This window comes from Rissa tridactyla, chromosome 2 (genome assembly GCF_028500815.1).
Source record: "Rissa tridactyla isolate bRisTri1 chromosome 2, bRisTri1.patW.cur.20221130, whole genome shotgun sequence".
Taxonomy (NCBI): Eukaryota; Metazoa; Chordata; class Aves; order Charadriiformes; family Laridae; genus Rissa; species Rissa tridactyla.
This window is the reverse complement of record NC_071467.1, coordinates 98415-380919: the sequence shown is the minus strand read 5'-3', so window position 1 is coordinate 380919 and position 282505 is coordinate 98415. Positions and strand designations below refer to the sequence as shown.

Genomic DNA, 282505 nt, shown 5'->3' with positions numbered 1-282505 from the left:
ACAAACCTCCTGACTGTCCTGCCAGCACCATGCGGACCTTCCCCGGGGCCTGTGGCTGCAAAATGGCGGTAGGAGGAGGTGAGACAAGGCAGAGGACCGACCCGGGAGAGGCTAGGGGATGGGCAGGCCAAGGACCATCCCTGCAGGACGCCACGCAGCAGGGATCCCAAAGGAAACGGCCTCTCCGGGCTGGTGAAAGCAGCGGCAGCCGGCCCGGGGCAGGGTTGTGCCGCAGGGCACTGGCTCCACCAGGCTGGCAAGGAGCCAGGCTCCCCGTGCCGGACCCTGCCTGGGCTGGTGGGGTGCGGGGCTGCACCTCACGCTCCAGCAGCACCCAACGGGCAGTGCCAGGCAGCAGAAACCCAGCTCTGAGCCCCTGCTTTGCCACAGCCCGCTCCTCTGAGCCTGTTGTCACTGCCATAAGAATTATGGGCAGGAATTCCCTGGGCACAAGCAGGCAGGAGGAGCAGCAGCCGCCGTGAAGGAGAGCTGCCCTGGGCAGGGGTCCAGGGATAAGGCAGGGTGTCTGCATCCCCTGCCCACGGCGAGTGTCGGGCTGGCAGGTAACGGCTGGTGGCTCGAACCCTGCAGCACAGCCCAGGGCAGGTGGCTCCGTCAGGAGGGCACCTTCAGGACAAAAGCGTGGAGGCCACCAGGACGGGCCAGGGTCCTCCTGCTTGTTGGTTATGTGACAGTCAGCGCAACCAGCACATGAAAGACCCTACGACTCATGCCTGAAAATGAACAGGCAAGACAAATAAGCTCTACTACACATTATCCAGTAAAGAAAGAGGAAGCCATAGGAGGAAGATAAAGCAGCTTAGTCTGATGTGGATGAGGCGTCGGGGATGAGGGGGTGAGATATAGGGGCATTGTCCGGATGGGCATGAGGGGGCAGCGATGCTGCGGAGGATGATCCCTGCTGTGGGAACATCCACAGATCCTGCATCACCTCCGGTCACTCCCATAATTCCCTTGTCCGAAGAAGTCAAGGGCATCACACGCTGACAACACTGCACTCGGAGTGACCGAGTTTGAACAGAGGGCTCTAGGACGCAGCCAATTCATGCGTTTCTGTACCGCAAAGGACCGTAAAGGTTTGTGTATGAGCTGCCTCAGCACAGAGTGTGGCCAGTCCAGGGACACAGCAACGTCCAGCAAGGACATGCCCAGCACAGGTGAAACAAAAACAGCAGAGGTCCACAGAGAACACGTGAAGACCAGAAGCGTTTCCTCCCCAGAAACCTCGGAGCAGCAGCCAGCGTGAGAGCAGCACCCCGGGTTCCGGTCTCAGCCCTGCGTACCCCCGCACCCTGCTCGCAAGAGGCCGATAGCGGATCCCGCGAGGGAGCGCACAGGAACCCGAGCAGGGACCCAGCAGTATTCCATCAGCTGCAGGCTCGCAGCCTCTGACGATCAGCAGCTGAGAGCCCTCTTGAGCCAGAGGCTGCATCTGCGTCTTTGTGTTTAATAGCCCTCAATCAATTTTTCTCCCACAGATTTGCCTAATGGCTTTTAAAATCCTTTTCAGCTTTGGCCGCTGTAAACACCCTGTGGCAATGAATTCCACCATGTGTCACCCATGACCGTTTTACCCCAAGAAGCACTCAGTAAAAAATTACTCCCGTTCATGTGTTTTTACAGCTCTTGCCTGGCCTTTTCATCAGGCATCCCAACCACCATTTCATGCGAAACGGTGACCAGACATCACAGAATCATAGAGTGGTTTGGGTGGGAAGGGACCTGAAAGACCGTCTTGTTCCACCCCCCTGCCCTGGGCAGGGACACCTCCCACCAGCCCAGGTTGCTCCAAGCCCCATCCAACCTTGAACCCCTCCAGGGATGGGGCAGCCGCAGCTTCTCCGGACAACCCGTGCTCTCCTGCCTGCTCTCGCCGTGCCGTCCGTGGTGCTCGTGGTCTGCGTGTCCCCAGCTCAGCGGCTGCTCTCCAGGCCGAGCAGTTCATTTCATGCGAAGCCTTCACCACGCTTCTGATCCCCCTTCCAGCGTCACAGGAGTCTCTGCAGCTCTTCAGAGCCCACGTTAGAGCTGCCCGTCCGGCATTGTCTGGTGTCATCAGCAAACTCTGCCAGCTCGTTGTTCATCCCTTTTCTGGACTGTTTATGAACGTGTTGAGAAGCAGCGCCTGGCACCGCGCCTGCCTGAGGTGCGTTCTCTGGCCATTCTACAGCTGCATTCCTCAAACCTCTTGGGCAAGTACCTCAGCCTGGCAATTTGTCACCATTCGTATTATTGATTCGTGATATGATCTCTTTGTCACCTCCTTTTGAGGCAATTCCTCAGACTGTCCTCCTGTAAAGAAAGGCTTCCTACGGAGTAAATGCTACAGCAGAGAACGAATTTGCCTTTTACTATAGTCCCATGTCTCCAGTGATGCATTTAGACCCTCGTCATCCTTGGGCTCTACGTGTCTTCTGCTCAAGTTCTTGCCTTCAGTGTTTCTGAGCACAGCTTTTAACCTTTTGGCCAGTTGTTTGTCGAAATCCCTTTAGGTGCACATTGGGCCTGTCTCCCTTGTTTGGACAGAGGTTTTATTTGCTGGGGTCGGTTAAAACTGGCAGATCCCCCCAGTAGAGGCTCTCCCCCATCAGGCACAGCCCGACAGCCCCGAGCTGCAACGGGGACCCAGAGCCCGCAGGAGACGGGAGGTTGCCACGGGGCTTGTGGAGATGCCGGCAGGTAGGAAAGGCGCCGGGGGTGTGGTGTCTGTGTCATGTCTGGTGCCAACCCTTTCATTCCTTGTACTAATTCCCAGCTGACCTTTTGCCTTCCAGTCTGATAAGGAACAGAGGTTTACTTTTCTACAAGTCCTGTCTGGTAGGCACAGGACAAGGTCACCGCGGGAGCTTCTGGCACCTGGCTTACAGACCAGCAGCGGTGGTGTGGCTGGTGCGTGTGCCTGGAGATGACCATGGCCTGGGACGTGCTTTCACAGCCCAGGAGGTGGTGATGGGATCTGATGCCTTATGTTGGGTTTATGCTGCGTTTCAGGGAATGGGATTTTGTGCATGATACCTGGTGTGCACCATCAGTGCCTTCTCATTCAGTAGCCACCGTCACCATGGTTCCCTTGGTTAACCACAATGGCTACAAGGAGTAATGGTCCGGAGGAAGAGAATGTGGCACAGGAGAGACATGGACCTGTTGAAGTGGGGCCAGAGGAGGCCCCGGAGATGCCGGGAGGGCTGGAGCCCCTCTGCTGGGAGGACAGGCTGAGAGAGCTGGGGGGGTTCAGCCTGGAGAAGAGAAGGCTCCGGGGAGACCTTCCAGCCCCTTGCAGTTCCTAAAGGGGCTCCAGGAAAGCTGGGGAGGGACTCTGGAGCAGGGAGGGGAGCCACGGGACGAGGGGGGACAGTTTTCCACTTCAAGAGGGGAGATTTAGATGAGATATTGGGAAGAAATTGTTTGCTGTGAGGGTGGTGAGCCCCTGGCCCAGGTTGCCCAGAGAAGCTGTGGCTGCCCCATCCCTGGAGGGGTTCAAGGCCAGGTTGGAGGGGGCTTGGAGCAACCTGGGCTGGTGGGAGGTGTCCCTGCCCAGGGCAGGGGGTGGCACTGGGTGGCCTTTAAGGTCCCTTCCCACCCAAACCATTCCATGGTTCTGTGATTCCAGTGTCTCCCACGCCGCAGGCAGGCCCCTGTGCTCACACGGAAGTGGGGTGGAACAAATAATGACCGTGCTGAAAGAAACCGGAGACGGCCAGAAAGAGCAGAAAAACGTGAAACACGCCAGAAAGTTTCCCAAGGAACGGAGACATCCGTGCGAGCCCCCGCTTGGGGCCGGGGACGCGGCGTCCGGGTGCGCGGTGCCAGGGTGGGCTCGGGGGCCCGGTGCTCCGGGGGGTGCAGCCCCGGTACCGGCAGCGAGCTGGGGCGGGGGTGGGGGGGGATCCCCGGCACGGCGGGGGATGCGGGGACGGGGACTGGGGGGGTCCCGCCGGGAGGGGCCGGGGAGGGGCCGGCGGCCGGGACAGCACCGGGAGCGGGGCCGGGGGAGTCGGGGCCCGGAACCGGGGTCGCGGGGGGGACGACGGGGGACACCGGGGTGGGCGTGGTCCCGGAGGGCGGGGTGGGGCGGGCCGTGCGCGGCCGCACGTCCGGAGCGGGGCGGGCTGGGACCGGGCCGGCCCCGCGCAGCGCTGTCAGAGCGCGGGGCGCGGCGAGCGGCTCGGTTGGGCTCGCCTGGACCCGCTCGGGCTCGGAGCGGCTCGGTTGGGCTCGCCTGCACCCGCTCGGGCTCGGTTGGGCTCGCCTGGATCCGGTTCGGTTCGGCTCGGCTCGGCTGGGCTCGGCGATGGCGGTGCCGGAGCCGGACGCGCGTCTGTCGCAGGAGAAGGAGGAGGAGAGCGAGGAGGAGAGCGAGATCCTGGAGGAGAGCCCCTGCGGGCGCTGGCAGAAGCGCCGCGAGCAGGTGGGCGCCGGGCGGTGCGGGGCACCCAGCGCGGACCCCGGCCCGGGGGAGCCGCCGGTGCCCGCCGCGGGGGCGATGGCGGCGGGCGGAGGCCGATGCGGAGGGGTGCCCCGGCGCGGGCAGTACCGGTGCGGGAGCTGGGCTGTGCCCCGGTGCGGGGCGCCTCGGTGCGGGAAGCTGTGCCGTGTCCCGGTGCGGGCCGTGTCCCGGTGCGGGAAGTCGGGCTCGCCGTGCCCCGGTGCGGGCTGTGTCCCGGTGGGGGCTGCCGGGCTGGCTGTGCCCCGGTGCGGGGTGTCCTGGTGCGGGGTGTCACCGTGGCCTAGCATGAGGAGCCAGGCTCTCTGTGGCCCGGTGCGGGAAGCCGTGCCGTTCCCTGGTGCGGGCTGCCCAGTGCGGGAGCCAGGCTTATTGTCCCCTGGTGCGGGAAGCCGGGCCATGCCCCGGTGCGGGGAGTCCCGATGCGGGGACCCAGGGTCGCCGTGCCCCGGTGCGGGGTGTCCCGGTGCGGGAGCCGTGCTGCGCCCTGGGGAGCGGGGCAGCCCTGGGCCTGCAGCCCTCAGCAGAGGGCACCGATGCCCGAACCCAGTGCTGGAGGCCTTTTCTGGGCTCGTCTTTGGGCTGTGTCTGGTGGCACGGTGCAGGTGACAGGCTGGTAACCACGGGCCGGTGGCTGGCAGCTCCTGCAGGAATGGGGACTCGCCGCCCTGCGCCGCTGCCTCCAGGGCTGGAGAACCTGATTCCCCCTCTCCAGGGAAGGGGTTTGGACCATCTCAGCTTATCTTCCCTTCTGCAGCCTGTCCGCCAGGGTTCTGCACAGCTCCCGTCACCCCCCGGCTCTCTCTCGCCCAGACGCAGCCCCGTGTCGGTGCAATGTCCCTCTCCCCTGACAGCGGGGCCCGGGTCTCCCGGCCTCTCTCAGGGCACCCAAGAACAGGGACCAGCGTGGGTGGGTGAATCCTGGCCCCAGGCATGGGTGGGACAGCGCTGAGAGGCGATCACAGGCACGGTCAGCTTCTGAAGGGTGAAAGGCCCGTGCAAGGCCAGTCCTGTTCTTTATCTTCCCACCATCACCTGTTAACAACGTGTCTGTCGTCCATCCTGCTCTAGCCTGGCGTCAGGCTGCCCGGTTTGGGCTGTCCCCTGTTTTCCCAGTCTGGGATCTTGATGACCTGCTAATGTCGGTGCCATCAGCACCTGCCCTTCTTCTGTCCCTCTGTGCTTTCTGGTACTTCCACACCCGCATGTCACCCTTTGATCTCCTGTTCCTACTACCTGACCACCTCTGCAACGCATCTTCTCCGCATCAGGGCCTTGCAGCGGGGTGTACGTGCGGCGTGGCTGGCACCTGAGCCTTGTACTACCGTCTCCATGCTGTGTGGTAAGAGCCAGGACCTGACACTGCATTCGAAATCCTGTGACTTCTTCCCCTGCTTGTCCTTGGTGCTCCCAGAGTCACAGATCCCACCTGTGTGGCACATCCGAGGTGTCAGACAGCTGTATCTTTATCTCCTGTTGTTTCATTTGTCTTTTTTGGGACGGGCTCTGCTGGCTCCATCGTAATCTATCCCTCTGTCTGCTGTGCCTTCCATCTGACCATGCTCCAGCTGCTGGCATGGGCGATGCGGTGTGTCCTCCATGCCGCCAGCGAGGCGTGGGGTAATGGTACTGGCACAGCGGATGGACAGACAGACCCTGCCTCTCCTGTGGTCTCTCTGCCAGGGTGTCTCTGCGGGGCTGCTCAGGAGGGGAGGAAGGCTGTGCGGAAACTAGTTTTTTAGCTGAGAATACCCTGATGCTCCAGCAGTTAGACCTATAGACTTAAAATGACCTCTGCAGTGTGGTGGAAACATTTGGTGTCCGTACTGGATAAGGCCCTGTAATTTAATCCCATCTGACCTGTAGCTGTGTTATGTTTTCTCACACAGCTCTTGGATGATGTGTGTTAGTCTGTGACACACCAAAACAGCCTGAAACCCCTCGTTGTCCTTGGCGAAGAAATGGCTTGGAGGTCATTTCTCATTTGAACAATCCCCGTCTGTTTTGACCTAGTGGTGACTTAGAACCATGAAACGGTTTGGGTGGGAAGGGACCTTGAAGATCATCTCGTTCCAATCCCCTGCTCTGGGCAGGGACACCTCCCACCAGCCCAGGTTGCTCCAAGCCCCCTCCAACCTGGCCTTGAGCCCCTCCAGGGATGGGGCAGCCACAGCTTCTCTGGGCAACCTGGGCCAGGGGCTCACCACCCTCACAGCCAAGAGTTTCTGCCTCAGATCTCATCTCAATCTCCCCTCTTCCAGCGTAAAACCCTTCCCCCTCATCCCATGGCTCCCCTCCCTGCTCCAGAGTCCCTCCCCAGCTTTCCTGGAGCTCCTTTAGGGACTGGAAGTGTTCAAGGCCAGGCTGGATGGGGCTTTGAGCACCTTGGTCTAGTGGGAGGTGTCCCTGCCCAGGGTAGGGGGTGTGGAACCAGGTGATCTTTAAGGTCCCTTCCAACCCGAACCATTCTGTGGAAGGGGCTGGAAGGTCTCCCCGCAGCCTTCTCTTCTCCAGACTCCGTACCTTTGGTTTTACACGTGGCCATTGTGGCCGTACTCCAGCTGTACCGGGAGAACATACAGCTCACGACCCTGCTGTGCATCGTTACAGCGCGTTTCAGGTACGGACCCAACAGCTGAAACGTGCCGTGATCTTAATGCTGTGCTGGGTCTGGCTGTGCCCACCGCAGGAGAAAACATTTCCCTGCACAACTTCCTTTGCCTGATTATGATGTGTTTGTTCACGTTGGATACGAAGTCAACAGATTTCCACAAACAGTTTGGGAAATAAAAGCACTTACAGTATCTCCGCAAGGTATGTGGAGAAAGAGTCATGTGAATCCTTGGGTGGCTTCACGTTCAGCGCCAGCACAACCCTTGTCCTGCCCCTCTCCCCCTGCGATCGGAGGGAAAGTGCAGCAGAAGAATGCCGCTGCTGCTGCAGACTTTTCCATTTAGGAAGATAGGCTTTTTTTTTGGCGTTGGTTTGATGACTTCATTTACTTTTTCCATCCACCCTGTGGATAAAAGTAGCAAGGGAGAAGAAACTTGGGTTACTGCTCATGTTAAAAGTTTTGCAGCTTTCCTCGTCCGAATACAGTTTCCTGAATGAACCCCAGCACCTTGTTACTAAGATCAAACTGGTTTTATCCACGTTGCTTCGCTTTTACAGACCCTTTATCCATTTGGAGAGGGGACTGTTATGAGCAGTAGCTGTTTGTTGGCTCTGCTGTTGGCAAGCACTGGTACCACTGCATTAATATATAATAATAGATAATAATGGATAATAGTAGATAATAATGGATAATAGATAATAATAGATAATAATTAATAGATAATAATACACATAGACGGCTGCCGGCAGCTAGAACAGCACTGGTTGCTTTTCGCTTGGAATAGCCCATTGCTCCCCTTTTTGGTCACCTTGTTTAATTAAAGGGTTAATGACTGAATGTGTAGAGATACAGAGGCCTTGAACTATGAGCTTTAAACTCCTAAAACCAGCAGAGTGAAAGAAAGGAAAAAGGGAAACAATAATAGAAAGAAAGAGAAGAAGTGCCAAAGCAGAATTTACAGAAAAATAAAGTGGTATTCAAAAAATCTGCAAGAGGGGGAGATCTTGAAGTGTTGCTATAGGTTTCCACGGATCAGAAAATGAAAACAAAATATGGAAAAATAATCCAAGCATTTGAATACACTGAGGTGCAAGGGTGTTCCCAATTTTTGGGTATTAATTATGTTTGCAGTTTGCAGTGGGGATAACCAGTTCTGTGACAGATTATTTGGAAAGCATCCAACTATTTAATATTTGCCACCAGAGTTATTTTTAAAAGCTGCTTTGTTGCCAGCCCTCCCAGGAGACCAGGACTTGAAGTGTGTTTTGTTGTGAAGTGCTTTTCCAGAGCAGAGGGGATCAGCTGAAGGACTTAGCTCTTTCTTTTCATGCCATCTATTTATTTTTTTTTTCCCTGCCCCACACTGGTTTTACGGCTTTTGTTTGCTGTTATTTAACTTTCCCGGATGAGTTTACTCATGAACCCGCTGACCTCAGCTCATCAGGCAGGTTGGTGTCATGAAGCTTTGCTCTGGGCTCCGAACAGGAGCAGGGGCACCCCAGGTGGTTTTAATTGCGGATTTTTGTAAAAGCAAGACAAAATTGTTTGAACTGAGGTGGCGTAACTCATGGGTAGATAAGCTCTGCTGGGGGCAGATAGCGAGGTCCTCTTCTCGGCGTGTATTCTGTGGGTCTGGCAACAAGCAGGACTTTGCAGGATGGATTTAGCATCCTCCTCCTCACCCTCCTAGTTCGTGTGGGCGATGGCTGTTTTGCTTTTGCTTCAGGTCCGCTTTCCCCGTGCTGCTTTCTCCGTTTCAAGGAGCCTTTAATCCTTCACGATCTTACCCGGTCACAACAATCCCCTGCCTTGTTCTCGGTGCCAGGGAGGGAGCTGACGTCAGCCCAGCCGTAAAGGTTAGTGCAGAAACTTGTCCTTTTTTCATGCGGTAACACGCTCTTTTATTCATTCAGATTCTCTGCGAGAATGCCTTTCTATTTGCAGAACCCGGTGCTCACGGGGTGCTTGGGGTGCTCCTGCGGCACTACCTGCCTGCTCCGTCTTCTCCACCGCGTCCCAGAGGCATCCCAGCGGCCCCTTCTGTGCCCCCTCCAAACCAGACACCAAAGACAAGTGTTACAATTACCGGCATTCTCTATGTTTTGTTCCCTTTCCTGTTTTTAACCAGGCTTTTTTTGCCCTTTCATTGGTTTTCCCAGCAGGTATTTTTGTTGACAGCGGCCAGACGTTGTATATGAGTCTTGCAGGCTTGTACACCTTTTGTGTCCCTCGTCTCCTTTCTCCTTTTTCTCTGATGTAACCAGAGAACGCGCGCAGTCCCAGAGGCTTTTCTATTTCACTTCTGGGACAAGGGAGGCATCCCACGGTCGTGTTATAAAAGGGATCAGAAGATGATCAAAGCGCATGTTGGTCGGATCTGCCATTGGACGAGTTGGCGTTTGGCAGTACACACGTGCAGGGCAGGGGTTTGCATTTCCCCGTAGCAATCAGACCCTGGTCAGCAAGGTGGTTTTGTTGCTTTCGTTCAGCTTCTCTGTTCAGGGTGGGCTCGCTCCGTGCCAAGGCAGTAGGAGGGCAAACCCCCTGCCCACCCAGTCAATGGGGTAAATCGCACCAAATTCTGAAAAGGGGTAATTCTTGCTGGTGACCGGTCTGACTTGTGAAAAGCTGCTGTTTGGTGTTTTCCAGCTGGCCCTGGATGACCAGCCAAGGCGGCCCCTTGCTTTCTGGCGGAGCCCTGCAAAGCCTGTCCCTGGGTGCTGGTCCCCAGTTCAGACTGGTGGGCACTGGCGGCCCACAGCAGCGGTGGGTGAGAAGCTCAACACGAGCCAGCAACATGCGCTGGCAGCACAGAAACCCCCCTCAGCCTGGGCTGCATCCCCAGCAGCGTGGGCAGGGGGGCGAGGGGGGGATTCTGCCCCTCTGCTCCGCTCGGGGAGACCCCCCTGCAGTGCTGCCTCCAGCCCCGGGGACATCGGGAGGGAGGACACGGAGGTGTCGGAGCAGGGCCGGAGGAGGCCCCGGAGATGCCGGGAGGGCTGGAGCCCCTCTGCTGGGAGGACAGGCTGAGAGAGCTGGGGGGGTTCAGCCTGCAGAAGAGAAGGCTCCGGGGAGACCTTCCAGCCCCTGCCAGTCCCTCAAGGGGCTCCAGGAAAGCTGGGGAGGGACTCTGGAGCAGGGAGGGGAGCCACGGGACGAGGGGGAAGGGTTTTCCACTGGAAGAGGGGAGATTGGGATGAGATGTGAGGCAGACATTGTTTGCTGTGAGGGTGGTGAGCCCCTGGCCCAGGTTGCCCAGAGAAGCTGTGGCTGCCCCATCCCTGGAGGGGTTCAAGGCCAAGTTGGAGGGGGCTCGGAGCAGCCTTGGCTGGTGGGAGGTGTCCCTGCTCAGGGCAGGGGGGTTGGAAAATGAGAATCTTTAAGGTCCCTTCCCACCCAAACCATTCTATGAAATAACAACGCCTGTATTGCCTTCGGCATGCAGGATCTCTCCTGGCTCTTATCTGGGCAGTGGAAAAATACTCCTCTGTCCCTTTTTCTCAGCAGTGGAAGGAGAACAGGGATCACAGTGTTTGCTCTGGCAGCTGCTGGGCAAGAGGGAAGGGCAACCACGAGTATGGAGAGAAAGGAAAGATTCCAGCCCTCCCTCCCACGGGCGGAGGGGACAGGTCGACCAGTGGCTGCATCCCTGAGGAGGCCTGTGCCGGGTCCTGCTCCCTCTCCCTCTCTACAGGTATCAACAACCACCTCCCGGCCATTGCTGACAGGCAGGGGATGTCCTGGGGATGGATCGGGAGAGCTCATGGAAGAGGGCTGGGTGAAGCGGGTGCCCCAGGACAGGCGAGCTCTGCACATCCCACTGTGTTGCCTGCGAGTGTTTCCCTTCCCGGGTCTCCCCGGCCGGCAGCGCAGCTGGGCACCTGGGGGTTTTTCATAGAATTATAGAACCACAGAATGGTTTGGGTTGGAAGGGACCTTAAAGCCCACCCAGTGCCACCCCCTGCCCTGGGCAGGGACACCTCCCACCAGCCCAGGTTGCTCCGAGCCCCGTCCAACCTGGCCTTGAACCCCTCCAGGGATGGGGCAGCCACAGCTTCTCTGGGCAACCTGGGCCAGGGACTCACCACCCTCATAGCAAAGAATTTCTTCCCAATATCTCATCTCAGTCTCCCCTCTTTCAGTGGAAAACCGTTCCCCCTCATAATGAGTCCCTCCCCATCTCTCCTGTAGGTCCCCTTTAGGGACTGAAGGGCTGCCATAAGGTCTCCCCGGAGCCTTCTCTTCTCCAGGCTGAACCCCCCCAGCTCTCTCAGCCTGTCCTCACAGCAGAGGGGCTCCAGCCCTCTGATCGTCTCCGTGGCCTCCTCTGGCCCCACTCCAACAGGTCCGTGTCCTCCTGATGTTGGGGACTCCAAAGCTGGACGCAGTACTCCCAGTGCTGGTTGATGGCTGAATTGAAATTCCTGGTTGATGGCTGAATGCCACTTCTTTCTGCCCACAGCTCTTCTCATTCTCTCTGGGGCTCACTGCTCCTCCAGCACGGTCCAGATGAGTGCTGTTCCCCTCTACCATGGTGGCACTGGTGTTAATCATAGGATGTGTTGGGTTGGAAGGGACCGCTAAAGGCCATCTAGTCCAACCCCCCTGCAGTGAGCAGGGACATCTTCAACTAGATCAGGTCGCTCAGAGCCTCATCCAGCCTGGCCTTGAATGTCTCCAGGGATGGGGCCTCCACCCCCTCTCTGGGCAACCTGTTCCAGTGTCTCACCACCCTCAGTGTAAAGAACTCCTTCCTAATGTCTGATCTAAACCTGCCCTGCTCTAGTTTAAAACCATTGCCCCTTGTCCTATGGCTATGTGCCCTTGCAAACCGCCCCTCCCCAGCTTTCCTGTAGGCCCCCTTCAGGTACTGGAAGGGGCTCTAAGGTCTCCCCAGAGCCTCCTGTTCTCCAGGCTGAACAACCGCAGCAGAGCTCGCCCCGTTGCCCCCCAGCTCTGTAGAGCGTCACACCACTGTCCCTGCTCGGCCGGGTCTCTCCAGCTGGTAGTGTGTGAGCCCTGTGCCCACGCTGCTCTGAGTTAGTGCTGAGAACGTGTTTTTGTGAGAGGTAGGATCAAATGCTTCACTGGAATCAAAATATTTTCCGTCTCGTGTGTTCCCTTCACCTGCTAATTGTGTAACAGGATCGCACAGAGAGAACAGGTTTATCTGGCACCGCAGATGCCTCGTCCTGCTCCTGCAGGGCCACAGGACGTCGTAGGCTCGGCCGGTTGTTTTGCCGTGGGCTGCAGGTAGCAGGCTGGGTGGATGTCACCCAGATAGCACTTCTGTCACAGCCTTTGGCGTCCCTGCCGTGGTGTGAAACTGAGCCAGCAGCACAGCCAGGCTCGGGAGCAGATCGCTCCGTAATTGCTCAGGGCTGCTGCCACTGTCCCCGGCCTCCTCCCTGGGGACAAAGTGGCAGGTCTGGTGCTTGAAACGGGGCCCTGGAGGCAGAGGGCTGGGAGGGCTCAGCAGTGGGATGCATCGGCTCCACACCCAGAGACCACAGCGGGACCGTGGATTAGTCCCCTGGGTGCCCGGTGCCCGTGTGCTGCCGCTCCTGCAGGACCTGCTCCTGCGTCTGCCCCTCGGCACAGCGGTGATCAGTTGTCCCCGTCCCTCGGTGAGCTGAAGGAAGCAGCAGAGGCATCGGAGCCAGGCCTTGCCCCTCACCTCTCTTACCTTTGTTTGTGTGTTTGTTTGTTTTTTGTTGTTGGGTTTTTTTTTTTACATATTTTAAAAAATTATTTCCGTGTTGCAACAGTCACCCCTGCCCTGCATGGGGCCACGGCATGGGGTGGTGGAGGGGGAGTGCAGGGTCTGTCGGGGCCAGGGAACACGTAGTTTGGAGAAGGCAAGGGGGGGTCTGGCATGGGGCAGCGGGCTGGAGAGGGGGCCCTGCAGAGACACGGTCCTCTGTCCCTGCTGCTGGCACACATGCCCTGAGAGGATGGTTTCTGCTGCCCAAGGTGTGTCCCTGTGCCTCAGCGCCTCCTTCCTGACTGTGACCTGAACAGAAGTCCCTTGAGAAGCCCAGACACAGCCTTCGCTGTCGCCCAGGCTTATGAGATCCTGGAGCGGAGGGCCGGGTTGGGATTTACTCTGCGAAAGTGCCCTCCCAGGCACACTGTGTTCCCTGCTCAGCCTGGTGGCCCTGGCAAATCCTGCCAGTTCCCAGCGCCAAAAGGCACAACGTCACGGCGTCACGAGGAGTCAGGTAAATGCAGTGAGCATCACCATCTTCACATCCTGATAGCTCTCCTCTCGTTACCGGCAGCCAGGGCTTTCTGCTCCCTGACACAGGCTCACAGGGCTGTCCCCTTTGGCATCAACACATGTCTGCCGTCACCGTACGACCAGGTGGGTCCTGGTGCTTTTGCCAGCACAGCACAGCTGGTCTCAGTGAGCCTGGAGAGCCCGGTTCTCTGTAATCCAGGTAACCGCTCCTCCTTCGTGCTTGGCTCTCCTGTTGGGGGTCTTTTTGGCCGTTTGCCCTGTGTCCTCCAGATGGTGATGTTTCTTACCTCCTGGCCTTCTGTCCCCAGGGCCGCCTGTGGCACCCGGCGTGGTGGCTGCTGCACCAGGGACGACTCAGCAGCCCATGGGCAAATGGTGGGGCCATGGGGATTTGGGGGGCTGCTGCCAGCTGCGGTGGGTGGGGAAGGGCTCCGTCCTGCGGGGCTGAACCCCTGAGAGCATCTCTGGGCAGCAGCTCCGGAGCTGAACGCAGCTCAGCGCCGCTATGGACAGGGCACATGTACAGAGCGCTGGCAGCTGCTTTGCTGTCGTGCCCGTTCATGGGCCTTTGATTCACAAAACTTCATCTTTCCCCTGGTCTCTGGCTCAGCACCGGTCCAGGAAATCCCCAAAGAGGTTTGGTCCTCTTCCTTCCAGCCTTGGGATGCGCACAGGCTGTGTGTCAGCCTCCTGGTGTGCCCTCCAGCCTGGTCAGGTGTCTCCTGGTGGCCTCTTTAACTCTGCGTTTGTGTTACTACAGTCTTTTTCAGGATGGTTCTGCGACGGCAATGCCTGGGCTCAGGGTGTAAGAAGGAAACGTGCCATTTCCCTCCCCTTCCCTGCTGCTGCTTTGCCTCTCACCCCTGGCACTGACAGCCTGGTAGGGGCAATGGGACCCTGCAGTTATCGGGGGTGAAGGTGGCCGTCCCACCACCCTCCCCGCAGCCTGGCACCCTACCTCTGGCCATCCACCATGTCCCTTGGGCGATGGCACAGCCGAGGGCTGAGGCTTTGCCTGCTCGGCTGCCTTGGAGACAGCAGTAAACTTGTGCCAAACTTTGTGAATTATGAAGACAGGCTGAGAGAGTTGGGGGCTTCAGGAAAGTTAGGGAGGGACTCTGGATCGGGGAGTGGGGCGATAGGATGAGGGAGAATGGTTTTACACTGGAAGAGGGGAGATTGAGATGAGATCTGAGGAAGAAATTGTTTGCTGTGAGGGTGGTGAGCCCCTGGCCCAGGTTGCCCAGAGAAGCTGTGGCTGCCCCATCCCTGGAGGGGTTCAAGGCCAGGTTGGACGGGGCTCGGAGCAACCTGGGCTGGTGGGAGGTGTCCCTGCCTGTGCAGGGACTCGATAGGCTTTAAGGTCCCTTCCAGCCCAAACCATTGTATGCTTTGGGTGAAGTACCTGCAGGCAGTAACCGGCCTCCCTCGCGGAGGGGCTGCCCATTGGGTCGGAGCCTACTGGGTGCTTCTCTGAGGGGCAGGAGGGCAGAGCTGGGGCAGGAGAAACACATCTGTGCTGGGGGTTGAGGGTGTGAGATGGCTGTTTGGGCACGGGAGGGTGCCTGGGGCCGGTGGGACCTGGGCTCTGCTGGGGTTGGATGGCTTCCTTCGCCCAGAAGCTGCCTGCCCCAGTCCCACTCCTGCACCAAGGTCCTGGGAGTGGGGTCACTGGCAGAGGTGGCCTCTGGGACTGCTCTGTCCTCAGTGTCCCAGGGGTGGCCAGGGTGTGCTGGTCCAGATGGTATGGAGACGTGCTCCAGAGGGCACAGGAAAGCAGCGGGATGTCCCTGCCGAGGGACGGCACCAGCACATATTGTCCTGAGGACACGAGTGTGGGTTTTTGGGGACAGGCAGAGGACTGGCAGAGTGTCCTCTCCTCCGGGGGCCATGGCTGTGCTTTTTCCCCAGTCTCCTCGAGTGACCTGAGAAAGGTAGCAAGATACCTTGTCCTTATCTTCTTCTCCAGATTGGGTCTAAATGCCGTTGCGTTCCCAGTTTAACAGCAGCTCGCCTAAGGCCCCAGAACCATATCACTAAGCCCTTTTCTGTGGGCTGTTTCACTCTGCTGACGTGAAAAGCTCAAAAGGGAGCGATTTATTGTAAGATGCAATCCGATCTTTTGTAAACCTTGGCATACTCATCCCCAGTGATCTCTCCAGGCTGGCCTCAGCTCCTGCCAAGGGCTTTCTGGAAGAGCCTGAGCAGGGAGTTCGCCCAGTCCGGCTCTGGAGTTTTGCCTTTTTCATGTGGTGGCCGCACCATTTGCAGCACACGGAGGTGCCAGGAACCCCTGAAAGGCATGACGTGAGATAATCAAGGTGACCTGGGGCCAGTTCCTTTTGTCCCCAGTCACCTCTGGGATTATAATACAGCTTTTATTTATTTACGCAGTCTCAGAGCTCAGTGCGCGAGGCAGCTGTTCAGTATCAGTTTTATTGTCATTCAGCACAAGACTGAGCACGTTCGCGTCTGCACGGAACAGGGAACATTTCATCCCCTGTAGGCCTGCCTGATGCTCCTCACCGCATACCAGAGCCTCCCAGATACAAACAGATCCAGTGTCCGGAGCATTAAGGACCAGGATGCCACTTTGGGCTCCGAGAGCGGGTTGTTCAAAGGTGGGAGGCTGTGGTGAAGGGATGACACCAGACTCCTTGGGTCACAACAACCCCATGAACGCTACAGGCTGGGCACAGAGCGGCTGGAGAGCTGCCCGGTGGAAAAGGACCTGGGGGTATTGGTCAACAGCCGGCTGAATATGAGCCAGCAGTGTGCCCAGGTGGCCAAGAAGGCCAGTAGCATCCTGGCCCGTATCAGGAACAGTGTGGCCAGCAGGACTAGGGAAGTGATGGTCCCCCTGTACTCAGGACTGGTGAGGCCCCACCTTGAGTGCTGTGTCCAGTTTTGGGCCCTTCATGACAAGAAAGACATTGAGGTGCTGGAGCGTGTCCAGAGAAGGGCAACGGAGCTGGTGAGGGGTCTGGAGCAGGAGTCTTGTGAGGAGCGTCTGAGGGAGCTGGGGGTGTTCAGCCTGGAGAAAAGGGGGCCGAGGGGAGACCTTCTCGCTCTCTGCAGCTCCCTGAAAGGAGGGGGCAGCCAGGGGGTGTCGGGCTCTTCTCCCAAGGAACAGGCCATGGGACAAGAGGGAATGGCCTCCAGTTGTGCCAGGGGAGGCTTAGGATGGATATGAGGAAAAATTTTTACACTGAAAGCATTATCAAACATTAGAAGAGGCTGCCCAGGGCAGTGGTTGAGGCACCATCCCTGGAGGGATTTAAAAGACGGGTCGACGTAGTGCTTAGTGCTATAGTTTAGTGATGGTTTTGTCAGTGTTAGGTTGATGGTTGGACTCCATGATCTGAAAGATCCCTTCCAACCTGGGCCATGCTATGATTCTGCTGTGGGTCACTCTCAGACAGGCAGCTGGTCGCATTCAGCCTGGCTGTTCTCACACCGAGCACTGAGCGAGCGGGAGGTGGCATTGCCAGCCCAGGGTCGGGAGGGGACTGCCAGGCACCCGGTTCATCCCGGCATGGGCATGGGAGGCACGGGCTGCGGTGGCCTCAAACCAGGACACCCTGCAGATTAGGGCCTGCTGCAGGCTTGATCTCTGCATGCAGGAACGTCGTGGCCTCGTGACGAGGAGGTGGCACCTGAGGTTTTTGGCCCCAGCTGTGCCTTTGAGACAGGCACTGGTAACCTCTGTGCAGAGCTCTGTTGCTCCCACGTGTCCTTGTGGCAAACGAAAGGGTGTTCAGGTCCATCTTCTCCCTTTGACTCCTTGGTCTTGCCCTTGTGCCCACTCACTGGTTTCAGGACAGGATATTTCTCAAGACCACGAGCTGATTTTCCAGCAGCATTTTTGGGGAGAGCTGGAAGAGGAGCTTCACAGAGCTCTGTGTGACCAGCGGACCCTCCTGGTGCCCGGGCGCTTGCCCCTGACCGCCCTCCCTCCCGCCACAGCCTCCACCACAACCTGCCGGCTGCCGGAGCTCCCGACGAGGCTCTCTGCTCCCCGTGGCCAGGCGGACCCTCCTGTCCCAGCCCACCCTTCCTTTCCACCTGTAGCACCTCCAGGAGGACCATGGCTTGGGGTTCACGGCGGCTGGTGGGACGGTCCTGCTGTGGGGTACCTGGGTTAGGGCTGAGCCGTCTCCCTGGCAGTGGCTCCCATGGGATCTCCTGGGCTGGATGTTTGTGCTGGCAGCGCTGGGAGGCTGCTGGGACTCGCTGGGAAAGGCGTGGTCAGCGAGGCCGGCCGGCCGCGTCGCTGGCTGGCCGTGCTGGGCTTTGTGCGAAGCACGTGGAGCCTGTGAGCGTGGAGAACAAGTAACAGAGGTGCTTTGTGTGTCCGCAGCAGGAACTGGGCCACGAGCTGCCCATCTGTCCCCCGCTAATGAGCTGGGGGTGCTGCATGCCCGCGCCTGCGCCCACAGCTGCCCCGAGCCGCTGCCGGCCCGGCCGCGGGACGCCACATCCCAGCCCCGGGCGGCAGAACAATCCTCCTTTTCATCTGTCGGCCCAAGCTGCCGCACGGCGGACAGGAGCCTCTGCCTGAGCTGCCAAGGCAGGGGACAGCCCTATCACCATCCTGGTCCCGGTCCCGGGCGGCCTGCCGGGTGCCGGAGGAGGGCAGGGGAAGACTGGAGGCTGCAGCCCCGCTCCTGCGCGGCGATGCCATTGCGAGAGCAGTGGCTGCCCAGGGTGCCGCAGGCGCCGCTCCCAGGAGGCAGGACCTGGGCTGGGGGCGTCTCCGTGCTGCTGAGCCCCCATCAGAACCAGGCGCCTTTTGAGCAGATTTTTCCTGGGCTGGAGACGGGACCTGGCGGCCCTGGCTGGCCTGGGGACCGGTGACAGGGTCGGCAGAGAGCCAGCACGGGGACAGGGGTGTCACGGCTGGGTCCCTGCGGGAGGCGGCCTGCGGAGGTGATGTCTGCAGAGCTGCTCTCCGTGGGGCGCAGCTCTGTGACCTCTGGGATGGGAACTTGGGGGTTGGAACTAGATGATCTTTAAGGTCCCTTCAAACCCGAACCGTTCTATAATTCTATGATTCTATGAGTTGTCAGACAGACCCCAGAGCATGGGGGAGGTTGCCCCCAGTCTCCTCGGGATGTTGAAAGACATGATGTTATGGCTTTGGTTTGGCTGGACCTTCTGATTTGCCCTGTCCAACGTGAGTGTGACCATCAGCCGCGGGTGTGGGTTGCTGGGACGTGGGGGTCCCCATCCCTGTGCCGGACCGGGGCCGGACAGTGTTTGTCACCGCCAGCTTCTCACTGGGCTAGAAGAGCCAAGAGGGGCTGGCACGGGAACCGCTCGGAATCGCTGGGTCTCTCCTGTGCCATCACCTCCTGGAGAAACGGCACCGGTGCCGGCTGCTGCGATGCCCGTGCTCCCGAGCAGGCAGGTCCTGAGGGCAGGGCAGGACAGGCAGCGGCACGGGGGTTTGCCCCACTCGCTGTGTCCTGGCCAGGGTCTCCTGCAGGCTGGAGTCCTCCACAGGAGTGGGAGCAGAGACTGTCCACGCAGCACATTCATTCTCACAGGGCCCGGAGCCGTGGGCTGGGCTGTGGCCGGGCTGTCTCACGCCTTCCCGCATCTCACAGGTGAATCAGGGGAACATGCCGGGCATCCAGAGCACCTTCCTCGCCATGGACACCGAGGAGGGCGTGGAGGTGGTGTGGAACGAGCTGCTCTTCACTGACAAGAAGGCCTTTAAAGCACACGAGGTGAGCTGTCCCTCCCCGGCGGGACCGTGCCCACCTCCCCTGAGACCACCCATCCCACCTTCGTGCCAGCAGCGTCGGTCCCCGCTGCTTCTGGGCACACCTCGATCAGCAGTGCTAATCACAGCCTGCTCCTGTCTGCCTGGCATCGCGCTTTCCCCTGGCTTCTCTCTCAAAGACAGCTCCATGTGTCCTCTGTACCCCAAAACCAGCTTTCCCTGTGACCGGGGGGCACAACCTGCTCCCCAGCCCCAGGTCCCCTTGCCTCCCTTGAGGTGTCCTGCCACGTCCCAGGACCTGCCACCTCACATGTCCTCTCTCTGCCTGCAGGAGAAGATCAAGACCATGTTTGAGCAGCTGGTGCTCGTGGATCACCCCAACATCGTAAAGCTTCACAAATACTGGCTGGATGTGAAAGACTTGAAGGCGCGGGTAGGGAACGCGCGGAGAGACAAAGTGTCTGGGGGGTCCCGAGGCTGGGGGAGGGATGCCAGGGGACCCCAGCGCTGGTGGTGAGCTGCTGGCTGGTGCAGAGAGGCTGGGAAGGTGACGCCTCTCTTCCCTCCCAGGTCATCTTCATCACAGAGTATGTGTCCTCGGGGAGCCTGAAACAGTTCCTGAAGAAAACCAAGAAAAACCACAAGGCCATGAATGCCAGGGTAGGTTCCCTGGGGGCAGTGCCGGGTGTCCCAGGTGAAGTGGGTAGCTCTGTGCCCGCTGGCACAGCGTGGGTCTCTGCTCTCAGAAGGCACAGCAAGGATGTATGGTTGCTCCCTGAGCTACCCAGAGGCTCTCTGCTGTAGGGAGATGGCATCTTGGCGAGGGACGGAGCAGGAGCAGAACTTCCCCAGGACATCCCAGACATGGATCCTGCTGTCAGGATCTGACCTCGGGAGCGGGGAACCTGCTGGAAGCTGCTGCAGCGAGGTTCAGCTCCGCGATGCTGACTGCTCCGGGGGCTGCATCGTGCTTCAGGAGGCCCATGTCTCCACCACCCTCAATGAGGGATGGTGGCCTTGTGACTAGGCTACTACTTGAGTTGAAGGGATCAGTCTCACCTGCAAACCCCCTCAGTACAGGTGTGACTAATGGTTTTGCAGGCAGGTCTCAGCCGGCCGTGACTGAGTAGCTGTGTGACCATTCTGGGAGCCCTGTGCTTGACCCTGCACATGAAGCTTGAGCTCAGTATCACAACAGTGCAGTTAGGCACTCCTAGAATTGGCGTGTACAGAGAAAACCATGTGCATGGACCCCATGCCCATCGCTAGCCTTGCCCCCATTGCGATGTGCCTGTCCATGCTCCCACCGGGGGGTTGGGGCTCAGGAGAGCTCTGCCTGCCAGTGAGGATGAGTTCTCGGCTTCGATGATGTTCTGTGACCAGGGGTTGGGAAGGACACTGTTGTGGCTGGGACAACAGTCTCGGCAGGGGTAGCGGAGGGCTGATTTCCCCAGTCACTGGGCAATAGGTAGGAGTGACCCGATCCATCTGCTGGGTTCTGAGGAGCATCTCGTCTGACGGAGAGCTCTGGTCTCTGCTCTAGGCCTGGAAGCGCTGGTGCACTCAGATCCTGTCTGCGCTCAGGTAAGCTTCCCATTGCTTGTGCTGTCGGCTGTCCCACTTCTCGCTGGTAATGTGCTGAGGGCAGCTTTGTGCTTCCCCAGCTTCCTGCACTCCTGCGAGCCTCCCATCATCCACGGCAACCTCACCAGCGACACCATCTTCATCCAGCACAACGGGCTCATAAAGATTGGTTCAGGTAGGAAGCTGCCGGCCGAGGGATGGGGGGAGTCATGCAGGGTGGTGGGCCAAGGGAGTTGCGGCTGGGCAGAAGAAGCTGCAGGGTCCTCAGGGGATCCCCTGTGCAAGGCTTGGAGTCACCTCCTCTTTTGTTTGTGTCCTCTGCTCCATGACTTCTTACTCCTCTGCTTCTGGATCGGCGCTGACCTGCAGTCTGGCACAGGGTGTTCGCCAATGGTGAGTGTCCCTCTGCCACCTCTCCCAGCGCTTCAGTCCCGTCCCTGGGTCACCCTTCGTCCCCTGCGGGCCCTGGGCGCCTCTCACCAGTGAGGCACCGGGCACGGAGGAGGTCCTGGGCTCCGTGGGCGGGGGGACCTCTGTCCCTCCGGGAATTGCTGCTCCAGTAATGGGAGCAGAGGGGCTGAGAGAGCGAGTGCCCCTCAGGTGGTCTGCACGGGCTGGAGCACACAGGGAGACCCCGGCTGCCTCGGGGCACCCCTCTGTGCTCGCAGCCCTGGGGAAACAGCTTAGAAGCACCGTGATGCAGAACGTTTCTCGTTCCCCGACGCAGCCCTCCCGGACGACCTGCGGAGCCCCATCAGGATCGAGAGGGAAGAGCTACGCAACTTGCATTTCTTCCCCCCGGAGTACGGCCGTGAGTCTGCCGGGGGGAAACAGGGAGGGGGGGTCCTGTGTGAGACGTGGGCACAGCGTGTTCGCAGCAATACAGAATTACTCGGTGCATTCAAAAGTAGAGCTGTTGGCCATGAGTCACAGGAGATCTTGTGACGAGGAATGACTGTGTGATAACATTGTAGGTAAAATTTCGTGTTGATTAGTGCAGAGCTGTGCACGTGGGAAAAACAGCTGTGCCTATGTGGGAATGGGCTGTGCATTAGCAATTACTGGTTAGGAACGAGATCGCAGCACGGCCCCCGATAGCTCTGAAAAGATCAGCTTGTGGCTCAGGAACACTCAAAAGCACGTAAAATGTTACAACGATGAGGGAAAAAGGAGTAAAGAATCTTGGTGCCATGTGAAAAGTCATGATGTGATCCCCATCTTGAATATTTCGGCATGAATTTGAGGGGAATAAATGGGGAAGGTTTGTGAGGGCAGGGGTGTGCGGGCAGAGGCGTCTGTAGGGACGAGGCAGGGTGCAGGGGGCTGTTCCTGAGGTGAGCAGGTGGTGGCCTGTTCTCTGTCCTGATGTGGTTCTGGCTTGGTTTTGCAGAAAAGGCTGATGGGACTGCTGTGGACATCTTCTCCTTCGGGATGTGCGCACTGGAGGTAGGGAGCAGGATGGCTGCAGCGCCTGGGAACCTGCAGTGACCAGGGCAGGACTGTTCTTGCTGAGCCTCTGGGGATGGCGGTGGCCTGGGGAGCTTCTCGAGGAGTCTCCTTGCCCTTTTCCAAACCTCGCTGTCAGCTGGGGATCCCTTGCGGTGATGGAGACATCGCTGCTGGGTTCAGCAGAACATTTTCTGCTGCCATGACCCACCCTGCCCTGCATGCAGCAACAGGCTTAGCTCCCCTCTTCTGCTCCCCTCTTCTGTGGTCGGCCGGTGCCTCCTCCTCCTCCTCGGGCTGTGACAGCCCTGGGAAGGGAGGGAGTGGAGGGCAGGGACAGACTGCTCCAAGCACGACTTTCCTGGGCAGACTGGGGGGCTGTTGCTGCTGTTTGCGTTGTCCCCTGCTCTGCGTGGTGCCCGGGAAGCAGTGTCTGCACTGCCGGGAACCCGTGAGCGCTGCGGTAGGCAAGAAACGGGCCCCGAGGGCAGGGACGCGTGGCCAGGGAGCACTGGGGAGCCCGGGAGGCCTGGAGCCTGGCCAGGCGGTGTGTCCCAGTGAGGAGCTCCACAGCTGCCACCCTGCCAGGGGACGTCCCTTTGGGAAGCCCCCGAGGACAGACCCCGTGATTGGCCGCATGCAGACATGGCTGCGCTCCTGCTTCCCCAGATGGCAGTGCTGGAGATCCAGACCAACGGGGACACGCGGGTCTCAGAGGAGGCAATCATGCGGGCACGACATTCTCTGGATGATCCCAACATGCGGGTGAGTGCAGCTGGCCGAGCCTTGGCAACAGAGCCACCGGGCTGTAGCCTGACCCACAGCTGTGTCAGGAATCCCTCCCGGGGTGTAAATCTGCCCATGAGCGTCCTTCCCCTCGGCCGATACCTGGAACGTCAGAGCCAGCCTGGTATTCCTGTGTGCTCCAGGTTACACCAGTGCTAGGAAGGGGGAACGGAGACAACGACCTACTGGAAACTTAAGGGCAGCCAAATCTGGTGGGCTGAAGGACACAGAATCATAGAATTTCCCAGGTTGGAAGGGACCTTTCAGATCCTCAAGTCCAGCCATTGACCTAACACTGACAAAACCATCACTAAACCATATCACTAACCACTACATCTCCCTGTCTTTTAAGTACCTCCAGGGATGATGCTGGGCAGCTTCTTGCAATGTTTGATAACCCTTTTGGTGTAAAAATTTTTCCTAATATCGAATCTAAACCTCCCCTGGTGCAACTTGAGGCCATTTCCATGGGGATTCTGCCCTTCCGGGGCTGGTTGAGATGAGAGGCTGGTCCTCAGCCCTGTTTCCCAGTCCTACCAGCAGTAAAGCTGAGTGCAAATTCCCAGTAGGTGCATGTGCAGACACACGTGTACAGACGTACACACACACGCTCCACACAGACATGACCAGACACAAACAGTTGAGCACCGACATGGGAGTGCCATGTTCATGGGCACAGACAGCATGAACAGCCGGATCCTGCTTCCAAGTATCCATGCTCAGGGCAATCCCTTTCGTGGGTCACTCTGGCATCTCGCTCTGTCCCGTGGGTCTCTGTTATCAATCAGACCCATGCTCTGTCTGGTGTCTACAACCCCTCCCCAGCCTTTCTTCTTACCAGCTAATCCATCTTGACGTTCACCAGAGCACCACACACGCTCACGGGGAATAGAGAGCAAACTTACACTGTAAATACTTAGGAACAGAGTTTAAGAAGAAGGCAGGATAGACCGAGGTGGCCCGACGCAGGGCTCAGCAGACAAGTGCCCTGACCAGCGGAGTGCTTAGAGGCAGCTGGTCCCTTTTATCCCCCTCCATTTTCTTCCCTGACCCACCTCAACCCCTCCCTCCCTCTTCCTTTGGCCAATCTCCAAAACGTCCCGTAGTAAGTTTCTACACTCCCCAAATCCTCTTGTTTGATCTCAGAATTCCCCCAGGCGTCTCAAAGTAAATCCTACCCGCTTTGATGCAATAGTCCCCTTGTTTGCATGGTGTCCCGGAGAGAGTTCCTTCTGTTAAGCCTTCAGCATCAGGGGCAGGCGGCATCACTGCTCACCTTGGATGGTTTGGGGGCAGCTGATTCAGAGGCATTAGGCTGTGGGGGTGCCCACCCTGGCATCTTCCCTCTCATCATTTTTCGGTCTTTGTGTCTGTTCTGAATAGCCCCAGCCAGACACCCGTACAGAAACTGCACAGAGCAGTTAAAGAGGAAAGGACAGGCCCCGGCCTGGAGCGCGCGGAAGAAGCAGGGATCTTGCTTTTCTGCCATCAATGAGCAGAAACGGGCAGATGCGTCCCTCCCACCCTGCCACTGTCAGGAGTCCCTCCCGCTGGCTCAGTCTGCCCCTTCTCCAGTCTCCCACCATCTTTCCGGGTGGGCTGCTGCTCCCAGAGCTGATCCTGGCTGGCTGCTGGGATGGTGCCCTGCCTGTTCTGGGCTCGCATTGCCACCTCCTCCCCGGATGAGAGCAGGCAGGGAGCAGAGGTGCTGTGGCCAGGCGGTTGGTGGGTCCCCAGTAGCGTGCTGCCCACTGCGAGCTTGGGTGCTCTGTGCACTGCCTGCCCTGCCCTGGGGCAGTCTGCTGGCAGAAACAGCCGCTCAGATCTGCTTCCTCGGAAGTGTGAGAGGGAGCCAGGGCTGGCAGCGCTGGGAATGAAACAGGGCAATGTCCTGCTTTGCCTCCAGTTTATGCTTTTTCATTGACCCTCAGGAATTCATTCTGTCATGCTTGACCCTCAACCCGGACAAGCGACCAACAGCCAATAACCTGCTCTTCCACCGCGTGCTCTTTGAGGTCCATTCGCTCAAGTTGCTGGCAGCGCACTGCTTTATCAACAACCAGTGTGAGTAGCCGTGAGAGCGCCCTGCCCTGTTTGAGCTTGTATTGCTGCCCCAGCAGAGCTGGGCACATGGAGAAGCCTGGGGAGAAAGGTGGTGACTCGCAGACCTTCCCTGGGGTCTGTCCCAGCTGACAGCCCCTTTCTGCCTTTGCCCTAGATCTGATGCCAGAGAACGTGGTGGAGGAGAAGATAAAGGAACTGGACCTGAACATGGTGATGGCAGAGATCCGGAGAGAGGGTCGGCCTGGAGTACAGTGGAGGTGAGGATTAGTGGGGGAGATTTCATAGCCGTGAGCTCAGGGCTTGCATCCAGGCTGGTGGTCCTGGTGCCACGGCATAGTAGTCCTTCGCAGTGCTTTTCTACCCTCCCTCTCCCTGTAATCTTCCTGTCCTGTTTCTCTCCCAGGTACTCAGAGGTCTCCTTCCTCGAACTTGACAAATTCTTAGAAGACGTCAGGTGGGTTGAAGGTGGTGCTGGCTGACCTGCAATGTGTCCACCCAGCTCTGGTCCCCCGTGTCTCTCTGCCCTCAGCTCCCTGTGCAGCATGGAGCCTGGGTTGGCTGCAGCACATACAGGATGTCCCCTTTGCACAGCAGCCCTCGCTCCTGTGCGATCCCCTCGGCGGTACCACCCGGGGCGAGCAGACCGGGGCTGTGGTGCCAGGGCAAGGGTCGCTCTGTGACCTGCCACCTCCTCACTGCCAGCAGGTCCCTGCTCTGGGACACGGTCCTCCTCAGCTGAGCTTTGCTGGGGCTGTAAGAGGACAGGCCTCAGCTGTTTGTCCTCCCTCTGTGTCTGTACCAGGAATGGGATTTATCCTCTGATGAACTTCGCTGTTTCCAGACCCCACGCCCTCCCACGTGCACTCTCCCAGCCCCAGGAGGACCCTCAGAAAGCCAAGACTCCCACCCCGGAGCCCTTTGATGTGGAGACCAGGAAGGTAAGGTCAGATCCAGGTGGGGACGGATTCCCTGCTGGGAGCACGTGGATGGTCCCCATTCCTGACACCCTGCTGCAGGGACACCTCTCCCTGTAGCCATGCACTGAGCTCCAGCCCACGTGAGAGCTCTTCTCCTTGTTGCATTGGCTGCCCCAGGACTTCAGTGGTCCCTTTGGACGGAGATAGTGAAGTCCATTTCACCTGAGACCTGGAGCAGCCCCGTTGCCTCCGATTCTCTGCCTCTGCCTTCCCTCCTCCCACATCTGCAGGCAGCTCTGTGGCACAGCCTGTTCTGTGCCTTTTTGATGGGGTGTAGGTTTGGAATCCCACCATCGTTTGGTTCTGACACTGCAGTGTCACACTGAGGTGGCGGCTGAGCTCAGGCCCTGCTCTGGCTGGCACTGCACAGGTGAGACCGCATGATGTGACACTGAAGTCACAGGCAGGAAGGTCATTGCAGGTGGCTTTATGGAGCCCCAAGGGCAGTGGAAGGGGTGCTGGACAGGGAGTGCTGGAGTCCTGTATCCAGTTCTGGGCCCCCTGGTTCAAGAACGACAGGGAACGGCTGGAGAGGGTCCAGCGGAGGCTACAAAGATGATGACGGGACTGGAGCATCTCTCTGATGAGGAAAGGCTGAGAGCCCTGGATGCTTCCCAGGGGCCGGAGTCGGCACTTGTCCTTTGCTGATACGCATGTGGGGAGACAAGTTGTTGGCCACCATTGTCAGGACATAGCTCAGGCACGGCCCTTCTTACAGCAGCTCCTGTCTCCTGAACGGCCGGCCACCGCTGGGAGCAGTCAGAGAACTCATCGAGCTGTCTGCACCTCTCTTAAAAACCCATTTTGTACCAAGTATTTCCCTGTGCGGCTCTTTCCCTGTAATGACACGTCTAGTCATTAATCACTAATCACCTATGGCACCGTCTTTGCGTTACTGTGGAAGATATGAATGCAGTTTCATACTTGCATTGAATTAATGTTAAAAATACTATGTAGGGCTAAGCCTAATTCTTATTCCTGCGAGATCCTGTGAAATGCTTCCCTTCAAAAAGCACATCTGCAGTGGTTTCTTCGTATCTGCCAGAGAATCAGCTTTCAGTGCACTTAACTTATGCTTTATTCATACTGCTCAGTGCTTATTTTTAGTAAGAGTGCTGTGGTGATCAATCGGATACATTAGAGAAATGTAAATGTAAACCTACACAGTTAGGTCTTTTCCCCTCTCTGCATTTGTTATATCATAGAATCATAGAATCTTCATGGTTGGAAAGGACCTTTGAGGTCATCGAGTCCAACTAATAGAATCTTCATGGTTGGAAAGGACCTTTGAGGTCATCGAGTCCAACTACACACACACACAAAAAAAACCAACCAAAAAAACCACAACCTAGATGTCTGCCACTAGAGCTTGCCCTGAAGTGCCAAATCTAGACGTTTCTTAAATACCTTTTTCACCCAGTGCCCCAAAGTACGTTCTGCAAGTGCATTGTCTGTCTGACCAAGGTGTTCAACCAAGTAGTTTTTACCCAATTTGCCAAAGGACTGGTGATCTCAGAGACACTGAGTTTCTACAGATTTTGTGAAAACTTGCAGCTGGACAAATCTGCAGGTCCCAGATCGGTGTAGCTACAATGCACTGTTTGTCTGTTCTGGGAGGCACCAGAATATGGATGCTGGATGGATCCAAGGAAAATTTTTTCATGGTGAGGATGGTTAAACAGTGGACCAGGGGCTAAGAGAGGTTATGGGCTCTTCTTGGAGGTTCTCAAAACCCAATTGGGCAAAGCTTTTAACAGCCTGGTCTGAATTCACTGTTTGTCTTGTTTTGAGCAGGGGCTCGGACTAGAGACCTCCTGATGTTCCTTCCCACTTAAATGATTCTTTGATCATGGGCATTAGGCAGAGAGAGGTGGGGAGCAGGTGGCAATGATGCACTCAAATGTCATCAGTCCCATCTTTGATGATGTCTGCAAGATGCTGTGCAGTTCCATGTCATTCAGCACGATAAAGGAGCACACGGCCAGATGGTGCGTGAGGCAAGAGCACCCATCTTGGGCGCACAGTCACGCTGCTCAGCTCTTCTTGGAGACATGGATGGCCTGGAGATGACAAAGGTCAGAGGACAGCAAGTTTCCTGATAGAGAGCGCTAAACACCCAGGGCTGTTTGTCCTAGGGAGGAGCTGTGGTAGAGAGGTGCTGGGTCAGAGGGAGGAACAAGCATGGAACTCACCTCTGAGCATAAGGAATATAAATGAAACCCAGTTAAACTCCGCATGGAACAGGGGTGGTGATTCCTCGCTGGCTTTCCTGTCTTTTGGACTGACCGCTTGCACGCTCTCTGGCTGTCCTTTGCCGAGACAAGACCACTTCTGGTGTGAACCATTCTCATGGGAACTTGAAGCTGACCCAGTTCCTTCATAGGAACTTGATAATAAAATGCCATATTTATCTAATGCGTTTGAATGTTCCACAATGCAATGCGGGGTTTCCAAAAGAAAATCCATGTGCCATTTTAATAATATTCAAGATTTCAGTTTTGCTCTTCCATCTGATTTAAGGACTGGTCATCCCGTAAGGACATGAACAAGTGCAGTATTGAAACATAACCGAGAGTTTGGGCAGGGCTTTAGGGGGAAGCTTACCCATGGCAAATGGAGCAGAGAATTCATTCTGGTTGTAAAGTTTCCCAGAACTTCACCTTGCGCAGGGCTCCCTTACCCACCTCTCAATGAGCTGAGAATAGTCACGGTGCATTGGGCTAGATTAACCCTCAGCCGCTCCACCCGGACAATTCCTAGAAATGCGGGAAGAAGGAAAAGGTCAGACCAGCAGTTGGAATTCAGGGACTATAGGAATTTGAGAGTCTTGCTCGGAGAGCAGAAGTAAAGCAGACCTGAGGGAGCCAGAGGGACTGTGTCCAAGCTGACGTTGATTTTGGCCTCTTCTAGGTGGTGCAAATGCAATGTAACATGGAGCTGAATGAAGACAAGACCCAGTGGCACGTAAGTATTCAGCTCGTATTCTGCATGAGGCACTGGGGCAAGACTCTGTACCCGACCCTGGCGTCTGGCTGGGACTCGGTTTGGTCTCAGCTAGTTTGCTGCAGCACCCAAAGGACTTACTCTTGTCCCTTTATAATAAAAGAAGACTGAAGAAGAACAAAACCACCAGCCCCTTCTGGCTGCAGGACAGGAAGACCTTGACATCTTTGTCTGGACATCTTTTAACTCGTACTTCTCTCTAGTTTAACAGTTGCAGGTTGGCTGTAACTGTTGAGAAAACATTCCTCTAAGACAGGCAAACTACCCTGCCAGAGACATCCAGCATCTCGGCAGCTACCGACATCCTCCCTGCTCACCACTGCCAGCAGTTTCTAGTGCTGATGGAAGAGTCAGCACCTTCTCTCTTACGGAGAAAGTGGTGTTTGTAAAGAGCACTCTCTTCTCTCTGCAGCTTACTCTTCTGCTGATCCTGGAGGACAAATTGCATCGACAGCTGAGCTACGACTTGCTGCCCAGTAGGTTTACTTGCAAGTAGATTTTCATGCGTGAATGCAGAAGTATTGCCTGGTGGCCCTGGTCAGGTTTATGCTCAGATTGTCTTAGACACACACAGATTGTGTTTACAGACAGATTTTCTTTCCTCCTTGTACGGGGAGAGCAGGCTAAACCCAAATGTCTGTGTGGTACCAGTTCTTGTCCATTCAGACCCTGAGCTTTTAGCCTCTGGCATGCAGCAGTAACCTGTGCGCTGAAGTGAACTTTGGGAGTTCAGTGAGTGGCCAGCATTTCACCCTGGGACATGTGGCCTGCAGTTCTTGGGGCAACACTAGTGAATTCTTCCCTCATTCCCGACACTGGCACAGTCTCCGTAATATCTTTCAAAGGAGAAGGTGGAGTCTCCTCCGAGGGAGCCCCATGGCTCCAGGGAAAGGTGCTTCTCCTCAAAGTAGGTCCATCACCGCAGGCTCCTTCCTAAAACATGCAGGAGCCTTCTGGAGGCCATGCAGCTGGAGTCCTTTGACTGCCTTACACCCAGAACTAAAGCATAAAGCTTGGAAATTAATGCTTGGGAGTTTCTGCTTCACCAGCTCCCTGCGCTCTGCTGCCTACAGGTAGTGGCCCACCTGCTTTTCATGCTGAGCCAAAACAAGCAAAAAACCTCTCAGAGCGACACATTGCCCAGACTATTGTGCTTTGTGCGATTTGGGACTGGAGCTCGTTCCTGCTCAGAACCTTCTTCAGCTCCCACTCACTGCCCACCTCTGCTCTGTCTGCCCCAGAATTACTTAGCAATTACTTAGTGTTTACGTAGCAATTACTTAGCCCACCAAAAGTATACAGCACGTGCCCCTAGAGCATCACGAAGCATAATGCAGGTGTGCTGCGGGTAGGGATAGGGACACCGGGGGAGGAGGAACTGAGAGATGTATGAACTCTTGTGTTCTCCCCATTCCTTGTCCCTGCAGCCGATAACTCCAAGGACTTGGCCACAGAGCTGGTGCATTACGGATTCATCCACGAGGTAAGCCTCCTGCCGCCTCCTCAGCTCAGCCATGCACACACCGTGCTACCAAGCGCAGTCCCCAACTCCCCGTGGTGCCTCAGAGGAGCAAGAGCTCCTCTGTTCCCCATCCAGCAGCTCACAGGGGCCAGCCTGCAGCCCTGTGCTGTGCTCACTCCCCCTGTGTGAGTGACAACGCATCCTTTTTTTGGTGTTTGTTTGGGTCTTTTTATTCCATACTTCGCTCATGCTGAACTCCAAGGTTGCTGCTTTGAGGGGACGGTTGTTGTGTCCTCCATCGTGTTGTGATGGCAGGGTTAATGATATCAACCTCGCCGTGTCTGAATGGGAGGACCAGAGGAGTGCCGAGGGAAGGAGGTTGAGGCCACCTCCCATCTCCCAGAGGAACTGCCCCGCGCTGATGTTGCCTGGGCAGCTGCCCGTAACTCCCTTTGCAGATTTCTGCCTGGAGAGGTGGCTGACCCCAGCGTCCAGCTTCCAGGCTCTCCTGTAGGTGTTTGCACAGTCCCAAGAAAGAATTCCAAGCAGCCCAGTCGTTCAGACCACTCAGCAGCATAGCCTCAAGGAAAGGGAACGTGGGGGAATTAAAATATATATTTATTTTTATTTTGTACAAGTTAGGAATTCTGGGGCTGTAGGCAGAGTTTTGGAGAATTCCTCATTCTGGATGCTGACATTAGCCAAGGAAGGGGTCAGCCTCACTGAGGGAAAAATTTATGTGAGTACACCTGCAAAAAAAGTACACCTAGACTTTTTTCCTTTCTTCGTCTGAGCATGGTGACTGTGCAGCTTGGCACTGACACTCTGGGGTGCTTTCTCCTGTGCGTTGGAAAATACGTGGCATTTGCAGCAACCTAGTGCTGTAGAGTATACCTCACATGGGTCCGTGTTCCACGGGCTGTAAATTACCTTTCTCTTTCTTTCTCCTAGGAGATAACCTCCTTTTTATGCGTCTTCCCCTCTTTAACATCTTTTCTGCTCCACAGGTGCCAGCTGCCTTTTCTCAGGGATGGCGTAACTGATTTATTGTGTTAAACTCTGAGAAAATGTCCTGAGCCTGTGTTGAGCTTGGAAGTGTGCTGCTTGTTTCTGACCTGAAGGACTTGTGTATCCAAATGCTCGTCTCCGTTTCCAACTATAGTGGTTGGCCTAAAAAAAGACGCCACCTATGCCACACAAATCTTACCTTCAAAAATCCCAAGTTTTTTCTTAAAAGTAGTAATTTAGCAGCAGTAGTGACAAAGGTGTGCCTCTAAGGAAGAAACAACAAAACAACTGATTCTGCATTTTTCATTTGAGTGAGAATTTTGAGTTTGTTTCTGGCAATTCCAAAACTCCTCCATGGTACAAGGTGGGGGTGTTTTGCATCCTTTACATATCGTTGTGTATTTCAGTAATTTCTTTCTTAAGGAATAAATATTGTAATTATGTTAGAAACCACCTACTCCTGAACGTGTGAGAAAAGAGATTTCTGTACAAAACAGTTGCCAGACCAACAAGAAGTGACATTCATTTTTATTTTTGCTTGCAGTGAGGATATTATAAAACAGATGGCCATAGAAAATAATTAACTGACCACTGGACCTAAAGTTAAGTTGAAATTAAACTAAGCAAAAGAAGCTGGACCTGTTAGTTCCTTCAGATTGGAAGCTCCAAGGAACCGTGTGCTCTTCTGCTTTTATATTGCACCTGACACAAAAAGGCTCCATTCTTGATTGGTCATTTGGCATTATTCAGTAAATATGATAGTTATTAGTAGATGTTCTTGCAAGTTGTTCTCTTCCTGTATCAGAATTTAGGTGTGAAGTTGGTGGCTTGGGATGGAATCGTGTAAGGAAGGAGATGTCCAAGGCAGCCAAGCCAAATCGATCTGTTGATGTGTTTTTTCTTATTTTATTTTAGGATGACTGTGAGAAGCTGGCTAACTTCCTGGAAAATGCCTTCCACAAATACCGGTCTCCTCCCTTGTGAGTCACCTCACTGCGGTCTGGGACAGAGCGGTCCCCTGTGCCGCTGGGGACGGGAAGTGCACCAGACCAGAAGAAACCGCGGGGCTCCTGACCGAACTTCCTCCATCAGGACTGAGCGGGCACTCGCTCCTGACTGAGCCTTTGCAGCCCATGGGAGGCGTGTGCCTGAGCTGGGGTGTGGAAGGGCAACGGCAAGTGGAGGAGTAATCAGCAGACACAAGAAATTACATGTGCATCTTGAGAAGCCGGGACCAAGCAGGAGCACACGTTCCGGTCCCCACTCCTGAAGCAGCCACCCAAAGGGAGCTGTGAGGCGCGGGGGAGCAACCCCTGCAGCCCCTTCCCGATGGTGCTTGTGAAGATGCAAAGCCGCTGCAAGAATCCCCCAAACTGATAAATTTACCTCTGGGAATAATAAGCTTTTTTCACTGCAGGTCCCAAAGCTATTTTTTTCCTCTTTGCCCAGAGTTGGTAATACCTGCAGAAGAGAGGAAAGGAGTGGGCTTGGAAAGCTCTGGCACAGTTTCCGATCTGCCACATTCCGTTCTTTATACCCAGTTTCTCCTGTTTCGTTAAGGTTTCCCCAGCACAGATGAAACACTGTGATGCCTTGTAATTAGAATCGCACATCTTGGTGTAAGCTGAAGAGAGGACTTCGTGAGCGGGACTTGATATGGCATGAGAGGAAATTCCAGAAATCCAAACCCACCAGCTGGATCCAAACATGTGGATCAGCCAAAACCTCACTGGTGCTCAACAGAACCCTCGTCATTCCCCACTTTGTCTTACAGCCTTCCAAAATCTCATGCCATCTTAAGGGGAAAACCCCTGATGCCTCTTCCTTCCCTGTTTCTCCTTTAGTGTTTGGAACTTCAGTCATTAGCCTGGAGAAAGGGGCAATCATCTTAGCTGCTGCGCACGTCAGGTTCAGTGGGTGAAAAGTGCAAATAGGAGTTATTTGTGTCACAAAAGCCTTGCCGTGCTGCTCCGTGCTGTTCACATTGTGCTGTGTGGAACCAGCTGTACCGTGCTGCGCTGTGCCGGTGCTCTGCGCTCTGCCGGGTCCTCCTGCCTGTGGCTCTCCCTGCCTTACGCTGCCCGCGCTTTGCCGTGTCGCACCAACTGTATCGCGCCGGGCTTGGTTTGCCGTGCTAGGATGCTATGCTGAGCTGCCGACTTGCGATGTATTTCCCAGTTGTGCTCTGCTGTGCCAACTTTACAAACTGACAAATCAATAAAGCCACTGAAAGCAGTTCGTCTCATCAGAGCACGCCGCTCAGCAAACCACTCAGTAATTTCTTAGTCACTCTTAAACTACGAAGATGTGAAATAGCTTCCCTGAGTTCAACAGACTTATCCACAAAGTCAGGCAAATTGGGTAGAGAGGGAATTCAGTGGAGCACAAGTCTGGTGAGGAGCGGCTGAGGGAGCTGGGGGTGTTCAGCCTGGGGAAAAGGGGGCCGAGGGGAGACCTTCTCGCTCTCTGCAGCTCCCTGAAAGGAGGGGGCAGCCAGGGGGGGGTCGGGCTCTTCTCCCAAGGAACAGGCCACGGGACAAGAGGGAACGGCCTCCAGTTGCGCCAGGGCAGGTTTTTGGATGGATATTGGGGAAAATTTTTACATGGAAAGGGTTATCAAGCATTGGAAGAGGCTGCCCAGGGCAGTGGGAGAGTCGCCATCCCTGGAGGGATTGAAAAGCCGGGCAGACGTGGTGCTGAGGGACATAGGGTAGTGGTGGGTTTGTCAGTGTTAGGTTGATGGTTGGACTCAATCTGAAAGGCCCCTTGCAACCTAGACAATTCTATGAAACATCCGACAGCTGCTTCATTCAGAAATCACGCTTTCTCCTCAACAAGTTTGTACTTGCCTCTGCAAACTGAGAAATTCCTTCATATACCAACTGCTTCATTTCCCTGATGAGTTAGTTAGCTCTTTAACATGTTCCACCTGCCTAAATTCATGGCTTGATTTAACATTGCCACAGCTCAGTTTGTCTAACGGATTTCCCTGCCACTGGGTGTGCTGCATTCGGCAATGACAAGATCATTAACCAGCTTCTGCAGGGTGTTTCCAGGACAGGACAGGCTGCTCTCATGGAATCCCAGAACAGCTGAGGTTGGATGGTACCACTTGAGATCTCAAGAGGTGCCTTCCAGCCTCTGTGACCATCTAGTCTGACCCCCTGCTCAAGTAGCATCAGCTAAAGCGGGTTGCCCAGGACTGTGTCCAGTCAGGTTTCAGTATCTCCACAGATGGGGTCTCTCTGGGCACAACCTGTTCCCATGTTCAACTGCTCTTGCAGAAAAAAAGTGCTTTCCTACATTCAAATGGAATTTCTCAGTTTTCAGTTTATGCCCATTGCCTCTTGTCACTGGGCACCACTGATGAGAGCCTGGCTCCACCTTCTTTACCCCCTCACCAGACATTTCCACCCACTGATGAGATCCTCCCAAACCTTCTCTCCTCCCAGCTGAACAGCCCCAGCTCTCTCAGCCTTGCCTTTGACAGAGCAGCTGTGGCTGCCCCATCCCTGGAGGGGTTCAAGGCCAGGTTGGATGGGGCTTTGAGCAACGTGGTCTGGTGGGAGGTGTCCCTGCCCAGGGCAGAGGGGTGGACTAGATGGTCTTTAAGGTCCCTTCCCACCCAAACCATTTGGTGACTCTATCACAGATGCTCCAGTGCCTTCAGCATCTTGGTGGCTCTTCACTGGACTCGCTCCAGTCTGCCCGTGTCTGTCGCGTCCTGGGAAGCCCAGCACTGGGTCCAGTGCTCCAGGTGTGGCCTCACCAGTGGTGAGCAGAGGAAGGGTCAGTCCCTCCAGCAGCTGGACAGGTCTTCCCTTGTACAGCCCAGGATGCCGTTGACCTTCCTTGCCGCGTTGCTGGCTCATGGTCAGCTCGGTGTCCGCAGGACACTCATCCTTCATCACAAAACCAGCACCAGCACAAGGATGGAAATGCTGCCCTCACACTTGACAGTCTGACACAACTCCTTGGAGTCCTGTCCTGCAGGAAAGCATCCTCAAACACTGATGGTCAAGTCCAATCTGCTAATAAGGATTGCAATTCCTGCCCGTATATTAGCTGTGGTATGCACACCTTTTAGTAGAGTATCATGTCTTAAAGATTGCGTAACGTAGGAACGCACTGCGTCTGAATGTTTTCCAGTGGTAAACTGATGTGACTTAAATTTAGGCTAGAAATAAGGCAGACATACAGTTTGATGTTCCAATACAGATATTGTACCTTTACCTTATCTTGTTCACTCCTAGATGAAAAGCACTTTTGCAATGCAAGACTTTCTCATCACAATGGTAATTAGATCTTAAGTCATCTTTCAACTGCTTTTTGTTAAGCTTTATTGGCCTGAACTTTATAAACTTTTTTTGGTGAGGCAGGCTTTCAGAATCTGTAAACTTCTCGTAGTTTTCCCTTAGTTTTTCCCTGAGTCCCCCACCTCCTCTGCAGCGGGGCCCGGAGACCGCGGGGCCCCGGTGCCAGCGGAGCTCAGAGTTCCCGTCCCTCAGAGCCGGGCCGCTGCCTAGGTAAGGGCGGGTCCTGCTGGGCCTTGTTCCGGAACCGCACTCCGCCCCGTGCCAGGCCCCGGACAGGCCGGGCCCGCCCAGTCGAGCTGGGACCCTCATGGAGCGGCCGCCATCACACCGCCCGCGCCGCCCGCTCACATGACTCTCCCCACTTCTCGCGAGACATTTCCCCTTTCCCGCAGCAGGACTCTCGCGAGAGCTCTGCGGCGCGCGCGGAAGGGGGAACTCTTGCGAGAATCCCGCGCGGACAGCCGACGGGGTGGACAAGATGGCGGCGACAACGACCATCTCCCTGGTGAGCGGCGCGGCCGCCGCCCTCCCACGGGCGAGCTGGGGTGGCGGGCTCGGGCCGGCCCCGCTCTGCGCAGTGCCGGCCGGCCCGCAGGCGGGGGGCGGCTCGCCTCGGCCGCGGGGCGTCGTGCGCGGCGGGCCCCGCTGGGCCGGGCCGCCGGTCGGGGCCTGCGCGGTGGGGGCCGGGGCGGCTGCCGCGGCGCGGCTGCGGGCCCTCCGCCGGCTGCGGTCGGCCTTTCCGCCTGTGCCGGCCCCTTCCCGGGCCGGCCGGTGAGGGGGGAGGCGGCTGTCCTCCCCCGGCCGCCCTCGGGGAGGGCCCCGCTGGTGCAGCGGATGGGGCTTCCCGTCGCGCTGAGCCGCCGTCGCTGTGCGCTCCCCCGGTGCCCGGCCGGTGCTCTGTGCCCGCTCTGGGTTTAGCAAAAGGGTTTCACTGCGCTGCGGTACCCGCGCGATACTTCGTTTGGGCTTCCTTGGTTTCAGAAATTCACCTGTTTGAAAGATCTGGCTAGGTGCTAGGGTTTTTTTAAAAAGGTGTTTAGCAGAGACCTTTCTCCCAGGGCCTTCTAGCCTGAGGTTAGAAAGTGAGCTGCTGATCACCTTTACTGACAAACGGGTTTGGTGCCCAGCGAGCGGTGGTTATTTTTATATTTCCTGTTGCTTCCTTTATTTTAAGAAAGGACCCCAACTGTATTGATTTTTATAAGAGTTCTTTGTGTTTTCGGGAACATTCTTTAGAGCTTTCCTGAGTGGACTGCTAATGTTGTAAGAAAGCAAAGGAACACTCTCATTTCAGAGGCTTGTTTTCTTTGTGACTTACCCTTAAATAGAAGAAATTGAAGTCCTTCACAAGGGCACTGTTCAGCTTTCCTTGGACTCCTCGTTTTTATTTTTGGCTAACTGTGGAATTGTGTAAAATGGAAATACAAAACCCGTTAGGTGTCAAGCTTCCGGGGAAGGTAGCTTGTAGTGTAATTGTGGATGCTGGGGAACTACAAAGGGGGTGGCCAGGCTCATGTGCTCCTTCCAAACATCATCAGATGCTCATGGAGTACTGGGCTGGATAGACCATTGGTGTGACACAGCAGGATATTTCTTAATGTTTTTCTATTTTCTGCTTTTCTTCTCCTTCCTCCCCCATATTGTTTCCATGGAAAATACTGGCTTTCTTTCATGACTAGATTTAATTCTAAAGCTGCTCTGTTTTTCTTTAAGGGTCTACCTTCAAACCTTGAAGGAGTTGTAGTTCACAGTATTCCTTTTTTGAGTTCCCAAATACTGGTGCTCATAATCAGGAACAAATACGAATGACTCACTTTGTTTCCCCATCTCATCTTTGCGTTATTAGGACTTTGTTAGGTTAGGAGGTTTGCCAGGTTAACTCTGGGAGTGAGTGGTAAAGTCATGAACGTGTGAGGTTGAATATAATTCCAAAGATGATCGAAAGCAAAGGAATGTTATATTGCTTAGGGTGTGTGAGGACCTAGGATTTTGTTTTTCCTCAAAGCTAAGGTAGTGACCGTCCTTTGTTTCACAGAACACTGCTTCAGCCAGTTGGTTTGGTGTCATTGTATAGTTCGATATATGTGTTTTTTAAAATGACAATGAATACATTTCAAAAATAATTAGTTAACTTCATAACTCCCAGCCACTGCACGGTTTTGCTGCATGGAGGTGAACTGATGCGGTGGCTAGTCAGACAGAAGCCTGTCAGAGCTGCAAGTCTGTTTACAGTAAATTATCAGGGCCTTACAACATAAACAGAAAAATAAAGACCTTGCTTCAGAGTTTCTATTTATCTATGTATATCAGCTATTATAAACAAATTTAATCAACACTGTAAAAGAAACTATTGTGTTACTTTTCTACACATTTGCCACTTGAACTGAGCATTAAGAGCTGAGCAGAATACGGTAAATGTGAGGAGTTTGATTATTTTTGTTTGATTGACTTCAAACACCAAGCATTCAAGCTTAAACCTGTTAACTTACACTATCAGGTTAAAAATCGTGTTTGCATTCAGAGTTATACTTCTGTTACAGATGAAGCAGCACATCGAGTCCACACAAGTCTTAATGAACCTGTGATTATTCTTGGGGGTAGGAGCAAGAATCATATAGGCCCCAGGAACTTAAAATTTATTTGCAGGGCTGGTGGGTGGCTGTATGAGCAGGAGCGAGGAGGTAGCGATGGCCTGTAGACGTGCACAAGAAATTGTCGGCAGCAGTCCTATGACTGAAGGAAGTACATAAGTACCGTGGCAGATAAGGGAGGTGAGGAACAATATGCATATTTTGAATATGCTGATGTTATTCAGCAGTGTTTGGCTACAGAAGAATTCAGAATAGCCAGTGTCAGTTGTGTCTCTGTTGGTACATCTGTCACTTCCAGAATGTTTTGACAAGAGGCAGTAGGTATCAGGAACAAAGAAAATTTAAAGGGTTGGTTAGACGAAAGATCATGTTAGAATACAAGCCTTGAGATGGAAGGAAGTAGCTTTTTTTCATTTTGCTTTCTCCCAAACGAGGTGGTATCTTCGTGCTCAAATGACGTAGCGTAAGAAACAGCCTTCCAGTTTGACTGAGTATTGAATGTTTTTCTTCAGTATGAGCTTTTGTAGTATGACTGGAAGGTGTTTATTTTAAACTTCAGGGCTGTTAAACATCTTAAATAGAGCTTTCATTCTTGCCAGCTTCACACAATGAGTTAAAACCTTTTTTTTTTTCAAGTAAGATCTTTCATAAACTGGGTGTTATTTATGTGAGTTTAGTTCTCCTCTTGCTGGAAATAACGTGAATCTGACCATCCAATATCATGTGTTAGTTCATCAGCATTTTTTTGCCACTATGTGCTTGAAAAACTGACACGTGGTCGTAGTGTTCGTGGTCCTTGAAATGAAGACCCAATTCAGATGTCTCTGCAAGCACTTTTTGCATGATCCCTGGCTTCTTTTTTTTTTCAGGTTCAAATAAGTGCCCCTATGTGTTTTAAATCTACTTTCCATGCTGGAAAGAAAATGGGCTGCTCTAGGATGTAACCAGGAAGTTGGCCTAAAGAAAGTCCAGCACTTCTGCTGTCGAATCAGAACAGCTGCAGCATTTACTTTGTTCTGGGCCAATTTAAGTCACGAAGGCTGGCTAGAAAAGCTTGAGAATTAAGGACAAAGTAACCTCAACTAAGAGGAACCCAGTTCCGGAATTTGGTAGATGTAGATTTTGCTTTCAGGTAACTTTCTGGAAGTCAATTTGCAGTACGGGCTCTGCTGTTGTACTGTTAAATGGGAAAAATAATTAGAATAGAACGCAGAGGGCTTTTGTTTGTCAAAAGGAGTGCATCTTGTAAGGAGACTGAGTTGGCTCTTATGAATTATAACTCAAAGTTCCCAAATGGTTGATGCTTTTCAAGTGTAGCGTACCTTGCATTAAGCCCATCAGTAAACATTTATCGAATGCATCTTAAATGAATGCCATGCAGTTTGATGAGCATGAGATGGGAATCATCGCTTCTTTACCTAGCCTATTCTCTTTCTAGGCCTCCCACTACTGAGAAAAAGCATCCCTTTTTCTCCTTTGAATTTTAGGTAGAATTAGGCTTTATACTAAAGTAATTTTGCAACTCTAATTTTGCCTGGTGCCAAATGCTATCGATTACAATAACAGATCTGTACTCCTGTGTTTTGTTACCCAGAATATTACTGTTGTGGAACACCGCATTGCTGTCCTGGATTAGCTCTACTGGCCATATCTGTTCTTTTCATCTGCGTGTTTTTTCTCCTCACTGGCCTTTGAAGCTGTTACCACAGGCCGTGCCCTCAGCTCGCGATACAGGCAGAGTTGCCCTACGGCCATCTCTCTTCCTCCTGATGTCAGAGCCATAACAGGTTTTTTCCGCTCGTCACATGGTCTGCGTGTGTGCCCGGACACACACAAATTCTGTAATTCCAAGGGGTCTTTTTCTTTGTTTTGTTTCGTTTCATGGGGTATTTTTTTTGTTTTTAATTTACAGTCACTCCCTCAGGAGTGCCCAGTTGTCAGTGGGAGCATGTGGGTTGATTCACAGAGCAGAGGAAGTACCCTCCTGTGTCCCTCGTAGTTAAGGAAAGGACTGCCATATGCTACTCCTGGTGCAAAATCTGTCTTCCCAACAAATAAGTATTTTGTCGGGTTCACATCAGTAACTGTGGGAATCAAGTTAAAGTGGTATTGTATTTCTAGGACAAACCTAGCAGACATTGAATTTAATTGCTGAGGGAAGTGTTAAGAAAAACTAAAGTGTGTCTGGGAAAATATTTGACTGCAGGAGAGTTAAGCTTCAGCTTTGTTTCCTTCCCCCAACATTACTGAAATTTCTTCGCCTTTGCATTGTTAGATTGCTCTTGCTGCTGCCTCTGGTATGAGGAACATGTAGTCTGCAAGCAACAAAAGTAGTTTATTGAACATCTGCAGGCTTTTTTTCTGTAGTAAGCCTGCTGTATTGGGAGCAATCCCAGTCACTGCAAGGCAGTCCTGCACAGATATTTCCAGTACTTACCTTAAATTTGCAGCTTCTGAACTGTATGTGAATTTGGAGGCTTTCTGAAGACCGTCAGCAATGCATACGTGCATTGTTCAGCGGGAAGGCAATAAGCAGCTACAACAAAGATGTTAGTAGCAATAGGTCCTCCTCAAATACTTTTAACTGTAAAAGTGAAACTAACCATTCTTAATTTTGACTGTAAAGTTGTGTGTTACAGGAAGTAGTTGCATATCTGCATTTGAGATCTAAAATTCAACTATGGTATGTATGGGATAAATTTTCTTAGCCTGGAGTAATTAAGTTCCCCATGAAGCTTATGAGGACCAGTACTAGTTACTTCAAGACTGCATGTATTTCTTCTTTTCTTTTGATCTGAAGTAGTTCTTAAAAAAACCCAACTCTTTTGCATGTTTGAAATAGTTCATAGTTTCTGTCCTACTGCCACAAGCAAGATAGGTTTGTAACATGTAGGGGAGTATTTATGTATGCTGCTTGTGCTGACAGAGTGGCGGGAAACAACAAAAAAATTCTTATAAAAGTATAGTTAATTATTAATGTAATTCTGATGAAATTTCTTAGTTACTTGATTGGTACCTTTTAGTGTTAGAAATTGAATCACCTGTTACAACAGATTAAATCATTAATGTCTTGTTAAAGAAACTTATATTTTTAAACCAATTAAGTAGTCTTGAGGCATTTGGTGCCACTGCTTTTGATATCAGTACTGTGAAAGTGTTGTATGTCACAGCTTTAGGCACTGGTCCTTGATGTATTTCTATTGTAAATGCTCCTTTAGTGCCTGGTGACCTCCTCACACTCAGGGACAGTATGTCAGAATGAAGTGCAGTGCTTTGTGTTTTGGTATTCACCTGATTTCTTGGTCTTGTGAATTTTTTTGCATTACCTCTGTGGTTTTTGACGCTCTTTCCAGACTAGTGACATTCTTTAAAATATAAATGTACCAAAAATTGATACAGTATGTCTCTTATTTGTCTCACCAGTTCATTTATAAAGATAAAAACACTACAGTGTTATTTCTATGTATTCAGTAATATTATTAACCCTTTTTGCCATCCCATAATATACTCATGTGTGATTGCTTGCTTGTCTTCCTTTTTGCATTCTTAAAATCACGTCTCAGTTAAATAATTTGTCCTTTCCTGCAGGAGGGATGCATGCTCTCTGTTGGTGACTTCAGTGACAGCAAGTCTTATCAACTAAAATTAGGATCATAGAATTGTGTAGGTTGGAGGGGACCTTTCAGATCTAGCCCTAACGCTGACAAAAACCACCATAACCCACGTCCCTCAGCACTGCGTCTGCCCAGTGTTTCAATCCCTCCAGGGATGGTGCCTCAACCACTTCCCTGGGAGCTTCTTCCAATGCTTGATAACCCTTTCAGTGGAGCAGTTTTCCCCAATATCCATCCTAAACCTGCCCTGGTGCAACTTGAGGCCATTTCCTCTTGTCCTATGGCCTGTTCCTTGGGAGAAGAGCCCGACCCCCCCTGGCTGCCCCCTCCTTTCAGGGAGCTGCAGAGAGCGAGAAGGTCTCCCCTCGGCCCCCTTTTCTCCAGGCTGAACACCCCCAGCTCCCTCAGTTGCTCCTTTTTCAGACTTGTGCTCCAGACCCCTCAGCAGCTCCGTTGCCCTTGACATTGGCAGAAGTCATTTTGGAGCCTGACAATGCCAAGAGAGCTATCTTCTGCTAAGAGCAAGTGGTGATTCAGAGGAACGCAGCATGGACATTGAAATCACATGCAAGCTTTCGCTGCGCTTGCTGTGTAGTCTGTAGCTGCATTAAATGGAGAAGGGGTAGCTGAAGGATTTGTCACTAGGACAGTGAGCTGATGGACAGGGACAGTGGTGACCCCTTTTGGGGGAAGGTGTGTCTTCCCTTGTGTCTTACTTTACTGTTTGTGATCAAGAGAAAGAGGATCGTGTGCGTATTGATTTATTTTAGCACTGTATTGTACCTTGTCAGGAACAGTAGTTTTCTTCCTTAAAAAGCTGAAAGTTGAGATGCAGGTGATTTCTGGGTTCCATGACAGATAAGTGGTAACGCAGAGCATGCTGCATGTAAAAGTAACATCTAGAAGATTTTTTAATTTCTCGGTACTGATCCAGTGGAGAGGAGTTCTATGAAATGCAGTGAGAAGGCCTCACAAGGAATTGTTTCAAGAGTAGATAGATCACTTGTGTACCTGTATTTAAGACTCTTCGTGTTTTCAGATGTTGGATTTGCATAGGATTTGGTGCTCTGGAAAAACTGTGTTATGCTACTGGACAGCAATAGTGAAATTCATCATAGAATCTCCTTGCTCATTTAAATAGAAGAGATGTTGCTGGCCAAATACAGAGTCATGTAAACAGTTTGGTCCTGTGATGCTAGGAAAATGACACATTTTGAAAAGTTTTAATCCCTGCCCATTCTTTATGGAACACATCTGGTAGGATGGTGGAAAAAACGTGGACATGCCCCATGCTGCGGATTTTGGCAGTACATTAGTTGCACGTGCTTACAGTAACAGAGGAAATAACTCACTGGTGCTGCCGTTCCTCCCCATTTGAAAATAAGTATTCAATGGGGAGCGGAAAGGAGTAGTTGCTAAAGAAGTTCAAGAATAGTAAATGGTCATTGTGCACATAAAGGCTTGCAGAGTTACAGAGCTTACAGCTGAATCCACAAAGATTTAGATAGTAAATGGTGGCAAAATACTTCAACATATTGCATATACTTCAAGTATACAGTATCTGAAGAAGGACCTTTTCTGAAAAATAACCTATTGTGCAAGTAAAAACACTGCCTTTGACCAGCACTCAGGTGATGCTTCTTCCAGCTTCGCTACTGGTGTGGGGTGTTGTAGCATGAAAATATTGAGAGCCACACAGGTTCCCAAGCACTGATGCAGGTGGTAGAGCAGGGATTAAACTGAGTATACTGGCCAGGTACTTCACCAGTCCTTTTTCCACCTCTGTCTTATTGAATCTTCATGTTGTTTGCTTGTTATGGTTCCTAAAATAAACAAGATTCTGTGTTTTTCTTTCTCTTGTGTGTGTTTATACTTCAGAGAAATTCTCAGCCATGTAATAAATTTCCAACGAATGTGCCTGAACTCTTGGAGTTCAAACCACCTTAAAGGGCCAAGCAACGCTCAGAAGCAATGTTCATAGCACCAGGTATACAGTTTCTATTTATTTCTCTTTTAAAAGAAGCTCCTATTCTCCTGCTTCTGTTGTCAACTTCTCTCCCATTTTTCTTGTTCCGTCCTAACTGTTACAGTGCATTTAAATAAGGCAGTGTTCAAGGTGGACGGCCTTAGCAGAAAGCACCAACTGCTTTTCACCAGGTACTGTTACATTGCTGCCCAGCAGACTAAAGTAATTGTGCTGAGCCTTTTCTTGGTAGTGGCATTACTCTGAGGTGCCAGGAAAGAGGGAAGCAATGGTCATTTCCCTGTGAATGGTGGGAGACTGGGATTATTTTACACAATCTGCTGCTTTTCATATAGACTGCAGTAACAGAGGGTGGTAGTCTACCTTGAAGAAACTCTGTTAAAAGGGTAGCTGGTGATACGTTTTTGATCAGTGAAGTCATGTAGTAGCTTTGGTTTCTTTCCAGAGGGGTGTGTGGTGGCAAAGAGCTTGGAATCAGCTCCAGTCGTGCCTGGATCTGGCTTCTTGGATGCTCCTTGTCACTTGTAGATCACTTCATCATCCTTAGTTTTGATTACATCCTCCATGCTGGAGATTGGGTGTTATAAGCCAGTTTTCAGAAGCTGTGCCATTTAATGAGCTCAAATGTCTAAATTCTATTAAGTGTAGATCTGTAATAGTCTTTATTTTTAAAGAATCATAACTAATTATAATCAATGGAGTAACTCTTTTTTTATTGTGAATGGTTACATTTGATAGTCGTTCCACTATGTTTTTCTTCTCCCAAATCTCATAGCTCCTAAACTGAGATAATTAAATTTTTAAAAGCTGAGAGGAAATAGAAATAGCAATAGAAAAAGGTGTGTGCTTCTTAAATTGTCTGCAGAAAAGTAAGGAATTGTGATTAGGGGCACAGAGTCTAGTTGGAGACCAGTGACGAGTGGTGTTCCCCAGGGGTCAGTACTGGGTCCAGTCCTGTTCAATATATTCATCAATGACCTGGATGAGGGGATAGAGTGCACCCTCAGCAAGTTTGCTGATGACACCAAGCTGGGTGGGGTGGCTGACACACCGGAAGGCTGTGCCACCATACAGAGAGACCTGGACAGGTTGGAGATCTGGGCAAAGAGGAACCTTATGAAGTTCAACAAGGGCAAGTGTAGGGTGCTGCACCTGGGGAGGAACAACCCCATGCACCAGTACAGGTTGGGGGTGACCTGCTGGAGAGCAGCTCTGTGGAAAGAGACCTGGGAGTCCTGGTGGACAGCAGGATGACCATGAGTCAGCAATGTGCCCTTGTGGCCAAGAAGAACAATGGCATCCTGGGGTGCATCAAGAAGAGTGTGGCCAGCAGGTGGAAGGAGGTCATCCTCCCCCTCTACTCTGCCTTGGTGAGGCCGCAGCTGGAGTGCTGTGTCCAGTTCTGGGCTCCCCGGTTCAAGAGGGACAGGGAACTGCTGGAAAGGGTGCAGCAGAGAGCTACAAAGATGATTAGGGGACTGGAACACCTCTCTTATGAGGAAAGGCTGAGGGATTTGGGTCTCTTCAGTCTGGAAAAAAGACGTCTGAGGGGTGACCGTATCAACACTTATAAATACTTAAAGGGTGGGTGTCAGGAGGATGGGGCCAGGCTCTTTTCAGTGGTGCCCGGGGACAGGACAAGAGGCAATGGGCACAAACTTGAACATAGGAAGTTCCACCTAAACATGAGGAGGAACTTCTTTACCCTGAGGGTGGCAGAGCACTGGAACAGGCTGCCCAGAGAGGTGGTGGAGTCTCCAACTCTGGAGACATTCAAAACCCACCTGGACGTGTTCCTGTGTAACCTGCTCTAGGTGACCCTGCTCTGGCACGGGGGTTGGACTAGATGATCTCCAGAGGTCCCTTCCAACCCTATGATTATATGATTCTATGATTCTATGAATTGCCTGTAGGATAGCATATATGTAAGATGTAAACAAATGGGAAGGGGAGCCAGGAGGGCCTGGTGGAAAACGTTTTTTTAGCCAATTCATTAAGAATAAGAATGATTTATTTTTTATTTTTTTTTTAATGTTCGTAATCAAAATTAATCTTGGGGATGATGTAGCCTTCCTGTACGGAACAGATCCCCATTACTATATTGCTTTGGTACTTGTTTTCGGTCTGCATGTGGACTGTGCAATAGTATCTTTTGATCAGGTGTGTGCACTTGAGTGTCCCAATTTGCAGCCTGTAAATGGTTCCATCTCCCTCTGTTCTTATTCAAGTGTAGTCTATCTTTTGTTGTGCTTTTATTCCCCTTAGGCCCTTGTGTGCTATTCAGTGTAGCTATGAACTTCCATCTGAAGGGACCAGTGAAGGAACTGCAGCTGTAGAGCATTGTATTCAGCTACTTGTAGAATACATTTTTATGTTAGAAGGGTTTATTTTGCATCTATTCGTGTTCATTGATCCTAGAAAATGCTCCCAAAACCCTTACGGTGAACTTGAGGCTGAATGCACAAAACCAGAGGTCTCAATTGTTGCTGTAATTGTAGTGGAGTAGGAATGATCTAGGCCATATCTCTGAACATCGGCGGGCTCATCCTGCGGCTTGCTTTGCTCTCCAGGTAGGTGAGCTCCACTCCTCGCCCGCAATGGTCTGACAAAGAGCAAGGGAAGCGGCGCAGCCCGGTAGGAGGCAGCACGCAGGCTGCGGTCCCCAGCACGCTGAGACAAGTGGGCTAATGTGGGAGGAACTTTGCAGCTGGTGAAGGGAGTACTTAAAGAATGTCTTGTTTCCTACTATTAACTGAAGTTTTTCCCATGATAGTTGTTATACTGAAACTATATGTAGTGTTCGCAGACACGGGTCTATTCAATCTGCTATGTGTCTACTATGGTATTTGACCATTCTGGTATTTTAAGTGGTTGACAATTGAGTTGAGAGAAGAGATTAGTTCTGTTGATGGATGATACAGGCAAAACTTACATGAACAACAAAGGCAAGTCCAGATCCTGCTGCCTTAAGCCGTGAAGGTGGTGAGGTTGTGAAATGGATGGTTCCAGCAATGGCACCATCATGCTGTGGTCACACTCGCTTCTTCCTCTGCTTCATGGCCTCGGGATGGAGTTCCCCTATGGTGCAGAGTGTGAGTCAGACCAGTCCTGCTCTACGTCCTCGCGAGAAATGCACAGCATCGTGTTGGGAAAATGAACACAGTTGCCTCATGAGAAGTTGCTAGTCCAAGAGTCACTGTCTTTTAGGTAAATGAATTGCCAGAGGATCTCAAGATAAAGAATGACTGGGCAACGTGATGGTAAATGTTGCATTTAATATGTTAGAACATATGAAGTAATGTGTGTATGGTGGGGAAAATAAACTCATTATGTGTGCACTGTGACAGGTTGTGAAATCACCTGTTCCTGCATGCGCTAATTAAAGTTTATCTGCTTAAACAGAATGTGACCCCACTTTATACACAGTAAGTAGAATAAGAAATTTGGTTAACAAGCTGACTAAGCAGCATTTAGTGTCAGTTCCCCCCCGATCAGTTGCGGGAAAGGATTCGTGGCAGCCGTGCCTCGAGGGAGAAGTTGGTGCAGTCCCTCTGTCACAGCTTGGAGGGTGTCAGCTGGGGAGGTCTGTGTGCGGGACTCCATAACGTCACCGTCCAGCATTATGGGCAGCAAGGGCAAGTGGGACAGCTGGGGATTGCAGCCCTCCATAGGTACTTAATGATCTCGATACGGCAGGGCTGTGGCGTTGGAGCTTCTCTTCTCACAGCTGGAACCAGCAGTTACTGTAGACAGAGAGACGCTTAGGAGGCCTGGAGTTTTGAGGCTCTTGTGTTCTGCGTCCCACTCCTTTTTAGTGGGAGGACTTGAGGATCGTTACCTTGGGCCTGGGCCAAGGTGCCTTCCGAGGAGCTGCTGCTTTTCTCCTCTCTGCTGCTGTTTACTTCCTGAACTTGGCAATTTCTGTTAATTCCATAGTAATTCTTAAAATCTAAATTAATACCCTAAATTGAGAATACCATGTGAATGTGCTTGAGCTTCACTTGCACTTAGGTGGTATTTGTCGTTTACTGTGGAAAGAATTCACATGGTTAAAGTGTCTTAACTATTTTGCACTTTTCCCTCCCCATCACAAACAGAACATTGTACATATCAATATATAGAAAAAAAAGTGAAAATACCATAAATGAAAAACTGGACTGCCGGGGAACTTGTGATTCTGAAAGAGATGGGTGGTTGGTCTGTGCCTACTGAGTATTATGGCAGTCGTCGCGGTGTAGGCGCGGGGCTGGTGCTCTTGAGCAGTCAGATGGGCAGTGTATGGCTCTTGCTAGAACTGGGGGTCTACTGCTACCTGCATCGCTCTGCTGTCACCAAGGGCTTCTGGCAGTTCTGTTATGTCTTGTTGGGAGTTGTTGCAGCAGCTCGTCTCTTTGTCAGTGTGTGGTCCCCTCTGCCTTGTGGTAGGATAAAGAGGATGCGATGAAACATGCGATTCGTATGCAGCCAGGATGCAGGATCATCTGCTTCTGAAAGCCATGGCTTTCAGATATAGCCAAAAAATAGCTTTTTGCTCTTCTGTATTTTGGTATTCTGTTCGTAAGACCTTGATGTACCTGTAAGTTTATTTTTTTTCTGGAGGAGATCATCAGTGGTCTTTCAGGGACATTTGTGCTCATAGGAAATATGTAAGTCGTTAGCTAGTGCCACAAGTGTCATGAGCAAGTGGTTGTTCTGAATAAATGGGAACCGAATTAGTGGGAAATACTCGCTGTTACTTCTGCTAAAATGCCAATTACTTTGATATTATATCTTTTCCAAGTGACAGTTTTGTTCCTATGCCAGGAGAGTTGGTTTTGGTTTGCCATCTGAATGGGTCTGTTCGGTTTTTTTCTATACTGTGCTTGTTAGAGTGCTTACATATAAATTTAATCTTTTTTTCCACTGGAGAACTGAGACATTTGTTAATAGGTTTTTAATGATGAACCCTATTTTGACTGAAAATCATGTGATGGCACCTTTGGGATACCAAAGTATAATACCCTGAGCATACACGTTAGTGGATGCTTACCAGAAAGACATAAGCTGCTGAATCATTTTAACCAGAACCAGGTCGATGGGTATACCTTAGGGTAACCTGCTGTTGCTTAACATGGCAGGAATAATTGACCAGTTGTTACACAGGAATGGGCTTCAGTGTAAAACTTGAGCTTGAGGTAGAGAAGTCGGTAGAATATCTAAGACACAAAGAAGGCTGACATTTGTTAGCTACACGTGTATCTGAAACCATGAAAAGTCAGTTCAGTGGCCCAGAAGCTTCTTTCTAGACCTATTCTGGTGTCGGGTTTGGGAATCTGCATGGGCAGGTAGTGTGCGTCTCATACTAAGTATGAGAACAGTGCTGCTTTGTTACTCGGTACCTGGTACAGAACAGAGGTTTGGAAAAGTTTCAGAGAAGATCTTAAAAAGAGAACTTGAGAAACCAAAGGTGAAAAACCAGCATAGGAAGAGATGGAAGGAGAAAATAGATGGGTACACATGACAGACTTTAACTGTTGAGAGGTGGGATGGAGATGATCTGAGTGAAGACTGGGGAGTCTTTAATTTTCTTTAAATCTCGTGGTTAGGGAACTCTTTAAGTATCCAACATGTTCATTGGTTTGTACAATTGATGGGATAGCTCTCCCATAGGGAGTGGCTAGAATATTAACAGGTTGTCATGAATTACTAATAGGTTTGGGAGGACTTTTTAGCCAACTGTGGCATTCTGACATTAAGTGCTTTGGGTTTCTGGGAATGAAGAAATTGGTCACTTCTGTAAGAGCAGGTTTTTTTCACAAGTATTTTCTATTTTCTCAGGGTACAGAGTCCATTAAGATGGAAAATGGACAAAGCACGGCATCTAAGCTGGGGCTTCCTCCCCTCACACCAGAACAGCAGGAAGCTCTCCAGAAAGTGAGTAAACTCAATGTGAATTTGCTTCTTAGCACTCTTGTTTGGTTGGTTGGGGTTTTTTGTTTGTTTGTTGGGGTTTTTTTTTAATGAGCATCTGTTACTGATGTTATAAAAGGGAGCTCGCCTACCAATAATATGTATGGGGTAGTGGCCATACTGTGTGTGGATTCACACTTTCCAATGTGTGCCCAATAATTTCTTCTTTTGGTTTAGAGTTTATAGATGCTTTTTGGGGAGCATGATGTCGAATTTGCTGTTGGGGTGGGAATAGTGTTTTTAATTTAAAAAAAAAATATCATAAGTAAATAACGTCTTAAGATCACGTTGTAATTCTAAGATAATATCCAGCTGCCACAAAGCTACTGCAAGGAGCAGTCTGTACTCCACAAGGAATAGGTTTCTGATATGCTCCAGCTGCTCTTTTATTCTGTCCACACAAGAACACATCATCAAGTATCTCTGTTTTTTCCTTACGCTCTTTCCCATGTTGTTGTAAAGAGACCCAGTAGCAAGTATTTTCAACCCATTTGAGCCAACCTGTTTTAATCTAGGTCAAATTTCAGTCCAGCTCTGATTTCTGGTTGTCAATCGTGTTTTATACAGCCGGTGGGGAGGTTACTGCTGACTTCTGCCCACTTTCCTGATGGGAGTGAGTGATGCCTGGCTTGCTGAGAGGAGAGCAGAGTTGGGAAAAGAGGGGAAAGAAAACAAAACCAGGGAATGTGGGAGCTGTGGGCTAGGTGTCTTCTGTACTCTGGTGAGGCAAGTAAAGTATTATTCTAGGTAGGCTTCGTGTGAATGTTCCCGTAATGTTGAAGCTGCTTGTGTGTGTGTTGTTTGGCTCACAGTGTGAAACGGCCTCGTTTCCTCTGGCTTCTCCGTAGCTGACAGATGTAAATCCCCTTGTCCGTTTCCAGGTTTCCGAAGCACACGTCTCAAATCCACGGTTTAGAGCCTACCGTTCCCTGGCACCTCCCAAACACGTACAGCCATGGAAAGCAGGTGCCCGAGGGGTTGGCTGAATGTGTTTGTACTGTCCCCTGGGAATAGGCACATATGTGGGTACTAGGTTTCCCTTGACAAAGAGCCTCCATGTCAGCACCACTGGGTGTAAAGCTCAGACTTTGTCAAATTTCTAGAAGACTGAAAGAAAAAGCCAAGTCAGTCTTGTGTCTGCAGGCTAGGAACCAGAGAAGGAGAGCTGGAGCATTTTAGTGAGCGAAAGCAGTGGGTCCTCCAAACTAGAATAGGCCAGATGTGATAAGAAACGAGAGGGGGAGTGCCCAGTCAAGAGACTGGCCTTGGGGATTTGGAGGCCCTTCCCTTTTGTAGAAACTCTTTGTCCAGATGTTCTCTGAGTGGAGAGGACTTGAAGGAGGCTATCTGTCCTGCCCTCATCCCAGCAGGTAAGGTGCTATGGTGGGATCTAAGGGGCAGAGGGCGGATGAGGGGAAATGCGAAGTGTCTAGTGCATGCTGCTTTCCTAACATTGCGCCTGCTGCAGATTGAGTCCATCCAATCCTCTGCTCAAGCACCGTGCTGTATTTCAGGGCTCACAACTCAGAGGTGCAGACCGAGATGTTAGTAAGCTGTTGGCCGCTGGCTAATGTACAGTGCCTTAGAGCTTAGGGCTGGAGCGCCGAAAAGTTCCACTGGCAGCCAGTTGTGTGGTTCTGGGGAGCTGTGGTGTAAAATCAAACATCGACCCCTGCTCTGTGGTATTGTCCAATGACTACAGAGTCTCTATTTCTTTCTAGGCAAAGAAGTATGCGATGGAGCAGAGTATCAAGAGCGTGCTGGTGAAGCAAACCATCGCCCACCAGCAACAGCAGCTCACCAACCTTCAGGTGAGAGACCCTCTGAGATGCTCCTTCTGTGTCTTACTCTCCCCAACAAGGTGGAGTTCTTTTTGCACTTAGAACCAGAGCACAGCCCTGAGGCCTGCCTGGGGCCGGGTACATGCGCTTGTGTTTCCACAGTGAAATCGAAATATACTGTCTTCAGCTCACTGAAGAAACTGCCTTTAATCGCATGCACAAATTGCCCCCCAAATTTCATTAATTCAAAGAGTAACTTTTTAAGAGTTTCTTTCCTGTTGGCTGGCAAATTCTTCTTGAAATGCCAGAAGCCAAAGAATTTGCTGTGGGTTTCGCTTTTGAATATATTTAAGGTGGTGTGTAGGGTTACTGGGAAGAGTATCCTTTTGCCATCTCCTCTGCTTGAGGGGAGGGTACCTGTCTCTCCCGTGTTATTGGCAGCGCTGCCCCATTTCCCTCCCCTTCACCCGGTGCTCTCTCAATTTCAGAGTTCTGCTGGCAATTCCTGCTAATGCTGGAATGCCTATGTACTGGGAGACCCCTTAACTGGTATTTAAATCTCCGTTCCTTCAGAGGTTTCTTGAACACATCTCACTGCCTCCTATTCAAAGTTAGGAAGCCCAAAATAATGGCTTTGGGATGTTGGATTTTTTGTCCTGAGGAATCACTGTGGATGCGCTTGCCACATCAGGCAGCTCTGGCCTTTCAGGGCTGTGCATGTTTCTGAGTGTCTGATCTAGTTTGAGGGTCTCCTTTTTAAATGCTGGGGGTGAATCAACGACAGTGGTTGCAGAGGTTACTATTGCCTTGAGTCCCCCCTGGGAGAAGACCCTGCTTCCTGAGGCAGTGGCAGCAGCACAACTCCACCCTGACCTGGTGGGACTGGAATCTGCAGGTCCCAGCGCTGGACAGTCCTTGGGACCAGGCAGTGAGGGGCAAGGAAGGAGAGGCCTCTCTCGCAGGTTCCCTGTGCCGCCGCTCTGCTTGAGTTTTTACAAACAGCCGTAGTATGCTCAGCTCCAACAGACTGAACTCTGTCTTTACTGTCTTTCAGATGGCAGCAGTGACAATGGGCTTTGGAGATCCTCTCTCACCTTTACAATCGGTCAATAGACATATTCACTTCTTCTTGGGCACTATGTCTTAGTCAGGGCCTAGAGTGGGGAAGTATGTAGTGGTAATACAATGCTCCTAATTCAACCCAGCACAACCCTCCCACATACCCACCTGTTATGGACAAGCACAACAAGCAGAGGCAAAGTGTAAACTCCCCAGAGGAAGACCCTAGGCTGGGTGCAGTCTGCTGTGACACTGGCAGTCGGGGTCCTGGAGGCAGTTGGCAAAGAAAGCTTTAGATTTCGAACAGTTCTGAACACACCCGTGAAATTGTGGGAGCTGCATTTCTAGGGATGCTACAGTTCTGAGGTCCTGACCTAAAACTAACTGCCAAGGTAACTCACACATGGGCGATTTCTCACGAAATAAACTCACAGCACTGGAGACCTGGCAGCTGAGGTGCTGGGGAGGACTGGGGCACTACAGGGTTGCAGAAGACGTAGCCCAGATGTAAGACTGCTCTTTACTGTGCATGTTTCCAGACTAGGTGAATATGGCATGTTTCAAGTAAAGTAAAAGCAGGATGGAAGTAACAAAACTGCAGGACGATTCAGAGAACCTGTACAGTCCTTCAGTGCTGCAATTTCTAATTGGATGCCACAAAGAGCCTAATTACCTGGGATTATGCAGCCCTTCCTTTTTTCTAGACAGGTTGGACAATGGCCACTGCGGAAAGTGTCCCATAAGCTCCACTCTGCATGCAAAGCTTCATTTGTAAATTAATTTGTAAATTTGTCAATATTTTTCCATCTTGCTGGAATATAGTATTTCTGCTTGGTGTAAAATGCAACCAGAGGCTTGTACTCCAAAATGAAAGATGCACTAATACTAAAATCACCTGTTTTCCCTTCTTTAACACAGCCACAGTAGGTAGTGTGTTAGCAGGGAAGCCAAAATATATTTTATGGAGGTGTGTAAGTTTGGAATGGAACAGAATTATACATTTTGATGTGAATTTGGCACAGCTGGTTTCTGAGCCCTCATGCCCGGTAACTTCTGCCAGTTAATGTAGATGCTTACTTGATAGCATAACTCCATCAATTTTGCTTAAAAATTGTTTTGGCTCATTATTCACAGCTGGGCAACAGATGAAAAGAGTGTACTGATAACGTAACAGGAAATGTTTAATTTCTCATTAGCCTCAAGGGCATAGTCAGCATTGCGAATCCTTATCCTAAGACATTCCTCCCTCTCTAGGGAGTCAGAGGCTATTGCCGATGGGACAGAACCACTGGCTGTGGTACAGTTCACTGTAGTTAGGATACCTGGTCCTCAGCAAATGTTAAATCCCGAAGCCTATCAGGAATGTAGAAAATGCAGACAGATCTCTGTCCGACACGTTTTCCTGTTGACAAGATTCCTGATGTTCCTACACGAAGGAAGTGCAGCCTGAACTTCCTATTGCGGTATCTCAGTGCCTGAGATTAAAGCTTCCTGTCTACTTAATGCTCCAATTATCACAGCACAAGATTTCCATGTCACTCCAGCAAGATGAACACAATTTCCTGGCGCTGTATTAAAATCTAAACTAGTGGTGATGTTTCTGCATCACGTCCTTTGTTTAAAGGAGCACTTCAAGATGATGTTTTGGCTTGTCCTTAAAATAACCTTCATAAGCACTTAACAGCAGCGTTACTCAGATATAGCTATTAGCTGCTGCCTTTATGAAGGTTGCAGACACTTTAAACTCCATTTTAGAGGTGGAGAAGGAGGGCCAGTGGCCAATAAAAGCTACTTCGTGTACCTGGTGAAAACAATGAGATTTCTCGTCATGAGTCTCTGACGCTGTTGTGTGCTTAGTTCACAGGTCTGCATTGCATCATTCCCTAACTCGGTGCTACTGATGCCTGTTAGTGATCCACAAATGCCTGTAGTCATCTCGGTCCACCTCAGTTCTGCCTTTTGTAGCTCCAAATTTCTAATATGCTGTTGAAGTAACAGAGTCCTTACTCCACCCCACCTATTTTGTTAGGACTCTGCAGCAGGGTAAGATGTGCATTTCCTCCTGTAAAAGTTGCTGCCATGGGAGAGGACAAATGCCATTTATCTTGCACTGGTTGCACTGATAACTGAAAAGAAGGAAATGTCCTCTTTGTATATATAGACCCTTCAGAAGGTGAAAAATCCCTCTGCCTGGTGCAAGGCTGCAGTTTCTTGTCAAGAAGCACTCCTAGTAAAACACTGAATTTTTGTCCCAGTCGGTGGCACCGTGGGTGAGGCACTTCACTCGGACGCTGGGGGTTAGCATGGGGATGGCTCTGAACCCATCAATGGACACACTACACAGACTGAGGGGCTACTGATCACTGGCTTTCCTGCACCAAAGCTGGGAATGTGTTGGAGAACCTGGGAGACAACACATCAGCTGTCCTGCGTGTACACGTGCCATAGTCCTCCTAGTCACAGCATTGCAGAGTAAATTGAAAAACAGCTTATTTTTAACTGTGTGAAATACTTAAACCCAGTCAAGAGGCAAGCTTAATGTCACTTCAGGAGCAGCAGTACGGGGTGAGAACCATTCCTGTTTATAGTATCCCTGCTGTATTGAATAGTAGGAGTCGAACCTTTACAGTTTGTTTCCTCCTATGGTCAATGTCAGTCACGTACGGGTACTATGAGAGAGGAGGATTTCGTCAGGTACAGTTTGTGTCCCTGCTTCTGTGACTGTCACAGATAAAATGCTGCCCCTCTGTTTTGCCGTTTGAGTTGCAGCATCCCCAGACACGTCAGAGCTCATTGTGCTCACGCTCGTTACGGCATCCTGAAAACCGGCCTCTCGTCAAGGCCTTGATTAAAGACCCTCTTGAACAGCGGTGGTGGGGAAGAGGTGGTTGCTCAGAGCTCCCTCCTTTGGTGCCGAGCACTGCGGTGCTGGGAAGGGAGAGAGAGGCATCAAGCTTAATGCTGCGTTTGCCTCCTCTGCAGCAGTCCGTAGCCCTTACTGCTTGACGTTTGTTCCATCTGTTCCAGGCAGAACAGGAGTGAAGCCCTCTGCGTATCTCCAACGCACTGTAATTCAGTCTTGCTGGTCATAGGGAGCTGCCTCTACAGAGACCTCATTTTTGCCTTGGTCCCAAGACGTGCTGCTAGGACATGCTGGCCAAACCTCTGGGTTTTTTGTAGGCAGCATCTTCCCAGAATAATGTTCATTAGTAGCAGCAATGCTAGAATTGCAATTGGGTGAAAAATAATTGAAAGATATACTGCTTCTTTTGGATACCTGCTGTAAGAAATTTCTGGATTTGTCTTGCAAACAGGTTTTCAGGCATACTTAGGAGAAAATAGCACAGAGACCTTCTCTGCACCGAAACTGATAAGGGCGGAGTCTGTGGGGGCTGCACCACTATCTGAGCCAGTAACAACAGGCAGCGATAAGTACTAGCACCACACACTTAACTAAGAAGTTTCATTTAACCATTTATTTTTTTTTTTTGCTTTGCTTTTCAATGTGCGGTGGAAGTGGTGCCTAGTACTGGATCTCCTCCTGCCTGGGGCTGGGAGGGGGGAGGTGGTGTGTGATGCTTGAGGGAGTGGGGAGGAGGTGCCCAATTCCAGATCCTTTGCTGCCTGGGAGGATGGGGGGGTGGGGGGAGCGACTAGGAGGTGTCCAGTATCGGATCTCTTGCTGCCCCTTGCGGGAGGGAGTGGGAGGGATGGCTAATAGTGTCTAGAATTGAGACCTTTGCTGCCTGGAGGGGGAAGCTGTCCCAGAATGAAGTTATTTCCTCCTCCTGCAAGCGTTGCTGGAGATGTGATCAGCCTGGGGAGGGTTAGACCTTACCAGTGGGGTTGGAGTTAAGGCTCCTGAGGTGGCAGACCCCATCAGAGATTTGACTGCCCCTGGGAGTGAGCCGTACTGCTTATCCGCTCCAGCAGTCTGTGCATTGAGCAGGAAAATACTTCTCTATTACTACGCGTGCCAGGCTGTGCTGCAGCCCAGTGAGGAGCTACCTGGTGTTGGGTCATAGCTCCTGGGAGGGAAGGAGGAAGGGAAAGAGGTCCTGGCGTCCACGACCACCCCGTGATCTAACCAGCCAGTTCTTCTTTCCAATACAGATGGCAGCTCAGAGGCAGCGCGCCCTGGCCATCATGTGTCGTGTGTATGTGGGCTCCATATACTATGAGCTGGGAGAAGACACCATTCGCCAGGCCTTTGCCCCTTTTGGACCTATAAAAAGCATTGATATGTCCTGGGACTCTGTTACGATGAAACACAAGGTTGGTTAACAGCCCTTGAGTGACATGGTTTTCCTTCTCTCCGAGGCCTTCCTGAATATATCCAGGAGAAGAAGGAGGCTTTATCCTCGTAGAGAGCGGGCTGCTTTTAGCACTTTAACTTTGACATAAATGTTTGTAGCTGCCTGCTCTGCTTAGCTTTGTGGGATTCTGTAGTGGGAAACAGATGTACAGCGGGGTGCTGTGCACGAAAGACGCCAAATAGCTGGGACTCCTGTATGTGGTGGCCTTTTGCTCTTTTCCCTCTGAACAGGAGGGGCTCTGGAAGCAGGTAGCCTTCTGTCGGTGCCTCTGCATGCCGTTTTCTGCTTTAATAAAAAACTGCTTTAATGAAACATCCTCTTAGGCCACGATAGTAGGAATCTGGTACGTGGGAAGTCTTGGCTGCATTAGCTTGGCAGTAGATTCAAGACAAGATACGGCTGGTATGATTGAACAAGCGTATCCTTCTGTCCTAGGGTTTTGCTTTTGTGGAGTATGAGGTGCCTGAAGCTGCTCAGCTGGCCTTGGAGCAGATGAATTCTGTCATGCTGGGGGGAAGAAATATAAAGGTGAGTAGCAGGCCTGCTCTAAAAATTCTTAGTTCTCTTTACTATGAATAATGGGTTTGTGCCTAGAAATGCTTCCCACGCACTGTCACGTGGAAGATAACCTAAAGGCTGTTCCCTGGTAGACCTTGATACTCAACCCATTGACTGTATTGTCGTTCTGGGTCCCTTTCTCCCTGAGGAGAAACACCCAGCATGCTAATGAAACCTAGAAACTTGTTCTCATGAGCTAGCTCAGACTTTCCGTCCACGCGTAGAATGGAAGACTCTTGAGGACAAGACAAAGGTGATTCTTGATATTTTAACGTTGCTTTCTTATGTTGTACCTGTGTGGATGGTAGATAAGTAGCATTGGGCTTTTGTTGTGCCTCTCGAGAGTGTGAGGGACTTCAAGTAGTGGTCCACCCTTGCCATACAAAAAGGAGGCGTTCAGAACAAACAGAAAAGAACAAAGGATTGTAGCTGTGGTTTTTTTAGGCAGCAAGAGGGGATCTTGCAAAGGTGAAACTTTGGGGATTGAAATTGGGGGGGAAAACTAGAATTTTCTGCAGTGTTTTATATCTTGCATTTATATCTCTGATATTTTCTGCATATCTGCAGTGTCTGATTTCCAAGAGGGTTTTAGGAGCCTTCAAAAGGATATAGAAGCATTGTGTTTTGCATTCAGAATTGTTTTCAGTTCCTGGAAGCTGGTCTCTGGCAGGTCAGGTAACATAAATGGGGGAAATTACCTGCTCTAGGAGAATCTGCTCTGGCCGGGGAATTGGACTAGATGATCTCCAGAGGTCCCTTCCAACCCCTGTCATTCTGTGAAATAACGGTGGAGGAGAGAGCAGAGCCTGTCCAGGCTCTTGGTACTTCTGCAATCCCCGGTAGCGCAGGTTGTATCCCAGAGCTGAGTCAACTGCTGCCCTTTGCTAATTACGCCCTTCTGAGGTGTTATTTGGTTTGAAAAGGCAGTCGGGTGGCTGAGTGCTTGTCTGCTGCAACTCTTGGTGAGTCATGCTGCTGCTCTTTAGAAAGTGTAATGGGCTGTGCTCTGTTCTCTGCAGGTTGGGAGACCCAGTAATATAGGTCAGGCGCAACCAATTATAGACCAGCTAGCAGAAGAGGCACGGGCTTTCAACCGCATCTATGTGGCATCTGTTCATCAAGACCTCTCCGATGACGACATCAAGAGTGTGTTTGAGGCCTTTGGGAAGATTAAATCCTGCACGCTAGCCAGGGATCCCACAACAGGAAAACACAAAGGCTATGGTTTCATTGGTAAAATGGCTGTCTGGTGTTTGATGTGGGCTTGGGAGAATGGTCAGGAGCATCTGCATCTTTCTCTTTTTTTTTTTTTTTTTTTTTTCTCTAGTGGAAGAATTGCAGTAAGAAATGGGGTAGAAATAAATTTGGAGCAGATCTGTGCCTGAACTTAGAAATATAATTAATAGCCAGGTATTTTTACTCACTGTTAGGTAGGTTGAGAGATCTTGCTGTGCTGACTGTTCTCAACAATGCTTGTGTGCTCAGAGGGGTGAGATGAGTGAGCTAAGCACGGAGGGTCTTCTCACTTGAACACTAAGCAGTTGTTTTTTGCAAATACCAATCACAGTTGTGGGGTGAGAGTGGCTGCGTTCAGGAGTAAAAAGGATCATTTATAAATACTTCTCTTTCTCACTGCAGAATATGAGAAAGCACAGTCTTCTCAAGATGCTGTTTCCTCCATGAACCTCTTTGACCTTGGGGGTCAGTATCTCCGAGTTGGTAAAGCCGTGACTCCTCCAATGCCTCTCCTGACACCAGCTACACCGGGAGGACTGCCTCCGGCAGCAGCCGTTGCTGCAGCGGCTGCTACAGCAAAGATCACAGCACAGGTAAGGCGTAGGCTGGTGTGAGTCAACCAAGCGGATGACTGGTGTGACCTGGTAGAAAAAAGCATGCAAACTGAGCTGTAGTCACTGGTGTGAATGAAAGCCCTCGGCCTGGATCGTGCTGTGTTCCCAGGAGTTCACGTGTAGGAGCTTGCCCCTGGCCCTTGTGAGGATCTGATACAGCAGTGTTCTGGAACGGAGTCTGGCACAGCTGCTCAGAACTTCATTTAAAGAAACTGCGGGGGAAGATTGGAGGGATTCCTTGTCTGGATAGGCAAACCAGTGATTAGGGAAATGGCTGTAGTAGAGGCTTAAAGAATGTATGAAAGTATGTGAAAGGGGGCAGGCTCAGGAGGGCAGTAATAGTTACGTGTTGTTGAAAAGGCTCTGCCTGTGTGATGAGGTGGAAGGTGACTGTAACGGCTTTAGGCTGTTCAGAAACAAGGAAATGCAGTGATGGAGCAGAATTGGATGTTGATGTCATGGGGTTCTCAAATTTAGTTTGCTTGAAGGAGGAGCTCCTGGCTATGACCAGCGGGCGCTGATGGAGGAGGATTGCCTTTCAAAGAAAACCCCCCTATCTGTGTCCGTCGTCCTTGCCTTGGGCAGCAGAATCTCCCCCTACATCGCCATAGCCCGTGAAAAAACAAGTTCAGCACTCTTGGGTTCTTCTATTCTCTCAAGCAAAAGAATTGCTGAGGTGTGCAGCCCATGTGTGCCGCTAATCAGCTGACTGGGCTTACTTGTGTAAACAGCTCTTTTTCTGTGAATCACAAGGTAGAGGCAGAAGTGGGAGGAGCGGCCAGTAATGTGAAACTCTCAGGTGGTTTGCATGTCCCCAGCAGAAAGTCCGCAAGTCTGGGATCCTCTGCAGTCAACTAAGGAAGGAAGCTGAGGCATGGCTCAAAAGTCATTTGGATCAAAATCACTTTGGGAAAGAACCGTTAATTCTCTTAAGTGGTAGAGATCTGTTACAGACATGGATAAACGTTTCTGTTTCTTTCTGCAAAATACTGCAGGATTTGTTACTGCGAGGAAAATTTAAAATTCAGTATGTAGAAAAAAGGTTCTGAAAGACCTCAGAGATACTGGGCAGTCTTGTCTTTGCTTAGACGTGGTACAGATCTGATTTGCCACGTGGGTAGTTGTAGAGGACTAGAGAAAAGAGTGAGAACAGTTACAGAAGGCAGGATCTCTTATTTATGCTCTTGCATAGTTCTTTTATGAACAGCTTATTTTAAATAAGAACATATGCAGTCATGGTCTGTAGGGGCTTTAATTTCACATTTTTTTTTTTTAAACACAAGCTAATCAGTAAACTCGGGGGAGCTAAAGACATGGACATGAGAGAGAAGCTTAAGTCAGAGATAAAACTTTGGATCTGCAACCAGAACTGCAGCTTTAGTCTGCAATTAGCATGCCAGCCAAGGAAGGAGGAAGTGTGTCTGCACTTCAATGAAACTGTGAAGAGAGAGAGGCATCAAGTAGCCAAGATAATTGTTAATGTCTTGACAATGACTGTAAAAAAAAAAAAAAAAAAAAAAAAAAAAAAAAAAAACACAAAAAAAAACCCAAAAAAAAAAACCCAAAAGAATTAAAGCTATTAGAAAAAGTTTCTTTAGCCATTTAAGTAAAAAGTGGGGGCAGCTAACGACCAGTGTAGTTAAAAATGACGATGGTCTTGTTACAGCACTGAATGCTTACAGAAGTATTTTTCCCCTTCATTAGAAGCATAAGGCTAATGATGCACGTGGGATTACTGCACCCGAGGTGGGTGTAAAGCTCGGAGTTAGTCATGTGCAGATGCACCCTTAATAGTTCGGGGTTTTTTGTAATAAGTCTGTCCTGTCGTGGCTATTGCCGTATGGCTGAAGAACAGCAAACATGATACATGCATAGGTCGTGTGGAAAACGGGTATCTGCAGGCTTTGTTCTCAGCCCAGTGGTAGGGAAAGATTGAAAGCAAGCTTTAAAGGAAGGACAATGTTTTCAAAAGAAACAGATATGCAAAACACTTGGTCATTTTAGGGAAATACCCCTGCTAGATGAACATAACTTTCTTTGATAAGACTACTGTTACACTTTGCTAGGAAAAAACATTAAATCATATCCTATCAATAATTTGGGAGTTGGAGGAGACCCCCGTGAGAAGCTGTTAGACCAGACCAGCGCTGTAACAATGAATTCTGAGATGCGTAGGCAAATGAGAAGAGATGGAAACGAGCTGTGCTGGAAATTGTTGACCCTTCACTCCGCTGATGAAATTACTTACAGATAGGTCTTGCTTCATCTCCAATAAAAATATTAGTGGCCTTGTTCTCGGCATTCGGAGAAGAGTACTAATGGAATTAGTTGGCAGCACAGAGGTGAGATGCATTATTAATGTAGAGGAGAACTGGAGTGTCGCAGCAGACTGGAGTAAAAATTATACACAGCCTTTAGTAGTAAGAGCACAAGATACTGCATTTAAGGAACAGAACCTTAGAATTTTTTGCTCCATGGTGTCAGCACGTACAGGAGCCCCATGAAAACAAGGAAGAGAAGGATCTGTGTAACTAAATCATAATAGCCAACAGCAACAAAAAAATTGGATCCTAGTGTATGTTTTAGGTACGTTATTTTCAGTAGTTTTATGGAAGTGTTTTATCGTTTAACTAGGTGTTCATCTTGAATGTTGTGTGAATTCTGTCGTCTAGAGTCAGGATGTTTATGTGGATTGTAGAAGATATAGAGAAACACTGCAATTATTGGGAGAACTGGAAAACCTGATACGCAGGAAGAAACTAGAAAAGTTTGGCTTGGTGTAATTGTAGAAGACTGCTGAAAGGTGCATCAGATTTTTGCTCAAATACAGTCTGTATGGAGGCAAGTAGGCAGTGGGGTGGGAGAAGAGGCTCTGGCAACACTGACAAAAGGAAGTGGTTATAAAACGTTTCACTGATCGAGTCTGGAAGTTTGAAGGAAGTTGCCAGTCATCGACAGCTGTAAAGCTCAGCAGGGTCTGAGCAGTAAAAAGGTGGTGGCAAAAGTTAGTTATATGATTGTTACATTGAGAGATTTACTAATGTGATAATTGTTTGCAGTCGCTGTGATCGTGAGGGCAAACAGTGCTGTGTTGCTGGATCTAAAAGTGCGCAGCTTTTGAAAAGGCAGCGTTCTGCTCTCCCTTGTGCTTGCAGTAGTGTTTTTGACTACGGTGTTCCTTGAATCAGGCAAGAATTAACCTTCCACCAGATCACTTAGGAAAAACTGAAGCTGTAAGAGTTCCCTCGCCTGGTTTGTCACCTGGCCCCAGGGCCCTGGTGCTGTCATCAGAGGGGGTGGGACGGGAGCTCCCATCAGTCTTTTCAAAATGGATCACATCCCTTAGCATCAGTAAAAAGCTTTATCTGCGTATAAGGTGGAAACAAGTAGAGATTCCTCTTACTCTAGAATTGCCTGCATCTTTCAAACCATGTATTGAATCTCTTGGTGTCTTTCATTCAGTAACCGACCTAGCAGCTTGAGAGGATGGGTGACATTTGAGTTGCAAGAGAACATTTTTCTTCCAAGGCTTGGTGTCTCCTAGTTTCTGCATTTCTCTAGTGGGCTGGGTGGCATACTTTTTTCCTTTTACAGTAGCACTGGGAAGCTGTCATCCTCAGAATCTATGTATCTGGTATATCTTAGGTGTGGAAAAAAGCTGAGCCTCACCTGAATGCACCCATAATATGACTTCTTGACATAGAATTAACGCTTGGGGTTTTGTTGTTTTTTTTTCTTCTGTCTTGCAGGAAGCAGTGGCAGGAGCTGCAGTTCTTGGCACCTTGGCAACCCCTGGGCTGGTATCTCCAGCACTGACTCTGGCCCAGCCCTTGGGGGCGTTGCCGCAGGCTGTAATGGCAGCACAGGCACCGGGAGTCATTACAGGTATGGTTACTCTTCATTTTGTCACTTATTAGAAAGCACGGTTCTCTATGGCTGGGGTCACAACGAAGGAGAATCTGAAGCTGAAATCCTTCTCCCTGCCCTGCTTTGTCAAGAACTTTTATTTATTTGTGCAGCAGAGTGGGATTTTATTTTGGTATATAATAGATACGACAGGGACATTAACTTCACAGCAGGAATGCATGGCACTGAGTGAAAAATCTGGATAATTGTTACTCCATGCAAAATCCTGCACTCTTTCTCCCTTCTGGGCAGGTATTGAGTGCTTTTGTCCTTTGTGCTGACTGAGATACTGCTTATGTCTCCCTGGCCATTGGTGCAGAGCAAATAAAACCGTCAGGATTCCGTGATCCTCTTTGTCGCTGGCTGGTGTGTACCCAGATGTTGCAGAACATCAGTTCTTTGCTTTGTGCTACAGAGTTTGTACTCTTACAGGTGTAACCCCCGCCCGACCTCCCATTCCTGTCACCATTCCACAAGTGGGAGTTGTGAATCCGATCCTGGCTAGTCCCCCGGCATTGGGCCTGATGGAGGTCAAAAAGGAGAAGGAAGAGGAGGAGGTATTCCAGGAGTCAGAGAGGCCAGAGATGCTGAGCGAACAGGAGCACATGAGCATATCTGGCAGCAGCGCCCGTCATATGGTGATGCAGAAACTGCTTCGTAAACAGGAGGTGAGTGCAGAGTGACCGCCTGAGCCAGTGTCAGCAGATGGGGCTGCGGGGCTTAGACCTGTCCTAATGTGGTGGCGCTCTGCAGGTCTGTGTGCGGGACGGCCTTCCTGCAGCACGCGTTGTAGGTACCTCACAGAGCTCACTGGGACTGCGAAGGCTACCTGCTCGTGTCCTGCTTGCGATGGTTCTTACTCTGCCGTTAGGATCTTCTCAGAGTTCCTCTGAGGTTCAGATCAGTCCCTAGGCCAGAGAGGCTCGGCTAGGAGGTGTCTCTGGTTAAACTGTCTGTTTACTTAGGATCATTAAAGCAAACCATGATGGCCTTTTGGCTTATAATTTAGGAAGTGAGACTGACACATGGTCAGGGCAGTCCACCTTTTCCTCCCCATAACCTTTTACAGCAAGATGAAACTCTGAGCTGTTTATAAAACAAATTTTCATGGAAGTTAAAATGAGAGAGAGGGCAAGAATGAATGATAGAAAAACTCAGAACATTAAATAGAAGAATAGATTTGTAGATGGGGGTTGTCTCAGAAGGGGCTGATATTGATAATCTCATCAAGCTTCTTGTTTGGGCATGACCAGAGGCTTGTTCCTGGCCATGATTGAGTTTCCCATCTGACACGCGGATTTCCTGAGCCCTGACGCTGAACTGACGATGTTTCTTCTCTGGTTGCTAGACAGGGATAATGCTGACACAGGTTTCATAAGGCAGACCACAAATGAGTTAGCTGGTGAGCATTCTCCTTTACTCTCAAAGGGCGCATGATTTTAAATACATCTTTGAGGTTCTGACTTAACAGCCCATTTTCCTCTGTCACAAGCAGCTTTCCCAAAGAATCCAATTCATTTGGCATTCTTGCTTGTAAAAAGTTTATCAGTGTCGAAAGAGAGTCTTGAACTACGACACTTGCAAAGCTGGTTATCATTCTCAGCTTGTAAGTACCCTTCCATTTTTGTGGTTCTTTTAGTAGGCCCTTTAAAGGCAGTGGCACAGACCTGTGAATAAGAACTGGAACAAGTATTTTAAAATTACACTGAGCCCAAAATGCCGTGTCTGCTCACCTGAGACGCTGGGCAGGGCCAGAGCTGGGAGCAAGGGATGTGGTAGAGCTGGGTGTAATGCACAAGACTAGAGGCTGCCCAGAGAGGTTGTGGAGTCTCCATCCTTGGAGACGCTCAGAAGTCATCTGGACCTGGTCCTGGGCGACGCTAGGTGGCCCTGCTGGAGCAGGGGAGCTCGGACCAGGTGACCTCTAGAGGTCCCTTCCAGCCTCAGCCATTCTGTGATAGAGGAGCTCAGGCACAAAAGGCCGTGATGGGGGGGGTGCATATGAGAGGTCCGTTGCCGACACTCTGACAGACTCGTATGTTGTTATACCCTGCAACGAACGTTACCCGGTCAACCATCGGTTGTCAGAGGTATAGAAGACTTGGTTAATCCTTCTACTTTATTTACAGCTGAGGAATTTTTTTTTTAAAAAGACACGACAGTGGTGTTGGAGATAAGAAAGCAAAAAATAACTGCATAGGAACAGCACAAGAAAAATTAGAGGTCTCCAGGTCACTTGTGCTTCAAGATGTGTCTAAGAAAAGCCCCAGAGATGGCACACAGCTGAGGCCAGGCCACAGCACAGCTGCCAGTGAATGAGATTTGTTCGTGCTTCTGATGCCTGGGAAGAAAATTTACTAATTTGTTCCTGAGAACGTGGGATGTTACTTGTTTCATGGAATACGCTTGTAATGATATAGCACTGGAATATCTGGTGGTGCTCACATGCTGCGTTGTCTGATGTGGCTTTGCAAATGTCATCTCAGTGTCTCTCGGGTGTATTAATTCTTTCTTCTTGGCTTTCTCTCTGCAGTCCACTGTGATGGTGCTTCGCAACATGGTGGATCCAAAGGACATTGATGATGACCTAGAGGGAGAGGTGACAGAAGAATGCGGCAAATTCGGGGCTGTAAACAGGGTCATCATCTATCAGGAGAAGCAAGGAGAAGAGGAGGATGCTGAGATCATTGTCAAGATCTTTGTGGAGTTCTCCATGGCCTCAGAGACTCACAAAGCCATTCAGGCTCTGAACGGGCGCTGGTTTGCAGGAAGGAAGGTGGTAGCAGAGGTGTATGACCAGGAGAGATTTGATAACAGTGACCTGTCAGCATGAACTCTACTTGAAAGACTTCGCCCCTGCCCCCTCTGCCTGCCTGGTTCTTTTTTAGCCATGTATAAAGAACGCGCCAGGGTGGGCACAGATCTCTGTGATGTACTTGTAGTTTGGATAAAAGCGCAAAGAAAGCTAGTGTGCATCTGTGTGTGTGTTAAAGGGGCTGACGTCTCCCCAGCGGAGGCTGGCGTGGCTCTGGCCTCGTCGCCTGGAAGAGCGGGGCCCGAGCCTGAAGAGGGGTCGCTGCTCGTGTTCCTGCCTTACGCTGCGGTCGCTTCAGAAACACTCAGGTCAAGACCCGACCACACCTTTTAGGGGCTAGAATAGCCGTTTCCTTCAGAGATGGGCCATGAATGATTGGAACGGAGGAGGGAGTCTCTTCGTAAAGTATTTTGGCAGCACCCTTGGGTGCTGCTGGATTAACAAGGAGGAGGGAGGGGAGCTCGGGTGGTGCTGGAGGGAGCTTTGCTGCCGAGGAGCCGCATGTTGGGCTTGGCCTCAGGAGCCCACACGTGGGTCAGGGCCCAGAACTGAACCGGCTGGGCCTTTTTGGAGTGTTCCCATCAGGCTTGTTCTGATACTGCGGTTTGGGCCTCACGGTACTCTTGATGGGTCAGAGTTACCCCGACTGATCCTTCCTCAATGTGCCAAAACGCGAATAGCGAGCCAGGCTGTAGGCGTCGCAGCTGGGCTGGGAGCGCGAGTAGCGCCGGTGGCAGCGCCTGAAGTGCTTTTGTGGAATCGACATCCAGCCCTGGTACTGTGGGCAGTGATGGGAACACACGCCTCGCCTGAAAGGATAGTTTGGGGGGGATTTGTTGAGGACTCAAAGCATTAGTAATATTTACAAAGCATAAATGCATTTATTTTAGTAATTTTTCTGTCTAGCTAATGAGTAGGAACAGAATTAGCTCATGTTAATTACCTTAAATATTTTCAGTATGTAAGGGGCTACTATACTGCTTGTCATGCATAGCTGGTGCACAGCACAGATCTGAAGAAAACCAGTCGGTTTAGTTTAGAAATTCAAACAAAGGAAGAAGGATCTCTAAGGAACTTCCGCAGGGAATTCTTGAGTTGAGCCTGCAGCTACGGGTTGCCTCTAAGCTTGGAGATGTCTTTAAAATTAAATTTTTGTATTTTGTTTCAAACACTGAAAAGAACTCTTCTGTTGTAGGGTAGAAATTTGTATTTGCGCTTTATGATTAATCTATATTTAACACTTTTTGTACTAATATTGCCTGTTAGCTTAAATAACCTTTCTTCTTCCCTCTTTTTATGCCCATTCCAAGTTAACAGCAAGCCTGTCGTTCCCAACGTGTGTTTTGTTCGCCAGCGTCTGTTGGGATCAGCTTGCTCTTTCCCTGGTCATCTGCCCTGGCAGCCCTTCTTCGCGTTTGTTAGCTTGAATTTCTTTTTCTTGAAAGTGTTGATGAGATCTGCTGAATATATTCTGAAGTGGCATTTGCCCCTTCTTACCTGTGCTGGAAATGCATCATCCCGTGCCCGCTGTGATCCCACTGACCTCCCACAGCCACGGCATGCTGGTGGCTCGCAGTTGCCCCGGTCTCGCAGTGCAGCACAGCTGCTTTGCTGCTTTTCTTTGTGATGCAGGAGAAGATCCACTATTTTTAATTGTTCCAGAGATCGGTTTAGTCCTACTAAAGAAAACCAAAGCACCTCTCCCATGACTCAGTTGGTCTGTCTAGCTTCCATTTTCTGTTGTTTGCTCCTCTTCTGTTGGCTGGATTTAGGAGTACAAAGTCCGCACTGGAAGTTTCCTTGTGCTGCTGATGGTTTAAAAAACTAAAGTGGGGAAATGTTGATGTGAGAGGAGAGCAGAGATTAAAGAATGACGGCCTGAGTGCTGATCAACAAGTTTTTGTGCGTGATCAATCTGACTTGGCTGACAGGATGACATTTTGCAAAAGTAACTTCATAAATGTCTTCATGAGTCAAATGTCTGACAAAAGACCATCTGTCTTACCTTCTGGGTGGCCCTTGACACTGTCCTTCACAACATCCTTGTAACTGGAATGGAGAAGATACGGGTGTGGTGGGTGACTGTTGATGGGTGAGGAATTGGCTGGATGGCCACATCCAGAGTTGCAGTCAACGGCTCCGTGTCACAGTGGAGATCAGTAAGGAGTGGTGTCCCTCAGGGGTCCGTTCTGGGACTGATACTGTACGATGTTTTTATTAATGACACAGAGAATGGGATTGAGGGCACCCTCGTCAAGTTTACGGATCACACCAAGCTGAGAGGTGCAGTAGATGTGCTGGAGGGACGGGATGCCATCCAGGGGACCTGGACAGGCTGGAGAGGTGGCCCCATGTGAACCTCATGGGGTCCAACCAGGCCCAGTGCAGGGTGGGTGCAGCCCCCGGTGCCAGCCCAGGCTGGGGGTGGGGGGATGGAGAGCAGCCCTGAGAGAAGGGCTTGGGGGGCTGGGGAGGGGGGGGGAAACGCTGCCCGTGAGCTGGCACCGTGCGCTGGCAGCACAGAAACCCCCCGCAGCCTGGGCTGCATCCCCGGCAGGGGGGCGAGGGGGGGATTCTGCCCCTCTGCTCCGCTCGGGGGAGACCCCCCTGCAGTGCTGCCTCCAGCCCCGGGGACATCGGGAGGACACGGAGGTGTCGGAGCGGGGCCGGAGGAGGCCCTGGAGATGCTGGGAGGGCTGGAGCCCCTCTGCTGTGGGGACAGGTTGAGAGAGCTGGGGGGGTTCAGCCTGGAGAAGAGAAGGCTCCACGGAGACCTTCCAGCCCCTTCCAGGCCCTCAAGGGGCTCCGGGAAAGCTGGGGAGGGACTCTGGAGCAGGGAGGGGAGCCACGGGACGAGGGGGGAAGGGTTTTAAGCTAAAAGAGGGGAGATTCAGATTAAAAATAAGGCAGAAATTCTCCATTATGAAGCTGGTGAGCCCCTGGCCCAGGTTGCCCAGAGAAGCTGTGGCTGCCCCATCCCTGGAGGGGTTCAAGGCCAGGTTGGAGGGGGCTCGGAGCCACCTGGGCTGGTGGGAGGTGTCCCTGCCCAGGGCAGGGGGTGGCACTGGGTGGCCTTTAAGGTCCCTTCCCACCCAAACCATTTGGTGATACTATCAATCTAAGATCATGTGTTGTACAACATTGTAATTAAAATGCTCTAGTGTGAGCTAAACACAAATTGATTAGGAATGGCTGACAAACACAATATAATCCTAAATAGACAAAAAAAACCCCACTGAATGCAGAAGGGCTTTTTTCCCTCGGATCACAGAGTCATAGAATAGTTTGGATTGGAAGGAGCCTTTAAAGGTCATCTAGTCCAACCCCCAAATATCTTAAGAAATCTTAATAGAAATCTGGCTTAGGCCAAATGTAGATGTCTCTAATGATTTAGGATTCTGAAGCAGGTATAGAAATGTGCATTTCACAGGCTGGCGTGGCAGGTCAGTAGCACGTTAGGTTTGGTGTTAGTGCACATAGTCTGCTTTGGTTTGTGTTTAAAATGGTTTATTCATCCGTGAGGGATTCTGACTTGGAAAGCCATAACTCAGACAAGGATGAGAAGGTTTTGGGGGTAATCGGTGGGTGTGCGATGTGGTGGTGGGTGTTGTGGTGTTCCTCTCCTGGGGCAAGTTCCAGGGGGTCACCATCCATGTAGTCAGCCTCCCAGGTGACTGTACAAGGCTGAAGCTGTCAGTGACTGAAAGGACGACGTGTGTGACCAGGGGAGCACAAAGTTGCGCCGTGGGAGTCTCCCTCTGGAGAAAGTGGCTGGTGAGCCTGTCTGTCCACCCCCAGGAGCTCTGTCATGTGGGACCCTTGCCTGAATTTATTGATGGCCTCTCACCATTCCCTCCCCGTTCCCTCAGAGATGTCTGTGCAATCACCAACTCATATGTAATCATGTATTCTTCCAATTACTGTAGTTCGTGTCATGCAAACTGGAAAAAGCTGTAGATCGGTGCTTCAGGTGCAGCATGAATCTGGTCAGGGTAGAGACAAGAGGATGGGTTCCTCTCCATTAGCCTATTAGTCAGGCTTCAGTCTTCCTTGATACTCCTCCTCTTCAACGGCTGTAGTTTGAACGGTTTTCTGACGGAGTGAGGGAGTAACAAGGTGTCATCAGGTTACTTCACCTTCAGGCTTTTTCAGACTTTTCCTATTAGAACACATCACTCTGCAGAGTAACGGTTTTCAGCCAGTTTTATCCATGTAGGGGCTTTCTCAACTGATTTGACAGCATTGCTCTTCAGGGTGAATTATTTGAAAAACGCAGGCAATTGAGAACAGGCTTTTTGCAGAAGCAACCCGAACATCTGGAAGCCTTGCCACGTGACTGCACGCGTATGGACTTTCCTGGATTTGCAGCCCTAAATTAGGACATTAGGACAGAGAACTGCGCTGGCCTCGTTACGATTCAGGCACAGGTCTGTAATAATTGCCTGAAAGACGTGAGAAGGCTAAACCTGTCCAAATTTGTCTTCCTGTAGCTCCTGGGGTCTGTGTGTTTAGGTGTGCCAGCACCGATGATGATCACCGGGAGCTGTGGTGTGTCACGGAGACCCATATATATCTTGAAGCAGAGCGTGTGTGACTTGCCTAGTACCAGAATCGATGGAACAGAAACAGGACCGAGCAGCTGGGATGCTTGCTTGCCTTATTTATGGCAGCATGCTGCCCGGGTGCAGCTGCACAAACTATTGAATGGCTCTGTCTGGTGGCAACTGTCAGAGGAGGCTCTAGGTTTTAATGAAAACATCCCAAAAATGTTTGGGGTGAGAATGAAACCTTTTTGCCCGAGTGCTGGAGGTTAGAGACTGGGCCCGACCAGCAAAGAGTTCCACTTTGCTAAACCCTAAAGGAAACGGCATTGGTGGAAAGTAGAAACCAACAGCTGCTCTCGGTGGCCTTCGCGCCTCGACTCTGCATCGCTGGGTCCTCATCAGGGGTCAGAACCTTCAGCTCTCTTAGACTGGGGGCCTTCCCTGTGGCCCAAAGGCATGTTGTAAAGAGGATACTGCTTACGTGGAGGCGAGAAGAAAACCGCGCTGCGGGAAGGCGGGTACCAGCGGTGCAGGTTTGCTTCTCACACTTGCGAAATGGGTCATTTCAATGATCCAATGTGAGCTCCTGCACCCACGCTCTCTGCTGGGAGACCCCTCCTACCTTTCCAGGATCACTTCCCTGAAAAACACGGCTTGAGGTCTTACCCCAATGGATGTGGGTGCCTGAGTAAGCTCAGTCAGGTATTTCGTGATTGCGGGAGACTTTCATCTGAATTCATCTCAAACTGGTTCCAGTCCATTCCCGTATCTGTCGCTCCTGTTTCTCCCCACCCAACCTACCCCAGATTTGCAACGCTTTTTCCTGAGTCACTTGCCTTAGATTTGAACCGTTGGGCAAAAGGGATAACTAATCCCCAGCTTAAACCCTGCATATATACACCTAATTATAGAGCTGCATACCACTGCTGTTTTCTTTGGCCCAGGACCTCAAGTTTCAGAGCCTTAACCCCTGCAGTGCTGTTCTTTGTCTAGTTCCTGCTGTTGACTTGTGGACAAGTTTAAAGTCTGTAAATCCTGTGGATTATTGGTGTATTCCTGCATAGAAGATGGGCAGGAAGAGACCAAAAAATTTGGGAAGTAGCGGTCTGCAGCAAAATAGGTACACAAGAAGGTTTTCCAGTATCTCGTTGGTACTTGGACAGACTGTCTGTCCACATCATCTTCATTCCAGGTAAATTCCAGGTTCAGCTTTCAGTATGAATAAGGTAGAATCCCGATTGGGCAGCATTTTCCTGTATGCGCTGTCTCTTGTGCAGATCTTCGGTTTTATGGCTGTTGGGCTGCCGGAGAGGCAGCCAGAACGACAGGACTGCATATGGCTAACACCAGTGTGAGTGTCCCGTCCCTCTAAAACAGCACGCCTAACCAGACTAAAGCACGTAATAGTGCTGTGGGAGGCTAGTGAGTTAGTGTTCGTGCTTCTAAGACAACAGTCCTTCATCTCTAGCTGAACACAGGGGTGGTTGAAATAACCTGAATTGACAGACAAGGTTTATGTATTATTTTTTTTTTTTTGTATGAGCTGATTACCAGACTTTCCACTGGCAGGTCTGTGGAGTTTCCACCAAAGCAGCCTGAGAGTCTTCCCTGACAGTCCGTGCCTGGATCTCTCTCAGGTGGATCCTGAAGCAGAGGTTCAGCTTTATCCCTGCTGTTGCCATTGTCATTAGACCTCTCCGTGATGCTGCTTCTTTCCTGCAAAGACCTGGCGTGGCTGCTGCTGGCAAAGATCTCTCGCATGTGCATTCTGCACTGGGGGTGCCCTTATTTCCTCTGAGGTTTAACCTGTAATCCCTGGGGACCGGTGCGGAAGAGCTTGAGCCTTGAAGCTCTGGGTCTTCCTGTTCTCTCTGACCCAGCTTCTTTCGCCTCGGCAGCCTTTTCCCCGCAGCGTTCATAAAACTGCCTTGGCAATTGGTTAGTTTTCCTTAAACGGGGCTGTATCACCTGAGGTTTTTGTCTGTTCTTTCAAGGCCGAGTCCTCACTTTCCACAGAATAAACCAAGTGGACTTGCAGTAAGTGACGGCTCTGCTGTTGGTCCTGCCCGAGGCAGTGGCCTCTGCAGGCTCCTGTGCAAAAGCACGGAACAGGGCAAGCACGGAATTGATACGCTTCAGATGCCAATGACTTACAGGTAAGGGTTTTCGTGAGTTAGAGGCCATGCCAATCCAGGCACCATGAGCTAAATCCTCAGTTTCCAGGGCATCACGTAGCACTGGACCTGGCAAACTTCTCATCCCTTCTGGGATGCAAGTTCCCCTGGAGAAGTCCGGGGTGGCTGCTCTCAGAGCCCTGGTATGCAGCTTGGCTTCTCCCGCTTCTTTTGACCCTCCTCCCGCTAGCTGGGAAGTACCTGGGGCTTCTCAGGGAAAAAAACCCTCTTTTCTCTGGGCCTGCTTCAGTGCATTTCCCGCTGAAGCGTTTCCAGGTGCCTCCATGGGTGGCAGACCCAGGAACATTCCAGGGGGGTGCTGAGACTGAAGGAAGAGATTTGAAAGAAACAGCTGGCCCAGGACAGCAGTCTGCAACAGGAAAGCTGTTGGGCTTTTTTCGGGACATGCTCTAGGTCCAACCTTCCCGATGAATCCCTCATTTAATGGAACCGCACGGCAAATAGGGAGCAGTTCTCCAGAGAAAACAGAAAACTGAGTGGTTTGAACTTTCAAGCACCTCACGGCTGGGAAACGGCGTTCTTTATAGGGAGCGTCTGCTCTGCAGCAGCCAAGCATTGGAGTGTGATGAGGTATGGCCACAGAAAACTGGTTGTCTCAGAAACTCAGTCCTGCAAATTAAGACAGCACCACACAGAGGTGGGGATGAGGCCGTGATGGGACTTTTCCAGTCATCTTCAATAAAGTTTACCCTCAGTCTGGTTTGCAAGTCAGTGTGTGTGTGCGAGCCCTGATTGGGCGTCAGACCCTCCCTGTGGTGGGACGATAAAACCCTGACAGCAGCTGGGCATGTGGGGGGCAGAGATGGCTCGGGGACGCAGCTGGAACAGCTGCAGAGAGCCAGAGCGGCCAAAACTGAAAATACAGTTTCCTTCTTTACCAATTAGGGAAGACAGGCTTCCAGAGAAAAGCACATCAAACCCCTATTTGGTTGAGAGTCGGGTTCAGCAGCGTCTCCATGGTCTGCAAGACGGGCGATGTTAATGCCTTCAGAAGCTTCCGTAACTACGGGCTCACAAACGCTGTCCTGTTAAATGGCTTCCACTGCTCAAAGGCGCTACAGAATTTTTGTTCTACCTGCAAGATTTTAACTCTTTAGTTAAAACCACTCTCTTCCCGCTTTGCAGAGCCCTTGAGAATAGTGTCAAAACGAAGCCAGCACTGGGAAGATGGGCAGAGATCATGGTCTTAAATAACGAGATCTACGGATAGATTTTTCTCAACTTGCTGAAGTTGGAAACCTGACATTAGCAACCAGTTTCATACCTGCTCTTGTATGAACATCTTCATTTATCTTAGATGGGGCTTTTTTTTGTTTTTATCCTTACTCGTGTACTTTCATAGAATATGATTTCTTGCTATTATTAGTGTTTTAGTAGGCCAGATGAATCAGATTTATAAAATCTCCTTCCTTAAGAGTTTTCAGTTATTCCTCTAGAAGCTAGTCTGAGCAGGGACACAATTCATAAGCTCATGTTTTTCTTGAACTGTAAGTGACCAGAACCTCGGCATTTCCGATGTCTGCCGGTACCTCTGTGCTCAGTCTGCTGCCATCGACACCTCCAAACCCTCCTCGTAGCTCCAGCTCCCTCACGGGCTCCTTTTTGGGTTGTTTCTACTCCAAGTGAATTTGTTCTGTTTCTCCTACCTCACGTCTAACCTGTAAGCTTACACATAACGGACGCTCTTGTTCTCTGACCATAACCTGGCACTTGTGCTGAGATTTTGGCAGACCGATTAGTGAAACATCTTCAAAATATCACAGTTTGTGCTTTGTTGTGCTGCCCCTCCGTTTTCTAGGAAACATAGCTGGGCCCTTCCTACGTTCTGGTACAAATGCGAAGAGCTAATCCTAAAATTTATATCTCGTCTTTCTATTTCCTGATGGCTGATTCATCATCTATTTTAGAGTTCACCCCCATTTTTTTCCTAGCCACCTTCGTGATTTCTGATGGGGTGCTGCACCAGCCGATGCGTTACACCAGTTAGTATTTCTGCCCAGAAAAAAATAATAAGTCATAAGTTAACGTGGCATGATTTCTCTATTATAGAATATATTGAAATCGAGGCAAATGAAAGATTAATAAACCCAAATATTTAAAAATTCCTTCCTTCATAATTTCACAGCCATTGGGATGAAAGGCCCTGCGGTTGCTGGGATAACTCTCACCTGCTCCTGCTTGTCACAGGTGCCGGTGCCTCACTCTTCTATTTGTCGCAGGGGTATTTCTGACCCTTGACAGCATGAGGAAAGCCAGGTATGTAGAAGGAGCTGCCTTTGGGTCGGTTGGTGCTTGCGGCTGTTCCCGGGGTGTGGGGCTCTGCCCAGCGTCACACGTCACGTAAGATGCCACGCTCAAAGTGTGAGGAGCGAACAATTTGTCTCTAGAAGTTTCACTGAGAGATAAATGTCTAAGAACTGGCGTGGAGGTGGAGACCTGCGTGCAAGGCAAAAAGAGCTGGGACAGAGTCTTGTTTGGAGAGGAGATGAGTGTAATGTCTGTGTGCCAGAGCTGGAAAATTCAGAGGTGATAACCTTAAATCATAGATTTGTCCAGGTTGAAAGGGACCTTTCAGATCATCCAGTCCAACCATCAGCCCAGCGCTGCCAAACCCACCATAACCTGCGTCCCTCAGCACCGTGTCTGCCCGGCTTTTCAATCCCGCCAGGGATGGCGACTCCCCCACTGCCCTGGGCAGCCTCTTCCAATGCTTGATAACCCTTTCCATGTAAAAATTTTCCCCAATATCCATCCTAAACCTGCCCTGGCGCAACTGGAGGCCGTTTCCTCTTGTCCCGTGGCCTGTTCCTTGGGAGAAGAGCCCGACCCCCCCTGGCTGCCCCCTCCTTTCAGGGAGCTGCAGAGAGCGAGAAGGTCTCCCCTCGGCCCCCTTTTCCCCAGGCCAAACACCCCCAGCTCCCTCAGACGCTCCTCACAAGACTCATGCTCCAAAATGAGCAGAAATAAATGGTCAAGAAAGGTAAAGAGTGATGAGAAGACCAGGAAACTGTGAAAGTAATGGAGGTGAGAACAAGGAGGACTGCAGTGTCCTGGGGACAACTTAGAGGTAATGGCTTACTTTGGACTTTACGCTTTTGTTGCAAAGCAACATCTTGGGCAATGTGTCCCAGAACTGGACGAAGGTGTAGGTTTTAAACCCGCTCTGCCGTGGCTGTGCCTTGCTGTGTGTGCATAGGGACATGGAGATGGCCGTTTCTGTTCTTTATTTCTCCTTTTTGCAGTGCTTTCACCAGCCTCCGTCGCGTCCCCCTTGACTCATGGTGTTCTGCACGTTGGTATCCCTCAACCTCTCTTCCCAGAGAGCCCATTTCACACTTCTGGTGGCCTGTGGCGATGATCGCTACTCTAGCTCGCCTTTTAGAAGAGAAATGCTGATGCCTCACAGAACTTCACGCAGTGGCATAGGGCTTTTTTTCCGAAGTATTTTTCTAATAATGCCTCACATTATAAACTTGCTATCTGTCGGCTGCCAGTTAAGAAAGAGAGTGTGTGCGTGGATATATTCTTTATGAAACCTGTATAAACACAATCTGGGTTATTTTCGCCTTTGGACGTTACTTCTGGCAGGTGAAGGCAGCGCTGTCGCTGAGGCGAGACCCGGTTACCGCTTCCACACCCGGCTCCGGTCTGTTTCCCGGGCCGGCGCCCGCCCACCCTCCCTGGGCCGGGCCTGTCGGCCGGGGCGGGCGGCGGCTGGGCCGAGCTTCGCCTGATGGCGGGCGGGTGCCGGGGCCGGGCGCGGGGCAGGGCGGGAGCGGACTCCGCTTCCCGGCGACGCTCGCGGGGGGCGGTGCGGCCCCAGCAGCCGATCGGGACCGAGCGGGCGCGGCGGGGCCCGGGCGCGGCGGCCAGGCCCGAGGGGCGGCGCGGAGCCGGCGAGCGGAACCGGCGCTGCGGCGGCGCCCGCCCCCCCGCGCATCCGGGCCCTCCCTCGGGCAGGCCCCTTCCCTTCCCGGCGCGGCGGCGGCGGCCGCCCCTGGGCGCCCGGAGTGGACGGCGGCCGGGCCCCGGCGCGATGCTGCGGTGCATGCCGCCGCTCTGGCGCTGCAACCGGCACGTGGAGGCGCTGGACCGGCGGCACTGCTCGCTGCAGGCCGTGCCCGAGGAGATCTACCGCTACAGCCGGTCGCTGGAGGAGCTGCTGCTGGACGCCAACCAGCTGCGGGAGCTGCCCAAGGTGAGGCCGCGGCCCGGCCCGGCGGGAGGCCGGCCCTCAGGCCGCCGGCGCCTTCTCCTTCCCCGCTGGCGCTGCCCCGGCCTACCCGGCCCCGCTCGCGGGAGCGGCCTCCGCCCGACCGCGCCGCGCTCCGTCCCCCGAGCCCTAGGCGCGGAGCGCGGCTTCCCTCGGTCCCAGCCCCGGCCGCCGCCCCCGGGGCCCGGCGGGGAGCGGCGGGGCCGAGCGGAGCGGGGGTGCTGGGGGGGGTCCGCGCTCCCCGCAGGCGCTGGGCGGGCTCGGGAGGCCCTCGCCTCGGGAGGGGTCTCGGCCGGCCGGTGGAGGGGTCTCCGGCCCCCCAAGGAGGAACCCTCCACCGAAATCGGTGGTCCTGCACGCCATGCTCGTTGCTTGGCAAAGCACAGCGTCGGCTTAAAAACTCTGGTTTGATCCCTAAAGCACACAAGGAGTCGAACAAGTTTATTAGAAGTGGTAGAGGTGCTTTATACCGATTATCTGGGGCTCCAGCTTGCACTTGCAACTTCTTCCACCATTGTGTCGAGCAGCAGAGCTCTCTGCGCAGGTAACGCCGCTGGCGAATCCTCAGTGTGCTGCTGTGCACCGTGCCGAGGCGATTTCTCTGTGGAAGCAGAGGAGCGGGGATCTGCTCCACAGACCCAGCCACCTCCAACGCCCAAAGGGTTCGCTTTCATGAGGCTGGAGTCTTGGGAAGGGGCCGAGCTCCTGAGTTTGGGCCCAACGTACCAGCAGGAACCGAAATGGGGATATTCCTGTTCTGGGTGATCTGGAGCGCAGGACACTGCAAACAAGAACTGGAATTTGAACCTGCCTCTCGGGAAGGAGGAGGCCGTAAGACATTATTGGGCTATAGGATGACATTCTGGGAGAAGTTCTACCGTGTATCCCCTGTGGAAGTTGTACCATTTTTAAAAAGTTAAGTATTACTTTGGCTAGAGAAGAAAAATAAGAGAGTCAGTAAATACAGACTAACCTTTTTACTAAATTTACTTTTTATTGGAATTACTGACATGTTATGAAATTTGCCATGAAATCTGGGAAAATGAAAAAAACAATGCAAACCAAAAACTTGTTTTTGATTCAGGCCAGAGTAATTTGGTTGAGTTTTGTTAAACCGTACAATTTACGCGTTCCTATCTAAACAGATTCTCTTGTATAGAAACAGCAGATTCTTGTTCTCCTGATGGCTCTGTTTTTGCGTTCTCTCTGCCTTTCCTGCTCGTCTGCCTTGAGCCAGGCTGCTTGTGGGATTCAGCTGTGAGGGCACGTTGCTCAGGTGTGGAGACACGAGTATGATGCTTTATCAGCTCTCTTCCGTCATGCATCTGGGGATCTTGTTATACTTTAGGCGGGGATATTTCTCAAACTACTGGAAAATGTGTGTTGTAGGCAGGTTAGGACTTATGAATGAGTGTAAGTCTTCTCTGCAGAGGAGGCTAATTGCGACATACCTGCAGTGAGCTTCACGATCCTTGCGCTGCTCAACTCCTTCGTGTCCTGCAGGATGGTCGCAGTCCTGCTTTGTGTTTACATAGGAGACATTTGGAGCGAGATATTACTGGGTTTTAGTTAGCTTTTGAAGAGCATCTTTTGGATTATAAACACAGATTTTACACTGACGTTTTATTTTGTCTGTGATCAGGTAGATCTAATCCTGCCTGTGAAAGAAGGTGTTCTGTGTCTGTCCTAAGCACCGTCTCTGTCACCAAAGAGCTTGTATTTGTGAACGCTCTTGTTTGACTTCAGGCGTTGTGTCTGTTTGCCTTGGGAGCATCAGGGCTCTCGCCGTGACCTATCCTGGGTTCCCTCTGGTGTTTGAGTTCCCCCAAATTTTTAGACTTCTGGCAAGGGATCATCAGAAAAACAATAGAGAACAGACAGATAAGATTCCGGTCCTCTAATCTCAAAAGAGATGCAGTAAAGTCAGAAGTGGCACAGCAAATGGGGAGCAGGAAGTGGTGTGATCAGACCCAATATGCAGCAGCTTTTGCACAAGGAAAATAAACATTTACAAGATCTCTTCAGTCTGTCTGGAAAAGATAGTGCCATTCTTCCATCAGATGACAGAGGTCTGGAGTATCACGGATGTCTTGGAGGGAACGAGCGGGGAGCAACTGACCACTGTTTCTTCCTGCACAAGGACTGGAGGGCATCAAGTGAAACCAAAAAGGGCTCAGTTCAGAATAAATGAAATAATTTCTCACGCAAAGTGGAGTTCAGATGAAGCGTGGAACTACTTGCTGTATGACGTAACGGATGCTCAAAATTCACATGACTTCTGGAAAGAAGTGGACGAGTCCATGGAAGAGAAGACGACCAAAAATGAGGACACCATCTTTCTTGTGCTGTATATCCCAGGAGAGACTCAGAGGAAGTGTTGTTTTGGACTTGCTGTGCTCGCGCCCTTCCATATCCAGTGCCTTCCGCAGCTGCTGTGGGCTTTCTGCAGTCATGGCAGGCATTGTCCCATCCCTGGCAAAGCCTAAATGCCCTCTCCCTCACAGGCAAGGTGAGATCAAACACGTGCGGCAGGGGAACAGGAGGGGAAACAAACAAAGCACCCCTGAGCGCTAACTGCTCCTGAAGGAATCCAAGAAGCTGGTGGATGTTGCCTAGAGATGCCATGCCCAGGAGACGCATCAGGAAGAACGGGCAGAAACAGGCCCCACGGTCTCTCCCCTTTCCAGCCACCCTACCAGGTTTCCTCCAGCGGGGGTAAGGTGGTCCAGAGGCAGCTGAGGAGGTCTGCAGTTTGGTGGGATGAGGATGCAAGGTGAGATCCACCTGAGGTGTGACCCAATACGTGTCCTAATGTTTCGTGCTAACAGAACTTACTTGAGCAGTGAAGCGGTGCACTTTTCAGCCCCAGGCACACAAATCCTGTGCATGAGGGACATTATTAAAGGATATTATTGTTGGGGGCCATGTGGGTAGGGACAGATACCTAAGGCAGGAGTAAGAACTTGCATGTTAGGCAAGGTGGATATGGGATAAAAGCTGAAAATAAATTGCCCTTCCACCAGGGAAAGAGAAGACAGCAATACTCCATTTGGGCGCGTATTTTCCCTGAGGGAGGGCAATGGGAGAGGTCTTTGGCTGGGGTAGGCAGGGCTCTTTCCTTCATGGAAACGTGCCTTTTGTGTGGGAGGGCCACTGGGAGGAGAATTTGTTCCTACCGTGAAGGAAGATGGGGGGAAAGTGTGATTGTTTCAGGAACGGGGCTGTGTGTACCCTTTCCTTGGGAGAAGGGTTCAAAGGGCTACCGAGATGTGCATGTAGGGGCGGTAGAGGAGAGCAGCAAATGGAGATCAGTTAGAAAAACGTGAATAAGAGAGTATATACGGTCTTTAGTAGTAAGTTTGACCACAGCAAGTTTGTTTTTAAGGGCTCAAGCAGGATTTTTGGGAAAGGCTTCCATGTGGAAGTGATTTTTGAAGTAAAAGAATGGAGGGGCGGCTGGCTTTTGGAAAGGTCATCTTGTTTTAAGTTCGCAAACAACTGCCTGTGAAAATGTTAAGATTTATCTGACTCCTCTTCTCTGTATTTTCTTACCTAGTGCCCACAACCAGGCCACCTCTCTCTGACGCGCGTTTATTTGTCTTTATTCCAGAGTCCAGAAACACTGGCGATCTCTTGCTCTTTCTGTGGCACCATTTTCTTCTGCAGCAGAACTTCTTCCCATGTCCCCTTCCTGCTGCTGCTTTGCTCTTGATCTGATTAGCCGATCCGCCTGCTGCTTCTGAACGACACCACGCGCTCCCCTGAACTCTCTCCTCCAAGCTGTAGGAGTGAACCCTTGTTCCTCTCCGTCCTGCGCTGCCAAATACTCTTCTGTCTGCTCTCGCTTCTCTTCTATTTGTCCCTTGTGGAATCTTGCCTGTTTTGAATCCAGATTTTTCATTATGGTGGCTATACTCCGGTTGTTTGAAGTGATAGATTAAATCTGTGTTAGGAGCATCTGCTGCCTTGTTGCAGGGATTTGCTGCCAGGGTGATACAGCATGATTTAATGGAAAATGATAAATTCCATTTGATAAGTTCCCCATGCTTTTCGTGAGGGTGTCCAAATTCCAGAGGAGGGAATGCCTTGCTCTGCATTCTGCTCTACCTGGCTTGCATAAAGTGATTTCTGCAGGACCATGAGTGTGTAGCACACTACAGCAGCAGGGTAAATAGCAGGTCCTTCAGCTAGGGATATAGGTTTCAAGGGTACAGCATGCTAAATCATTACATTAGAGCTACAAAAACCACCTGACTCATTTAGTCCACCCTCTGTGAGCACTTCAGAGGTGCAGGTCTTGCCAGAAAGGAATGAAGGCAGTCTGGAATTCGGAGGAGGAATTTGGAGGTGGTGGACGGAGCCGGTCACAGCCCAGGAGGGGAGCACGATCAACAGGCTCTCGATGGATTCTCAGAGGAGTGCTTGGGTTTGGAGTATGGGAAGGCACAAGGGAGAGGTCGGAAGAAACCTGGGTGGAGCAGAGCTCGTAGGACTGGTGTTAGGAGGAAGAGAGGGTGGAGCTGAGCAGGGGCTGAAAACCGTGAGCAAGGCAACGCGGAGGAGGGAGGAGACCTCTCGTCTGTGTCAGCAGGAGTGTGCAGAGGGACAGGTCCGCTGAAGACCTTCTGCGGGAAGGATACGTGGGTGGGAAGTGTAGTGAGGTGGGGAGGCAGGCTGAGGGATTGTGCAGAGAGGGAGAAGAAGGAAAGTGGAGAGCTAAGTTTGATTTTCCCTGCCCATGGCAGGTGGGTTGGAACTAGGTGATCTTTAAGGTCCCTTCTAACCCAAACCATTCCACAGTTCTATGATAGCAAGTGTTTGAACAGTGGTGGTGCTGAGGAGGCAAGCCCTAGGATTGTCTAATGGAGGGGTTACAGTTTCTCTGCCTTGCTTTTTCATTACTAAAGCTCCTGTGATAAATTTGGCCCAGTGCAAAAAGCTTTTTTTTCCTGCTGCCTGGTGAGCTGTTATTTGCACTGAAAATTCTGAGAGATGGACACCTAGCCAGAGCACCAGGGAGAGGAGGCCTTTTGGGTCCGGTGCAGGATCCTTCCTGTCCTGGCTTGTTGCTATTTGCATCTTGGCAAGGCCGTTCCTGGGCTGGTAGGAGCAGTCCGGGTTCCAGCGGTTCCTCCTGTTTGGCTGCCATTGGCCTGGGGCAAGAGCATCGGTGTCCTTTGTCCGGAGCCTGGGATCCTCCTGCAGGAGCAGGGTAAAACCCGAGCGCCGTGTTTGTCACTTTCCCAAGACAAGGTGGGGCCTCGCAAAGCTAATTAAGAGCAGCTTTTAATTTCCTGGCATCTGGGCCCTGCAAGGAGGATCTGGAGTTTTATTTACTTCCATGGAGGAGTAAAGCTGCGCCTTTTAATCTCTCCACGCTAATAGCCCTTCCCTGAGAAAGTCAGGGAGCCGCGGATCATCAGTGCCTGGACTCCTCCCTGGTTCACCCTGTAAAGACGGACCTGGTGCCCATCAAGGCTTGAGTGTTGCTTGAGTGTTCGGTGGGCACCTTCTCTTGCTCTGCATGTGAATTCTTTGCATCACAGGCTTTGTCAAAACTGCAAGCTGCATTTGTTTAACAAAACCAGTCAAGAAACTGGTTTAACTTGATTGTTATGAGACCTGTGCCCAGAGTTGGCATGCTGCTCTATTCCTTCCAGGAGTTCAGGAGCCATATGCGTTAATGTGTACAAATGCATGTGGTTTTGTTTCTCCAAAAGCCGGGTATTTTTTATGTGCTGCTGCCCAGAAGTGAAATAAATGTGGGCCATTTCACTCTCATCCTATTCCCTCTGCTCAGTAACTTTCTGTCTTATAAATCCTGGGTGGTGACCAGGGGGATTTAGGATTTGTGCTGGAGTGATAACAGCCGAGTATAGGCTCAGATGTGGAAAAAAGAGCTAACAAAACTCTTGGACGTACAGTTATTGGACATACAAACGAGAGCAGGAAAGAGGAGCATGGAAGCGTTTTTATGCTTTAAGGTCGACAAGTAAGAATTGACTATTAATACTCACTTCTCTGTGAGCTCCAGGGTGTGTAGTCGGCTTCGTTGTTGGACACCGTGTGGGCGTGCTGCCCTGTGTGGGTCTCAAAAGGAGCCCAGGTCTTGGAGATAGTTCACACGAGTATAAGAGTGAGGTAAAAAGGCACGCTTGGGCAGCAAGGAGGTTCAGTGAAGCAAAGAATTAGGGAAGATTTAGATGACTATGGCCTAAACGGTGCTGCCTCTCACCAAATCTTCCTCCACGCTGGTTTTGTACGAGGTAGGAAGGTCATCAGTGAAGGCACCTACTTGGTCTTTCCCTGCGTTCAGCTGACCCAGTTACTGTAAACCTCTGGATACGTCTCTACCGTGTGGCTAATAACATCCTACATGTCTTTGGGTGCATCGGCTGCTACGTTGGCTGCTCGAGTGAGTTTGCACCTTTGGGATTCCTCCTGTTCCTCGGTGGCAGTTACTGGCACAGGGTCACCTCCCCTGCTCGTGTTCCAGGACGCTGTCTGTAAAGCGTAAATGTGATATCACAGTGGCCCTACAGAGCACTTGCTCATTACCCGATCTGCTTGCACCTCCGAGATCTCTCCTTCTTCCCTTTGGCTGTTGTCTGAATACCTGCCAGGAATGATTTACGCGGTGTTTTATTGATGGTTAGAGTTAAAGGCAGAACTAGGTTAACCTCTTCAGGTCTCCTCTGACCTGTTATGTGTGTTCCCCTCACTATTCCTGGATTTCATACCCTTGTTGCACCATCCCACTGATGGAAACTGGGCCGAGGCAGGGGAGAGTGGTGATGGAGCGTGGTGGATGGTAAGAGATGGAGGGATGTGACGACCTGCAGAGCTCTTGCATCGCAAGGTTCTTTGCGGTTTCTGACCCCTCCTTTTTCCATTTCTCATTCAGGGTATTTAATGGTGTATGTCTGAGCTGTTCCCCTGGGACCTACTTTGGCACCTTCCTATTCTTTGTACTTTTTCTGTTCAGAGGAGTTGTTTGTGTCTTTTGTGTCGGAGAATCTCCTGCCATCTCCTTCCACACAGGGACACTTAACTCGTCTTTAAGACTTGTCCAGTCCCCCAAATGTGCTTCCGTGAGCCCCAAGTCAGTCTGCGTAGTCTGAACACCTTGCTCTGTACCAATTAATAAACTTGATCTTGTCTGCTGTGTCTTGATTTCCCAGTTTCAGGGTTAGAGCTTATTTGCTTGGGTTTTTTTGTTTGTTTGTTTTATGGTGCCTCTCAGTGCTGGAGATGCATTTGTTGTATAAACTTACAGGTTGATATGATTTCCACCTCAAGAAAATACAATCCTCTTTGAAACAATGGGAACAGGTTATTGTATAACTCTTGGCAGTTTTCCCAGTCACTAATATTTGTGGCATTACAGATAAGTAAATTACTTTTCTGTAATTGCTAGTTGACCCTTCTTTGGTCAGAGGATGGTTTAGAAGAAGAGGGCTAGATTGGTGGATCAGGTCGCTCTGTTTCACTGGAGAAGGCTGTTCCTGAGGTGCTGGTATGCCAGGGAGGGGCTGGGTGGGGAAAGATAAATCGTGGAATAGATAAGAAAGGGGGAGAGGTCTGTGGATAGTACTTGGCGTATGTTAGTGTTTGCTTTTTCACCTGTAGCCAGAATGCTGTCCCATGAAATGATCTTAATAGATCTCTCCAGATGAATGCTTTTGCTGCATTTAAATGTTAAATGCCCCTGGATGTGCACTCTCCCCCTGCGGGCCTGGGGTGGAGGTCGCCTGTGCTCCGCTTTCCGTTGAGGGACCCTCTCTTCGGGCCGTCGTAGGGTGCTGCGTGTGTTTAGGGTGCAGCCTGACCAAGAATGGCTGCAGTCAGTAAAACCCCCCACAAGCTCTTTGCAAGAGCGAGGTGTTAATTGTGGTGTCGTGATATAATTCTGGCTTGGGGATTTCCTTTCTACGGCCCCCAAACTCGTTTGTCATTGCATGCGGACCCGAGATTCCCCTGCTCCTGCCTCCTGTCCGCAGGGCGCAGCGTCCGGCCCCAGAGGGGACTGCATTCCTCAGGCCCCACTTTGCTGCCTGGGAAGAAGCAGCTGGTGAGCCCTTGGCTTGGAGACAACTTGCTTTGTCTTAGATGGAATGTGTTCCTGACACTTAAGTACTTTTATATGTTTGAAATGCATTCCTCAGGGCCTGATATGTGGGGTTAAATAGTCGGAAATCCGGCCAGTCTGTGCTGGGGAGGGCTGTGTGGTGGCAGCCAAGGAGCAGGGTCGGTCTCCTCCCGGCTCTGGGCTCTGCCGTGGTGGGGGCATGTGGAGCTGCTGGTGTTCATGATGCTCGGTGGCCCTGCTCTGCCCTGCCAGGCCCGTCCCTGCCTCTCCTCCTCGCCCTGGTCTGCCTGGGGTGGGCAGGCGAGGAGCCTCCCCTCCTCCAGACAGCACAGTCTGGGGGCTGCAGGGAGGAGACCCCTCCCGTGGCCGTCCCTGCTGAAGCACAGGGAGGGTGGGCTGCCCGTGGCCGTTGGGCTGTGAACCCCAGCTCGGCCGGAGGCTGCTGTGCCTGGTGCTCGTCTGCTGTGGAGCATCAGCCGCTTCTCGTGGGGACTCTGCTGCCTTTCAGGTGCTTGTGATTAACGTGCTTGTGGCCAGAAGAGGCTAAAGCCAGTTCAGCATCTGTGGCAAATGCTGCAAGGAGGATGAAACAGTGCTATAGTTGGAGCCAGTTATTTGGGAAGATCCCTTCCTTGGGCTGGGAAATGGGTCTGTGTCCTGTGATCTTGTCCCACTCCTGCTCAGTGGGGCAGGCTGAGTCTCCAGGTGGCTGCACCAGGCTCTGCCTGGGCACTGGCAGCACTGCCGCCACTGCTAGATCTCCAGACTGGGGTTCTTCATCTCCCAGCAGTGGCCATCACTTTTTTCACCTCTGCTACCTTTAACTCTGTTACCCTCACGAAATGTCAGGCAGAGTGATTCTTCTTGAATCTAGCTATTCTGGGAATATATCTTGTTTTCTCTCCATATAGGCAGAGGCGTGCCTGGAGCTCGCCGCTCCGGTGTCGCAGCTGGTGCTCGCTGCGGGTGCCCGGCTCTGTGGGGAGCGGGCTGGCTCCTGTGCTGGGGCGGGTGTCCTGCCTGAGCTGCAGGGTAGACGTCTTTCTGGTTCTGTGGCCTCACCTGTGAGGTGTTGGCTTTGAGCAGAGTGACTTGGAAGGACTGAGTTTAACCTTGGAGCTGATCAGCTCCAAAGTGTTTTTGCTTCCAGCACCGCTGGAGTCCCTCTCATACAGCGGGCTTTCCCCACAGGCGATCCTGCCGGCACAGTCGTCACAGATCAGCTCACTCTTTCATCAGAGATGTAAAAGGAGGGATCCTGGTTCTGTTCACCCTTCTCCTGCTTGTAGGTCTCCAAGAGTGGAAAGGCAGACACGCGTGTCCCGCAGAGCCTCTGCTTCCTTCATGGGCAATGCTTAAGATGTCAAGCCCGCGTTTCACCAGAAAAATGGGAATAAAACACCAGGCTCAAATCTGTGATCTGGTTTTGCTGTGAGCATTTTGAGGAGCTGCCCGAGCTGCTGCATCTCGCTGCTGACAGACCCCTCCGGCCCACAGTGAGAGTCCTGTGCGCTTGTTCTGGTTGGGGACCACCATGGAGCTCTGCTGCATGCTGCTGCCAGCCCAGCCCGTGGTGGCATGGGAAGCCAGGCCCTCCTCTTGCTCGTGAATCACCAGGAGAATTGTAATTATATTCCTTGCTACGCAGTCTGATCCTGCCTTTAATTAAACATGTGCTGTCCTGCTGAAGGCGGTGGGACTCTACCAGCAAGGTCTGACAGTTGGTCTTGAAATTCTCTTAAGACTAATGAGATGTAAGGAAGACCTATTCTTATCACTGGCACGTCCAGGATTGTAAAGGTGAGTGAAACCTCTGCCTTGGGTCCCCTTAGCCCATAGTGGAGGAGAAGTAACGCAGCAGGTACTGTTGGTGTGCTCAGTCCCTGCAGCAAAATCACCTGGTCCAAACACCTCTGCCTCTGGGCTTTTGTCTCTGAGGCAGCCTGTTGTCACAGGGTTTTTTTGAGGAAAAGGAGACGTCTGAGACCCCCTCTGTGGCCAGCAGAGCTTGGGAACACCTTGATAGTTTTGGCTGCAGAAGCGTTTGTGCAATTCCAGTGTGAAGACCGTGTTTATAGCATAGTCCCAGTTCCTGGTCTCCAGATGTATAAATTGTCACCGCCTTATTTCAAAGATGTTGGCCTACGTGTAAGATTGCTGTGGTTCTACGGTTGTGTAAGTTGGGTGTCTGACTCCTCCTCTTCCTCTGGCATGCATCCCGCTCCCCTCAGCAGTGCTGCGGCCGTCTCACCTTGAGAAATGCCCCATCTTTATGAGTGTGTTTCACTGAAGCTTAAAGCACGCTTGGTTGAGGGGAGAAATGTCCCTACAGCCTGATGGCACTTGGCAGCCGCCCCCCTCCTGCCTGCCGTTTGCAGCAGGGGTCCCGGCACCACGGCAGCCCCTGCGAGCTGTCTGTGCTGCCAAACAGTGTGGCTCCAGATGCATCTGGAGTCCTGCGTCCAGTTCTGGGACCCCCAGTTCAGGAAGGACAGGAAACTACTGGAGAGAGTCCAGCAGAGGCTACAAAGATGATCAGGGGAATGGAGCACCTCTCTGCTGAGGAAGGACTGAGCGCCCTGGGGCTGATCAGCTGGAGAAGAGCAGGCTGAGAGGGATCTCATCAGTGCTCAGCAAGAGCTATAGGGCGGGGGGCAAGAGGATGGGGCCAGACTCTTCTCAGTGGTGCCCGGGGACAGGACACACGGGGTAACGGGCACAACCTGGGACATGGGAAATTCCATCTCAACATGAGGAAAAACTTCTTTCCTGTGAGGGTGGCAGAGCCCTGGCACAGGCTGCCCAGAGAGGGTGTGGAGTCTCCTTCTCTGGAGATGTTCCAAACCCACCTGGATGTGTTCCTGTCCAACCTGCTCTGGGTGACGCTGCTTTGGCAGGGGGTTGGACTAGATGATCTCCAGAGGTCCTCCCAACCCCTGCCAGTCTGTCATTCTGTGATTTCTTCTCTGGAGAAACTGGTAGAGGAGCTCAGGTGTCTGTTTGCCCTCTTCCGGGCCACTGTGGAGATGGCTTTCCTCCAGGTACAGGAGGGAGTGTGGGGGCTGGTTGTCAGAGGAGAACAGCAAGGTGATGCTGGGGAACAAGACCCTCATGTCCTAGTCCCCTTCGCCTGTGATTAGGCATGTTTGGGATGTGAAACAGGACAAATGCCTCTGTCCAGAGGCATGGGACTACTTCACGCGAATCTCAAGAAAGCAAAGATTCAGAAGATTCAGGACAAGAGGTAACGGGCACAAACTTGAACATGGGACATTCCGTCTCAACATGAGGAGGAACTTCTTTCCTTTGAGGGCGGCAGAGCCCTGGCACAGGCTGCCCAGAGAGGTGGGGGAGTCTCTGTCTCTGGAGACATTCCAAACCTGCCTGGACGCGTTCCTGTGCAACCTGCTCTGGGTGCCCCTGCTCTGGCAGGGGGCTGGACTGGGTGATCTCCAGAGGTCCCTTCCAACCCCTATCATTCTGTGATACTGCGAAGAGCATTGTGAAGCTAACGTGGGCTGGCCTGGAAGGGGGAGCAGTCTGTGTGCAGAAGCACTCGGTATTTTCCAAGACCCAGGCTTCGGCACCCACACGGCTTTCTCCGCTTGCTTGGCTGTGAAGGTGCGTCTTTCTGCAGGTAGGGTGGGAGATGTAGGACATTATGAGCTTGTGTAGCCATCGTGTGGACCACAGATGGGCGCAGGGACTCTGGCCATGATTGCCGCAGGCTGGATGCCAGCATTGTGGGCACCACCAGTTGCATGGGAAGCTCAGTGGTCCTGGTGGGTTGGTGTCCCTGACGCTGCTGCACTTCGTCAGGCTGCTGGGGTCATGCCGGACTGAAGCGCTTTCCCTCTTCCTGCCAGAGCACCAGGCCAGCTCCACCGTACCTCCTGAAGAGTTGGGGGTGGCTGGGGTCACCCGGCGCTGCTGGTCCCACCAAGCCGGGCTTGCTCTGTGGCCGTTAATCCCATGTAGGGAATGGTTGGCTTTCCAGGCCTTCCCTCAGGATTTTGTTGTTACTGGGAAACAGCATAGTTGAGTGGTAGCTCAGAGGGTTTGTTCTGATCCTTTTATCCGTTGTCCTTTCTCTTTTTTTTGTTTTCCACCTCTTGATCTGACTGAATAAGTGAGCAGGGGGAGGAGGCAAGGCTCTGCTGAGCATTTCTTTCCAGCAGAAAGAAAACCCTTGGGGGTGGTGTCCAAATTCCCAGCATCACTATCTGGTTCTCCGGGCTAACCTAATAGCTCCATTAACCTTTGTTTCATGTGCTGGGGCTTTGCCACGCGGCCTCACTAGTAATGCTGGGAGCTTTACAGATATGAACATCAACAGTCAAAGAGGATTGAGATCTGGAGAAAGTACGTCACATCAGTAAGCTGAAGAAACATAACTTAGTTGGAGGCATGCTAATAGCAGAGAGGAGGATGGAACCTCCTTCAGACATTCTCTAGGGCCTCTTATAGACAGGATACTGGGCTTACAAGGGCCCTTTGTGACTTTGCTGTGTATGTACATGCTGCGTGTGACTCTGCAGGTACTGGATTGTTGTGCTGCTGCGCAGAAGGACCTTGACAGGCTGGAAAAATGGGCCAACGGGGTTCTCATGGAGTGCAGCAAAGGGAAATACCAATTTCTGCACCTGGGGAGGAATAACCTCGTGCACCAGTACAAGCAGGGGACTGACCACCCAAAAAGCAGAAACACTGGGGATCCTGGTGGACCACAAGTTGACCAGCAGTTAGGAAGAGCATTTCCAGCAGGTCAAGGGAGGTGATCCTTCCCCTCTGTTCTGCACTGGTGAAACCACGTCTGGCGGACTGGCTGCCCGGTGCGGGGAAGACATGGCCATAGAGGAGTGTGTCCTTCACTGGGCCACAAAATGATTAAGAGACTGGAAATATGGGGAGAGACTGAGAGAGCTGGGACCATTCAGCCTGGAGAAGAGAAGGATCAGGGTAATTTTACCAATGTATATATGACGTCAGGGAACAAAGGAGATGGCGTCTGACTCTTCTCAGTAGTGTCCCATGGCAGGACAAGAGGTAACAGGCACAGAGTGAAATAGAGGACATTCTGTTTAAACATCAGGAAAAGCTTTTTTTTTTTGCTTCTGAAGGGGTGATCAAACACTGGAACACATTGCTCAGTGAGGTTGCAGAGCGTCCATCCTTGGAGATATTCAAAACCCGAGCTCACACCCCTGTGTGACCTGCTATAGCTGACCCTGCTTTGAGCAGAGGTTGGACTAGCTGATCTTGAGAGGTCCCTTCCAACCTCAACCATTCTGTGGTTCTGATGGACCTGCCTCCATGGTGCGAGGTGCCTTTTTGAGTAAACTGCTGTATTTGGAAATCTGCATCCCTCACTCACTGTCCTGCTACATACTCCTTTGCAGTTTTGCAGACACGGGCTTTCTAGAAACTTACTCAGTGCTAGTGTCTGTGGGCAGCGAGATGCCTGTCTGGTGCTGATGGAGGCTGGGTGTGAAGGCGGTGGTGGCTCCGCTCCCTCTCTTGCTGAACAGGAGGTGACTCATGGAGCCAGTTTGGGGGTTGGACAGTCAGAGTTCCTGACATAGTGGATGAGGAAGGGATACAGGGGACTGTCAGACTTCTGTCTCTACTCAGGAGTTGGGCATCTCCCTCTTAATTTTGGCCAGCACCACCTCTAGTGCCACCCATCTGCTTTGTTGGGGAGCAGTCGTGACATGTTGAGGATATGAGGCCCGAAGCTCATTTCTAAATCAGGTGAGTACTTCCTCCTTCCTGGGTTCGCTCTGCTTTCCCAGGCAGGAGTATTCCCTTGACCAAAGTTGGAGCCGTGGGCTCACCTGGCTTATAAATTAAGTGCAGGCAAAACACTTCATGTGTAATGAACTCCATGGGATCAGGGACTTCTGTGCTTTTGGGGTCTCAGTGGCTGAGAAGCTCTGCAAAGTGGAGTGTCAGGCATCCTTGCACTATCAGTAAGAAATGTGTCCTACATCCGTGGGCCTCGTCGTCAGTACGTGAGGCTCAGGACTTTCTCAACACACAGGGATTTCAGTTCCTCAGCAGAAGCCAAAGGTGAATCTGCCAAATGAAGCCTGTGTTTGTTACTACCAGTGTTTCTTGTTTTCATAAACTGGCTGAGCCTGTTATTGTTTCTTTGGATAACCTCAAATAAAACCACAGAGTGCTGTTTGGAAACGTTCCTTGAGCAGAACTGACCTAACCATTGAAGATGAGCGCTGTGAGGTCAGGATGGCGCTCTGCTTGGCTTCAGTTTGAAGCTGATGTTTCTTTCCCTTTGCATTGATGATAGTTTTGACTGTCGTAGCACTGATTCTGCTCTATTGGGCTGGTGTTTTTCTCCTATAAAATTACTCCAGAGGCAGTGGTCTGAATCATGAGGTTCGTTAATAATCTACTGGGGTTTCATCCTTTCTCATTTCTGCCTATATAATCATATTTCACTGTCGAAGTGGGTCTTCTGAAGTTGCTGAGGCATCAGTTATTGTTAAGACAAAAGTAAAGTGTCTCCAGCTTAGTTGTGGTTAGCTGAACCTAGCTGACAAGCAGGTGTCACGTACTCTAACAGGAGTAGAATAAATAGCTCAGGGTGCTCAGTTAGCTTACCTGGAGTTTCTTGGGAACCCAACCCATTGATAGCAGGTGGCTGTTTAACTCACGTAAGTGTAGCTTCCGAGTGACTGGTGTGGGTTAATTGTGCAATGTTTGTTACAGTCAGGGGTCTCCTAAAGTTTTGATCGTTCTCTTCCATTGTTTATACTGGTTGCACACTTCAATATTTGCCTTCCAACAGCAAAAAGGGATGTTTGAGGCTTTTTATTTGGTTATGCAAATGGACTGGTGAGTTTGACTTTATGTTGCATGTACTATTGTTGATAACGTTCTTTGTACATGACCACCTCCTCTCCACTCTTCCTGTTGGACCTTGTGCCGAAAGTGCTCAGCTTTCATCCTCAGTCCATGTATAGAGTTCAGCTCCTCGCGGGGTCTAGCAGGGTGCCCTGGCATCGTGGAGGGCCAACAGCATACTGGGCGAACCAAGAGGAGCATCCCCAGAGATGGGGGAATGATGGTTCCCCTCTGCTCAGCCCTCATAGACCACACCTCCGTACCGTGTCCGTTGTGGGCCCTGCAATACAAGAACGGCATCACTGAGCTGGTGTGAGCTCAGGAGAGAGTCTGTGGGGTGGACAGGGGCTGGCCGCAGGAACGGGACCTCTTCAGCCTGGAGCAGACGCTGCTTCAGAGGGACTTCATAGCAGCCTGCCAGTGTGTACAGGGGGGTTATGAGGGAGACGGTGCATGGGGGAGGACGAGAGGCACAGCGTGTCTTTGAACTGGGTGCTTCTAGCTGGGTACAGGGAAGCTTTTTCCACTGTGAGGATAATTAATTGGTGGACCCAGGGGTCCAGAGTATTTTTGGATCCTCCATCGTTGGAGGTTCTGAAAGACTTGACTAGGCAACATGAGCAACCTGGTCTGACTTCATAGCTGACCCTGCTTTGGTTGAATTAGAGACCTCCCGAGGTTCCTTCCACCCTGAATTATTTCATGATTCTGTGGTAAAGGTCTGTGATATACAAAGGATTAGAAGGCTATTACTTCTTTGTACCTTTTGACTGAAAAATCCATGGATCTAGGTTGCCTTTTTTTTTTTTAAGAGAATGAAGCAATTCAATTTTGCTTCAGAAATTATAGATAACTCTTGAATGACTTCTCATACGTTTGCCTGCTTTCGTCTTTAGAGGGGGCTGCTGAATGAGGGTGTTACAGCTGAAAACATGCTGCAGAGCCTGTATTGCACATTTTTCTGTCTTTTTTGGGGTGCTATAATTTTGTGGAGTACTTCTTATCTTAAGGCTTATAGTGTTTTATAGGCTTTTTATACCTTTCACTGATTTTCAGCCGGTCAGTACATTGACAGCAATGGCCTGTGTGTTTCCAGTCTGTTATATCGCAGTTGCACTGCTCTGGATATTGTAAGAATTTATGCCCCCTGAATCTTATTTGCAGGACAATTTTGTAGTTGTTTTCCCTCTTGGCCATCCCATAAGCGTTCACATACTTCAACAGCAAAATATCTTGGGAATCTATTCTAACTTCCAGAGTCTTTCCTCCCCGTAGTTACCCAGCAGTGCTGTTAGTGTATGAGTATACCTCGCTCTTTGCTTGAGCCTTTTTTCATTTGTGCCGACCTCCGTCGTGCTCCGAGCTGGCTGGATTCCTGCGCGCCAGGGTCCTTTGCACCGATCCCTGTTTGCTCTGTGTGGTCTTTAGGCTCCTTGCGTGCCAGGGAACAGTGAAAGGTGGCTGCTTATTGTTTTTTTCTTCAAACTTGTATTTTTGATCTTATATCAGTCTGGTTTGGACGCTGAAGGATCTAGGTCATACGGATTTGATGATTTTTTTTTCTTTTTTTTTATGTTCAGAAAATCTTGAAGTTGTGTGTGTTTCATCTCAATAGAGATATTCAGTGTGGTGCTAAATTTGTGGCTTTTTTTTTTTTTTGCTAGCTGTATGAAACAGGGTTAACATTGATGAGAAAAGGGGATAATTGCCAGTCTCTGAAGAGACGTTTGCTTAAGTTTTCACTTTTAGTTCCAGTAACAAATTTAAAATTAATTTGTTCTCCATTTCCAGTGTCACAAATGAATCTATTGTGATGCAGCGGCCGTGAGGTCTCCGGGACTGGTTGTGGAAGCACAGCTGCCTTACCTGGGTTCTGCTCTTTTTTGCAAATATAAAATCCTCATTCTTGCATGGGAATGCTGTAATTCTGCATTTGTATTTTGTGACCTCCACTGGTGACTTTCGACTAGTTTGAACTTCTGTCACACCAAAGTATTTTATTCAAGTCCAGCTTAACTGACTGTGAAGAAGTGGGGTGTTCGATCTCGTCGTCTTGCTGTTTGCTGAATGGAAATTTGTGCACAGATCTGATAATAGTCTGTTGGCGCTGTGAGGTTCTGGAGACTTTTGGTTACCTTTTTATTTAAAAAAAGAAAAAGTTGGGTGAGAAAAAATGCTGTTTAAGTGATATAAAAAAAAAGTAGCATACAGAGCAAGGTATTTTGGAACATTTAGTAGATGTTTCCCTGAAGCACAGGTAATTGGATGGGAAGAATTGTGAGATTGTCACAGGCCGATTCCGAGGCTTGGTCTGCGCTTGGCTTCACAGGCACGTCTGTAGGTTCTGATTATCTTCAGTAAGGTGGTTTTATGCCAGTAAAAGGCCTGCTACGCAGTTTGTTCTGTTAAGTGGCAATAAACTGCATGGATACAACTGCTGTGGCAAAGGGGTGTTGTGTTGTTTTGCTTTTGATGCTTTTGCTTTTGTTTTGCTTTTGCTAAGTAAGTAAAACTTAACTGTAGGCAAAACTGAAGTCAATGTTCGCAGCTACCAGTTTGCCCCACAGATACGTTTTAAATCTCATTGTGTCAATAAACGCTTCCCATATATCTTGCAGTGCAACATCTAGCGTGATTTTATTCCAGTTTATTCTAAAATTTTTTTTTTAAAAAGTGTGCATATCTATTTTGAGACCGCGTAAAATTTGTCGGCAGAAGTGCTTGAAGTTTGGACTATCAATGTTCTGGTCCCTTTGTTATTTTCCAACTTGTAGACTCCAGCAGGTCAACACAATGTCTTGCCTGGAATTTCCTTGCATTCTAAAATTAGGAGAAGGATCTAGGAAACAATAGCAAATCAAGTCTCTAAACCTCCTGCTCTGGCTTGAACCTTTGTTGTCATTTAGACTTTCACCTACTTCCTTTCTTATCAAACTGATTTGCATTAGATAAACTGAATTAAAAAGAACTTGCGCTGTTCAGTGTTAGGAGGACTTTTTCTTCTTCTTTCACTTATCCTACTGAATATGGTCTCCTGGCCGACTTTAGGACATCAGGAGTATGAATTTTACGTCCCTGCTGTTGATCCCAGAGCTTTTCTCCCTTTCAGTATGGGGGTGATGTGGCAGTACGATGTCCTCGGCGCAGCAGAGCCCCTGCCCTGTTCATCAGTCCCTCAACGTGCACGCGGCAGCGCTTCCTGACCGAGACCTTTCTATGGGAAAACGCAGAGGTTTTGATCTTCGGCAGAGAAACTTCTCAAGATTCTTAAATTCTTAGACCTCGTCACCATCCCTTCTAGCAGGGCGAGCAGCTTGCTCTGTGGTCTGTCTTCTCATGGTTATGTTGTGCGTCACCTTTTAATTCCTTGCCCCTCCTCTGGTCTGTATTATTGTTCTTTGCAATATTATGAATGACAGTTGGGGGTGTCCCACCAGGTCGTGAAGGTCGAATTAGGATCCTGCACGACTTTGAGGTAGCAGCAGTTTAAGATTTATTAACAAAGGATTAGGTTGTATGATTTTTAACAATACTTAATCCTCAGCTGATTATCAAGGCGATTTAATAAAATTTACTATAATCAACACAGTGACTTTATTAAAGATTCGAAAATGGCAAGCTTCACACAAGAGATGACAGTTTCCTAAATCGAAGCACCCGCATACAAAGGCACACAAGCAGATATAGAGGTTAACCTATATAATTGTTTCTCTTTTGGCAAAACGTGGTAATTTACTGGTATCAAAAGTACCAGTTTGAAACCTCGAGAAATCCAGTAGTAGTGACTTATTCACTCTTTTCCTTTGTCGGCACTTGTCAGCAGATGATCTGTGAAACCATCGCGAAATCTCCACTTCAGTATCCTCACAAGATCTGCCCTGAGAGGCGTCCCATCGCAGGGGGAGATACGGGGTCAAGCCTGCTGCGATCCTGGAGAGCTCAAAGGGTTTTGCTTCAGATTGCGAGATGGTCAGGATTTTTCTATTTCGACCACAGTCTTGTCGGGTAATTCTGGTACCTTCCAGAGCAGCTATGATCCAGGCAGCAAGAGGTCCAGGTATGGTGAGGGCGTGCCTGATGGTCCCAACTCACTGTGCTTGTGACCAGGAGAAGAAAGTACCCTATTGTCCCAACTCACTGCACTTGCAACCAAGATAAGAAAGTGCCAGATTGCCCCAGCCCCCTGTGCTGGTGGCCAAGGCGAGAACACAACGTTGTCTGCTCCTGACATGGTGACGTGGCCCAGGGGGGTCTGTGCCACCACACCCCCGAACCAGAGCAAACCTCAGTCGCCCAACAGCTGTTCCTGGGGAGGGAGGTCCAGCCCTTGATGCAGATGGATTACTGAAAGGCAACTGAGAAAGAAGGTTCAGAGCTCAAATTCTTGTTTGGTCCTTCTCAGTGTGGTCTGTGTAAGCAGCCCTGACTCTCTGGGCCCTTCTCTGATCTGTAAGTAATCCTGCAATTACATCTTCTGTTGGGTGCTGTAACCCTCTCTGCCTCCGGCGTAGGACAGACACGATGGTTATGTGGATTAGAAGTGGCTTCTGCGTGTCGCTTCGTAGACCTGAGTTTGCTCCAAGCTTCATTGCTACTTTCTTTTGCATCGTGGGCTGGGCTATTGGCTTCTGGAGGTTTGGCCGTCTAAAACTCCTAAACGGTTAAAGGTGACGGAGCACTTGTCTGTGCTGTGGCAGAACCCAAACACATCATCAGAGACACAGTGTTGCTTCATGTCTGTGCAACAGTCTCTGCCTTTATCTATTTGTGGGTTATGAGTAAACTTCTTAAAAGTGTCTCATTTTCTGCAGTGGTCCGGTATTATTTGTTTGTTGTTCCCAGGCACTCTGAAACGATCCAGGAAATGCAGCAAACACCACGGCCTTGGTTTCCGTCCTGTCCCATATCCTATGTCCAACAATAGTTAGAAGCAGCTGCAAGATTTGTTCAGTTGATAATTATAGTATGTCGTGTTTAGTAAACTTACTGAGAGGCTGTTGATGTCTAGAAAGAGTATGATTGATTAATGTTGTTATTTACCATTTATAGCTAATATAATTGGCTTCTGAGAGTAAGGGTAGGTGTGAAGACGATGGGTGTTGTTGGACAAGGAGACCTCTAGAGGTCCCTTCCAGTCAATGTTTCTCTGACTGTGGTGTTTCTAGAAAGCAGTTTTCTTTCTTTCTCTAATTCCTTGTTACGTGGGCTCTACAGATAGTTTGCCCACTCCTTTTCTTTTCTGGTATGAGTGCCACAAACACTTCCATCGTTGGTGTAGGGACCTGTCACTGATGTCCTGACAAAATGTACTGTACAGCAGATGCGTATGGCAGCAGGGACAGGACTTCGGGCTGGAAGTCCGCTTATGGTTCTCCTTTGTTGGCTTCTCTGGACCAGACTCATAAACACTAGTCTGTGGCAGCGAACTGCTTCATAGCCACTTCCTCATGATGCTGGTATTTGCATGCCTAAGATGAACCGTTGTCTTAGGAAACAAGGAATATCCATTTTGTATCCTACAAGGGAGGGATAAGAGCAGTGGGATAATAGAGATGTTAAATGAATCCTCAAGCTAAACTCATTGAATGCCTTTCTTCTTTCCCCCTCCTCTCTTGTAGACCTTAACCGGGGTTCTCATCTGTGCAGTGACTGCACTTTGAGGACCTCACCAGGACAGAGGTTATGAGAGAAGGCAGTAGGCTCCAGGGGTGGTTGCTCGGGTTTGCCCTGAGGTGAGAGGACAGGTTTCCCACAGAACTGCTGCTGACTCAGTTTTGTTCTCTCTTCTCCTAGCCTTTCTTTAGGCTTCTGAACCTGCGCAAGCTGGGTCTGAGTGACAATGAAATCCAGAGACTTCCCCCCGAGGTTGCCAACTTCATGCAGCTGGTGGAACTGGACATCTCCCGTAATGGTAAGGTCAAAGCAAAATCGGGAGTGGGTGCCCCACAGCCTTATTTCTCTCTGTGTAGTAGTACTACCCTGTGCACTCATGTTCTGGAAGAGGCAGCGCCCTTTCACAGTCCTGCAGAGTGATCTCTCGTGGTTGTCTTACTGTGTCTTAGGCTGTCACCAATTACCTGGTGACTCGTTTTCCACATGACACGCTCCTCTTGAGCCTCTCTTTTTCTTTCACATATTTTTTCCAGACATTCCAGAAATTCCTGAAAGCATCAAATTCTGCAAATCCCTGGAAATCGCAGACTTTAGTGGGAATCCTCTCTCCAGGTAGGCAACACTTTTGTCCAGCTGAGAACGAGAGTTGAAGTTCCGCGTTCTCCCTAGTTTTCTTTGGTCTTCATCTTGTAATTGTCTTCCCTTGAAGTCAAGGCCCAGGGTCACCCTGCCTTTGCCAAGACCTGCAGATGTCTGCTCTCCTGACGGATGGAGCACTCGGCACGGGGAAGAGCTGATGTGTGCTCCCTCTTCTGCAGGACCTGTGGCTTGGATCGATGAGCCTTTAGTCATACTCTTGGCACTGGTGTGAACGGTGAGGACTTTTGTCCTCTTGGAGAAAGTTTGTTACTCCTTCCCCACCCCTTCACCCTGGTGCACAATCCAGAGTGGATGTGGGCTGGTTGTACTGCAGAGGAGTAGGGAAAAGCCTGCGTGCTATCCTCTGCTCCCTGTCATCTTATCTATAACTTAGGGTGGCCGTCCTTTGTGTTTGGTCGGTTTCCCTGGTATCGCAGTGCCCAGAGCTGTGTCCAAGAATAGGGGTCTCTCCCTTGTCTTTTCAATCTTCTGTCTCTACAGCTTTTAATCCATAATGTTTTGGGAATTTACATGTGGCTCCTCTGCCTTGGTGAACCACGCTTTCAGGCGCTGGTGTCTTGATGCATTGTCTGCCAGGGTCCCTGTAGATGCCAGTGTGACTCCAGATTCCTGCTGCCCTTCCTGCTCCTGGGCAGGCGCTGCCCACGTTGCCCTTTAAATAGATTTAACTCTCTGCTTCCCTCTCGTGGTGCCAGACACTGCCAGAACGGGACAAGCTTTTCAGTCCTGAGAATCGCTGTACCACAGGAATGACCAGCACTTCTACACTGGAAGTTACTTGTCAGAGTCTTTTTGTGGCCCAGAGTTGTAAAATGTGTGTCGTGAGCAGTGGGGCAAGGAACCTTCAGGAACTGCCTGTGAACGGCAAAGGATTTCTCCTTTTCATGGTTCTTTCCATGGTTCTTACCACAGAACAAGGTACCATGTTCTGTGGTACCTTGGAGCTGTTATAATGGTATTAATGGATCCTGGGGAATGCTGCGGTGTCATCTGCACAAGTGTCCTTAGATGGGCATCTGGATTACTTGGTAGCCCTCCTGCTTCCAATTTTAAATGATCACATGGCATAATTTAGTCTGGGATTTGTGCTTGAGTACTGCAGAGCCGAGTTGGTACACTTGGACATATAGTGGCTCTGGTGCAAGGGAGTATTGTCTTGGAAACGGGGCATATCCTGGATCAGAGCCAGGGTCAGACTTGGTTCCTTCTCTTCTCCTTTCTACATGTTGATACCACTTGGGATAAGACTGTCTTTTGGGGGATTTAAGTGAGGAATTTAGAGCTTGTTTTGTACACAGAATCAATGGTGTTTTGTCCTGTCATGTTTTTACAGGCTTCCAGAGGGCTTCACGCAGCTTCGGAGCCTGGGCCATTTGGCCTTGAATGATGTGTCCCTGCAGAGCCTCCCCAATGACATTGGGAAGTGAGTATGCCCCTGCTCTCACAGCGGGGAGGAGGGTTGGGGTGGGAACACCACACTCGTGGAGTGCAACACAAGCAGGACTTGGAGGGGAAGAGCGTGCCGTCCCAGGTACAGCTTGCCACTGTACTGAACGCACTGTGTGAGCACCTCTAGGCAGTATTCTTGTTAAAAGGCAACCTTTTCCAAAAGGTTCTTCTCCTGGTCTCATCTGCTTCTCCTCCCCTGTGGTCTCTGGCCCAGGCAAGGAGCGCTTCCAGGCTTCTTAAATCCTTAGTCATTACGTATTTTATGAGTGCCCATTTGCCCCTTTCCAAACAGTTGTGGTCTGTCCGATGAAATGATTTCTGCTGCCAGCAAATGGCCAAGGCAAAGCCTGTGGGGCTTTGCCCATGGGGTGCGGTGCCCCTACCATGGGATTTGGCTTTCTACACATGAAGGATTTTATCTTTTTGGGCAGTCAGTCCTGTATGTGATACCATGTTTCCTTGTCCTGAGTTTGGGCATGGTGTTGTTTCCCCATGATTTTGCAATAAGCAGTCGCCTTCATCAGAAGTCATTTAAGATCCTCTGTTTTTTGTTTTCCCCTGTCATCGCCATTCGTGTGCACGCACTCACGTACATGCATTTGTGCAGGCCATGAGGGGTGGTCCCAAGGGAAGGGCTATGAGCAGGTCCTTGCATCCCTGAAGCCCTATTCAGTGAATCTGGCTTTCTCGCTCCCTTTTCTCTTGCAGTTTGGCAAACCTGGTGACTTTGGAGCTACGTGAGAACCTGCTAAAGACTCTCCCCACGTGAGTGTCTGTCTGGTGGCTTCAGGAGTCCTGCCTGATCGTTCTTACTGATTCCTCAGGGACTTGCTGTTTCTGTAGTACAGGCTCTAGTACTTTGCTTGGGAGGGCTCAAGGCTTTGCATAAATTAGCTGCATCTTGCTGGATTTCTGTAAATTGGGGCGAGGAAGGAGAGAGATGATACAGGGCTTAAGAGCAGGCAAGGATGTTCAGAGTCTGTACTCAGCCTGTGTCAGGACTGATTTGGAATAGACAGGGTTCCACAAGAGAGCTGCTGGAAATGGTGAGAACCATTTTTCCTGGAGAGGTGGAACAGATGATGGATTCTTTTGGGAAAAGAGACAAAAATGTACTGATGTGGGTATAGGAAGAACTCTGTATACAGTGCAGTTTTTGAAGAGCAGCAGAATACGGCTAATGATCTATTTTGCTTCCGACATCTGTGTTTTCTTGGGTGTCCCTTCTGATTGTTCTGGTTGAGCAGTTTGTGGGAATGGGTGGGATAACTGGCTTTCCTGCAGCAGACAAAAAATAAGCCAGCAAGGGAGAAGAGGTAAGTCTTGCTAAATGTTTCAGAGAGTTAGGGACAGAGATGAATTCCTGGTAGAGGATCTGGTTGGTATAGCTGATGCTATCAGATAGGATATGGAGAACAATGACTTTCTGCATTAGTCTCTGGTTTTGAGCCCATGAGCGTTGTTTGCTGAGTTTTCTAACCTACATTAGCTCTGTCAGCTTGTTTTCTGCTTGTTTATCCATCCAACTGATGATTCCCCCAGTCTTCCTTGAATATATGTTGGAAGGGATTCAGTCTGACTTCTTTTTGAATAGCAACGTGTTTTGGGGCCACACAAATTCCTCAGTGAACGTGTGAAGCAGGCAACTATTGCCACCTTTCCTCAGTGCCCTCTTATTATTCATGGCAAGTATTCAGTTTGGCTACCTGTACTTTCCCCCCTTGCTGCTCTGCTGTATTCAAAAAAGAGTGAGGGCAAAAGAGGCATCAGTGATACAGTGTTCAAGCAAGGCTTTGAGACCCTAAGCAGGTAGGACTTTAGTCTTGCTGCTTCTGTGATGGCTATGCCTCCCTCACGGTGAGATGTTGCCTTGACTCAGGTGCACGCTCTTCCTGATGGTTATTTTCCTTTGGGACCTGCAAGTACAGGCTTTATATGACATCATTGATATCTGCTTGTAGAGTTCATGTGTCAGCTTTGACCCAAAGGACATGGCACTTCCAAAAAAGGAGCTGAAAGATCTGCACTGGTCAGCTCCCAGGCTTCACATCTGGTGATTACACAACGTGGAAGCATAGTTCAAATCAACGCTGTCGTCTTGTCTCTGATGCCAGAGTCACTGGATCTTTTCTGCACAAAAGTTGTCAGCGTTAACACCTTGTCACGGAAAGGTGATATTAAGAGACCCCCTGAGATGGCCCCATGTGAAATGTAGCCACAAGGGAGAACGTGAGAGCCAGGCTGAGAACAGGCAAGCAGGAGGAGTTTGGGTCCTGGTGTTGGGACCCACTGCTGTCTGTTCCATGTGTTCTTTGTGTTCACACAGACAGGTACCACCGCTGTGATACACCATAAAATTAAGAGGTGTGATAGCTACATCCAACGTTGGGCTTTCAGACTGCAGTGAAGGATGGTCCCAATGGCTTTTCACCATCTAAGAGCCAGCAAGTGTCTGGAGTTTGAGAATTCGATCTGTGACCAAACCCATGTGGTTTCTGGGGAGATGTGTCACACTCGGTGCTGCCTTGTTTTCCCTATGTTAGATTTGTATGCCATCCAGCAAGATACTTGTAGCATGCTAGGAGTTTTGGGGTTTTTTCTCTGAAAGATAAGTCCAGGCTTGATACTCATTCTGCAGTGCAATTCCAGCTTCTTTTCATCTTTTGTCAATTCTCCAAATTCTACTTTTGGATGATTTCTAAAAGTAGAAAGAGGATCTTGAAGGCCAAGGCAATTTTCATCAGATCTATCAGTCAAATATGAGATCGCAGTCGATGTCTGAAGAAATTTCAGTGGTACTGTCAGGTGCTCTACCCAGGTCTGAAGCTCTCGTACTTAGTCTGGTTGTAAATTGTAACCAGGAATGGCTCTAAACAAGTCCAGGTGATCACGCCAAAGAGTAGAATGACCTATGGAAATGGATGATGCTTTCAGTATTCAAGGTTACTGAGCCCACTGGGTAGATGGGCTTCAATACTGTGAATTTGTGACTGCATAATGCATCAGTGTCCTTTTGATTTTTGTTGTTGTTGAGCTTCTTAAAAGATCCAGCTTGAAATGACCTTTACTTACCAAAACTTAATTTCATTGGTTAGTCTTCTTCTGTCAACTGAGTTCTGAAACAGTTCGTCTTGTACAGTCAATTATCACTCCTCACCTCTCCTACACAGATGGGACACAGCTTGCCAATCACTTGGGAAGGGTAGCTCTCATTGATGTATTTTCAGGGAATGCATGCTTTCTTATCACCATGTTCCAGTACTTAAAGGGTGGCTGCAAAGAAGATGGAGGCTCCCTTTTTACAAGGAGTTATATGGAAAAGACGGGGGTAATGGGTAGAAGTTACTCCTGGGGAGATTCTGATTGGACACAAGAGGAAAATTTTTCACAATGAGAACAATCAGACTTTGGAATAATCTCCCCAGGGAAGTGGTGGATTCCCCAACGTTGGATGCTTCTAAGATTCTAAGATTCAGCTGTACAGAGCATTGGGCCATCTTGTCTAGACTGCGCTTTTGCCAAGAAAGGTTGTACCAGGTGATCCTTGAGGAGGTCCCTTCCAACCTGGTGTTCTGTGAATAGTGCAGGGTGATCTATACTGAGGCATTTTGCAAGACCTCATATATCAACATGGATTCCACAGCTCCCTGTCCCTATTTTGGGAATTCAAGCCACGAAGGTGTGAAGGGACAGTCAAGGCTGCTTCACCCTTCAGAGAAGTCAAAGTGCAAAGGTACAGATATAATGAGAGACTGCTATACAACAGAATCCTTTTGACAATCCTGTTGATAAACCTTTGCTTGACTTAATATCTCAAAATCCACCGCTGCATAAGGTAAGAACTTGCTTTTCGTGTTTAGCCCAAATATCTTTATAGCCTAGCTTAGGCGAGACTTTTATTCTTTTTTATTCTCTTTTGTTGCTTTCTCACAGATTTGCAGCCCCCGACATCCTTAGTTTGGATGGCAGTGAGATGTATAGCTCTGTTTCCAGAGAAATATAGTGATTTCTGTATCAAGACAATTCCTTATGAAGAGAATAAAAAGAACTGAAGGCCTGGGGAAGCGGCAGGGCTGAGATGGCGGTTCCGTCCTAGTGTAAAGTGAGAGAAATCAACCCCTGTTTGGGGAAGTGGGAGTTGGAGCTGATGGGGTAGGACTGAGAGCTGAGGACACCTGGGCCATGTCAGAAGATCTGAATCCTGGTTTCGTGGGGTTGCAGACTGCAGCCTTTTATATCACCAGCTCGTAATGTGTTTGGATACTCAGGGCACATCCTTGGACCACCAGTGTTGAGGAGCTTTGGTTCCCGTGCACGCTTCTTGCAGCATCCTGCCTAGTGAGCTTCTTGTCTGTATGTCGTGACCTCTTCGGAGGCATCATGCCAGTGTTGTCTTTCCTGCTCTCTTAAGCAGCATGGGCATTCCATTTGGAGAAACTGAGGCTGTTGAATTTGTCATTTCTGCCTCTCCCTGCAGCTGTGCTCCCCTTGCCCCCCAAATACGCATTGTCTTCTGCTGACTCTCTCCTGTGTTGTGGTTTGGGCATCAAACCAGGACATCCTGTTGTCTGTTAGTCTGTGTCCAAGTCCCCGTCCCTGCTACAAAAATGGGCAGCAGTGTTAAGGTGTGGCTTGTTGTCTGTCATGTTTTTGCTCAAAGAGTATTTTATGGTGGGAGGGGGAGAAAGCACATTGGTGTCAAAGTGGAATCTGGCTCTTTGGGACTGCCGGTGCTGCTGAACCTAATGCAGATAGCCTGGCTTGGGGAAGGGTGCCCACCCCCCTGCGCTGCTTGGCTCAGAGGGACTATGGAAAAAGTCAGGATTGCCCCACCTGTTTTCGGAGTTGTTAAAAATTATATAATCTGTGAGATGTGTGTCCCAGATGCTAACCTTCCGTTCTTTCTTCCTTTTTTGTTTTTTCTCTCTTCCCCTCTTTGCTCCCTGTATCTTGCAGTTCGCTCTCCTTCCTTGTCAAGTTAGAACAGTTGGATCTTGGTGGCAATGACCTGGAAGTACTGGTAGGTGAGGGATGGCGGGGAGGGAGTATGGGTGGTTGACAGGGGCAGAACCCTGTACCTCTGTGGAAGCAAGTGGTTTTTCATCTGAAATACACAGAAATAGACCCTTAGGTTGTTTGGGAAGATTCTGATCTACCCACCATGGCCTAGTCATTGTTCCCAGCATAATGTTCTCTTCGTGTGTTGGCCCTCTTGTTTTGCTTCCTACTGTCCTCACGCACAACTTGCTCTGCTCTTTCCAAGCCCTTCTGCTCTGGGATGTTCATCCTTGCTTCCTAGCTACCTGAGGAGCTTTCCAATGAGACTGGTGTTTCCTTTTTCTTCTGTGTTGCGCTGCCCCCAGCTGTTGCTTTTCACCTCTGCTAGGCTGACTTTCTGCCTTTCTCCTTTCTGATTTGGTTTCTCTACTAGGAAGTGCAGGACCATTTCGTGTTGCTCCTGGCAGTGAAGTCAGCCAAGCGTGGGGGTGTGTGCCCTCTGGACCGGACTGCCTCCATGGAGGGCTCTGAGCGCAGGCATGCTGAGAGCCAGTGCACAGTCTCAAAATTCAGTTTATCTTGACATTCAGGGACATCCAGTGATATTCTTTAATTTTGCAACTATGGATTAAGCTATTACTGAATCCTGCTGTTAATGTTCTGGAGTGCTTTTTGGCAGAAATCTGTCTAAATTGGGAGCAAAAAGAGCAGCTCATGCGGTTGCTATGCACAAGGCTGCAGCTTACTTGTGGGAACAGTTGTCTGGCACTTGAACCGCACTTCAGTGGTGCGTTAACTCCTCAGTGTGTGTGGTGTTTGTGGAGTGGTGCTATGAATGTATGGCTACCGTTGCTAATGGTGCTGCTATATGGTGTCCGATTTGACAGTCTTATCCAAATTGTTCTCATGTCTGAGAGGAGGAAGAGGAGAAAGACTCATTTCTTGCGTAAGGCTGGAATTGCCAAAACCCTGTTTAGTTCTTGTCTTGCCTGCTACCAGGCAGTTTTGCTGCTGTCTTCCATGCTTCCTGTTGGGGCCTTTTGCAGCCAGTATGCCATCCCAGACATTTCCAGACAAAGGTGCTGCGATATCGTGGCACACCAACACGTTAGCTTCATAAACCATTTGGTTAATGGTCATAGGAGGTGTGAAATCAGTAATGATGTCTAGCTTTGCAGAGGTGTGGTGTGATTTGTAGCATCCTAGAGCAGCTTCACCCCTGTGGATGGGACTGATGCTGTTACTGCCCTGCTCTGTTACAGCCAGATACTCTGGGAGCGCTACCAAACCTGCGTGAGCTTTGGTTAGACCGGAACCAGCTTTCAGCCCTGCCTCCAGTGAGTACCTCTTTGGGGCCATTGATTCACCACTTTGCTTCCTTCCTCAGCTGCTCCATCAAGCCTTAGTGTCTCCTTTCTGATCCTAGGAGCTGGGCAACCTCCGCCGCTTGGTCTGCCTGGATGTGTCAGAGAACAAGCTGGAGCAGTTGCCCAATGAGGTCAGTGGGCTAGTAGCACTGACGGACTTGCTCCTGTCACAGAACCTGTTGGAATGCATTCCGGATGGGATTGGTGAGTAGTGCGGGACTTCACTGCCCTGCGAATGCTCCTGGCGGAGGGGCTTCAGGCAAGAGTGTATGTAACAAGGTATTAGGGCTTGATGGACATAGTCACGATAGTTGAGTGCAGAGGCAGTAGATGATACTGATGAGCAGACCTCTACAGGATGAGTTCAGGTTCTTGATCTGCATGGAGAATTGATTGAGAGCAGCCCTGGGGAGAAGGACTTGGGGGTGTTGGTGTATGCGAAGCTCACAGTGACCCATCAATGTGTGGTCGCAACCCAGAAAGCCTGGGCTGCGTCCCCAGCAGTGTGGCCAGCGGGTTGAGGGAGGTGATTCTGCCCCTCTGCTCTGCTCTGGTGAGACCCCACCTGGAGTACTGTGTCCAGCTGTGGGGCCTCAGCACAGGAAGGACATGGGCCTGTTGGAGCGGGGCCAGAGGAGGCCCCAGAGATGCTGGGAGGGCTGGAGCCCCTCTGCTGTGAGGACAGGCTGAGAGAGTTGGGGGGGTTCAGCCTGGAGAAGAGAAGGCTCTGGGGAGACCTTCCAGCCCCTTCCAGTCCCTAAAGGGGCCCCAGGAACGGTAGGGAGGGACTCTGGAGCAGGGAGGGGAGCTGTGGGACGAGGGGGAACGGAACGGTTTTACACTGAAAGAGCGGAGACTGAGATGAGATATTGGGAAGAAATTGTTTGCTGTGAGGGTGGTGAGCCCCTGGCCCAGGTTGCCCCGAGAAGCTGTGGCTGCCCCATCCCTGGAGGAGTTCAAGGCCAGGCTGGAGGGGGCTCGGAGCAACCTGGGCTGGTGGGAGGTGTCCCTGCCCAGGGCAGGGGGTGGCACTGGGTGGTCTTTAAGGTCCCTTCCCACCCAAACCATTCTGTGATTCTGCGATTACATTATCGTGCATGGGTGAAACCTGTGAACAAGCCTGGTGGGGAAGAAAGGTAGTGCCTGTATTGTTAGGATATATAATCCCTGTGGGAGGCATTTCAGCCAGGTGAACACAGAACAGTCATTATCTCTGTGGCATAGTTCACATGCTGTTTGTTGCCGTGGCCAGGTCAGCTGAAGCAGCTCTCCATCCTCAAGGTGGACCAGAATCGGCTGACAGAGGTGACAGAGTCAATTGGGGACTGTGAAAATCTGTCAGAACTCATCTTGACAGAGAACATGCTGACAGTAAGTACGCCAGCAGCCACACTGCCCCTCCTGTGCTGTTCAGTTTAGGCACATGCCAGGGATCTTTTCCGATCTTCTGGCTTATGAGCCGGAATCCTGAGCATGCTCCAGCTGCTCTCCCTTTAGCTGCTTTGATGTACCCTGCTGGAAGCTGTATTCCCTCACTGTTTTTCCTCTGAAAAATTCTGTAGGATAGCAGGGCTACATGAAAAGCTGCATTTGGTGAAATGGGAAAATCTGTCCCAAAGTTGTAGTGAGAACTTACTGAAATGTGTCTGTTAGGACAGAAGGCAGCTTTTTTTTTTTTCCCCAGCTGGAGGGCTTTGTGCCTTTGTACTGTTCTGCTGCTGCTCTTATCTTTTGCAACTACTGAATCGTCTCCTTCCTAGGCCTTGCCAAAGTCCCTTGGCAAGCTGGCCAAGCTGACGAACCTGAATGTGGATCGGAACCGGCTAACATCCCTTCCAGCTGAGATTGGAGGCTGTGCCAATCTGAATGTGCTGTCCTTGCGAGACAATCGCCTGGCGCTCCTGCCACCAGAGCTGGCCAACACCACAGAGCTTCATGTCCTGGATGTGGCCGGGAACAGGTCAGCAGCAGGAAGGGTAAACAGGCTTGTAGGCATGTTTCTAAGGAGGCTGCTGTGAAGGAGCAGCATGGGCTGGGCCCTGGTGTGTTTCGGGAGACGCTGATCCCAGGATCCGCAGTTTGGAGAAGCCCAGACTGGCTGCTTAGGGCTCTGGGAAAAGGGCATGTGCCTCTGAAGCTTTGCCTGTTAAGCCCTTCTCCATCTCACTGGAATACAGGGTAGAGCTAATGCAGAAGTGTGTGGGCATTTAGCCATGGAAGCTGACCAGAGCTTCTGTTTGGAACACCTCTGTGTTCCAACCTGTGTCTGTGTACTGGTCTGTGAAAGCGTAATTTTTCTGTCTTCAAACCCCTCTTCAAAAATCACCGTTTTCACATTGTTGATGGGAGTTGTCCTCTGCTAAAAAATGGTGAGGGTAGGTTACTGGAGTCCAGTCTGTGGCTGTTGCAGAGCCATATGCAGCACGAGCCACCTGCCTCACTGTGTGTAAGAGTGAGGGATCCTGCGGTGGCTTGGCTCTGTCCTCCAGTGCAGGCAAGGCGTTCTGGAGGTGAGTTGAAGTTACTTCATTACCAAGTTTAACCAGCAGTTCTTCTCTTCTTTTGCAGACTGCAGAACTTGCCATTTGCTTTGACAAATCTTAACCTGAAAGCCCTGTGGCTGGCAGAAAATCAGTCCCAGCCCATGCTGAAATTCCAAACGGAGGATGATGAAAAGACAGGAGAAAAAGTTCTCACTTGTTACCTGCTTCCCCAGCAGCCCTCTCCCAGCCTAGGTAAGAGACGGTGTTACGAACACTGGCTGCAGTACCATGTACTCTGGGGAGTGCTGTAGGGAAGAGGCCTTGAACCTTCCTCTCTGCTTGGTTGGACTGTTCATCGTTACTGCGATACCTGTAGCAGACCCAGGCTCCTAAGTGGCTGATGGCAACTTTCCGAGGCAGAGATTGTTAAAACTGAGAAATTGCATTTCTGCCAGGTGGTAAAGAAGCTGCAACCTAGTCTTCAAGTCTTCTGCTTTGATCTGTTGACAGAGTAGTTCGTTCTCTGTAAGGTTTGCTTCCTGTTATGATGATATTCTTCTGATTCATGCCTAATCCTACCTTTTTCCTTAGTTCTTGGGTGAGGAGTGCTAGAGCTGAACCATTCGGGTCCTTTTGTAGAGACTCCTGTAGATCTGGTGGGAGACAGAAAGAGGTGACAAGATCTGGAGGCTACATCCTTTGTCCTCAAGGCCTCTGTGGTTTGATGCCATGGACAGATACAACAGAAGTGCCCTCATGGGTTGAGAACTGTCTTTAATCCAAGCCTACAACCCTGCTTGTTCAGAAAGTAGTTCCCACTGTGTTATCTTTCTCCCCAGAGAATCTTTTGCAGAACAGTGTGGATGAGAGCTGGACAGACACCAATTTAAACAGGGTCAGTGTGATTCAGTTCCTGGATGAACCCAAAGCGGATGATGAAGAGGAGTCTGGAGCTGAGAGACGGGTAAGAAGAAGAGTTTCTGGAGGCTTGTTAGCTCCCAATGGAAACAGACACAATCTAAACTTTTTTTCTAAGATGGGGAGCCATTATGGTGTCCATGTTTCACCCTGTAATATTGCTGCAGACACGTACTATATTTTTGCAGTCCAAAGGGCGTTTGGTGTCCTGAGGAGACAAGCAGGTATAGAAGAATTCCCCGAGAGCCTTTGTGCAGGTTTACAGTGTGATGGCTGTCCCACGGGAGCTGAGCTGTGACTGCTAACCTGCCAGGAGCGTTCAGGTAGCTCAGAGATCCTGATAGTCAGAGCAGTGCCAGGACTGGATTTAGTTGACCCCCCTCATGGGGAAGAGCTGCACAGCCAAACTCGAGCCTGGCAATCTCCACCCCTCCAAGCATGGAGCCAGATGCAAGCCCATGCTGGGGAGGATCCTGTTGTTAAAGTAGCTAAATGGTGTAGACAGCCTCAAAAACTATCGCAGATCATTTTGCTTTCATTGCAGATGCACAGGGCAGGATAAAAGTTTCAGTTTTTGTCAATTACTCTGTTGGTTTAAATCTCCTGCAGGGTTTTTTCCCCCTTTTTGTCTTGTGGAGAGAGATTCTTTTGAGATCTGAATCCTTCTAATAAATTGTATTTGCATCTGTCCTTGCAGTATGGATAAGCTGCTGGTGTTTGGAGCTTTCGGGAGGGGTGTTTTGATCGTTTTTAACATCATTATTAATTTTGGAATACTGTTTTTCTTGACTCTTAGCTGGGATGGAACTAGCTAAGCGTCACAAATTCTGGTAGCATATGGGCTTGTCACACAAACTAAGAGACACCAGACTGATTAAGACGATATTCCACCTTATGTGTTCCTTTAGGGGTTTCTGTGATGATGGTTTTGCATTTACTAAGCCTGAAGCACAATTTATAGAATCATAGAATTGCCTAGGTTGGAAGGGACCTTTTAGGTCGTTGAGTCCAACCATCAGCCCAACTCTGACAAAAACCACCACTACCCCACGTCCCTCAGCACCGCGTCTGCCCGGCTTTTCAATCCCTCCAGGGATGGCGACTCCCCCGCTGCCCTTGGCAGCCTCTTCCAATGCTTGATAACCCTTTCGGTGTAAAATTTTTTCCTAGTATCCATCCTAAACCTGCCCTGGCACAACTTGAGGCTGTTTCCTCTTGTCCTATTGCCTGTTCCTTGGGAGAAGGGACTGACCCCCACCTTTCTATAGAACTATATAGAAATCCTCCCAACCCCTCTATCAAATGGAGAGCAGGATAATGTCCAAGAGAGAGCTCTGAGACGTGACATCTGCCTCCTTTTCTTTCCTGTGCCCAGATGCAGGCTATAATAGTGGAGAGACCCAGATCATATCCTGCAACGTGACATTGGGTCATGTCCAGCCGGGGCTCCGTCACTCTGATAAAATATGTTATTTGAAGTGGTTTGGTCTTGAGGCACGGCAGGTGCTGCTCGGACTGTTGAATCTCCTGTTTCTCGCCCGTAGGGCTTACAGCGCAGAGCAACCCCTCATCCCAGTGAACTGAAGGTTATGAAGAAAGTGATTGAAGTTCGGCGCAATGAGGTACACGCTGCAAAGCCTGATGCAGACCTGAACTCTCCTAACTCAGAAGTGAGTGCTGTTCACTAAGAAACGGATAATGGGGAGGTAGTGTGTGTAAGCTGGGCAGAAAGAACTTGCTTTGGGGAAAGATTGGAAGGGACAGAAGATGGATTGCCTGGATTCCAGGGGTTGGAATTGCCTGTGGTGTCAGCTGGAGCCACTGAGATAGAGGAAGAGATGCAGCCAGGAGACAGAGAACAGCCTAAGGGGAATTGTGTGCGCTGGTATCGCTTTTTCATAACACAGGGAGAGGAAAAGACGGCTCTGATATTCCTAGAAAAGAATGATGGGAACGGAGTGCTCGGAGGAGGCATCTTGCTGCCTGGGTGTGATGCTAAGAATAAATGCCTCCATAGATGGTAGAACAAGGGTGGACCTAGGTGAGATGCAGCAGGCTTGGCAGGGAAAACAGTGGGCAGCCTGAAGAAAACGCTGGTTCTGTTGGTACTGGATCGTAGCCCACCTCGCAGCAATTGCACTGCATTGCTCCATCTGCTGCTTTGGTTTCTGTCATGACTTTTACAATCATCTTCTCAGGAGAAGAGGCTGAGCGCCATGTCAAATCGCAGCGAGGACTCCCACCTTTCCAACAGCACTGCCTCTGCTGACTTTAGGGGAGAGGAGCAGGGAGAGGAGGGAGAGAGGAGCTGGACAAATGGGCAGGTGCTGGAGATGCAGGAGCTGGAGAAGGAGGCAAAGCCCAGAGCTGAAGAGGAGCATAAGGAAGCTGCTGACCATGAAGAGGAAGATGCGGAGGTGGAATACAATGAGGTAGGAGCCTAGGAACTGCAGCGGGGTCATGATAAAAAGTGGAAGGACTTGAAAGGTTCAGAGAAAATGGTAAATGGATGTGTGATTTGGGCATGGATGAGTGTGATTTGGGCATCACTGGAGGCAAATACGGGCGGTGGAAGCCAAGTGCAAGCAGAGATTCAGGCAGCCTGCGGGAGCTGGGTCCATGGGAGACTGGGAAGGACAGTGTGGGAGCCAGACAGGGACTATGGGAAAATCAGGGTTACAGGTTTGAGTGCCCTGAATCCCTGGAGCTGACAGAAGATGTGTCTGGGTGAAGGAGCTGATATGGAAAAAGGCAAGTATGGTGAAATTTTGACCTGTATTCCTATCTTCTTTAGCACAAAAGCAGCAGCACTGGCTTCGCCTGTGTTGGTAGTGGGGGGACAGCGGGTTTCTGCACTGCCTACAGACATGGCTGTTACCGGAGGTTCACAAGCTTTCTGGGGCTTTGCTATTGTAGCCCACTGTACACTTTGCTGAGGACACACTAATACGGAGTGAGGATGAGGATGAAGACGAAGAGCGACCGTTCCCAGTGGAGAAACAGAGGCTTATCCGCAAGGACACGCCCCATTATAAGAAACACTTTAAGATAACTAAACTGCCGAAGCCAGAGGCAGTGGTGGCACTCCTGCAGGGCTTGAACAGTGATGGAGTTCCCAAAGAGGAAGAGGAGTTAGGAGGCTGCAATAACAACACAGAGTCCGCAGATCAGGAGGAAGCATGGGATGAGGATGACAGAAAAAACGGAGCTTTATCTGCTCAGCCATCGGTTAAGGTAAGGTCTTGTGGGGAGGGGGAAAGGTCAGAGGGGTGCCAGACCTCCCTTCTGCTACTTTGCCCTACCAACCAGGTTGATGTGGTAGCAACGGAAATGTTGGCAAGAGACTCCAGCACTTCAGGAGACCACGCTGAGGGTGGGAGAGCTGAAGTTTGTTCTGGGGCTCATATGGTTGTCCAAGAGCTGTGCCATGTTGCTTATGCCTGACTCCTTGTGCTGTACCCAGATTCTTGCACCCTCCCCATTATGTGTGATGTTGTGTTCTGTGCTGCAAGAACGGTCTTTTTGTCCCACCATTGACAGGTTCTTCCATTCATTTCAATCGCCTCCTTGCTTGCCGGTTCTTGCACCTCATTCGCAACAGGATAAGCTTTCTCCCTGGATGGACCTAATCTCAGGCTTGTGTTCAGGCTGCTTACACAGGTCTTCCTGCCACAGCGCTTCCTGGAGAGGAGCGAGTAGTGAGAGTAGACAGGAGCGTGCCCTTCCCGTTGGTTCCACCCTCTGCCTGCCCCCATGCAGCTGCAGTCTGATGAAGTGTGCGTTGGGATTTAGGGGAACTTGTGCTCTGGAGTTTTGCCATTGCCATGGGGCCGCGGTGGGCCTTTCCGGTTATGTTTGGGGCTGGTGAGATAGGAGGTCCCTGGTCTACTCAGCAGAGTCACTGTGTTTGGTTAGCGACACACAGAGATTCTTGCTTGAGGAAGATCCTCGCAGTAGAATGGGAATATAGTGATGAGGGACACTGCATGAGGTTCTTACTGAAGCTGGTGTGATGATTTTGTGAGGTGTATTTGGCAGGCAGGGATTAGGATGTGGCTGAATCTCCATCATAGTCTGAGACTGACAAATCTCATGGGTGAGATGTGAGTCTCTGTACTGGTAGAAGATGCTGGAGTAAAATCTGTTCTTGCCGTCACTGCACACACTCCACACTGCTGGGATCGTTTCCACCCCACACTGGAGTTCAAATTGCTCAGGAAAGGTTCTTGCACTCAAGTGTGCTTTGGAGCCTTTCTTTCAGTGGACGCTTGCCTTGCTGAATCTGAGCTCCTACAGCACGTCCGTTGCTCTGGGGGACGAGGCTTGTGGTTTCCTTCCTGTTTGTGAAGTTCTTCAGTATGAAAAGAAGTTGCTGCTGCTTGTAAGAATGTGTAGAGCCATCTTGCATCCCCTTCATCCAAGACCTGCCATACTTGGGAAATGTCCTCATCCAGAAAGCTTATTTCAGCTGGGGACTCAGAGATGAGGATGCACTGACCCGTTGGTAAAACCTGTGGGGTCTACATAGGCGTTGAGACCACAGGTTGGGTGTATCTATCAGAAAGTTAACCCTTGTTATCGGCGAAGCCTTCTGCCTGGAACTCACAGTTTTTCTTTTCGTGGGGCTGGGCTGGATGCCTGCTCCATGACGGCAGATTTATTACTTTGCCTCCTGAGCCATCTTCCAGAAGTGGCAGTGTGGGAAGCAGTGTCCCTGTGCAGTGGAGTTTCAAGGGAGAGGTGCTGCATACGTGTATTGAAGGAGGAGATAGGACAGGGCATGTAGGATGCTGAGTCCTTCAGCCAGAGGGGGTTTTTAGCAAAGACAGTTGGTTTTCAAGAGAAATTCTAAGGCTTCCTGTGTTTGAGAGCAGATCCCTGGGTGTCTGGCAGGATGCGTGGTTCCAGTGGAGGCTCTTCCCTTTGCCGGAGGGACTAATGCAGTTTGATTTAGGATCGCTTCATTCCTGTGCAGCAGCTGGGTGGCACCAGAGGTCCCTTCGTGCGTTTCTCCTGTGTTGTTTAATCCTTCCTTTACTGAACGACTCAGTTCAGAGCGGGTACAATCAGCTAATAGTGTTCAGCTTGTGAGCTTGGTGGTCACAGCCTCAGAGTGCCGACAGACGAAATACGGCCTTAAAAACACAGCTTCCAGTTCGCTGGGCCAGGGAGCGGTGGCACTCTGCGTGGTGTGAGCCCGGGAGCAGCCCTGTCGCGGGTGCTCGCTGGTCGGTGGTAACCAGGAGCGGTGTGATGGGGTCTGCTCTGGTGTGGTGTGGCCAGACCTGTCAGAGTGGTGTGCGTTTGTGTGTTGGGTGGTGGTGGTAGTGGTGGTGGGTTTGGTTTATGCTCCACTAATCCGCATGCCTCTTTGCTGGTTCCTGTCCTAACAGGGGGTGTCGTTTGATCAAGCCAATAATCTGCTGATTGAACCTGCTCGCATTGAGGAGGAAGAGGTCTGTACCACTCCTACTGTTCTCTCTCTGCCAAAAATCATTCAGTCTGCTTGATTTGCTTCCCAGGCTCACCCATTGTTGTAGGGGAAATTCTGATCTCTCTGGGTCAAGTGGCTTCTGGACCTGACTGATCACAAACACACAATGATTGTTTCCTCCCCTGCTTTCAACTCCTTTCCCTACTTTTCCGTACCTGAGGTGAGAATGGCTGCTGCAGATCAGGAGTGAGATGCAAGAAATGTAAAAAACCCAGAGGGAGCTGAGGCGGCAAATTCAGTTCCTATTTGCTGTGCACTGAGGAAAGAGAAGGTGGAAGAAAATAAATGCATTCTCCTGGGCATGGTGGGTAGCCCTGAAGGAGTAGAGGCCTCGGGAATCTGGTGGGTGCTGTGTATGACCCTTTGGGAGCGGGAGGAGGATCTAACTTGGGACACTGCTGTTGGATGGGAATGGTGGACTGGAGTTAATGATTCGTGCATCTCGTGCAGCCCCCCGCTATAGAATCCCCTCAAGTCTTCCCATGCAGCACTGGGGGACATCGGAAAGGGGCAGGTGGCACTAGAGGGTCCGTAAAGCCCCTGGCACATGTGTGGTGTTCTGTGCCAAAGTTTGAAGTCCTGTCTCTTGCTGCCTTAGCTCATCCTCTGAGTATGATTAACTTCCTGAATTTGTTTCCAAGTTTTCAGTAGGCTTGCCCGGTCCTTCGGGTCAGTGGGCTTTCTACAGGCCGTGTCTCCTAGGAGCTGCGGGAAGCAGAGTGCTGCTGCCCTGGCAAGAGGCAGAAGCTATTGTCAGTACCAAGGGCTTGCATGGAGGTTTCTTCTCTTAGGACAGTACAATGGTACCAGATCCATGTATTGCATGAGAGTGCCGGCCTGGTGGTCTCGGTGAACTTGGCTCTTCGCTACTCCCTCAGCTGTAAAACGGAGGCTTTTCTTTCTTGGTTTTGGAGTAAAACCTTCTGGGAGGGAATTGACAAATCCTTTCCACTTCAGGCGAAACATGAGCTGGCTCAGATGTGGTACACTGTTAGTGTGTCCTGAAGATTTGTCCACCTTAGCTCTAGATCACTGAAAAACACATTCATATGTCTTGCATTTCTCTTCTGCATAGCTCTTCTGTCACTCAGAGACGCATCTGAGTACAGCCGGGTGCTTCCTGGTCCCTCATTTGGGAAACCACAGCTCTTGGTCCTTCTTTCCAGCTGTTAGACATCACGGTCCATTTGCATTCTTGCTCCTCGAGGTGCAGTGGCCCAGGAAACCTCAGCCTTGTCTGAGGAAATGGATGTGCCTGTCCCTTCCTTGGCTCCAGCCCCGGCTCCGCCTGTGTCTGGTGGAAGTGCCTGGAGCTTCTCTGTGGTGTCTGGAGGGGGGTGGCTGGTTAGAGGCCTCGGGTGTGCTCTGCTGTCCCTGCAGTGCAGTCTCCTTTGTGCAGATCTGTTCCCTCACTGAACAGAGCAACGTGGTAATGCAGTTCCTGAGGAGAAGCATCCTAGAGATCCACCAGATGGGTGGTGTTGCCTCAGAGCAGACCAGCTTTGGGAGGGAGGTGATAGTCCTACAGCTCTGGGGGAGTGCTCAGCTCCGGGGATGGTTACTGACCCCTCCAGTCAGTGATACTCTCTCATTTTAGTGGAATCACGCTGGGCACCTACCAGGACTTGCAGCTCATGGGGAAGATTCAGTCTTCAGAAATATGAGTGAAAGCAAACTGTGGGACTCGGGCTGAGAGTGCTGTCGGTGAGAGCTGGACTCGGGCACCGTGCGAACGGGACACCTCACTCGTGCTGAGTCTTCCTCCGTCTTCCCTCACCCTCACCGTCTTCCGTAGCGCTTCGGCTGTGAAAAGCACGTGCCTCTTGGAGAACAGGTGGAGGACAACAGGAAAAATATTCAGGGCCTTAAAGACTAATTAGCATCTGACTGGAGAATTAGCTGGGGAAGAGACGGATCCCAGAAATCGCGTCTACCTGTTGTTTCCAGGGTGATTTAATGTCCTTCAGAAGAGCCTGTTATAGCAAAACCGGTGGGCTGATAAACCAAGCAAGACCATTGCGGAGTGGAGAGAGCCTGGTGCCCTTCGAGCAGCACAGTTTAAGTTCATAATGCTGCTATGACATTCCTTGTCTAATTTTATACAGCTCTCAGAGAGAAGGAACTACTGATTGTGTGTTCTTTAAGCCTAAACCATAATCCTGAGCCAAAGACTAACCTTGCCAGCGTAGAGCTGGAGACATCTGCCTAACTTCTGTAGTGTAGGGAGGCCGGTGCTATGTGTGCAGCTGGCGCTTCCAGAGCTTCTTCAGCTGTTGGCGCCAATGGGACTCTGCTACAGGGAAAGAAATAATTTTGTTAAAACATCTGATATCTGGTAGTGGGTATCTGGACAGCATTCCGTTCCCAATGTTTTGTCTCAGACTCCATCTGCACTGCAGAAATAGCTGTATCTGGGTCATAGGGAGGCTTTTGGAGGAGAAAAGAAGCGTATTGAGCTGCTGTTTGAAGGCACGAGGTTGCACCTGAAGTCTGTTTGTTTTGAGATAATTTTTGAAGAGTAGTCCAGAAAGAGCTGCTGTACCCATTGAAGATAATAGTGGAAAGAGGGTCCCAAATTCTGTTTAGGTGGCTGATGCTTCTTTGTAATGGCAGATGTCATCCCTCTGTGTTTGCCCAGGCTTAACCCATCCTCTGCAGAGCACCTGAAAGTACAGGAATCGTAAGGGGCTCTGCACTGGCAAAACTTGGCTGAGGAGCTTGACAGGCTTTTGCTTCTCCCGGGACACATTCTGCCAGCTGCACAAGGCTGTCTAGAAAGGATGTGCTGCTAATTTCTCTCCCTAGGAAAGGGCTGGGCTGATCTTGGATGTTGGAAGCACTTCGACTTCCTTGCTGGAGGGTGGCAAATATCCTGACAGCCTCTTCTGCTCAGATGTTGTGTCTTATCGCTCTGGAGTCAGAAGCGAGTCAAGTCTTCTCTCCAAAGGAGTCTTGTCCTGTGGAAGTTGCTCAGAGGTACTAGCATTTGCGCCTGAAGGCAGGCTTCCTGCTTGGCACCACAATTGCCGTTTGCCGGAGGCAGACGGTGTCAGCACAGCTTGGTCCTGAAGCACCCAGTGTAAGAGGGTTCAGCTTTGAAAAGGTCCCAGGTAGCGCATGGCATCAGGGTGCCCAGCTGGCAGGAGTGGTCCTGTTCATCCCAGTGATGCTGCTGCCTTTACTCTTGGACCTCTGGTTGTGTTGTTTACTGGCTGAGACCGCGTACTCATCAGGACTTTGTCAGGCTTCAGAGTTCTTATGTAGCAAATTTGATTTCCCACAACGTGACCTGTAAATTTTAAAGCCTGAAAAGATTAATAAACCTCTCTTGTATAATGCAATAAAGATCATGTCACCTGTATTTGCTCAGCTGGCTTGACTAGAATATACTTTCCGACAGAGCAGAGTCCTCTCGAAGTTATGAGAAGATACAACACTGCTTTCTCTCATTTAATTTTTGAAAAGACTGAAGTTTCCATTGAGCAAGGAAAAATATGCCATAATTTCTGTTTGAATTTGTCTGGCTTTTAATGTATTGCCAAAGGAGTGTTTTTATGACCTTTTCCTACTGGGCTGAAGGGCCCTTAGTATTCCTTTTTACGCTGGGAAACTCCAGCAGTTTGGAGGTAGGGATTGTAATCTCTTCTTGTAGATGTACAACTTCACATTCTGGTCTATTAAGGCACAGTTTGAATATGATTCACCTACGAAGTGACAGATATTACTTGTGTGATTGCTGCTTATTCACCATAATATATCACTCGGTGTCAACTGCAAGTTTTACCTGATCTGGAGCTTTCTTGAGGACCAAGTAGCGAACCATGGAAGGATTTCTCACAGAAATGCAGAACTCCCTGCAGAGTGTCCTTTTCCTGCTCTAAGAGCATGGCACAGTCACCTGGTTTGCTTTCTGAAATGGAGCAGGAAGCAATAGGGGGGTGGTTTTAACAGAGAGAGGGAGAGGATACCCTGTTTAAACAAAACACTCTACTGAGTTTTTGCTTTTGAAATAGTAAAATGTAATGTATATAGCAGATACGGGTCTCACTGCTTAGGACAAGCATTATAGAAAAAATTCAGGCATTAAAATAACCCCTGTAGAAATTAATGGGGCTTAAGCATTTGCATGCCTTTAAAAACTGCTCCCTATTTGCAAACTCAATAGGATTTTCCGTCTGTGTCTGTAATAGAGGAGAAAGATGCCTCCTAGAGTAGTTTCGAGACCTTGCGATGGAAACAAGCTATAAATTTATGACAAAGATAACACAGATTATTTGGAAGAAATCTTGAAGTCAAGTCATAGAATCATAGAAGTCTCCTACCATCACTAGCAACCAGAGAGTATAAAAGTCAGTCAAACCTTTTATTAAATATGGATTGTTTCCTGCAGTTACTCGGCATCTGTGCGTGCACTCAGGTTCCTCCTACTGTGAGAAACCAAAAACTTCTCCAGATTTCTACTTCTTGAATGATTAGAAAACTTACTTTCAAGCTGAACTTACATTTGCTAATTCATTGTTTTCGTTATATCTCATCTTGAAAAATCTCTTTCCGGCCATCTGACCCTTTATCTGCTTGTCCTTGGTATATTTTTACGGACATCAGTCACAACTCCTCCTAGCCTTCATTTTGCTACATTAAAGAAACCAAACTCTTGTAATGTTGTCTTGCAAGATGGATTTCCATTCCCTGTCTTCCTCATCGCCTTTTCGTTCACCTGTTCTGCTTGAATTCGGGTTTGTTGACGGTGGATAACATGACAGAGTTTATTCAGACTTCAGTAAATTCCATAGTTTTTCTTCCACTTCAAATGTGATAGTTTCTGTTTGTGGATTTAGTTAATTCTCTTTAGCTACCTAACTTTTGTTCCTGTATTCAGCATCGAGGTCCTTAGTGAGTTTTGTCCTGCAGACTGTTGGTGTGCTTAAACATGGTTGTTTCAAAACAAGCAATGCCAGGCTTAGCGCAAGAATTTTCCATTTATCTCATTGTCACCTTGGACAAACACTCTCCTACCGTGCTCTCTGCCCTTAGCAGCATAAAGTGGAAATGATAATGTGAGGCTAGCCATTGAAACAGATCTTAGAAGAGCTGTAAATTCACCAGTCCTTTAAGTCTTTTATTTGTATATTAAATGATGGACTAAGTTTCTAAGTGAAATTTTGTAGGCAGAATGGTGCAAAATGAATTACTATACCAATGATTTTACCACACAAAAATCCCTATTTCTAGAATTCATTAATGAAAGAACTAATCATAGAATTGTAGAACAGCCCAGGTTGGAAGGGACCTCGAAAGGTCCAACCTTTTGTGGGAAAGGTTGAAGGAGAGGATGCCATCCAGAGGGACCATGACCGGGTTGAGAGGTGGCCCCGTGTGAACCTCCTGGGGTCCAACCAGGCCCAGTGCAGGGTCCTGCCCCGGGGTGGGGGCAGCCCCTGGTGCCAGCCCAGGCTGGGGGTGGGGGGATGGAGAGCAGCCCTGAGAGAAGGGCTTGGGGGGGCTGGGGAGGGTGGAAACGCTGCCCATGAGCTGGCAGCGTGCGCTGGCAGCACAGAAACCCCCCACAGCCTGGGCTGCATCCCCAGCAGCGTGGGCAGGGGGGCGAGGGGGGGATTCTGCCCCTCTGCTCTGCTCGGGGGAGACCCCCCTGCAGTGCTGCCTCCAGCGCTGGGGACATCGGGAGGACACGGGGCTGTTGGACAAAGCTATTCTACGAAAGGGGCCTAGATGAATTTATCTAGCACCCTGACTGTACCACGTCCTCGGGGAGGTTGTTCCAGTGAATGATTGTTCTCACTGTAAACATTTTTTCCCCTATATTAAGATGAAATCATATCTCTATAAAGCCACTCATATATAGATATGAATATTCATACATGTATCATGATAGATGATTCATATCTATATGACAGCTATGTATTTGTATCTATATATATTCATATAAAGATTAACCATATCTGTATGGACCTAGTTTTTTTATTTATGATTTGAAAGTCATCATTTTTAATATTTTAAAAAACGCATCCTTTCTTCATCCTCGCTCAATAAAAGGTTGTTTGCTGTCTTGGAGCCTCTCTGGGGAAGGGGATCTGCAGGAGCACACCGAGCATTTAGCATTGCAGGTCGCCTGTCTCGTCTGCTCTTAACGGTGCTGTCAGTCACTGGGGATCGCAGCTCTCTACAGTTGGTGCTACACCGGGTGGAGAGGTGTTTGGTGAGAAGGTGGTAAAGTGCTTGCCTCCTCTGATCTGTTCCCTACCACCTCTGCCTTGTAAGTGTCCATTCCCTTGGCAACTAAAAAACACCTCTGAAATAGCATCAGAGCCAGAACACCTTCAGCTCCTGCCCAGCAGGCTGCTCTCTGCCAGGGCAGGATCCTTCCTTCATGCTCCTTTTTCCGTTGCTGGTTTTTAATTTAGTTCTCACCAGCTCATGCAGTAATCTCCCACCTTCCATTTGGTCACTGATATTTCCAGCCTGTCCCCTTGTCCTCGTGAGTTATTGCTTGCTGAAGCCAGATTTAGCTCTTCTCATCTTACCTGGTGAGTCAGTGCCTCTGGCTCCTGAACTCGTGTCTCTCTCGCATTTATGTGCCGCGTAAGCACCCTCTCTTTTGTTGTGCTGCTCCTGGAAAAAGGACACGCAGAGTCAAAAGTGATGTCTGTGTAAAGACGTCTCTAATGGTGGGTCTGAGGGACTTTCCTCAGGGATTAGGACGCACAGACCTCAGCGAGACATGGTTATCCTTTCGCTGGTATTTTCCGAGGTCCTTGCCACCTGTGGTTCAGGATTTCTGAACTGTTCGTACCGTTGTACCAGACACAGTGGAGCTGTGGTCTACGAAATTGTCTGCTCTCCAATCCCTTTTATACATTTTAGTTCCACAGTATTAAGTGGTAATAAATTCTGTAATTTGCTCGTGCTTTATATTAAAAAGCATTTTCTTAAGGCTGCTGCTGAGATTTCACTGGGTATCCCTAATTCCTTTGTTTTTACAGACGCGGAATAATTGTTTCCTAAAAAATTATTGATGATATGAAAAGATAAAAAGATGTCTCTCCCCCCCCACCTCCCGCACTTGAAAGCTCCTAGCCTTCCCTCGCATGGAATTTTTACTGTCAGGGATTTGGAATAAGATCAGACCTGACGCAGTTCTCAGCAGAACCCTCCTTTGTGGCTCTTCGCTGATGAGTAGTGCTTGGTCTCTGCTAGTTCTTAGCTTGGGTAACACACCCCTAAAACCAGCGTTATACGACGTCACTAAGAATGTTTTGTGATAACAAGTTCCATGTTTTACAAAAGTCTGCTTATTGGATCTTTACTACTGCTTTATCAGCCAGGTTTGGAGTCTTGTCAAAGAATGAAATGGAGGTGTGTGTGTTTTTTGAGAGATTTAATTTTCATAAAATTCAGCTGTTTGGCACAAGTGCCGTTTCTGTGTGCCTGGTAAGAGGCATGCGTGTTCTTCAGTTACTTTTCTGGAGGTGGTGCTAGGATGACGAGCTGATATTTACAGGCATCATCCTGCGTAATCTCAGTCTAGCAGCTCAAAGTAAATGGTATTTCAGGGTTTCAAGATTCCAGACTTTTATAAGTGCTGTATAAGCGTATCCGAGATCTCAGTCAGTTGTTAGGACCCTTGAGTACAAGTTATGCAGTCCTTTTGACTTTTAAAATAATTATTCCTAATTGATGAAATTAAATGGATTCTTCAGCTGCTGTTGGAGCGAAGTGTGATTCGTCACCTTCATGTGATGCGTGTAAACCACGCTTCTGTCCGAATACGAATCAGAAGCATTTATTGCATGTTTGTATTTTCTGTGTCATTGTTGACAATCCGGTCTCCTTTAAAGTTTCAAGTGAGGAAATGCAGGGATTAGACATTTCTGTGCCTCCGGATGTACAGCGAGTTACAAAAGGATGCCTGTGTGTGCAGAAACTTGCTGCCTTCTGGAATAGAGCCCTTAAACCCCCACTCCCTTGGGTCCACCTGGAGGAACAACTTGGTCTTTCAGCGGGCTCTGAAGTACCAGAGCTCCACGCTTCGGCACTTGGACGCTGTGAACGTCCAGTTTGCTGCCTCTGCCTGTGCTGTGCCTCTGCCAAGGGCAAGTTGCAAAATCCTTGGCAGCTGCAAGGCAGAGCACTGAGCACTGTTTCAGGTCTGGGCGATACTCAGGCCTCCCTGGCTGCCTGTCCATGTCTGCAGCATTTCTGGTTTCTCCAGAATGGTACACATTCACTCACTGCAAGTTGGGAAATCTCTCAGGACCGAGCGAATCTGTTAAAAGATGGCTGTATTAAAAAGGTATGAAAAGCAGGTTGAAATGGAATCAGTCCTTGCTTGAGTGTGTTCCCTAGGGACGTGCAGGCAGAAACACAGGTAGGACTGAGGGGGCAGAGGAGAGGGGAGGGAGACTCAGCTGCTCCCTTGGCTTGTGCTTCGGTTCCGTCGACGATAAATGGGTTTCCCCTTGTCTCCAGTGGGAGTTCAGGGAGAAGACAGCTCTAGGCTGAAGTGGCAGCTTTTTCAATTTTCCCACTTTTCTCCTTCCCCAGTAGCACTTTTCTGTGGAGGGCATGGACGCTTGTCTGCCTGGGGGGAATTAGGAGGAAACCCTGGCTGTTGCCTGCTGAATGAAGGTTTGCCCTTTCTGCAGAGGAAGGAGCCAGCCTCGGCTGAGCAGCCTGTTTCTGGGAGGGGAGTATCACGGATCTGTTGTTACAGCTGAGATGAGCTGTTGCTGGGCGGTGGGTGCATCCCTGGTTCTAGGGAGAAAAAACGCCAGAAGAGAAAAATACCCAGGAAAGCCAGTGGCAGGAGTGATTGCAGGGGTGGGAGCTGTGATTCCAGAATGTCGGTCTAGACATCGTGGAAGTCTAGAGGCAGCTCTGAAGCAGCCTCAGGACAGATGCACTTTTGGGAAGAAATAACTTACCGCTTTAGTGCAAAAAGTGGCATCTGGGCTGTAATGTGAAATATTGAAAATGAAACTGAAAGGCTATTATTGGCTACTGGATCCAGTTCCTCCTTTCTCAGGTTGATATTCGTGTCAATCGTTCTTTTCATAGGCTTCAAACAAACATTCACCAGTTTGGTTTCTTAACGCATGGTTCTTATGGAGAACTAATTTGCTTTGGGAGTTTGAAAGCTTCTTTCCAGCCTAAATATATTTATGTCCAGTTCGAGCCCATTTGCTGCTGTTCTAGCAGTGTCTTCAAGTTTAATTAGGTCTGATTCCTCCTTGGTGTTTTGCTTTTTCAATGTATGTTGATAGACATAAAGTTCTTAACCCTCAGTCCAGTTGGCTTTTCTGGCAAATTTCCCCATATTTTTGGAGGGGTTCTATGAATTTGTGAAATCCATGGGTTTTGTTGTTCCTCTTTTGGTTAGTTTACACAATCAACTTGCTGTGCAGCTCAAAGTGACTCTCTGTAGCCAGTGACATTGCATGTTCCTCCTTCATTGTCAAAAATAGCACTCCTGTCCTGTTAATTCAGGCGTTGAGCAAACCCATCAGCTATTTTACTGGGAAATACCTTGGTCCTGTGAGTAGAATTCTCTCTAGTCCTTGTCTGGAGACCTAGTGTTCCATCGCCTTTACAAGTTTTTGTGTTGAATATAGATATAAGTCTTTAGAGCACTACTGAAATAGAGTGAGACTGGAAGAAAAAAAGTGGTATTTGTAGGTAGAGCCTGATAGGCTTCTTCACACAAGAAGGTTAGTCTAATCTGTAACTGGTTGTAAAGTGTGGTGTCGATGGCTTGCAGTGCTGTCTCCTGACTACCACGTTTCTCTGTCTTGCCTGAATAATCCTTGTCTTTCGATGCTTGGATTTTACTCAGTCTCTAGGTCTTGCACCGGAGACGAGGTACTTGCGGTCTCTCTAGGATCAGGGTTTCCTTGTGAAGATCCTAGCAGCTTTCTGCTACGCTGTTGACTGGGGACCGAAGGAAATGGCAGGGGACCTCATTTTAGTTCTGCGTTTCCTGTGGTGGTTTTTTTGGTTTCGTTTTAAATTTAGTTTAAACTGAGTTTAAGCTTTTGTTTTAAACTTTGTTTAAACTTAGCAGAATGTGAAGCCCCCCAGGCTGTTGCCTCTGTCCTTATAGAAAGTGAAGAAGGATTTGAGGGGGGGGTTAAGGAAAGCAAGTCTCCTGCTTCTTTCGCTGCCCACGCTGTGGCCCGGCCTGGGCCAGGCGGACCTGATGTTGAAGCTAGACACCTCTGCAGCAGCCGCTCTCCGTTCTGGGCTTTGTTTCCAGAGAAGTGACATCTGGAGGACAGCAAATTTGGTTCTCTCCAGCAGTCTGCACATTTCTGTCACTTACCTCACTAGCTCCTTGGTCCTTGGCCCTGACAGATCCCTGAGAGAGTCCTGTCTATCCCGTTCCTCTCCCTGTACCCTACCACACGCTCCTTCTCTTCCCTCTCATGACTGGGGCAATGCGAAGAGTTTATGCTGGTGTCCTGAATATAAGCAATTTCAGTTCCAGTTTGACCAAAAGTTTTGCTATTGGAAGTGGGTGTAATTTGTTGTGTAGAGGTGGGAGGTAGGAAGGAGAAGAGGCTTCTGGATTGCACAGCTACAGTCCCGCCTGTGCAGAGGGGAGGAGTGGAAGGGGCCAGAGGGACAAAGCAGGTGGCTTTTCTGGAACCAGGCATTGATTTCCACCAACAGAGCAAAGCCAAGTGTCTGTTCAGGGTATTCTGGAAGAGATGCCATTCTTGTTACTGCACGCCACATTGCGGCGACCCTTAATCTCCCAGTAGTTATATGGAATTGCACCCCAAAGGGAGCCATGTGGTGGAGCTGGGCTGTGATGTGAACGCCATCCCTGTTTCTTTACCGAGCCCCATCCCACTGCTGCTTGGTTTACTTGTGGTGGACATTTCGTTCTGATGTGTTCATTACAGGCAAACTGACTCTTGGTCTTGAGACATTGTGCAGGACTGAACTGTGAAAAAGGTTTATTTAAATGTATTGTGATGTTGGTGCCTTTCAGGCATGGATACCCCAGCTTACACAAATGTGTGAGCAGGTGCATGCAGATAAAGTTTATACTCCTGTGCTTATTCTTTAAGTAGTCATGCCTTGCTCTTCGAGATGTTCTTGGCGTTCTCCCGGTCTGTGCTGACCTGTAACCTGTGTCCGTTCTGCTTCCAGTTGACTCTGACTATCGTGCGGCAGACGGGGGGGCTGGGCATCAGCATCGCAGGGGGCAAGGGCTCCACCCCCTATAAGGGCGACGATGAGGTAAGACCCCCCAACTCTGTAATTATTGAAACACCCACTTTCAGGGACTGGTTCTCTGTATGGAGGTTGGATGTCCGTATGGATCAGCTTGTGGCTGGGCTTCCAGAGCAAGGTGGGAGCAGCCCCCGATGCTGGAGGCTGGGGCTGGGCAGGCTTGTGCCTCTGGAGCACAACTCGTCGTACCTTCCTGCTCCTGACCGCAGAGCAGCGATGAGAACAGTTGTTCCTTTACCACCTGTGCCCTGATGTACAGGACTCACAAGGCAAAGAGCATGGGGTTGTCTTCCACACACGTGGTGCCGTCAGCTGCATCACGTTCTCGTCCCGCTGGACAAAGATTAAAGCCTCATTCCCTTTTCCCCTTTGTCACCAGTGGGGTAGCCCTGCAATGGGATTTCTTTCCCCTTTCTACCAACTCCTGAATGGGGTGATGTGGGTGTCCTGTCCCCACATCCAGGGTACGGGATTGGTGAGGGATTTCCCCTTTCCCTGAAGTTGAGCAGGGTGGAGTGGTCTCTTTACAGGGTCAAGGAATGGGCTCTGCCTCTTCTAACAAGTAGTTTTGTTTCCAGGGCATCTTTATTTCCCGTGTGTCAGAAGAGGGTCCTGCAGCTCGTGCAGGGGTTCGTGTTGGGGACAAGCTTCTGGAGGTAAGAACCTACCTACTGCAAAGTAAATGCTTCTAATGACTCAGAAGAGGAGGGAGAAGTATGATTTGGTATTTATTTGCCTGTATTTATTTGCATCACACTAATTTGTAGGCCAAATAAAGCATCAGGAGCTGTGCAAGAGCAAAACAAAATCCCCCTGGCTCAAAGAGTTAGTTGTTTAATTAACATGACCGTTAATCTTCTGCGGCTTTCTAAGGGCAGAATTTGTTCCTGCGCTCACTCTCCCTCTATGCTGAAGTGTTGTGTAACTCAGGTGGGAAGAAATACTCAGCAGTGTGTGCCAGTGTCCCCCGCAGGGCGACCAGCCGGCCTCTACACATCCGCTGTCCTCTGTGGGGCAAAAGTGGACCTCGTAAGCTAACTTCTTAACCAGGGAGCCAGCCATGCGCCGTACTTGCCTCTCTTCAAATTACATTAAAACATGATTAATCGTACAGGATTGGGATGCACTTGAGGAAGGATAGATTGCATTATGGAGGGAGCGGATGTCACTACCGCGCTGGACGGAGGAATAAGCGCTCTGTATTTGGAGCAGTGGCCTGTATTTGTGCGATCTGGTGTGGTGTATCTTGGGATCTCATGCACCCCTACTCCCTGCAGCCCACGTATTCGCAGTGAGGGCCTGGGCATGTTCCTGAGCAGATGTTCCAGTCTTTCTCACCGCTTACCTGGCATTGACCGTGGTAGAAGTCAAATAAATTGCTATGTGGTTCTGTAATTAGAAGTTTTTATATCGCTTCATGACAAAACCTTGATTCTGGAGTTTCAGAAGTTGCGTTGTCCACTTCTGCAGTTGTCATAGGATTTTCTTGATAGTTCCACGAAGTTTAAGTCTGAAAAGGAGTAAGCACTAGAGCTAGCCTGATCTCTTGGACGTTGTAGGGCCTTAAGTGTCACCGAGCATCCTTCTGCTGCATGGATTGTATGGCATTTTGCTGCAGAATGACTTCCAAAAGGGAGTCAAATCTTGAAGATTTTGGGAGATGAATGATTATTCCTTTTCCCAACAGTTAAATTCATGGCACCCTACTATTTCATATAAAGTATGTCCTTCTTCAGTTACAGCTTTGTGAAAAGATTTATGGGTTTTTTTCCCCACTTCTGGTTCACTTCCCATGATGCCCATTCATTTATGCCTCCTGTAAAAGTGGATGTACCCTCACAACATAGCTCAGAGATTTGTCGTATTCCTTCTAAAATACTGTGTTTTGTCCACAGTAAGATGTGGCTGAGGCACATCAGACTTGGGTTCCGTTCTTGTTAGCTGTGAATTGTAAGGAAATCCTCTTTACCCCAGAGCAGGGATACAGAGCTTTGCTCAGTAATGAAGGCCGTGATGGGAAGAAACCTTAAATGCTATGAGGTGGAGGAAATAGATTTGAACATCTGGTTTTCTGGCTGAGACACAGTCAGTCTTTCCTGTAAGTGTGTGTTAATATGAAATGAGGTAGCTGCTATGAAAAGAAGATTCTTCAGCTTCATGGGCCCCCACTTTGCATTTCCTCTGTCTTCTGATATGGTAGGACTTTTCTTTCTGAAATCAGGGAAGTGAGAGTGGAGGGAATCGGGTTGCTTCCCTGAGAGCTGCAGGACCTGGTGTCCTCCCTGCGAGTACTTTGCTAGTTTTGCATAGAGGGGAAGGAAATGGGTGCTTCAGGGTATGAGGAGGCGGATGTCCTTGAAGGTGAACAAGGTCACACATGTGACCTGAGATGTACTGAGACTTACTTGCTAACAAGTTCTGGATGATAGTTCTGGGTGAGTGGTTGTCTGTCTGGTAGTTTGTTGCCTGCGGGGATGATAGAGGTGATGGGGAAGTGGGAGCTCCCTGGGAAGGTAAAATCCCTCTGAAAGGGTCTTTACTGCGCTTGGCAGGGGCTGCCCTGGCCTGGGACAGGCAGCACGTGTTGTGGGAACCTCCTGTGCTGTGCGAGCGCAGGGAAGCTCCCAGGCGGGCAGCAGGTGAGGTCTGAGAACTTCTGCTGGTCTGAGGTGTGGACCCGGCTCCACAGGGGATCAGCTGCGCTTCTGCTGGGCAGCGGTGGCCAAGGCTGGGGCTGTCTGTGCAGGCTGCTGGAAGAACTCCCCGCGGAGGTAAGGGTTGTGCCTGGCTCTGTCCGTCCCCAGGTGAACGGCGTGTCCCTGCACTGTGCTGAGCATCACGTGGCAGTGGAAGCTCTGCGTGGATCGGGAAGCTCTGTCTCCATGACTGTTCTGCGGGAGCGGATGGTGGAGCCGGAGAACGCCATCACTGTCACACCGCTGCGCCCTGAGGATGACTACAGCCCTCGTGAGAGGCGAGGTGGTCTACGCTTTCCGGAGCGACCCGAGGGGGCACCTCCCACAGAGAGATATTCCACCTGCCTCATGCGCAACGAGAAGGGCCTGGGCTTCAGCATCGCTGGTGGCAAAGGCTCCACACCCTACCGGGCTGGTGACATGGTCAGTAGTGATTCCCTGGGAAAGAAGGTGCTCGATCCCTGGGTCTTGGCACTGCTTGTGGGAGCAGCGCGGGGTCTTCCTTACCCATGGGCAGGCAGCAGTGCAGCATGGCCCCAGGCTGGTGGGCCAGGAGGGCTCTGAGGGAGCAGGCCAGCAGGTCAAGGGAGGTGATTGGGGTGCTGGTGGACGACCAGCTTAACATGAGCCAGCAGTGTGCCCAGGTGACCAAGAAGGCCAACAGCATTCTGGCTTGTATCAGGAATAGCATGGCCAGCAGGAGCAGGGAAGTGATGGTGCCTCTGTACTCGGCACTGGTGAGGCCTCACCTCGAGTGCAGTGTTCAGTTCTGGGCCCCTCTGTACAAGAGGGACATTGAGGTGCTGGAGCGTGTCCAGAGCAGAGCTGCCAGGCTGGGGAGGGGTCTGGAGACCAGGGCATATGAGGGAGCTGGGCATGTTCAGCTTGGAGAAGAGGAGGCTGAGGGGAGACCTCATTGCCCTCTACAACTCCCTGAAAGGAGGGTGCAGAGAGGTGGGTGTTGGCCTCTTCTCCCAGGTGAATAATGACAGGCCCAGAGGAAATGGTCTGAAGCTGCGGCAGGGGAGGTTTAGATTAGAGATTAGGAAGAATGACTTTACTGAAAGAGTGGTCAGGCACTGGCACAGCCTTCCCAGGGAGGTGGTTGAGTCACCATCCCTAGAGGTATTTAAGAAACGTCTAGATGTGGCACTTCAGGGCATGCTCTAGTGACAGGGATTGTAGGGGGCTTTTTTTGGTGTGTGTATGGTTGGACTCGATGATCTCGAAGGTCCTTCCCAACCATGAAGGTTCTGTGATTCTGTCCCTCTACTCTGCTCTGGGGAGAGACCCCACCTGCAGTACAGTGTCCAGTTCCGGAGCCCTCAGCACAGGAAGGACATGGACCTATCGGAGCGAGGCCAGAGGAGGCCATGAAGATGCTCCAAGGGCTGAAGCACCTCTGCTGTGAGGACAGACTGAGAGAGTTGGGGTTGTTCAGCCTGGAGAAGAGAAGGCTTCAGGGGGACCTTATAATGGCCTTCCAGTCCCTAAAGGGGCGCTATAGGAGAGATGGGGAGGGACTCTTTGTGAGGGAGTGGAACAATAGGCCAAAGGATAATGGTTTTAAACTGAAAGAGCAGAAATTTAGGTGAGATATTGGGAAGAAATTCTTTACTGTGAGGGTGGTGAGCCCCTGGCCCAGGTTGCCCCGAGAAGCTGTGGCTGCCCCATCCCTGGAGGGGTTCAAGGCCAGGTTGGACGGGGCTCGGAGCAACCTGGGCTGGTGGGAGGTGTCCCTGCCCAGGGCAGGGGGGTTGGAACTGGATGATCTTTAAGGTCTCTTCCAACCCAAACCATTCTATGATTCTATGAGAGCCAGAATCTACTCTTAAGTCAGGGAAGGAGAGAAGTTCAGAAGGAGGAGGGGCTGGGGCTCACAGTCCCTGCCAGTGACATTTAATCTTGCTGCCGTCCTCTTGACATATATTCTGGGCTCTCAGCCACATGAAGGCTTTGCTGCAGCTGGAGGTGGCTCTAGAAGCAGAAGAGGGTTTGTGTGGAGTGAGGAACAAATGGGAAGTGCCAGGGCAGGGGAGGGCGCTGCCAAGGGGAAAGGGCTGAGACCTGCCTGGTGTCCAGGAACGATTCTGGAAAGCCAAGCCGTGGTGAGGGGAAGCACAGGCTGCTCTGACCCTTCTGACTGTGTTTCAGGGGATCTTTATCTCACGGATTGCAGAGGGTGGCGCAGCCCATCGGGACGGGATCCTGCACGTAGGAGATCGGGTCATCTCGGTGAGTGGGGCCGTGCAGGGAAGGGGTCTGATTCAGCTCCCTGCCCATCCTCGTACGGGGCCTGGTTTTCTGTCATCGAAGCTGGATTTTGGGGGTCCTTTTTTCAGCTCCCAAGCCTCTGGGAGAGCATTTAATCTTGGTGGTTCTGCCCCTGCCTGTGCCAGGTGGTGGGTGCAGTTAATGCCTCCCCCAAGCGCTGCGTGTGAGCGGCAGTACCAGAGAGATGATGCAGCACCACCCTGGCCTGGTGTCCCTGCAGAGCCTCGCAGGACAGCCTGGGAGGGCATGGCGCCCAGGAGGGAAGACCTTTGGGGCAGGGCTGGCCTTTCCCTGCAGAGAGCAGGGTGGCAGGGCTCGGCGCAGGCTGAAGCAGAGGGAGGCTGCTGAAGGGTGGTATGGAGCTGGGCAGGGCGTACTGCGGCGCTTCCCTCTGCTTTCGTTTGAACCTGCGGCCCCAGTTTCCCTTCCTGTTTGTGCCGGCGGTATGGATCTCACTGCTGCCTCTAACCTCAAGTCTCTCTGCCTAATGTCTCCCTCGCTCCCCCTCCTGCGGGGAGTCTGCTGAGTCTCCTGACCCTCCTCCCAAGCTCGCATGCTGCCTCCGAGTGAAAGCTCCTGCATCCTGGTGCTGGTGGTGGGTTTCTGGTACAGCTGCTGTGGTAAGAGCACGTGTTACCACAGAGCTGGCGTGAGTAAACACTGATACAGCCTTGTCAGTGCTGGCTTCTGTCTGCTCTATCCTTAGGCTGGGGGCTGTGTTGTATTTGCTCTGGCACAAAATTTTAGTGGAGCTCTGGCCCAGGTCTGACATTTGTATCTTGGCAGGAGACTTGAACTGGTACAGCATCCCTCCCTCCTTGCTAGTGCTCCCCCCTCCTCCCAAAATCAAGCCCTGACCCTGACTGTTGCCAGATAGCCTAAATTATTTTGGGTTTGCTCATCTTTTGATGCTCCACCGGTACAGAGGCATGACTGACAGGCGTAATTGCAGGCACGCAGCCTGTCACGTGGTGTTCATTAGCTCTACCTGTGGCAAGAAGGAAACACAAGATCTCTGAATGGAGTCGAAAGTCAAACCTGTCTCCACCCCGCCATTAGCAGCTCTATTTATATCTGTGGGCAGCTCCATAGGAAAAGCAGATCTAATTCTCTAGTAATAGCTTGCAGTGACTTCCGACTGCAGTGTATGGGCTCAGGGCCTACAGAGCTGGGGGCCTTTGTTAGATTTTAATGGGGATGAAGGGCCTTGCTGTCATTAGTCCTCTGACACCTGGCTGCAATGATGAGGGCAGTGTTATTGCACAGGGAGGAAATACATCTGTGCCTGAGAGTGTGGTCCTCTGCTCTCAAGCACGTTACCTGTGCTGAAGTGTGTGCGGTCACAGACGGTTTGGTGCTGAGCGTCAGCTGCAGCTCAAATCTTGTGCTCAGTTATGGTGAAAGCAGGAACAAATTATTATCTTCCAAGAGAATACTTACCTGGTCTGGACTATTCACGTAACTTCTGTGCCTCCCAGCAAGTGTCCGACTGTCCCTTCTCCGGCAGCTGTGCCTCCTGGCAGCAGTTGCCATTCTGCCTTTCCTGCTTGTGGGGTTCGCTAAGTGTGATATCCACACAGTGGTAGGGTTACATCCCGAGGCCTTGCATATCTTCTCAGTGATATTTATCCTCGAGAATATCTGCTTGCTGTAAGAGATGCATGAGCAGCTGTGTGAGTTTCGCTCCGTCTCTGGAGAAACCTGGTGCTGGGTTAGAGCCGTGGGGCTGCCCTGGCCCAGTGGCACTGGGCGTCGAGAGGGTGTCTGTTCACTTCAGAGCAGTGCCCGCATAGCATCACTTAAATTCCCTGTTTATCACAACTCTTTTGAAGCAGTGGTTGCCCATTTTTTGTTGGAAAGCTTTTAGGCTGTGATGGTTCCTGGGATGTGCAGTGCAGGATGCCTGCCTCCCCGTGTATCTGCCTGGGGAAGTCAGGAGGGCCCTGGTTAGGAAATGGGTGGGTTCGTAGCTCCAAAGCCATAGTCTCCTAGTCATGCCTCAGTTCTCACTTTGCCAAAAAATTTTTGTTGTCTTAGGAAAAGAAATACAGCACAGCTTCATACTCTTCCCTTGTGCTCTAAATCGTCCTGGAATTCCCTGCAGGGGAAGGTCTGGGATAGCTCCTTTTACGTTCTTAAGGGAGCTTTGAGTACATGGATTGAAGAGCCCAGCCTAGATCTCTTCAAAGTTAACACCCCACAAAACTCCCCAGTGATTGACTACTAACTCTCCAGCTTTCCCCATCTTCTAGTGTGTCTTCAGAGTCATCACAGGCATTTTGGTGGTGGAAGACGTGGGGTGGGGAGCTGCAAGGTGGGGGAACGTTGGAGGGTGGATCTTGGGATGGGTGCCTAGCAGGGAGGGTGCAGGATTTGGAGCAGTGGCTAAGGGCAGCTAGTTTTTTGGGATTGGATGGGGAATAGACTGAAGAAACCTGATTCTCGGGGAGATTTGGGACAGTAGTAGCGCTGGGTGACACATGGGGATCCTAATGAGAGCAGTCTGATCGCGAAGAAATTTGCCAGAATAATATAACTCCCCAGCACACAGAAAAATGTGTGGAGCTGGGAAAGGACAGATGACACTCTTTCCCTTACTCTGGGCACTTGGATAGCTGAACTGCCCTTGTTCTCTTGCTGAGCAGAGACATAGCAATAAAGGCCACTGAAAACTAGCTGTCCAAAAGCTGGGAAGGCATCGTGGTTGCCAGGTAGTGGAGAAGTTAATGAGTAAAATGCCATCAAGGGCTGTCTCGGAGAGTTCCTGTGTCCCTGTTCTCTAGTCCGGGGAAGTATGGCTGTATATTTTTGGTCTGACCAAGTCTGACCATTATCATCTTCTTGTCAGTGGCAGAAAAATAACCGAGGGGAATGCGTGAAGCCAAGAATGCGTGCTATTACAGCAGGTCTGTCTGCGGAGCATGTTGGGCCTTGACCTGGTGATTAGAACCCAAGGGAGAAGTCTCTTCTTTGTTAAAAATCTATTTATGAGGCGGACGGGAGGACCCAAGGGGATCCTCCCTTCCCAGTCCACTGGACACAAGGCCACCACTTTTCCTCGTGCCCATGTCCATCCACCAGGACAGCTCAGTGCAAATTCCAAAGATGAAACACCCTGCAGACATGGCTGCCCCAGATTTACGCAGACAAGAAGGGGGGCAGTACCTTTACAGGCGCACACATAAACACAAACAGTCCAGGGCATGAACAACACAGAGAACTTAACCCTGTTCCTGCCCTCTGGCTAATCAGGTGTGGGGTTTGCTAGTGGAACGTGCACGTATACTCCCTCGCTCAGCTCACATAATTCGCGTTTGCAGGTCTCCTCAGTCTCTGGCCCAGGCCTCAAGTTCGTCAAGGCTCTTTGGTCAGACCCTGAGCCTTTTATCCAGTTTCTGGGCCAGCTGTTGGATCTTCACACATTTTGGGTTCCTGCTTGCTGGCTAGTCGAGTTGAATTTTACTGGTAGATCTTGGACGCATACCCAAAACAGAGAGCAAACTCACACAGTAGATACAAACGGAGTTTGAGTAAAAAAACAGAGCAGACTATGGTGATCAGGTACAGGGCTTGGCCAGACGTGCATACTGACCAGCAGCATGCTTGCATATGATCAGCCTCTTCTGTTCCCCACCCTCTCCATTTTCCCATGCTTGTTCCTCCCCTCTCCTCCTTGGCCACTCCCTTTTCCTACCTGTAATCCTGCTGCTCAGCATCCCATGGTAAGTTTTACACATTCCCACAATCTCCTTTAAAACTCCCTGTAGCAAGTTTGCTCTTTCCCGTGAGAGCTGTTCTGATAACCAACGATAATCTTGATTTCCTCTGCATATTGATTCTTTAATGTTACTGTTTGAATGATTCCTTTAATGATCCATCCATGAGTGCCTTGAGCCTTGTCTCCGTTATCTGCATTTCCTTGAGGTTTGTGCACCTGTGTGTTTAATTTATCATCTTTCCTGCTTATTGCCTTGTCTCCTGTGCTCAACAGCCATTGCCCAGGTCCCTTTACATCCTTCCTCTCCCTGCAAGCACATGCAGGCTGGCAGCGTTCACATACCTCCCTTCGTCCTCTCTGGTCATGCCAAAGGTGTCCGTCTGGGGACAATCCTCTGAGTAGAGGAGGTGCTGTGGGGCTGAGAGTCTCCCGTTTGTGCCCAGCCCAGCCCAGGGGTATCTTGCCAGTCTCCTTCCACGTCCTAAGGGGAGTGGGATGGGATGGGGCAGGTCAGGTGATGGGGGTGGTGGTGTTTATGGAGGTTCTGGACAAAGCCGTCAGACTGCCTGCACTCGGTTTGTCCAGAAACTGCTTTCTTGGAAGGAGCTAGGGAATAACTATACTACTTCTAGGAATCAGGCAGCGAGGAATCGGGCTACAAAATGCAGTTGCTGTGGCTGTTACAAAGTCACGTTATCATTTCATAAGCTGATCAGACTTCATCTTAACAGCTGTTACTATTATGTCCCCATTGTTCATTTGGAAAGCTTTTCCAGAACCTAAGGACTAGAAACCTTTTTATTTTCAGCTTCAGCTTTTTTGTGGCAAGTTCCATCCTTTTGGCAGCGTTCTTCTAGGTTAGCTCTCCTCTCGGTATTCTGTCCCTCCTGTATTCATGGAGAACAGTCACATCCTTTCTGGTCCTTTGAGTTTCTAGGCAAGCTGGTTTAAATCTTAATTTTGTAGGAAAGGCCCTCTGTTCCCCTGCCTGTTGTAGCAACTTTTCTCTGCACATCTTGTTAACGTATGTTAGTTAACTTTTTTGTGTGTGAAGGATGAGAATAACATAGTTTTCCACATGGGTTCCCTTCAATGCTTTGTGTGAACAACATTATTGTTTCCCTTTATGTGCTGGAAGTACCCCTTTGTCCAAAGCATTATATCTTCCACTGATATTACAAGATGACTGTAGTTGTAGTCTTGAAATTATTTGGCTTAGCATATTGTATAATGTTTTCTTGCCCAAAATAATTCTAATTTTCCTTTTCTGTCAGACAGTCTCTTACTGTGGACCAGCAGAGTCTCTTTCTCAGTGCTCCCAAGTCTTTTTATACCTGGGGTACACTTTTTATGGCTTAAAACAGGCATCTTCCCCAGACTGCCGTGACCTTGCCCAGCATGGGCGGATAGCAGCCCAGTGGCCGGTGACAGGTCCTGTCGCACATCAGATCATGCTCTGCAGCGCCCGCGTCTGGGCTTTGAGAGTGATTGATAAGGGCAAATGGCCTAGTGCAAAGGCAGCTGTTGCTGTGGCACATTAGTGTGCTGTGGCTTCGCTTCTGGGAATCGCTGTTTTTTCTTCCTCCTATATTGAGATCTTTGGACCCATTCCCTTAATGCAGCCTCTTGGGCTTCTTTTGTCATGACCCGGTAGGAAAGCTGGAATGCAAAGCCAAGGAGTGGCAGGTACTCTCTTGAAAATGGGTAAGCCACAGCATAGTCCGGGCAATAGCTGGATTTGTCGTGCTCCAGGAGGTCCTTGGTCTTTATGGTCCCCTGGAGCATCACTGGTGCTGTTTGGGCTTGGAGGCGTACGGAGAGGGTGGGAGAGGGGCTGGTAAGCTGTCTAGAAAGAGGACTGTGGTCAGAGGGGAATGAGCAGGTGCCTGTGTCCCCTTGCCAGACAGGGAGGAGTAGGGTAAGTTACAAAGTGCTTTGAGGAACAGGCTTTTGGGAAGGGGCAGTGTTCCAGCAGCATGGGGTCCCTCAGGGCGCTTGGCTGAGTGCTTAAAACGGCAGGGTGTACTCGGGTGATGGTCTGACACTGAGTTTGCGGGTTGTTCTAGATCAATGGGGTAGACATGACAGAAGCCAGGCATGATCAGGCAGTAGCGCTGCTTACCGCATCCTCCCCCACCATCGTGCTGCTGGTAGAGAGAGAGGGTGCAGAGCAGCTCGGCGAGGGAGACTCGCCAGGCGTGCCACGGGCACGCATGCACTCCCCACCGCCACCTCCCAGCCATGGGGAGAGCCCGCCGGAGGAGACGCCTTCCCTGCAGAGGAACCATCTGTCTAAAGGCCTGGAGGATCAATATCCCATTGAGGTGAGTCTCTCTGTTGGAACATGGGATACTGCAATCTTGGGTATTTCTCAGTGGGAAAATTGGTAGTCTGATGAGGGCTGGCCCACTGTGTTATTGGGGCGCAAAGAAGTAATGGGGAGCTGCCTTGTCCTGTGGTGCTTACCTTGTGTTCACTCATGGAAAGCATCCCTGACTCCATGTTTTTCAGTGTTTGTGGTCCTTATGTGATATCCTTTATTGCCTTTGACTCTGCTTCTTGTTCCCTCAAGGAAATTCACCTTGTAAAAGCAGGTGGTCCTCTGGGACTCAGCATTGTAGGAGGCAGTGACCATTCAAGCCATCCGTTTGGGATTCATGAACCGGGTGTCTTCATTTCAAAGGTAGAGTCCTGTGTGAGCAGCCTAGCAGTGGACATTCCTGAGCTGTTTAATTATTGGGGTTAAGATGAAGAATTTTGATGCAAGAGTCTTAGAAGTACAGTATAGTTTTTTTAAAAACATGGGGTGGGGGAGGGATGCGTGCATATCTAAAGAGTTAGCTTATACTAGACATACTGCTGCTGTTGTAGAAATCTAAATGGCACATAAAAGCCTGCAAACCTGTATAATCATGCTGAAATGTTTGGGGAGAGTTAACTTTTGAAAATGCTGAACTTACGTTAGCTTTTAATGAATCCTGGAAAGATGTAGGCATTTCAGAAAACCAGTCATTACTCTGAAGGTGTTAGTGGGGTGAGTGTGTAACTGCGAGAAAAAAACAAGTGCTCTTCTGCCTTCAGGCCAGCATCCTTCAACTCAACGTTCTCTTTCCAGTGGTGGCATTAGCTGATGCTGTTTAGAGACAGCACACAAGTGAGCCACTTGGTGCAGCTCATTCCCTTCGCAGTCCCACGCATCCATGCTTGTTGGATTATGGATGTTAGAGAGGACATCCCTGCCCAGCCGTTTCTGCATCTGTATGTCTCTTGGCCCTTGGACATGCTGAATCTGTCTCCTCTAACTCCCATGGCTGCAAGTCCCAGAACATCATCACCTGAAGCAGCACTGTTTGATTTGCTCTGAACCAGTGTCCCACTGGTTGTGCTGAGTGCTCCTCCATTCCTGTGTTGCCAGTTTGGTAAGCACAAGTCCTGTATTCAGCTTATTTACCACCTTCAGTGTTGTAAACCCCATTCATTCTCCTTCCTCTGCTTTCTCTCCAAACTCAGGAGTCGTGGCTTTCATTTCTCCTTGCAAGGTGCTTCTCCATCCATACCCTCGTTATTTTAGTTGCCTTTCTCTGGACCTTCTATAACACCACTGTGTCCTTCTCAAGATGTGGCATCAGAGAACCATTCAGGTTGGAAGGCACCTGCAGAGGTGATTTGATGTCATTGATGGCACAAGGTCAGCCGAGGTCAGCTTGCCGAGGGCCTTGTCTAGTCAGGTTCTGAGTATTGCCAAAGATGGAGATCTCACAGCCTCTCTGGGCTTGTCTTCCAGTGTTTAACTACTGTTGTGGTGAACATTTTCTTCCTAATATCTAGTCAGAATCTTCCTTGTTACAACTTGGATCCCTTGCCTCTCTCCTTATACTGCTGTGTACCTTTGAGAAGAGCTGGGCCTCTGTTTTCTCTGTACCGTTGTGTTAGGTAGTTGAAGACAGCAGCAACTGTCTGTTCTCAAGAATGAAAAACCCCAGGTCTCTCTACCTGTCTTTGTACAATGTATTCTCTACGCCCCTGTGTATCTTCTTGGCTCTCTGCTGCCCTCGTTCCACTTTATCAGCATCTCTCTTGTACTCTGATTAGCGGGCAACGATCACTTCCCTCCACTCACTGGTTACGCCCCCCGCTGTTGCAAGGGCACGCTGCAACTTTGCTGTCTTTCACGGTGTACTGGACCCAAGCCTCTGGCAAGCAACAGGCCTCCTGAAACAGCAGGTCTGTTTGAGAGATGTGTGCCTCTGTCCCTTGCAGAAGCGATTTCCAGTAGGTTTCACCTGATGCTTCTTGTTGCTGCTGACATGTGGTTCGTTCTGGGATGGCTCCAGTGCCTCTTTTGTGTAGTTTGCTTCTCCTCATCTGCTACAGACACTATACCTATTTTTCAGATGCATGTCAGTAGAGACAAGGACTCTTCCCTCTGGTGCCAGTGATCCCAAGCTCCCAGCCTTCCCCAGCCTGGGAGCCTCTGCTGTTTGTTTAAGCGTAGCCCCTAGCTGACCCTTCTTCTGTACGACGTGGGATTTGGACTCCACGCTGCAGGGTTTCTGCAAAGAGCCTGTTGTTCTCCTGTTCGTTTTCACTGATGCTAGGCAGTACGCTGGTCTCATCCTGCAGCTTCTTCACCTGCCAGCTCAGCACCTTCCAGTGGTGAGGCCACCACCAGCCTGAGGGAGAGGTCCCAGGCACTCCCTGTTCCCCAAGACCCTGAAAGCTGCATCCTTCCTCTAAAGCACCAGGAATACTCCGGCTGGTGCTGGGGACCTTACCCTGTGGCATATCACCATCATCCTTGCACGGTCCTCGGTGCAGTTTCTCTCCTGTCCTGCCTTTTTGGGAGCAGAGAACTGAACAGTCCTGGAGATGTGGATGATTGTGTCTGTCTTGGTCTCAGTACCCTTCCCGATGATACCCGAAATTTTGTTGGCTTTTTTTTGTCTCTTCCTGCATGTGAAGCCCATGAACATGCGACAATGTCCCTAGGAACTTTCCTGAATTACTGTTTCTTAGTTCAGTGTTGTGTGTGCATGGTTTAAAGTGTTTTTCCATAGACTCATTGTCTGCTGAAGCTCATGCCGTGTCTTTTTGTTCAGTTTTCTTGACCCCTTTTGAAGTTCCCCACCACCAGGGTGGTATTTGGCTGCTCGAAATAGCACGGTATCATCTGCGGACCTGGAGATTTCACTGTTCACTACCTTTTTCAGGTCACAGATGGACACGCTGAATAACCCCAGTCCCGCACCAATCCCTCAGGCACTCCACCAGTGAATCTTTGGTGTCCTGAGCAGCAGCTCTCCAGCCCTGCCCTTTGTTTCCTCTCTTTTAACCAGCTTTCAGGCAATTAAGATGGCCTTTGCTGCTATCTGGTGGACACAGCTTCTCTAATAGCCTTTAGTTTCAGACCTTGTCAAGGGCCGTTTGGAAATCCAGAAATCATGTCTACCAGATTCCTTCCTTCATATGTTCATTGTTTCTCTCATGGTGCTTCAGCAGGTCAATGAGGCAGGATTTGCTTTTACCAAAGCCAAACTAATTCTTACCCAACAAACCCTGCTTTATCCACGTGCTCACAGATCTTACTCTTTCTTTGTTGACTCTATTGTTTTACCAGGAATAGAAGTTAGGTTTCTTGGTTAGTAGCTCTGTAGCTCTCAAGATCCTCTCTACAGCAATTCTTGAGGACTGGAGTTGTACTGACACTGTCAGTCCTGGTACAGTGGCCACTTGTAATGGTAGATGATGCACTCCTGACAGCAGTCCTGCAGGTTAACATTTGGGTTCCTTCAGAGTTCTTGTGAGAAAACTGTCTTCTGGTTACAGTCACAGGCAAAATAATGGAAAAGCTGACATGGGATTGGTTCAGATAAAAATGATAATATGAGAATATAAGAACATGTCGAATCACACTTTAAAGCAGATCATCTTCATTCTTTCCAGTGTCCACAGATACGTTACCTCTTGGGGACCTTTGGTTGCAGAGAGAGAAGTCAGAACAGGCCTCAGAGGGTGTTGGAGGATGGCCTAGGGACACAATCAGTTTCTCTCCAAGGACAGATGGAATTTCCTTCTCTAGTTGTAATATTAATCATAGAATCATTTAGGTTGGAAAAGACCCTTGGGATCATCGAGTCCAACCATCAACTCCACTCTACAAAGTTCTCCCTTACACCATAATGATTCTTTGTAGGTCATTCCCCGTGGACTGGCGTCTCGCAGTGGGCTCCGTGTAGGGGACAGGATCCTGGAGGTCAATAGTATTGACCTGCGCCATGCCACCCACCAGGAAGCAGTGAATGCCCTGCTCTCCAACAGCCAGGAGCTGACTATGTTAGTAAGGCGAGATCCGCCACCACCTGGTATGCAGGTAGGTTCTGAGTGCGAAGTGGGGGGAATTGCACTCTTCTTTATAGAAGGATCACTTTTGGAGGCAATTTCCTCTCTAGCTGGAAGTCTGGAACTAGGGCACAACCAAAATTCTGGTTGAAATTTCCTTCTCTTGTGGAAGAATCCAGTCTCTTGTAAGTACTTATTCAGTTGAGGACTGGGGATGCCATGCTCGTGGTGATATCAGAGAATTACCAGATTTCATGAAGACCAGATCTGAACAGGAGACAGAAATACAGAAAAGGGCAGAGCCTCATCAAAAGGAATAAACTGTGCGAAATGAGTGAAAGGTCTAATTCGTGTCCTTTTCAGGGCATTTAGAAATATGGCCACCTACTAGGAGTGTTCCCTCAACAATTCCAGTCTGAGCTTGACCCAGAAACAAGGATGCTTTTTCTGTGTTTACAGGAAATATGCATTGAAAAGGCTCCAGGAGAAAAGCTGGGCATCAGCATCCGGGGTGGAGCAAAAGGTCATGCTGGAAATCCCTTTGATCCCACCGATGAAGGCATCTTCATTTCTAAGGTACCAGAACACTGACTCTGCAACTTGGCTGCATGCAAGGACTGCTGGGGAAAAGGGTGATCCCCGTAAAGGGTGATCTCCGTGGGGTTTGTTCAATGGGCTCCTTGCGCTTTTTGCTGGCTACATCAATTCTCCCGGAGTATTCTCCATTCACTGAAGGAGGCGCATCTGTTTCCTTTCATATTTCCTTCTCTACAACAGCTCCAAAATTTCTTCTTTCATTTCCTGTGTTTGCTTTTATTTTGCCTTGGTTTCTTCTCTTGCTTTTTTTTTTCTGTAACATGAACCCATACATCTTTCCTTTTCCCCTTTTCCCCTCTGTTCCTATTGCTTCCCGCAAATGCTTGTGGCCTTCCTGCCCACTCAGACATGCATGCTCTGTCCTCCTTTCATTGAACGCATTATGAATTGCTCACCTTTCCTCCTGTGCCATGCACCGCGTGTGTAATTTTGTTCCTTTTCCTTTATAAATGACTGCTTCTGTGCAAACTTATTTGTCATGTCACTTTTCCCCAAGAAGTAACACATACTTCCTTTTCAACAATATACTGTGTATAAGCGTATGCTCCTCCTGACCCTTACCAAAAACTATTGCCTCTTCTTTCTTGTTAGCAACTGAGCACAGTGACAAGTTGTGTAATTTTTGGTCTTGCTGCTGACCAAAGGGAGACTCTGTACGCTCACATTAGCGTCGCTGGTGCCCTCTTTAGCTGGTACGGTAGGGCAGAAACTGCCTTAGCTGTAGAGGTCTTAATAATCCTCGTGGGATGGTGGACTCTCCATAATTGCCAGTTAACCCTTTCTGATGATTGGCTACTTTCAAAGAAAGGGAATACTCAGCATTTGTTATTAAGTGGATATAACTTCGTTATCTGAGTTTTAAAGTTAAAAGAGCAAATTCACTTTATCAACGTAATAGTTGCACGTTCAACTGCAATATTTGTAATAGTAGTAAAAGAAAACCTAACATTATTGTAACATACAATTATTTTTAATGATAAGGTTTGTTTTTATTTCCTTCCAGTGTTACCGCATTTAGGGGTTTGGAAGGCTCACAGTTTAGCCCCATTGCAGGGTTAGTTTCCCCCTTCCCCCTCTTTTCCTTTAATAGTAGTTGTTTTAGCCTGTGGAGAACCAAAGCACTGAACTTTTCTGCTCTCCCTTCAACCGTATTACTTAAGCTTGATCTCTCTTATCTGTCCTAACCAGAGTGTTTTTCCTGCTTCTCTTGTTTTGTCTGTATATTTCCAGTAACTGAGAGACAAAGCAGTGCTTTTTCTTCTTCCTCGTCTTTGGATGTCTGATTACTACTTTCTTTCTCCTTAGTTTTCCTTAATTTGCATTTCCATGAGTCACTTAATTGTCATTTTTTTAAAAAGTTGTAATCTGGTTCTTCCTTTCTAAAACCTTCTTCATGAAGTGTTACAAGTTGAATACCACGAGAAGTATAAATTAGATCTAAAATCTGAAATTTGTGATCTGTCTCAATGGGGATAGCTCAGCGTCCCTCGGTGACATATCAGTAATACAGACGACAGTTGCCATTAAGGACATTTTTCTACATTAACTTCACCTCCTCCCATTATTTCTGGGTGTTCTACTGTCACACTTATGCACTTGCTCTCCCTGGAAAAGAAATTGTGAGTACTCCGTCTTTTTCCATTCAGCTGCATGTCACCATTTTTGTGCATGCACACGCACTCACACACCCCCAAATGTTTTCCCTTACAGCCCTGAAGAAATTATGCGTAGGCATGCATGGCTGCTTTCCCTCCTCCCAAACCTAAAAAAAAAAATAAAATAAAAAAATGCATGCAGCATTTTTTTCTCCTGTTTTTACAGGTACTTTATTAAACATACATCTGTTGTCTTTTCTCCAAACAGCTCTCATAAATCCAGAAAACACCCATGCCTTTGGCTTGTTGTGGGTTTTTTGCCTCTCTGATCCCAGTAATACGTGGTGTGCAGTATTCCTTTCTTTCTTTCCCTCCTCTGATGTTCCCATCGTTCCTTGACAGCCCATCATGTGTGTTCCTGCGTTTCCCCCACCCAGCAACCAACTTGTGTGCCCTTGTGCTCTCTGTGTTCGTCTGTCATGGACCTACAGGCTTTGCTTGAGATCCCTGACAGTGACTTACCCTTTCTGCGCAGCCCTTTGTAGCGCTGGTCGTGGTTCTCTTTGTAAAGCTTTGTAAAGTCATGTTGGTTCTTGGGCTTTGGGACTGGGCCTTTGAATCGAAGCCGTTTGTCTGTCTCCGGTGTTCCAGTGAGGTCTGCCTGTTTTCCAGACATACCAAGGTCTCCACTTGGTCTGGCCTGACTGCGTGTACATCCCATTTTGTTACAGGCTTTTTGGTTTCCCATTAGAAAAAGTAATGCCCGTTTGGTGATTCTGTTCCTTTTCCGAAGGCACTTTAAGTTGTATCCTGTATTTCTGTCTGGTTCCCGACAGTAGCTTGGCCTGTCGCCATTTTTCAATTTTTTTCTCACTTCCCCAGCTTGCAAATTTCTCCTCAGCCTCAAGTTTGCATGTGTCTGGGGTGGTTTTTTGGGATTTCCCCTTTCCCAAATTCCCCTTTTCCTTCTCTTCTCTTTCACTTTGTATGCACAGCAAGTCCTGCAGTCTCTTTTCCCTGTTCCAAAGGGGAAAAAAATGAATAAAACTCCTTGCCTTTACTGCCGCTGGTGGCAAAGCATGCCCTTCCATTCTCTCCTCAAACAAAGGTAGATGCTTGCGCTCTTTAAGACAAACTCTGGCTTCCGTGTGCCTTACCGATATGCTGCATGCGGCTGCTTGCCCTGCTCACAGCTTGTCTGTGTGAGGCGAGTGTAAGTTCTTGTGACCTGCTGAAGAAAGAAAATAGGAGTTACATGTTATTTCTCTGAAAGAGGGGATGGAAAATGACAGACATGCGTAATTTGTTACGCCTGTCTCTTACCACAAAGACAGTGGAAGTCTATATGCCTTATTTATCTCTATCCACAAAAATTATCCTTATGCTTGCATTTTCTGTGTCTCTCCCAACAAAATTTATTACACTTTCCTTTCTGGGAAGATAATCATAGATGCAAGAGCTTGCTTTCTCACCTGCTTCATTGACAAAACAAAAGCAGTTTCTTTCCTTGGGACAACACATTTCAAATACGGATTCTTTTTATCTCCCATAAGAGATACCTTCCACACCCGTTTCCTCTACCAAACTGTACACGTTCTTCCTTTCCTACCCTCTCTGTAAGTATATACGCGTACTTCCAGATGCTTTCCCTGACATGTAGCCGCAGCCTTTTCTCCCTGTTTACTTTGTATGTTGTCCTCTCGCATTCCTTCCTCCTGATGGTCCCATGCTCCTTAATCTTCTGTTGCCCCCGAGGTGATATCTTGATACCCCCGTTTGTTATAGGTGAGCTCCTCTGGGGCTGCGGCCCGGGATGGCCGTCTGAAGGTGGGAATGCGGATCTTGGAGGTGAACCACCAGAGTTTGCTGGGAATGACGCACACGGAAGCAGTGCAGATACTCCGCAGTGTGGGCGACGCGCTCCTTGTGCTGGTGTGCGATGGCTTCGACCCCAAGGCTGCAGCTGCCATTGAGGTGAGAACTGAAGTGCAGGGTGCCCTTGTAGTGACCAGCACCACAAGGATCCCACCTCTGTCTTCGTAGTAGATTGATGGATTTTTCTGACCGTTTGCTGTAGATTTTTTTTTCCAGGTCCCAGATTTCAAAGTCTGGTCTCCTGCTGTATGAACAGGTGGTTGCCAGTTCATAGAAGCAATGGTCTCTAAAAACTGTCTCTCTTCTGCTGATAACAGAGCTGTTTCACAGTATCACTGCACTGGTTAGTAATGTAGTTTTCGAGCTAATTTTCACCAGGCTATTTATGCCTATTTTTCTCTTGTGCCAATGTTATATTTAAAGTAAATTGTCTGTCTGTTTATTGGTGTTCACCTTTTCCTGCAGAGAAACACTTAACCTGTAGCAATCCTGTGCTGTCATTTTTCAAGGCTTAGCAAGTAAGCTTTTTTATTCTCCACTGGAACGTGTGCCCAGTTGCTGGTCACCTTATCCTCTTTCTGTAGCTGTTTCAATGTAAATTCATCTTTCTTTAGACCTCAAGTTCCTTGAGTAATCGACAGCTGAAATAAGGTTTCAGGTTGTCAAAGAGTTCTGACTTGCCTGGGATCATCTTGGTACTCTGGATCTGGGAGCCCAGGACATGGAATTTTTTTGTATGGCACCCTGTGGGCTTCCACCATGTTTTATTGCCCTTTTGTTTTGTAGATGTCCCCAGGAATTATTGCAAACCCTTTTGCTGCTGGTATCGGGCGCAAGAATAGCCTGGAAAGTATCTCTTCTATTGATCGGGATTTAAGCCCTGAGGAACTGGAGATCCTACAGAAGGTGGGTATTCTGGCTACAACTGGGAGAATGTTATGGAGTGGAAAAAGTTTCTGAAAATCTCTGGTCTCCCATGGTGCATGGAATCTGCAACATATAATGGGTTGTGGACTTCCTTTTTATGGGGTCGGCAGGTCCAGCACCTTCATCAGGAATGCACTAGGACAGGACTCTGAAATCTTCATGAGGTTAGCGGTGCTCCGAGTGGGCAGAGAGCATTGGGTGAAGCAGCTCTAACTTTGGTCTCTCCTAGGAGATGGAAATGGTGAGAGAAGCAACTCAGTGGGAGAGAGAAGAAATGGAGAAAGTGGTGAGAGATTTTTCATGTAGCAGAATCTGTTCTTGGCAGCGGTTCTGCCGAGCCTGTGAGCCCTAAGGAAGGTGGCACAGATTGTCTCTACCCCGTCGTTAATGCCTTGGGGGGCTTTGGGCCTTCTCTTCATAGTGCACTGCTCGGTTACTCTAGCTGCTTTTTGGCTTTGCCATACCTTCCTGTGTACCTCTTTGGCAGTACTCTTCTGTTATTTACAGAGCTCGTCTTTGTTACCTGATGGTACTTTCTGGCCAAGCTGCATCTTTGAGAAAAATGGCCTGTTAGCTTGGAAGTCCCACATTTAATCACTTCTCCCTACACAGCACTCCACAACCTGACAGAGCTTTTATGAGCAAAAATGAGAATGCACAGCTCAAAGTTGCCCTGAACTGAAGAAGTGGCACTGTTAATCAGTCACAAGTTTGTGCTCCTCAGTTTACATGATCATTTTTATGATTCATTATGAGGTTTTTATATTTCTGCCTACTGTTTCAGCCTTTCACAGGAACAGATTAGCAGAGTCAAGCCCCTCGAGGGCTTGGGTTTTCTAGTTATTCCTTTTAAAACTGTAATTTATTCAGTCAGATTCTTTTGGAATATGAGGGAAAATGGAATTCCTCAGTATTGTCAGTAAGGAATCTGCTCTGGCAGATACGTATATGTACATTTTGCAGGTGTTTCTTCAGGTTTCCAATTTAGATACACCTGATGTTTCTCTACATTCTTTCTGTAATTGTAATCACTTTTTTACATCTGCTACCCGACAACTGTGTAGTTATGTTGGCAGTTCTGGATGGAGGTGATCTTTATAATTTAGTTAACACTTGAGATTTTACTTGTTTTGGAAAAAAGGGTCAAGGTTTTGAATAGTCAGTGGCACAGACCGTAGGAGGACAGAGCAAGGAACATGAAAATGGCTGTATGGCCTTGCTGTCAGCGATGCAATGGACTACGCAGGGTACGATTTTACAAAAGGCTGGAGCAGAGGGACAAAAGGGGTGCAGTGTGTTGCAGAGTCCCTTTGGAAGCTTTACTTTGCTGGCCTACAGCTTAGACTGATGTCAGCACGTACAGGAATAAGCCAAGGGATTTCTGTCCTAAGTATCTGCAAGGTGTTCTGATGGTGTTTGCGATCTGTACTTAGGTGAGAATGCTTCCAGTGGAATGGCCTTGTAGAATAATCTGCAACCTGATCTAGTTGAAGATGCCCCTGCTCATTATGGGGGGGTTGGACTGTATGGCCTTTAAAGGTCCTTCAATTCAAACCATTCTATGAATAATTTGGGTAGGAAGGGACCTCGGTTCAGCTCAGAGCAGAGCCAATTTACATCAGATTTAGGTTTTTCCTATAAAATAAATTATTCCTTTCCTAGGAAGGAACTGAGGGTGGTTTGTTGTAGTTTCAGAAAACCTGATTTTGCAGAGTTACTGTTACAGCAAAGGTATTCCTACCAGTTTTGTTTTGGTAGCATATGGATTTGAATGCTCTAGGAGACTTCAGGTACTTTAACTCATTACAGTATTTCTAACACCTCTGCATAAACCAAGAGCAAGTCTGGCCCCAAACCCATGCTGCTCTGTCTGAGCAGATTACATTAGTTCAGTCTTGGGTAGATAAAGGCTTTTCCAAAATTTGTGCTGAGATTACTTAAAAATACCTCAGAGACTTTGTCAAAAAACAGAAAAATTTTTATGTTTGGTGATGTAACCTTGGCCATATCTCATTTTAAAAAGTGCTGATGGCATTATGATAGCTTTTAATGGAAAATTTGAACTTGAAATGTAATTAAAATGGTTAATTTAAAAGAAAAAAACTTAGCAATAACTAGTCACTCAGCCATCAGCAATATTTCAAAACAATGGTGGGCATCTTGTAACAAATATTATTTCTGGAGGCTGAACAATACACAGTAATTGTGGTTCATCTTTCTTGGATGTTTTACTTTTGATAGATTTTAAAGCAATATTCTGAGGTTGCAGTAACGTGTATGTAAGGACTTCTAAGGTCCACATTCCCATATACTGCCTTTTCTCTCACTATAGTCTGGCTTAGTATAATTACAGTGCTGTCTGTCCCAGCCTCTGAAGAGCTGAGAAGCATACGCCTGTAGCCTAGTGATCAGCAGAGACCAGGACTCCCCTCCAGAATTGCCTCTGCCTTTAAAAGATGTCATATTTTTTGGTGCCCCTTCCATTAGTGTACTAGGAGGAGGTAGCAATGGATGCTCCAGGCTCCTCTGACATCTCGGGATCCATGGCCTGAGACCTAACAGCAAAGACGCGTTTTTCTATTGTTGCCTTTTAGCGTGACCTTGAAACTGGGATTCTGTGTCTAATACCGGTTTTGATAACTAAATTTATACCAGTGATGGAGCCAGCACTGTGTGGTAGTCATTGTAATGCTGTAGGAAGTTCCTACCTCAGTGCCAGATCCTGACTAATACTATTTGTGTCACCATTTTTGGACCTTTCCTCTAATACTTCAGTGTTTCATGTTCAGTTTTGCACAAGAGTGATAGAGATCAAACGAGTGATAGAGATCTCCTTACAATAAGGTTGTGAACTGAAGAAATGGGAAGGATTTTGGCTTTGCTATACTCACCGTTAGCCCTGTAGAGGTTTTCAAGTACCACTGCTGCACTCGCTGCACACAGCTCTCCAGTTCAGTTCTTTGGTAATTCAGTTTCTGGTAGCAATAGTAGTAACTCCAGATCTCCATGGACTGATTCATGGTGCATTTCACTGTCCCAACTCTGTAGCTGCAGTTATTTTTCTAGTCTTAATCCAGAGCTTCCTCGGGCTCTCCAGATGTTGTTAGAGATGAACTTTGAACATTCCAGAGCTCCATCTGGGCTGGCTGGCGCAATTTCTCTCTTCAGCTTAAGACCTCAGAGAAGGATCACATACTGTCAGCTTGAACACTCGCCTTGCAGCTAACACTTGTCCAAAATAAGCATAACCAGATTCAGAATAGACTTTAGCTTAAACATTCCTAAATATCCCTTTGGATCGTGTGATCTTCCAGAGCATTAGTGTCTTCTCATGTTGCTCATTATTGTCTGGAGATGGGGGGTGTGATGTGGGACACTGATTACTTGCTAGTGGTAATGCACAGAAGCTTTTGAAGAGAATGGCCCAGGTGCTTATCAGAATTTTCAGTTAGCTCCCTCTCTGTTTCTCAGATGCCTTCCACCTCCCATCCCTCCAGCCCTGGGACTTCGGCACCATCTGGTTGCTGCTGTTTGGGAGGAGCGGTCGGGAGGGTGGCGATGCGCAGTAGAATGGAAGAATGATGCTGCTTTTGTCCACGGCCCTCGCCCTGCAGCATAGGTGCTGGGCAAAAAGTCACAAAAGTATAAATGCACAGAAATCATTCTTTAAGACAAGTAACATATTATTACCTTCCTCTTGCAGCTCGGGAGCAAGCCCGTAGCTGGGGCTTGTGAGATGAGTCACTGGTCACTCTTGTAATATTCCTGTGCTGCACTTGAATGACTGAGAGCTGACCAGGGGACTTTAAGCCCAGCCTCATGCTTATACGGTTTCTGTCTCTATATATAGTCTTTTGACTGTGATGCTATTAACAAGCATGTGATTTTTTTAGGTCTTTTTCCTTAGTGACAACTAGGCCTGTGCTCTGTAGATTTGTTTTTCCATTCCCTTCCAGCCTTTCCCGTCTGTGCTCTGTCAAGATGTCTCTTGTTGCAATAAGCGATCTTCTCCTTTCCCTTGGTGATGGCGTAGCTTGTGCTTGGGGTGGGGAGGGGGGCTTTAGCTGCCGTTTCTTTTCCCCAGGACTGACCCTGCTGAGGATCTTAGAGACATCTGCTCTCTTCCCCTCCCTGGGGACGCCCTGACTTGTGTTGTTCGGGGTGTCTGTTCCCCTCTGTTTTGCTGGCGATAACTGAGCTCGTGCAGAATTCCAGCTCCTCTTTCCCCACGTACGTGCTGGGTTTCTGCGCTCACTCTCCTGGCGCCAGTGCTGTCCGTGCTCCTCTGTCCCCCCTCTGGAGTCACTGCCCAGCATGGTGCTGACCTCTTTCCCTCTCTCTTTGCCTGCGCCGCTTGGATGCTGCTCTGACTCTGTCCTGTCTCATGGAAGGAGTGGATGCGTAGGGAGCGGGAGGCAGCCACACAGCAGCTTGAGGAGGAGGCAGAGGTGAGGAGCATGGTGGGAGGGCTGGAGAGCTGCAGAAAAGGGCCACAACTGGACTTGAAGACTGGGGAAATGTCTAAAAATGCTCATTCCCCATAACTTCTGTTCTCCACTCTGCCCCACCACCAAAGACTTGACTTTTGGGTGTAAGAGAAGGTATCAGAAATTAAGAAATCTGTAATGTGTTTGAGGAAGGAATGGTGAAAAACAATGGCTAGAATTAGAAAGGCAGACAAATGAAAATGGGAAGTGAAATCAAACAAAATTATACAATGAGTGTGAGTTAAGAAAAGATACTGTAGAGGAATTGTAGATTTGCGCTCTCAAATGTCTCCAAATCCAGCCTGGAAGCCTTTCTGGGTGCTATTTGGAGAAAACTGGTATGTATGTCACGTTCTCCGCTCCCCCTACGCGGGAGTGGATGTGTGCCCATGGGGGCAGGAGGAGTGGTGGGGGTCAGTGCACCAGTGGGTGACCAAGGGCCCAGAGTGACCTGGTCTCTGGTATTTCTCAAGCCTGGCCTCTGTCATGGGCCCCCTTGGTTCTGTTTGGAACAATTCCAGCTTCATTTCCAGGCAATGGGAACTTTCTGCAGAGTTTGGAGATAAGGCCTTGGTTATTTCTAGGGGTGGTTTCCTTTTAATTGCTCTGTCTGGTTGATTTAGTTGACTTGTGGCCTGATCTATTCCTGGTGTTTGTGTTTTTTTGCTCCCCCCCTTGCCCCTCTCCAGAATGTCACCAGCGAACCTTTGAGACTGGACTATCGGACCCTGGCTGCTTTGCCCAGCAGTGGCTTACAGAGAGTCAATCGCACTGTAAGTGAGGGGCTGTCGAGATGTGGGGAAGCCGTGGTTGTTCCGTTACCCCTCTCCTTGCGCCCTGATGGTGAGGGATGGTGGTACTCTCTGCAGAGGAAAACTGGGAAGCGGAGCTGTGGTAGACTTCTACACTGTCTGGAACAGGAGGTAGCCACAAAAGAAAGACTAGGATAAGAAAGTGAGGGGAGCAGAGAGACGGGTTGCTTTCCACTTTGTAAAGGGAGGTGGCCCTGTGTAATTGCCGAGATGCAGAAGGAAGTGTCTCGAACAAGGCAGAAAGGACAGCCCAGCAGGAGAGAAGGGTGGATGGGAATGGGAGTGTGCAGGGGATTTACCATGGAAGGAGACAACTACTGAAAGCTGCAGAGGAGGGAAGGGAGGATTCTTCCCAACACAGAAGGTGACAATGTTGTGCGCAGCTTAGCTGTAAATTCATTGTGGGATGGTGTTCAGGAAGGAGCGGGGGATGCAGGGTGCTGACACCAGAAGTATTAAAGTCAAGATCCATCTAGGACTGCAAAAGTCAAAGTGGCAGTGATTGCATATCGCGACTTAGCCCTGACACAGCCTTGGACCTGCATTTCTGCCCGTGACCTGCATTTCAGTCCCTAATGTGGGATATGTGGCACCTCAGCCAGTAGAAAATCCAGAATTCACAAACTTCACAGGTTACAAAGTCATCCGTCTCTCCTGTGTTGTGTAAAACCTCACCTCACCTCTCCATCTTTGGCTCCCTCAGTCTTGATTTATCTTCCCTGCATCATCCCTGTTGCACTGGCTTCCTGCCTGCTCCTTCACAGACATCCTCAGTCTTCACCTCCGTTCCTTTCCTCCTCTTGTAACGAGACCACCTTTGCTGTCACCATCAGATTCTGCACTCCCGTTCCATCATTTCAGGATCCTTTTACCTTTACTGTCTCCATCTCATTCCATCCGGATGGGTCTCCTCACCTACTCATCCCTCCTCTCATTGACTTCAGGCCCTCTTGCTTTTCTCCTCTCACACGGATTAGAGCCCTGCTTCGTCTCCAGCTTTGTCTCCCTTTGTTCCTCCCCATAATCCCCAGCTCTTGCGTTTTCTCTCTTGGCTGTTCACACAGAAAAGTATTATCAGGAAAAGGTTTAACGTATTTTTAGCATCTCTTAGTGTAACTTAGTATCTGGAAACAAGGGGAGAGACAGCCCCACGCGAGCAGCTGCCTCTTTGCTGGACAGCCCTTGTGTCATCCAGAGAGAGCAGCATTTGGGAGCTTGTGCCTCAGCAGCCCGTGTCAGCCCAGGAACGCTTGGCACTGGAATGTGGGGCCGAACACGCTGGAATGCCGGGGTGTATGGGCGGCATCTATAAATGTCCCATTTCAGGGGAAGGGCCGGTTGGTGCCCAGGTTTGTCTTTTTCCAGCTGTCATTTGCCCAACCCTGTCTTTGTTCTGTTTGAAGACACATGTCTGCCTAGATGGTGAGTATGGGGAGGTACGGTTCTGGTGTTCCTTCGGGGGCTGCACCTCGCCGGTGTGGTGACTGCCTGGAAGAGCCACACATGGATCAGGCCAGCCAGCAGAAAAGCATGCGGTTCAATTAACAGGTTGTCTATCTCCAGGCAGTCTCACTGGGTTAGGATGACTGTTTCCCGGTTCCTGTAGTATTTTTTCCTTTCTTTCTGTCTCTAGGCCAACTTTCTCACCGCACAAATTCTCCTCCAAACGGTGTCTACGTATCTTCTCTTCCCCTATAGCTCCCTGCAGGGGTGTTGCAGGGCCTTCCGTTCCTCGCACTGTTGAACAGGAGGAGGTGCAGACCTCTGTCGCGACTGCTGTGAATTGCGGCTGGAATTTGTCATGATAATTCCCCGAGAATCTCCCCCAAAGAAGGGGGCAGATGTCTGTCCATCTTGGATTAATCTGTATTGCTGTGTATTGGTCCTTTTGTGAGCAAGATTTAACAAAGGCTTACTTTTCAAGCCTGTTTTATTTGTATACTTTTAAAACCCCAACTGAAAAATTGCAGTTGAAAGCTGTATGAGAATGCTTGTCTCGGTGATGCCCTGCGGCTGTGCCGGCGTCTCAGTAACTGGCATCTGCAGCGTACCCCATGCACTACAGCGTCTGGATGCTGCTATCGCAGTAATAAAAGAGCCATTATAGTCCCTGTCTTCTGCAGAGTACAGGCTTGGAAACCGTACCTGTGAATTACTGCATCTAGACACAGCAAACCATTTACAAACTAGTTTTGCTTTCTGGACTCTAAGAAACAGACAAGACTTTACATCTCTCAGTAGCGTCTCACCGTGGTTAGTTAATTAACAGTCTGTACTTTCTAGTCTGAAGCTATTTCTCTTCAATTTCTAGCCATTGATTCTTTCTCTGTACTTGTTCATTAGTTTTCAGATCAGATTTGTTTCAGTCTCTGGAGCAAAGTGACGGATCGGAACTGCAAATGCATTTCTTCTGTGTCTGCCTTGGAGGGCGCGGGGTAGAACACGATGGTCCTGTCTGCTGGGCTGGGCAGTGACAGAGGCAAGGCTGGGAAAAGCACATTGCATTGCCAAAGTCTTTGCTTACCCAAAATAGAAGTTGTTGCTTGTCTGATAAAAATAGCCCACTGTGAGGCAGAGGCAGCGAGGCATCCTGCACTGGAATATGCCGCTGCAGCAGAAGCGCTGGAGATTAAAGCGAGGGGTAGACGAAGCTTGGTTCCAGTCACGTCCATGAACAAAACAGGCGTTGAGGCTCCCCGTGGACTGTCAGACTTCATGCAGTCTTAGTGAGGTGCCCATCTCCACAGTACCCCCAAAATGTTGTTTTTCCCAAAGCAGGCCTTGGTGGTGGTGGGATTCACCTGGAAGCCGGGCTGGTCAGGGTCTGTGCTCCTCTGCTTGGCGAGGGAAACAGCGGCGCCGTCAGAGGGGCCTGGCCGAAGGACCAACAGACCCGCTTTGCGGTGGTGGATTGCTGGCCGGGTTTTCGTTACAGCATCCCCACTGAGCAAATAATAAAGTACTTTTTGCCTGGCATAGCTTTACATGCACTACAGCTCTTGCTAGTGTACTTTATTGCACTCTGGGAAGAGAAGGTTGGAATTTGGGGGCTTCTTGGTAGGGTTTTTTGTCAGTGAAAAGTCACATAGCTACAATAGCAAAATTTCGAAGGGTAGCACAGGCCTCGCTGTCTGCAGAAATATGATACGAGCCAGGGCTCTGCCAACCACTGCTTTAGGTTGGGTTGGGGTTGGGGGGTTAGGGGAGGGCCTCAGGAATTCCTGAGCCTCTCAGCTGCCATTGTAGTCACCAGCCCACCCAGCCCTTCAGAGCTATTTTTGTGAATGCTGCCATGACACAGGAGTTGGAGAATGTGCTCTGAGCAGAAGAGGTCTTTCTGCTCCCTGGCAGGCACTTGGATAGAAGGAGATTTGATCATTGCTCTCCGATTATCTCTGCTTCCCTAAAAGAAGGCTTTGGCTGGGGTAACAAACTCTCTTTTATAGTATTACAAGAGGAAAGGTCAGTGCTTCATCTTGGTTGGGTGCAAGTTGAGCCTAGGCAGAACTGGAGCTCTGTTTCAGTCCTGCCTTCGCTAGGAGCGCTCAAAGGGATCTGTGCTCTGTTAGCCCTTATTTAGCTGTCTGTTAATTATTGGTGTGTATTTTGATGAAGTGGGGCCATAAAGGCATGTTTGCCTGTGCAGGTGTGATGGAACAGCATGGGGTAGATGATATGGTGGTGACTGTGTAACTGTATGGAAGGGCGTTGGAGCGAGGTGGCAGATGTTATTCTGTGTGACAGTGCTGGAGCTGCTTGGAAGTGTGCTGGGCTGGGACAGTCAATGTAGGGCCATGTGGTGGTGGAGTGGAGTTGAGGATGCGCTGCAGCGAGGTGGGAGAGGACGTGTGCTGGTGCGGGTTTTGGCAGTCGGTTTTGCCGGAGAGCAGCAGCATTCCTGGCGAGCTGCTGGAGTGCAGGCTGGAATGCGGACGAGATGGAAGAGTGCGGGGAGCGTGCTCGTGCTGTCAGCTACTGGGTGTCTGTATTGCAAGGTCCTTTCTTGGAAGTAGCATTTGGGATCATCACAAGACTGGTGATGGAGGAGGAGAGAGGGAAGGGGTGGTCATGTGGGCATTAGTACTCGAATTCTTCTCTCCCCTGTCCTTCAGCATCAGCTCTGTATTTTCTCCCTCTTCTCCTTTACTCTGTTCTCCTTGTCTCTTTCTGACCCTTTTGTTTTCCTCTCAGCTTGTTCAGTATAATAAGGCCAGCTCCAGAATGGAGGGCGACTGCGCTCTGCTGTCTCTGCCGGTGGCACAGGACAGCCGGGATTCATGCCCCGATACAGCCGCCAGCCCCATCATCGGAAGCGTGGCTGGCCCTCCTCAGGACCCTGCTCCACCTGACCAGTGCGCCAGCAGGGCAGAAAAGCCCCAGTTGGACGAGCAGGATCCCACGGGTGGCCCCTTGTCCCAGGACCAGATGCCAAAGACGCCAGAGCAAGAGTGCATGATCGACTCCCAGCCCATCCTCTTCAGTGAGAACCCCTTTGTGGTGGCAAACCGCAAGGGGAAGGCAGCAGGCAAGGCCTGCCTGGGGGGGCCGCCCCTGGGCTATGGCAGGGGGGGAGTGCTGAAGACCAACCTTTACTCCAAGGCAAGCAGTCCCATGGCATGCTGTGTATGGCGTGCGCTCACGCAGTCGAGGCCACCCGTGTCCTACTAAACCCCTGCGCATGCACCGGACCCGACGCCGGGCAGCACGAGGCCCATGCCGGGGCCGGTCCCACCTAACATGTGTCCTTTGCCTGCAGAGGCTGTCAGTCGCTGACGGTCGTGAATTGTCTTCCAGCCACTAATGTACCCCCGTTATTGCCCAGCGTGCCTGCTGCTGAGTCCCGCTGAGGGGCGGCGGGATGTGAGGGGACTTAGAGACTTTAGAGCACAAGGCTGGTGAGGAGCGGCTGAGGGAGCTGGGGGTGTTCAGCCCGGAGAAAAGGGGGCTGAGGGGAGACCTTCTCGCTCTCTGCAGCTCCCTGAAAGGAGGGGGCAGCCAGGGGGGTCGGGCTCTTCTCCCAAGGAACAGGCCATGGGACAAGAGGAAACGGCCTCCAGTTGCACCAGGGCAGGTTTAGGATGGATATTGGGGAAAATTCCTTCCCCGAAAGGGTTGTCAGGCATTGGAAGAGGCTGCCCAGGGCAGTGGGGGAGTCGCCATCCCTGGAGGGATTGAAAAGCCCGGGTAGACGTGGTGCTTAGCGATATGGTTTAGTGATGGTTTTGTCAGTGGCAGGTTGATGGTTGGACTCCATGATCTGAAAGGTCCCTTCCAACCGAGACAATTCTCATTCTGTGGCATCCCCCATGTCCCTTTGTGTGGGCAGGAGTCAGGCTGGGAGCAGCAGCGTTCCCTGCCTGCGGTGGTTGTGTGGGGAGCTGGCAGGGCTGGTAGAAGAATGAACAAAGACAGCCGTTCTTAGACTGCTGAAAAGTAAGAGGCAGCACAGCTGACATAGTTATTATCTACAGCCCCGGAGCACACTGTTCCTTGAAGTGACTTGTTTCAGTATATCTAGACTTTCAGATTTCAAGGGAGAACTTTGCTTTCTGCTCTGGGAAATCTGTTTGTATTTAACTTTCTCACTCTAGCACAGGAAGCCTGTGGCAGAGCAAGGACTAGACCCAAAGACATTATGTTCCAGATTAGCCCCACACCGCTCTTCCCTTCCTTTCTCAGCCCTTTCGGATGTCTGAAAAGCCAGAGAAGCAAAACACCGCAAACAAACAGCCCACACACACAGAAGAAAAAACAAACCAACCAGCCAACACCCAGCTGTAGTTCTCTTCGATGTTTTTAGCCTAGTTCCTTGGTGAGAATTTGTTTTTCACAGATGCGTAGGCAGATAAGCGTAGAGCAAGGCATGTAGTTGAATCTCTGTAACATCTCAGTATATTAAAAGTCAAAGGCTGTGGTTTGGACATTACAGACATCCAGCTTTAGAGTTCAGAAGATCAAAAAAGCAGCGGTCACAAAGCACTGACCCTTTTTGCAGGTCAACTATCACCAATCTGAGGTGGGTGTCACAGTGAGCTGGAGCTAATCTCATTCCAGGTTGGTGTCAAATGGGATCAGTTCCCCCTGTCTGCACATTCTGCTCCTGTGTGCTGACACCAGAACTGGAGCAGTCATGTGTCAGCTGGGTCAGGGAGCTGAAGTCCCTGAAAAACAGTACTGTACAAAGCTTCTTCCTTGGGGACTGGTGAGCGCGTGTGTTGGCGCACGGGAAGACTTGGGTAGCAGTAGCCAGAGGCAGGGTGACTGAGGACTCTCTGCTGTGGAGGCATGGAAGCAGAGCAGTTGACACTGCTACGCTCGCTGTCTTTACAGTGCTAAGAAGGATCAGATGTTTTCTGTGCTCCAGCGTAAACTTCGTATCACATCTCCTGGCTTGGTCAGTAGAAATACCATTGCCCAAGGCTGACTTGAATCTAATGAACATGATTCACTAGTGCATGGATACGGTATCAATGATTTCAGAACCCTAGATTTGCTTAAACAGTTCTCTAAATCCCAAATGACCTGTTTCCACCACTAATCCCCACCACTAAGGCATCTAAAATACTTTTTAAATCATGCTCCTTTATCCTGTGGACAGGCTGCAGGTACTTACTGGGACTGTGCTCTCTTGCTGTAGCTGTTGGGGTGGCTCAGCCTGAGCACTGGTGATCGTAGGTTCCTGTGGAAGGGGCGGGAGCCTGGTCTTCCCTGTGCTCTGGGCTGCTTGTAAAGGTGCTACCAGTAGGCCAACAGCAAGGGATGTGGCTGGGGATGAGTCTTGTCTCCTTTCAGCTGGGGTGGCTTAGTGCCTATACAACAGGTTTGCCTAGACTGTGGCCCAGGCTGTGGAGGGCTGAAGAGAAGTTGTGGGGGAGGGTTCTTGGGGACGTCTTACAAGGCGGAAGGCTTTAACCTGACTCAGTTGGCCTTGCAGGGTGTTTGCATATGAACGTTTCATGTCATTCCCTTGCTGTTTCTAGTGCTTTTTGCAAGTTTCTGCCATTTGACATCTGCTGTTGGGCCCGTTGCTAACTCCGCTCTCTCGCGGCGAGGTGGCCCACAGTTGGCCTCGGGCTGGATGTCGGTGGTCTCCCTTGCCTCCCGGTCTCACTGCTAAGGGAGAGACGTGGAAGTTGCTGCTGTACAGTAACTATCTAGCTTTGTCTTCTCTCTTTCAGGCTCCTGCGGGCGAGTCTGGGACAGGAAATTCCAGGCGTGAAACCCCCTATTCTCCTAGTAATCAGCAGGTGAGACTGGCCACAGGACAGGCAATGTGGGGAAGGGTGGGGAGGCAAGATGGCACCAGGGCAGAAGGGCAGAGGAAGCTGAGTGTGATTTCCATTCTTGAGAGCGATACTGTTGAGGTGGAGGGGTATCCAGCACGGGAGGCAACTAGAGAACTAGGGGAAGAACTCTGCTCTTTCAAAATATCTCAGAGACCCAGGAATATAACTCACTAGTCATAAACTCAGTGGAAAGTTATTGCTCTGGGGGGTAGCCTAATTTGCAAGGTAATGAGCATAGGTGTACCTAGAGTGACTACAAAGTGGTAGTTGTCTGTCTTTTTTGAGAACGGCCTCACCTATTCCTTATATAGAAACTATTTAATTCTGGCAATTGGTATGTTGGAAGAAAATTGAAGGATCCTGCAGCAGGTTAGCCTACCCTTAGGGAATGATATTTTGAAACATTTTGGTCAGAGGCCAGTTTTCACTCTGAAATTGCAAGTTACTCTATTTCTTGTAACTTTTTTTTTTTTTTTTGGTAAACATTACTTCACTAGCTGTTCTTATTTCTCATAACTCTGATCTTTTCTTTTAAATCTTGAGAAGTCTTTGATTTCACTTTTCATCCTGTGGCAGTAGGTTTCACAAATTAATTGAGCCTTTTGAAATTAAATATTCTTAAATGGATTTTTTTTTAATTTCCCTTCACACTCATTACATGTTATTGGTTTTTATATTAGGGTGCTGGAATGAAGTGAAAATTGTACTTTGTCCTTAGTCATTTTGTGTCTGTTGCGTTCCTTTTGGAGTGCAGCTGCTCTCCAACTCTTTGGGTCCCACTAGCTCCCATCTTTAGCTGAGTCATTTCGGTTCTCTAAGCTGGACAAAAGCTGTCTGCTCTTTTCCTAGGTCAGTTCAGCTTAGTGAGATGAATCGCATCACCTTGGGGTGAGGTGACAATTAATGCTGAGGAGAAGGGTCAGGACCATGTGGCTGGGAGCAGCGAATAGGACAGTGGAGCTGCAGTGAGCAACAGTCCGGTCCATCTTCGAATGGCTCCTTGGCCTCTCTTGCATCTCCTCAGCTCTTAGATCCTTTGAAATCGAGTCACCACCGGGGACACGATAAGATTAGAAGAAGATACTATTCATTGTAGTAGTACTATTTCAATGCTTTGTCTTCCAGCTGCATGTGATTACTTATTAGCTCTTCTGAGAGCAGTTGCATCCTGATTGGAGGCTTATTTTGGGCTGTTTGTCTGTAAGTTTCCCTTTTACCGCAAACCTAGATTTTCTTTGAGATTGGGTTCTTTCTATTTAAAAGGAATGGGCTGGGGATGATACTCCTCATTCTACAATAGAAGGAGATCTAGATATTAATTTGCTCTGACGTTAAAGATCCTCAGCTCTCAGTTGAAAAAGAAGCCCAAATCCCAAAGGGCGGCCAATGTAGCTGTTCATAGAATGATTTAGGATGGAAGGTCTGGTCTGAGACCACACTCAGAGCAGATCCAATTAGATCAGGTTACTCAAGACCATGTCCAGTTAAATTTTGAACACCTCTAGAGATGGAAGGTCTTCATCTTTCTAGATGCCAGCTCCAATATTTGACTACTCTCATTGTGATTTTTTTTAAAAAAAACTTGTGTTTGAATGGAATGTCCCTTGTTCCAATTCGTCATAGGCAGCTTTAGTAGCACCCCTGATGTTTTTGTTTATCAGTGTCTTAGCTTTGGAGGCTCAGTGCCAGTGTCCTTGCCACGAGCAACCCTCTGGCCATAATGCCATCTGTGCTTCTAGCTCGGGATGGACTTGCTCAATGATAAATTGTTTGTCTAATGGTCTAATGGTTTGTCATTATCCAAGTCCTGTGACAACAGCGACAGCTTTGTCTTCTCATAGCGGTCATTGCTGACAGCAGAAACTTTCCAGGTGAAACTGTTCGTTCTCTTCTCCCGGGGCTCTGAGAAGAATTACCAAGGTCTCACAAATGCATTCTGTGGAGCTAAGAGCACCACAGGAGCATTTCTGCAGATGCAGACATTTGCCTTTCCAATTTTAAGTTGGATGTCTCAAATTCCCTGTTACGTAGCACTTGGTGTAATTTGTAGTCTGTTTGATCAATTCAGGTCTTCTGTATCATGAATCCTCTGTAGCTTGAGCGACATATTGAGTAATCTTCTTTTTCTCGTTTTTTCTCTTTTATCTCTCTGTTCAGAGACACATATGCCATGAAAGATCCTATTAATTTCTTACAGCATTTATAGCCAATTTCATGACTTTGTCCTTTATTTTAGCCTTTTAAGGTCTTCAGCAGGTTTGTTCACTGCTTTCATTTCTGAGATCTAGTCTTTGTGTCATTTTGAAAGCCTTTTTTCCTTACATGATCTATGGCTGTTACGAATTCGTGACTCTGGGAGTTGTTCTTGAAGATGCCTTGGTGTCACGATGCTGAGCCTTTAGTCTTGCTGGTGGCATTCTCAACCCTGCATTCTGTACGTGAACTTTCTGTCACATTTACATAATTTAATACTTTTGGGATCAGAGCCTTCCGCAGCAGTCTCCTGCATGTCAGGTAAGGCTGGATCTGGTAAACGTAGTTCTCTCTGGATAATGAATGATGTACAAAACGGAACAGGTTCAACAGATAATACTGAAGGACATGGGGCAATCACTAGCCTTGTGGCCTGTACATTTTGTGGGGATTCAGCAGACCTGGCCTTCAGGTTGTTGCTCCAAAGTAGATGTTCCAAAGAATTGCATCTCTAATTCTCTGCCGCCATCTATTTTTAATGTAAATTCTTTGGTTTTAACATCTTGTAGTCCAGCCGGAATTTATAGGCTTACTTCAGAGCTCTCGGAGACTTACTGAAGGAAGTGGAAACCTCTGTGCTGAGGCTGGTGTCACGGTGGTCTTGCCTGGCCCTGGGTTCTGTGGGCATCTGGTGGGGGAGGAAGCAGACGGGGGGAGGAAGGAGGTGTTCGTGGTGGGTCTGTGCGTGCTGAGGAGGGCAGAGGGGCTTTCTCCGTGGCAGGCAGCAAGGTAACTGCCCCTGGGTGACTGCTGTCTCTGCGCTGGGAAAGGTGCTCCTCTCAGCCTCTCACGCGGAAAACCCGGTCTCTTCGTTTTCTCTCCCATTCTCTCCCCTGACGATCCTCCCTGGCGTTGCCCCTCTCCAGACGCCCGCAGCCCCTCGGCCTGCTCACCTGCCAGGCAGGGAGACCCGCTTTGTAAGTGCCTGTGGGTGTGCGGTGTGCGCTGCTGCTCCGTGCTGTTCCCGCCCGGCACCGCTGCTCTTCACCCCGTCCGCTGCCTCCCCACTCCCCGCCTCCCGGGCTCGAGAGGCTGTTCCCTGCTATCCACTGCTGAGATGGCATCTGTGAACGCTTCCTGGCAGAGAAGCTGTGGTGCTGGTGGCTTTGCTCAAGCTCAGTAGCAAGTGCAGAGGGCAGGGGATGTAAAAAGGGCCAGGACCAGCCGAGCTGCAGTGGAGAGGGTGAGGGTGGGGGTCAGTGCCCGGAGATGTGCGGAGAGAGTTGGGAGTGCCTTCACACATGGCAGAGGAACTGGGAGAAGCTCTTGCGGGTGGGCTCTGGACTGCACCTGGCACGAAGAAGAAGGTATGGCGGGGATTAGTATGGGACTTGGGGGCTTTTCCCTGTACGGGGCAGGCAGTGGGGCAGGGGAGGGGCTGGAGTTGGGAGTTTTGTGTTGCTCTTTATGTGGAATGGTAAACTAAAGGCTCCCTGTATGGACTCCAAATTTACACCTGTGTTTCTGTTTTCAGGCTTCCATTAACTTCATCACATCGCAGGATGACAGTAAATCAGTAAGTACATCTGCCATGAGGCCTTAGTGTAACGTCCCTGTGCATTCTCCAGTGCATAGAGCTTGCCTCTTCCTTCTGTGTGTGCTCACTTCCAGCCCTGCGAGTCTTGCTGTTGCCTCTTACTGTCTTCTTCAGTCCTCCACTGTACCTCAAGTTTGTTCAAATGTGCCGTCTTAAATAGTGCCAATTTGAAAACTTGATGCAACTGGTTTTGCAGGTTTTATTCCTGCTTACCCATGCACCTTTCACTCATGTAGTTTTTGCTGGTTTACTCGATTCCTGCTTCTGCTCTCTTTAGTATTAGAGGTTTTGTTCACTTCCACACAGCATCCAACAGTGATGGCATCAAGGTCAAATCTCAGACTCCTGTCTCTGCTTTTACGTCTGCATTTCTAGTTGGAGCCCTAGCTGGGTCTCATTTCATTTTCATCCCCGGCTTTTGCCAATACCATTCCTGGCTGATGTTTCCCTGCTGCATCTTCCATTCATGATGCTTACATTCTCCAAGCTTTGACATACTCATGCCGTACTCCTCTGACCCTTGCAGCTGCGACTTGTATGGCAAATTCGTTCTTGTGTCCTGGCCTTCTCTGTAACCCATTGGTCCTGTCTGACCATGACTTGGCTGAATCTCTTTGCCTGTCCAAAACACGTGTGCCAGAGGCATTGTTTGGTGTTTGCTTCAGTAGCTCTACCTCCCAGTCTGGTAGCTGGAGGCAGCAGCACAGCTGCGGAATTGAGCTCAGGTGCATGGATTTGTCTTATTCACTTGCATGGCAGAGATATCTTGCTGCCCTAACTGCTCGTTTCTCTTCTCTCTCTCTCCCTCTCCCTCTCTTCCTCTGCCTTTCCCCCTGTTGTGTGGTATTGACACAAGCAGACCAAGCCAGGCGTCATTCAGCCTCTTTCCCGAGTGCGACAAAATGCTGCCCCACATAATTCGGAGGACGGGGACAGCCCCAATCCCTTCCAGCAACCTGAGCTGTGCTTCAATATCCAGAACTCTGTAAGTGGCCTGCAGTTCCTTCTTTCTAAGCTATGTCTGTCTGCCCTAGGTTGCTATAGTGCCACTTTTTCTGGTGGGTAGGCTGAACACTCCTTCCCAGTGCTGATTTTGTATAAAGATCACGTGCCATCGGTAAGGCTGGTCTTGTTTATGCATCAGTCTGGGTAAGAACCCGTACTCTTCCCAAGTAGAGTCATGGTCAGTGCATCCCGTTCATTTTTCTAACATAGATGAGCCTCACCAGCCTGCCTTGTGTCTTCACTGACCCATTCAGGAAGTTGGGATTGTTGAAACTGTATTGTGGCTGAAATCCCTAGAGCAGTTACAGTTTTAGATCCTTATTTATGAGGTGTTACGTTCTGTTCCGGCATAAATCTTTCAGAACCTTTATCTATCAGTGTCTTGTGTTTTGGAGCAAAAGCCAATGCCATCTTGCTGATAATAAGTTTTATGATTTGCAAAATGATTGGTTTTGAAAGATTCGTGTTCCCTGGGCTGTATGTTGACGGGAGAGAAGGATTCGGGTATTTTGATCTTTGTCATGACAGAAGACTTGTATACCTGCAATATAGCCCTTCTCTTTTTATCGAAGCTTGTATGACAGGATACCAAATTAGAGACCTGATCTGCAGACAAACAGCTGTATATAATCCATGTAATTGGCCACGATTCACATGTTGTACAATCTCTTGTGATATTGATGTGCTGTTCTTTAGCCCATGCAGAAGGGAACATCATCCACAACATACTTTAGCCTCAGTCCAGGACAAAGAAAAACCACAAACACCTGAAACTGAGTTAGTGCAGCAAGAAAAAAAAAAAGTCTGAATTTTTTGTTCAAGCCAGATGCCTGAATGGGTTGCCACTTTGGTTTAGGAGACTGTGACCATTAGCCTTGAAGTATGTAGAAGTACACACTCATCATTTTATAAACAGAAGTACAATAGTCACCGCAAAACCCAAATGAGACTAAGATCCCATCCCATGAAGGAGGCCCCTTTAGTCAGAAATGGCAGATAAGGCCAGAGCTTATCTTTAATTTTCTAATAAACTAAACGTGGCTTATTCACGCCCAAGTAGGGGTCAGAGTCCACTGTATAGCTGTCCTATCCAGCCCCAAAAGCCCACTGATTCATGTAGGCACATGCTACTTGAATTGGGTGGACGTCCTTAAGGACCGTGACAGCAATATGGCCCCTTGGCCAAGACCTCAGTCACAAAATTCTGGTCAAGTCAGTGAGGATCTGTACCACCAGAAGTATCGACACACCAGCCCGGTCACAGCAGTTTGCACGGCAGTTCGTGCAGGAGAGCACTGAGACTGCCAACCCAGCCAGGAAGTGATGGTATCTACTCGCAAGAAGACCGTGGCATCCATGAGCTCCACATCCACCAGCTCTGATGCAGCCTCTCAGACGGAGCTCCTGTGGGAACATGCTGCCACACAGACATCAGGCTGCGGGGTGTGCCCTGCTCTTATGCCGGTGTCGGATGGCAGTGATGGACACATCTGAGGGAGATGGGCTCCAGTAGAGGATCTCCTCCATTACTCATGGAGCTCAGGGAGGAGGTAAGCAGGTTGAGGGTCTTCAAGGAATGTGAGAGGGAGAGAGATGCTTGGAGAAGAATCCTGCGTCCCACGACAGAAACACAGCAGGCAGACAGAACCCCTGCAGCAGGGAACTCCCCGTCCTCTCTCCCCCCGACTGAAGGTGGTAACCTGGAGGACAGTGCACAATGGCAGGAAGCTCCTGCCCAGCGCAACAGGCGCCGCACTCGGGACTGCCTGGTGACTACCCCATCTTGCCAGGTGCCATTGTGTAACAGGTACAGTGCTCTGCAAGGGAACATGGACGATGACAAGCACTATAGTTCTCGTACCGTGGAGGTGTCAGTGAGGTCTAGTCAGACCTCCCCCACATCAAAACCTCTGCGGTAAAGAAGAAAAGACGGGTCCTTGTCATAGGTGACTGGCTGCTGCAGGGAGCAGAGGGCCCAATATGCAGGCCGGACCCGGTACATAGGGAGGTCTGCTGCCTCCCTGGGGCCCGGGTCGAGGACGTGAAGAGGATGCTTCCTTCCCTGGTACGGCCCTCAGGTTGTTACCCGCTTTTGATCTTTCAGGTAGGCAACGATGAGGTAGTGAAAAGAAGTCCAAGGGCAATGAAGAAAGATTTCAAGACCCTGGGATGCCTGGTCAAGGGATCGGGAGCACAAGTTGTGTTCTCGTCTATCCCCCCAGTTGTGGGGAATGATGAGGGGTAAATAGGAGGAGTCAGCAGATCAATGCCTGGCTCCGAGCCTGGTGCTGCCTGCAGGACTTTGGGTACTTTGATCATGGCCTGGTCTACAAAATGCCTGGCCTGCTGGTAACAGGCGGGAACAGCTTATATTGCAGGGGGGAAAGGGTTCTAGGCCAAGAGTTCTCAGGGCTCATTTTGAGGGCTTTAAATTAGATTTGAAGGGGGGAGGGGACGGTACTGGGCTTGCTGGTGAGGTGCCAGGGCGTAGTTGCTCATTGCTCGTGGGCCAGTGTGCCAGTATTTCTGAAAGCCAGAAGGCACACCACATCTCAAGGGTCAAAACTACACACACGACTCCCTCTCTGAAATGCGTACACACCAGTGCACGCGGCATGGGCAATAAGCAGGAAGAGCTGGAGATCTGTGTGCAGTTGCAGGGCCACGATCTCATTGCAGTTACTGAGACATGGTGGGACAGCTCACGTGACTGGAATGCATGCTGTCATGGATGGCTACGTCCTTTTCAGGAAAGACAGGCCAGTGAGGCGAGGTGGTGGAGTTGCTCTTTATGTGAGAGAGCATTTGGAATGCACCGAGTTTTCCCTGGGGGTGGATGAAGAGAGAGTTGAGAGCTTGTGGTTAAGGATTAAGGGGCAGGCAAATATGAGGGACAGTGTTGTGGGTGTTTATTACAGGCCACCTGATCAGGATGGGGAAGCTGATGAGGCTTTCTACAGACAGCTGAAGGTAGCCTCGCAATCGCAGGCCTTGGCTCTCATGGGGGACTTCAATCACCCCGATATCTGCTGGGAAGACCACACAGCCAGGCACGCACAGTCCAGGAGGCTCCTCCAGTGCACTGATGATAACTTCTTGACACAGGTGGTACAGGAGCCAACAAGGAGAGGAGCACTCCTGGACCTGGTACTGACAAACACAGAGGGACTGGTGGAGGACATTAAGGTTGGGGGCAGCCTTGGCTGTAGCGATCCTGAAATGATAGAGTTCAGGATCACGGGTACTACGCACAAAACAACAAGCAGTAAAATTACAGCCTTGGACTTCGGGAGGGCTAACTTCGACCTCTTCAAGAAACTGCTTGGAGAGATCCCGTGGGCTAGGGCTCTGGAAGGCAAGGGGGCCCGAGAGAGATGGTTGGTATTCAAAGACCACTTCCTCCAAGCTCAGGATCGGTGCATCCCTAAGAGCAGGAAATCGGGCAAGGGATGCAGGAGACCTGCATGGCTGAGCAGGGAGCTTCTGAAAAAGCTCAAGAGGAAGAAGGAAGTCTACAATAAGTGGAAGAAGGGACTAACTGCTTAGGAAGATTACAAGAATGTCACCAGAGCATGCAGGGATGAAACGAGGAAAGCCAAGGCTTCCTTGGAATTAAACCTGGCTAGGGATGTCAAGCTCAACAGGAAGGGCTTCTACAAGTATATTGAAGGCAAAAGGAAATCTAGAGAAGTTGTGGGCCCACTGTTGAATGAGACAGGAGCCATGGTGACGGAGGATGTGGAGAAGGCGGAGTTACTGAATGCGTTCTTTGCTTCGGTCTTTGCTGCTCAGCCCAGCCCTCAGGAGTCCCAGACTTTGGAGAAAGTAACAGGGAAAGAGGAAGACTTCCCCTTGGTTGAGGAGGATCAAGTGAGAGATCAATTAGGTCAATTAGACACCCACAAGTCCACGGGTCCCGATAGGATGCACCCAAGAGTGCTGAGGGAGCTGGCGGAAGTCATTGCTGGGCCGCTCTCCGTCATCTTTGAAAGGTCCTGGAGAACAGGCGAGGTGCCTGAGGACTGGAGGAAAGCCAATGTCACTCCAGCCTTCAAAAAGGGCAAGGAGGAGGAGCCGGGGAACTACGGGCCGGTCAGCCTTACCTCCATCCCTGGAAAGATGATGGAACAGCTCGTTCTGGGTGTCATCTCAAGGCATATGGAGGAAAAGAAAGCTATCAGAAGTACTCGACATGGATTCGTCAAGGGGAAATGATGTCTGACTAATCTGATAGCCTTCTATGATGGCATGACTGGATGGATAGATGAGGGGAGGGCAGTGGAGGTCATCTACCTTGACTTCAGCAAGGTGTCCGACATGGTCTCCCACAGCATCCTCATAGGGAAGCTTAGGAAGTGTGGGCTAGATGAATGGACAGTAAGGTGGATAGATAACCGGTTGAAAGACAGAGCTCAGACGGTCGTGATTAGGGGCACGGGGTCTAGTTGGAGGTCAGTGACAAGTGGTGTTCCCCAGGGATCACTACTGGGTCCAGTCCTCTTCAATATATTCATCAATGACCTGGATGAGGGGACAGAGTGCACCCTCAGCAAGTTTGCTGATGACACCAAGCTGGGGAGGGGCGGGGGGGCTGACACAGCAGAAGGCTGTGCCACCATCCAGAGAGACCTGGAAGGGCTGGAGAGTTGGGCAAAGAGGAACCTTATGAAATTCAACCAGGGCAAGTGCAGGGTGCTGCACCTGGGGAGGAATAACCCCCTGCACCAGGACAGGTTGGGGGTGACCTGCTGGAGAGCAGCTCTGTGGGAAGAGACCTGGGAGTCCTGGTGGACAACAGGATGGCCATGAGCCAGCAATGTGCCCTCATGGCCAAGAAGGCCAATGGCATCCTGGGCTGCATCAAGAGGAGTGCGGCCAGCAGGTGGAGGGAGGTCATCCTCCCCCTCTGCTCTGCCCTGGGGAGGCCGCAGCTGGAGGGCTGTGTCCAGTTCTGGGCTCCCCGGTTCAAGAGGGACAGGGAACTGCTGGAGAGGGGACAGCAAAGGACTACCAAGAGGATGAGGGGATGGAACAGCTCTCTTATGAAGAAAGGCTGAGGGATTTGGGTCTCTTCAGTCTGGAAAAAAGACGACCGAGGGGGGACCTTATCAACACTTAAAAATACTGAAAGGGTGGGTGTCGGGAGGATGGTGCCGGGCTCTTTTCAGTGGTGCCCAGTGACAGGACAAGAGGTAATGGGCACAAACTGGAACATGGGAAGTTCCATCCCAACACGAGGAGGAACTTCTTTGCTGTGAGGGTGGCAGAGCCCTGGCACAGGCTGCCCAGAGAGGTGGGGGAGTCTCCGTCTCTGGAAACATTCCAAACCCACCTGGACACATTTGACCTGCTCTGGGTGCCCCTGCTCTGGCAGGGGGTTGGACTAGATGATCTCCAGAGGTCCCTTCCAACCCCACCATTCTGTGATTCTGATCGTTCCTCCACCATCCAAGAAATAAAATGGGGCTGTGATGCACGTGCTGCTGTATATAGCACTTATACAATACCCTGCTTGTGTTTCTGCCCAAGCTGCAGGACCTGTCCCTTATATATTCCACTCTTCAGGCTTTGCACGCTGAGAGTTGTGCTGTGTTTCCCCCATATTTGTTTTTTTTGTAACATCTGTGGTTATCTTTACTTTCTGTCTTTGTCCCTGTAGCAAAAGCCACCTTCACCACCCTCTCCTGATGAGATCCCCATCAACGTCAAGCAAGCATACAAGACCTTTGCAGCAGTGCCCTTGTCACACCCTCTGCTTGAGACACAGGTAACCAGCGTGGCTGGGGAGCATGTTACACAAACAGAGGGACGAACTGAAGGGTGGGCATTGCAGGTGAGCAAGGGAAGTGTGACAACAGGAAGGAGGTAGTCATTTGTTTCCTCCAAAGAAAGCTGTCGTGAAGGAGGGAAATGTTGAGGTCCCTTGGAAGTTGGAGTCTGTTCATGCTGCGGATGGTCACCCTGGAGAATCCTGTCCATAAACACATCAAGTCCTGAAAGCTCGTTGAATTTCATGTCACTGTTATTCTCCCTGAACATTAGGATGCTGTTGTATAACCATGCTGTTCTGATATAAAGAAACTCTCTGAACTTCCAGAGTCCAGGGCCAGGCTAAACCTGTTCTGAGGAATTTTTTATTAGATTTTGATGTTTAACTTAATTGGAACTACTCCTTGTCCCCTCCATGTATTTGAATCATGGAACCATTCAGGCTAGAGGAGGCCTCTGGAGGTCATCTGCCTTGGTCCTCCATGCAGAACAGGAAACCTTTGAAGGTGTATGAGGTTGCTCAGCCCAGTCCACTTGAGTTCTGAATTTCCAGAAATGGAGATTCTGAGGTCACTGTGGGCAATCTCTTCCAGCGTGTGACTCTCTCTGCTGTGAAGAGGGTTTTTTTCTATATGTTTTATCAGAATTTCTTTTACCACAACTGGTGTCTGTTGCCTCTCATCCTTTTGCTGTGCACCTCTGAGAAGTCTGACCTCATGCTCCGGAACCGCCTCTAGCAAGCTGAATGTAGGAATTAGATCCCCCTCTCCTGAGCCGCCTCTTTTCCAGGCTGAACAAGCACAGCCCTTCTGAGCCCATTTTCAAATGTCATGTCCTGCAGCCCCATGACCATTTTGATGGTCTTCCACGTGACATGCCGCAGCTTGTTAGCGGCATTCTTGTGCTGGGGAGCCCCAGACTGGGCACACTGCTCCTGTGGGTGCTGAACAGAGAGGGAGGATGAAGGATTCCTTCCCTGGACCTGCTGGATGCGCTCCAGCATCCCAGCATGGGGCCAGCCCTCGCTCTGCAAAGGCTTTGTCCTGACCCATGTCCAGCATGTTGCTGGGGCATCCCCCATGCTCTCCTCCCCACCGGTCCTTCCTGAAGAGCTTGTGGCCGTGCACGGCAGCACTCCAGCTATGCGAGAGCTCTGGAGCTTGCTGTTATAAACAGTCATACTTTCACTTCATTTACTGAACTAAAGAAGCAAAACACTGTCACCTGTGACATCCCGTGTTTGGGAAGACCCTCTGTTCTGTTAATCGTCTTACTGCTCTGCTTTTCGCCTGTCCCTGTCTGAATTCTTGCCGGCACCTTTGGTGCAAATGAAAAATCCTATTTCACAGATTTCTTTCTGCTGTGGTATTGTTTATTGTTTCTTTCTTCCTTTCATATTAATTGACAGTGCCTTTCCTTACATGTCAGTAGATCACACTCACCTTTCTCATGATTGTGCTATACTGGGGGCTGTGGCTATTCTATACTATTCTACTGTAGCTATGGCTGTTCTGCAGTGACTTGCGACAGCAACTTTATCTAAGCTAATCCTGTCCCCTCACTGTCTACCTTGTCCTACGTTGGTGCTCATCTGGCCTCATCCTGGTCTGATTTGGTAGAGTCACCATCCCTAGAGGTATTTCAGAAACGTCTAGGTGTGGCTCTTCAGGGCATGTTCCTAGTGACAGGGATTGTAGGGGTTTGGGGGTTTTTGTGTGTGTATGGTTGGACTCGATGATCTCAAAGGTCCTTTCCAACCAGGAAGATTCTATGATTCTATGATTATTGTGGGTCACAAGTCTTTCTTACTGTTGGTAGGGTTGACTTTTGGCCATTTTAGCCTTATAGACTGATTTACGGGGAGTTAGATGACTGTCGGTAGAAGCTCAGGGAAGGCGCTAGCTCAGTCCAGGATGAAAAGGAAGCGGGACTCATCTCTGTTGGCACATGCGACCCACCGCTGACCTACATTTCATGAGTCAGGTTGTGTCTTGTACACAGATGGTTTCTCCAGCTTCGTAGTCTCTAGCTGATGTATCGCTGTTTAAGAAACAATTACTGACCCTGAAGTAGATCACCTTGTATTTCTCAAATTAAATTCTTTTCATCTTCTTCAAATCAACCCGTCCTACCAGGATGGTATTCCAGACTATTCTGAATTGTGACAGTGCTTGTCCCCATTCAGTGGAGTGGGACGAATGAAATAATTCACAGAGGTCTCGGACAACTCTGCATTTCTGTGAATCTGTGCTCTGGACTTTGCCATTCACAAATTTTATTCACACCTTCCTGGTTTTGAGTCAAATTGGGCAAAGAGAATGTTAAGCAAGGTTGGTCACAAAACTGATCTTTGAAAGTCTCAGACAAATCTATTATCAAAGGAGGACATTAGATTAATCTTCGTTGCACCTGTTCCATTTTAATCTTTTCTATTTATTTTTGTTTTAATTACATTCATCTGTGAATATTTGTCCTGTTGAAACTGAACAGGCTGATAGCTCTGCTGCTGAAATTATTTTTGCCAGCTTCTTGATTTTTAGGAAAATATTAGCTATTTTTTAGACATGAGCTGCCACCCAATTAAACAAGTAAATTAAAAATCCATGCTTGTCAGACTTGCGGTTTCACAAGTCATTTCATTCAGAATTGTGGAACAGTGATTATCTTGTCCCAGCATGTGAGTGTATTGAGCTCGTAGGTTTTCTTCTGTGTTAGGAGCAATAATTTCTATTTCTAGACGTTTGCTTCTTAGCTAGAAGCTTTTTTTCTTTTTTTTCTTTTTCGTTCTTCCATTCTCTGTTATTGTGCTCCTTATACAAAATTAAAACTTCGTGGTAGTTTTTTGAAGTGCATATGAATAAAGTTGAAGTTGAAGGTAGTCTCCTTGCTCTCTTCTTGTGGTTCCTTTTCATTTGTATAATTAAAAAAACTTTCATATTTGTAATAACTCTTTGGCAGTTCTCATTTTACCCTTACTGATTTCTAGTTCACAGATGGGTCGTGTGGATCAGTTTCTTTTTCTGCACCCTGTAGTTCTGCTCATCCAATATTCTGTTATTTATTCTGGTAAATATGGATTTCTTTCTTTCCTGACGGTGTCTCCACCTCTTATGAGTAAATTTTCGATAGTTGCATCTTTGATTTAAAGAAAGTCTAAGCCTCCTCCATCTTAAGCTAACCCTCTGCTCCTGTTCCTCACCTATTTCCCTGTGTTTTTCACTTTCTGCCCTTTTAAAAGTTGTCACCATTTGTTTCTGTTTAGCCCTCAATTTAAGGTAAATCCTTATTACTCAAAACAGCTAAGCCTGAAGTGGCTTTGTCTTGTGTTAATTCTGGGACAGTTTTGTGAACTCTTCCATCAGTTAGTGTCCGGAACTGCTGCTGTTTATGTGTCATTGGTGACGTTTGGCTGGAGGGCAAGAGTGGTGGTAGAAAACTTTCTTTTCAGAACATGCCTGTTTCTCTCTATTCTTAGGAATTGCCTGGTCAGACCAGCTCAGAGAATCCCAAAACTGCTCCAGAGGTGAGTTCTGGTGGCTGGAGCGGGAAGTGGGATGGGGACTCGCAGAGGATTCGGGCTTTTGGGGCTGTTGGTGTAGTGCCTGATCGGCGCGTGGGCACATAGGGCCGGGGAGGAGGAGGAGGGTGCGGAGGACATGGCCAGGGTGGGCAGGCATCGGGGCAATGTGGGAGGCAGGTCTGGCTTGGTTGCTGGGTGGGCAGTGCTGGTGTGGCTCTCGCAGGTGGCGGCGCAGAGCCCCGGAGGACTGCACAGCCCTGAGCAGAGGTCCTTCCGCGAGAGGCAAAAGTATTTCGAAATTGAGGTGAAGCAGCAGCAGATGGATAAGCCCCCCAAGCGAGTCTCCTTGGTAGGAGAGGATGACCTGAAGAAAATGAAAGAAGAGGAAGGTACGTTGGAATCTGTGCAAGGAAATCTAGCCTGTTAAGGGAATCCTTTCTCCGTCTGAGGCACAAGAGAGCGCACACCCCAGAAATCTAAAAAAGCACTTCCAAAAACCCATGGGTGGTTAGGTTATTCCTAAGGCCTGGTAATAGCCTAAGGTAAGTGTATGTTATGGAGTTTTGTGGATGCTCTGCTGTTACTGTGTGGACTGGTGGAAGTGCTGTGGTGTCAGGGTTTCCTGTAGCTCGTAAACACTTCAATAAATTTTAAAGAAGCTACTACAAATAACGGTGTCTTTGTAAGCTGCCGAGGCTGATACGCAGCAACGTGGGGTTGCCCATAGCGTCCCTAGGTAATGTCTGACAGCAGAGCGTTTATTGCTCAGTATGCCGCTCTGATTTTGCACAGGGCTTGCAACAGGAGGGAAAATTACTGCTATAGCTTTTGATGTAATTTCCCCCCCTTGAGATTGTTTTAAAAGGTGAAGAGGAATGATGTTAAGTGGAAAAAAGGGCTTCTGCTGAAATCCTGTCCTGCTCCATAAGAAAATACAGCTGGAATTGGACTTCTGGGTTTGGGAGATGTGACTCTGTTGCTTGCAAAGATTATCACAGAATTTCTTTTGTAAATTGTTGGGTTTTGTTGTTTGGGGTTTTTTTCATTTTGTAAATAGCTAGTCTTCTCTTTCCCACCTTCCCTCCTATGTTCCTGTTCAGAGGCTGTTTTTTCCAGAGGCAAATTTGTCCGGAGTGTTAGAAACTGTCTCATTTTCGCTTAGTAGTTCAGGAACATGAACATTTTATGACAAGAGTAAGCTCATAGAAGATAGAAAGGAAGGTAAGAAGAAGAACACATTTTGTGTTTCTTCAATGCAATATGGCCAAAAGAATTATAGATCCAACATAAGAAGTTATATGGGTATGTCACACTCTAACTGGTGGCTAAAAGAGATGTAGGAGATGCAATGCAAAGATCAAGATCTAAAGGATGTAGAGAACTGTGGAGTAATGGCAAGTTTCAGGCTTGCATTTCAGCTTGTTGTGAGATTTGCTAAGCCGGGTAGATGAGGACAAACATCACCTAATCAGGATCTCTGAGTACTAGAATTAAAAATAAAAATAATAAAAAAAATCCCTTTGGGGAAGAAAGATCCCATGGTGATGATTGTCCAGACAATGAATTAACTCAGGATGAAACAGCCCAATCAAATATATCAAAGTGGTGAGTTACATCCCCTGGATCTTTGCAATTCCAGCACTTAGACAAAGATTCCTGCTGCTTTGGGCTCCCACTGCACGCAAACTGCAGCATTAGAAATTTCAGCATGTGGGCACACCTACTTGCACAAGCGTTCTGTTTGCATTTGTTTATTTTAAAAACATGTAACAAAAGAGGCCAAGCAGAGTTATTACTTTGCAATTATGGTAGACAGGTCAAAATAGAATAGAATATTTCAGTTGGAAGGGACCTACAATGATCATCTAGTCCAACTGCCTTCAGGGCTGACCAAAAGTTAAAGCGTGTCACTAAAGGCATTGTCCAAATGCCTCTTAAACACTGCCAGGCTTGGGCATCGACCACCTCTCCAGAAGCCTGTTCCAGGGTCTGACAACCCTCTTGGTAAAGAAATGCTTCCTCACGTCCAGTCTGACCCTCCCTTGGCGCAGCTTTGAGCCATTCCCAGGCGTCCTGTCCCTGGATCCCAGGGAGCAGAGCTCAGCGCCTCCCTCCCCACGTCCCTCCTCAGGAAGCTGCAGGGAGCCAGGAGGTAGCCCCTCAGCCCCCTCCTCTCCAAACGAGACAAACCCAGAGTCCTCAGCCGCTCCTCAGAGGACATGCCTTCCAGCCCTTCACCATCTTGGTTCCCTCCTCTGGACCCGTTTGAGGACCTTCACATCCTCAAATGGTGGGTCCCAGAGCTGCACACAGAGCTCCAGGTGAGGCCGCACCAGCACTGAGCGCAGCGGGACGATCCCTTCTCTGGTTGTGCCGTGTTTGATGTCCCCTGGGACGTGGTTTGCCCTCTCGATGCCAGGGGACACTGCTGGCTCCTGCTGAGCTGTGCCCACCAGCACCCCGGGTCCCTTTCTGCAGGCCTGATCTCCAGACGCTCCTCTCCCAGTTTATACTTGTGTCCGGCATTACTCCATTCCAGGGGCAGAATCTGGCTTTTGTTTTTGTTAAATTTCATGCCATTGATGATTGCCCAGTGCTACGATCTATCTAGATCCCTCGGCAAGGCCTCATGTCCCTCGAGAGAGTCCACAGCACCTCCCAGTTTAGTATCATCAGCGAACTTGCTAATGGTGCATTCAGCTGAATCCACATTGTTGATAAGACTGTTGAACAGAACTGGCCCTAGAAATGAGCGCTGAGGAACACCGCCGGTGGCTGGTCACCTGCAGAATTCCTGCCTGCAGAGAGCAGCCTGCTCGCTGTCCCCTTTTGTCCCTGATCCTCTTGTGACCTCTGTGTGTGCCTGCATGATGGTTCCCCTGGTCCACTGCCACGTGTGGAGACCTGTCACCAGCACTCCAGGCTTTCGTCTCTCCAGAAGGCGAGTGGGAAGATCGGACACAACATGTGTGTGCAGATTCCTAGAGCTGTCCCATCTGGGAATGGGGGCAGAAGAGTCTGCACACAACTCCCAGTTTGAGGATGGGTACACTCAGCACGATGAACTGTTGGAAGTCTGTTCTATAGTGTCCAGGAATGAAAGTTAGTGAATAAGGAAGGAGGGACTGAGGGATCGGTGTAGTTTGTTACATCTGAAGCGTTAGTGAAGCGGAGGACATACAAAGGCATCCATGGAGAGAGTATGGACTGAAAACAGCACAAGCTTGCAGGGATGATGAGCGTAAGGACCTGCCCAGAAGTTGCATCCTTGTGGGGGTTTAGCGAGTGTGGTATAAGATCACAGAATCACAGATGACTCTGTCTTATTTTGGCAGCTCGAAAACTGCAGCAGAAACGTACCCTTCTGTTGGAGGAAGAGGCAGAAGAGGATGAGATGGTAAAACAGGTGCCTGAGATGAGCATGCAGTCCAGTGTCATCATTGAAGGAGTCGAGTACAAGATTGAGAGACTAAATGGAAGGAGCAGCCAGTCTCCAGCAACTCGGTAAGACAAGACTGGTAGCTCATTACCACCCACACGTGTCAGAGGTGTCAGTAATTTTCAGGGAAGAGGGCTGGGCAGTATTTCTTTTTCAGCATAGAACTGAGCAGGTTTTTCAGGACCTTTCTTTTCAGAAGAACAGCTCCTTCAGCTGTGCACTTGGGTATGTAGAGATGTTGATTTTTAGAGATCGCTAATTCAAGATAAGCCCTGATGATCAACCTAGGTTTGGGTTTTTTTCGGCTTTTATTTCCTGGTTCTCCTGGACTTGTCCTCCAGGTTGCCTTGATGTTGTTTTTCTAATTCTTGGACATAGGACTGGGGAATGAGAAAAGGCTTCTCATAAGATTTCCAATAAAAATAAGGTTGCACTAAAATAAAGCTGAAGCTGTCCTTGTCTGACTCTCTCTTTGAGTCTTTGGTACAGACATTCTTCTCTTCACAAACACTTGTATTGTCAGTCTTACAGTGGCTGAAAACACTTATCCTGTCATTTTGAATGTCGTTGCTCTCCATTGCTTCTCTTCAGTCTCTCTGTTAAGGAACTTCTCAGATAAAGGATGCACCGAGACCTTCCCCCTCCCGTGCTGATGGGGCAGCTCTGAGGAAGGACAGCAGACAAATGCAAACCAGCTTCTTGGTTTGGTGTGAAGGCCTCCTTATCCCTACTGTTTTCATATTGAAATGTGGGAGGTTAGAGAACAATAAGGCTGAATCCATCAGATGACTTTCAGTTGCATATTATTTATGCTTGAACAAAGGCAAGGCAGTGGAATAGACTGATTTGTGTTTCTTGAAATAATTTTTTTTGTCACGCTAGAACAGAAACTGAAATTTAATCAAAATAAACTTGAGCAGTAAAAATAAGGGCTCAGAGTCATGATAAACTTTCTTACTGCTACCTGACCCGCAGTAACTGTGTGCATATTCTTAACCTGTGGAAAACAGGCTTTTGTGACCTCCTGATCAAACTGAGTAGTATCTGCATGTGCACAGGTTAAGAGCGCAGATGGTAACTACGGCTCAGCTGATCTCAAGTTTGCAGTAATTTGGTTACGAGCGTAAAGCCTCCGTGTGTCAAGCAGTTGCCCAGGGAGTGGCTACATGGAGAATGGCTGTTCTGAGACCCTCTCAGGATTCGTCCCAGGCCCAGACGTGCATTCACTTTCAGCCCGGCAGGTCATCCTTCGCTAACATTCAGGCATCTCTGACAGCAGCAAAGCAAAGAGCTGGAAGAAGCCAGACTGCCCATCGTGTAATGGCAGCTGGAAAGAGCCAGGCTAGAGCAGGGGAAGAACTTTTCAGCAAACACCATGCATTGCATTTGAAGAGTGCGCATGTGTGTTAGTGGATGGTTGACCTCCAAATGAAGAAAAGGAGTTCTGATGTTAGAAAGTGTGAACATTTGTGAAATCAGGAAGGAAGGGCTTGCAGCAATGGAGAAGGAGCTGTTGAGCGAAATCATTAAGGGTCATGTCTTCAGACTGAACTAGGTGTTGCTCTCTGGGGCCTGGGTCTGTTCCAAACCTCTCTCGGGTATGCCAGCCTGTGGCACTGCTAGCTGACGTGCTTGTTTTCGTCTAGGACCTCTGAGGTGAATGAGAACAGCAGCTCACAGAGGAATTCACTGGAAGAGGGAATCAAACCTGAACAGAGAACCAACTCTGTGTCTGGGTAGGTGGATCAGCAGTGCCCTTTGCCTAGGAGCTGCAGGTGGTGGAGCAGATGGCTTCTGCTTTTGAGCAGACACAGGGTGTAAAACGAAGGATTTTGTGGAGAAAGGGAAACTGTGATCGGAACCAACTCCTTAAGAGAAACTCGCCTGTGTTATGCTTACTTCCATCTCCCAGGGTGATGTCCTTGGAGGTGGTACCAAACAGTTGATGGATGTTGTTGGCCATCATCTTTTATCTTGAAAACAGGCAGACAGGAGTTGTGTTGGACCATGCCAGCCTGCTTCTCACTGTTTCTCTCTCTGTCCAGGTTGAGTCCATTATATCTTGGAGCAGGGGATCCAGTGGCACCTGTGCGGACAGCCAAAGCTGAACGGCGACACCAGGAGCGATTGCGAATGCAGAGTCCTGAGCTTCTGAGTGGCCAAGAGAAGGAGCTTTCTCCAGCAGAACGTCGTGCTCTGGAGGCAGAGAAACGAGCAATGTGGAGGGCAGCACGGTGAGACAGAAGGACTTTCACTGTTCTCTTCACTAGGCTAGTTCAAGAAGAGGGGACCTGCTGCATGTCTTTTGGATTACATGGTATTAAAAACAGGGAATAAACGAGCCTTCTTAAGTCAGACGTCAGGGGAGGTTATATAGTATCTGTTCAGACAGTGCTAACCATCCGCCTGGCTGAGCTCATCTGCTTCTGACAATTACATGAGTGAGATGACTCTTGTGTTTCAACAGTGTTTGCACAATAATGAAGACAGTGGAGTTTTATAAAAAACATAACTTAAGCACCTTTATGTGATGGTCAATGTATTCCTTCCCTCTCAGCACACAGCTTCCCATCTGCTTTGTAACACATGAAAAAGATTATATTTATTGAAGCTGCAAGGTGATTATATTTATTGAAGCCAAGAAGTTGGCAAGATGAGGCATTCTTACCCACACAAGTTGTTTCATCAGCTACGAAAGAGTATGTAAATTGTTTTGGAAGAAAGAGAACTTCCTAGCTCAGAACTTAAGACTTGAAGTTAGTCCAGGCATTTACTATGTCATATAATTCCTTTCAAAATTAGTCAGGCTGCTCCTACAACCAATAGTTTTATTCCCATAACATTCCTGTAGGAGGCATTCAAAGGACAATCTGAAACAGTCTCTTTTGGGGTTTGATTGAGAGCTTTTAGAGGAACAGGGCTGCTAGTGACTCATCCTTGCCAGCCTGCTAGATAAGACGCTAGAGGGATTACCATGACTTGCGATACCACTTGGCAACTCCAGTGTTTGTGCTTAGATGTGGATGATAACGGTGCTGTCATCTGCTGGGAGGCTCTGAGGATGAAGACATGTATAGTGGAATCCTCAAGGAGAGCTGGCTAATTTCCTAGGGCTTTGAGGGTACAAAGCTTCCTATTGTTACTTGATCATGTAACAGATTTGCTTATGGTTTATTTAGAGCTGGACTAACCTTCCTAGGACCAGGGCTTTTGTCCTTCAAGAAAAACTTTCTTGGTATGCTCCAGCTCTTTGCCTTGGATGAGTCCTGTGCCTGGTCTGTCTCAGCTGGGAGTTTTTTTTCTGAAGCACTGCCTTAGTCTCACTGCACTGCAATGTCAGAAAGCTAAACACGTTACTAGAGCCTTGATTTGGAAGAGATTGATTTCTGTCATCTTGTAGCATGTTTGTTAGACCTTTGAAGCTGGCCCTACTTTGAGCAGCTTTTGGATCAGATTGACGTTCAGAGGTCCCTTCCGACCCGAATTACTCTCTGTAGTTAGTAAAGTCTCCTTCCCCGGGGATGCCCACACACGGGCACAGTGATGAGTCAGGTTGTCAACAGAGCGTGCTCTGGCAGGATTGTTTCCACTCTGTGCTGTTGTTTCGTGCTCCAAAACCTGTGGGGTTCTGTCTGCTGCTCTGATTCACTGTATGTTCTGCTGTATTTGGCATCTCATGCCTGTTCTAGTTGATGCTGTTCCCGTGGTTTCTGTGTCACAACTTTTCAGGTGGCATCATTCACCAGTGGAAGTTCTGTATTTTCACATTAAGCCAGGAACAACCCTTTCACAGAAATACAGGTGGAAGCGATTTTGTTAACAACGCCTGCCAAAACAGACACGTTGCCTTTGTGTTACAGGGCTAGAAGCTGATAGGTGTTGTGGAGCGCACTGTGTGGTTACAAACCATTGCTCAGAAGAGGCTGGCTGGGACTGAGATGACCAGATCCAAACTCTTGCTCTGGCATATACTTCCTTATGGTGTTGGAGAGACCACAGAGTCCCTCTGTACCGCAGGTGTGCGGAGAGAGGGCTGTAATAGCACTTCTCTGCCTCACAGGAAGGCTGTGAGCATTGAATGCATTAAAAACCGAGGCAGTATGATGCTGTGTAAGCACCGCAGTGTCATCAGGAGTAGATCTCTTGCACAGAGCTGCTGCTCAGTCTTTGCACCTAAAAAAAAAGCTCCACTGTTGTATTTGGTCAAACAAAACAGAAGCTGTCCGTTGGGCTTCTCCCAAAAATCAACATCACTATGCTTGGAGAGGCAGTAGAGACTGGTCTGTCCTCCCTTCCCAATTAGATACGCAGGACTTTCTCTCCCTCGTGCCTCCACGTCCCTTTCCCATTTCCTCATGTGGTGGGGCCGGCTTTATGAGGCAATGTTAGCTCTGATTCCTCCTAAGCCGCAGCAGTAATGTATCCAAGGACTGCTGTAATAAAAGCTTTGTTTAAGATGGGTGTAGAAAGGAGAAACACGGCATTGCCTGCGCAAGCCTTTCAAAGCGAAGCCATCCCAAGGACGTTGCTCATGTCACAGAATGTACATCACGTGCCTCGGGACTATGTTCTTCCGTGGACTTGTTGCTGTTGCCAGCAGATAAAGAAATCTGAAAAATGCGGGGGGGGGGCAGGATTTTTTTGGGGTGATCTCATGATTTACTCCTGTAACATTACTGTACGTCTGACTAAGCTTTTGGATTAGCTAGGATTTTTTGAAATTGCTTAGGGCACAGGAAAAGTTGTACATTGCACTGTAGAAGCGTTAGTGAGCGTTGAGTGTAGTGGTTTTGTCCACTGCGGGCAGGAGAGAGATCCCTGCATTCCAAACCTTAAGTCTCTTTTGTAAGCTTGTTTTGTTCACGGAAAATGAACTACTGAAGGGAAGGCCTTTTAGAGATAAGAATACGTGACAAGGAGAAGCTACTTGCAGCTGTCTTGCTTGTCAGTTACCAGATCCGGTGTTACTGTTTTTAAGTTCTGCAGAGCGTGTCCTCAGATCCACTTTGCTTCTGATACCAAGGTGTAGCTTTTTATTCAGTTCTTAGAGAAGTGCCTGCCTGATTCCTTGGGTAGGGTTAAGGCCTTGCGTATTTTGGCATTGGCAGGAATCAGTCAGTCACCCCAATGTGCTCCTTGTTGTAAGACGCGGATGGACTGTTCCCTGCTACCACAGATCTCCCAGGATGATCTGGTCTTCTTAGGACCCCTCTTCTGTAAGTGCTAGAGCAGGCACAGTGACATGATGGCTCAGGTCTTATTTCCAGAGGCCCCCAGGCAGCACTACACGGTCGGTGCGGGAGGAGGACTGCATTGCCCTGTACACGGTGCTGCAGCCTCGCTAACCTGTATTTTCTTGAAGTGCATGCCACTGATTTTATTACTTTCTTTCTAATCTTCTATCTTCTGCTTCTTTCCAGTTCTGTGGTCTGTGTGCTGTCACTCGCGACCCCATCACTTTGCACCTTCTTGGGCTTTCCTTTTTCCCCCTGTGTCATCAGTGCTCTGCCAGGACGTGTGATGTGCCCCCTTTTCCCTCTCCCCCAGAACACCCTCCTGTGCTCTCTTGGGACAAACACACTGGGACCCATGCACCATAAGTGTTCTGGGCACACACAACCGCTGGCATTCATGCTGTAGGAAGAGTGTGACAGAGAAGGTACAGGCACACACCAAGGGGGGCAGGTGTCCAGCAAGGGCTAGATGCATCTTGGCAGTTTTCCTACCATGCCCATGCTATTTTACGGATGCACTCACCTCTTCAGTTGCATGTGTTCCAGGGCCTGCGGCAAAGAGAAGCTTTTGTAATATGCTTGTCCGTTTTGTTTCCCCTTTTCTCGTAGTCAAACAAAGGTGCATGCTGCCAGGTGGTCAGATATATATGTATTCCAATGCACACACACTCACCCATGTGAGTCAAATGTGTGCGCACACACTCACCCATGCCCTGTACTCCTTCAGTCTGCCTCACACGCACACACATACTTCTTGGTAATGACCTCCTGGGCCTTTTCCATGGGTCTGCTGGGTGTTTCTAGTTCTCTCCTCCTGGCCGGTGAGGAGGGCGGTCTCTAGATGCCGAGGCTCTGAAGGCTAATGCTTCTGGGCACATCATCCCAGATTGCCCTCTGGAGGTTCCTGCTTCTTCTGCAGCAGCTGGTGTTGGACAGGATCAGATATAGGAGCCTGTTTTAATCAAGGCTGCCCCTATATCAGACCCGTATTTCTCCTTGCCAGGGTACGTTCCTGTATCTGTTTCTTTCTTTCCCTGCGCTTGTCCGCTGCGATGTTCATCACCATCATCTCCTCTTCCTCCTCCTCCTTTTCCTCCTCCTCCTCCTCCTCAGATCCTCAGCTCTTGAAGACAGTATTAAACAGTACGAGCAGGATCTGGCCAGGAAGCTGTACCAGTCCCGACAGTGGGCACCTGCTCCCGGGGCCAGGCCAGCTCAGATGTCTAGTCCAAGGCAGAGTCACGCCTCAAGACTCCCTGGGTCAGGAAGCCAATCCAGGTGTGCACAGCCCCCTCCCTGCCAGCTGCATGCTCTGTACGCCACGCTCCGTCCGTACCCTGCAGCCTGCGAGGGGCAGGGAGGACGTTTTAGTGGTTGCTGGTGTTCATTTCCCTGAGGTCCCACAGACTACCGGCAGTTGTCTCAATGAGAACGAGGGGGGATGCGGGTCTGTTTGATGGGGAGAAGGGAGCAGACATTTCTGACGGCTGAGACCACTTTTTCTTAGCTATCTCATTATCTCCTGATGGCTGAAGAGGGTTAAGATGCAACACACTGAGAGCACAGAGGAGGGTAGAGCCCTGAGAACTGTTCCTAGTCGTTTGAGCCCCTGGAGTTCCTTTCCCAGCTTGGGTTTCTCTCCCATCCTATCCGGCACCTCTGGAAAGGCCTGCGGCTTCTCAGTGCGCTGGTGCTTGGCTCTAGGCTCTGTCTGTTCGACACATACGATGTGTGTTCCAGGATGACAGCAAACCAAGCTGTTCTCATCTCCTGCTTTGAAAGTCTGTCTGCCTCAGGGAACCACGGGTGCTTAATTTCGCCTTTCTGCGCTCAGCCTGTTGACTGTGTCTGGCTGCTGGGCGCAGAAGGCGGCATTATCTCTTACTGAGAAGGCAATGTCTGATGTCTTTTTCTCCCTCCCTCATTTCTGGGGCAGGATGAAATCACTTGAACAGGATGCTCTTAAAGCCCAAATGGTTATTGCCAAGTCCAAGGAGGGGAAAAAACGCAGCACACTGGAGCAGCTGGCAGAGTCACCTTCGCCTGTTCCTACTCCATCACCGACACCACTGGAAGGTACTGTATAGCTGTCTCGATCTCGGAGGGAAAAAGTTAATGCTTCTCTAGCTTAACTTGCTTGAAAGCAGACCTGTTAAAAGTAATTTCCTCGTGCAGCTTAGACTGGAAGGTCTTTTGGGGCATATGACGTCTCTCAACACAGGGGATGGGCCTGATCTATAGAAAACGTGAGAGAACATCTGAGGTATGGTTCCAGGGAACCAGAGCAGAAATTAAACCAGCATCATGGCTTTTTAAAAAAACAGGAAAGAGGCATTTGTTCTGAGAAGGCAGTGTCTGTCCCGAGTGTAGAAAAGACTACGCTTAAATGCTGCTACATGGAAGGGGCAGATCTGGGGAAGTGTTGCATAGAATACGACCGTTCACTAAATAGTGCTTTTCTGTCGTCTTTTGCAGATTGCAGTCCCAGAAACGTCACTTCACCAGGAAGGCTGGTATGACATACTTCTGCTTGCTTTTGTTATCTCACCGATAATCCTGGGATTTCTCGGTTACTCAGCTTGGGTGCGGACTGTGCGTCTGGGCCATGGGATCCCTACTTAAACACTTCAGCCAGGTCTGGCTGCATGGTATAGAGAATTGTGAAGAGGGTACAGTGGGTGGAGCTTTGCCATAACCATTGCTAGAGGCATCCCCCGTTTTTTGCAACTGTGATGTAACATCTGTTTTCTGTTTCCCTGTTTTATTATTTCATCCTTTTCTTGGTTCCTAATCTGTGTTCAGAAAGCCTTTCACTTCAGAGGCTTCGGCCCCTTGTTTCCTCAACAGCATAAAACTGAGAACTTCAGCTGTAATCATAATTTTCCTTTCTCGAAGCACTGTATAAATGCAACAGGACATTGTTGCAGAGAACTGTCAAAATTAGTAAGACAGATAAAGGTAAGAGTGGGAGCAGCTGCACAGTGGGGACCTGGTTTTGCCCATGGTCAGACAATGCAGCCAGCTCTGGATTGAAATCCTGACTGTTCCACAGCCGCCAGGAATCTTGCCACAAATTTTCTCACGAAAACAGGTTTCCTACCTAACTTGGTGTGGGTGTGCATTTTACTGGAGCATGTAATGTTTTCTCTGCAACTTGGAACCTCTGTCCTGACACCAGAACAGCTAAAAAGACAGTATTCCAGAGATTCCTCATTTTCAGAGGCTGTATCCAGGCACTCTTGGCACTAACTGAGAATGGCACTCTGCTTCTGCTTTTGTCTCTGCATAGATTGCTCACTTGCCGCTTGTTTTCCATCCATTTCTCTCCCCTTACTTGCTCTTCTCTGTTTCTTCTCTTTTGCTGTCCCTTCTAGTCCATGTCTGAAAAGAAGTTTGACTACCGGGAATTTGCTGCTATTCCTTCCTCCAAACCTGTTTACGAAATCCAGGTATAAACTGCATGCTGAACCATTAGATTGGTTAGGGCTTGATGTGATGGAAGTGCATCTGAAGTGATGACCTTCAGAGCAGAGGTTGAATAATTTGAGGAAGTCCTCTCTCTTCAAAGGCCCTGTCTGTGTGGGAGGCAACGAGAGCCAGCCAAGCTGTACAAGTAAGGGTTTATTGGAGACTTCCATCCAGTGGAGTTGTGAAAAAGTTGGTCCAGATGGATTTAAAATTAATGACAAAAGCTTTGCAAATATAAAACAGCTACATCTTCACCTTAATTGATCCTGAAATATTTTTAAGTGAAAGACGAGAACTAAAAGGGAAGAAAAAACTGTAAAAAAGTTTGCCAACAAATTGCAAATGGGAGCAAATGGTAACTTCAAACTAGAATGTATCCAGCATCCTGTGCAAAAAGCAGCTGTGGTGACAATTCTCATGTGTTGTAACTCTGCTGTAGATGAACTGTGAAGTAATCACATGGTAAGAGAACACCAAGTTTTGAGGTTGAGTGCCATGGCGAGGTGGTCAGGTTCTGCTTCCTAAAAGAACTGCTGCTTTGCCATAGAACCGCAGAACCTTCAGAGGTTGGAAGGGGCCTCTGGAGGTCATCTTGTCTAGCGCCCTTGCTCAAGCAGGGCCACCTAGAACCAGTTGCCCAGGACTGTGAACTCTCTGGGTTCATCACTAACTGGTGGCATTTGTGACAGCTGATTTGAGCAGATACTGTATGTCTGTAGGTTGGGGGGGGTTGGGTGGTTGTTTTTTTTTAGTTTTATATGAAGACAGTGAAGCAGATGCCTGCAGTTAGGTTTGTGTTAAATACAGAATTAAATACACAATAGTTAAATATACAATAAAAGGATTTTTCTGTTTGACTAAAATGATAGCTGTAAAGCTGAAACAGCGCATGAAATGCAATCAGACTGGAAACTCCGGGAGGGTTAGGTCTGTATATACAATACCAGCATGAGCAGAAGCACTTACAAAGATGTTCTCTTCTATTTCAGAAATGAGGTTTGTATGGAGAGCTAGCAAGTACTGACATCTTGTGCTTTAACTTGCTGTCGTGACACAAAGGTCCTAGGTCCAAGGTGTCATCTCCAAAGCCAGGCTGACTTTGGCAGAGTTGCAGTTTGAGGATTCTCAGGCAGTTGTACGTTATTTGCTGCATGTTCTTGGCTGACTCCTTTCCCTGGTGGTATTGCTCAGCCTTTGGTAGTCACTCGTCTTTTTCCTCTGAATCCCTTCCCTTTCAGGGTGTGCACCCATTCAGGTTCTGTACCGAGGGAGTTGAGGGCTGGCCACTGAGCCCCGGTGGCAGCTCTGGACTGCCCGTTTCCCCAAGCCTGTGCTGAGGCCACAGTGCAGCACTGGGTCTTCATGCAGCTGAGAAGGTGCCTCCAAAGGAGGCGACACTTGCAAATCATCCGGCAGTTCCTCTGGACCTCTCTCAGCAGTGCAGTAATTAAGAGACTGTATTTCTTCCTGGCCATAGTCGCACAACTGTGTCACGCCCTCTGGATCAGTGCGGTGCTATTTGGCTGGGCTGTGTTCCTCCACGGTGCATGCCGAAGTCATCACAGCCGCCTGTGCTCTGCTCTCTGCCGTTCACGAAGGACACAACTGCTACCATACATTTGCTTTATTTCTAAAGCTCTGAATGGGCTGAGATCGTGTCCCCCTCTCTCCTGCCTCCTCCAATTTTACCGCTTGCACAAAATAGACAAGTTTACATGGAAATGAGGACTCCTTGCACTCTCACAGCTGTGAAACTTCCCTAGTGCTTTCCATGTGAGTGTATAGAGCCACCAGCCTTTATCCTACAACTTAAGAAAAATTAAGCTACTCCTCACTTTTGCTCTTGAGCTGAGCAAGGAGACCCCTAAAAGATAGATTTTGATCAGTAGTGGTCAGAACTTTCAGATGAGTTTGGCATTATTAAACTTGCTGAATACTGAGCTCTTCTGAAACCCTATCCTTGTATTTGTATAGCTCAGAGAAGCGTTGAGCTCAGTGTATTGTGTACAAACCTAGAAAGACAAGTAGAAGTAACAAATGCGGTCACTTTTGAAGTAAACAGAATACCCCAAGATAATACTTTGACCTTTCTATCCTTGAAACACTATATACAGCTAGATTAAATTCTCTAATTCAGCAAAATAAGTAGGGCTTGGTACATTTATACCTGTCCCCAGAGTAGTGTTGATTTTCAACCCACCACAAGTTCATGACCATGGGCAAAGTTGTTTTCTCATGGTGTTATCACTCTGGTCTGATGAGTTTCATCAACAGAGCTGTTTGTTGGAATGGTCGTTTTGTGAAGGCTTTAGAAGTAGCAGGAACTGGTGAAGTTTCGTGATTATCACTTTTCTGATGATTAGCCATTCCTCCAAAGCTGTCTCTGCCGTGTGTTGGGACGTAACTGCTTCCTATCCCACATCATTTCTCTGTACACACCTGAATGTAAAGTGAGCTGGGGGGGTTCAGCCTGGAGAAGAGAAGGCTCCGGGGAGACCTTCCAGCCCCTTCCAGTCCCTAAAGGGGCTCCGGGAAAGCTGGGGAGGGACTCTGGAGCAGGGAGGGGAGCCACAGGACAAGGGGGAAGGGTTTTAAGCTAAAAGAGGGGAGACTGAGATTAAAAATAAGGCAGAAATTCTCCATGATGAAGCTGGTGAGCCCCTGGCCCAGGTTGCCCAGAGAAGCTGTGGCTGCCCCATCCCTGGGGGGGTTCAAGGCCAGGTTGGACGGGGCTCGGAGCCACCTGGGCTGGTGGGAGGTGTCCCTGCCCAGGGCAGGGGGTGGCACTGGGTGGACTTTAAAGGTCCCTTCCAACTCTGACCATTCTATGATAAGAAAGTTGATTTTGCCTGAGAAGCTAGGCCTGGGAACAACACAGGTGCAGAATTTGGATCCGGGATTCTCAAGGAAATGTAGCTCATGTCTTTGCTCTCCTCTCATGTTCCTACTCATTTTCTGTAGTCTTTATGCTTTCTGCCTTTCCTGTCACTTCCCATCCTCTCCTCCCTACACACACAAAGTAGAAGGAGGAGCGCTCTGAGGGGCAGACACCCCTCATCCTGCAGTTCAGGCAACGGGCTGCTTGACTTCAGCACGAAGGATCAGTGCTGTAATCGCGTGTGTGCGCTGAGGGTCATGCCCGGCTGCTGTATTACCAGCGCCTTTGAGGGCAAAAGGTTCTCTGTAGTGTGGTGGAAGGCTGGAGGTGGGGAATTGCCTGGCACTAGTGCTAGAGGTGGATGCTCACATCTTCTGTTCTCTTCCAGTCCCCTGATGCAGCTGATGACCTCAGATACACAGATGACAGAAATAACTCAGGTAAGCTCACGGCCAAAGGAGTCGTCTCTGTATTCCTTGCTTCCCACCACAGTTCTAGGGGGTTCCCCTTTGCCTGCTTGTGGAATCAACCCTGAGGACTTCGACTTCTTGCAGCTTGAAGCAATGTTGTATTTTGTCCGTTCTAGAATGAAACCTCCAAACTCGCCACATTCAGTTTTGGGTAGGATATTTGCATTGTGCTTTAGTGATTGCTAATTTGCTGAGAATGGTGTGTAATAAGCATGCTTAGTTTTCCTCTGGTTTTGTGTTCTGGAGTAAAGAACAGTAGTAGAACATTGGTGGGAAGTTTTGGCCTCTGTCACCCACTGTAGGTGGATAACATCCATTGTTCAGGTCTGTCTTCTACCCCTTTGGTGAGAGCACAGAATCTTGCCGCCTGCAGCAGGCAGCTGCAGATAAATTCATCCTGATTTAAGACTTGCGAGCATTTGGGTGCTTTGGTACCCAGGTGACTCTCCAAGTCTGTGCTGGTGGATCTGTGTGCACGGTCACCTAAATAACCAGCAATTAAAGCTTTGACTGCTTTATCTCTCCAGGCTGTCCTGGCTGCGGTACATCTTTCTGTCCCCAGCTGTAACAGACGGGCTCAGACCATCTCCCGCTTCATCCCGGTGGCTGTAGCAGGAGCGTGGAACTCAGCAGGGCCTGCCTGCTCATTAGTATTACTTTGGTTTCCTTTAACAGATGATGCTGGTTTTCTTCTACGTGTTTTGCAGCTATTTTTCCCCCCCCTTTATTTTGCGCAAGGAACGGTTTCTCTCTCAATTTTATCTTGGCAAATCTCTCTGAGTAAAGGCTGCACTCCAGATAGCTGATCCCTGCATTTCCAGAAGGAGGTTCTGCTGCAGAGGTACTCGAGAAAAACTTATTTTCCTGAGGACAGCATCTGTTTTTCATCCCTCGGAATAAAGCTGTCAGCCCCGGGTTAATCTCTTGAGGTAGTCCATTCAGTCAGCGTAGATAACAAGAAGGTCACTGAAGAATCAGGAATTAATCAGCAATCGCTTAGGGGCTCCAGACCTCGTTGTTGCCCGTCATTGGTCTGTTGGGCCCTCAAATAGAATAAAAGCCATGAGGAAGAGTGTGGTGCTCTATCAGGAGTTTTTTAGGCCAGTGCTTAGTCTTCGAGTAATCCTTAAGTCACCACTGTAGGAGGCTGTGATGTGTGTGAGGCACCAAAAACATGCTGGTTTTCCAAAATCAGTTTGGAAGGATAGAGATGAAGATGCAACTAAGCTCTTTTGGTATAGGACAAAGCTCTCAGGTTTTTTTTAGATTAGTTCCACCCCATCCCATTCTTCCAGGCAGCGTAGCATTCCAGCCAACATATAGATTTTTATTTTTACATAGATTTTGGCAAGTTATGAAATCTGTATGAGGAATTTAAAAAATTCGCCTTTTCTGCATCAGTTCTGGTCTCTGTGAGTTTTTAGGGAAAGACTATAAGAAACAGAGAAGATGAGCTTGCATAGATGCATATTCTCAATTTTCTGTAATCACCTATTAAGAAAGGATGTCTTGACCCAGGTATTGTATATAGATCATCAATGGAATAACCCTCTATAAAATTGTCTAGATTTTTTTTTTTTAAATCTTTCATGACAGTTTGTGGCATTGAGTTCCATGATCGGGCATTTTGTTTACTTTAATTCTGTTTCTTGATAATTTCCTTGGGTCTTCTGGGATGCAGTGAGTAACGATGTCGTATTCACTCTTTCTGTGCCATTCATATAGGCCAGTATCATATCAGTTATCTTTCTTCCAGGCTGAAGAATCCTGGTTCTTTGTGGGAATCATTCCCCCACCCCTCTGGACCTTTTTTATTTAATCTATGCCATTTTTAAGAGAGGAGGGGAACGGGGCTGCATGCAGTATTGCAAATGTAGGTATATGATGAGTTCATGCAGTGGCAGAAGGTGTTCTCTATGTTTTCCTATCTTTTCCGATATCTAATCCTCAAAAGTGAAATGGAATTGCTGAGAAGCGTGCCAGTGTTTTCAGAGAGCTCCCCCCGATGACCACAGAATCATAATCTCATTTAAGGGTGCTGCATTTCGTATGTAGTCAGGATTAAATTACTTTTATTGATCTTAAGTGTCATCCAGTAGTGTAAAAATAAACTTACTTAAGTCAGCATGAGGTTCTGGCTAGTCCGATATTGTCTGATGTGAGCCACTGGGAATACCAAGAAAAGAGCATGAAAGAAGAAAAGCATAAAGGGATTCCTTCCAGAATAAGACTCCAGGCTACAACAGTTGGTGTTTTAGCACTTTCTGAGCCAGAGGCCTTTAATTTTAGAGTTGTTTACTTCTTTCTTGAATCTATTCACACTTGCAGTAAATTTCACCTTCCACATCGTTGCCCAGTCAACTCTGTAAAATCCTAATACCCTTTTTTGTAGTTGAGTTTCGTTTGACAACCCTGATAGACAGCTTGGTATCATCAGCAGCTTCTCTCAGTAGAGTCTTTGTCACTCACGTCACTGCTCCTTCTCGTTAGTTACCAAATACAGACCCTAATACAGGTAGCTGCTCTGTGTTGTGATAGTAGGTAATAACTGCCTGCACTTTTTCTGTGTTTTTAACTACTTATTTACCCACTAAAGGACGTGCCCTCTCATCCCGTGGCAGCTTGTTTTCGTTAAGAGCTTTGGCTGAGGAGCAATCAAAAGGTTTTTTTAAAAGCTCAGTGTGCTGTGTTGGGATCACTTAACTTGCATGTTTGATGGCTCCTTTGGCAAATTCTAGTCTAAGAGGGTCTAAAAGGAATGAATTCCCTCTAAGCCACACTGATTTCCTCCCCCAACCCCCCCATCTGGGTTATCACCTGCATGTGCCCGTCCCTTTCTTTTATACCCGTTGGCCTTGTTTGGAGGCCAGTCATTACTTACCATCCCAGGATCCTTTCAAGGTGTCAGATTTGTCGCCTGCGTTCATTTGGTCCTGAGGTCTTTTCAAACAACAGGTTAATGCTACGGTTAATAGTTCCGGAAGGATTCTGAATTATAACAACTCGGGCACTGTCACACGGAGGATATCGCATCTTGGCGTGCAGCTCTAGAGCAGAGGACAGGCCACCGGGTACAGCTCAGCGAGCCGCGCACCTTTGGTCAGATGTATCTTCACAGATTGCTGTATTTGAGGTTCTCTGCTGTGTTCAAAGACTTGAGAGGCTTCCCAGGAGCTGGGTTGCACTTGAAGGGAAAAACCTGTGGTTTTGTGGAATTTTTGTCCTGTTTACCAAGTATCTCACAGTACTTGCTCAGGCCAAATTATCACAAGGGCAGATGTTCCAGATGTGTGTCAAAGCTCTGCCAGCTCCTTTCAGGAGGGTGAGGAGCCACTCCAAAGCAGCGTGCTTTAGGTGCAGAGCACATCCTCAAAGGCCTGAGACCAAGTTAACTGAGTCTGCCCTGCCAGAGGAGTGTTTTTCCTGGTGAGTTCCTTTGGTGAGGGACCCAAGTCACAGCCTAAATTTACAGAAAGGACCTAGTCATGTAATTTCAACATTAAGCAAGGCCAAATGCTCCCCTCTCTCATTAGCTACGGCAACTGGTGGTCACGTTGCTCTTTAGTGCTTGCTGCTCTATTGAAACTAGTGAAACGCTTGGCGCACTAGCATACCTGAGTCCTTTCAGAACACTTCATTTTTCCTAAGGCTTCCGCCTTCCGATAATTTTCAGTGAATCGTAGTTGTTAGGGGCAGGGGCCTTCTCACGCATGTGACTTCCTTCCCAGAATCCACAGCAGTCAGTACACAAGCTGCAGGTCACCTAAAAGTTCTGGGCAGAGGATTGCTGTAAATCACTGAGACTTTGGTGCTGTCTCAAATTCAGCGCCTGGGTATACCCTTATGTCTACGTTAACTACGTGAGCTATGCACTTTCTCTAAAACCTTCACTTTTGTTGTCTACGCAGTTCCCCAGGAGCAGGATGGGCAGCCCGAGGAAGAGGAAATGTTAGTAACACGTGATTCATCAACACCTACTTCATCCGCGCTTGAAGAGATGGCCCTGTACAGCAGCAAACGCAAGCTCCGGCACAGCCGGCGCAGTTTGGAGGCTGCCGTCCCTACGTAGAAATCCGCTGCACCCGGGCGATGGAGTGGCCCAGCACAGGGCTGTTGAGCTTCCTGCGCTCCAGGGACAGCACCGGACTGCCCACACTGCTGCCGCCTGGGCTCTGGACGGGAACTGAGCACCCCAGGGAGCATTGTGGTCAACTAACTTCCTTTAAGGCTGTGAACCGCCCTCTTTTCTCACCCGATAATGCACTGGGGCACGTCCTGAACAAAACGGGACAACACTAGACTTATTGATGGCAAATTGAGAGGAGGTGTGGGTAGGACAGTGGGCAGCTGCAGCTTGTTAGCCTGTAAATATTGTGTGTGGGGGAAGGGTAGGACAGGGAGAACATGTGAGTGTTAGAGTGCGTTGGGCTCCAGCTGTTATTTCCTCAACTTGGATTTTTTTAGTGGTTAATGTGGGAGCTTCTGCTCTGGTATGAATTAGAAGGAAGGTCCAGCCTGCCTTTGCTCCTATTTAATTTCCAGTCTTTTGCCAAAAAGCATCTCCTTCCACCTCCCACGCTGTGTCACCTCGCGTTCTTTTGGGATTATGTGGAAACGGGTAGCTTGCAGGCAAAAAAGAAAAAAAAGAAAAAAAGGAATTTCAGTGAAGTGCCTCCCTCTGACACTGACACCCGTGTGCTCAAGCAAAGACAACTGAATAAGCAGGAGCCTGTGCCAGCTCTGTGCCACTTGCCTCTGTGAGCGCAGCGAAGCCCCACGGAGGAAACTGCTCCTGCCAGTATTCCGTGCTGTTCTGGGAGACGGGTGCCTGCCCAGACGTACCCGTAACTGCGTGTGTCACGCGTGCAGTCTTACCCGCTCTACCAGCACACTGTACCGAGTGTCAGAGGAGGCCGGGTGTCTCTTCTGTCAGCACTGTGACTGAATCGGTGACCCGGGGCAGAGATGAGAAAGGAGCTGAACAGCTGTAGCAGGAGCGTAGCAGTGTGCGTGTGTGACAGCGATAGAGAGCAGAATAGTTGGGGATTAGGATACGGTGGCACAGGTAGGACGTGTAAACAGCAGACAGGGTAGCGGGGTAGGGTTCAGGAAATGGGGAAGGGTAGGAAGTGGCATTGCTGGGGTCAGGGTAGGAGTTACGGGGTCTTACAGGTAGGAGGATACCAGCGGGCGAGTCCAATAGCTGTGACATGGAATGTGACGTTCCAGGGGTGCCCAGCGTGGGGCTCTCCAGGAGTGCCTGCCAGGCAGGGAGCACGGTGCAGCAGGACGGGTCTGGCCTATGCCTTGCAATAACTACACGATTCTACTCTCTGGCAACTTGTTGGCTTCAGGCCCCTTTCCGTGTAGAATAGGGAAGAAGCATCCTCGCCCGTGCAAGAGGGAAAAAATGAAAATGAAAAAAGAGCAGGGGTGTGATTCCTGGTTTTCGTGCGTGGAACAAGGGCTGTGAACAGATTCTGTATCAAGTGAGCTCTGACGATGTGGAGGAGACAGATGCTGCTTATAGCTCTGAAATCAGTCTCTGCTGCTCTACTGCCCACTACTGAAGTAAAACATCCCTTTTCTTTTTTTCTTTTTTTTTTTTTTTAATGCCTCTAACTTGGAGAAAGGCATCTGAGCGTGGCAGCGATCTGATCTGTCAGCCCCGACACATTGGTGCTCTCTGCTGAACCCCTCCAGCAGTAAGACCAGAGCTGGACCTTAAGCCTCTCAGTGACTCGAAGTGGCTGGGGAGCAACAGGCACTTCTGCTTGTATATTTGCTGAATGAAAGAACTGGATGCAGTTTCTTTTAGTTGAGAATCTCCCTTCATGCCAAAATCCAGCGGATCATTTTAACTGACTTCGTACGTTTTAATTTGACAGAGCTTTGAAGGGGGAACTCTGGTAATCTCAAACTGCAGCTGTGGCTGCTTCCATCATCAGCAATTTGAGCTTTTCCTTTTTAAATCTAATTTTAGCATTTGCTTTTTAACAACAGCAATTTTGGAAACAATCCTGGATTGGTTTTGGTGACTAACTTGTGATTCTTTTTTTTTTCTTTCCCTTTGCGGTACCTGGTGCCAGGCTCTGGGTTCTCTCCCATTCTCTCCTGAGAGACTCTGAGGGAAAATTAGCGCATCAAGACTGTAACTAGTGAAATTTGTACAACCAAAGAAATCTATTTTGTGGTTCAAGGATAATAAAGTTTACTTTACATTTTAGAGCCTTTAGTTAATGTCGTTTGCCCTGTGTGAAGTCTGCAATTTCTGCATCAACACTTTGGTTCTAATCATTAGTCAACTCTATAATCTAGCAAACAGCAATGGACAGGAGCTGCGTTCCAGGTCTGGAGTCAGGAACGCACGGATCGCGATCAAAGGCATGAACAGACAGAGTCCTCCTCGGATGCCGGCCATTGAAGAAAGAGGCTGACCCTTTGATCCCTCAGCTTTATACCGACATGGGGCAGATGGGATGGAACGCCCCCTTGGTCGGTTTGGGGTCACCTGCCCCCTCCGCTCTTCCCCCCAGCTGCGGCCCCTTCGCATTTCTCAGCTTCCAACCCTCCAACGGGGCAAGTAACAGCGTGAGCTGAGCTTGGCTGCTACAGCAGTTGTTACAGTATGAGTAAGCTCAGCAGCAGTAAAGATGACAGCACCCTTCTTCAAAGGGTAGTCCCAGCTAGAGTAAGTTACGGCATTTACGTAGACCACACACTCAAACTAATTTTCCCCAGAAATGGGAAAAATAAACAACAAAATACAACCCTACAATTATGCAGGGCATAGTAATGAAATTTTAGCCATTAAGGGCCTAGATCTAAAAAGCTAACTTTCAAAGAAGTATACATGAATAGAGATGGAGACAAGTAATTTGGAACTTCAAAGCCGCTTGAAATTTGGGATAACTACAGATCCTGAAACCTCACCTTTAGCAAGCAGGAGGCAAAAAGAGGGAATTCTATGTAAGGGTTAGCTCAAGCAGATGGGAAGAAATCTCAGCGCTAAGCATGGACTAGGGCTGCGAGTCCTGGTTTAACTCCAGCCAGGAGCTAAGCACCAGGCAGTCGCTCGCTCCCCCGGTGGGATGGGGAGAGACTCGGAAGTGTAAGTGAGAAAACTCGTGGGTTGAAATAAAGACAGTTCAATACATAAAGCAAAGCTGCGCATGCAAGCAAAGCCAAACAAGGAATTCATGCACCGCGTCCCATCGCAGGCGGGTGTTCCACCATACCCAGGAAAGCCGGTCTCCATCACATGTAATGGTGACTTGGGAAGAGAAACGCCCTCACTCCGAACATTCGCCCCCCTTCCTTCTTCTTCCCCAGCTTTATAGGCCAAGCATGACGTTGTATGGGATGCAATATCCTTCGGGTCATTTGGGGTGAGCTGTCCTGGCTATGTCCCCTCCCAATGTCTTGTGCACCCCCAGCCCATCCATCACTGGTGGGGTGGGGTGAGAAGCAGAAAACACCTTGACTCTGTGAGCGCTGCTCAGCAGGAAGGACAACATCCTGTATCAGCAACACCGTGTCCAGCACAAATACAGAACATAGCCCCATACTAGCCACTATGAAGAAAATTAACTCTACCCCAGCCAAAACCAGCACACTGCTTTACTTTATTCATTAGATAGTCTGTGTCCAGTCTCCTACACAAAAGCCTGTCCCTCAGGTCCTCCTAAATGCAAATTTTCTTGGTTTCAGGATTAAGTCCTGCCTGGTAGTGGTAAACAAGGTGAGGGATGGAATTCTCGTGCTCCTTCCCTGTATTTCCCTCCTTATCTAATGGTAGACAGGCATCTTGAATACCTACAGGGTCCTCTTCAAGAACTGCCTACTAAGAGATACAAGGTGCTGATACAGATACAAGATCATGGAAGCTGCAAGTCACAACAAGCTTACCCATGTGTAGTCAGCTCTGAGAAACCTGCAACTTGGAAACAGGGCAACTGGAGGATGGAGAACACCGTTTTTCAGTCTTGCCCCCCTGCTGCCAGATGCTTCTGGAGACAACACACTGGACTAGATGAAGCTGTAGTTCTAATTCAGTACCACTTTTGCTGCTACTTGTGTTTTTCATTATCTGTGTTTACAGATAACGTTAGTGACATACATTGTAGATGAAGTAGTGACCGATCCTAAAGACAGCATTGTAGGACCTCCACTGTGTTGCAGCCAGCTCCGCCTCTCCACCACTGCAGTTCAGCTTGCCACCCTCAGGGCCTCAGGCAAAGACACTTTCATGGTTTCCAGGTCCATGCCATTTGAATACAGTGTGTCCGGTAAATCACGTCGACACCACAGGAAAGCTGCAGCTTACCCAAATGGACCGTTAATCAACAGCCAACTGCATGTGGACAAGAAGAAGATACTGTCTTACTAAGAAAAAATTATCTACCCACCTAAAGCAGAAATAGAGCATCCAGTGCCAAAGTCTGCAACAGGCTCCAGCCAGCCTCCCCGACCAACGGAGACTTGGCTTCGCCAAGGGGCAGCCCTTTCTGGTCAGAGCAAGGAAAAGTCCCTCTCTCCCCTGTAAAGGTTTGACTCATTTTCTGCAGCCAGACAACACCCGTCCCCACCCCACGGTTCCCCTTCTATGAGTTTTCCTCTACTTTTCTTTTTAGGCTGCAGGTAACCAAAGCACAAAGTCTGCACCTTGTACGAAAGCTAAGCAAAGGTGTGATAAGCGTATAATTAAAGGATTAGTTTCAATCACCCTGCTTCACTTTGAACAGAAAGCAGTCTATAAATAACCGTTCATATCAGCAGTACCTGTAACTTACCTGAGGTAGCACCAGCAAAACACCAGACTGCAATAACGTACTGCTATAGGATGGAGCCCCTAAACAGCCTGGAGCTGTTTCATGCACAAACGTGTAATCTTATCTCAAATTTCATACATATAAGAACTCAATAATAGAACAATTGCTCATATAAATTATAGATCTCTTCCCCCACCTCTTCTACTATGGGACACAAAAGTCTTTATTGGGCTGCTTGGAAGGTAGACTGACAGAGATTTTTTTTTTTTATTTATTATTATTATTTTTATTTTTTGTCCATCCCACAGGTCTCTTCCCTTTCTGCTTGATGCAAGTTTGATGGGCATTCTCGCCATATACGGCTATAATGACTTCAAACTTACTGTCCATTCAAATGGATCATCTATCTCCTGATTACATCACTCCATACAGAAATTAGAATTCTGTATTCCATATGAAACAGGAACAATGAGGCTAAATTACGACTCATATTGCTACATCATGTTGCTCTCCTGCTCTTGCAGCTGCTCCTCTCCCACTCTACACCAGGATGTGGCAGAAGGCACACAGTAATATTAGTGCTGCCTTTTTTGGGCAGATGAATTCTGTGGGTAACAGACCTCGAGTGGCTTTCTGTCCACTGTCTTTCTGTCTGTCCAGTGGCTTTCGGCACGGTGCCGGCTCATGGGCAGCGTTTCCACCCTCCCCAGCCCCCCCCAAGCCCTTCACTCAGGGCTGCTCTCCATCCCTCCACCCCCAGCCTGGGCTGGCACCGGGGGCTGCCCCCACCCCGTGCCAGGACCCTGCACTGGGCCTGGTTGGACCCCAGGAGGTTCCCATGGGGCCACCTCTCCAGCCTGTCCAGGTCCCTCTGGATGGCATCCCCTACCTCAGCTGGGTCACCACCCCACTCAGCCTGGTGTTGTCGGCAAACTTGCTGAGGGTGCCCTCGATCCCACTGTCCACGTCACTGATGACGATATTAAACAGTACTAGTCCTAGTATGGACCCCTGAGGGACACTACTCGTCATCTGTCTCTATCTAGACATTGACCATCCCACCAATTCTGCATCCACCAAACAGCCCACCCATCAAATCACAGAATCACAGAATGACAGGGGTTGGAGGGGTTGGAGATCATGTAGTCCAATCCCCCAACCAAATCCATGCCTTCCCAATTTAGAGAAGGATGTTGTGGGGGGGACTGTGTGAAAAGCCTTACAGAAATCCAGACTGACGACATCTGGAGCTCTTCCCTTGTCCACTGATGTAATGACTCCATCACAGAAGGCCACAAGGTTGGTCAGGCAGGACTTTGCCCTTGGTGATGCCCTGCTGGCTGTCTCCAACCACCTCCCTGCCTTCCATGCGCCTTAGCATAGCTTCCAGGAGGATCTGTTCCCTGGTCTTCCCAGACACAGAGGGGAGGCTGACAGGGCAGTAATTTGCAATGAAATTTCTACTTCCAGGGCTATATTAAAGTGTTTTTTTAGTTAGTTGGTAGAATGTGCCCTATGGTACTGTGACAGCATGTATTCTGTACTGCACTTGCAGTGCAAAAGGGACTGTGGCTAAAATGCGACCTTGCTGGTAAACACAGAGCGCTTGAATTGCGTATGTGTCTTCCAGAAGACTGATCTCACTTTGCAGTACTTCAGCATACAGTGTCACGGAAAACAGCACTGGCACCACAAAATAAAGATCAATCCCAACAGGCAATACTAATAAAAAAAAACCCACTAAAGTTATTATCATGAGAAACAAACTCAGAAATAGTGCAAAGGCTGGTGAACTGTGAAACGGCAACAGCCCTTGGTCATGTTTCATGTCAAAGAATGTAACATGAGTTCAATATACCGTAACAACAAATCATATTAAAAAATATACGTGTATAACTCAGGTGATCTGGCCCTGAAGGTAAGTGGTCACATATGGAACCCTGTGACTGAAAAAATGCTCTCAGAGAGCACAAAAAACTGAAGTCCGTGCATTAAGTTCCACTATTACCTGGCAAAAAAAGCAATGAAAAATAGCAATGTATGTCAAGAATAAGGTGAATATTTAACAGTCAAGGATTTTTCAAACCAATCGAGGATGGCTATGAAAATTAAACACCAAAACCCCAATCTCTTTATCACAGAATCACACAGAATGACAGAAACTTCCAAGTTGGAAGGGACCTCTAGAGATCATCTAGTCCAACTCCCCTGCTAAAGCAGGATTGCCTAGAGCACATTACTCAGGACTGCATCCAGGCGAGTCTTGAAAATCTCCAGAGAAGGGGACTCCACAACCTCCCTGGGCAGCCTGTTCCAGTGCTCTGTCACCCTCACTGTAATAGCTGTCACCCTCACTTTATAGCAGAGTTTAGAGAGGGATGAGCACGTCTGGATCACGAGGCTGCAGACGCGTTTCAAGCAGGCGAGAGGTGTCCGCGGTTATGCACTGCTACACGTGTTCAGAACAGAAGATACTAGACTCTTAGAAACACACACCACCAAAAGTTTTACTGCTCTGGAGAAGCAGGCGCCCGAATCCGAGATCGTGAAAAACCACCCCATTTTAATATTTGATGGTAATTTATGTGGCGACTTCAAATGTAAACCCCTACGAGGTTAGCACTCAAGAAACCTGGGGTGCTAAAACATTTTATCCTACTTATGTTACGTGGTCACTAGTGTTCAGATAAGGGCATGAGCAACATCCAGTATCACAGAAGACCGGTTAGGGAATTGCTCCAGTCACCCAGATAATCTAGCGCTTACCACCCTGCTGACTGGCAGTAAAAGAGCCAACCAACTCCCCTGTGTGATTTCCAGCTGAACATGTCAGCTGTGCTCACCACCAAGCGCTACATCACTTTTACGACGACTGAAGAGTGACATTTTCAAAATGTTTTATTTATGACAAATGCATTACTTGAAAGAAATGACAAATCAAACAGTAGTGTGTGAATTTTTGAAAAGTTGCAACATGCCTCGAAAAACATTCATACTTCATGAGACTTAATAAGTAGCAAGACAATGACTGATTCTTGGAAGGCACTATGGAAGGACTGTACTCATGTTTTAGAAACAGGAGGATGATGTAACTCAAATAGTAAACATTGCACAAAATGATGAGTTTGATGAAAGACAGCTATTCAAGAACTTACAGAACTGAATGGAGTTACAGCAAAATTAATGAGAGCAACTTCCTAAAGAGCAGCAAATACAAAAATAGAGGACTGAAAAGCAAGAATAATGGAAACGTGGACACAAGTATGTATGGGAGAAGCAGGAAGTTGGTGCATTCAAAGAAGAATGCCGTCTTTACTGCTCAGCCCAGGCCTCAGGAGTCCCAGACTTTGGAGAAAGTAACAGGGAAAGAGGAAGACTTCCCCTTGGTTGAGGAGGATCAAGTGAGAGATCAATTAGGTCAATTAGACACCCACAAGTCCACGGGTCCCGATAGGATGCACCCAAGAGTGCCGAGGGAGCTGGCAGAAGTCATTGCTGGGCCGCTCTCCATCATCTTTGAAAGGTCCTGGAGAACAGGCGAGGTGCCTGAGGACTGGAGGAAAGCCAATGTCACTCCAGCCTTCAAAAAGGGCAAGGAGGAGGAGCCGGAGAACTACGGGCCGGTCAGCCTTACCTCCATGCCTGGAAAGATGATGGAACAGCTCGTTCTGGGCGTCATCTCAAGGCATATGGAGGAAAAGAAAGCTATCAGAAGTACTCGACATGGATTCGCCAACGGGAAATCATGTCTGACTAATCTGATAGCCTTCTATGATGGCATGACTGGATGGATAGATGAGGGGAGGGCAGTGGAGGTCGTCTACCTTGACTTCAGCAAGGTGTTCGACATGGTCTCCCACAGCATCCTCATAGGGAAGCTTAGGAAGCGTGGGCTAGATGAATGGACAGTAAGGTGGATAGATAACCGGTTGAAAGACAGAGCTCAGACGGTCGTGATTAGGGGCACGGGGTCTAGTTGGAGGTCAGTGACAAGTGGTGTTCCCCAGGGATCACTACTGGGTCCAGTCCTCTTCAATATATTCATCAATGACCTGGATGAGGGGACAGAGTGCACCCTCAGCAAGTTTGCTGATGACACAAAGCTGGGGGGGGTGACTGACACAGCAGAAGGCTGTGCCACCATCCAGAGAGACCTGGAAGGGCTGGAGAGTTGGGCAAAGAGGAACCTTATGAAATTCAACCAGGGCAAGTGCAGGGTGCTGCACCTGGGGAGGAATAACCCCCTGCACCAGGACAGGTTGGGGGTGACCTGCTGGAGAGCAGCTCTGTGGGAAGAGACCTGGGAGTCCTGGTGGACAACAGGATGGCCATGAGCCAGCAATGTGCCCTCATGGCCAAGAAGGCCAATGGCATCCTGGGCTGCATCAAGAGGAGTGCGGCCAGCAGGTGGAGGGAGGTCATCCTCCCCCTCTGCTCTGCCCTGGGGAGGCCGCAGCTGGAGGGCTGTGTCCAGTTCTGGGCTCCCCGGTTCAAGAGGGACAGGGAACTGCTGGAGAGGGGACAGCAAAGGACTACCAAGAGGATGAGGGGATGGAACAGCTCTCTGATGAAGAAAGGCTGAGGGATTTGGGTCTCTTCAGTCTGGAAAAAAGACGACCGAGGGGGGACCTTACCAACACTTATAAATATTGAAAGGGGGGGTTGTCAGGAGGATGGTGCCAGGCTCTTTTCAGTGGTGCCCGGGGACAGGACAAGAGGAACGGGCACAAGCTGGAACATGGGAAGTTCCATCCCAACATGAGGAGGAACTTCTTTGCTGTGAGGGTGGCAGAGCCCTGGCACAGGCTGCCCAGAGAGGTGGGGGAGTCTCTGTCTCTGGAAACATTCCAAACCCACCTGGACACATTTGACCTGCTCTGGGTGCCCCTGCTCTGGCAGGGGGTTGGACTAGATCTCCAGAGGTCCCTTCCAACCCCACCATTCTGTGATTATGTGTGAAGTTCAGTGAAGGAAGATGGAAGACATACTAATATTCCATTCAAACAGTTAGCTCCAAAATTAAATTTATATGAATTTACAAACTTGCTAAAGAACATGTCTGTCAGTTGTAAAGGGGAACTACTGTAGTAACATTTTAATGAGTAGAAGGAATAAATTATCATGAATGGAAATATTCAGAAGGTTTTTCTCTCCTGTTTTGTACCCCTAGTGGTAATCTTTCCACAGGACTTGAAAAATGTACACTAAAAAAATATGACCTCTACTGACAGAAAGATGAACTGCCATGGAAAATTCAATGGATGGAATTCAGCAGAGTTGAGGAAAACTACAGAACTTTTTCCAGATTCAAAAATGGACATCTACCTTGGCCAAGGCCTGCTCCAGCTCTCAAGACTTAGCTGAGCATGGAAATGTAGCTCGGACTGACATTTTTCAGATTAAAGGCTCATACTAGTTCAGAAAGGTTTTACAGAACACATACAGAAGTTTAATTACTAGGGAAAGATTTCTTTAGGGGAGAATCTTCTCGTCATGAAAACTTAAAAAAAAAACAACTGAGGAAAAGCATACATAAAAAGGGAAAGGTAATGGCGAGTTGTTTAGAATAATTTATTGGATGCCTTAAAATGTATTAGAGAAAAAACTACTGGATTAATATCACACCAAATAAAAAAAAAATAAGCCTGCTTGAGAGAAGACATGGAAGAAATCACAAAAATCTCTCTGTATACCCATGTAAAATGACAGGTATTACTAGCTAGCCTCATCAGCAGGCAGGAAATTAATACATCAGTGATATAAAGCAATAAATAAATAAAGCAAATCAGCAGTCTTCCAAAAAAAAAAAAAAAATTTAAAAAAGGCAAAAAGAAAGCAAAAGCTAAAAAATCATGAGCAGGCAGCTCTCTCAGCCTTTCCTGCTATGTGAGGTGCTCCAGTCCATCATCCTTGTGGTCCTTCACTGGACTCTCTCTCCTGCATGTCCATGTCCTCCTTGCGCTGAGGGGCCCAGAACTGGACACAGCACTCCAGGTGCTGGGTAGAGGAGAAGGATCAGTCCCCTCGCCCTGCCGGCAACATGCAGCCAGGGATACCTTTAGTCTGCATTACAGCCAGGTCCCATTGCTGACTCGTGTTCAACTTGGCGTCCACCGGTACCCTGAGGTCCTTTTCTGCAAAGCTGCTTTCCAGCTGGTTGTTCTCTGGCGCATCTTGGTGCAGGAAGTTATTCCTTCCCAGGTGCCGGACTTTACACTTCCCCTTGTTGAGCTGCAAGAGGTTCCTGTTGGCCCATTTCTCCCTCCTGTTGAGGTCCCTCTGGATGGCAGTATGACACTCCAGTGTACCAGCCACTCCTCAGTTTGGTGTTGTCTTCAAGCTTGCAGATCGTTAATGAAGATGTTAAACAGGACCGGACCCAGTATTGACTCCGGGGGTACACCACTAGTTACTGGCCTCCAACTGGACTTCGTTCCACTGATCACCACCCTCTGGGCCTGGCCGTTCAGCCACTGTATGTTCATCCAGCCTATACTTCATCAGCTTCGCTACGAGGATCTTACGGGAGATCATGTCAAAGGCCTTACTGAAGTCCAGGTAAACATTATAATACAAATGTCATAAGACAGTTAATTAAGTAATCATACTTATTAAAGCAACTGGCTAAAGAAAGGCAAAAATGAAGGGCAAGTGCGCTAGGCCGTATTAATAGAAGTAACGGAAGTCTGAGCATGATTCAGTTAACGATTATGACACCCAAAACTGATCTCCAATTCACTGACTGTAAAGTGCTCTAGACTATAGTAGGAGACACCCATCTCACATGATGATACCTGAATTTGTGTGTCTTAAGCTGAAACATCTTACAGCTTCAAGAAAAAAAGATCCATAAATTCAAAGAGGCAGGCAGAAGGGCAGTACTTTACCCAAAGTCAGTGGACACTGTAACAGCACCAATGACCACCAGTCGCTGACTCAGGATTAGGGACAGTCCCAGTGCTTCTGCCAGAAGCAATTTCTTAAGCTTTATTAACACAGTGGTCTCTCGCTATCACGACAATCGGTGGCAATCTAAATTGATCAGATATACAAGCTCCTTTGATACTGTAGCCAAGTTTTTCCCATTGAGCAATGCTGTAATACACCAACAGATCTACATTTTTACAAAAACCTCGGTAACAAATCCCCTCCTCAGCACACACACTAGAGCAACAGTTCTGGATCTTAAAGACTCTCAGCTACTTTATCCCCTTAGTTTTTGCTTTATGAGCAATTCTTGCACTCCATGATATCCAGCTGAGAATGACTTATTCGTTGGTATAGCAAAAGTAATTTTCAGAGCCCCTGCATGAGGCCAGCACAAACAAGTGTGGTCTGGCACAATTTTACATTCTTTTTTCATATTAACCATTTTTCCCACTCTCTGAGAGGACAGGCAGAAGCAAGCAAACATGCCTCTGGCCATTTCCCAGAGAAGAAATAACATTTACAAGACTCAAAGTTATTTAATTTTGCTTGTTTTGGAAGAAAAAAAACCAACCACAAACCCAACCAACCACAAACAAGAGTTTTAGACGGTCTTTAGTGGATACCAGCATTCCCAGGGCACAAGTAAGGCAAGCAACACTTTCCTACATACATGCTCACCTATATTGGCTTCCTCATCTAAGCAACTCTAAAGTATTTTGAGTTCATCCACATCATAACCATGGGAAAGTAACACCTCATTAATTTTGCAGAAACTGAAGTAAATGACAGGGTAATCGTTATCTAGCCACAGTAGTCTGAGAACTACAGAACCTTCTTTTGGGAGAAATGGGACAGGAGCGGATGATAATATTCCCCTTTCTCGGCTCCTTCCAATATGTCTCAGAGAGAGACAGTATAAGAGAGGGTTCACAGAGACAGGGGTTAGGAAAATGCAGCATGTTCTCATAAAGAAATGAGGAAAGAAAGACAAAAACAGAGGTAAAAAATAATGCTTTAAAGATCATTAATTTCATTCTTTCAGTCACATTTCTTCTAACATTTTCACTTAAAACATGCCAAAACAAATATCAAATAAATTGTCACATTTTCTAGCAAAGCCTGCAAGGTTTTATCTGGGTTAGCTCCACTCTGAGCAAATTTTTCTTTTTAACTTCCCAATGATGCCAAATCAAAAACCACTGCAATAAGCAAAGAGAAACAGGATGGGGGGAACAGAAGATTTGCAACTCACACAGCACGGAAAAAAAACCCAACAGTTTCCTCTCTCTGATACATCTACCACAGTCAAACAGGCATTAAATTTGGAATATACACAACAGGAATCTCAAGGACAAAGGTCTGAGTTCATCCATCCTAGTTTAGGGTGGGAAGCTACAAGAATAGTCAATATTTCAAAGCTCCTTAAATGTTTCAAGTTACCCTTTCTATTAATTTGTCTAATAAATGGAAGGACCTCTACCTACAAATCTATATAAATTCTAATATGAAAATTCTAGTTATTATAAATCAAATTGCTCAATTTAAATTAAATGCAAGAATAAATACATGAAGATGTATAAATAAGCCTCTAAGGAAAGCACTAAGTGCCTCTAAGATGCACTTTGTCCCTGAGTCATTCAGTCCAGCTGACTCGAGTATCAAAGAAGCTCTTCTTCAAAACAGAAATGCTAATGCTACCACAAATCTATACCGCAATCAAGCATGAAAACTGTACAAATGTAATTTCTAAATGTAACTATATGAATATTTTTCAGGAAGGCTATTGAAAAATACCAGAATTTACAAGAAATAAAAAAAAGAAACTGCTAAAAGCAAGCTATGCAGATAGAAGGTCAAAAAGACCAAACACAAAATGAAAACTCCTTCTCAAATCAAACTTACTATACATCGTAAAAATTTTTGCCTCAGCTTTTCAAAAGGGGTAAAAAAAAAAGAAAGACAGCTAATGGGAATGAGTAATTAACAGGAAATGGAATTACCTTGCTGGAGATACATAAAAATTCAAGAATACTATTATGGAATGTGTTGGGTTGGAAGCGACCTCTAAAGGCCATCTAGTCCAACCCCCCTGCAGCGAGCAGGGACATCTTCAACTAGATCAGGTCGCTCAGAGCCTCATCAAGCCTGGCCTTGAACGTCTCCAGGGATGGGGCCTCCACCACTTCTCTGGGCAACCTGTTCCAGTGTCTCACCACCCTCAGTGTAAAGAACTCCTTCCTAATGTCTGATCTAAACCTGCCCTGCTCTAGTTTAAAACCATTGCCCCTTATCCTATGGCTATGTGCCCTTGCAAACCGCCCCTCCCCAGCTTTCCTGTAGGCCCCCTTCAGGTACTGGAAGGGACTATAAGGTCTCCCCAGAGCCTTCTCTTCTCCAGGCTGAACAACCCCAACTATCTCAACTATCCCCAAGAAGATTCTGCATACCCCAGAATTTGGAAGGAATGGCACACTAAATCACAAATCCAAATATAAAAAATAATTTGAGATATTTATTTCCAGTGTGGTGTTACATCGTAAGTTACTTAAAGCTGTTTGCTCACCCCTAGTCCTTTTCCAAGTTATCATGTTTTTTCCCCTTACAGTTGTGAGATTTTATCATAGTACCTCTTGAGTGGCACAATAACCACTTGATCCTGGCCCCTGTTTGAGTCGTATGGCCCCACCCCCCCAGTCTGGAGAATTGCCCTCTTCCATAGAACAGTTTCCTCCTTCTCCTTCAAGAAATGCAATAAATTCCTTCCTCCCCTTCGCTGTGTGGTTATCACCCTTCAGTATCGTGCTGCACTGTGCTACTTAATACCAGTCCTATCAGTTCCAACAAAGAAAGAGGCACTAGGCTGAGAGCCAGGCAGCCTGGCTTATATTTACTGGTTTTCACCATATTCCTTAGTGATTATCTCATCATCTCTTTATCCAACAATTTTATCTGAAGCACACACTGCAATTACTGTAAAATGCAGATCTCATTTTACTCCTTTATTTCAGCTTGCATACAAAGTTCAGTTAAAGTGAAGAAAAAAAGTACAGAAATTGAGATGAGAAGGTCTCATCCCCTACCTTTCTTCCTCTAACTGGAATACACCCAATGCTTCGTTTGCCAGGTAAATAATCGCTTTTTCTTTTGACTGACTTGGCCATCTGACCTGGTTTATATAAAGAAAACAACTGCGATGCAGAAAAGTGGCTGGTGGAGCAGTACCAAAGTAGGAACAGAGTTACTAAAATTGCACACTAGCTCCTGTATCTATTCTTCCTTCATTTAAATTTATAATATCCCTTTTTATTCTCCGTCACATGCTGAATTTGAATTGTATGCTAGAGAAAAATTAAGTAGAGCTTCTATTCAAAATAGAATACACATTTTAGAAGTTTTCCTAACAATTTAGCAGCCTGCTGACACAACCAGAAATGTCAGTTTTCAGAGACATGACTGTCTCCAAACTGAAAAAGTATAAAAGCCTAGAATTCTAATAGGATTTGATGATTTCTATTCCATGCCTGATGCGTTCTGCCCCTCCCATTATAGTCTAGGTCATACTTGTATTTCCACAGAATCCAGTCAAAGTCTATGAAACTGTGAAAATATAGTCTCGCATTCTGTATTTCACTTGACCTCACCAACTTTACTTGAAATCAAATGACCTGCCAGCTTTTACATTCTCCAGATGTTACACTGCCAGATGCCTCAAGCAGGGAGCAAGACCCATGTGTTGTCAACAGAAGAGAATTAATTAGGTGAAATACAACTGCAGAATCCCATGGGTAAAGTCATACTCCAGCCTAGACAATGAAGTAAAAACCTGCCAAGGTCCCCACTTTTCAGACCAAAAAATGGTCTGAAAGACTTTCCACAGTTTAAGTAAATAAATCCGGTAAGAATTCACAGCTTTAATTTACCTGGTACACCACCTTTGCAGACACAAGGCCTAAAAAAACAGAATGCCCCTTCTCGCTATAGAATCATAAAATTGTCGAGGTTGGAAGGGACCTTTCAGATCACGGAGTCCAACTATCAGCCTAACACTGACAAACCCACCATAAACCATGTCCCTCAGCACCAGGTCTGCCCAGCTTTTAAATACCCCCAGGCATGGCAATTCCACCACTGCCCTGTTCCAGCGCTTGACAACCCTTTCCATGAATAAGTTTTTCCAAATACTCAGTCTAAACCTACCCTAGCACAACGTGAGGCCGTTCCCTCTTGTCCCGTGGCCTGTTCCTTGGGAGAAGAGCCCGACCCCCCCTGGCTGCCCCCTCCTTTCAGGGAGCTGCAGAGAGCGAGAAGGTCTCCCCTCGGCCCCCTTTTCTCCAGGCTGAACACCGCCAGCTCCCTCAGACGCTCCTCACAAGACTTGTGCTCCAGACCCCTCACCAGCTCCGTTGCCCTTCTCTGGACACGCTCCGGCACCTCTCAGTGTCTTTCTTGGAGTGAGGGGCCCAAAACCGGACACAGCGCGCGAGGTGGGGCCTCACCAGAGCTGAGTGAGCACACAGCGCAGCGACCACCAGAGGTCCCGAGGCCGCCGTACCGAGCGCCCAGTGGGGTGCAGACGGGTACCGCTCATATTTCATCACAGCCACACATCACCTGCAACCCCCCGCTACCCCCACCCTCCTACGCACACTGAAGCCAGAAGCGCCGCCGCGCGGGTAACGGCTGCGCCGCGACGCCACGCCACGCCGGCAGGTGACGCACGGCCCCGCCCCGCCCCGCCCCGCGGCGGTTGCCATGGCGAAGGTAAAGGTGCTGCTGGCGGCTGGGAACGGAGCGGAGCTGGGGGGCGGGGGGGAGGAGGAGGAGCGGGAGGAAGAAGAGGAGGAAAGAGGAGGAGAGGCTGCGGGGGCGGCGCGTTCCTGCGCAGAGTCCCGACAGCTTTAGCGTGTCACGGCACGTGTCGTACACGTCATCATGGCGTCACAGAGTCCGGGGTGGGAAGGGAGCTCGGGGATCGCCTGGTCCAACCTTCCTTGGCAAAGCACGGTGCGGACAGCATGGCCCAGCACCCTGGCCAGCCGAACCTTAAAAGTGTCCAATATCCACCACTTCCCTGGGGAGATCATTCCAACGGCTGATTGTTCTCTGTGTGAAAAATCTTCCTCTTGGGTCCTATTGGAATCTCCCCAGGAGTAACTTGTACCCATCACCCCTCGTCTTTGCCATGTAACTCCTTGTGAAAAGGGAGTCTCCATCTTCTTCACAGCCACCCTTTAAATACTGGAGCATGGTGGTAAGGTCTCCCCTGAGCCGCCTTTTCTCAAGGCTGAGCACACCCGGTTCTCGCAGCCTTCCCTCATCTGCCAGGCTTCCCAGCAGTCCTTGGATCATCTTGGTGACCCTTCTCTGGACCCTCTCCAGCCTGTCCACATTTTTTTTGAATAGCAAGGACTAAAACTGAGCACTGTACTCCAGGTGTGGCCTGGCCAGCACAGGATAATGACTTCTTATCTCTGCTGGTGATGCCCTTGTTGACGCAGCCCAGCATCCCGTTGGGTTTCTTTGATGCAGCAGCACACTGCTCACTAATATTGAGCTTGTTGTCCACCAGGACCCCCAGGCCCTTTCCACAGACCTGCTCCCCAGCGGGTATATCCCATCCTGTGCTGCACTCCAGGATTATGTCTTCCCAGGTGCTAGACCTTACACTTGTCCTTTTTAAACTTCATAAGGTTCTTTCCACTCTTACAGCTTGTCCTGGTCTTCCTGCAGGGTGGTTCTCCCTTCCAAAGCGTCCACTTCCCCACTCCTTTTAGTGTCATCAGCAAACCTCCATCGCGGTACACTTGACACTGTCATCCAGATCACTTATGAAGATATTAAACAATGTTGGGCCCAGTATCGATCCCCAGGGGACCCCACTTGTGACAGGTTGCCAGTTTGAAAATGAACCTAAATGCAAGTTATGTCTCTGTGAAGGACAAAGGCACAGCGGCAGTAAAGGCACAGTACTCCTTAAAGCATCCTGAAAAACCTGGGGGGAGTGTTCACAGAAAGGGAGCTTGAGTTAATAAGGTGGATGATAAGGATGTAGAATGGAGTGTTTATAGGCACGAAGACTCCTAGTAACAGGTCTGCAATAGGCCCGGTGAGCTACACAGTTGGAAGCTGAAGTTAAGACAATTTCAGACAATAGAAAGGTGCAGTTCTTCAATTACAGAAACTATTTACCTGTGCTTTTTCTGATTTCTCAATTATTTAATTACTTTAAAACAACATTCTTCTAAATTTTACTCTTCAAAAATATGTATCCACTGCTAAGTGGTGCTGTTTCATCTTTTCAGGGAGGGCAGAAGAGACACTAAGTACATCTTCAGACTTTAAAATCTGTGCGTCTTCTCTGCATGCCACAATATTGGTTTGTATAAATAAAGTCCAGATTATAAATTAAAATGCGACTTTTGTAACTGAAGGTAGAGACTCTACCAAATGGAGTGATGAGCTCTGGCCACAGGAGATCTGTTCCTCCTCCCTGTTTTGTCTGGGGAGACTTTAACTGGCCAGGCCAAGCGGACGTGTTTTTTCTCTTAATCAGATCATACTGGATGTTCAGCCACACTGAACTGGAATGCCACCCTGTCTGCACTGGGGATTTACCAGCCTAGTCACACGTTAAGGCCAAGTCATCTGATCACAGGAACATTCATTCCTTAAGTCACCTCCTGCATTTTTCCCCAGAAGAAAAGGATGGCAGTAGTAGTTGAACACTCTGGTAAGAAAAGAAAAAAACACAAACAAACACAACAAAAAATCCCCATGCCGGTGCCCAAAAAGTGCTGCTATACAAAAGATACAATATTGATTGTTCCTTTTTTTTTAGCCCATTAATTTAAGGCAGTTTTCATTAAAAAACCAAAAAAACTTATAAACATAATAGTGAAACTATAGAAGCCTACATTTATAGTCCAACTCACATAATTCCATTCAGACGTCAGTCCTGCTTATTATAATAATGTTGGATGTCTTCACAGTCGCGCTTGGAAAAAAAAAGTTCTTTACAATAAAAAGTACTGTGAAGAACTGGGAGGCGAATGAAACAGGCAAGCTTCTGAAGAGACTTCTTTAATATCTGTCAACAAAGCAAGGTTGAGAAATCAAAGAACGGAGACCTATGAATTCTTCAGTGATACACAGAGCATGCGTTCACTGCACAAAAAATACGTTCAATGCTGAGCGCCAGTTAGTGCCTGTGACTTCTTTATACTGAGCTGGAATAAAAACAGGAAGATCTTGTTAAACAACTCCAGAGTAGATAGAAGGGAGAAAGAGAAGCTGCACTTAACCCAGATAATCTAATATATTCAAATAAAGTGTCTGGAACAGAACAAAACCAGAAGTGGCAGAAATGGTTAGTTAAAAGGAGCATTCACCATCTTCTCTTCCATTATAACAGATTCCAGGGGATCTGAAATGCTAAAGCAAGCGACTCAAAGAACACGATGAGTTACTATTCTCCAGGTCCCAGGTGACCTTGGCTTGTCTCTGTTTATGGCATCTTTGGGGTAGATAATGTATCTGCTCCTTCCATACTGTCGGTGATCCCAGAGGGCCAGCTGCTCTTTAACGGATGGAGAGCCAGGGGCCAAGCATGACAATATGGCCTCAGCTGCCAGGGTGGGGGTGTCCCCAGCCAGGGCTCAGTCCCACAGTGCCCAGGCAATGGTGGCAGCACAGGCCCGGTGACAATGGCAGACAGGGTCAGCTGAGCGTCCCAACCACTACATAGGCTTGTGGTGAGGAGGCAGGTCTGAGGTCAAACTGGGAAGTCAATCCACTGGTCAGGGCCAGGTGCAGCGATGGCGACCAGGGTCAGACACAGCTGATACCTGGGCAGGGCATCCTGACAAGGAAGGCTCAAGATCAAGCTGGGCAGTCAGTCATGGGTGGGGGCCCCAGATCTGTTGCTGGCTGGCCCCAGTACTCCATGATGTAGCTCGAGCAGGACAGAAGGCCCAGGTTCGAGCTGAACTGGAGATCCTGGGCCCATGGGAAGAAGGTACAGTAAAAGCTGTTGGAGAGGCTGGTGTGGGCCATTATGCCTGCCCACGCTTTTGGGGCCCTTATATTTACACTGGATGTTTATGTTTAAGCTGCCCATGAGCTGGCAACGTGCGCTGGCAGCACAGACACCCCCCCGCAGCCCGGGCTGCATCCCCAGCAGCGTGGGCAGCAGGGCGAGGGGGGGATTCTGCCCCTCTGCTCCGCTCGGGGGAGACCCCCCTGCAGTGCTGCCTCCAGCGCTGGGGACATCAGGAGGACACAGAGCCGTCGGAGCGGGGCCGGAGGAGGCCCTGGAGATGCCAGGAGGGCGGGAGCCCCTCTGCTGGGAGGACAGGCTGAGAGAGCTGGGGGGGTTCAGCCTGGAGAAGAGAAGGCTCCGGGGAGACCTTCCAGCCCCTCGAGTCCCTAAAGGGGCTCCAGGAAAGCTGGGGAAGGACTCTGGAGCAGGGAGGGGAGCCATGGGACGAGGGGGGACGGTTTTACACTGAAAAAGGGGAGATTTAGATGAGATATTAGGAAGAAGTTCTTTGCTGTGAGGGTGGTGAGACCCTGGCTGAGGTTGTGCAGAGAAGCTGTGGCTGCCCCATCCCTGGAGGTGTTCAAGGTTGGACGGGGCTCTGAGGAACCTGGTCTACTTGAAGATATCCCTGCTTATTTCAGGGGAATTGGACTAGATGGCCTTTAAAGGTTCCTCTGAACCCAGACCACTTGGTGATTCTATGTTTAGTCCCCTCTCTTCCTGTGTTTTTCCTCTGCATATTGTATGAAAAATGTCCTTCCCATCTGAGAATTGTTCCATCACCACTGCTGTCCATTTATTAAATGATGAGATTTATGAGGTTCAGATTCTAACTCAGATACGGATATGGTTAAATAGTTTCAGATAAACAAAAAATAACTTGAAGGAAGGCAACCAAGCATGATGCAACATGTAGACTGGGATCGCACACCATCTAGAAATACAAACTAGTGAATGCACTTTTGTCAGGGCAAACACAAGTCCCTTCTGCAGGTCACCTTTAGTCATTGTTTCGGAAAACAAAGACAGATCTTCTCAGCTAGTCCGAGATAAGAAAACAGTAGGGCCTGTTCCATGCTACCCTCAAAAACATTGACAATCTCCAAACTTTTATCTTCCCAGTTTCTCTTCTAGGAAAACTGTTCATTCCCCACAGCTAGAAACATCCTACTAGCCAGCATATTGCTGTAGGCGGACAGTGGCAACTGTCTTTTCTAAAGAACAAACACTAACCTCTTTGCTGGTCTGAGCAATGGCACAGATAATACCTTCAAACAAGAACAAAGACAATTCAATTACAGAGAAAAAGAGAAGTTAAATAATTGGATAACTTAATGTCAACAGTGCTATGACTAAAACTAATGCTTTTCCAGTTTCTACTGTCCTTCTAACTTGCCAACAACAGTTTTCAGTCAGGACAGGCAGTAGACAAAATAGAACTGCTGGGTTCCTGAGGCCTGAGAGGCATACTAAGGGAGTGAGGCCATGATAAAAGACAAGCCCCTGCCAGGACAGATTTTGATGATGCAATCCAGCCTGTATAAATCACTGACGAAAATGGTTCTTAACTGGCTTCCTGAACACAGATTTCACCTTGATCAATTAGAGGCAGGAGTCCTTCCATGCACAGGCAGTCACTTTCTTCCAGTCCATTGTGATTTCCAAAGGAGAAGGATGAGCACTAATACCCTGGAGGCAGGTGTTGATGTCTTTCTCATGTATTTTGGCCAGCTTCATCTATGTGTTACGCCAACAAAAATCTAGAATTGGACTGAGGACAAGACAGCCTTGGACATGCATTTCCATGTTATGTTTCTTTCCTTTCCTGCCAGTTGTGCCAATGCACTAGTTTGTGGAGCCATTATGTGAACTGGATCAGGAAACAATTCCAAATTTTAAAAAGTTTAAAACTTTTTAAAGTTTTAAAGTAAAAGTTTTTTTAAAGGAAAAAACAAACTTGAAAATGTTATGTAACAAGGTTTAAGGTGAAGTGGCAGATGTATAGGTGCTGCTGTTGGGAACAAAAAAATTCAAGCGGAATACAAGATGCAATCCAGTACACACCAGTACAGAGCACTTTACTATTGTGGACCGCACAAGGAAAACCAGTAACATTTTTCATGGAGAAATCATACTTTAAGCAGCTTTCTCAAATTCTGGCTGGATTCTTTCGGTCTCTCCACCAATTATTCTGGTCTGAGTTTCCTGCATTGATTTACAGCTTATGGATAATGTTGGCATCTCAGCTATTCAAATTCTTCTTTGTTTTCAGTATTCTCCCCATCTCTGGTAAGCCTATCTACTGCAGTGATAACCAGAAATGGAAGTTTTGTGGCTCCATGGACTCTTTAATTGTATGGCTCATTTGCATAAGACAGTGGAGTGTTTTTATACATATTAATTTTACAACAGGAGTAACTTAATGTAACTTCACCAGAATGACTTGATGCCACAGCATCAGTCTTGTTCATGCATCTGCCACCACTGCTGTTATTTAACTCATGGAGGTGAATGTGTGTGCAATTTACTACGCATGCTTACTCCTTTGCAGATCAGAATCCTGAATGTCCCTAAGCAAAAAGGAAAGAGTCACTTTGCCAAATAAGCACAAACTTTTGAGATCCAAGTGTCAATTTTGTGGCCTCCTAAATGCTGCTGGGATCCCTCATAGTACTTCTGTTCAGGCTATTGCCAAAAATGGAGTTCACAGAAATACTCCCGCATGCGCCTGGTCAACGACTCTGCGTGCTGTGTTGCTTCCTTAAAAGAGAAAAGCAGCAAAGCTCTCCCAGCTGTTGCACAGCCTTTTTTTTTACCCCTTCTTAAATACATCACCACAGAGGCGCTACCAGCGTTGCTGATGGGCTCAGCTTTGGCCAGCAGTGGGTCCATCTTGGCTCTGTCTGGGGCTGGCACCATCTGACATGGGGGCAGCCTCTGGTGTCTTCTCACAGCAGCCAACCCTGCAGCCCCCCCCACTACCAAACTTTGCCACGTAAAGCCAATATACCATTACTGATCACACTCGTGTTTGTGCTATGTGTTGGGTTCAGCATAGTCTATCACCATGTTGCAGTACAGCTCCAGCCAAAATTCTGTAAGAGAGCACCAGCTCTCCTGGTCTGGTGCGAGCAGAATGCAGCGACCTCCCCACCTTTCCAACGTGTTCACTGCTGGTGTCATTTTCTGCTTACTCTTACCGTTCTGAAGTCTGATAGCTGTAGCAATTGCTATGATCTGAAATTACGTTCACTCATTTCTGATTATCTCTTTGTTTTATCCCCCTGTTGCATCGTGTCATTAACTCAGATTATAAGCATTCTAGTGCAGCAAATGTCTCTTTACTACTGACTTTGTTTGAAGGCAGTTGGCATAAAAGAGTCCTGGTGAAGACATTAGTTACAAATAGTAATTATCTAGACGCATTACTAAACTAATCCAGTGTAACAATGTATACAGACATTATAATTAGTAAGAAAAGCAAACAAAATTTACCAATGAATGCAATGGCTGGCAATTCTTTAAAAATAATCAGTATTATCTTGGAAATAATAAAGAAAAATAAACACAACCAAACTTCAGAATAAAAATGCAGCAAAACTTTATTACTAATTACCAATTGGAAAAATCAGATAATACCATCATGTTGTAGTATGATCATGAAGGCCTTTTTCGACCATTAGGAATATTCTCCTTGAAATCAGCCATTCTAGACAATTTTCACTCAAGAGTGCAACGGAAAATGGCTAAGGAGATGTCAAACCTACTTAAATAAAGTTTATAGACCTTGGAACAGCACTATAATTTTGGCGATGTATATGTGTATACCACAATAGTGAACCTGAAAGTAAAAGTAAGTGTCCAGTTTGATAATCAGATTTTTAAGTTTTGAAAAGCTGGAACAAAAAAGGCCCACAAATACAGTTTAAAGGATAGTGGGAAAGAGAAAACAAGAAATTTTAAAATGTTCACTTAATTTAATAAAGAGAAGATGGAAAGGTGATATATTTATTTTAGTTAATGAGAAATACTTTAGTCAAATATAGAGACTCAATGCAAAATTTACTAGATTAAATTCTATGTATGGTATGACATAGAAAGCTGAAGCAGAATGATAGAATCATAGAATAGTTTGGGTTGGGATGGAAATATCATCTAGTCCAACTCCCCTACAATGAGCAGGGACGTTATCAGCCAGCTCAGGTTGCTCAGAGCCCTGTCCAACCTGACCTTGAATGTTTCCAGGAACGGGGGATCTACAACTTCTCTGGGCAACCTGGGCCAGTGTCTCACCACCCTCACAGTAAAGAATGTCTTCCTAATATCTAGTCTGAAGCTACGCTCCTTTAGTTTAAAGCCATTAGCCCTTGTCCTGTTGCAACAAACCCTGCTCCAGAGTCCCTCCCTACCTTTCCTGGAGCCCCTTTAGGGACTGGAAGGGGCTGGAAGGTCTACCCGGAGCCTTCTCCAGGCTGAACCCCCCCCCCCCGACTCTCTCAGCCTGTCCCCACAGCAGAGGGGCTCCAGCCCTCCCAGCATCTCCGGGGCCTCCTCTGGCCCAGCTCTAACAGGTCCATGTCTCTCCTGTGCTGAGGCCCCAAAGCTGGACACAATACTCCAGGTGGGGGTCTCAAGAAGAGTGACAGAGTTTGTTTTGACCATAAACTCTTTGAAGGTAAATGCCATTACACTGGGGGTTTCCTCACGTAAGAAATATTCAAGAATAATAATTCAATAGGACCTTGCTTGCTGATAGAATCTAGAGCCAAAGTTCACATGGATTTTAAGTTCCTTTACAGATCAGTTTAAACTATTAAAATCATTATTATTTAAGGAATAAAAGGTGTGTAAAGCCCCACACACTGAAACCTTGTAGAAAATTTTTGTGAAACAGTCTAGATTTGACTTTCTGGGGTATTTCAACATTTATATTTCAATATCACACAGAGAAAAGCCCCAAACTCATATTGGAACTTGCTTTCCGTACAGTTGTCTTTGGTTCAACTCATTCTGAATCTCATCTTCAGTCTAGGAGTGCTATTTATTTGATTTATATTTAGGTGTCTATATCTAATACAGGTGTTTTGGCTCCCTCTGTACTCAGTGGGGTTTAGCCGCATTTCATCTCTCTGACTTTGAAGGTCTGAATTGCATCCGTGGACACATTGACAGGCTCCAAAGACTATGAAATGAGGATGACTTGCCCTGATGTAGACACCTATGTAGGACCCACCAACATGCAGTTGGATAAATTCTGCCTTAAAATCATATCATATCATTGAATCATATCATATCATAACCAAGACATTACCACCAATGTCATCACATCTGGGGGCTCAAAAAGGTCCTTTGCAGTTTCCTGACAACAGAAAAGATACTTTATCTCAAAGATGTAAATAATCAAATAAAATTCTACATTCTATTAGAGAGCAAAAATGCTCTGTCCACAGGAAGAGAAGACAAGGAACTGATGAATCGTTACCTCAATAGATCTGCCTCAGCCATGAATGTGTTCGCTTTCAGGTAGTTTCTTCCTTCCCTACTGCCTATGCATCTCCATTTTCTAGCATCCTGCAGCAGATCAATACAACTGAGAAGAAATCGAAGACACAGTGGCTGAATAAAACAAAGTAAATCTATGCAGAAGCCGTATTGCAGGCCTGAAGCCTTCCAGTCTGCTTTCAAGTACTGTAAAGCCAAATTCACACCTGAGTATCCCAAACTCAAGTGTGGAGTTATCTGTTCAGTCATCCAGGAGACCCAAGAACCATAAAAACCAGTCAGCTTTAAGCACAAAACTCTGCATGGCAAGAATGACCAAAAAATATAATAATCATAACTGGAGCGTGGCTTCAAAAGGTATTTTCTGTGTAGGAAAGACAGAAATGAAGGTAGAGATCATAGGGCATCAATTGTATGTACAAGTGCATAATGTAAAGAAAACAAATAATGGATAAAGCGATCCCTTCAAGTGCATGTAAATTTGAGAAAAAAGTCTATCAAGAGTTTACAAATAGCATCAAAAGGTTTCTATCTATATGTACATTATCAGGCGGTATTAAAAGAGGAATAATGCTACTGACAATTATGAAAATCCTCAACTTCCCGAACACAGATTGAAAAACAGATGGTAGTAACAATGGCTGGGTCTAAGCAGTCACACAGGCAATAACCAGCAATTTCCCGGAATAATCCCAGAAACAGTAGAAAGAGCTATACTTTAAAATTTTGTTTTGCTAAGTACTGGAGATTTTATTGTAACCCTGACCATAAAAAAAAAACCCAAACACCTCCACTTGAATGTCAATTCAGTTTAAATTCAATGGAAGGATGAATAAAAACAGGCCTGTATCTAAGCTGCTCACTTATAAAAGGGAGAAATTCTGACAAATTAAGAGTCAAGTGTAACTAGTCAGACTTACAAGTTGAATATGAAAGGACTTTGAAATTGCTTTCAGACAAAGGTGCTAAAACTGCTTTTTTGGCATTGGCAGCAGAGAACTGGGTAACTCAGGAAGTGTATCCTAGGCTGTGCTCCTGTCTGTGAGTCTGACATACATCCTTCTCTTCTTAAAGATGCTGCATTAGAACTGTCGTGCCAGTTACGACTGAACTGCTGATAACTTCAGTCAGAGAAGGAACCACCCGCACCTCTATAACAGACCTTTCACTTACAATGTCAGTTTTCTTTGGGAAAATGGTCAGATGACAGACTCAAAGACAAGCAGCACACAAGTGACACATGCAGCCCTAGTCTTTTGCCACAACCTGCCTACATCATCAACACAGCACAGAAGGTTCATATCAGCTCATGGATGAAAAGCAGTTAGTCAAAGCAGAACCTGAGCAAAAAAACAGTTATAACATTAGGTAAATATTTTTGAAAGCTTTCTATCACATGTACACTTCTTTGGCTGAAGGTACACACAATTGGAGCAGTCTGTGTGTAGTTTAGACATATTATCAGACTCTGAGCTTTAAAGAAAACTCTCATTAAATATTAGGGGAAAAAAATCACTGCGAGGGTGTCAAGCACAGAAACAGGAGTCCACAGGGGCTGTAGGATGTCTGTCCTTGGATATATTCAAAAAACAAACAAGCAAGGCACTGAATAACTTGATCTAATGAGTTTTGCATGGAGCCGGGGTGTTCGATCAGATGACTCCCAAGAGAACCTTCCAGCTAAAATTATTCTGACTTTATTCTATTATTTCTTTCTTAAGCTATACTCCCAGAAAACAGTGACAATGAATAACACTTTCTCCTAGAGTATTCAATTTTATCCAAGTGGATGATCACTTGGATTAACCAATTAGGCCTTAACTTTACAAAATACTGCAGAATATTTCCTCAGCAGATTGTTAACCACAAGAACATCAAACTGACCAAGTACTCTTTGCACTGGCTTCTCTTTGGTTAAACACTGAAATTCTAAATTGAGTGTACACAGAATACATATACAAAGATCATCTGATGTTCTAAATTTGTGTCATGATCATCCCAATGGCACAACAGAACTTTCTATCAGAGTGCATATTTGCTTATGCTTACTTGTATTTCAAAACACACTTCTTTCTTTGATCTTGCCTTTTCTAACACAGATAGCAACCTGCACATTAAAAACAAGAGCAGAACATAAAAGCCCTATCAAAGAAAAATACTCCAGGACATACACAGTTACACCCAGGAAGAGAGGAAGAGAAAAGAACAAGGCAGAGAAGAGACATTAGTCACACAATAATGTGCTACTGGAAAGCAGGTACTTGAGACTGAAATCACTGAAAAATTAAGAAATTACAGAATTAAGATTGTCTTATATGTAGATGCCAATCCAGCCTGCGTTCCTTATATCCTTGACTGCTAGAGACCCTAAAAGGTGTGATTCTTGAAAACTTTACTTACAGTGAGTAGAGCATTTTAAACTTAATATTCCTGCTCCAGTTCCTTTCCTCCAAAATAGGGATAATCACACCATCACAGCCCAATTGAGTACTGAGAAGTTAATTGATGTTTGTGAAGCATTCCAGTAGGCTACTGATGAACAGCATGGCGACTCCTACATGGAAGTTAATAACTCCATTCAGTGTGGTGTCTAAGTGGCATGTGGTGAGTAATGCCCACGGCAACACAGCAAAGGATGATTAAAAGCAATATTGACTGGTTACCTCCTCAGTTGGCACTCTCCATCCTTCACACCGAGTGAACTAAGTTGCTATACAAAAAATAGCCCACAAGTATGCAACTGAGGTCTGTATCATCATGCTTATTTCCAAATTCTGCGGCCACCCCCTCTCACCTTGGCACCTTAATATTAAATTACCTGTTACAACGTATGCACTAAATTATCGTATAAGCACGCGGCCTTGTGGAAGGAAGTGCGCCCCGAGAGCGTGCAGTACTGGATGTGTGGGCATCACCTGCACTGGGCCCGCGCATCCGCCACACATTAACTATCATAGAATCTATGAGTCTATGATTCTATGAGTCTATGATTCTATGATTTATGATTCTATGATTAACGCCACCGCGCCTGTGTCCGCCCCTGCTGTCGGGCTCATCCCTCGTCCACCGAACGCCCGTCTCCTTCCCCCGCGCCCTCCCGCCATGGCCCCCGCCGGCTGAGCGCCGCCAGCCCCCGCCCGGCCCCGCTCCCCTCCGCGCCTCCGCAACATGGCGTCCGCCTCGCCCCCGGCCCCCGCCCCGCCCGCCGCGGTGCCCGGGCCCGCCAGAACCGGGCTGCCAGGCCTGAGTCACAGCCGCCTGCCGCGGAGCCGCCCCCCGCCGCGCCCTGCCAGCCGCCCGGGCACCGCCCGGCACACAACAGCCGCGGCGGTTGCCAGGCTGAATAAGATAGAACATGAAAGGCGAAATAACAGGAGCTGCCACGCCCGGGGCTGCGGGGGAATCTCGCTTAACCCTTCTCCGCCTGCGCCCACAGCTGGCCCGGCCTGGGGAGAGGCTGGGCTGCCAGCCCAGCTGCCCCTCCGCCCGTGGGGCCAGGGTGTGAATGACAGTTTATGGGGGAAGCAGGGAGACAGGGGGAGCTCACTGGTATGGCCTCAAATACCCTTTGCATGGCACCCCCAGGGAGACGAGGGGCCATGGGTATGGCCTCAGATATCCTTTGTGTGGCACTCCTGTGGAGATGGCAGGGCATGGGTACACTTCACAGGCTTGCCAGCACACTGCTGTGGAAGTGGACGGCACAGGGCCCTGCAGCCTGATTACTCCTGCTGCAATGGTGCCACTGCCCAGGAGCTGCTGCTGCAGCACACCGCTGTTGCCCCAAAATGGACCCCAGAGCATGAGAGGTCCCTGATGAGCCCAAACTCGCCTTCCCTGTGCTGAGGCGTGCCGGGCCAAGTCTGGGACGGGCAGCCGGGGTCCGTGCCTGCCTGCCGCTGCCGAGCCCGCTCCCAGGCCTGCTCCGCAGCCAGGCCCAAGCTGGTCTGACAGGCTCGGGGCAGACGGAAGGGAGAGGCCGCCTGCGGCTCAGGAATGTGCAGCCCTTATCTCTGGCTCCCCTGCAATCCTGGGGAGGGAATAACTCTCCGGAGTTTGCCTTTCTCTCGCTCTTACTCACCCTGTGCCCTGGGTGGAGCTTGATTCTCGCTGGCTTGGAGGTGCTGGTGAATCAGGCTGCAGGCACGTCCAGGGGAGCGGAGAGCCGGAGAGCACGACCCACCACCTGTCCTGGCTCACCTGGGAAGGTAGGAGAGGAGCCGGCACCTCCTGGGGTACTGGGATGGCCGGGTGAGGTGGCGAGCGAGGGCTGGGGAGGTCCTGTCCAGCTCCTCTGCGCCTAGCTGGGCGCTCCAGATCTGGGGCAGGGACTTCTGTGGGCAGGAGGTGGCTGCTTACATGCGGAAAGGCTCCAGCAGCAGGAGCTCCCAGCCACGCCATGACAGCTCTCACGGGAGAAAGGGGAGTCCTCCGAGGAGACGGGAGAGGTGAGGGGGGAGGGAGAGCGCCCCAGCACAGACAGCAGGCCTTGTGGCTGGTGCGGGAAGAGACCTGTCGGTCTGCAGGTAGCCTGATCAAAACTGCTTGGTGAACGCTTCACCGAACTTGCATCCCATCTCCTTTGAGAAAGCCCCAGGGAGTGGGTATTTCCAAACTTGTCCCTGTCTTTGTGAAAAGATCTCTCAGCCTGACTCAGCTTCCCACGACAGAACTGGAGCGGGCCGCCTTCTTGGATAGGAAACGCTGTAGGGATGTGTGGTCAAGAGATCAGGACAAAGAGGACTTCACTGGTGGTAGTGCTGGGAAGGCCAAGGTCTACAGTAGGCTGAGAAACAAGAAAGAGCTCCTCGGGCCCACTGCACTTTTACTTGCTTTGACCTCGATCCACATGCATGGGTGTGTAGCTGTCTGCCGACATGGCCGGCAAGCAGCGACACAGACATTCATGCGCGTACATGCAAAAGCACAGATGGATGCATGTGGACACATGCGTGCACAGGCACACGTGCATATACTCGCTGGTTCTTTCCACAGACATAGGCCTGTCTGACAGACCTCGGGTTTTGTGTGTGAGCAGAACAGAAGGGGAAAGTCTTGTGTTCTCGTCACTCTAAATTGACTAAGGTCAATGGAGGTCAATTATGGCTTTTGTCTGGCCTGAGGACCGAGGTCCTCTATCTTCTAAAACAGTTAGAGGGGGAGGAGGCACTTGTAAAGGGACAGAAGTGCCTATAGCGTCCTCCTTCTGCTGAAAACATCCAATTCATGAAAGTTGCAATGATCTCAGCTGTGATAGAGACCAAACATGCATGAATAACACCTCGAGACAGCAAACTAGCCCCAAAACAGAGCAGTGGCAAATACAGCAGTGCAGAACACTGGTGGCGCAGGATCCCTTTGCACAGCCTACAGTAGCATGTGTTTTCATTGGAGGAAGAGGCAGGCAGACAGAAAAATCATAGCACACCTTCACCCTGTTACAAGGCTACAGAAGGGCTGCGGTTTGGGGAGAGAAAGTTTTTTTCATTTTAGCCTAACTCCCATGTATCTGAGGGGCTTCAGAGTTGTATTTGCTGTCAGCTGGCAGTGGAAATAGTAGTATTCTGAGGAAGAAAAAATAAAATGCTTCTTGTGTGGTTGTAGGGAAAATTGCAAGTCAAAGGACAAAGTGAAAATGTCACATAGCACAGTATGGTATGATTGTGCCAGAGCAGTGTCGTGGCTGAGGACAGAGGCATCTGTGTTCTATACATAATTTTGCACTCACAACTTTCCAAGCAATGGAAATTCACCTCCAAACCTTGCAGGATTGCACTTCTTTGTATTTTATGGTTAAACGGAACACTTTTGGACTGCTTATCAGGCCCCATTTCGCTGGATTTTTGTATCCCTAATGAGGAAGAGAGTTTCATGAGTTCATTTCTAAAATCTGGGTGTGGGGGAAATAGAAGTCAAGGGCAGCATGCAGTTCTGCTTCTCCAAATGATACCTTACACTGCTGGAGCTTTTCTTGAAGCCCTCTGTTTTAGACTTACTTACACCTGCTACCTAGTAAATAAAAATCCAAGGAAAGGGACTGATTGAAAGAGAGTAAGGTTGGCACGAGCGTTGCTGTCATAGACATGGTGCTGAGGGACATGTTTTAGTGGTGGACTTGGCAGTGTTAACGGTTGGCCTTGATGATCTTAATGGTCTTTTCCAATGTAGATGATTCTATGATTCTATCTCTTAGGGTAATCTGCTCTCTGTAAGAGGCCCCTTTTGCACACAGGATCACGTTTCAATTTTCAGTAGCTGAAACATCATTTTTTGCCCTAGTGCCTCTCTGCTGGTTGGATTTACACATGCCACTCCATACCTTTTGTTGCATAGGACAGTTAAGATTGACGTGCTGACATGCTGTCTCAATAACCACTTCACAAGAAGAATTACGACATGTAATTTTTCTGCTACTCTTCCCTTCCTCTGGCCTTTACAAAGATCCCTGGTACATTCTGAATGGTGGCTAATTTCCTCATTCTCCAGCAAAGAATATTTTGTGGGATCCCTTGTGCTGACTAATAAGCAGAGGTGAGTGGGAGCCCAGTAGGTGTTCTGAGGTGCTGACCAGGCTCCCACTTGATTGTAGCATTCAGTACATTCACCACTCACTGTAGACACAGAAGAGTTTATTTTGCCAGTTCATAGTGTCAGCTGACAAATGTATGTAATATGGAAGATAATGTTGTAATCTCTGGAAGCTCGGTGAGTGAATTGATTAAATTAATTGAAGCAATTTCTCATCTGACGACCATGGCTTCAGGTGAAGTGAAACTCCTAGACTACAGCAGGCAGACATAACTTTTTTTTTAAAATGATGACTGACTTAAAATGATATAAGACCATCTAGGGTAAAGAATGGGATCACATTCATTCAGATGCTTTAACGTAGGGTGAACAGTAGAGGCTGGTCAGATCACCAAGAGAAAAGACCTGAGGGTTGTATACATGACATTGTAACAGGAATAACAAATTCCGTATTTTCATCTCCCAAACCGAAATTTTAACAGTAACCCGGGCTTTGAGCCCACAGCCTAAAATGGAGAGAGCATTGAGAATGAGAACACAGAGAGGCTTCAGCAGAAAATAAGGAAATGAAAATCAAAAGAGGAAAAATAATTCCTATGGGGACTTAGCAGACAGACTTGTGGCTGAGAAAGGGTCTAATTCAGATGGTTACCCACTTTTCACCGTGCTGTTCCGGGGAACATACCTGAGCCTTGCTTGGTGAGAAGAGCAGTTAATAGTAAGTTATCCAGCATCCTTCGCTGTAGCACTTGTAAAATTTCCATGGCAATATGCTGTGGCTAAACCAGGAAATTCTGAGGTGCACTTGGAAATGAAAAGTGCTACAGGCACATCACTGTGAGACTGGAAAGTGAGAGGCCTTAAACTGAGAGATCATTTCTCAGCAGAAGTCCAACCCTCAGTACAGAATGCTAGCACATGTAGGAGTAGCGGCAGGATTAGAAAGTGCTAGCTGTCCCTCCATCACACAATGCAGAATTAAAAAAATCCACACCTTAATTTCCCATATCATTTACCTAGTACAACATTTTCTTGAGAGCAAACGAACATTTTTCGTGTCTTACTGTCACAATGTCTGCTGAAGTAGTTTTACGTTAGGCATTATTATTCTCTCCTAAAGCTGACCCCTCCAGATTATTAGCAGCCTGTTTTCATATCATCTTTTCTATTTTATCAGGCAAAATAATTTTTTTTAAATAATTGATTTCTAAACTTCAGGCGTTCTAGACATTTTGGAAACCTGAACATTTTTCGCAGCCCAGCATGAGAGATGTAAGCGATGTCATTGAGTATGGTGCATGGACCAGCTGTGGCCCACGCACTCCCACCTGCTGGACTGCTGTTTGGAAACAGCTGCTTTACATTTTTCTCTTGGATGTACCATCTGCTGCTTCTTTCACTCTGAAAATCTCTTTGATTAATTTCTTGAAGTCCTTCAAACATTAATAGCACAGAGAGGTTTTGTGGCTGGCTGTGGAGTCCAGCAGGCTAAAGTAGATTCTTCTGTCTGCATTGCCTTTCCCTTCTTGCTGGTACCCAGGGCAAAGAAAAGACAAGGTGTTTAGGCCCAGTGAATTTTGCTTATACTTGTGCAAAAGCAGAGATCAGGCTTGCTAGCCCTTTCCAGCCCGAGAGCCAGCTGTGCTTCCTCGCAGGCAGTTCCTCCACTGCTGCACAGACCTGGGACGGCCTCGGCTTTGGGAGTGTCTTGAAGCAGAGAAGCAGGTCTGGCCAGGGAGGCGATCACCTGAGTGAGGCAGCCTGGGAACTTGCTGTGCAGGCAAAACACGTAACAACAAGCACCGGAGTCAGCGTTGGGAAGGAAGATAGAGCCAGCCTGAGGTGCTGAGACATCAGCAGGAGCAGCAGATGAGAGAGAAAGGAAACATTGAGCTGGTTTCCTTTTGCTTAGGCTGGGTAAATGCAGTCCATCGCTCTTGATTCACGCCTGTCACAAAGAATCAAGAAAAGAATGCAGGTCCTTTTATATATTTTTTTAACCTGTAGGGCTCTGTGGTGATCATCCACTTGGCATAGCTGAAAATAGAATTTCATGCTACTCTTTTAGAAAAAAAGAGTTGAAGTCCATTGAAATGGGACATAATATGGACAGGCAGCAAATGATGCACAAGCCAACAGGTCTATAAATTTTTCCAGTTTCTGTTCTTGGTTAATCTTGAGGTAAAGGCAGAATTTTTACATCTAGCTTCATCTGTCAGTTAGTTTTCCTGGCTCGGCCTACGTTAAACATTTCCTTATGGTTAGAACTTTTTTCTGTGCAGAGATAGTTGTAGACTCTGACCACTTCACCACTTACTCTTTCCAGTATTAAGAGGGTCTGATAGCTTTTGCAGATCACAAGACCTGGATGCTTGTGGTAAATGTCAAAGCTAGTGAAGTCTCTCCCAATTACACCAGTGTGAACAGAAGCAGTCCTCAGGTCAAGCCAAAGGGAAATTTCCATTGGAGTCTCCCTCCTCAAAAAAAGCTCTTGATAATTGCACAGGGATAGGTGCACGCTCCTTTCTCTTCTTGTCTTCTCCCCCGCTAATGTTTTTTTGGCTGAGGAGAGGAGTGATTGCATGAATGCTCCCTGTGCAGAGGTGCGTTGGCACCGTAGCAACCAACCCAGCATCTTTGGGAAAGCGCAAGCAGACGGGTGGAGGAGACCTTTGCTGCCGAGAGATTGAATCCCGCCTCTCATCAGCCCATTATATCAGCCTTCATCTCCCACTTGTTAAGTTTCCAACAAGCTCCTTCGTGCTCTCCTTTATCCACTGCCCCTAAGCATGGGAGGAGTTACTCATAAACAGCTACAAAGCCTACCTTCTTTTTCTCCTTCACCTTCCTCCTGAAAAAAACCCAACAACTATCCCATATTAACATGCTAAAAAGGAAGTTCTAAAGAGCTAGTGTACTGAATGAATACTTGTTTCTTTCTATACCCTTCTCTGTACCTGCCTGTGTTTGTTATACTTCTAAATCTATGACCAGAAACTGCATGAAATGCCAAATAAGGCAAACAGCCTCCTACAACATGTGGAGAGAAGACACTGTGGATCAGTGCTTTTTTCCCTGACTTCATGAAATACTAATTCCGAGTGACTGTAAAATCAGAGGAACATTAAATGCAAAGTACTGCAGGGCTTGTATGGAGAAAATGGGAGCCAGTGTGGTGACTTGTTAAATGGTAAATGAAAGCTAGTCTGGAATCCCTGTGAAAATAAATTCACAAACGTTTCCTCTTGGTCTGTGTGCTCTTCGTGGTGGAGCACATGGACCAAGCACATGGTTCTTTAACAGACTTTATCTGTCTGATGCCAGCCAGTTACTTTGCCAGTCCTTTAGGCTTTGTGACCCAGATTTCTCCTTATATTAAGAAACTCCATCAAAAATTTGTTTTTCATTTGTCCCTGTAGAAGCTATCTGTGGTACAGTGCCTACAGACCACTTCATTCCACAATGTTTTATGTACAATGCTAAATTTTCACATCTCCCAGTTGTTCCTTTGTACCTCTCGGCTCATATTTCTCTTTCATCTGTTTATCCTGTCTAATCGAGCCTAGACTAAGAGGCCTTCTTAAAGAAGAACCAATTTAATAATTTCTGGTGCTTCATCTAGTACAATGGGTTTCTGATTCTGATAAGAGTTTTTTACTGTAACTGTATATTCAACCAAACCAGCAGGGCTGTTTGGCTGTAGCCTATTGGGATTCAGGAAAATCAATTGGTTGTCACTGGGGCATTTCAGCAACAGCAGGACTAAAAGAAAAAAAACCCACAAAAATAGTAATCCTGTCCTATAAATCAGCAGGATGGTCATTGCTCCTTAGTGGTCAAAAAGCAAATGGCATATTAGGAAAGGAACAGAATGTAAATGCTGTATATAAAGCCATATTTTGCTTCCACTTTGCAGCTCCAGTCCTACCATCGCAGAAAAGAATACGGTAGTGTGAAACAAATACAGAGAAGAGAACAGACTTAGAGGATCATAAGAGTCATAGAACGGTTTCCGTATAGGAAACAGTTGAGTAAGTTAGGGTTCTCCATCTAGAAAGGTGATGATTGACAGGAGAGTTGACAGATGTATAACATCAGAGTGGTGTGGCAAGGTCAATAGATGTTGATTTTCTCAGCCAAAGCAAAAAAACCCACAGTACAAGCAGCAGATTCAAAAGAGAAGACAACTCTTCTTGACCGTACTCCCGAGCTGTACTCCTTGCCTCTGGCTGTTGTAGATGCCGAAATTTTATACGGGTTTAGGGAAACTGTGTGAGTTTATGGTAGCAAAATCCTTTGAGGCTCTCTATAGTTATTAAAGCGTATCTAGGTCAGGAGGTTCTTGAGCCTCGGGTAGCTAAAATTGGCTTAGCGAAGCTGGTGAAGTATGATAAATGCTTGGCCTGTCCCTGTATGTTTTCCACATCATCTGCTCTTAGTCCCTGTTGAAGACGGGCTTCTAGGCTCGATGGACCTTTGATCCAATCCAGTAGAGCTGATTTTGTGTTCTGTTCTCCCAGAAACATAGGGTAAAGAGAGGGTTCAGATGTGAGAACGAAGCCTGGAGAGACTGAAAATTTGGGCGCTCTTTATTTAGAGAAAACAGAAAGAAAATACAGGAACTGATATGAGTAAATGGCAGGTGAAATGCAAAGATGTTCAGAGGGGTTTTTACATTACAAATGTTTAGAATTAAAGAAGGCAATACACCAGAGTACAAAGTACAGTATACTGCGTGGAATGGGATTGTGAAAAACTATAATCTTTCTGGAGGTTTAAATCATCAGGATTTATGTGAGGAAAAGCCTTCTCAGTAATTTACACAGAGAAAATTGATTGAAATACGTTGTTTTGAATACAGTTTCAGATTAAGGATGTGGGTGCACACAAGAACGCTGTACACTGAGTGTGTCATCACAGAGAAACGATTTCATAGCAGCTGTCTGTGTGCATGTGCCTGCAGTGTGCAATACCCCGCGGTAAACGCAAGGTACTACGCTTCACTTTTGTGGAGGAGGTAATTGCCTTGCATTCATGATGACGAACGTTCATGGCGGGTACTGTGGGTCCTTATGTTCGTGCAAACTTACTTGGCAGTAATTTGATCACAAGTCCATACCATAATGGACAGTTGTTAGCTGGATAAATATGCTAAAATCATTTCAGGGAATAAAAGTGCATTACTTTCAAAAGACCATTAATAATATCTCCCACAAAGTCTACTGAATGTAAGTGGTAATAAACACTGAAATTATTAAATCCAGAGATAATTGCAGGGAAATTTGGAAAAAAACTAACCAAGTGAGCTGAAAGGCCAGGATAATGCAAATGAAACCATGTGCTGCCAGTGCAAGGTAATTTATACAAAGGAAAAAACCTGATCTCATTGTATGCCCTCTGGTATTCAAGTAAATATACAGTTTTGGTTGGTGAAGGTGTAAGTATATTTATTATAATAAGCCTCAACTTCTCCAAATCATATAAACAAATGCTTTCTGTAATGTGAATAAAATCCTACATTGCATTAGGTAGTTAATGAAATAGTAATTTATTAGTATCAATCATTAAAGAGAAGGTATTAATAATGTTCATTTTTATCAGACTTGCCAGCATTTTCTCCAGTGCTGCTCAGGAGTTCAATAAATGTTTACATCATCAGTAAATAGTCTAGTAAAGTTCAAGGATAACATAGAGTTTGAGGAGATGGTAAATATCATGTTTATAAATATAATACTTACTAAATAACAGTAAATAACAGTAAAAATTACAACGCTACAATCTGATTAAATGTATTTTAATACAGTCAGATATAAAACAATATACAGAAATCCAGAATGAAGGTTGCAATTATAGAATTGAAGATTCAGTGATGTGCAGATGAATTAAATTACCAGAGAAAGTTCAGAGACTTCTTAAGGGAAAGCCACAAACATTGTCCAGGGACAGGAGACAAGTCCTATCAATAGAAAGTCTGTTCAGTTTGTCATGGAGAAAGCTGAGAAGTGATTTATAGTGTACTTGAACAGACGAAAGATGTGGTATTAAGTAATTTTTCAACTTTGCAAATAGAGGCATTATAATGCAGTTAAAATCTGGAGGTTAAGATTACTTTGTGAAATAAAATGCATTTTCCCTGAATAAATGTAAATGAATGCTGAAATAGCTTGCTAAGAAAATGATTGACTCACAGCTATTAGTTTGTGGGGTTTTTTTAAATAATCTTTCTAATATATATATATTTAAATATAGTTACTGGGAGAGATGCTGTTGCCTGTGTGTACGAGTGACTAGGGTGTTCAGGCTGACAGTTTGACTCTTTTTTGCCCTTTGTATCTGCACTTTTCTACTCTACTCCGCTCTGCTTTTCTCTATCAGTCAGGCCCTCTGTAGAGCGGGACTGTGTGCTGCGAGCTAACCACGGCTACTGCTCTTCCACCTGTGCATTAAAATAGCAATGATAATCAACTCTCATATTGTAGGACTTCTCTGAAGAACTCAGGCAGTAATCGTCCCCATTGCACAACTGCATAAACATATTTATGGTTTTTCATCTTCCGTTGACCCAGTTGACCGCAGCTACAGGCAGAATGGGACAGTGAAATGCTGAGTTGCAATATGCAAGCCAAATATTCACTGGCTTGCGGTATTCAATGCTAAGTTAGTGGTTTGCAATATTACATCAGATGATTTTGTAGTCCCCCTTCATGTACCCCTAATCTTTTAAAAAGCAGTTGTGATATACACTAGACAACAGACAGTTCAAAATGAAAATAGGCACTTTAAATTATTAAGAAGTCTTGTTTCAAAAATTAGTCATCATTGGGTAGGTTTGTTTTTAACAGACTTTCACAAAGCTCAGTGTTATGTTTCATCTCTGATATTTTGATCAATGAAGTAAAAACATTTGTGATAAAGCTTTTAGGTACTTGATTATTGGGAAAGTCAATAAAAATAGAAGATAGGGCAGCTAGACAGAGTACCTTGGATCGCTTGATAAACTGATGCATCACAGTTATTATATGTATTAACCAAGAACACATTTCCTACTTACAAAAAGGAGACTGTATCCCAACAACCATTGCAAAAACTAACGGGTATCAGAGTAGCCAGCGAGCTGAAGTGCGATGCCGTGGCAATATCCACAGATGTACAAGCGGGAGTAGGGAGGCAGTTTTTTCTCAAATGCAGCATTGGTAAGAGAACCATTGGAATATTGTTTTCAGCTGTGCTGGCTGCATTTAAAAATGGACCTGGAAAAGAGTACAAAAGAACTATTAGTACAATTTGATGGCTCACAAAATGTTGTACAGTAATGGCAGGACTCATCAGCCTTGAAGTGGGTGTCTACTTTAGTGGGGGCGATTACTCACTTCACTGTAGTGCCTAGATTTTGGTGGTTGGTAATATAGAACCATAGAACCATAGGGTTGGAAGGGACCTCTGGAGATCATCCAGTCCAACCCCCTGCCAGAGCAGGGGCACCCAGAGCAGGTTGGATGCATCCAGGCGGGTTTGGGATGTCTCCAGAGTTGGAGACTCCCCCACCTCTCTGGGCAGCCTGTGCCAGGGCTCTGCCACCCTCAAAGGAAAGAAGTTCCTCCTCATGTTGGGATGGAACTTCCCATGGTCAAGTTTGTGCCCGTTACCTCTTGTCCTGTCGCTGGGCACCACGGAAAAGAGCCTGGCATCATCCTCCTGATACCCACCCTTTCAGTATTTATAAGTGTTGATAAGATCCCCCCTCAGTCGTCTTTTTTCCAGACTGAAGAGACCCAAATCCCTCAGCCTTTCTTCATAAGAGAGGTGTTCGAGCCCCCTAATCATCTTCGTAGCCTTTTGCTGTCCCCTCTCCAGCAGTTCCCTGTCCTTCTTGAACCGGGGAGCCCAGAACTGGACACAGTACTCCAGGTGCATACTCCATATGTTGGTATGGACAGCAGACATTCATGGAGGTGTTCTGCAATGAAGATACCTGAAGTTGGGCAAGACTGTAGAAATTATGTTTGAAAGTATAACTGAAAAAGTAAAAAACCTGCTCCAATTTCTTTACTCTATTAGCCACTTAAAGACTGAAATTCTGGAACCACCCATCTCCTAGGCAGGTTCTGGTATAAGGTATTGAAAGTTTCAAGCTGGATCTTGCTAGAATGAATTCTATGACAGGATAAAGGTAATCTTGGAGTTAAAAAAATTGAAGACTGAGCACTGCAGCTTTAGAAGACTGATTTGTAATGTCTCTAGGAGAAAGATTAAGAGACACCTTGGCCGAATGTAACCATCTATATTAGAAGATGAATCTTATTCCATACTCCTTTGATTTTATTCACTTATTCTCCATCATCTATAAAGGGTAGCACAAGGCAATTAGCTTGCAGGTAGGCATGTTATACACCTGCATTTAGTTAATCAGGCTGACCCATGAGGAGCAATCCTGGTCCCTAAACTTGGGTGTTTAGTGTCATTTTAGGTGCCTTAGGGACTCTAAAACAGAGCAGATGTGGCACAAGCCCTACGAGAAACTCACACCCTTCTTGACCAGCAGCTGGAGGCCAGGTAAGATACCTTAGGGCATCCCAAGTGACATTAAACACCTATGTGGAGACACCTGAATTGCTCCCCTAGTTATAGTTTGCACTTTAATTTACCCAAAGCTTAAGGGCTAAGCGCTGGGAAGAAGTTACAATTTTCTCCCTTGCTACTTAATTTGGCTTCTGGAATTTTTCTTTCATCTTAGAGTAATAGAATCACCTAGGTTGGAAGGGACCTTTCAGATCATCTAGCCTAACCATCAACCTAACTAGATCTTTTCCTAAAACAACAGGGAGTGGACAGCAGGATAACTAGTGGCATATGCCAGTATGCTTAGTGGTCTTAAAGAACTTCTCAGGTCCCCTATTGGTGTGTTCTGCTCATAAAATCAAGTTTAAAACAATTGCTGGAATTTTTTCCCAGGTTATATTGGCAGGCTATAACAGGAGTCCTTTGCTTTCTTGTACAATGCAGGGGCAGTACTCTTCCTGGGATGCTTTTCCTGGTAAAGTTACAGCTGCTGAAGGTGTGAAGGACGTTGGTGGTGTGTTTGAGCATTCCGGTTCCCTTCCAGCGGTACATGGTAGGTCTTGTGTTTCTGGGGCTTTTGTACTAGGGGTCTTTAGGATCTTACTTTTTTCAGTACTTGCCATGTAGATGGAAGGAGGGATGTTCAGTGGTTCCTTTTGCACTGATCGTGTGTCACATAGCCGTTCACAATTGCAGATGCTGGATTTCTGTGATCTCTTCTTCTCCTGTAACCGTATCCATATACAGTTCAGTTCCTGAACTATAACTGGACTACAGAGTATCTTATTACCTTTTATAAAGACCTTCAAGGGCAATGTGGTGGTGCCACACATTATTCTTTTTAGCATCTTCATTTTTCACTAGCTTGCACATGGCTTGTGTCACAAAAAAATTGTAAACTGTGACTAGCAATTAAAAGAAAATTAAATTCCTAATTAAATAAAATGAACAAGCACATGAATAAGTAAAAGTCTCTATTAACCAGTAGTAACAGGCTTCCATACGCATTTGGTTTATTTTCAGTTTGTGACTTAGTTTCTTTGACGGTTATAGTGGTTCAGATTTCCAAAAACACGTCTGTCTTTTTCTGGGGTGAATGAAGCTGCAGAAAATAGATTTGCAGGTGAAGTTCAATCAAGAAGGCAACCCCTCCTCAGCGTTCCTTTTTTGTTTCAGATGCCACCATAATCTAGGAAAATACAGCTGTCATGCAAGAATGCTTATAAATAATGTCTGCCTTAATCTTCTGTCGCTCTGGATTGAGGAAATGTGACAAGGTGTTCAGTGAATTCCTGTTAAAGGAACCAAGGCATAAAAGCAAAGAATTGCTGTCTAACTGTAATAACAGCCTTTGACAATCAGTTCTGAGGAAGTAAGGGCCCACATGGGCTATGCATTTCACAGAGCTCTTGCCCAAATTTCGCTACTTCTGTCAAATATTTCCTTCATTTTGCTCTTCCAGGCCTCTTACATGACAACTGCTAAAGGTTTAAGAGAGAATATGAGAAAGTACATGTACTCAGCTGCCCTTCCTGGCATTATACATCCTGAATGCCCTACAAAATAAAGCGAATACACAGTTCTAGAGTCAAACAATAGCAAGGCAGCACTGTCTGTTTAGTAACATATCTCATCTTCTCTAAGGCATGTGAATTGATACTCCTCAAAATCCAGCATCACACTGTAGTCATTGCCACATTTTGAATGGATCAAAACTAGTTAGCATAGATGTAGAGAGACAGCAGCTTAAAAAACAATTATATTGTGGAAATCTCACTATGGCAAACAAATATTAGCCATAAATGGTATGTTATCATTTTAATCTAATTTGTAGGGGAATTACTTATCAAATAGTGGATTATTTGACCTAGAACTAGAGACACAGGCTCACAGTTGGCAGCTTAACAACATCAAATGTGAACCAGCATCTCAGAGTTCTGCCAGTTGCAGACAGCTATTCCCAGGAGTTGTAATTTAGAAAAGAAAAACACAAAACCACCTAACGTTAACAAAATGCAGCACCTAGATGAATTCTGTAAGATGGATACTAGCAGGAGTGTACTTGCAAAGACTGCAAGTGCATGGAATCCAAAAGCTCAGGTGACTCTGATTCCTCATCATGAATTAGCATTCCTCGCAGAGTTTCTGCCCAGGAGCTACATAGATCACTTTTGTAAGGTTTTATTTATTCATTGACCTGAGATCAGCTCACGCTTACCATAGCGACGAAAGATAATAACATTTGACATTCCAGTTAACTGCTCCCCTTTTCCTTAAATTGACAGGGAAGTAGTTTGAAAGACTACTGAAAGAGCATCAATCAATTGGTGCATCTCTTGTCATGCAAAGCATGGAATATCTTCATTGTAGATAGCAGCACATGAGAAGCTAGAGGGAGATTATTGGGATGATGCCAATGCTAAGTGTTCCTGAGATATTTCTTCACAGAAATTCCCCGTACTTTTTCAGGCTTAGAAATTGTGTAATGCAAATACACATATCAATTTTATATAGATATATAGAACAGAATTATTCATGCAAGCTGAGAATTCATCAACCTAGTATTGTTCGTGTTGCAAATCAGGGAACTAAAGCATTCCAGCCAATTAATAGAATCATAGAATGGTTTGTGTTGGAAGGCACCTTCAAAGATCGTCTAGTCCAATCACCCTGCCCTGGGTAGGGACATCTTTCACTAGACCAGGTTGCTCAGAGCCCATCCAAACTGACCTTGAACACCTCCAGGGATGGGCCATCCACAACTTCGCTGGGCAACCTGGGCCAGTGTATTACTACCCTCATCATAAAGATTTTCTTCCTTAAAGTTCAATCTAAACCCACCTTCTTTCAGTTTAAAACCGTTGCCCCTTGTCCTGTAACTCCAGGCCTTGGTAAAACGTCTCCCTCCATCTTTCTTATAAACCCCCTTAGAATAGACTAGACTAGACTAGACTAGACTAGACTAGACTAGACTAGAATGAATAGTTCAGTTGGAAGGGACCTACAATGATCATCTAGTCCAACTGCCTTCAGGGCTGACCAAAAGTTAAAGCGTGTCACTAAAGGCATTGTCCAAATGCCTCTTAAACACTGCCAGGCTTGGGCATCGACCACCTCTCCAGAAGCCTGTTCCAGCGTTTGACCACCCTCTCGGTAAAGAAATGCTTCCTCGTGTCCAGTCTTACCCTCCCCTGGCGCAGCTTTGAGCCCTTCCCAGGCGTCCTGTCCCTGGATCCCAGGGAGCAGAGCTCAGCGCCTCCCTCCCCACGTCCCTCTTCAGGAAGCTGCAGGGAGCCAGGAGGTGGCCCCTCAGCCCCCTCCTCTCCAAACGAGACAAACCCAGAGTCCTCAGCCGCTCCTCAGAGGACATGCCTTCCAGCCCTTCACCATCTTGGTTCCCTCCTCTGGACCCGTTCGAGGACCTTCACATCCTCAAATGGTGGGTCCCAGAGCTGCACACAGAGCTCCAGGTGAGGCCGCACCAGCACTGAGCGCAGCGGGACGATCCCCTCTCTGGTTGTGCCGTGTTTGATGTCCCCTGGGATGTGGTTTGCCCTCTCGATGCCAGGGGACACTGCTGGCTCCTGCTGAGCTGTGCCCACCAGCACCCCGGGTCCCTTTCTGCAGGCCTGATCTCCAGACGCTCCTCTCCCAGTTTATACTTGTGTCCGGCATTACTCCATTCCAGGGGCAGAATGTGGCTTTTGTTTTTGTTAAATTTCATGCCATTGATGATTGCCCAGTGCTACGATCTATCTAGAACCCTCGGCAAGGCCTCATGTCCCTCGAGAGAGTCCACAGCACCTCCCAGTTTAGTATCATCAGCGAACTTGCTAATGGTGCATTCAGCTGAATCCACATTGTTGATAAGACTGTTGAACAGAACTGGCCCTAGAAATGAGCGCTGAGGAACACCGCCGGTGGCTAGCCACCAGCCAGATGTAGCCCCATCACTACGACCCTTTGAGCCCAGCTGTCCAGCCAGTTCTTCACCCAGCGCACCTTGTACCTGCTCATCCCACAGCTGGACAACTTGTCCGGATGGCTGCTGTGGATGCTGTAAGGGCCAGCATCAAAGGCCTTATTAAAATCCAGAAAAACTTCATTGCTGGAGCACTCAGTCCCACTGTCCATGTCATTGATAAAGATATTAAATTCTGCAGCATGAAGAAAACACATTACATCACCTTACCCATTACTTGATTTTTTTTCTAGCTGTATAAATGCTAATGGCTCCTAAGCAGAAAGCAACCGTAGATGAGCAGCTTTAAGGAAAACTGCCATGTGGAATGAAAGTGAACATTGTAGCACCCCTCTCTGCTTCCATCAACAAACCCCTGCCCATGTAGTGTCCTTTTTGGCTAGATCAGCTGCCTGCGCGCTTGAAGTAACAGATACAGGGATCTTGATTTGCTCAAGTTTTTTCTCCTTGTATGCAGAAACTTCAGCCTCTTCAGCTCTCAGCTGGATCCAGAGGCAGTGGTAATCTTTCCTTATAGATGTAGACACAACCAGTCACTCGTGAAACTGTTTATTCCGTAGACTCTAAATCTGTATCAGTCGACCATCAGCTTCCCATCTTGCACAAAGATAAGGTGCAGACACTTGTCCCAGCATCACAAGTGCAAACGGGACCATATCTTTTCCAGTGCATTCCCAAGAACTGTCAAGCGCTTTCACTCTCTGGAATCCTATTCAGTAAGTTAGTTTTCTCTTAAGAGCTGCAGAATATTTAAGATAGTTTTTAAATTAAAGTCCTGTTTAGTTGTCATGGAAGCTTCAAACCGGAATTGATCTGTTGAGGATTCTATGAGGAATACACTCCAGCACATACACAGCAAGTGTGTGGGGTGCGCGGTTGCAGTTGCTGCTCTTGCCCACCTGTGCTGCCCCGCAGCTGTGACCAACGTCCCAAGCGTATTCGCCTCCTCGCACACACACAGACGTTCTGTGCAGCCCTGGTGCTGTCACCCTGGCCCGACCTGGGGACACTGAGCTGTGTGACGCCGTGGAGCTCAGCTGTGTGTGCACAGGAGGCTGCCGACACAGCTACAGCTGCTGCTGCAAACGAGTTGTCACACAACCCAGGCAAAAGCATGAAAACTGCAGCTTCTTCCTGAATTTCATTTCTGAAACAAAAATGAGGATCTATTTGTGGGAATCAAAGTACACGAAAGCTATATTTGTGGTTGGACTTGATGATCTCAAAGGTCCTTTCCAACCATGAAGATTCTATGAAGATTCTATACTTTATAAGTGAGCAAACTCTAGAATTTCCTCACACTTAGGTTTAGAGTAATCTAGGGTCTTCTTGGGGGAAACAGATACTTTTTTTACAGTTTTCATGCATTTCCTTGGGAACAGTGTAATGGTCAAACACGCTCATTCTAGCTGCCCTTAAATTTATTGTGCCCACTTGTTAGGGACTTGTCCTTAGGTCCTTGCAGGTCATGAGTTACTTAGGCTTATGGTGGCAGAAACATAATTTCTGGGGTTTATTTCACAGTTCTCAGATTTGTGCGTCTATTTGGAAGAAATTAAAACCACCTGAAGGAAGTGAGGAGGCTTAATGACTAGAGCCTTGCCTGGGCAAACCCAGGAATGCCAGGCTCAGCAGGCTGCAGGTCCTTTCCAAGCGGGGTTTGACGGTGCTGTCTCAGCAGGAACTTCTAAGGAGGAGGAGCTGCCTGGGACAAGGCGCAGCATCTCCCTCCTTCGTGCTCGCCTTGCGCGCCAGAGAGGGTGACGCTGCAGGTTTTGCCGCCTCGTTAGTCACCCGGAGCCCTCTCCGTGCTCGGTGCGATCCGCTCCGGGTGCTCGCTGCGGCCCCGGGGACCCGCTGCAGGTGACAGGGGGACGGCGGGGCCCGCCCCGCCTCGGCGCCGCCCCGGCGCTCGTCCCTCCGCGGGCGGCGCGGGCCCCGCCGTCCCCCTGTCACCTGCACCGGCACCACGGGCTCCCCAGCAGGGCCCGAGCCGGGGAACGGTCCGGGCCGAGCGGCGCCAGCGCCCGAAGTGGCGGCCCGGGTGCCGGCGGAGCCGCCCGAGCCCGCGGCCGGTGGGCCCGACGCTGCTCCGAAGCAGCTCCTCCGAGCCCGGCGGGGCCGGCAGCGCCTCCCCCGTGCGAGGGGAGACGGGCCGGCGCCGGGGGTCCCTCACAGCGCGGCCGGACCGTCCCTCTCGGGCCCGGCCGCCCCGGCACCCGCCGGCCCCACCTTCGTTCCCCCTATGGTCGAGAGCAAACCACGAGGCTCGCTTTGCTTTTGCATCAGATTCATTTCTTCACTGGTACTGTTTTTCCTGCTTATTCATGAATATATTGGCTACCACAAATCCTTAGAGAACTCAAGCGACTCCTCTTCTTGCAAAAACTCCCCGCATAGCCTCCCGCCATGTCTCCTGACCGGCCTTTCCACCACCGACTGTGGGGCCGTGGGAGCGTTCTGACAAAGGACTTCGTGCCTGTCCTTTCGTACACACTTTCTCTAACCATCCTAAAACATCCTGTGGGAAGGAGTTTGGCAGAGGATTGAGAAAAAGTGTTCAATTTGAACCCACTGCCTGCTAGTTTAGTTTTATGCCCTTTTAGTTCTTGTACCGGAGGAGAAAATGGACAGCTGGTCCCTGGACATATTTTGTAGATATCTTCTCTGGGCTAAAGAGTCATAGTTCAGATTTATAATAGCCTTTTTCAAGATGTGAGGAATAAGACTTTCATATTCACAACACGGTCAGGTTGTGAGTTCCCTCTGAATCTGTTAGTGGTGTTATTTTCTCTGTTCCTTACCTAATAATGCTTAGCATTAGCCAACACTTCCTTTAAAGGTCTGTCTTCTTGATTCATAAGAGTATTGAAATAGCCAACTACAAAAACAAAAAAGGAAGAAAAAGCAGAAGAACCTTATGATGCTGACTGGACAATCAAAATGGAAGAAGGAATATAATATTGATAAATATAAAGTGGTGAAACAATCTTAATTTTGTATATGTTGCTCTCATGAATGGTCTCAAGAATGAATGGAACTCTGGGAGCATTGCCTTAAAATGAAAGGCTAAAGACACCACTGAAATAGTTAACAGCAGGTACGTAGGTGACTTGGGCACACCAAAATGGAGGTATATAGTGGACTGCTTTTTATTTAAGAGAAGAAGGATAGAATGAGAATTAGAATGGGAAGATAAATCTAGACAGTTACAACTACAAATAAGGATACATGTGTAGACTGTAAAGACGATTATCTGTTGGAATACTTCGCACAGGGACCTGTTAGATTCAGTTGCTACCCTTATATTGATGCCGTGAAATGCCCAAGTTAAGACTCAATAGCCTTGGTGACTATTGCAGGTATTCTTTATTGCAGCGCTGGGCACACAGGGGATTGCTCCACCCAATGTGCGCGCCGACTGATTTAGGTGTACAGTTTAAATATGTACTATGTGTGCATATTCACTAGTTTTCCAAGAAATTATTACCTATTCATTAACTCATTATTACAGGTTACTGCCCACTCCCGCATGCGCACTAGAGTCTCTCAGTGGTCTTCAGGGACATCTGGTGGTCATTTACTTCCTCCGCTCCTCTTCATCGTTGTGACTTCTGGGTGAATTGCAGGCCTCTGCTCTACTTCTCTATTCTTCCTGGCGCATCAAAAGTGTTAGCTTTGACTAGTCTCTGCATTCCTCAGTAACCCTGGACCCCTGAGATAAGCTTCTACTACAAGGTTATATTGTCCTAAAGCATTCCTTCGTAAAAAATAGGAGTTAAGTTCTGACATTTAGTACTACAACTGTTGCATCTGCTCTTTGTACAGCCTTAAGGCACCCAGTCTCCTAAATTAATCTCCTAATTCAATTAGTTTACAGCTTTAATATATCAAACCCTACTTCAATATTAAGACCGTATTTTTTCCTGTTGTATCATGCAGCTCTACCAGGAGTTATAGTTTGAAGCAGGAGTAACTTGTGGGCACTTGAGGTGGGAGTAACACAGTACTGAGCTGCGCTATGCAGGTAGTCACGTAAGAAAGTCCACTCAGGCTTTATCTTGAAACTATTCTATCTTTATACTCACAGCGATTAACGAGAGTGATAACATGGGCCAGAAGTCTTTTTCTTACTCCCACATCCATGGCAATCCCTTCCATTTTGGGAGCAGAAGTGTTGGATGGCAATGACAACGGCGGCCACTTTTACCCTCTGTACTCACACTTCCCATTAATGTAACTTTGCATGAGTGGTCAAGGTCAGCCTTGTGCTTTTTTTTGATTTTTTTTGCCTCAGTTGGCACATCAGTGCTGGGGCCCCATGAAAAGTATGTCTGAGCACTGACATTAATTGAGGCTCAGAAGCCAAAGTGCTTTGGAGTTCTTTGCAGATCAGTAGGGTATTGTTTATTGAGTTGTATTTGTGTCACAATAAGGTTTTCTTCCTTCTTCTTCTTTCTTAAAATCAAATTTGTCTTTAGTCTCAAATAATAGATTCCCTACAGACAACTGTCAAATATTGAATATGAGCCCCTTCATCTCAGATTTTTCCCAACATCAAGAGATTGAAGAAGGAATCATGTCCCTTGTTTTTTATTTCTTCATGGGTGTCATGAAGACTCGTCTGACTTCTGACCATGTTACAACAGCAGGACACCCTTATACTTGCCTGCATTGCACACAAACCCTGCTGAGGTGTTTTTAACACTCAATTTATAAGGATTCAGAGGCTGCGTTTGTATACCTGCATAAGCTTTTTGGTTTAGTGCCATATTACACACAGTAAATAATTTTTGTAACATTTGGAAATGAGTTTTAATGGAGTCCAGATAATAACCAGCAGCATTGTTCTTTGGCGGGGGGTGTGTGTGTGTGTGTGTAATTGGATGCTGCCCAATTTAATTTGTTCCTTATTTTGCCCCAAAACATTTAACTGTGTCAAAGTAATGCTGTAACTGATTAATGCCTTCGCCTAATTTAAGGCTGCCTATCCATTCAGAATGAACTTTCTCCAACGTTACTCTTGTGCTTTGAATTCCTTCCCTTTTGATTTTGCCATTGTGAACCCCCAACCATTGCCATTTACGAGGGTGGATATGTCACTGGAGTGAAACTGCTCTCATTGTTGGTTATTCCTGTCTTACAGCTCTCCCTCCCCTCATGGCTCGTCGATCGCAAAGCTCGTCGCAGGGGGACAATCCCCTTGACCCTAACTATCTTCCCCCCCATTACAAGGAGTATTACCGCTTAGCTCTGGATGTGCTTACTGAAGAGGGCAAAGAAAGTTACCAACGCTTCTTGTCAGAGGAGGCAGCCCCTGATTTTCTTTGCAACTCAGAGGTGGATCACATCATACAGAATCTCCAGAAACCCCAGTACGCCAATCAGGAAGGCAGCACAGACACCACAGGTGACAATGACATGGATGGATCCTCTGGGACTTACTGGCCCATGAACTCGGACCTCGCTGTTCCTGAGCTTGACCTGGGCTGGCCAATGGTCTTTGGGTTCAGGGGAACAGAGGTGACAACCCTCGTGCAACCACCACCCCCAGACAATCCCAGCATTAAGGAGGAAGCTCGCAGAATGATTCGAGCAGCTCAACAGGTGAGACAGTGAAGAGCCCAGCTACAGCAGAGATAAAATTATGTGTGTGTGAAAGATGAATCAGAATGCATCTGGTCCTCTGCCAATTCCCTTAACTTTGCTCCTAGGACCCGACAGAGGGGAAGGATGATTCTAGAACTACCGTTTACTGCATCAAAGCTAGCCTTTGGTCTCATGAAAAACTGTATAAGGCCATGCTGAAATATACCAAGAGTTCACAGAATCACAGAACAGTTGAGGTGGAAAAGGACCTCTGGAGACGGTCTAATTCAGCCCCCCAGCTCAAAGCAGGGTCGATTAGAGGAGGTTACTTAGGGCATGTCCTTGCATATCTCCACAGATGGAGACTCCACAACTTTTCTGGGCAACCTGTCCCAGTGTTCAGTCACCCTTACAGTAAAAGATGTTTTCCTTCTGTTTAACTGCAATTTCCTGTATTTTAATTTGTGTCTTGTCCTTTCACTGGGTACCACTGAGAAGAATTTGTCTCCATCTTTCTTACACCCTTCCATCAGGTGTTTATACTCACTGATAAAGAGTTGGGAAGGACAGGGAGATAAAGCTCTGAAGCTACTTCCTGTATTATCAGCATATAGATGCAGCTGTATAGTGGCTGATTGAGCTTTGGCCAGGAAGTTATCTAAAAATGGGATGGGTGTTTGAGGGGGTTACAGGCTGCCCAGGGAGGTTGTGGAGTCCCCTTCTCTGGAGATTTTCAAGACTCGCCTGGATGCAGTCCTGAGTAATGTGCTCTAGGCAATCCTGCTTTAGCAGGGGAGTTGGACTAGATGATCTCTAGAGTTCGCTTCCAACTCTGAAGTTTCTGTGATTCTGGGTGAGCGACGCAGCTCAATACAACCTTTCAGGGTGGTTACATGACCAAAAAAGTACCTGCTATCCTTGGATTAATGAGTAAGGGAACACTCATTGGCAGTGAGGTTTTTCCCTCACCTCTCACCCTCATACAGAATGTCCACCGTAAAAAGCATTTCTGTTTCCAGTTCTGGGGCCCACGATGTTTAAAGGAATATTTAAATGGGGAGGTTCCTGTTTAAAAAGGAAGTTGAAATGGAGACAGCGCAGCAGCGCAGCTTCGGAGTGTGAGGTGCCGGCCAATGTGATCAGTCAGGGCATAAGCAGGCACAGATGGCTGATGTCTTTCTTGCGTTCGTTTCCTAGGTGGTGGCCATAGTGATGGACATTTTCACTGATGTGGACCTGCTGTTTGAGGTGTTGGATGCTGCTGCTCGCAGAGTGCCCGTGTACATCTTGCTGGATGAAATGAACTCTCAGCTTTTCCTTGACACGGCTGCTAAATGCAGAGTCAATCTTAACTATGTGGAGGTGAGCAAACCAAAGACCTGCCCTGCCCCTACTTCGCATCCTGAGGGAGATATGTCTTGGGACACAGAGGGCTGTTACAACAATGAAAACCCAAGAAAGGGGAAAATGGGCCAGAGCCTAATGAAAGATGAGTACGAGGAAAGCGAGGAGAGCTGGCACAACAATACAGGGCTGAAGGGACTTATCTCTCCAACGTGTGTGGAGACAGAATCACTAGAGCTGAAGTATAAAAATGGTGGCAGGATGGAAGTTAAAAGAGCAAGGGGAAGAAGGAGGGACAGCGGGGAGGGAAGTAACAGCTTCCAACTGAGTCAGTGCCTTGTCTGGTTTGCAGTTCCTGAGGGTGAGGACAGTTTCTGGCCCAACATACTACTGCCGCACAGGGATGTCCTTCAAAGGCCACGTGAAAGAGAAATTCCTCTTGGTGGACTGCATGGTGGTGCTGAGTGGCAACTACAGGTGAGAAGCTCTGCAATGTTACATGTCCCACTTTCAGTGAGAAAGCAGCTGGTTAATTGCTGAAGCAGTGCTTCGGCACTTCCAAATGAACATCAGCGACAAGAGTTTTTCTCGCTGAAGGATACTGAGCAGCAATTTTAAGGAAAAATACACCATTTTGCAACTGAGGTAGAAACACCAATTAAACAAGCCTTCAAGCCCTGACACCAAGCCAAGCTTCCATCACATCAAGAGTGTAAACGATCTGCAAAAAGGATACAGTAACTATAAGGTGGCGTGGGTTAACCCCAGTAGGCAGCTAAGCCCCACATAGATGTTCGCTCACTACGCCCAGCACAATGTGAGAGAGAATCAGAAGGGCAAACGTGAGAAAACTTGTGGGTTGAGATAAAGACAGTGCAATAATTAAAGCAAACCTGCACACACAAGCAAAGCCCATCCTGTCCAGGGGCAGGACAAGAGGTAACAGGCACAAACTTGACCATGGGAAGTTCCATCTCAACATGAAGAGGAACTTCTTTCCTTTGAGGGTGGCAGAGCCCTGGCACAGGCTGCCCAGAGAGGTGGGGGAGTCTCCGTCTCTGGAGACATCCCAAACCCACCTGGACGCGTTCCTGTGCCACCTGCTCTGGGTGCCCCTGCTCTGGCAGGGGGTTGAACTGGATGATCTCCAGAGGTCCCTTCCAACCCTATGATTCTATGATTCTGTAAGGAAGCCATTCACTGCTTCCCATCGGCAGGCAGGTATCTAGCCATTTCCAGGAAAGCAGAGCTTGATTTGGGAAGACAAACACCATAATGCTGAACGTCTTCCTCCTTCCTGCACAGAATCACAGAACAGTTGAGGCTGGAAGGTACTTCTGGCAGTCATCTGGTCCAACCTCCCTCTGCTCAAGCAAGGCCACCTAGAGCCAGTTGCCCAGCACCTTTGTCCACATAGTTTTCGAATATCTCTAAGGAGGGAAGCTCCACAGAGTCCCTGGGCAAGCCAGGCGTGGTTTGCCCTTGGTAAATCCCTGCTGTCCGATCCCAGTTGTCTTTCTGTTATTCCTGTGCCTGGAAATGGCTTCCAGGAAGATTTGCTCCACAATTTTCCCTCAGACTGAGGTAAGGCTGACTGCTCTAGTTCCCTAGTTAATCCTTTTGCTCTTTTGAAAGATGGGCACAATGTTTTAGTTATAAAAAACAATTACAACCCAAAGTTGCAGGACCATCTACTTCATGTGAGGATTAGCATCAGCTCGCTCTCTTGCTGTTGTTACTACTGACGGGTTTATTTTAGAACAGAAGTAATTTATTGCCTTGTAAAGTCCTCTGCAAAGATGTGAAGCCAAATCAATTCATAACTATGAGGCTTGGGAACAATAGTGTGTAATGAATGGCTGCTTGAGGAGTAAATAGTATCAAGAGAATTTTCTTCAGGCAAGAAAATGGTTTAATGTAAAGTACAATTGAGTTACTTGATGCTAATACGCTAATCATTACTTCTGTTTCTCTTTGTAGTTTTATGTGGTCTTTTGAGAAGATTCACAGAAGCATTGCACACATCTTTCAGGGAGAGCTGGTGGCCAGCTTTGACGAAGAATTCCGAATTCTGTTTGCACAGTCAGAACCCCTTGTTCCTCCAGCCAACGTCTTGGCAAAGGCAGAAAACACATTTGCCATGACTCCCTTTGGCAGTAACATGCCTTTCTTTCCAAAAAAAGCACCCCTGATGTTCCAGAGGGATGACAGTCTTTTTCCCTCCTTTATGGACAGAGTCGATCCAGACAGATACTTCCTGTCAAATTTCAGGCGGGATGACATGTTGCGCCATACTGTGGAGGGTTCGGCCATGCGAATGTATAAAAAGGTGGAAATGGAGAATTCTCAGATGGATCCTGTCAGGGGTTTTCTCCGTTCCAAGCAGTTGGAGTTGGATGCTTTTAAGAGACACAGTTTTGCAGAAGGAACATTTGAAAATTTTGCTTCTTCTAAACAGTATGCCAGGCAGATGTTCATGAACAATATGGATGAATTTAAAATCCAATCTAGTCATTTTCAGAAGGATCAGTTCTACCAGTACCAGTTTGAACATCCCCATCTTTCTGGCAGACCACAGGGACTCTTTGACAGAATCCGAGGTGGTAGGCCAGGATTCAATGAACTGGAAGACTACGGAGAGGGACCCAGATACCCTGAACTTGAATCCAGTTTTCCACAGGAGGGTTTCCCCTTAAGGCTGGATTACGTACCTTCAAATTCTTCCAGGGAAGTGAGACATGGCTCTGATCAGCTGAATCCTGCAGGCAACGGCCCAATGGGAATGATGTTAAGAAGGCAGAATATAGGACAGAAATTTATTTGCCAGACTTCTCCTACACAGAAACAAAGCCTGGAACAACGCCTATTCTTACAAGACAAAGATGAGGACCAAGATGAAGACAAGAATACACAGGAAAATAGAACAGGTTTACGTAACTGGAGGATTTCTTCATACCTTAGTGCATACCAGTCCGAACCAGAAGAAGGTCTTCCAATGCCTATGGAATCAGAGGCATATAATGATGTTCTTGGGGACACCCTCACAAAGCACCCCACTGATCTCATCCCAGCATTCAAATCCCCTATGTCTTTTAATAGCAAGCCACTGGGAATTGAAAGTGCCAAAGAATTTACAGATCCTGACAGAGTAGGTGAAGAAACCCCTATAATGAAACAAGATGCCTTTAGGTCCAGAATAAATCCTTTGATCCAGAGGAGCTCAAGACTCAGGTCCTCTCTGATTTTCAGTGCTGCCAAGTTAGATCAGCCTAACACCACAATAGAAAAGGTTCAGATGATCCAAAAAGAACAAATGTCCAGTGAGTTGACAAAAGACAATGAAACTATCAAGACAGCTGCCTCATCTAAAGTGGCAGAACTTTTAGAGAAGTACAAAGCTGTGGGCAAAGACACAGAGAGAGTCACTCATACCAAAGCTGTTTCCAGTTATCTACAGGAAGAGTCACAGAACACAGAGAAGAAATGTACCAAGTCTGTGCAATATAAGATTCTGGAGAGTAGGGTACTAGACTCCAAAGACTCCTGCAGTACTTACAAAATGCATGGAGAGGCCGACAGACCATTTGGAATGGCCTCATCAACCCCCCAGCTTGTTGACACATTGAGTAAAGATCCCCTAGCACATATTAGCACTAAGGTGGACAAATTATCATCTCGGTTTTACCCTGTAGAGAATAAACCTGCTCTTCCGGAGAAGGAGAGTCTTATATTTGTAGGAGACACTCAGAAATTGACTCTTCCAGAGAAGAAGGAAAGAGTGACATTCAAAGACGACACTCAAAAATTAGTCAATACAGAAATGAAGAAACCACAGATTAGGGCAAGTACCACATCAGTTCTTGAAAACTTATCTAGAAGTCAAGGATCTGACAGCTCTCTCAATAAATCTGAGGAAGATTGTTCAAAACAAGAACAAAATCCAATGGAATTTTTAAGAAAAGGGTCACTACGGCTGAAGCAGCTTTTGAACCCAAAAGGTGAAAAGAAATTGGAGGAGGAACCCACTTCTGAGAGTGGAAAATCTGACAAGCAGGCTGTGGTTCTCAAACGATCGTCTATAGGGGACTGTCAGGAAATGATGGAGGAAGAAAAAAGCCATAAATTTGCAACACCGCTTCCTCCCAAAAGCAGCCAGCCGACACAGGGGAGATTTCCTTCATCCACAGCTAACATCCTGTACAGCAGCAACCTCCGTGATGATACCAAGGTGATTTTGGAACAAATCTCTGCAAACAGTCAGAAGAACAGAGCTGAACTGGCCAAACAACTGCCATCCACTAGTAATCCTGATCTTTCTAAGTCAACTACAAGCTTGGAAAGGAAAGGTGAGAAGGAGAAAAGCTGTAACATCCACAGGTCAGAGAGTTTTGGGAGCCAGAAACGAAATCTTCAGCGGCAACCATCAGAGGATAGAGATACCCTTCTGAAAAAAATGGAGAATATGCGGAAGGAGAAGCGAGTCTACAGTAGATTTGAGGTCTTCTGCAAAAAGGATGAACATACAAGTCAAAGCGAAGAGGAATACGACACAGATGCCAAAGACAAGAAGATGGGAAAATTCATGCCCAAAATCCTGGGGACCTTCAAGACCAAAAAATGATCATAGAAATACTATTTAATTCCATATAATCACTGACTGTCAAAGGGGAATGAGGAAGTAACTTGTTTATGATGGCTATAAGCATCATAGGCCATACTCTTCGTGGTTAGTGAGTGGAAATGTGTTCGGCGTTAGAACTCCTATGGCACAATTTGCCCAATAAAGTCAAATGGTATCAGGCAACCTTATCACAGTACGTTTCAAATAAAATTATTAAATTGCCAAGATGCTTAAAACAAAGAAATAAAGTAAGAGTCTTTTTATGTTATGCTTAGGGAATGTTTTCAGCAGACAAAACAATTCCATTTTCAGAAGGAAACAATTAAAAATAGAAAATTCAATACTTGAGCTCTGTCCAGGAAAGAAAAATACACACAGACACATACACCTATGTGCATTAGCTGGAAACAGTGTTTAAAAACCAAATGTTTCTTAGGTACAGATATCTTTTCTTTGTATCTAATAACGAATCAAATATGGGAGGCACCTTTTTGAAGGTTTACAGGAGGAAAAAACATTGTAAACAACTTTTTGCCCTTATCTATGGTTATGGTCTTGTTTAGCAGTGCCTGCTCAGCTTTCATATTTACCATGTTCTAAGCCTATTGGTTCTGTTCTGTTATTGTTTTGTTTCCTTTTGTATAATGTAGTGTTGCTTTAGGGGGTGAGCTGAAAGAAGCAGCTGAAAGGCCATAGAAAAGGAAATGGACCTGCTGTTAAAGGAAGACCCGTTTTTAGGACTCCTTTGCAGCTGAGTTGGGACTTTAATTAGGCGTCTAAAATGCTGTCTTGGCCAAGTAGTAACTTCCTCGACAATGTAACTCCAATTAAGTGATTGTGGGGAGGAAGGGGCCTTCATTTGTTAGCACATCTTTCCATGCGAAGACAAGGAAAGAAGGGACTTATAATGGAAGGAATAAGGCTGCTGGAAATTTCAAGCTCAGAAGTGTTTTCTCTCATGTAACTGTCCTGCAGTAGTTTGGTACCAAGCAGCTTTAAAACAGCCCAGATCAGTCTGTAGGTTCATGCTGTTGTGTTAGAGCGTCTTGCGGGACAGAAGGTAGAGACAGAGGCTGTCAAGAAAACGCTGTACATAATGTTTAGTTACTTAGCTGTTTGGTGTTTTGCCGTTATCTTGGACACTCTCTGCTTGGCATCCAGGATTGCCAAATTGGGATTTTTATTTTTTTTCCTGACGGCAAAAAATGCTCTCACATGGAACTAGGCTTCTGAACTTCCCATTCCCATTAGTTTGGGTTTCATGATTACCCCCTTGTGACACCAGCTGCAAGCTCAGCAAACCAGTTCAGGTACGTGGCTTACAGATGGGGGCAAGAGGCCACATCAGTGCCGGAAGGTAACTTTAGTAGGGTCTTTAAAACTTTATCTTTTTTTTAGGATGCCAGCTCCCATGGTAGCAGGCTTTATATAATTTACATATCTGTAACAATTAATGATTATTTTACTGTTCATTGAAAGCCTTGGGAAATGAATGTGCAGAAAGATACATTGTCTGATCTGAAAAAAAGAGGAAGCTGATTTCCATATTAATACAGATGGTGGTAAAAATCTGCCAGAATCAAGAGGAATTATTGTTTTGACATAAGAAGGTAAACCTAGAAATTAAGTTAAGAGAGGAAAAAAAGAAAAAAAAAGAAGGAGGGAAGAAGCAGCCAAAATTGGAAAAAAAGCTGAAATGGATTTCTTAAGCTTATTCCATGTTATATAAATGTATGCCATTTCAGATACATTTGTACAAATTCATAAAGAATTGCTGTATATATATTTCATCTGCTCTTTGTAATGATTCAGATCCAGTTATTAGTGGGTCTCAGAATGAACTGTAATGATCAATACAGTTGTCCTCTACTAGATGAGAGAGATAGAGATTATTTTACTCTAGAGAGGAAGACAGGCCATATAGATATATATCCTATGATATATATGCTAGCCCTGTTTTGTGTAATTCTTACTTCATTCTATACCTCCCCAGCCTTTCACAAACCTACCTGCTCCAGCATTGTTCTGTAACAGACAAGTTAGAAACTTAATTATTTCTATAGTCACAGATTACATTAACATTTTGTATTTTTGCTGTATTTTTTTAGATTTTTAGTATTTTATCTTGCTCAGCATGATGGGTTGAGTGTAAAAGTATGTTCCTGACCAGAACTAGAATGACCTGTCTCTTCTAGTGATATGCTGATTAGCAGATGTAGGTGTATACAAATATTGCAGAATAACTCATTCACTTGGTAATTGCAAAAACATTTTAAGAATAAAAAGTTAGTGTTAGAGCCCATCACGACTCAATCTGAGGCTAGGTTCACAGAGGAGCTTAGAAGTTACAGAATCACAGAATGATAGCAGTTGGAAGGGACCTCTGGAGATCATCTAGTCCAACTCCCCTGCCAGAGCAGGGGCACCCAGAGCAGGTGGCACAGGAACGCGTCCAGGCGGGTTTGGAATGTCTCCAGAGACGGAGACTCCCCCACCTCTCTGGGCAGCCTGTGCCAGGGCTCTGCCACCCTCAAAGGAAAGAGGTTCCTTCTCATGTTGAGATGGAACTTCCCATGGTCAAATTTGTGCCCATTACCTCTTGTCCTGTCACTGGACACCCCTGAAAAGAGCCTGGCCCCGTCCTCCCGACACCCACCCTTTCAGTATTTATCAGCATTGATAAGATCCCCCCTCAGTCGTCTTTTTTTACAGATTGAAAAGACCCAAGTCCCTCAGCCTTTCTTCATCAGAGAGGTGTTCCAGTCCCCTCATCACCTTGGTAGCCCTTTGCTGTCCCCTTTCCAGCAGTTCCCTGTCCTTCTTGAACCGGGGACCCCAGAACTGGACACAGTTCTCCAGATGTGGCCTCACCAAGGCAGAATAGAGGGGGAGGATGACCTCCCTTGATCTGCTTGCCACACTCTTCTTGATGTTGTGTTGTATTGTCAAATTGCTAGGTACTAGACTATCAGTGGAAGTCACAACCCTGGATTAAACAGTAGACTCCCTTTCCCGTGCATGAGAATTGGCATCTTAGGCTCACAAGAGCCAACGTGCTGCACAGAGCACTGCCTATGCGATATGTTCACGCTGTCATTGCCATTACCTGTACCTGAGATAGACAGGAAATGCCTATTTTATGAATATGCCAGGATAAACCAGGACTTCCCTGTAAGCTGCATTGCCAGCTCCCTAGTATTACCAGACTTAAGTGACCACAACTGGTACCAGAAGTTAATGTACTATTTTTTTACTTAACTAGACTTTGGTGTTTAGATACTAAAAGATAAAAAGTATATGCTATCAATGACAGTGGTACTCCCATGTTGGAATTTAGTGCCTGAATCCCCTCTGTAACTGTAGTCCCAATGTTCTGGAATAATTATCTTTTATCATAGGTGAAGTAAAATTTCAGGGACAGAGACTTCTTATAAGAACTTCAAGTTAATGAAGAGAATGTATCAAAAATCAGTATTAAAACAGGAATATAGTTTTAAAGTTTACTATAGTCCCACTGTTGCCTGATAACAACTTCATGATGTTTCAGCAATAGTATCTCTTGGAAAATTGCTTTCTGAAAGGAAAGAAGAAATTACCGCATTATTCATTGAACAAGATACCCCTGTATTTTTCCCCCTTTCACACACAGCAAACATTGACTGAAAGACAAAGAAATAAAGTATTTATTATTACAATATTACAAATTACATGGTCAGTAAGGTACTAAATATTGTAGCAGAACTCAATTTAAAATGCTTTTCTACTTGATTTTAATGAAAATAATCCCCATTGATTATGTTAATTTACTCCAGAGGAATCATAGAAATTAGAGGAAAACAAAATGAAGGGCTTTAAGATTATCTATGAGGAGTTTAGTTGTCTTGGTCTTCAGAGAACAGATAGTTACCTGTTCTGCTCAAAAAAAATATCCACATTTAAGCAATGCACCTGAAACTGCTAAAGAATCACAGAATCATAGAATGGGTTGGAAGGGACCTTTAAAGGCCACCCAGTGCCACCCCCTGCCCTGGGCAGGGACACCTCCCACCAGCCCAGGTTGCTCCAAGCCCCGTCCAACCTGGCCTTGAACCCCTCCAGGGATGGGGCAGCCACAGCTTCTCTGGGCAACCTGGGCCAGGGGCTCACCGCCCTCACAGCAAACAATTTCTTCCCAATATCTCATCTAAATCTCCCCTCCTTCCGTTTAAAACTGTTACCCCTTTCTTGTCACTACGGGCCTTGGTAAAAAGTCTCTCTCTGGGGCCCTGAATGTGTCTGAATATGTCTAAAGGCCCTGAATAGTCTGTATATGTCTAAACACATTCAAGTGTCAGAATATTGCGGTTTTCTGTAATTTTTTGCAATAATTCAAACTAGGAATATTAACTGACAGTATTAATTGCTTTCATGGTATGGGAGCAAATAGTGCTGTGCCCTTGTCTGGTAAGACTTGAAGGCAAAGGGATTAGATTCTCCTTCCCATTGTTTTGTCTAGAGGAAAGTAGTACATTGTTCCTTGCAATGAATAAAGCATTTCCCTGTCAAACGCCTGTTATATTTTGCTCTCACTTGCTATTACTGGCTCAGTTAGGGACTGATGAGATGAGCTGTACTTCACCTGGTTAGAACACTTCCATATTCACTGCTCGTGTTGGGAGGACTTTGATATCGGAAGACTCTGCAGTGCAGATTTACATATGGTTCCATAGGCCTGGGAGTAACTGCCCATTGATGCTTTCGGATCACCAGCAGCTCCCATATTTGCAGTAATCTGGAACATCTTTTTACTGGGCTTCAGAAGGGGTCGAACATCTTTGCTGTGAAACTGAATATTTCTTGAATTCTGTGTGAGAAAGAAAAGCCAAGATAGTTAGTAACCTGTAATCAGCCTTTAAAATACAAATAACACAGATTTAGCTTCAGCTGAGGAGTAGGACAGATCATGAATATTATAAGAATAATAAACAAAACATAGTCTGTTTCGTAAGATCAAGAATAGGATGGTGAGAACGGTGTGAGGGAGAAGAGCTTAAAAATGGGTGTATAAAGAATGAGGTAGTGGCACTGGAGCAAGGTACAACAAATTAATCCTGCACTGCAGCAAAAGTCCAAAGGCCTGTTTGGCTAGTATCTTGCTTTCAACAGCAGTGAATGCTTTAAATAAATGTACAAAAGACAGATCATCATCATTCCCCAGTATATCCTCCTGGCTCCTGCCAATCCAATGGCTTGGGGCTTTCTGAGTTGGAAGCTGCATATGGGTACTGTGATTATCAGCCCCTGTGGGGAAAAGTTAATAATACATTAATACATTACAGTACTTAATACATTTGACTCTCCAGTTCAAGAGGAGAGCTGTTTCACTGCAACTTATGCTTTGTGAACCTCTAGTTAACTGAAAGGCAAGAGTTTCCACTCACTATTATGGCACTGGCTGCTGTCAACCCAGCCATTGTAGGAGCCTTTCCCAGTCAAATGGCTGAGAACAGGAGTTTCATGAGCCTGATAGGATATTGGAAATGAATGCAGACTGAATGCAGAGCAAACTGGACTGTCTGAACTTTTCAGGTCCTGCTGAGGCTAAATGAGAAAGACGGAAAAGTTAACATTCACTTAACATAAGATCAGCCACAACGCTGATGATCTATTGTGATAGAAATCACAATAACCTGTCTCTGACACTAGTTAGTATTAGCCTTCCTTTCAGGGAACAAATATAAAGCACAGGGCATGTGTAGGGTGATCTTCTCCCTATTATGCTCTTCCAGTAGCAGAAAGTTGTCACAATTACCTAAAGATTCTTCAAAACACATTGTTCATATGTACAGCTGCACATGTGGCAATCTCCACAATCTCATATTGTGGAATAAATGCTTCCACATTTGCTCCACACTTGTGGAATGAATAGTTCCTTTCACTCTCAAAACATTCCAAAGCAGAGAAATGGAAAGATGGGTTGCAAGTGTGCATGTGGACATACTTGGAAGTTACTGGCAATCATGCCAGTTATTTTAGGAGTTACTCATACGGATTTTCATATCAATCACAACAGTAAGAAGAGATTCAGTAGGAATAAGCTTGACTCTTTAACAGTGCCTGAAGTTTGCTTCTAGCTTGAAATGGTTCAGATCATTCTGAACCATGGCTGCCCAGGGAGGTTGTGGAGTCCCCTTCTCTGGAGATTTTCAAGACCTGCCTGGATGCAGCCCTGAGGGATGTGCTTTAGGCAACCCTGCTCTAGCAGGGGAGTTGGACTAGATGATCTCTAGAGGTCCCTTCCAACTCTGAAGATTCCGTGATTCAGAGCTGTGTTCAAAGAAATAATTTGCTTTAAGGTAAATGTGATATTGCATGCTGACACAAAGCAGGTGATCCCACTCAACTCATCTTTGATAGTGGTGTCTGTCAGAAGTCCCTTCACACAACTGTGCTTAGCATACATTTTGAATGTTTTGAATGCTCCAGCACATAGACACTCAAATATTCTTTTGTGGGGATGTGAGAAAGTCCCATGACAAACAAGTCAATCTTTACTGGCACAAAAAAGGTAATCTGTGGCACCTCCTTCCACATTCTTCCTCTGCCATAAGCTTCCTCTGGCCACCTAGTGTTGGCTAGACTCTCCTTGACCTAATGAGAGACAAACAGCTCAGGAAAAAGAAAAAGCAGAGGCAAGGAGATCATTTAAGAACCCGATGAGAATAAGAACTTTTACAAGGAAGCATGACCAACAACAAGGAAGAGGGAGGAGCAGAGAGGACAGAACTGAAACCTTCATGGTTCAGCAACAGCAATCCATTAGGTTGGTTCCAGAGGAAGTGAGAACTCTCCAGCTAAGTGTGGAATACCCAACAGTCTCAATTTGGTTAAAAAAGAATGTGCTGCCTTTGGACAGGACAAGCCATCATTGAAGATAGTGTAAAAGCAACTGATCTGTGATTCTCGAAGTCAAAGGGAATTTTTGGTGCTGCTGACAATCTGAGCAATGTGATAATCTAAAATGGTGTTCAAATGCTCACTTGTCTGAAGTGATAAAACCAAAAGTAGAATGGAATCCAAAATTAGCCTGTCCTCTAGAAAAAGAGCAGTGGAAAAAACATCATATATCTCAGCATGTCTCAAAAGACATTGCATTAAAAACTCAAAATGGGAAAAAGAAGTAGAGGCAAAGAATCTGCAGATATATTTTTACTTTATATTATTTCTTTTTTTATTACTGTTAGCTGACATATATGATCCATTACAACTAATCTTTGTGAAAAAAATAGTGCTAATGAGGCAGAGACCTAGATTTACAGAAGGTCTGTGTTACTTCATGTTCTCTGAAGTACCTAATTCCCATACTTAAATTCAACAGTCATTCACAGAACTCCTGCATAAACCTATAGGTACCAAAATACTCTTGCTGCTCAAGACACAGGTGATAGGGTTTTTTAAACACTGGGGTTAGACTTAAAACTCCAGGAGAAAGTTAGTGTTTATAAACCTAGACTAGCTGAAGATCAGCATTACATATGCCGGAGATGTAAGGTTTAAGCCACATCTGTGCCCTTGGCATTTCCTGGTGATTGCTATAGATTGTCTTCCTCTCAACACTCGGCCTCATGCACAGGACTTAACTCAGGGTTGTAAACTTAATTAGTAGACAAAACACCTGAAATGTAGGTATTGCAACACTGAAGACTGCAATATGCAAGTTCCTGTATGAATCTACCCCCTATTAGAGGCAAGTTATGTCTAGTTATTTCCCCTACGAGAAGAACCTCTTCAGTTAGCACGCTCTCCAGCTCTCTAGTGAAGGGAACATACTCTGCACAAGCCAACTGTCCTAGCAAAATAGGTTACTGGTACCACTTGACTGATGCTACATACAAGCAACAAAACTGCAGTGTGTATCTTTGGCATAAGTAATTTTAACTGATAAAAATTTATTAATTCAGTCACTTCTGGAGCAGTATGTCTTGCCTCTCATTTAAGTGTCTTTACAAAGTTGCAAATTAACATATTTTGTGTCTATATAATTTTGGTCCATGAAAAGTTAAGGGTTTGTTTGGTATTTTTTTGGTAGGACTGCTACTCACATTATAAAGGTTCTGTACACTTGTAGGAGGCAGCCGAGCATTTGCATTTGCCCATGTGATTTGCCTCCCCGGTTTCTTATTGTTGGAGATTCTGGCCTGTTGAGAAGGTGGTGCAGGACAGTTCCTGATCACAGCACCAGAATTTGCATTACCTGCAGAAGAAAAAACATGAGAGAAAGGAAAATCATGAGGACACGGAACACACTGAATGAGACATAGACAGGACATAAAAATTGAGTCCGCCTCTGCCACCTCTCTTCATCTCACAAACAGAACAAAAATATTCAGAATAAAATTAGAATGTAGTAGCAAACAAAACTAGTTCAAAAGGGCATGGGAAAAGATAACAGCAGTATAGAAGCAAAGACAAAACAGAAAGGAACATAGGGTCAAGACTGAGGCAGGAAAGGGCCAAAAAGAATGTCATACACTCAAAACTCATTCAACAGTCTTTTGCTCTTATGCCATTTTCCTCCCACACTTTCACCTTCTCATTTTGCCATGTAAATTTCCAATTTCCCTTATTTATTTTTCCCCACTCAATCTGTTCCCTTCTTTCTTCCCCAGAATAGTGCCTTGCGGTGGATTACATCCCACTGTAGGAGTGTAGTACCTACTTTGAACAGTAGTGTGTGTTATGGGATTATATATCACATGGATCTTTGGTCTCTGACATAAATCTTCACTCCGGCTGGATACTTCTGGCTGGACACTAGTTGTAGTTCCAGCGTGCACATGCGAAGTTTTTAGAAGAGGTGGTGTTGGTTCTCTCTGGTCTTTCCTGGTAGGTAAAGTCACAGAACTGGAATTTGGAAGAAGTGGCTTAGATTCAGACTGACTTAGGTGAATGCCTTCTCTCTGCACTTGCTCCTTTGGATGTCTATTTAATTTTTTTTCAAGGATCATCTACAGAAAGGAGAAGCTGATTAGTTAACACAGCTACACAGCAGAGCAGAGGAACAAAACGCAGAAACAAAGATAAAGACTTAAAAATAACTGCAATTTATTTCCCAGGATAGGTAACAAGTATAATTTTAAAATTAATTTAGGGTTAGAAAGAAGATAGTAGTAATATTCTCAATGGAAAGAAAGAATAGGATCACACAGGAGTTATTATGGGATGTTTAGGTTAGAAACCAAAAGCAGGAAGAGAGAGGGGTTTAGGTGATTTGGGGAGGAAAGAGTGCGGGAAATAGTGGGTAGAGGTATAAAACAGACAGTTGTGTGTCAACAGCTGGCTGGTCAATATGGTCGTCTGGCCATGCCCTGCATCTGATCAATGCAGTTTGCTCTATGTTCTTATTAAATTCCTTTCTCTTTGCTGGAAGAGAGACTGTCTATTCTGTCTGTGTGTGTGTGGATGCAGGTGTGAGTGCCAGTAACTGGACTCAGATCACAGCTCAGAGGGCCTGTGTGTCCATGGTGCCAGCAACTGAAGAGAGTGCAGGTGTGCAAGTGAGCCCCTGATTCCAGCAAAGACCAAGTCAGACTAGTCGGTGAACAGTTCAAGTGGCCCAGGCATCTCTAAGGGCCAGCTCTGGGTGTGAGAGCACTTGTGTATTTCTAGGGGTGAGCGCACTGCGGGTGGGGTGCTGAGGTCAGCTAAGGGACCTGGAAAGTCCTGGCCAGCTGTTTGTCTGCATGGTCTGTACCAGCAACTGGAGCAGGGCTGCAGCCTTGGGGGCCTGTCTATCCACGTGCCAACAACTGAGGAGGTGGGGACCCAAGGGACAGCTACTGGGCAGACTGAGTGCCTGAGACCAGCTGCTGCAGGGATCCACCTCGTATGTATGTATATATATATTCTCATGAATGGACATCCATCTTGCTCAGCCAGAGAAGGGAGCAGGATGAGGCTGTTGGTGCTGTCTATGTTTGTGAGAGTGCTCTGAGTGCCTGTTTGTGATCCATGTGGCCAGCCATGTATACATTATATATGTATATATGTAGTGTGTATGTGTTTTCTATGTGTGTGTGCCCACTGAGAATACAACTTCGTACTGGCTGGACCTGGGGACATGGAGTGGCAGCAGTCTCACCTCTCTTGGACTGTTGGATCCAGCATATTTTCCTCTAACACAGTCTTTCTCATACATTATGCTTTACAGGCTTTTCTTTTCCCAGTGGGAATCTGGACTTAGAGACCTCTCAAAAATTATGACAGTATAGAACTTACTAATAAGAAACACCAAGATGTAACTGTAAGCATGTATAGAAAGCCTAGGGGAATGCAAATAGAAGAAAATGACAGAACTCAATAAGTGTATGCAAGAATGGCAGGTTATCTGGAGGACTGGGATTTTGGAAAATAGGGTAAGAGAAAGTACCTCATATAGTTTATTTCGATATTCTGCCACAGACAGCTGGATATCATCACCTAAAGGAAGAATCACATCATAATCCAGAGAGGGCTCCCTGGCAGGACAGTGAAACCTAAGATGATGATAACACATAATGCAATTCACTAAGACTAAAACCAGCATCACAGATTAATATAATGTTAAAAAGGATTATTAAATCATCTAGTGTGACCTCTAGTGGAAACTGGGGTAGAGAAAATTAAGAATTAGCTTTGTCTTTTTTTTTTTCTGTCATGGACGTAAAGAAAACTTGTGCCAAAAGCAGGTCTATAACATCTCAAGGGAAATTGCACATTGGTGTTATGCTCACCTTTTCACATAAGGATGCTGCAAAGCCTCCTCTGCTGTGAGTCGTTTATCAGGGTTAAATACTAAAAGTTTCTTCAGAAGATCCAAGGCAGGCAGTGGAGTAGAGGATGGTAAAATCTCCTCAAATGTTACTCGCTGCCTAGAAGTGAGAAAACAACGATATAAACTCCCAGTGTCTGTGAAGTTCTGGGAATCACATAAAAGTGACACCTGATTCCAGAGTTCACTCACAAATAGTGTGTCATAATCCTGAAACACTCTAAAGTATAGGCCTGTGACTATGGTACAGTCTTTTATCCCTTTGATTAGGTTTGAATGCCTCCCTCCTAGCGCTAGGAATCTACATGAAGTTCCTAACTTGCAAGTCTAGTCCTTCTCTTGTTTCAGTGGAAAGAGTGAGAGATATCAGACACAAGTGAATAATAACTCCTCTGGACAATGAGTCCTTCTTTTGTTCTTTTGACAATGCAGGAAGCCCAGACTCCTAACTTGGATGTTTCAGTTGAACTGTTAAAGATATCACAAATCCAGCCCTTAAACCACAGAAATATATTCCTGTATAATTTCCAATGAGAAGACGAAGTTTAAAAATCTGGTTTTGCATTTTGAAATCCTAAAGATAATAATTAACATAATAAACATGAAAATATCTAATACATTTGAAAAATCAGTTTTAAAACACAATTTTTACTTATATTTTAAATAATTTTGCCACTCCATGACAACATTCTTTTAGTTTAGAAAAGTGATCCACTACTGTGTTGTCCCAAGAACACAGCATTTGGACTGAGTGGCTCAGAAAAGGTATTCAGTTTTGAATACTTGTTTCACTTGTTCTTTTACCTAGCCAGAGCCATCCAGCAGAACTTAGCCACTTGACTTTCACATTTTGGGGGTGGGGGGGTGTGTGTGGAGAAGATAACATCCGAAGAGAAGGGCTGTCAAATAAATGCCAGCAATGAATGGAGTTCCAATTGCTTTTCACTACTCAGAGAAGGGTTATAGAAATGAGAGCGCTCTTCTCAGAGGCGCTGGGGTGGGTTGATCTCGGCTGGCAGCTAAGCCCCCACCCGCTTGCTTACTCACTACCCCCTGCTGCTGCTCTTACATGCAGCAATCCTACTAGCCAAAGCGTAGCTAGAGCTCAACATAGCTACAGCTGTTAAGGATAACAAAAAATGTTTCTATAAATTCATTAACAACAAAAGGAGGATTAGGGAAAATCTCCCTCCCTTATTCGATGCAGAGGGAAACACAGTCACGAAGGCTGAGGAAAAGGCTGAGGTGCTCACTGCCTACTTTGCCTCAGTCTTTAGCAGTGGAACTAACTGTTCCCTGGGCACCCAGCCTCGTCAGCTAGGAGACAGGGAGGGGAAGCTGAATGAGGTCATCGCAATGAAAGAGGAAGTGATCTACGACCTGCTACGCCGCTTGGATGCGCACAAGTCTATGGGACCGGATGGGTTATATCCAAGAGTGCTGAAAGAGTTGGCAGACGTGCTCGCCAAGCCACTTTCCATGACCTACCTGAAGTCATGGCTAACTGGGGAGGTCCCAATGGACTGGAGGGTAGCAAATGTAGCGCCCATCTATAAAAAAGGCAGAAAGGAGGATCTGGGAAACTATAGGCCTGTCAGTCTGACCTCGGTAGCAGGGAAGGTCATGGAGCAGATCATCTTGAGTGCCATTACAAGTCATATAATGGACAAGCAGGAGATCAGGCCTAGTCAGCATGGGTTTATGAAAGGCAGGTCCTGCCTGACGAACCTGATCTCCTTCTATGACAAGATGACCCAATTATTGGATGAGGGAAAGGCTGTGGACATTGTCTACCTAGACTTTCGAAAAGCATTTGACACTGTCCCCCATAGAATTCTCATGGAAAAACTGGCGGCTCACGGCGTGGATGAGCATACGATCTGCTGGATCAAGCACTGGCTGGATGGGCGGTCCCAAAGAGTGGTGGTCAATGGAGTTAACTCCAGCTGGCAGCCAGTCACAAGTGGTGTCCCTCAGGGCTCAGTGTTGGGACCATTTCTGTTTAACGTCTTTATTGACGACCTTGATAAGGACATAGAGTGTATCATCAGCAAGTTTGCAGATGACACGAAGCTAAGCGGGAGTGTTGATCTACATGAGGATAGGGAGGCTCTACAGAGAGACTTGGGTAGATTGAACCGATGGGCCAACGCTAACGGTATGAGCTTCAACAAGGCCAAGTGCCGGGTCCTGCACTTGGGCCACAACAACCCTATGCATCGCTACAGGTTTGGAGAAGTGTGGCTGGAGAGCTGCCTGGCAGAAAAGGACCTGGGGGTTCTAATTGATAAGCGGCCGAACATGAGCCAGCAGTGTGCCCAGGCGGCCGAGAAAGCCAATGCCATCCTGGCTTGTATTAGAAATAGTGTGACCAGCAGAAGGAGGGAGGCGATTGTCCCCCTGTACTCAGCACTGGTGAGGCCACACCTTGAGTATTGTGTCCAGTTCTGGGCACCTCAATATGAGAGAGATCTCGAGGTGCTGGAGCGAGCGCAGAGGAGGGCAACGAAGGTGGTGAAGGGCCTGGAGAATAAATCTGATGAGGAGTGATTGAAGGAGCTGTGACTGTTTAGTTTGAGGAAGAGGAGGCTGAGGGGAGACCTCATCCCTCTCTACAACTACTTGAAAGGACATTGTAGAGAGGTTGGTGCTGGTCTCTTCTCGCAGGTCATTAGCAATAGAACAAGAGGGAATGGGTTCAAGCTGCAGCAGGGTAGGTTTAGGCTGGACATTAGGAAAAAATTCTTCCCAGAAAGAGTGGTTAGACACTGGAATAGGCTGCCCAGGGAGGTGGTGGAGTCACCATCCCTGAATGTGTTTAAGACTCGTTTAGATGTGGTGTTAAGTGATATGGCGTAAGGGAGAACTTTGTAGAGTGGAGTTGATGGTTGGACTCGATAATCCCAAGGGTCTTTTCCAACCTAAATGATTCTATGATTCTACTACAGAGGGATTTGCTAAGAGGCTGGGCAAGCCAGACATCTGTTTAAGCCTCTCTATATCCATGGCAGCTACAGCAAAAGCTCTTTTCATAGAATCTTAGAATGGTTTCGGTTGGAAAGGACCTTAAAGATCATCAAGTTCCAACCCCCCTGCCATGGGCAGGGACACCTCCCACTAGACCAGGTTGCTCAAAGCCTTCCCCTAGAGGCAGGTGAATCTGCACAGAGCAGAAACCATTTCCACCGGTGAACTTCACTGGAAGGTAAACTTCAGGGCAACTTTGTCAACATCATACAGTAGGTTGTTGACTTCTGAGACACATTGAATATACAAGGCTTACCGGGAACTCATGCGGTTAATAACTGAGACCCTGTAATCTGATTGCATAGCCAAAATATCTGCAATAATGAAAACATACTGTTAATGCCAAGATTAGGATTACCAGAGCTACACAGTTTATGAAGGCAAGCAAATACTTGATATTAACATCGGAAATTATCCTAATAAAACTCAATGGAATATTTACTTACAAATTTTCTAAACTGATTTTCTCAATTCCTATACATTCTATCATAGATTTTATAAACTTGCACTCATATCCACATACAGAGAAGCACCAAGATATCTGAGGCCAAACGATCTGACCAGGATTACTTATGTGGGACACAGAGAACAAGGGATACCAGCTATTGACTTCCTCATCGCATTTGCTGGGGTTCTTTTTGATTGGTGATGTGAACTGTTTTATGAACATATCTGTCATACTGTCAGTCAACAGTTGCTATGGAATGTTTTTTTTGCTTCAGAATCTTGCTTCTTTGGTCCCCATAAATCCTACACAAAGTTGCTGCTCATAGGCTGGTTTTCCTTGTTTGCAATAGTGCTTTGAACAAGTGCTTGTTTTGACTTGTTTGGCTAAAAGAAAAAGAAATTGTGCCTGTGATATGCTGCAACCTTGCAGCCACTGTCCTGTGGTAAGGATACAGGACCTTCTGCTAATGAGTCATTTGTCCAGTGGTCTTGTCTTAGAGTGCAGACCTTCTCGTTATGACATTATCAACACATTCTTCAATTGTACTGCTGGGAATGGGATAGCATTTTTTGTTTTCAGTGATGGCTATTCTTCTAACTCCCGTTTTGGCATTTTCACACACACATTTCCATTTGTATTTCATTCACAGCAACCAAATCTCTAATAAAAACTATAAATAAATTTAAACTTGAACAGAATTCTCCAAAACTGTGATGTCCACAAATTGAAGGTAGTTATTTTACTAAAAACTATTTGCTAAATCAGTTAGAACATATCAACATGTTGTAAAAGTTCATAAAGCGTATGAGTTCCAGTGTTAGACTGGAACTCATAGAAGACATACATAATAATAATAATAATAATAATAATCCCTTTTGTATTTAATATATATTCACTCCAGCTTTCACTTCTGTGTTTAGATTTCCAGACCAAAAAGTCCAATTTACCTTTACTATGCAAGTCCCACTGAAGTACGATACTCCGTTTTAAATTGTTATGCTCCTATAAACGTCAAAATGTTTTGAAGGCCCGGGTCTTGCTTCTCATTTAATCAAGTATGAGCTTATTTTCCTCTAACACTAAAATTTCACAATTAGGTCTTTAATTTCCTTGGAAAGATGTTAGAACAACTCACAAGAGATAGCTTCTTCCCTGATCCATCTGGGCTGCTTTTTTTCACTCTTTTAATCTCTTCTCTAAATACCTTTCCCTGTAGAAGAGTCCTACCTTCTGGGGATGGGGCAGGAATGACCCTCAGGATCTGCTCTATTTGATTCACTGTTGATGTTCCAGGAAAAAGAGGCTTCCCAAGTAGCAGCTCTCCCAGAATACAGCCAATGCTCCACATGTCTACACCTTTAGTGTAACTACAAGTAAGAACAGAACTCTAACAGAGTTAGGACTAAATCAAGCCCATATTTTTCTGTACCTGATATTCACATCATCTACATTAGCTTATTTTGCTAGAAAAACAAGCTTGATGACTCCTTGAATATGAATGCTCACAGGTTTTAACTAAAACGTGAATGAGATTCAGGAATCATGAAACTGGCAAGCATAAAACAGAAAGGAGATTTATCCTACTAAAAGTCTACTCTGGGAAACCATGAAAGGAAATATATTAAACATAAATTCCAGGACAAGGTAATATATACTTTTCATATGACCAACAGTGAAGACAGAAGTTGCTGCTTGGAAACAACTGACTTTTCATGGCATAATGTATCTAGAAACTAGTTACAATTACTTAAGCAAAGTAAATGCCAAACAATGGGTAAATGACAGTTTGCAAAACATACACATTTCAAATTTAGGATACTAACCCAAATTATACTTATTTTCTTTTCTGATCACTAAGATTTTGTATATTTAATGCAGAAAAAGGACTAAGCCTGACTAACAGGCAGCTGATTTAACATTTGATTACAGAATATTTTCTGAAGGTCTACAAAAAAAACCTCACCTTAAATTTGGAAAAGAGGACTAAGGTACTCAACCAAATTTTGTTGAGTCCCCCCCAGATTTATGGGGAGAAAGAATAAGTCTAGTGGGAGAAAAAAATGACAAACAGACGAGCTGATAATGTGTGTAAATGGACAATCTAAGAAGCCAGGAAGGAAATGTACATGTAATGAGAGATTTTTATGTTGCAGAACTGAAGTTTAAATGCATATTGAGAAAATGGACTGCTGACATGACATGGCATCTAGTGACATCGACAATTAAAAGATGTAAGACTTTTAAACAATACATTTTCCGAGTGGTGAAGAAATTACAGAATCCCATCCCTCCACTCATATTAAGGAGTTACCTCCGAGAGGAAAGCAAGATCTCAGGGGCTCGGTACCAGCGTGTTGCCACATATTCCGTTAGAGGAGGGTTACCTTGGTCCTCATTCATCTGACATAAAGAACGGGCCAGCCCAAAATCACAAAGTTTAACAAAGCAGTCTGCATCCAGCAAGATATTTGAAGGCTGAATTGAACAAAGGAAAATTAATACGCGTTTTACTCTCTGAATGGCAGAAGATTGTGATCAAAGTTCTTTTCCTAGTCTCATTCTTTTCATACATTTCCATTTAGTGTTTAACAGAAAACTTGAGTGAAGGATAAAGACTATGACTAAGAAATATACCTTCTGATCTCTGTGAATAACATTTCCTGAGTGGATGAATTTAGTTGCCTTCAGGAGCTGATAGAGAATGTAACACTTGTGGATATCTTTCAGCAAATTCCCCTTCTTAATCACAGCATGTAAATCTGTCTCTGTAATATATCACATCAGTAATATATTTACATCAGTAAAGGATTACCAAGTTGTGAATACAAGTTCCTCAAAGCAAGGCCAGAATAGACCATTGTCCAAACTGTAAGCTTTCAAGTGCATTCTCAACAGAAGTTAATACTGTAATTATTAATAGTACTGAAATCCCTCTGTATTATCAGTTTGACTTGCAGCTTATGCTACAGTAACTGTTCTATTAGTGCATACTTTCGATAATAAAATTCCACATCTGTCTCTACAGGCCTTCTAATTTGTTACTCACTGCCATCTTTCTTCATCTCAATCAGCCAGTTCTCATATAATTATTACTCCCTTTAAAGATTCACTGCTAGTAGGGAACAAAGATAACTGATAAGAGAGGCTGGATTTAAATGGCTGATGCAATGCTAAGCCTCACCCATGGACTCAAAGATGAGGTAGATGTCCTTGTCGTTCTGAGCTCGGATAACATCAAGCAGCTTGATAATATTTGGATGTTCTCCAAATTCCTGCAGAGGGAAGAAATCCAACTGTCAAAACCAAGTATCTTGCTTGTGAACCATAAAAAAGGACAATAATCTACTTCATTTTGCATTATTGTCTGGAACAAGCATTAACATGCTATTTCCTTCATTATGGTTCTACTAAAATAAAGAAAAACAAAAAAAGGATTTAAGCTTGCTCCACACTATGAAACCAGCCAATTAATTACAAAAAAAAAATCTCTGTTGTCTGAGACATTAGTTGTAAAAATCCCTCTATACCATTTGTGAATAAAATCCAGTCAACTTTATGCACTTCATGTTTTCTATTGAAGGCAAAGAATTATTGTGGCAGTGAAAACAGAACAAAGTTGCCATCAACATTCATAATTAGAAACCCCAACCAACCAGAAAGTGTTTATTTGAGGGTATGCTGAAAGCACCCTACAGGCTGCATTGATTGAACTGACTGTAATGGGAGATCAGACAGTCAGCATACAAAGAGATACCTAAATACAGATATCTTAAAATAGAGATGAATCCTCATAATTTGCAGTCTGACAAATCTGTCAAGATCATTTACTTCATTCTCAGTCTTAACAACTTTTATTTCCTATAGCTAAGGCTTCTGCACAGCTAGAGACACTGTGAACATCCTACCTTAAAAAAAAATCTTGTCGGATGCAGTCCTACTTATCTTTGCTTACAGAACAATGCTCTCACTAAAGTAATTACCAAAAATGGCATTCTAAAATGTGGCCCAAAATGCACCAAACAAATCTACAACTATAGTGAACAATAAACATAACCTGCAAGCAGCACGATGACCAGCATACTATGTATCACCCACAAGAGAATCATCCAATTGCCCAGATTCTACATCAATACTTCTCAATTACAATAAACTTCATCCAGTCCATCAAATGACTTTATAATAAACATACAGATTAAACTAAGCAATCATTATTGCAAATTAAAAAAATAATTGCAAAAGACAAGCAAATTAAGACAAACAATCAGTTCCTAATGAAATAATATTTCTCATGTCTTTCCCTTTCTGATCTCTCAGTCCTGAACCTCAAGAAACAGCTATAAAATACCTTCAAAAATAGGAGGGGGGAAACTAAAATTCTTAAGTCTATTGAGACCGAAAGTCATGAAAGTAAGGGCTTAATGGCACATTACCTCCCTCCCCCAAAATGACTCATTCTTTCCTTCAGGAGAAACATCCTTCTTTTTCTTCTCCCAACTCCTCCTCCACCCATCTACTCCAGAAGTGCTATACTTTCAGACATGATCTAACTTAGAGATAATTAACTTCTAAGGAATTGTTCTCATACATTTTTAGTTCTTAAGTTTGCTGCTTCTGTTTCAGGCTTAAAGAATGATTAAAAAAGAAAAAAAAATCCACTCATCTCTTTCCTATTTAAACTTGTCAGTCTTAGGAAATACCTCTTCCTATGAGCCCTGCCTTGCTTGTGTCCTTAGAAAATCATAGTTATAACAACATCATCACTATTCAAAAACATTGATGTTTCTACATGGTAAGTCTATGGAGGAATGGACAGGTAATTTTAATGCCACTGATAAGATAATTAGGTGTAGTGTGTGGTCAACTATATCAAAACAAGAGCAGCCTTAAGTAACTCCATTGATTATTTCAAGTGGTCAAGTTACTTCCCACATGAAGGAGGAAAAACATTTTGGCATGTAAATCTCTTCCACACCCCAGCCCCACCTCTGAATCATGGCATTTTAAATTTAAGAAAAACATTTTCTGTCCACAAAGAAGTAAGTGACAGAAAGTGCAAGTCAATATGATGATCCTAGAGTAGGCATACTGCTAAAAATGGTGAAAGAACAGGGCATTTCTCAAAGGAAAACTAACACCAACTCTCCATTTCATTCAGGTGTTTTTGCCCAGTCATGGAAAGACTGTTTGCTAAGATGGTGCAGAAAAAAAATTAATAAATAGAGTTGTAAACACTGGTCATTGCATTTTGAAAAAGAATGGGAAGAAAATACTTGAACAACATCGGAGATAATTAAAAATCAGAGAGGAGAGGGGGAAAATGGATATTACCTGCAGGAACATAATCTCTCGAAATGTTCTCTAGAAATAAACAAAAAAAAAGTTTTTTATCACCTCAACAGAATGACAGAACAGAGTATGGACTTCCAATGAAAGGGTTAAATCTATTCTAATCTCTAAAGCAGAGGAAACCCTCATATGGTAGGCAGGTTAGGAAAAACTCAGTTGCTCGCTAGAGAGTCACAAGTGTGCTCTCTGTGCTTAGACAGCATAGCGTAACAACATAAAGGAGAATCAAATTGTGCATGCCTATGAAGACACTTTTTCCTCAGCGACATCAAACAGTATTTTGTAGATGTCATGATATACAAAGCTTGACATTTATTGCTCCTTTTTATCCTAATACAGCTGTACGCTGTATTATTACATGCATAATTGCCAAATAACTAACGTCTTTCAGAGACATAAATCCTGAAAATATCTATGAACTCCCACCACATCCTTCAGGACATGACAGAACAATGATTTCTCACCTGAGCATCTGTTCTGTTCCTGAAAGCATCAAAAATCTTTTTAACAGCAACTATTTCTCCTGTCCTGCGATCGACTGCTTTCCATACAATGCCATAAGCCTAGGGAGAAAAAAGGACAGATGAAAAGTGTACTATGACATCTTAAGCACAGTTCAGACCTTCAGGGTGGAAGTAGAACATACTCGATAAAGGGACTGAAAGAAGAGGTAATCACCAGCTACCTATAAAAGAGAGATTAGGCCAATGAGCAATACTTGGTTGAGTTAAGGACTAAGAACATCTGAGTCTGACCAAAAGTCCACAAGATCAAGCATCCTGGCCCCTAAAGCAGATGTACATGCTCATGAAGTGCAAGGTCCTGCCCCTGGGTGGGGGCAGCCCCCAGTCTCATCACACAGGCTGGGGATGGAGTGATGGAGAACAGCCCTGCTGAGAAGGGCTTGGGGTGCTGGGAAGGGGGGAAAATCTGGCCATGAGCCGGCAATGTGCGCTGGCAGCCCAGAAAGACCCTGCAGCCTGGGTTGCATCCCCAGCAGCGTGGCCAGCAGGGCCGGGAGGGGGATCCTGTCCCTCTGCTCCGCTCTGGGGAGACCCCCCCTGCAGTGCTGCCTCCAGCCCCAGTACAAGAAAGACATGGACCAGTTAGAGCATGTTCAGAAGAGGGGCATGAAAATGGTCCAACGGCTGGAACACTTCTCCTGTGAAGAAGGGCAGAGAGAGTTGGGGTTGTTCAGCTTGGAGAAGAGAAGGCTCCAGGTAGAACTTATTTTTGCCTTTTAAAGCTTAAAGGGGGCTCATACAAAATCTGGAGAGAGACTTGTTACCAAGGCCTATAGTGACAGTATCATAGAATCATTTAGGTTGGAAAAGACCTTTACGAACATATTCAACCATTAACCTAGCACTGCCAAGTCCATCACTAAACTACATCCCTCAGCACCACGCCTACACATCTTTTAAATACCTCCAGGGATGGTGACTCCACCACTTCCCTGGGCAGCCTGTTACAGTGCTTGACAACTCTTTTGGGGAAGAAATTTTTCCTAAGATCCAATCTAAACCTCCCCTGGTGCAACTTGATGCCATTTCCTCTTGTCCTATTGCTTGTTACTCGGGAAAAAAAAGGAGACATCCCAATTGCCAACAGCGTAGTATTATAGCACTTATCTGAGATACTTATACTCCAACTGTTTGTACTTCCTGATGCACGGCAAAGGACCTGAACCCATACTCCAGGACCACACATATTCTTGGGAAGTCTGCCTCAATGCCTCTGAGTATTTAAGCATGAAAATCACTCAATATCACATATTGCATCGGTTTTACTTTATATGAGTATTTAAACATTAGCTGGGCATTTCTGAGTGAGAAATGACCCCATTGTGCAGATGTAAGGCATCTCCTAGAATATGGAAAGTTAAGATTCAAATCTATGACCTAAAAGTAAGAAAACTGGATCTGTTCCACAAGGGAGACTGAGTAATCACCATTTACAAGTATCACACAATCATCCAGAATAGAGAAAACTTGAGTAGTTCTTTTTCCCTTAGTAGGTAACATAGCTTTTAATTAAAAAAAACACAAACACCAAAACTGTTTGATTACCATAACTGTACAGGAACAGCTTATCTCCCTATTTTTGGGGCAGTCTTTACCTGTTTCAGGGACTCCAACAGCCTTTTAAATGCTCACGTAAGTACATCATCTGTGTACATATACAACACATACAAAACTTTCTGCATCCAAGAGGCAGAAAACACAGACAATTAGGAGACTGGAACTACTTAAATGCTCAACTAGTAGTTTTGATAATGTGATGCTTAGATAATAGACCTGAAGCCACTAAAGTCCTTTAAAGACTTGAATGTCTTTAATCATGTTTGTGAATATATGTAATATATTACATTCAGTCAAAGGGAGAAAGCTGATAACTAGTAACAAGTTGGCAGCAAACCTCAAGTCAGAGGCAAACAGAATAAAATATAGACATAAGAACGATCAGTGTAAATTCAAAAGGAGAAAAATAAAACATTGTCTTCAAGGATGATGAAAATGAGCATCTCTTAAGTTCCCACTTGTGATGGCACATGAAATACTCCACTACTAGTTTCAACACAACTAAACAATGTCAGAGCTGCCAGAACAGAAAAGCAGATAATCAGGAAGGGCTTAGAGACTGCCTGAGGAGAAAGATCTTGGAAACTAACATTGGCTCACATATAAAAATATGTAATTTTATGGGGAAAAAACTACATGATGTGGCATATCACTTGAAGTAATGGAGTTACAGTAAACGTGAAAGAATTTGTCAAGCATGAACAGAATATTCTTTGAGACTCTGATTCATTTTACTGTAAACCAGGTGTATATGCAAGGTCGGTGCTTTGTGTGGCGGTTCTCCAGCAAATTACAGGAAAAAAACCACCCTGGTGGGGAATTTAAAGGTACGTTCAGTTTCATGTGCTACAACAAAACACTTTCCTCTGAAATTTAGTTGTGAAACAACTATAAGAAGTCACAGGAAGTTATCAGGCTACAATTTATGTCTTTTTTTTTTTCCTCTATTAGGCATAATAAATATTTCAAACTCCAGTTTTTCTTCAACTATATAAACTCTCGGGCCTCCAGCATTCAAGGCAGTTCAGGTCAGTGGCCTGCGGTAGGGGGCTGGAGGCCGCAGACACAGGCGCCGCCGGGACGGGAGGGCTCGCAAGTAGCGTCGGCCCGCGCCGCTCGGCTCCCCGAGCTCCCCCAGGCACTCACCCCTTTGCCCAGCCGCCTCTTGATCTCGTACTTCTGGGAGACGATCGCCTCCACCTCCGGCTCGCTCATGGCGGGCGGCGGGCCCAGCCGGCGGGGCAGCCTCCCCAACAGAGCGCGCCGGGCCGCGCTGTTGATGCCGGCTGCTATGGAAACGGCCCCGCCGCAACGCGCAGGCGCACGAGGTGCCGTTTGCGGGGCCTGAGGCGCGGAGAGGCCGCTTCCGCCTCCCTTCCGCCTTCTTTTCCTTCCCCCTTCCTTCCATCTATAGTTCCCCGTCGGGTGCTTTGCTGGCGGTTATTGCTAATGCCTGTAACGCAAATCTTTCCTTGCTAGCGCACACTCTGGTTCCCGTAATGTAAAATCATAGAATGGTTTGGTTGGAAGGGACCTGAAAGATCATCTAGTTCCAACCCCCCTGCCCTGGGCAGGGACACCTCCCACCAGCCCAGGTTGCTCCAAGCCCCGTCCAACCTGGCCTTGAACCCCTTCAGGGATGGGGCAGCCACAGCTTCTCTGGGCAACCTGGGCCAGGGGCTCACCACCCTCATAGCAAAGAATTTCTTCCTGAGATCTCATCTCAGTCTCCCCTCCTTCAGTTTAAAACTGTTACTCCTCATCCTGTCAAGGCCTTTGACGCAGTTCCCCCAATTCTCTCAGCCCATCTTTGTAGGAGAGGTGCTTCAGCCCTCTGATCATCTCTGTGGCCCTTCGTGGCCATCCTTGTTGACAAACTGAGTGAGTACAGACCAGGTAAGTGCATGTTTACACAGACTGAAAAGTTGCTGAACTGCCAGAACTGAAGGTTTGTCATCAGTCCAGCTGGGGGTCAGTTGCTAATGGTGTGCCCCAGGGGCTAATACAGGTGCCGGTACTCTTTAGCTTCTTCATTAATCACAGAATCACACAGGATCACAGAATTGTTCAGGTTGGAAGGGACCTTAGAGATCATCTAGTTTCAACCCCCCTGCCCTGGGCAGGGACACCTCCCACTAGATCAGGCTGCTCAAAGCCTCATCCAGCCTGGCCTTAAAAACTTCCAGGGATGGGGCATTGACAACTTCCCTGGGCAACCTGTTCCAGTGCCTCACCACCCTTACAGTAAAGAATTTTTTCCTTGTATCCAATCTAAATCTACCCTCTTTCAGTTTGAGGCTGTTACCCCCTCTCCTATCATTACAATCCCTGATGTAGTCCTCGTGGGGGACTTCAATTTGACGGACATCTGCTGGGAATACAATACAGCAGGGAGGGAACAGTCTAGAAGGTTCCTGGAATGTACTGGGGATAACTTCCTGACACAGCCAGTGAGAGAGCCAACTAGGGAAGGTGCCCTGCTGGATCTGTTGTTTGTAAACAGGGAAGGTCTTGTGGGAGATGTGAAGGTTGGAGGCTGTCTTGGGAACAGTGACCATGAAATGATAGAGTTTTCAATTCTGGGAGAAGCAAGGAGGGGGATCAGCAGAACTGCTACCTTGGACTTCCGGAGGGCGGACTTTGGGCTTTTCAGGAGCCTGGTTGACAAAGTCCCCTGGGAGGCAGTCCTCCAGGGCAAAGGAGGCCAGGAAGCCTGGATGATTTTCAAGAAGGAAGTCTTAAAGGTGCAGGAGCAGGCTGTCCCCATGTGCCAGAAGACAAGCCGTCGGGGAAAAAGACCGGCCTGGCTAAACAGGGAGCTAGTGTTGCAACTTAGGGAAAAAAAGACATCTATGGCCTCTGGAAGGAAGTGCAGGCCACTTGAGAGGACTACAAAGAGGTAGTGAAGCTATGTAGGGAAAAAATCAGGAGGGCCAAAGCCCAGCTAGAACTAAACCTGGCTTCTGTTGTCAAGGACAACAAAAAAAGTTTCTACAAATATATTAGCAATAAGAAGAGGACTAAGGATTATCTCTGTCCTCTAGTAGATGGGGCCGGCAACATAGTGGCCAAGGATGAGGAAAAGGCTGAGGTACTTAATGAAGTCTTTGCCTCAGTCTTCAGCAGTAGGACCAGTTGTTCCCTGAGTACCCAGCCCCCTGAGCTAGAAGACAGGGATGGGGAGCAGAATGAAGCCCCTGTAATCCAAAGGGAAACGGTGAGGGACCTGCTTCAGCACCTGGAGGTGCACAAATCTATGGGGCCGGATGAGATCCACCCAAGGGTATTGAAAGAGCTGGCGGAAGTGCTCGCCAGGCCACTTTGCACCATTTATGAGCAGTCCTGGACAACCGGGGAGGTCCCAGCTGACTGGAGGTTAGCAAATGTGACACCCATCCACAAGAAGGGCTGGAAGGAGGATCCGGGGAACTACAGGCCAGTCAGTCTGACCTCGGTGCCTGGGAAGGTCATGGAACAGATCCTCCTCAGTGCCATTACACGGCACGTGCAGGAGAACAGGGTGATCAGGCCCAGTCAGCATGGGTTTGTGAAGGGCAGGTCATGCCTATGAAACCTAATATCCTTCTATGATAAGGTGACCCACTTAGTGGATGAGGGAAAAGCTGTGGATGTTATCTACTGGGATTTTTGCAAAGTTTTTGACACTGTTTCCCACAGCATTCTCGTGGAGAAACTGGCTGCTCATGGCCTGGACGGGTGTACTCTTCGCTGGGTAAAAAACTGCCTGGATGGCCGTGCCCAGAGAGTGGTGGTAAATGGAGTTCAATCCGGTTGGTGTCCGGTCACAAGTGGTGTCCCCCAGGGCTCGGTGCTGGGGCCGGTTCTCTTTAATATCTTTATCAAGGATCTGGATGAAGGGATCGAATGCACCCTCAGTAAGTTCGCAGATGACACTAAACTGGGCGGGCGTGTTGATCTGCTTGAGGGTAGGTTGGCTCTGCAGAGGGATCTGGACAGGCTGGACCGATGGGCTGAGGCCAATGGTATGAGGTTCAACAAGGCCAAGTGCCGGGTCCTGCACTTGGGTCACAACAACCCCATGCAGCGCTACAGGATTGGGGCAGAGTGGCTCAAAAGCAGCCCGGCAGAAAAGGACCTGGGGGTGTTGGTTGACAGCCGGCTGAATATGAGCCAGCAGTGTGCCCAGGTGGCCAAGAAGGCCAACAGCATCCTAGCCTGTATCAGGAATAGTGTGGTGAGCCGGACTAGGGAAGTGATCATCCCCCTGTACTCGGCACTGGTGAGGCCCCACCTCGAGTACTGCGTTCAGTTTTGGGCCCCTCGCTACAAGAGGGACATTGAGGTGTTGGAGCGTGTCCAGAGAAGGGCTACAAAGCTGGTGAGGGGTCTGGAGGACAAACCTTATGAAGATCGACTGAGGGAGCTGGGCATGTTTAGCTTGGAGAAGAGGAGGCTGAGGGGAGACCTCATCACCCTCTACAACTACCTGAAAGGAGGTTGTAGAGAGATGGGGGCTGACCTCTTCTCCCTGGTGACAAGTGATAGGACGAGAGGAAACGGGTTCAAGTTACGTCAGGGGAGGTTTAGATTGGATATTAGGAAACATTTTTTCACTGAAAGGGTTATTAAACATTGGAATAGTCTGCCCAGGGAGGTGGTGGATTCACCATCCCTGGAGGTGTTTAAAAAAAGGGTAGATGGGGCACTTAGGGACATGGTTTAGAAGTGGCTTTTGTCAGGGTAGGTTAAAGGTTGGACTCGATGATCTTAAAGGTCCCTTCCAACCTCAGCAATTCTATGATTCTATGATTCTACGATTCTATAAAGAGTCCCTCCCCATCCTTCCTGTAGGCCTCCTTAAGATACTGGTAGGCCGCTATAAGGGCTCCTCGGAGCCTTCTTTTCTCCAGACTGAACAACCCCAACTCTCTCAGCCTGTTCTCATAGCATAGGTGCTCCAGCCCTCTGATCATCTTCATGGCCCTCCGCTGGACCCGTTCCAACAAGTCCATGTCCTTCTTGTGCTGAGGACTCCAGAGCTGGACTCAGGACTCCAGGTGGGGCCTCGCCAGAGCAGAGTAGAGGGGCAGAATCACCTCCCTTGACCTGCTGGCCACGCTTCTCCTGATGCAGCCCAGGATGCGGTTGGCTTTCTGGGCTCCAAGTGCGCATCCTCTGCTCCTGTTGAGCTTCTCGTCCACCAGCACCCCCAAGTCCTTCTCCTCAGGGCTGCTCTCAAGCCAATCTCTGCCCAACCTGTATTTGTGCCTGGGATTCCCATGACCCAGGTGCAGGACCTTGCACTTGGCCTGGTTGAACTTCATGAGGTTCGCACAGGCCCACCTCTCAAGCCTGTCAAGGTCCCTCTGGATGGCATCCCTTCCCTCCAGCGTGTCAACCATGCCACACAGCTTGGTGTCATTGGCAAACTTGCTGAGGGTGCACTCAATCCCACTGTCCATGTCACCAACAAAGATGTCAAACAGCACTGGTCCCAGTACTGACCACTGAGGAATACCACTCGTCACTGCTTTCCATGTGGATATTGAGCCATTGACTGCAACCCTTTGAGTGCGGCCACCTAGCCAGTTCCTTATCCACCGAGTGATCCATCCATCAGATCCATGCTTTTCCAATTTAGAGACCAGGATGTCATGCGGGACAGTGTCAAACGCTTTGCATAAGTCCAGGTAGATGACGTTGGTTGCTCTCCCCTTATCTACCAATGTTGTGGCAACATCATAGAAGACCACCAAATTTGTCAGGCACGATTTGCCTTTGGTGAATCCATGTTGGTTGTCACCAATCACCTCCTTATTTTCCATGTGCCTTAGCAGAGTTTCCACGAGGATCTGCTCCATGATCTTGCGAGGCACAAAGGTGAGACTGACCGGTCTGTAGTTCCCTGGGTCATCCGTTTTTCCCTTTTTGAAAATCAGCTGGATGGCGGGCCGAAGTGCAGCCTGGGCAAGTTTGCAGATGATACAAAACAGGGAGGAGTGGTTGATTGAGCAGATGATCGCGTTGCTATTCTGGGGGACCCAGTCAGGCTGGAGAAATGGGCCAAGAGGAACTTGGTGAACTTCGTCACTGAAAAATGCCCAGCCCTGGACCTGGGGAGGAATAATCCCATGCAGCGGTAGAGGCTGGCAGCTATCAGGCTAGAAGATAGCTTGGCAGGAAAGGTCCTGGTGGACACCAGGTTGACCGTGAGCCAGAAAATGTGCTTTTGCAGCAAAGGTGGTGAACATCGTGCTGGGCTGCACTAGGAAGAGCCTTGCCAGCAGCTTGAGGGAGGTTATCCTTCCCATTTATTCAGCACTGAGAGACCACACCTGGAGTATCTCGTATGGTTCTGGGCTCCCCAGTATAAAAGAGACATGGACATACAGGACGGTGTCGAGCGAAGGGCCACAAAAATGATTAAGGCTTGGCGCAACTGTGATACAGGGAGAGGCTGAGAGCTGGGACTGTTTAGCCTGGAGAAGGCTCAGGGGATCTTACTACTGTGTTTAAATATCAGGTGGAGCAGGGGGGAGACAGAGCCAAACTGTTCTGAAATTGAAATTTGTGATGGGATTGAAATTCCATCTAAATGTAAGAAAACACCTTTTTTTTGTTTTACTGTGAGTGTGGTGAAACACTGGAACTGGCTGCACAGAGAGGCTGTGGAGTCTCCATCCTTGGAGACACTCAAAAGCCATGAAAGTGGCCCTGCTCTGATTGACCCTCCCTTGAGGTCTCTTCCAATGTCAACTAAGATCTGCTTCTATATAAAATATACCTGTGTGAATGTTAAAGTTTAGAGCAAGGGTGACCTCTGGTACCACTGTTGATGAGGTAATTGAAATCCAGAAGCGTTCAACTTGGAAAGTGAACGTAGCTGCAGTCTATTAGAATTCTTTACTTCTTGCTTCTCAAGTGAAACACTAAACCAAGAAAAGAATGAGGAGAAAGTAAAAATTGGTATGAATATATTTGGTGAATATATTTTACTGATAGCTAGGAGTAAGGGCCAAATACCTCAACTGCTTATATTGCTTAAAGGATTTAGTTGCTTGCATATTTATTTTCTCTTCTTTGGAAACTAGCAGAAGGTAAAATAAAGTCTTTGCCATGTAGAAGATTTGGGAAAATTAATCTGAAAGTAAGAGCTAGCCTACATTGGTTCATACTATGCCACCAGTAGATGTAGTTTGGAGTGAAAAGTAACACAGAGATTGCCTCACTATGTCTAAGAATATAATTAGCCCATGGAAAATTACTAATTAATGAAACGTCAAAGTCTGATCTCAAAAAGAAAATGTCATTGTTTATTTTGGGATGTGAAGGGATTGCAGTTTCAAATGTCTTAATACATATGTCATGAAAGTTAAAGCTGAGGTTACTTTTAAGATCTATTGTCTGGCTTGCATGCTGAACGTGAGCTATGTAGATCAATTCTTTCATCCACCCACAGAATATTTACTTCTGTATACTCTATTACCTAACCAATAGTGGCAACAACTGACAGTCCAGCTATGTCTACTGATACATTGGCATGATTGAGGAGTGGAGAAGTGTTTCTTTTAGGCTAATGGACACATCTGAACAGGCTGTGACAGCTGTAGGTTTCACTATTTGCATTGTGTGCCTCATGCTGGTGTAACCAGTGGCGCCTGCGTGCCATGTCCTGAATGTATTCCTTCTCCCGAAGAAGCTGTTCCTGCTGCTCTATCAGTTGAACTTTGGTTTCTTTAAGGATTTTTGAGTATTGGATAAGTCTGAGCAATTCCTGGTGGAGACGCCAATTCTCTGCTTTTATTTGTTTGATATGCTGAATTAGAGATTGTATCGCTGCTTCTTCTGCTTTCTTGGTGAGAACCTGGATCTTCTGATGACAGTCCATCTCACAGTCAGCCTTGGCCTGCAGAAATTTGCTCTTGATTTTGTGCATTTCATCTGAATGCTGTATCTTTGTGACCAACAATTCCTTCTCCAGCTCCTTAATCTTTTTCGTCTGTTCCTGCTGAACAGATCGATCTTTGAAAGGCTGCAGGTCTTCAACCTCCTTGGTCATGAGAGAGTACTTTGTTTCCATATTCATCAGAGAGCTCCTTAGCTCCTTTTCTTTTTCTGTATACTGTGAGATTAGCTGCTCTTTCTGTGTCCAGACTTGAGACAGATCAGTGTGATTCTGGTCATTTAATGTTATTATCAGATTCTGGCACTTCTGGTTGTGTTTTGTGAGGTAAGAGAGGTAAGCACTGCCTTCTTCCTGATTCCGTTGAGCTTCCTTTTCTAGGAATTTATTTTCCTGCAGGAAATGCTCCACTCTTCCCATGTACGTGTTCAGATGTTCAGTGAGAATCTTGTATTCCTTCTGCAAGTACAATTTCCTCTCTTCAACAAGTATTTCCATGTCGTTTTTTCCGTTGGATGTATCGCCATTCCTGATTCTTACTTCTTGCTTATTTTTCCCAGCACGCATGGTGTCCTGTTTTGTCTGCTTTGTCTTTGATACCATATTCCACATTGGGGCTATCAAACTCTGGCAAACTGTAACAGAATGAAAATGAAATGTTACAAAAATTACAAATTCTAAGGGAGCATTTATGCCACATGTATGACCCATGATTTTTTCCCCTGCCATGCCCTCTTACATTCTTATGTTTTCAACTGCTTATTCTGGCAGCTAAAATGTTTGACATAAAATATTTCATGTCTGGCCTATGACTTGAGTTGAAGCACATGTGCACATATGTGTATTTGCATTTTTACATTCCCAGTTAACTGAGAAGAAGTAGTTCTGCTAATCTAAAAATACACAGATTTTTAAGATTTCTTTTTTGTCATATAATTTTGCATTATTTCTGTAGTTTGGGGTACAAAGTCAAATTCCACTGGCAAATTATTATGGCTGTACATCGGGTACTGTCCCTCTGTAGGCAGTAGATCTTGTCCCTAAAACCTCAGCAGCAAGTACTGAAGTGCTAATAGAGGCATGCCTGAAGCATACAAATTCGTAAAGCAAATTCTAAAACATAACTCCAAAGTCATCAGGCTGGACTGGAAGCTGCCTGTGGAAAATGTTATGGACAGTAGTACAGATTAAGCCCTGTTTCTCCATCAGAGATAGATTCCTATATTTGTGTTTGAAGACACAGTTGCATCCTTTTCCTGGATTTAGAAAGTCAGTATTGTCTTATGAAATGAGAGGAGAAAAGGAAATGTTGCAACCAGTTTTAACCTAGGGCTTCAATGATAAATCAAGGTATTCACTCACTTTGGAGAGTGACGTTATTCTTATCCTTCCACTGCCTGTGGTAACATAAACTGGACATCATCCTGGACATCATCTCAACTATGATGTCATTTGAGATACGACACAGATAACTAAATATTTTTGAATACAGAGAGAGTGAATGAATGACCATAAAGGGGGTAATGGCTAAAGAGACATCTTCCCGGGTCTGGCCATGGAACGTGCACCATGGATCTTGATGGAATGGTGAATGTGCCATGCAATTCCATGATTGTCCATGAATGTGCCATGATCTTCCCAGTTGCTTAGGACTGCCTTCTTCGCTCAGAAATGGTGGGTGGGAGATAAGTACAGAACGTTATGGGCTATAGAACATCAATTCAGCATCTGTTGAGACCATGCTGGATTATTCATTTGGAGATGATTCATCTGGGCTGATTTATCTGTGGTCTATTTTGGTTTTGTTATAGGTGAGTAACTTGAAATTTGCTTTGGTGTTTCGTCCAAATTAAGGCAAAATGTTATAGTGTATTATGAGAAAGAGATGTTACGGCTTTATCAGAGTACATCGGCACCCAAGCTGATGCCTTGCTTTTCTGTGCTGTTAGGAGCTGTTCTGTCTGAGTCCTCTCTTGATGAGAAGATAACAGTCCTTTAACAGAGACAGTTTAATTAAGGCAGAATGAGAGGCTTCTCTTTCTGCCTGTGTCATTTCCTGTTTATACTGGTACCATGATTACAAAGCACAATATTATCATCATAACCTATTTTTGTTTCTGCAATAGACTGTGTATTTATTGCCTGTGGTAGGTATGTGAAAACGCACTGCATAGCAAATAAAATGACCTGGTTTTATTTTTGAACTCTAAAGGTTTCAGGGACTTTTTGGGTGGGCAGATCATGTCCATACTGGGGGGTAGCAGGAGTGATTTGCAGTGGAAGCACCATGCCATGTTCTTTTATCCTTGACAGGAAACACCTTTCTAGCATGCATCCTGCTTCATGACCTCTGGAGGTCATCTGGTTCAACCCCTCTGCTCAGGCAGGACACCTAGAGAGGACGTTTGGACCAGATAGCCTCCAGACATCCTTTCCAAGCTCAACCATCTGTGATTTTGGGATTCTGTGAAAGGATGATAATGGTGCCCCACATCCTTGTCTCATGTACATGCATCACAGCAGCTAATTTGTAGTGTGCCAGAGCTATCTGTTCTGCAGGAAATTATGAGGATAACATGTAATGGAGTGCAAAAGACTCATTGAGATAACTTTGACTGATCAGACAGGTTGGGGCTGCAGGTGGCAGGAAGAGCCAGCTCTGGAATGGGTACCACGTCCATGAGGATAGGGCCTCTGTGCTTATTTTTAGATGTATGCCCAGGTTTCCATGGCAGGAAAACAACATCCCAGATGAGAGCCTCAGATGAAGAAACATGTGTAGCGCAAATAATGGCAAGACCAAGTTGTTAGTAAAATTGGCCACAGTAAGATGCACCTTTAGAGCACAGGATTGTTCTCCAGAAGGGTCAAACATTACTGAATAATGAATGATGAAGCCCAGCAACAAGACAGAAGCTGTACATGTCCGAAATCCACGCATTTTCCTTTGACTTCAGAATATTGGTTTTGTTGGTCTTGTTGTCTATGTGGCACAGGTTCACACTGGTAAGTATAGCTAAACACTTCCTGAATTTTAGAAATAAGTTCAAAGACATGTTTTGTAACATTTGTGAGATACCAAGTGAAGATGATGGAATAATGGTCGATGCCCTATATAGCGCTTTTAAAAATCCATCTTCTGTATATATTGAGTTATTAAAATATAATACATCATAGGAAATGGATGTCTAGTAATTAGACATAATTTTTGTGCTTTGAATGAGTCAGGGAACTGTTGAAATAACAGTAAGTGGTACTATAATTATTTGAATATATATTCAGACAGTGTGAGCACTGTGCCTACACTCCTACATTAAGAATTTGCTAATTTTTTTAAGCATTAATTTCAGGAAGGGATTTAGGTTTTTTAACATGCAAAATTATGTTTTAAAACTGCTGAGATACCTGCAATGTAAGAGGCACAGTTAAGTCCACAATTGATACTAAAGGAAGGACAATGATACTAAAGGAAGGAAAATGCATCAGTATTAATGATTCTTGCAGACATAATCGAAAAATAAAGGAGTAAATAAATAGTAAAATAGTAATAGAATAGTAAAAAAAAATTTTAAAAAGGAAAAAAGAAAAAGAGTAAATAGTACTTTGTGTGCTGAATTTCTAAACTACTTATTTAAAGGAGGAACAGCACAATCAAGGATTTAGAACTGGAGAGAAGTCTGTTAAGTCTAGTGGTTTTAGTGAACATTTGTAACTAAAGCCTAATTGTAACTAATTGTAACTAAACCCATTTGTAACTAAATCCTAATACAACTTACGACCCTTTTTAAAGAAAATATGCAAAATTCAAGTAGATAGGTGAACAAAATAGAATGAATATACTAAAATCAGCTGTCATAGCAGAACAGATTCCAAGCTGGCAATGTGGCAGCCGCATCAGAAGTTAAGAGTTGGGTACAGGGAGACATGAGAATCTGTATAGAAATCAGTGCAGTTGTGTTTTGGGAAACAGACTTGAAGAGCTAGAAGGGTGTCACAATGGACAAGTAGTAGAACTGAGTTAATACTAATTGTGTAGTTTTGGGAGAAAGGCAATTTTAGAGCTGTATGAATGTTAGAGAAATGACTAAGTCAGCATGGAAAAACAGGCCTTGCTAAAGTTGCTATTCTACAAAATGTGTTTTTTTAAAAAAGCACTGACCTTTCCTGCTCCTGTGGTCTTCACAGATTTTGCAAATAGCTGCTTCTGGCTTGCTAGTCCTGGTTTACTGGATGGCATTTGCTGATAGCCAAACTGTGATCTCTGAAGGACGGTGGTGTTGTAAGCTGTGTGTGTCCATGGTGATGAAACATGCGACGTCACAAGAGCAGCTCTGCAGCAAGACTCTCAGAGACATTTCAGTTCCCAGCTTGGCTGTGAGGTCTGACTGTGACATTCCTTGTTACCTACTGGCGTCAGTTAAGCAGAAACACAAAGGCAGTTTGGCTTATGAGAATATGATTATTACTAGGTAAACAGCCTCAGCTAACTATAGGCTGTGCTGAAGGAAAAGGTATGACTGAAGACATGGTGCTCCTTGGGAATTAGGTGCCGGTATCTACTCAAGCATTTCTGGTCCATATGTTTGGATTTCCTTCTCAACACATTGGCAAGCAGTCCCAGGTCCC

The 282505-nt window shown here is 47.9% G+C and overlaps 6 protein-coding genes across 56 annotated transcripts; 4 read left to right on the top strand and 2 right to left on the bottom strand.

The window, feature by feature from the left end:
* The first annotated feature begins 4171 nt into the window (after nucleotides 1–4171).
* On the top strand, nucleotides 4172–33645 carry NRBP2 (nuclear receptor binding protein 2). Of its 5 annotated transcripts, XR_008464647.1 has the most exons (22): nucleotides 4413–4429; nucleotides 5737–5807; nucleotides 6965–7085; nucleotides 8806–8935; nucleotides 18930–19052; nucleotides 19380–19481; nucleotides 19619–19708; nucleotides 20592–20632; nucleotides 20713–20807; nucleotides 21002–21025; nucleotides 21360–21443; nucleotides 22023–22078; nucleotides 22748–22843; nucleotides 24796–24928; nucleotides 25083–25185; nucleotides 25332–25382; nucleotides 25731–25866; nucleotides 28816–28869; nucleotides 29321–29384; nucleotides 30336–30391; nucleotides 31009–31109; nucleotides 32294–33645. XR_008464647.1 is itself a non-coding variant. In XM_054189713.1 (21 exons), exons 2-21 carry the CDS (start codon nucleotides 5798–5800, stop codon nucleotides 32360–32362), a joined length of 1638 nt encoding a protein of 545 aa, XP_054045688.1. In that variant the 5' UTR covers nucleotides 4413–4429; nucleotides 5737–5797; the 3' UTR covers nucleotides 32363–33645. The 5 variants fall into 5 exon arrangements, 3 of the variants coding, with proteins under 3 accessions (XP_054045690.1, XP_054045688.1, XP_054045689.1); XM_054189713.1 differs by lacking the exon at nucleotides 31009–31109; XR_008464648.1 differs by lacking the exons at nucleotides 30336–30391; nucleotides 31009–31109; nucleotides 32294–33645 and adding an exon at nucleotides 27700–27980.
* Nucleotides 33646–36059: 2414 nt separating this feature from the next.
* On the top strand, nucleotides 36060–68014 carry PUF60 (poly(U) binding splicing factor 60). Of its 11 annotated transcripts, XM_054189701.1 has the most exons (14): nucleotides 36130–36199; nucleotides 43778–43886; nucleotides 43990–44056; nucleotides 49701–49796; nucleotides 50714–50798; nucleotides 51554–51643; nucleotides 52668–52718; nucleotides 56786–56947; nucleotides 57424–57516; nucleotides 58566–58779; nucleotides 59185–59375; nucleotides 63146–63281; nucleotides 63735–63970; nucleotides 65836–68014. In XM_054189701.1, exons 2-14 carry the CDS (start codon nucleotides 43871–43873, stop codon nucleotides 66133–66135), a joined length of 1737 nt encoding a protein of 578 aa, XP_054045676.1. In that variant the 5' UTR covers nucleotides 36130–36199; nucleotides 43778–43870; the 3' UTR covers nucleotides 66136–68014. The 11 variants fall into 11 exon arrangements, with proteins under 11 accessions (XP_054045681.1, XP_054045683.1, XP_054045676.1 ...); XM_054189705.1 differs by lacking the exons at nucleotides 36130–36199; nucleotides 43990–44056; XM_054189702.1 differs by lacking the exons at nucleotides 36130–36199; nucleotides 52668–52718 and having other exon boundaries at nucleotides 43805–43886.
* An 8770-nt stretch (nucleotides 68015–76784) lies between these two features.
* Nucleotides 76785–194665, top strand: SCRIB (scribble planar cell polarity protein). 36 transcript variants are annotated; one of them, XM_054189672.1, is made up of 47 exons: nucleotides 76785–77054; nucleotides 97816–97933; nucleotides 98169–98247; nucleotides 99629–99718; nucleotides 100453–100509; nucleotides 104701–104764; nucleotides 106005–106079; nucleotides 106169–106313; nucleotides 107362–107480; nucleotides 107870–108069; nucleotides 108678–108844; nucleotides 109432–109556; nucleotides 111055–111180; nucleotides 111709–111942; nucleotides 112427–112744; nucleotides 114904–114966; nucleotides 126177–126266; nucleotides 126839–126916; nucleotides 129065–129379; nucleotides 131111–131191; nucleotides 137015–137272; nucleotides 137521–137631; nucleotides 141142–141318; nucleotides 141747–141863; nucleotides 145265–145453; nucleotides 146141–146260; nucleotides 146511–146567; nucleotides 150673–150729; nucleotides 151458–151541; nucleotides 155772–156179; nucleotides 158759–158827; nucleotides 161986–162036; nucleotides 162594–162635; nucleotides 163513–163641; nucleotides 169321–169428; nucleotides 172906–172953; nucleotides 173174–173339; nucleotides 176286–176454; nucleotides 178036–178125; nucleotides 178435–178623; nucleotides 182737–182901; nucleotides 183560–183699; nucleotides 184099–184136; nucleotides 184998–185072; nucleotides 188358–188409; nucleotides 188556–188590; nucleotides 192348–192485. In XM_054189672.1, the coding sequence occupies exons 1-46, from the start codon at nucleotides 76893–76895 to the stop codon at nucleotides 188558–188560; spliced, it is 5820 nt and encodes a 1939-aa protein (XP_054045647.1). In that variant the 5' UTR covers nucleotides 76785–76892; the 3' UTR covers nucleotides 188561–188590; nucleotides 192348–192485. The 36 variants fall into 36 exon arrangements, with proteins under 36 accessions (XP_054045647.1, XP_054045637.1, XP_054045651.1 ...); XM_054189662.1 differs by lacking the exon at nucleotides 188556–188590 and having other exon boundaries at nucleotides 192348–194665; XM_054189676.1 differs by lacking the exon at nucleotides 184998–185072.
* Nucleotides 194666–221819: 27154 nt separating this feature from the next.
* On the top strand, nucleotides 221820–248478 carry FAM83H (family with sequence similarity 83 member H). Its single transcript, XM_054193424.1, has 6 exons — nucleotides 221820–221888; nucleotides 233212–233320; nucleotides 241896–242356; nucleotides 243536–243700; nucleotides 244035–244159; nucleotides 245663–248478. The coding sequence occupies exons 3-6, from the start codon at nucleotides 241910–241912 to the stop codon at nucleotides 248301–248303; spliced, it is 3378 nt and encodes a 1125-aa protein (XP_054049399.1). The 5' UTR covers nucleotides 221820–221888; nucleotides 233212–233320; nucleotides 241896–241909; the 3' UTR covers nucleotides 248304–248478.
* Nucleotides 248479–251581: 3103 nt separating this feature from the next.
* On the bottom strand, nucleotides 251582–271272 carry MAPK15 (mitogen-activated protein kinase 15). Of its 2 annotated transcripts, XM_054193327.1 has the most exons (14): nucleotides 271141–271272; nucleotides 268378–268476; nucleotides 267896–267925; nucleotides 265749–265839; nucleotides 265202–265332; nucleotides 264879–265042; nucleotides 263795–263934; nucleotides 262376–262433; nucleotides 259055–259192; nucleotides 258712–258817; nucleotides 257002–257290; nucleotides 256385–256536; nucleotides 252922–253146; nucleotides 251582–251877 (listed from the first exon to the last, which is right to left on the bottom strand). In XM_054193327.1, exons 1-13 carry the CDS (start codon nucleotides 271207–271209, stop codon nucleotides 252943–252945), a joined length of 1671 nt encoding a protein of 556 aa, XP_054049302.1. In that variant the 5' UTR covers nucleotides 271210–271272; the 3' UTR covers nucleotides 251582–251877; nucleotides 252922–252942. The 2 variants fall into 2 exon arrangements, with proteins under 2 accessions (XP_054049302.1, XP_054049301.1); XM_054193326.1 differs by lacking the exon at nucleotides 251582–251877 and having other exon boundaries at nucleotides 252021–253146.
* Nucleotides 271273–277312: 6040 nt separating this feature from the next.
* Nucleotides 277313–282122, bottom strand: CCDC166 (coiled-coil domain containing 166). The gene is made up of 2 exons (XM_054192013.1): nucleotides 282039–282122; nucleotides 277313–278514 (listed from the first exon to the last, which is right to left on the bottom strand). The coding sequence occupies exon 2, from the start codon at nucleotides 278489–278491 to the stop codon at nucleotides 277550–277552; it is 942 nt and encodes a 313-aa protein (XP_054047988.1). The 5' UTR covers nucleotides 278492–278514; nucleotides 282039–282122; the 3' UTR covers nucleotides 277313–277549.
* Between the last annotated feature and the right edge of the window lie 383 nt (nucleotides 282123–282505).

What these genes read in the sequence shown, in the direction of transcription:
- NRBP2 (XM_054189713.1), top strand. An exon ending in ACAAGGCCATGAATGCCAGG is followed by an intron (nt 19,709 to 20,591) that starts GTAGGTTCCCTG and finishes TCTCTGCTCTAG; the next exon opens with GCCTGGAAGCGCTGGTGCAC. An exon ending in TTGATGTGGAGACCAGGAAG is followed by an intron (nt 25,867 to 28,815) that starts GTAAGGTCAGAT and finishes GGCCTCTTCTAG; the next exon opens with GTGGTGCAAATGCAATGTAA.
- PUF60 (XM_054189701.1), top strand. An exon ending in CGTACAGCCATGGAAAGCAG is followed by an intron (nt 50,799 to 51,553) that starts GTGCCCGAGGGG and finishes ATTTCTTTCTAG; the next exon opens with GCAAAGAAGTATGCGATGGA. An exon ending in TGGGGGGAAGAAATATAAAG is followed by an intron (nt 57,517 to 58,565) that starts GTGAGTAGCAGG and finishes TGTTCTCTGCAG; the next exon opens with GTTGGGAGACCCAGTAATAT.
- SCRIB (XM_054189662.1), top strand. Translation starts at nt 76,893, where the DNA reads ATGCTGCGGTGCATGCCGCCGCTCTGGCGCTGCAACCGGCACGTGGAG. An exon ending in ACTGGACATCTCCCGTAATG is followed by an intron (nt 97,934 to 98,168) that starts GTAAGGTCAAAG and finishes TATTTTTTCCAG; the next exon opens with ACATTCCAGAAATTCCTGAA. An exon ending in AGATGACAGAAATAACTCAG is followed by an intron (nt 188,410 to 192,347) that starts GTAAGCTCACGG and finishes TTGTCTACGCAG; the next exon opens with TTCCCCAGGAGCAGGATGGG.
- FAM83H (XM_054193424.1), top strand. Translation starts at nt 241,910, where the DNA reads ATGGCTCGTCGATCGCAAAGCTCGTCGCAGGGGGACAATCCCCTTGAC. An exon ending in TCAATCTTAACTATGTGGAG is followed by an intron (nt 243,701 to 244,034) that starts GTGAGCAAACCA and finishes TCTGGTTTGCAG; the next exon opens with TTCCTGAGGGTGAGGACAGT. An exon ending in GTGCTGAGTGGCAACTACAG is followed by an intron (nt 244,160 to 245,662) that starts GTGAGAAGCTCT and finishes TTCTCTTTGTAG; the next exon opens with TTTTATGTGGTCTTTTGAGA.
- MAPK15 (XM_054193327.1), bottom strand. Translation starts at nt 271,209, where the DNA reads ATGAGCGAGCCGGAGGTGGAGGCGATCGTCTCCCAGAAGTACGAGATC. An exon ending in CCTCATCTTTGAGTCCATGG is followed by an intron (nt 265,333 to 265,748) that starts GTGAGGCTTAGC and finishes GATATATTACAG; the next exon opens with AGACAGATTTACATGCTGTG. An exon ending in AACACACACTACTGTTCAAA is followed by an intron (nt 256,537 to 257,001) that starts GTAGGTACTACA and finishes TTTCTTCTGCAG; the next exon opens with GTAATGCAAATTCTGGTGCT.
- CCDC166 (XM_054192013.1), bottom strand. Translation starts at nt 278,491, where the DNA reads ATGTGGAATATGGTATCAAAGACAAAGCAGACAAAACAGGACACCATG.